Genomic DNA, 288358 nt, shown 5'->3' on the forward strand with positions numbered 1-288358 from the left:
TTAAATACCAAATGTTGCTGCTGTTGAATGATATCGCTGGCAGGAAGCAACGTTTGTTAATTGAAGAATTCCTCCTCCTATTCCAGGGCTCCCAGAGCTTCTATATGATTACGGAATTACATGGGAGTCAGAAAAGCCACAGAATGGAAGTAGAAGCTTTTCATTATTAAATACTTCTCTCTGATGGAAATATCATCATCCTTCCACAGACATAAGTTACATACCAGAATTTCAGCCACTATGTATGTATTCCTACTAGAGGACTCAACAAAGGAAGACTCCAGAACTATGACCTCAAGTCAAGTAGATAATGGTAGCCTGGGTTAGGCTGAATATCCTTTTACAATGAAGAAATATGAGTAAGCTATGGTTTTTCCTGTAATGATGTATGGAAGTGAGAGCTGGACCATAAAGAAAGCAGACCGCCGAAGAATTGATGCCTTTGAATTGTGGTGCTGGAGGAGACTCTTGAGAGTCCCCTGGACTGCAAGGAGAACAAACCTATCATTTCTAAAGGAAATCAACCCTGAGTGCTCACTGGAAGGACAGATCCTGAAGCTGAGGCTCCAGTACTTTGGCCATGTCATGAGAAGAGAAGACTCCCTGGGAAAGACCCTGATGTTGGTAAAGTGTGAAGGCAAGAGGAGAAGGGGACGACCAAGGATGAGATGGCTGGACAGTGTCTGTGAAGCAACCAACATGAATTTGACACAACTCCGGGAGGCAGTGGAAGATAGGAGGGCCTGGCGTGCTCTGGTCCATGGGGTCATGAAGAGTCAAACACGACTAAACGACTAAACAAACGAACTACCCACATGTTCAGCCCATGATTTTTTTTCATTTAATACTGGAAGTGGTCACATCTCAGGACAACAAAGAGGCTTGCTGGAAAAGACAATATAGCTGGAAAAAAAGTTTAAGACAACAGTAAGAGAAAAAAACCAAACATAAAATGGTTTGATTCCCTAAAAAAGTTAATAACCTTGAGTTTGCAAGACTTGAGCTGTTAAAAATATGACTTTATGAAGCTTACTGGTTCATAGGGTCACCATACGTTGAAAGTGGCTTGACAATACATAACAATGAAGCATCCATACTATTAGTGAACACAGGACAAGGCATTGTGACCATCTATGTGTTTCATTAAATATTCAGAAGGTACTGTAAGGAAAACAAAATTATCTACCATATTGTCTGTACAGTATATTATTTTTTAACAGTTTCAAAATAGTCTTCCCTCTGACATCACAAGAATCCATCTCCTATGTGACTGGTTTTCAGTTTTGGCCCTAAAATCTCAGGGCATGGGAAGTAGCTGCCCTTGCAATCCTATTTCTTGGTCAAGCATTACTGTCTTGCACATACGCTCTGTGGCATAATCAGCTTTGCTTTTATGGCCACATTTTAGAAGTATTTTTTCTCCCAACACTCCTTTGTGAACACTACTTTTTGACCATTTTAATTTTTTTTCTTAAGTACTCTACAATTTAGAGCTCTTTGAAAGGTACTGTGAATGCACCAGTAGAAAACAGAAAATCTGTATGGAATGCTATTGCCATTTTGGTCCCAAGAAGGAGAAATACAAAGGAAGTAAGCTAATGCCTGAAAAGCATTACCTTTGCGCTTTAGAAAGAACTGTGCAGAACGTGATAATGCTCATGTTTTCTGCCACAAAAATTGGCCCACTGAAAATTACATCTCCCAGCTGCCTCCTTTGTCCAAAGTCCTCACAGCTATTCAGCTTGAAGACTAGATCAAGAAGTTTCTTTCTTCACCCCCTCTCTCTTACTCACTCACTCACTCTCTCTCTCTCTCTCTCCCCCCCCCCCTCTCTCTCTCTCTCTCTCTCTCTCTCACACACACACACACACACACACACACAAAGGCATTCCCAAAATTTGGAGTACGTTCCATAAAGCCTAGGTTGTATAACAATTGGCTCAGCTCCAGAAATCATGCTTTTGTGTCACAAATGTACAGACGCATGCACATACAGAGACATGCACATACACAGAGAGAGAGAGAAAAGCACACATGCAGAATGTTTAATGATCAATCGCATCAATGGACATGTACATATAGAATAGTCTATGGAGAGGCAGACATTGTGTAAGATCGTGTTGCCATAACCTATACCACATAAGGCTGATAATATCATCAGAAACAGTGATTTTTTTTGGAAATTAAATATTCCAAACATCTCCTTTAAAACTCTCAACATTCCCTCTTTCATCATCAGGAACCTCCAGAACCCCTGGGATGAGAGGAGAGTCTGTAACCCTTGATTCCCTTCTGTATATATTACCGTCAAGCCAGGTGTTGCCTATCTCAAGCTACAAGAAGCCAGATGGCTTCAAGATACAGGAAGCCAGATTTAGGCTAAATATGAGGAAAAACTTCTTAACTGTTAGAGCACTATGACAATGGAACCAATTGCCTCAGAAGATGGTGAGTGCTCCAATACTGGAATCATTGGAGAGAAGATTAGACAACCATCTCTCAGATGTGCTTTGATTTGGATTCCTGCATTGAGCAGAGGGTTGGACTCAATAGCCTTATAGACCCCTTCCAACTCAATTATTCTGTGATTCTATGGTCTTATATTTGTGCATCTGATTGTTTCTGCTTATTAAATATATTGTCCCCTGTTGAAGCTCATTTATTTGTTAAGGTCATGTTGAATCCTGATACTGTTTTCTAAGAGTTAGAAGTATTTCCAGTCACCCCCACTCTGGTTTCACTGATGAAGAGCCTGGCTCAGGATAGAACCCCATGGCATTCTGTGTGTCACTCTTCTCCAGAATGATAGGGAGATTGTAAGCCCCCAGGAGAGTGCTTGAAGCACTACAGGGTGGTATATAAGCAGCATGCTTTGCTTTGCTTTTTTTGCTTTGATTGTGCCTTCATTGTCTAACCTTCAGGGAACTCCTATCCATTGTAAGCTGCCTTTGAGTATTTTTTTAATGGTTAACTCATGACTAGAATTTAGCTATATGCAAAAGGAGTGAAGTTATCCCTCTCTAGGATAAATTCTCTAGGATATTATCCTAAGGTAAATTTGGGGCACATCCATACGGAATAAGTTGGGACAGTCTGGTTGACCCTTAAAAGTTTCTTATATTTTGTGTGGTCTATTTTATCTCTCAGGGGTCGTGGTGGCGCTGTGGGCTAAACCGCAGAAGCCTGTGCTGCAGAGTCAGAAGACCAAGCAGTCGTAAGATGGAATCCACGCGACGGAGCGAGCACCCGTTGCTTGTCCCAGCTCCCGCCAACCTAGCGGCTCGAAAGCATGCAAATGCAAGTAGATAAATAGGGACCACTTTGGTGGGAAGGTAACAGCGTTCCATGTCTAAGTCGCACTGGCCATGTGACCACGGAAGATTGTCTTCGGACAAAAACGCTGGCTCTATGGCTTGGAAACGGGGATGAGCACCGCCCCCTAGAGTCGAACACGACTGGACAAAAATTGTCAAGGGGAACCTTTACCTTTACCTTTATTTTATCTCTCACTTGAGCGATCCTTCCATTCACACTGATCAAGGGTCCTTCCTCTGTGAGAAGGGTCCAGATAGGTCTTGGGAACTCTCCAATTTGTGTCCCTTTTGACACCTCCCTTCCCAGTCTCTTCCCCGCCTTTTCCCACAGCCATCATTCAGTGGGCCTTCTTCGTTGTTAAATGAAGTAACTAACATAGTGAAACAGCAATGCAGCTACATAGCATTGCACACATAATACTGCCAATGTATTTTGCTTGTCTAAAATAGTAATGCATCAATAGCAAAATATATTTTTAAAAATTGAAAATGGTACGTTACATGAAAATAGAGGAGGGGGGGGTCTCTGTTGTCCTTTTCAATGCCACAACCCACCAAATACATCACAGGGTTGTCACCTCAGATAACACTGCCCACAGCTCTATTAGAGTGTCAAGAATCTGCATAGGCTACAGAAGAGGATGATCAGGAATACCCTAAATCACATGCACACACAGGAAAGTTTAGTTCTAGTGCAGTGCTGGAAAAAGAGTAGGACAGCTCTAAAAAGGCATGGGATAAGTCAAAACAGATGTTGGATGCCATAATTTGATTCAAACTAAACAACAGTAGAGATAGGCATGAACCACCAGTTCGCTGGTGCATGCCAGTTTTTTTTTGGTTTTTTTTTTTTTTTTGGTCAAACGGGTGTTTGGCACTCCCTTACCCTATCTCCTTTGGGCACTGCCTCTGAATGGTCACCCAGCAGAGGAGGTGGGTCTGGAAAGCACTGAATATCTGTTTGGCCAAAAAAAAAAAAAAACTGGCACCAAAAGTGATCCAAACAAGGAGCCACGTGTCCATCTGGATGTGTCCTAGCTATTTACACATTTGTTATTTGAAAAACTAGCTTGTAACTAGTTACTTCCAATTTCTGCAGAGTACCAAATCACATACTAATCCTGGAATTGTACAGAGTAACACATTATTGAAGCTCTGCCTCTGTTGCTGCATCTCTGCTCTTTCCACTTGGCAATCCAGCCCAATCCTATGCATGCTTACTTCCTCCAAAGTAAATTCCAAAGTGTTTTTTTTTTTTCATTTATTAAAAACGTTTATGCCATATCCTTCCTCTTGGATGTTCAGGGTGGCTAACAACAACAGAAAACATAATCATAATTACAGTATTCGAAAAGGCTTTACCATTTAAGAAAAATCTGAAAAATATCAAAACACAAAAAAGCAGTAAATTTTCAAAAACAACATCAGTAAAAATATTTGAAATATGTTTGAGGCAGGGAATGGAAAGGGTCTTTAGCAGTTTCTGGAAGGTTGTTGATGAAGCAGCAGCAATGTAGTCTCTCAATGCATATTCCAGAGCCTGGATGAAAAACAAGGAAATGGCCCCCACTAAGTTTATGTTTAACTCATGGAATGCATGCAGTATGTCAAAGTGTGCATGTGTGTGCGTGTGCACACATGCAATGCATACATGTGCACACATGCACATGCGCACACACAGGCTGTTTTAGACTTGAAACTGTTTATAAAATCCCCGGTCTCTTCTGGTTAAGGAAGAAGGGATAAGTGTGGACCAATGAAGTCTGGTGTCTGGTGTCAAATGTAGTGGGGTTTTGGCAGGTCTCCCCCTCTTCTTTAAAGGAGTGACTGCAAGGTCATTTAGTCCACTGTGTGGATGGTCAGCTTTGCTCCTTTTGCCAGTTATAAGAAGACATAATTACTACAGTGAACCAGCCTGTCCCCAAAGCATTCCTTCTCACATCTATCTGGGTCCCTGTAAGGGGCTACTCTTATTTAGGTGGAAGTAGGATTGCTCTGTTTTGGTTTGTTTCCAACTTTAATTTCCCATCTGGTTTAAAACTTCCAATATAATCAGTGGCTGAAACAGACAGATCAGCCAATTAAGGATATTGGGAAAACTGGGAAATTAAAATTTTCCTTCCTCTGCTTGTCTTTCTGAAGATGATCTAAAGGACTTTAGTCCTAGATTAAATATGTAGAGAATAATGTGCATCATCCTAGAACTATAATCTTAGGCATCTGAATTTGTGAATAAACTTCATTGAGTTTAATTTGATGGGTTCTGATAAACTGTAAGATTTAAACTATGAATTAGTTTGTTGTGGGTTGAACGGTTACTTGAATGCCTGCCTCTTCAGGTGTCTCCACTTGCAAAGAGCATTGGGGACATTTCCACTTCTGCAATTCTATTTCCAGAGTTTAGAATCTAGACTTTAGATACTAAACTCTAGATTCTAGAGCTATTGATATAACTCTAACTACTGGTGGTAATGGAGGGACGTGGTGGCGCTGTGGGCTAAACCTCAGAAGCCTGTGCTGCAGGGTCAGAAGACCAGCAGTCGTAACATCGAATCCATGCAACAGAGTGAGTTCCCGTCGCTTTGTCCCAGCTCCTCGCCAACCTAGCACTTCGAAAGCATGTAAATGCGAGTAGATAAATAGGTACCATCTCAGTGGGAAGGTAAAACGGCGTTCCCTAGTCACGCTGGCCGCGCAACAATAGAAAACTGTCTTCGGACAGGCGCTGGCTCTACGGCTTGAAAAGCGGGATGAGCACCACCCCCTAAAGTTGGACACGACTGGACTGAAAATGTCAAGGGGAACCTTTACCTTACTGGTGGTAAAGCTCTTAACTGATTGGGCAATAGATAGCCAATGTGCAGAGATGTAACTAGAACAGGGCAACTGGCACCCTTCAGCACTAAAATTTAGAGGACAGCAAAATCTAAAGCTCTATCTACAGGTGCACTTTAGGGAAATAAAAAGCAATGCTTCCCACCCCCTTTCTTTAAAGCAAAAAGGGTCGCTTTGTAGGGTTTACCACAATCTGTTCATTTCTTCTTGGTGGCATCTCATACCCATGTTCAAGGTGGAGTAAATGAAAACCTCTTCCCTTTGCCCCTGGTGCCCAAATTTCTAGTTATGTCTCTGTTTATGAGTGGCAACGTTTTCATGAAGTCAACGTCTTAAAATCAGGGCACTAAATGGCTTATATGAGATACCCAGAGATATAGATATTTGTGCTTGTGCACTACAACTCCCAGAATTCTCTAGGCATCTACACTAAGGAAAGTACTGAGATGGTGTGTGTGTGTGTGTGTGTGTGTGTGTGTGTGTGTGTGTGTCTGTGTCTGTGTGTCTGTCTGTGTGTCTGTCTGTCTGTCTGTCTGTGTCTGTCTGTTTGTGTCTGTTTGTCTCTGTGTGTGTGTGTGTGTGTGTGTGTGTGTGTGTGTGTGTGTGTGTGTGTGTGTGTGTGTGTGTGGTCTACATATGTACATGACAATCAGTCTGTGATGGTGTGTATTGCAGGAAAAGGAGGCAGACAACTAACTTTACACTTGGTAGATAATCCTGAGAGACTGGTTTCCCCATGAAATTTGAGGGAAGTACAAGAATGCGCTCACTGGAGGGCTACTGTGACCCATCTTCCTTTTTAATGCTCAGATTGTGTAAAAACGTAACCAATCACAGAACGTAAATAAATCACAAAACTCTCGCCGGTCTTCAGTAATCTCCCATCAAAGGAAGTGAATTCTTCCCAGCGGATTAGCGCACATGGCTAAAACAAATTATTCAGAAGCTTGTTGCAACCCATGCTAATTGCATTACCCACATTCTCCAGGAATGCTTCTTTGTTATTTTCTTTTCCCTCCATGGCCTTGTTCTCGATCGTAAACTTTCTGGACCCTGGGAAATGATTCCCCACCCCGGCACGTGCAGCTCAGTACAATGATGCTGCTGGTGAAATAACAACAGCACCCCGACTACAGCCCGTCCGACGGAGTTCACCAGGAGGGGGTTACCTCCCAGTAACTTGCCTATAGGATCGAGGCTGCGCGTCCTAAAGTTGCGAAGGAGAGGATCGGGAACGCCATGAGACTGCCCGCAGTTCTTAGTAACAGGCTTAGAGACGCTGCGAGGGGAAAGCTGCGGGCGCGACCCTGTGGGCGCCCCCTGCCCTTTCTTTTCCCCATTGACGCCTCCCCGACGCCCGCAGTTTCTCTGGGGCGGGTGGCTTCTGTTCCGTCAGGCTGAAAAAAAAAATAAAAAGAAAAAAGACGACGACGGGGGTCGTGGAAGGAGGCCGTGGCAGCTTCGGTCCCGCGGCGCGCCGAGCACTGGGCAAACGCCTCGCACGCCCTCCCTCAGCCCTCGGCCGCGGCCCGGGCACCTCCGCGCACGCCTTCCACGCCGAGGACGAGGCAGAGGGAGCGAGCGAGCGAGCCCGGGCAGCCCGCCCCCTCCCCTCTTCCCTCTTTTCCCTCCGCCCAGCGCGCTCGGCTCGGGCGTGGATGTTGGCTGGGAGCTCAGCTCTCCTTCGCCGCCGCCGCCTCGCCTCGCCTCGGCTCCCGGGCTGCCGCCGCCTTTGGCCGCGCAGGGGCGACGCGCCTAGAGAGCCTCAGCCTCCTCCTCCTCTTCCTCCTCCTCCTCAGGGTGCTCGTCGCACCTGGCCCGCTGCCGCCCCCTTGCCCGCCGCCGCCGCCGCCTCGAGGGAAGCGAAAGTTTGCGCGCCAAAAGCCGGGCGAGGATGGAAGCCGTCGACCAGGTAAGGGCATCTGAGGGGGGGGGGGGAAGAGAGAGGAGGACGAGGATTGCGCGGGAAGGCAGAGCCGCAGGGACACCTGCTCCTCCCTGACCCCCCCTCCCCAACTCGCTCCGGGCGACCCCCCTCTGACTCTCTCGTCCCTTGTCTCTCTCTCTCTCTTTTTTTCTCTCCCTCCCCAGCTCGCCTCCAAGGGGAGTTTCCGGGCGGTGAAGGAGCCCCTGGCTTTCCTGAGGGTGCTGGAGTGGGTAAGTCGGACAGCCCGCTCGAAGCGGGGAGGTCAGGAAAGTGTGTGTGTGTGTGCGTGCGTGTGCGCGCGCGTGGAGCCCTCTCTGGAGTGGCTTTCCATCAGGGGGAGGCTGGAGCGGACAGACCAAGCAAGCAGGTGACTTCGGTTGGCTGGAGGGAAGAAGCCCTGTGCCGGGCGGGTGTGTCGGCTCAGGCGGCTAGCCTGGATCTCAGTCAGAGCTGGTCCGAGGGGGACGGGCTGTGTTGCAACGCTCCTCCGCTCGTGAGGCGATCGCCTTTGGGCTTCCTTGCAAATCCAGACCCGTTTGGATTTCTCTTCTCCTCATTCACTTAGGGGGAAACGAGATTCTCAGGTTGCCTGAGAGGATGATGATGATGATGATGATGATGATGATGATGATGATGATTGATGATTACTATTAAGGTTTTCCCTCCTTCTTTGAGTCTGGATTTTCAGAGATGTGGAAGGCGACGCCTCTCTCCAGAGGCATTCTGCTGTGCTATTTCGGTGTCATTCGGTTAGCAATAAGCTCCTCTCCTAAGGATGTTCTTCTTCCAGGGTGCCGTTGGGGCTGGACGAGGCAAAGGCTGGCGAACCTTGATTCAGATTCAAATCCGGATGGCCATACACAGCCCTCCTGCTGGGAACCAGACCTTGAGCTGCCCTCTGACATCAGGAGCAAGCTCAAGAATGGGATCTGACTGAATTTGGGGGGGGGGGGATTGATGACAAGAGCTGGTGGTGAAGGTGGAGAGGAAATCTGGGCCACACACTGCCTTTCTCTTTGGGACAGTAAACAACTTAAACACATGTTCATCCTAGCAACTAGCAATAGCAAACATGGAAGTCTCTTTTCATCCCTGCTACTTAACCCTTTTTTGAAGGTCTGTTTGCCACTCCATTTTTGGAAATCTTTATAGCTACCCACCTTATAAAAGAAACAGTGCTTCTCTATCCTTACTTTTTGAGCCTTCCAGTGCCTCTATCCAATATATTGTCCCTTCCAGTCTTGGTGGTTTTGCTTGGTTTTCCTTTGGCTTTCTCAGAGGAATGCACTTGCTTAAGTGCAAAATTAAAAAGTGAAGAGACTCCCTCTCATTTCTGTCACATCTTCCTTTCCTTCCCCCTCCCCTCTCTTGTTATGCATTTAGCAAACTAGTCTGTCTGAGCTTGAGCAGTAAATTGAGGCAGATAATTGGTTAGCAGAATAATGTCAGTGTTTGTTTCTCTGATCCTTATTCAGAGTGAAATCTGCAGGTCAAATGACATCTATTGCCAGTAGGTCTGAAGGAGGAGCAAGAACCTATCTGAACAGAATGTTCAAAGCATGTCATGGAGGATTAATCACATTCTCTCTAATGTTGAGTGGCTAAGAAATTATGTAATATATATGTGTGCGTGTGTATGTGTTGCGCATCTGTATGTATTCACACATTTTACGGACTTTTAGGTGCATATGCAGCTGGTGTTGATCTACACAAACTGTTTGAATAAACAGCACTTTGCAGTTTGTTTTCTCTGTGAATTCACTGTTAAGTGGAATGTCTTTAAATATGTTTGAAGATGTAATATGGGGCCTCAGTCGGTTGTTTAAGTCTCTGAAATTGTGAGTTCGATTCTCCGCTGTGGCTCCTTGACAGGGGCTAGACTCGGTGATTCACAGGGTCCCTTCCAGCTCCACAGTTCTAAGATCATTATAATTCTATTTCTCTTTGAGGTTTCTAAGATCAAACTGTATCCCTTGATAACCATTTTGATTCCTCTCACTTTTCCTGTAGCTTTGAAACACTTTTTGAAACTGCGTGTAAAAATGTGGTAATTTTAATACTGAACTTGTTCATGAAGAAAGATGTAAAGGACAGGAAGAATTTTGTTCATCAATACAGTGGACCCTCTACTTAAGGAATTAATCCATATTGGAATGGTGGCTGCAAGTCGAAAAGTCTGTAAGTCGAATCTCCATTGACCTACAATGCACTGAAAACCGATTAATCCCATAACCAGTGGTTTTTATTCTATTTTTATTCCATTTTGGTTTTTTTCTGGTCTGTAAGTCGATTCTCTGGCTGCAAGTCAAATCTAAATTTTGCAGCCAGAGAAGTCTGTAACTCGAAAAGTCTGTAAGTCGAGGGTCCACTGTAACTCCCCTACCCCCCCACCTTTGCATTTCCTGATTAAATACTCGCCATCTTTGTCAAGTGCATAAAATATTATTTTAAAAAAGGTTTTAGATACAGTATTGGTGAAGTAGGTCACTATAACTTGTCATTGGTTTGGAATATCTGTTGGTCACATGCTCTGGCTCCTGGTTTTCTACACAGAAGTTTCTTTGAAAAAAAATGTATTAGTGTTTCATCTTTTCTGAAGCTGGACTAACCTGAATGCTGGTAGTTCAGAGTTTCTCCAGTGTGTAGATAACAGCCATTTTCAACGGGGCTGGCACATTTGAAGGGGAACACAGATTGAAAAATTGAGAATTTTCTGATATATATCTCTTCATGTTGTATCCTTGTTTGACAAAGAGGCCTGGATCCTGAGAAGAGCTGCTAAAAGATGTGTGAGCCCCCCCCCAAAAAAAGAATAATAATAACAAAAAGAAAAAATAATAAAAGATTGAGAACGGCTGGAGTACAGTATATTTAGTGGTTATTGTTCCAGTTAAAGACAAGACAACAGTTGCTGCTGTTGTGTGTCTTATGTAAAGTAGGGAGACTGTGGAGACTATGAAGCAACAATCCCATGAATGAGAAAGGTGATGGGGATGGTGGGGATGGTTAGAAACAAAGAAGAACCATTTCAAATAATGTGGCAATTGCTTCATTAAAGCTAAATGCTTCATTATGCGGAAGGAAAAAGGAAAAAACTGAGTGATTTTTGCACCAAATGAAGTTTGTGTCCAAAGGATCTGGGGTGCCCTGTGATGCTCATGTATGTATTGTGTGTCAGTTTCCTGTATCTTACAGATCCAGGTAGACAATAGTTTCATTTGGAACTTTGGAACTACATTCACTTAGGCTTAGTTGTAACTCCTTTGCAGACCATCCTGCTCGCCACAGGGAATATGGGAGTGGAAAGAATAGGGCAAGAACATGCATCCAAGTAGGGGAGATTGTCTGCTTTCTTGTCATAGTTATAGTTTCATCACTATAACTGAACAGTAAGTGAGTCCATTTGTTGTTGCAGGTGGAGACAGATTATATGTGTTCTGTGACAAATCAGAGTAGAAGCCATTGTATGTCTGATGATTATGTCTGCATGAAATCTCATTTGGTTGAGGCAGGGAAGAAATAATCTAACTGTAACTGTGTTTATATGAATAAGGGGAAAATTTAGAGAGCTTGGAAAATTTAGTTCTTGGACTACACCTTCCAGAATCTGTCAGCCATCATGATGAGTGGCCTTGTGCTCTGGGGGATTCATAGAGTTGCAAGCTAAAACGTTATGTTTCCAAGACCTTGAGTTTTTAATTTTGAATAATAGGAGCTCTATGTTGTTTTTGATTGTATGAATGATGGTACGTAAGAGTTTTATGCACATTATTCTCTAGATTCTGCTTTTATATATGGGAGTGAACTTTCTTGGCATTTGGTACTAAATCTGTCCATCTTTCTATGCTACTTCATCCCATGGCTATCATACCTTCATGATTTGAGTTATACTCCCAGCTTCCTAGATGTGTCATTGAACCCTGAAAATAATAATAATAATAATAATAATAATAATAATAATAATAATAATAATAATAATAATAATAATAATAATAATGATGATGATGATGATGATGATGATGATGATGATGATGATGATGATGATGATGATGATGTTGTTGTTGTTGTTGTTGTTGTTGTTGTTGTTGTCACAGCTATAGTATTTTGCCCTCAGATTTTTGAACCAGAATATTTTGATATAAATAGAATAATACAGATATAGTAAAAGAACACAAACTACACCATCATAATGAAAACAGAAAAGGCAGCAAATACAGATCAGCTGACAAAACAAACAATCAAGATGCCTGGATAAGCAAACAGTTTTAAGTTGTCACAGAAACATTTGCACACTGGTGCTTCTGTTGGAAGGATGTTCTATAGCTTCATCAAGAAGACTCTCCTTTTGTTGCCACATAATGGACCCAAGGGACTTGATGAAGTGCCTTCTCTTTTAATCTTAACTCATGGCCAGGTTGGCCATGCACAGGCATTCCTATATATATTTGGATCCCCAGCCATTTAGGCCTTTGAAGGTAAATAGCAACATGTTGCTGTATATTGTCTCCCTGCTTATCTAACTTATAAGCAAACTACATCATGTGAAAGACTGGTGAAATCCCTAACTGGAATTAAGATTGCCGGAAGAAATATCAACAACCTCAGATATGCAGATGATATCACTCTGATGGCAGTAAGTGAGGCAGTAAGTGAGGAGGAATTAAAGAACCTCTTAATGAGGGTGAAAGAGGAGAGTGCCAAAAATGGTCTGAAGCTCAACATCAAAAAAACTAAGGTCATGGCCACTGGTCCCATCACCTCCTGGCAAATGGAAGGGGAAGATATGGAGGCAGTGACAGAGTTTACCTTCTTGACTCCATGATAATTGCAGATGGTGACAGAAGCCGTGAGATCAAAAGACACCTGCTTCTTGGGAGGAAAGTGATGACAAACCTAGACAGCATCTTAAAAAGCAGAGATATCACCTTGCTGACAAAGGTCCGTGTGACGAACACGGGTTCGAAAACACACGTGTAAGCTTGGACAGAGAGCAATCAGGAGTTTATACATGCTAAAATGAGCTGAAGAGTCCAAATTCAGCTAGCCATGATACAACACTCCTTCTCGCAGGTCTGCCCACATAAGAACACCCTGGTACTCTCAGATATTATTGTGAAAAAGTCAAGTGGGCTTTGTAGTCCTTAGACTTAACTTGCACCACTGACAGGACACTAAGTAAGCTAGGCCGAGGCAGCACTCACAGATGACCCTATGGCAAGTGTACTGTTCAGGAAACCAAATGAGTTTTATAATCTTTATTTTATTAAAGAAAAAGCATGTTACTAAATATTCAAAGCCAAATTAAACCAAAACAAATAAACTAGCATTGTGCTGTTTAGTTACAAAGATGTAGTGAGGCAAAGAAAACATGAAAAATATAAAAGAGTTCAAAAACCTTATTAAAAATACAAAAAGACATTAAAAAGAATCAAAACAGTTCCAGAACAAGAAATCATTAGTAAAAACAAGTTAATCCAAGTTGGTTATAAAAAGGCTATAGTCCTCAGTGATCCTATAGAATAAAAACCCCTAAACAAAAGTAAAAATCCATTATATGTCCCATAGTCCTTAGAAAAGAAAAATCCAGTAAATATACCATAGTCCTTACAAAATTACAAGAGCATAGTCCATATGGAGTATTCCAAGAAAAGAAGTCCATAAAGAATATTCCATAGGTAACAGTCCATAGAAAATAGTCCATGTACAGTCCTTAGGAAAATCCCATAAGTCCAAAAGTAATCCAGCAAATCATAGAAACCAGTCCATGTAGGTAGGCCACGAATAACTGAAAGGTCGGTCTTGGAAAGACAAAGTCTATAGGCAAAAAGTTCCTTTTTCAAGAGTAACTGGCAAGGGCCTAATGCACCTTCCCACGATGTCATCCAATCAGAGTTCGTTACTAGGCAAACAGTCCTGTTACATCACATGAATTCTTTCTCATACACAGCAGATGTTATTTGGGTTACGGTGGTTTATCAAACAGTCACAACAATTCCCATCTATCTAATCACACAGAGTCCTTCTCAGGCCTTCAGAATAACATTCTCTCTGCTCGCCTAGAAAACAATTTGTCAGCATAGCACAGATACTATATACAAAGAAACAAAATGGAACCTCTCTGGCTCACTTCATAATTACAAAACCCATATGCCTTTAAAAGATTTTAACTCAAAAACCCATCTCATCACAGTCCGCATATTCAAAGCTATGGTTTTTTCCAGTAGCAATGTATGGAAATGAGAGCTGGACCATAAAGAAGGCTGACCGCCGAAGAATTGATGCTTTTGAATTGTGGTACTGGAGGAGGCTCTTGAGAGTCCCCTGGACTGCAAGGAGAACAAACCAATCCATTTTGAAGGATATCAACCCTGAGTGGTCACTGGACAGACAGATCCTGAAGCTGAGGCTCCAATACTTTGGCCATCTCTTGAGAAGAGAAGACTCCTTGGAAAAGACCTCGATGTTAGGAAAGTGTGAAGGCAAGAGGAGAAGGGGATGACAGAGGATGAGATGGTTGGACAGGATCATCAAAGCTACCAACATGAATTTGACCAAGCTCCGGGAGGCATTGGAAGACAGGAGGGCCTAGCGTGCTCTGGTCCATGGGATCACAAACATCAAAAAGAATGTTGAATATGGCTTGGCAAGAAAATAGGCAGCTGATGGAGTTACCACCTGATTGCATTTCTTACCAAAGGATTCTGCACTTTCTGAAGCTTCTGGGATACTGTATTTTCAGATTCAGCTCCATGTGTAGCACAATACAGTGATACAACAGAACTGCAACAGAAGGTGTCTATCTCTGGACGAGATCAGATGGAGAGCTCTTTAATCTCTCTAGACTGAGAGCAAAGACCAAAGTGTTAAGCCTGGAGGCAGGCGTGCATCATGGCCTCCCATTTTGAAGAGACGCTTGTCCAGCAGGCTGAGGCAAAGAGGCACTCCTGAAACCAGCAAAATCAGGGAGCTGGACAGGGAACAGATTGTATTTGTCTTCATTGGAAGGGATTGTCACTCTTAAATTGGCCTTCTCAGCCACACTAGACACTGTTCTAAGTCCTCTGTCCAGAGCATGTTACCATAGTCTCTCCAGACTGAAGGATGCCTAATCTAGAAATGGTTTTGAGTGTTCAAAGGGAGAAACAGAGTGTTGTTGTAAGATGCATTACTCAGGCAAAACTTTGCTCAAACAAGGTAGTAAACCTATACTCCTGTCAACCACTGCAGAATTACAGGCACTGGAGCTTTAATTAAGGAACCTGATACATCAGGTAGTGGGGATATATGAATTCCATACGAGTGCCTAAAGGGTGGCTTGCTGACTCAGAGAGAACTGAGTCTGCTGTTGGGTTGTTTAGCTTGCTTGCTTGTTTCTTGCTGGCTGGCTGGCTGGCTGGCTGGCTGGCTGGCTGGCTTGCTTGCTTGCTTGCTTGCTTGCTTGCTTGCTTGCTTGCTTGCTTGCTTGCTTGCTTGCTTGCTTGCTTTATTTATTTATTTATTTATTTATTTATTTATTTATTTATTTATTTATTTATTTATTTATTTATTTATTTATTTACTTATTTTTCCCAGTTTTGTTCTAGTGATCTCAAGATCTCTTCCTTCTCACAATTAGCCTCAGAAATTGATGATGCATGGGATCCAGAGATAAATGTGGATTTGAAACCTGGTATTCTCAGCCATTAATTCACAGGGTTCTCATAAGTGAGACGTAACTTGACTACATGCCGTAAGAACCACCTCTGAGTTTCATCTAACATTAGAGATGGACACAAAGTGCTTTGTGCAGGGTCATCACATTTGGCATGGCACCATAAGTGGCGTGTGTTCCCTTCCCCCCACCTCCACCCAGCTCCCCCCTCTCACCAGCCAGCAGGGTGCTGTTGATCTCCTTCATGCAACCATCCAGTTACAGCAGGAGCATGAACTTCCTTTCTCTACCTTCTACATTCTGAGTTCTACACCACACTGGCTGCCTCATGTCTTTGTTCTGCAATTCAAAGGTAGACAGTAACCATGGGATATGAGTCTGTGGATTTTGACTCTGTATCATATAAGTCTTCTATGACTATATATCAGCAATCAGAGAGTGGTTCAGGCTTTTATAGCAGTGGTCCCCAACCTTGGGCCTCCAGATGTTCTCAGACTACAACTCCCAGAACCTTCGCCACGACCTATGCTGGCCAGGATTTCTGGGAGTTGAAGTCCAAGAACATCTGGAGGCCCAAGGTTGGGGACCACTGTTTTATAGGATGATTCATGACAAAAAATACCATTTGGCTGTTTGGTTGCTTAATGCCAGATTTGGTGTGGAAGATCTGGTCTTCCAGGTTGTTTGTTCGCTTTAGTTTTAAACATCTTTTTCACCAAGTAAGCTTTCTAGTGGAACCAAATTAGAAACGTACTGTAATATCTGAAGAAGCAGATTTATGTTTGACATGGGCTATAAACATCGGTTACACTTACTGGTGAGTGAGTTCCATTAAACAGTGTGGGATCAAATAAACAGTATTAGGAACACACTTTAATTTGTGTCTTTTCTGCTGCTTTTTATTTACAGTTCCGTGTTATTTATTTGCCTTGCTACATAGTGGATTTAGAATCTCAACTCCACATTTCTTGTATTTAATATTCCAGATGGACTGCAATTTAAAATGTAAAATGAGAAACCAGGAACCTTGGCTCATTTTTGTTGTTGTTGTCACACATTCTTCACCCATTGAAATCCATTGGCACATTTGTTCAGAACAATCCAATTATGCCCCTTAATTGGCAGATTTACAGCTGTTTCATTTTGAGCATGAAATGGATGTGATATGACCAGTTTGCTCTCTCTCTCTTAAAAATAAAGTGCTGATTGCTATGTTTCTGAGCTGCTTGTAGCTGTTCTTCTTAGTAGAATTGTAGTTTCCAACTCCCAGCTTTGGCTGCCTGTTTTTATATAAAACAAGGGTGGGCAGAGTGTGGGTATCAGGTCTCCCATCTCTGTTGATGCCTATATGAAGACTTCAGTTAGCATCAAAAGCCTGTGATCTTACATTTGACAACTATACCAGTGATGTCCAGTTCCTTGAGAGATATGGATGCCCAGTGTCTTGGGCATAATTTATATGGTTGCTAAGAAGATACACGCTCCATTTGGATGGAGTGCATTGCAAATTTTAGGGATTGAATGGGACACAGAGAAGCTGGGCCAGTGTGGTGTACATTTTAGTGTGTTTGACTAGGACAAAGGAAATTGGGTTCAGAGTCCCACTGTCATTAGGCGATTTGGGGCCACTCACTTTCTTGAGGATAAATTGGGTGAGAAGGATTGCCATATAGGCTGTAATGAGCTTGCAAGAGAAAAAAATGAGCTATACATGTAAAAAACAAAAGTGTGCCAAGGATAGAAGGATGAGAGAACTGACATCCTGGTTCTTTTTCTTATCCATGTGAAAAAACCAAGATTGTCTTAAGAACATCTAACACTGGTTTATATGTTTTAGAATGGCCTTCCTGTGGAAGTTGAAGCTTGGAAGATTTGTTTGTGGGTTCAAGGATGGGAAAAGGTACATCCCTTAAGTGTAGGGAAGCCAGGCTTTTGGTTTTTTTGTTTTGTTCTGTTTTTGTTTTTTGCTGTCTCTGTAGACTGCTTCTGTCTTGAAAAGAATTAATACGGTGATTGTTGTACTTCAAAATGAACATTCGGTATAAAGACTGTTTTGCCAAGGTTTTATCTTTGGAAACTTTTAGTATTCCTCTGTCTAATTTATTAGATGGCAGGTATCATAAAATCCTAATATCTAGAATCCTATTGGTGTTCATGCAAGATTTGCATAACTTGCAGCAGCTAATGGGTGAGGTATTGGGGTACATGTCAGTTGCACACTTGGACATGTGACCAAACAGTGATCAAGATGTGCCTTGACACTTTGTCACTTAGTTATAATTAGCTTCAGCAAGTCATAAAAACTGTACACAAACGCTAGTAGGTTTCTGGCCAAAGACTATAAAATTCAGCTCTTGGAAAAAAATGAGGTGGAATCTGTTTTGTACATCCCTTTACCAGCAGACTCGGAAAGATTTAATACATTCCATTATCCTTTTCCTCCCTTGCCACTTTTTCCTGTTGTTTATGATGCTTTGTTCCAGGCTTTCCATAATTTGTCATTGAACAAGCGATGAAATTCTTGAATAGTAACATTCTCATATGACCATATCTAATTGTTTTGATTTATAAAGGCTGAATGTTTAGTACTGTTAGAAACTTGTATTTTTAGAGTATTGATGTGTTTATGTTTTTAATGATGCAATGGTGTGTTAAATATATTGTCATTTGTGGTTTAATTTCTAGGGAAGAAGCCATATTAAATCTCCACTAGCCTAAACAATAAAGAATCTATTGTGGTACCTTAGAGACTACTGTATATCCATCAATTTCATCCTGGGCTGCAGCTGACAATAATATTGGGTCACATAAAATTTACAAGTCTTTAAAGTGCCACAAGTCTCTTTGTTATATATGGATTCTCTCTCTCTATCTCTATCTCTCTCCCTCTCACATACACACACATTACACATTAGCATTACGATTTAGGCATGCAATTCTTTGCTTGCAAGGCTGTAAAATTAATCCTGAATATATCAGAAAGGATAGTAGGCAGATGCTTCAAAAATTCAGTTTCCAGTACTGTGCTGTTTGTGCAACAAAACCTTACTTTGGCCTTTTGATTATTTCCTGAAAGGAGAAGCAGTTCTTTTTCTTATGTGTTTTTACAGCTAATTTCTTAAATAAAGTCACTGTTTAATTCTTCAGTTAAAACACACACCCCTCCTGCAAATAATGGATTCTCTATTGAAACTATTTTCATAGTAGCCATTGGAGGAAATGTAATGGAACCAGGAAAGTAATGATGAGTAGTGCTGTAGTGAATAGAGTAGTTGGGGCAGGGCAGGTAGGTGACTATTCTGACTTCAGCTTCTGTGAGTACATGACACACACACACACACAAATACAGACCATGCAGGAGTCAAAAAGGCAGTTAGTGACTTGATGTGTTGTGAACTGCCCAGAGAGTATTCCCACTAATAGGATGGTATAGAAGTTGAGGTGGTGGTGGTGGTGGTGGTGGTGATGGTGGTGGTAGTAGTAGTAGTAGTAGTAGTAGTAGTAGTAGTAGTAGTAGTAGTAGTAGTAGTAGTAGTTGCTGTTGTTGTTCTGGCTATTTGCCATCATATCAATCTCTCAAGAATTACTGAAGAAAACATGTCATTTGTTTTTTTTTTAAAAAAGGATTGTTGTTTGATTACAAATCAGACTGCTCAGCTGTTAAATTGTTTGATTACAGAATCGTATTTTTAAAAACGTTAGACACCACTAACTTGAGGCCCACCTAGAACCTTAGGCATCAAAATCTGGGCAAATCCCATCTCTGATGAGAGAATGGAAAGGCAGATGAACCTACCTATCCAAAGCTTAGTTGAGCTTGCTAGAGAGCTAAGATAGCATTTTCCTCTGTTTCTTCTTTTTCTTTCCCCCTGCCTTATTTGAATGATTTCCATCTTATTGTAAGCAAAGAGGGAGAAAATGTATGCTGGCTTAGAGGGCTGGTACATTTTTGCTTCCCCAACCATTGCCATTATAAGTGTATTTGTGGATTGTTGATCCAAACCTTTCTGTGATCTTTCTAAAATGCAGCTTCCAATACTTCCTCTTGTCTCTACAAGTACTAGAGGAGCTTTGGAGACTTCCATGGAGGCTAGAAAGGGATAGCTGAAGTCACATCCCCCCCCCCAAGGCTGGACATTTAAGCACATGCTTCAAAATAAACAAATTACTTGCATTTATAACACATTCCTAAGACTGGAAGCAAGTTCCAGTGTATTCAGCAAGGATTACTGTATTTTTCTGTTTATAAGACAACCCAGTGTATAAGATGACTCCCCCTTTTCTAACCCCCAAATTAGAAAATTTACACGATTGCACCCCTTTGGTCCTGAAGCACTTTCATGACTGCTTTACCCTGTGGGTTTCGCAAAAGGCAGGGAAAGTTGATGCCTTCCGTGTATAAAACGACCCTCAATTTTTTGTCTAATTATTTAAGTAAAAAGTGTCATTTTATATACGGAAAAATACGGTAATCCCAAACAGAAGTACATAGGATTGCAGCCATGGTGAGGAAGTGCAACTGTTATTATCTGGAAGTTACAGTTTCAGAGTAGTTTTGAAAATCAGTTTTACTAGTTTTTAAATGTTTTCTGATAACAAACAAAACTTGACAGGCATATAGCTTCTGATCTGAATTGCTGTCTTTGAAAGACAGTGGTTCAGATCAGAAGCTACATGTCTGTCAAGTTTTAAACAAAAATAAAACAGGCAGAAGGCTGTTAGTAATTCAGCCCTTGATTTCTTTACATCTGGATAAGGCATCTTTCTTTCTCAATTCTGCCTTGATTCTGTTCTTCCCCTTTCGTCTCCTTAATATGCATTTCCACTTTGCCTTGAGGCAGAAATTTCAAAGTCTTTAATGTACAGATAAATGCCAGTGCACTGTATTTATCTCTCCATCTGTAGATGAAACTTATTTTGGAACTGTATCATGGCAGTCTTCAGATAATCAAAGCTGACAAGCCTCAACTTTTAGCATACATCAGCATAGGCAATGGGAGAATTAGAGCAACATTGTATTCCAGGAAAGTACATAATTTGTTTGGGTCAGTGTAACTTGTAGAGGGCAAACACTGCAACCACAAATCACAATTTGAACCTGTGATTATTTGTTGATTTATACACTTTGGCTTGTTTACAACATAGCTAGTGTGACATCCAGACCAGCATCCATTGCTTCTCTTCTGACTTGTTACTCCACTTCTTGTGATTCGCACACCAGTCTTTTGTTTCTGGGAAGCTCTGAACAGAATCTTGATTTTCTTTTCTCACCAGAACCCTTTGTAGACTGTGTCACCATTGGATTTTCTACTGAAATTTGCTGGGTACTGCTGCAGCTCTCTTTGAAGCAATACTCTGTATCGTAGAGCCCAGGGATGCTAGAATAGAAAATTCCAGAATTTACAGAACGTACCAATACAGAGGATATCTATCTATGCTGTAGGGATAAGTAGTTGTGATTTTAGAAGCCAATCCATTGGTGACAGTGGTTACAAAAGGAAAGAGCAAAAGAGCTGCATGTAGTGCTAGACTGTATGTTGCCCACCCATTGTGTAAAACAGAAGGGCAGTCAGGCAAATGGCACTCTTATTTGGGCAATTTATTTCTAAAATATATATGCAAAGTCTGATCTTCGTCCACAGGCTGAATATTTGAAAGAAGAATGTAAAATTCATGTTTCAGTATTTCTGAGTTGAGACTCCATGCTGTGCTTGGCTTCTCCTATTGTTTGCAGCCTTTTGAACATTAAGATGGAAGGAAATTGATAGAAATCACACTGAATTCTGTTAAATGTAGGTCATATGCTAAAGCTTCAGGGATATGCAAAGGCATCTGAGGCCAAAGGAATACATAAGAATTATCTTTTTGGCTTCTTTTTGGGAGACAGCTGGATGCAGAGTTAATTTCAAACTGCAGAGTCCTGTGACATCTTCAATACTAACTAGTTTTATGCAGCATAAATTTCTGTGGATTGTGGCCAATAAAGTGCTAGGCCTCAGGTCATCCCTTGACGTAAGGGAATGCTATGTTTCTCTAGTTCTCCGGGCAGATTCCTGGGTAACTGGTGGCCGTGAAGGCATAAGAAGTTATATTTTTGTGCTAAGTGGCTTTAAAGCCTGGGAACCCATCTCTACCTGGGATTTACTTGTCTCAGACACTGGTGTTTCTATGTTGTTTGCTTTGTGAGGTGCTTGTGCACCAAAAGAGTAGGGACAATGGAAGGGAAGATTATGGAGAGAGCCAGTGGGTACATGCTCTTTGCCACATCTCCTGTTTCTTGGAACAAGGCAAGGAGCTTCAGCATTTTGTCTCATGAACCCTCTTGTTATGCAACACTTAGTGGCATTATCACCATCAACAGCAGCATAATACCATGGCAGGAGGAGGAGAGAACTCCCCATGGGCTAGTTCTGAGGTTTACACAAGCCCCAGCAGCCTTTCAGGGCCTTGAAGAACTCCCCATACAATGTCATGTGTGCTGTAATGGACCTGTTGCAGTTGTTGTTGGGTACCTTTTGTCACTGAATATGCCATTGAAAATCATTCTGTTTTTCCTTGGTTAGCTGGCTTTACTCAAACTCTGAGTTCATTTATGTGGATTCTTCTTCTGCCTGCTTCTATAATCTGCTGGCCCACAGGCAGTTTCAGCCTCCTTCCTAACCATTTGCTGCTTGACCCTATGACAAGACAAGTACCCTACCCCAGTCTGAGTTTTTGGCCCTGATGTCTCAGGGAATGGGATACTGTTGACCTGGCCACTCTAGGGGGTTACTGGTGTGAGCTAAAGAAGGGATGTAACAAATAACTCTCCATTTTAAAAAGATTCTAGTGAATTTTGACAATTCACTAGAATCCATTTTCAAGTCTGAGACTTTCACAGAGAGGTAGAGATTTCCAAGAGCAGCAAGTGGAGAAATGCTGAGTAGCGACTGGTTTAGCCTCTTACACTAATCAGTTTCAAATGGTTGTGTTAGCATTTGGCAACCATTTAGAACTGGACGGTCTGAAATTGACAACAACAACAACAACAACAACAACAACAACAACAACAACAACAACAACAACAACAACAACGTGATACAAAATCCTGTGGAGCATTATATTTCAGGGACAAGCAGCAAAGAACTGTGAAATTTAATTTTGCACAGGAAGTAGTAAGATTTATCTAGGTAATTGTAGGGACTCCTGTGAAAAATGACATCAGTTCCTCCGCAGTAGCAAAGATCCTGTTGCTTAGGATAGTAAGTTGCACTGGAGTAGGCTCATTGATCAGTGGGGATTTAGGGAGTCATCTCCTCCATAAATTATGTTGATTCAAACAGCATACTCTAATTGCAACTTGCTGTGTTAAAGTGGAGAAGGGGAGAAAAAACCTGGTTATTAAATGGGTTTAGTATGTTTAAAATCCATTTTTTTTAATTCCAACTACACAATGCATACATGTTGGAAAGTGAGGTGTTTTAGTTAGCCATGGGAGGGTCATTTGTTTTAAATCACTTCTCAGATTGATTTATTCTGAATCATTTTTGGCATATGTGAATGCCTGTGTTGGTATAAATTGTGTCTGTGGCATTTGTCAAGTAATGAATGCCAGGATCATGGATTTCAGGATGAAAGAAAACCATGCACTTTGATCTATTGTAAATATATTTTCCATCTGTAATATTGATCTAGCACCATCCCAATTTGAATGAAATAAACAAATTAAAGAAATATTAAAAATAACATGAGTGGGGGCAGTAGTGTGTGGCCGTGAGAGGCATGTGTGCTTGCTTGTGTCAAAGGCTCTCTGCTCTCTCTCTCCCACTTCATTCCTCCTGCTTGCTAATCAGGAGAACAAGAGTACATCATAGGTATATTTACATTTTGCAAAAAAATCACAAAAGAGAGCCAAGAGAGAGAGAAAGTTTAGGTTGGGGAAAACCATCCTAAGTGTGTGTGTGTGTGTGTATCTGTGTTTCCATGCACTCCTGTCAGCTGCATGGAAACCTTGAACTCCAATCTGTTTAATTTTTTTCTATCTTTAATATTGACCTAGCACATAAGTTGAGAAACAGGAGTAAATTACCCCAAATTGGGTAAAAGTGAAAATTCTGGGGGTAATGAGCAGAGTGCTACCCCCTCCCTCCCACCCCACCCTCTGCAGGCAAACATCAAATTGTAAGCCACCTCTCCCTGTTACTTCCCGGTTGCAGCATGCACTTGTAAATCCTCCATTTGTGGGAGATAAGCCTGCTTAATTGGCTACAGCTGTGGAATAGCCCCAAGCAATCAATCAATCTGGGGCTTAGAATGACTGCTTCCTCTGGAAATGAATGCAAGCAAGCAGGAGGCAGGGAAAGGATCAAGGAGCAAGCAAGGGAGGGAAGAAAGGTGTGAGAGACCGAAGACTTCATCAAGCTAATTTAAATGTACAAAATGGAGGGAGGAAATAGAGGGAGGGTGGGTGGATGGATGGATGTGTGTGTGTGTGTGTGTGTGTGTGTGTGTGTGTGTGTGTGTGTGTGTGAGAGAGAGAGAGAGAGAGAGAGAGAGAGAGACTGACTCAAAACTGTAAAAATGAACAGGCAAGCAAATGAAACTTTGAATTAAGGTGGGGGGAAGGGTGGCTTTTTAAGGTGCTGTCTAGGTTTATTATTGCTTTCCTTCCAAGAAGCAGGCATTTTGTGGCTGCCGTCACCCTCTGCAGTGATCATGGAGCCCAAGAAAGTAAAATCTGTCACTGCCTCCATATCTTCCCCTTCTATTTGCCAGGAGGTGATGGGACCAGTGGTCATGATCTTAGCTTTTTTTGATGTTGAGCTTCATACCATTTTTTGCACTCTCCTCTTTCACCCTCATTAAGAGGTTCTTTAAGTCCTGCTCATTTTCTGCCATGCTTTTGCGTAGTCAATGAAGCAGAAGTAGATGTTTTTCTGGAACTCTCTGGCTTTCTCCAGAATCCAGCACATGTTAGCAATTTGGTCCCTAGTTCCTCTGCCCCTTCAAAATCCAGCTTGTACTTCTGGGAGTTCTTGGTCCACATACTGCTGAAGCCTGCCTTGTAGGATTTTGAGCATAATTTTGCTAGCGTGTGAAATGACTGCAATTGTTCGGTAGTTGGAGCATTCTTTGGCACTGCCCTTCTTTGGAACTGGGATGTAGACTGATCTTTTCCAGTCCTCTGGCCACTGCTGAGTTTTCCATTGATGATGATAAAAAAAAAAAAGCACACTGGTCCTTTGATACAGGGCTGTGCCACCAGGGTGTGTGACATGACCTTTAGCCTGGTTTGTTCCTTTTTGCACACCACACATAGAATGATTAAAGTGGTAGGGAAAGCCCCCCCCCCCAATTCTGCGTTGGCTGTCTCTAGGAAGCATGTCATTGCTAGCACCACTCTGGCAGCCATTGATGATGACTAAATCCTCTGTGAGCTAGCAAAAATTTAATGCAACTTGCTAGGCACGTTGGACACCTTACTACTCCCTATGCCACCCCATAGCTGGAGTGCAATGTGTTCCAGCAAAAATAGTGCACATCTTTATTAAATTTGGTGCATCCTGCTAGTTCGGTATACAGCCTGTGTAGATTCAATAATATTTTTAATTCAAATAATGTATGATTTCCTTCCTTTTGAATCAAGGGGGTAATGTCGGCGTATATACATTTTTTTTGGGGGGGGGGGTTTAAAAGATAAAAAAGTTTCCTGACCCCTGACCTAGCACTATCCCAGATTGAAATAAACAAAAACAACCATCCCAGGACAACACTGGTGAGTGGCTGTTAGAGGCAACCAGTGCACGGGTGGATGAGCACAGGTCAGAACCTCAAATACAATGATTCGAAAAGACCATGGAGCTCCCTCGACTGATATATAACACAGTTTAAAAACAGATCAAAAATTTTATCAAGATAATGCACACACTGACTCAAAAACCCTATGTCTACTACGTGACTTTAAAATGACTTCAAAACCCCTGAGCCAGCTGCCAATAGTGTAACCGCATCCTAAATCACCGAGTAGGCCCATTTGAATCCATGGAATCTATGGAGAAGTTGACTCCCCAAATTCAGTAAGCCCACAATAGTGTGATTTACTGTACTGTGCAACAGGATTTTGGAAAGAATCTAAGAATTCTTTCAAAATGCCAGATGAAGGGGAGTGGTATCAGGAGACAGGTATCTAGTTGTCTTGTGTGCTCCCAGAGGCATCTGGTGGGGCCACTGTTAGATACAGGAAGCTGGACTAGATGGGCCCTTAGCCTGATCCAGCAGGGCTCTTGTTATGTTCTTACGAGAAGCAAGACTATGAGAGACAAGGATATCAAAGGAAATCCATATGGTGGAAGAGCAAATATACCAAGTTGTCAAGGTTAGGAATTATAATTAAGGGGAGTACAAAAAAGGAAGGTACCTCAAAATGCCAGATGCAGGCGAGGGATATCAGGAGACAGATATCTAGTTGTCTCGGTGTTCCCAGAGGTATCTGGTGGGGCCACTGTGAGATACAGGAAGCTGGCCTGATCCAGCAGGGCTGTTCTTATGTTCTTATGTATGCACAAGATTTCACAATAGCAAAATAAAGGCATTTTTCCAGCTGGGGAATTCTAGGAAGGAGAAGAAAAAAATGCAGAAAATATCATAGAAAGCTGTGGGACTGAGAAACATTCCGATTCAAAACCCTAGGCTACTTTCTATGGAAGTGTATGCTAAATAAAGCTTGTTAGACTTGATTCTTCATTGTTTTTATGAAAACAGATTAACATAGCCACTTCTTTGAAAACTTCAGCCTACACTATACTAGTTTGAAAGCAAACATTTGAAAAAAATTTTTGCTTTATACGCAGATTGAATTTCTCTAATAAAAATAGAAAAGAAGAGTAGAAAATGACCTAATTTTTATACTTCAATGACGAGGTATGGTGATGTTTGGGGACACACGTAGACACATATAATCACACACTGCATAATGAGGCAGCTCCATAATGTCAGAGGTAAATGCTTTTTTTCTGGCATGTTCCTATACATTAGCATTTGCATAAATGCAAGTGCAGCCATCTAGAGATATAATTATATTAAGTGCTACATATTTATTAATAATACTAATTTGTGTGCCATCAAGTTCAATCTGACTTACGATGACCCTTTCCAAGTGGTAGAAGTGATCTGCCATTCCCTTTTTCTAGGGGCACACTGGGACTGTACAGCTTAATATATAAATAAATAAAATCTGCTAGTGTCTTTGAGTAGGGATCATTTGAAGTGGAGAACTCAGAAGTGATACAGTTCTGTGTCACCTTGAAGACTAACCATAGCATTGAAAAGTGACCTCCTGTAGACTGGAGTTCATTTCATCAGATTCATGGACTGCAGCCTACCAAAGTACATTTCTTGACCTTAAAATGCAATAAGATTGCTTCTGGGTTTTTTCTTTCTTTTTCTTTCTTTTTTTCCTTTTATGCAGCAATAAGCAAGCATGGCTAATTCTTTGGCATTTCTCCCTACAAACTGAAATTAAATTTTAAGCACAGTATGTACATTAGAGTACTCTATAGTCAAGACATTGCCATCCTCTTCATCAGTTTCTAGAATTGAATGCACATCCAGCACAGAAATAACGGAGCTTTGAAGTTTCCCTTGTTGCTTGACCCTTATGGATAGCTTGCTTCTTTGATCATTTTATATTTGTGTTGACACAGAATCTCTTGGGCTCACTTTGACTGAAACAGAGAGCTAACCTGGATGGTTGGATGGTAAGCCCCACTGGATACAGTAGCTGAAATCCCATTAGATAGTGTAGCAAGTTGCACTGGAGTAGGCCCATAGAATTAGTGGGGATTTGTTGAGTCAACTTCTCTGTAAGTTCAGTGGATTCAAATGGACCTATTTTAGATGCGACTTACTTTAGCATTGTAAGTGGCAGGATCCCAGACAGTGGAATTTACTTCTTTGTGAATCAGTATAGAAATACACAGGCATACGGTGCTGAAGAAGAACACCTTGTCTGTAATCAAGTGTTCCTAGACTTGACTACTTCTATTAAGACAGGAAAGAGGAAGTGAGAGAAGGTCTTTACTTTAGGCAAACAACTTGCTAGTAGTGTAACCATGAAAACTGTGCACATAAAATATACAGTGAAAAAAAAAATATGTAAAAGTGATGAGGGTATATCTAAAATATGAAATAATTATATCCCTTTCATAGATTGCTGCCTTGCCGTGGCAAAGGGGCTTGAGTAACTCAGAGAATGAGGGTATATCTAAAATATGAAATAATTATATAGTCTAAATAGAATGTTTAGAGATGTTTGAATATGTGTGATGCTTCTTTTGTTAGCTTGCTGTTACGATTTGTCAAACCAGAAGACTGTATTCTGTTTGATGTCCCAGATCCCATTCTAGTGTTAAATGTTGCTTTTTGAAATATTATCCTTGCCGACATGCACGTCTCAGTCTGGGAATCTGACAAAAGAGTTGTTGAAAGGCAATATTCCTGATGGAGGCTTGCAATATAAGAGTTGATAAATTGTAGGCAATATGCATAAATATGTTAACATCAGATCTTATTGAATTCGTCAATGGGTATGGCATAAGTTTCACCTTTATGTAATACACAGGTGCACAGCTTGCCATTTTGTCAAATCTTTGCTTCCCATAATTAAAGACTCTAAGGCATATTCATGTGTGTAGGGTCTTTACACTGTGTGTAAGGCATTAAGGTGGAAGAAGGGTAGGACTTTGCTTCACCTCTGGACCCATCCCCCAACACAGAGCATGCAAAAAAACAAACAAACCCCAAACCAAAACAAAAAAACACCTCGAAACCCTGCACCCTGTAAAAGATGGGGAAATCTGTAATATTTTTTTATCCAAACCCAAACCCTTCTCTCCAAAAATATGTGTTTGTGCATGTCAGTAAAATTCTTCAACAATAACTGAAGTTACATTCTCTCTTAAATGCCCTGGACAAATTGACATGTACAGCTAGTGTTGCATTTGTTTGCCGTGTTATTGTTATTGCTAATTATGGCAACCCTATGAATTACCAATATACAGAATTTCCTGTCCTCAGCTGCTATGCTCAAATCTTGTAAACTCAAGCCTGTAGTTTCCTTTAAGGAGTCAGTCTGTCTTGTATTTGACCTTCCTCTTTTCTTGCTGCCTTCCACCTTTCCTGAAGTAGGCTAGCCTCAGTTTCAACATTTGTTCCTCCAGAGATAGTTCAGGCTTGATTTGCTCTAAGACCCAATTGTTCATCTTTTTGGCAGTTCAGGATATCTGCAAAGCTTTTCTCCAGCTTGTAGCATCCTTCAGTTTTGACAGACTATCCTCCAGCAATTGGGAAACCTTGATGTCTGAGCGTTCAGCCTGGAGGCAGGTGGTGCATCATGGCCTCTCCCAATTTGAAGAGACCCTTGTCCAGCAGGCGGAGGCAAAGAGGCAGTCCTGAAACCAGCAAAACCAGGGAGCTGGACAGGGGACAGATTGTAGTTGTCTTCAATGTGGAAGAGATTGTCAGTCTCGAATTGGCCTTCTCGGCCACACTAGACGCTGTTCCAAGACCTCCATACAGAGCACATTACCATAGTCTCTCGAGACTGAAGGATACTTACCTCCAGCACTATATTTTAAACCAATCTTTTTTTTTCCTGTCAACTTTCTTAACTATTCAGCTTCCATACCCAGACATGGTGAACAGAAATACAAGAGTGTAGATGATCTTGGTCTCCAGTGAAATATCCTTACATTTGATGATGTTTTCTAGTTCCTTTATTGCTGCCCTTCTGAGTCTCTCAGATAAAGAAAAGTTTAATTCAAGCCCAGACTGCTGGGAGTCAAGAATTCAAAGTCTCCTGGCTGAACAAATCTTTCAGTTTTGAGTTCTGCATTCTGCATATTTGTTTCATCTTGCATTCATATGTTCATACATTCAGTCATTGGGGCTTTGGAAACAATATCAAGAAACTTCACACAGTATTATAAGCAGTTGCAGATCTCAGAAATCACACCATCAGAGCTACAAAAAACAGCAATATTAGGAACAGCATACATACTGGATCAATATTTAACATATAGGTTTTTGGTTAAAACTTGTATGTTATATAATACCAGTAAACTTTTTAATAATTTTGACTGTGCTTGAAGTTTCTTAACAACAACAACAACAACAACAACAACAACAACAACAACAACAACAACAACAACAACAATAACAATAATAATAATAATAATAATAATAATAATAATAATAATAATAATAATAATAATAATAATAATAATAATAATAATAATAATAATAATAATAATAATAATAATAATAATGTCCTGCTAGGTAAATTCTGACTTATGCAATACTTTTTAGGATTTTCCAGGGAGAGAATACTCAGAAGTTGTTTACCATTCCCTTCTTCTGGGGGTGCCTTGGACTGTGCAGCTTGCACACAGGCTGGCTCTGCTTGCAGGAGGCACAGTGGAGAATTGATCTCCCAACCTTTGGCTCCACAGATTAAACCATAGATTTTGTATATTTACTCTTCTAGATACTATTTCCTCTGTCAAAGGGGAGACCAGACAAACTAGAACATGTCTAGAGGAGGCTGAACAAGAGGGGAGAAATTTTGCAAACAAAGCCCTCTGAAGAACATTTGGAGAGGGAGCATGTCGGGCCTCTTTAAATTGGAAAAGAGAAAGTTGATATGTGATATGACATGCATGTTTCAAATATTTGGATGGCTCTCACAAGGAAGATGGAACAGGCTTGTTTTCAGTCACTCCAGAAGGTGAACTGCAGAGCAGTGGATTCAAAGGGCAAGGTAGGAGATCTTGACTAAATATTGAGGGGAACTCCCAGATAGAAAGCATTGTTTTACAATGGCATGGAGTACCTCAGAAGGTGGGAGAGTCTCTTTACCCCCTTAGGGTTCATGAAGACACGTTGGATGGCCATCCGTCAGGGATGTTGTTGCTGCAGAATTTTGTTTTGTTATGGTGTCTAACTGGATGACATGATGTCTGACTTGGGATACTTTCCAGCTCTACTAATCTATGACTCTGTGATTCTTTGCAGTGTCACCTATGATTTCTTATTACAGAGGGTTTAGAGTAGCTTTCTTCAACTCTGGTGCCTCCACATACTTTAGGCTGTATCTTTTATCACCCTTGACTGTCAGACATGGAGTGAGGCTTGTGGTCCAAACTATCCAGAGCAGAGTTCCTCAAACCTCTTGGCAACATACACATTCAACTTTTAATTCTATTAGAAACTCTCACCTTTCTTCCCTGCTACCTCACCCCAATGATGTCATATTGTTTACAAAATGTTTGCCTCTCTGCAGACTCCTCATGATCTTGGCCAAAGTATATATATGTGTTTCACCTCCAAACCTTCGTGTCTTGCCACTTCGTTGCTAGGCTATCCTCTGTAAAGATCTGCCTCAAGTGTAACAGAACTGCCTGCTACAGATTCGATAGTTTAAGGATCAGCTGAGCAAATTCTTCAGCTCTGCCTGTGTGCTTGGCTTGGAAGGGGAGCCTAAAGACCTGATTGTTCTGTCTCCACCTCAGTTACGTTGCTCTGTGTATCATGGTCTAGGGCTGGCTCTGCAACCTCTCCCTATTTTCTTCCACTGGGTGAGAAACATCTGGTTGCTTCGCTTCATCTCAGCGATGCCATTCAGTAATCTGGCCATCATACAGAAAGCAATAGTGATTCCATAGCCAGTATATGTGCAGATGTGTTGGATGACCAAGCAATGACAGGCTGCAACTGCAGAGCATGAGGAAAGGCAGCTGGGGCGTCAGAGGGCAACCTTTAATATAAGCAAGGAGAGACAAGTGGATGGCTGAGGAGTTGGGAAGATCCGATCAGCAACATAGTACTGTTTTGCTAAAAATAGCTATGCTTCCCATGTTCGGTAATGAAAGATGTACATTTTTGAGTGTGGCACCAGTATGTGGGAGCCAGAGTTCTGTGAGAAAATCCTGTAAAGCCAGCACAAACATAACAATAGCCAGATGTACAGGTGCACTTTTTATGTAACTTCTTATTCCAGGGGATCTAAATAGTAAATGGCCATTTTCCTCAGACTTTTTGTGAAGACAGTAAGAATATAGGCTGTATAACCAGTTAGAACTAAATACAATGGTTCAGTGTTTTAGGCATCTGGTTACAGAGCCAAAGGTTGGGAGTTTGATTCCCCACGGTGCTTTCTTGACAGGGGCTGGACTCAATGATCCATAAGGTCCTTTCCAGTTCTGCAATTTTATAACAACAATGATAATGATAAGTATAGTTATAATAATTATATTATATATACATCTTTCATTAGAGAACATGGAAAGTACAGCTAGTTATATTAATATCTAGTACTACTACTTATTATAGACAAAGTATGCTTAGTTGCAGACAAGATTTTTGTTTTTGTTTCTTATTTACTGTATTCCTAAGGATGTTACACAAGATGTTGGGTTTTATAATATGTATGCGAATGTCAAACAGAACTCATGTCAACAGTGTAAAGCCTCTAGCCATGTAACAGTAAACAAATATGGAAAGATGCCTACTGTGAGTCCAGGCTCAAATTGGCAAGCAATATTCTTTAAAAGACTATTAGTTACAAAAATATATTACAACAGAAGGCTAATTTTGGTGTAACAGAGGGATCAACACTTTTCTCCTCTTTGAATACGCATGTCTAAAATGTGAAAATAATTGTTAGCATTGTTGAATTATCCAGACATTAAAACTTTGCAAGGATGTGAGATCTATGAAAATCTGAATTGCTCATTTTTATACCTGCAGTTCTGTAAATAATGAAACTCCAACTTCCATCCTTGAGAAGTGGCTAACCCTGCCTCTGTGAAATTATCAGACTGTCAGTTTGATGTTTATTACAGAAGAAATACCTGATGGGATAGGCAGTCCTATAGAACACTGAGTTTGAAATGTATTACTTTGAACTAAAATGACACAGAAGGAGGGTGGGGGGGGAAGGTGAATGAAAAGTCCTCAGAAGTTCTTGAGAGTGGTTTTACCTAAGAAGATGCTTCAGGGCAGTGCTTCAGTTTAGACTGAAATTTCACAATAACCTTGTTTCTGCATTGTTTGTCTCCTAGGCTTGTGTTTTCTCCTCCTTTTGCTTTCTCAAGTAATGTGTTTTACTGAGAAGAAGTGAAGCCACAGTTTTCTGAAGCTTCAAAATTACAAATGTATCTCAAATCCTCTTAATTCTCACATGTTGCAGTTTGGAGTCTGGACATGGAGTAGTATTTGTATAGATATCATCTTTATTGAACAGAGGCAATTCATGATTCTTATTGCCATAAGAAGGTAAAGTGGGCTAAAATAATAATTTCTGTTCGGTTGCAATAAGCCAGGAGTTCAGGACATATTGGTTAGCTATTTTAGGCTTTGTGCTTCAAGAGAGAGCAAAGATAAATAGGTGGATCCATGGGAGAGCTGCACAACATGTGAGCAAAGCTTATTAGGAAATGTTGAATCAATGTCCAATGTTAGTAAGGAAAAGGATGGGCTGATGCAAGTGAAGAAAGCATATTGAGAATGTATGCAAAGAAAACACATACATAAAAGGCCAGCTATTCTTCCCAACTAGGGAGAGAATAAAAGGGGGAACAGGTTAGAAATATAAGGGCAGATGAGATGGAAGATCTTTTTCCACCCATAGAAGCTTCCAGTGTGTTAAAGTCTTTTCATTCACAGAAGGACAAGTCATAGAAACAAGAAGCTGCCTTATATTGAATGACAGTGTTGGTTTGTGATCCCCTGTATTGTCAACTCTGATTGGCAGCTGCATCCAATGCTATAAGCAGGATTTTATCCTAGATCTAACTGGAGATGCCATGGATTGGATACAGACCTCATCTCTGGTACTGAGGAGTGACCCTGCCATGCTATTGCATCAAGCTCACAAATTTAAAAAATAATGTCCAAAACTGTTGCCACCATTTACACTCATCACTCATTCACTATTCCATTTTAATTATTTGAAGAATATAATAGAAGATTTGGACAGGGAAAGCTGAAACTGAGAATAGGCACATGGCTAGGAAGAAGAAGATGTATCTTCTTACAAGTCCGCTGAGTCAAACTTCTGGATGTATTGGTTGTTCTGGGTTTTTCGGGCTCTTAGGCCGTGTTCTAAGAGCCCGAAAAACCCAGAACAACCCAGAACAACCATTGGATTCCGGCTGTGAAAGCCTTCGTGAATATATTCTGGATGTATTCCTGAATCACAGTTTCAGTATTATCCTCTTAGTTGTGTCCTCTCTCCTGTTGGTCTAATGGTAAGAAACACCCTTTACAGTGGGGTCTTGACTTAAGAACGGCTCGAGTTAAGAACATTTTGACTTAAGAACCACTCTCATAGGAAAATATTGACTTGACTTACATACTTAGATTTGAGTTAAGAACTGAAAAAAACCCACGTGGGAGGCAGGGAAAGTGCAAAATTTGAACTTTCAGTTAACTGTTGGCCAGTGAAAAGGGTGCCTGTCTGCTTCCTCACTCCTCCCAGCGTTTAGAGAGTGGATTGGGAGACAGTCTTCGGACTGCCTGGTACTGTACTGCCTGGACTGTATTTTCCCTGCCTTCCCTGAACCTTTCTTGACCTAAGAAAAAAAGAAACAAAATACCCCCCTCTAGTGGTCGAAGGCGGAATAGCAGCTTCCCATTAGTTTCTATGGACGGAAAAGAGTAGATACGGATCAAATGGTTCTCAATGCATTCCTATGGGAAATGCAGATTTGACCTGCGAACTTTTTGACTTGAGAACCGCCTTCCAATACGGATTAAGTTCTCAAGTCAAGACCCCACTGTAGTTTTAAGAGGGTGTATTGGGACATCTATAACATGGCAACAAGACTTCAGGCAGTGAGGTTTCAAGACAGATGTCAAATAAAGAGAGTTTTGGCAGAACTGAAATGTTGTTTGTCTCTGAAAGATAGCTTGCTGCTTGTGGGAATCTGCAGGGGTGGCTGTTTCCATCTCCAACTGGCACCTCTTATGAAGATCCCTGGAACTATAACCTGCCATTCTCTTCTCTCTGATAACCAGATGATTTCTTTCATCTGCGTATTTTTTTCATGTACTATTGCAAACAGAAAATGCTAATGAAGCTCACAAGCAGAGGGGAGAAAGACGGCTGGGTCGCTTCCAGATTTTGGACTCCCAGAGTACGATGCTCCTGGTGGGATTCCTGTCATCCCTTTCACTCCCTAAGCCCTCACCACATCTCCAAACAGAGAGAGCAGGCAACTGTGTTAGCAGAGTTGATGGTGGCAGAGGACAGAGACGAGAGGCAGGAACTTAAGAGGATGCCAATATTCAGTGACATGGATTGTGGCTGCCGTTTGTCCAGCAGCAGGCGATGGTCTCAAAAGTACATGAACATGGGCAGCTGCCAAACAGCCATGTTCTCTTGAGTGCTGCTCCTGAATGATATAAGCTTTATGGTGGAGAAGGGGAACAGAGAGTGTTTGAATAATGCTTCTGAAATTCAGAGTTGGGCTGGCATCATGCTTCCCCCCCCAACCCAGATTTGATCCACCCTTCAGCTTGTTGCTCAATCCAAAATCTGGTTCTGAAGAATTTATCAGGCCTCTTGAATAGATGTTTAGATTAAGGATGCCTGGGGAGGGGCTGCACTGGGAAGGCTGATGGCCCCATCCTCCGTTCCACCAGCATTGCTACAGTGTGTTAAAAATTCTTGACATACATTAAGCCAGTAAAATGTAAATAAAATAAAATGAAGTAAAATAAAATTTTAAGTCAGGGGAGCATGCTGTTATATCTACCCATTCATTTACCTGTGATGGTAACCCCTCCCCTCGCCACCCTCATTTGAGTTAAATTCAAAATAATGCTGCTCTTGAAAAAGTGTTACACCCAAGAATGCTGCCATAGACGGGGGATTTTTTTTATTTTTTTATTTTTTGCTTCCTGCACCCCACCTTACTCCTGGACAGCAAAATTGGAACTTCACGGAATGTTTCTGGCTGGTGTATTATTTACACTCCTCCCAAAAGTGCCAAGCAAACCCTGGCATATTTCAAGTGGGCCACTGCTGAAAATAGTTAGCCTGCAACTGTTGCATAGTCTGTACCTTGTTTGGCCATTTTTGTAGAATTTTTAAAGTTGCCCGTAATGTGACCAATTTCCTTTTATCAAGAAGGTAAACTGTGTAGTAGGCAGAAATCAGTCCTGGAATTGCTTCCTGGAAGCCACATAGTTTTACTCCTTTTGCACTCTGTAAAGAAACAAAGGCTTTTCTTTTCTTTCTTTCTTTCTTTCTTTCTTTCTTTCTTTCTTTCTTTCTTTCTTTCTTTCTTTCTTTCTTTCTTTCTTTCTTTCTTTTTCTTTCTTTCTTTTTCTTTCTTTCTTTCTTTCTTTCTTTCTTTCTTTCTTTCTTTCTTTCTTTCTTTCTTTCTTTCTTTCTTTCTTTCTTTCTTTCTTTCTTTCTTTCTCTAAAGGTCTGAAAACCTCAAATCCATTTGGGAATCCTGTGTTAATCATAGCCACTTTTTAAAAAGTGTTGACAGCTGCTTATCTAAAGAGATTCAAATCTGCAAGCAAAGGGCAAACCTTCTCCCTCCAGTTATTCTCCTGGCACTTAATCCCTCTCAGGGTGCCTTTCTTTCAGCCTGGACTCTCTTCTAGCACTGCAGCTGAGTTGAGAGGAAGAGGGATCTCAGAAAACAGACTCTGATGGCAAGAGGTTAACCAGGGAAAAGCTCAGCTCCCTGGTTGTTTCCACTGCTGCTTCAAGTCGTACCCTAGTCCCTGCTGTAGTTCTGACTGGAACAGACACATAGCTGCCAAAGCATCTCTTCAGCTGTTCCTTTTATGGGAATAAATACCTAAAGAGGAATAGTTCTTACCTCTGTCTATCTGATATGTTTCTCATTATGTCAAGGGTTTATAGTGTCCCATGAGAAGCACCACTGTTACGGGGGAGATATTACTCTACTTTATTCCTTATTCTTGCATTCCAGATATTAACAATCCCCTCCTTAGTTTAATTTGCCTGTTCAGCTGATCTATTTAAATGTTGCAAAATAAGCTGCAGCAACGTATTTCAGCAGCTTTCCCCAGGAATTTTTGTATGTGTCAGTTGGGAGAAGGGATGTTTTGGATGACTGCTGTTCACTATCTTTCAAATGTTCCTATTTCCTGGGAAGGTCCAGTAGCTCTTGTATGCGAAGGGTGTCATTGACTCTCATACTCGCAAACCTCTGGTTACTTATGTACAAAGGGTACTGATGTACAAAGGGGGAAATCTTAGCAAAGATCTTTGGCTAGGTCAGCACAGAGACATTGAGGGAAGAGAAACCAATGAAGTTCTTGAGCAGAGAAGTACTACCTTGGGTTCTGTAGCTCAAATGTGATATTCAGTAGATTAAACCTAACTAGGCTCTAGTTTAGCAAGTGATTCCAGAGCGATTTCAGCAAAAGAAATAGACAGGATTTAGGGGCCTTGGCAATGGTGAAGATATTTTCTTTTCTTTCTTGGCCGTTTTCTAGATCTTCATTTGTACATGTGGCGAGGTATGAATTTCATGCACATGAGTGCTGAATTGATTGAGTTTCTCCACAGCCACAGAAAATCTGTCCTGCATCCAAGTAGCCCCATTTTACTTCATTATTCTTCATAGTCTATTAAGTCTTTCAGACAGAGTGGATTTGATTTAAATTAAATTGATTTAAATTTAATTTTTTAAAATGATTTAAATAAAAATGATTTTGTTTACATTTTTATTTAAATGAAAATGATTTTTCATTTAAATTGTGTTTTAAATCATGATTTAAATAAATTTTGCTTACAAAAAATATTGATTTTTATCCACCCTCTTTCCAAATGGTCCAGCTAGATTCCTGACTTGGTGGAAGACACTCTTTTCATCTATTTGTCAAAGTATATATATTTTTTATTCTCCAGAAGTTTGACCTACCCTTTTCTGGTTTAATATTTGAAACTTGAAACATGCAGAAAAATTTTACTCAATTTTAGCCATCGCCTAAGGGGTTGGTGACCATGAAGTGGATGGGTTTGGTGCTATATTACCTAATTTAATTCATTATTTGCTAGCACCTCTCAGAAGGGGCAATGCCAGCCAAATAATATACTTTTTTCAAAGAGGATGGGTTTCAGGCAGCTGATAAGTACTCTGAATGTCAGTGTTTTTAATGCTGGCTACAGTGGACCCTTGACTTACGAATGTCCCTACTTACGAAAATTTCGAGGTACGAAAAGCTCAGGCCGCAAAAGTTTGGTTCGACTTGCAGCTGGAGTTCGACCTACGAAAGGCAGGGGGAAAGGGTGGGAAATTCAAAGCCGCCCCCACTGCCCTCTTGTCTCCCATCCCCACTGCCCTCTGCCCCCATGGGTTTTTTTACTAAAGTTTTTACTAAAATTTACTACAATTTTTACTAAAATTGAGTAAAATTTTTCTGCATGTTTCAAGTTTCAAATATTAAAGCAGAAGAGGGTAGGTCAAACTTCTGAAGAATAAAAGCAATATACTTTGACAAATGGATGAAAAGAGTGTCTTCCACCAAGTCAGGACTCTAGCTGGACCATTTGGAAACAGAGTGGATAAAAATCAATATTTTTGTAAACAAAATTTATTTAAATCATGATTTAAATCACAATGTAAATGAAAAATAATTTAAATAAAAATGCAAATAAAATCATTAGGAAGCCTGGGAAGTGATCAAGGATCAAGGATCAAGCTTTGGAAGCCCAGGAAGCTTTAAGCCGCTCCGCGCCGCCTGCCAGCTTCCCGGGCTTCCAAACCCCCTCCTCTGCCCTCTGTCTCCCATCCCCATTGCCCTCTGCCTCCTGTCCCCATGACAGGAGCGGGGACAGAGGGCACCAGCAGAGGGCACCAGAGACAGAAGGCAGAGAGCAGTGGGTGCAGCTTTGGAAGCCCGCAATTTTTTTCCTTTGGCTGGAACAGATTAAATAGTTTGCAGTGCATTCTTATGGGAAATGGACCCTCGACCTATGGACTTTTCAACCTGCGGCCACTGTTTCAATACGGATTAATTCCGTAAGTCGAGGGTCGACTGTATTCCACTGAATCAAAACACTTCAAAACGATCTAATGCTATTATTTCTACTTTTATTTTATTTTTAGATATAAAATGGATTATATTCAATACCCTTCTAGTTAAATTTGCTATTTGCCTCCCTCGTATAAATTCATCTTTATCTTTCTTTATGTATTTAGTGGTAAAACTATTCATCCTGTGAATACAGTAGTTGTTATTTCCCATTATTATCCCCGATAATGCTGTGGAAATCTTAGCATCTTGTTTGATTAAAAAGGTAGGTCTATAAGCTTCCATATCAGTAGAATCTTTATTAGGTTTTAATATTAGTGTAGTCAATTAATGTTTCAAAGAAGATCGAGTTTCTTTTCCTTCCACTATATTATTAAACAAGATTTGAGCTTTGGTACTAATATTTTTTTTTAATGTTTTGTAATATTCTGGACCCAATCCATCAATTCTTGGAGTTATAGTTATCTTTAAATTATTAATAATTTCTTCTAGCTCATCTTCTGTAACAGGTTGCTTCATTAATTCTTCATCAATATTTTGAAATTTATCACCTGTATTTTCTTCTACACAAGCATTTATCTTACCTATAAGAGCAGTTCTATCTGTATACAGTTTAGTATAAAGATTTGAAGATGATTTATTTTTTCTCCATTAAATTAAATATTTTCCCATTTTCATCCTTGATCACTTTTTTACTTGTGTCTATCTGAGCAGCATTTTTGAATTCTTATTGATAAAATATTCTCTTTTCCATATATTGTATTCCTTTGATTCTTTCTGAATTTATGTTCTACAAATTTTTTATAATGGATTGTATTTATAAAAGAGTATTTATATTTCTGTTCTTAACAAATTTAGTTTATAGTATACAAGAAAATAACAGTAAAAGAAACAAAACAAGTTATATAGAAATATGCCAGGATAATAAAGAATATAAGACACAACACACACACACACACACACAAAATATAACTCAACGAAAATAACTAAGTTAGTGCACCCATCACTAGGAACGATAGAAACATATTTCCTTCACAAACCAATTATTATGATGCCCTATACCCATTTGAAAAATACATTATCCCTTGTTTGGGTAACTGGCCTTCACCTTTCAATAATGCAAAGTAAAAAAAAATCATGCCATATATCAAGAAAATTCTTCTTCTTTAACAAATCCTTTTTAAATACCTAATCCCAAGCATCATTATACAATTCACTTAATAAAAAGGGATGATGAGATTTCCAAATTTTCATCATCACCAATCTGGCTGTCAACACCATATTTGTTATTAATTCGTTTTTCACCCAGTCCCACTGCTCTTAATCAAAAATAGATAATAATGCAATTTTGGGGAAATGTCTAGTGTAACTTCTGTATTTTTCCCTATTTCCAAATACCAACTTCCAAATTTTCTGTAGTAATTTACACCATATATGGGAATAAGTACAGTGGTGCCTCGCATTACGACGTTAATTCGTTCCAGCGAAATCGCTCTAGAACAAAAACGTTGTAATGCGAAATTAAACAGCCCATAGAAACGCATTAAAACCCGATTAATGCATTCCTAGGGGCTTGAAACTCACCATCCAGCAAAGATCCTCCATAGTGCGGCCATTTTCGCTGCCTGTGCAGCAAGGAACCCGTCCCAGAAAAGAGCAGGGAGCCATGTTTTTTACCCGGTGGCCATTTTGAAACCACCTATCAGCTGGCTGAAAATCATCCCTTTGTGAGAATCGGTTCCTGAAGCAGGGAACCGATCATCGCAAAGCGAAATTCCCCCATAGGAAACATTTTGTGATCGCTTTTGCGATCGCAATACCTTCAATGTAAAACGATTTCGTCGTAAAACGTAGTACTTGTAATGCGAGGCACCATTGTACCTGCATTCTGACCACATCTCCAATGTATTATAGAACATTTAGAATCCATTATATTTAATTCCACTGATGTCAAATACCATCTCCAAATGAGCTTATAGAAATGTTCTTTTTTTCTGACAGACATGGTCTCAAGAGTCTCCTCCAGCACCAGAATTCAAAAGCATTAGTTCTTTGGCGGTCAGTGTTCTTTATGGTCCAGCTCTCACTTCCATACATCGCTATTGGAAAAACCATAGCTTTGACTATGCAGACCTTTTCATAGTAGTGACCAAATGGAACTGTATTTTACTCATCCTGATTCTGTGCCCATGATTAGGTGTTGTGTTGATTCTCCTTCTTCAGTGTATACCTATTGAAAAATTTGTGGGACTGGGGAGATTGTGACTAGTTCTCCCTGCATGGGACAAATTCCAAGTTGTCCCAGCATCTGCATATGAACAGAATGCATGCACACAGAGAAGCCTGGGGGGAACTGTTCTGCAGATCCTTGACAACCCTGCAGCCTGCCAAAATTGTTCCATGTTTAGAGATTAGGTGATACATACATGCTTCCTTAGGAACTGAATTGCTGTAGTATTTATGTGTATACATTTCAAATTACTTCCCAGTGTGTTTCGGATCTTTCAAAGATATGTCCTGGGAGCTTGGTTTTTCAATTTATCTGTATATTATCTATAGGTAGGAGTGAGTAGTGAGGTAGTCATGTTTCCTGGTGGAAGCAGATGATTTAAGTAACAGACTGTGAAGTACTCCAGAACGGCTTTCTGTGCTTGCCATCCTTCTCTTCTCCCTCCCCTCACTAACATTCAGTGCTATTGTTCCTTCAAGCAGCTGCCTGGTATGCAGACATTTAGCAGTTGCATTTTTTTTCATCACCAAGTGAATTCCTGCCCTTTGGACATTAATGGTATATGGGACTTTACTGACATAGGCAATGGACTGACAATTCTGTCTTGGCCACATATTTTTATCATTATATTATATTTTATGAGATTAAGGTAGGTGAGCTGCATGAAAAGCATGATTTACTTTTACACCTTGTGTCAGGTGTAACTTCTTGATGTTTTGAATAACAGGGTCTCTACAATGTGCTCTTTTGCAGTGACAGTGACACATAATTGACAAAACATTATGAACTTGCAACATTTCAGCTTAACCAACCATTGCCATTCATGCATTTGAAACAAATTATGCTGTGCAGAGGACAAAGGGAAGCCTAAGGCTTTGAGAACATTGATTAATTGGATAGATTAAAAAACTGCTGCATGCATATGAGAGGAGATGTCTTTGCATGGATATCAGGTGGAACTTATTTGGTAAAATGCGTGGGTGGGGTTGCAAAGATTGGCCTCTTTCTTTTCCTGCCTTAGTAAGAGGTGCGCAAGTGGAAAGCACACTAAAAGACAGACACAAGGTGGCAGGTTATATAAACTAAATTAAAAGAAAAGAAGCAAAATGAGGACCAAATTTATTTGCTCAAGTTTTTAAGAAGGGAAAAAACATAAGAGATCTAAATAGTCTCCAGTGTGAAAGAGAATGCTAATGGGGTGCATGGTGCCAAATCCCAGGCATGGTGATAGAAAAGGCTCTATCCTGCACTCCTGTCAAGTGAGCCTCAGGCTGTGTCTAAGGCATCCAGCAAGCCCATTCCTTAAGACTTTTACAGGCACAGGCAGGTTTATACATCAAGGGTTCTTCATGTGTCCCGATCTCAAACCACTAGGGCTGGGTTTGCACCCACCCGCATCTCAGTCACCCAAATTAGAGAGATAGACAAAACTTTATTACGGTCAAAGACCAGCCACAAATAGAACATCGAAATATATAAATATACAGAGATATCCGTTCCTTCTTGGAGGACCATCCCCAGAGAGTACAGCTTGGAGAGAATGTCTCGGCCCGGTGGAGACTCAACTGTGGGGTTCCACAGGGGTCGATTATCTCCCCAATGCTGTTTAACATCTATATGAGGCTGCTGGGTGGGGTCATCAGGGGATGTGGAGCTCGGTGTCATCACTATGCTGATGATTCTCAGCTGTACATCTCCTTTCCAACTACCGCAGGAGATGCTGTTCTGTCCCTTCAGCGCTGCCTGGGGACTGTACTGCAATGGATGCAGGAGAACGGGCTGAGGTTGAACCCGGACAAGATGGAGGTACTGAGGGTGGGCACCCCCACAGTCGGGGGTTTGGGAAACTCCCTCTTCTTTGGGGGGTAACCATCCCCGCCAAGGATGGGGTCCGCAGCTTGGGGATCCATCTAGACCCGTGGCTCACCATGGAATCCCAGGTGGCATCGGTTGTCCAAACCGCCTTTTACCATCTTAGGCGGCTAGCCCAGCTGCGGCCCTATCTCGAGGTGGGGGCGCTCACTACCTTGGTGCATGTGCTCGTAATCTCGAGATTAGACCACTGTAATGTGCTCTACGTGGGGCTGCCTTTGAGGCTGCTGCGGAAACTACAGGTGGTGCAGAATGCGGCGGCCAGACTCCTTAGTGGTGTGAAAAAATACCAACACATTTCACCCACTCTGGCCGCGTTGCATTGGCTGCCCATCCGTTTCCGCATCGACTTCAAAGTGTTGATGCTTACATATGAAGCCCTAAACGGCTTAGGGCCTCGATACTTGGCGGAACGCCTACTCCCACCAGGATCTACCCATGTCACCCACGCGAGCCAGGAGGTGAGGTTGAGGAGCCTAACACCGAGGGAGGCCCGGAAGGAGAAGACAAGAAATCGGGCCTTCTCGGCGGTGGCTCCTCGCCTCTGGAATAACCTCCCTCCTAATATTCGTGCGGCTCCCTCGCTGGGCATTTTCAAAAAACAACTAAAACATTGATGTTTCGGCAGGCCTTCCCCTTTGTCAGTTCCTGACCTCCCCTTTCCTTCCACTCCCTAGTTCTGTCCCATTTTGCTATAAGCTTTCCTATGTAAAATTGCTTTTAATTATATCGTTGTTCGTTTGTGTTGTTGTAAGCCGCCTAGAGTAATCTTAATTGATTAGATAGGCGGGATATAAATAAAATAAATAAATAAATAATAAATATTGGGATCAAATGCAAATACTCAGTTCTAAGGTGAACAAATTGTGTTGTACAAGCCAACTTGTGTTTTCTAGTGGTCCTATTATGTAAAAATAAAATAAAAAATTAAACACTGGGTGTTGCCTCCCCACCACTACCAAACATAGCAGAATTTCCCCCCCCCAGGTCCCCTGGAGAACTCAAGGGGACTTCTCAAGCTCAAAATGGTATTTAAAGCAATATTCTTTGGGGAGTTGGTGGTTCTGGGTGACTGCCTTTGGACTTGGTGAGGATGGGGAGTCACATGCTTGGGATGGGAAGCCATTGAAATCCATAAACACCAGCAGAGCATCAACAAAAAAGAAGAAAGTCTAAAACTTAACAAGGCCTGGCTCCCAGCACTGAAAAATACAACATGCAAAAGGTCAACAAACTCTACCCAGCAACAAGGACCTGGGATCATTATACAAAAAAGACCAGCTAAAGATACTCATCAATCACAGTGACAGATAATCTCTTCCCCTTATCACAACAGTACACCCACAACAAAAACACGCTGATCACCATCATCACCCTATCTCCTGAAAAGGACAAAAGCTGTTCCCACAGCTATAAATACTCAACTATCCAACAAACAGCAACAGAGCATGGACAGAGTTCCTACTCCAGTCCTCTGAAGATGCTGACCACAGAGACTGGTGAAACATCAGGAAGAACAACCTTCAGAGCACAGCCAAAGAGCCCGAAAAACCCACAACAACAATTTTTTGTAATTAATTCATTATACTGGGAAGAAACATAATGGGTGAATCAATATCCTTAATTATAACATCTAAACGCTGGAAATTAGTCAGTGGACTTTTACTTCTCTTGGGAGTGACGATTAATTTTCCCTTCTTCATTTCAAATGTTTTATATGAAAAAAAATATGGCAAGCTTATCACCTAGGAAACATACGGTCTTAATCGCCTAAGTCTGGCACACACTAAGATTTTTCAGGCAGCAAGTGGGCTATTATTTAACTGGCCTCTTTAGAAGCACAAAAATAGTAGATTCGCTTATTTTTATGATATCTTTATTTGTATTTTTGGATAAATGCACATTTGGTATAACTGGTGGCTTAAGGAAGGGATGATAGGAACAAAGCCTCTCTCTCTCTCTCTCTCTCTCTCTCTCTCTCTCTCTCTCTCTCTCTCTCTCTCTCTCTCTTAAACTTTCATTCTGTACCTTAACCCTTCATATATATATTTCAGAGAATGATCTCTCATTGAGAGGAATATCTCATGTTGGTTTCACCCACTGCATTTTCAATAGACTTTCACAAACTCTTGTTGTCCTCTTTCATTTCTATTGGTCAACCTATGTGCATCACAATCAAGGATGTTCAAATCTCAGATGTTGATCAGAATGCTGAAGATATGCCCAGTTGAAATCAATGGGATTTTAAAATGAAAAGTGACTTCTGCAAATATCGGATATGTCTATAGCAGGTTACTGCTATAGACATATCCAATATTTGCAGAAGTCACTTTTCATTTTAAAATCCCATTGATTTCAAGTGGACATATGTTCAATATTCAGATGAACATCTCTGAAAGCTATGGCAATGACATAGTCCATAATTTTTAAGCCTGAGGAATAGGGGTACTTTTGTTGACCTACCAACTAGCCACTACTCTGTGACCTTGTTCAAGGTAAGTTCTTGGTTTCTTCTTCAACCCACCAAGTAGATGGTGTTAGTCCAATTAGAGTTTCTTGTTGTTGTTGTTGTTGTTGTTGTTGTTGTTGTTGTTGTTGTTGTTGTTGTTGTTGTTGTTGTTGTTGTTGTTGTTAATAATGTATTGTCAAGTTTCCTGAGCTGTGTCACTCCTATGAACAATGACCTCCACAATGCCTTATCTTATAGGAGAAATATCTCATGGAAGTGATTTCTCATTTTTCTTCTGTTGCTGTTCTATTTCTTTGCACTGTTTATTGTAACAGTTATCTTGTCTGTATCAGATAAACACTGAAGAGTTCCAAATTTGCAGATGACACAAAATCAAATTTTAAAAAGATCATGATATACTTGAGCACTGGACTGAAAAGAATAGAATGAAATTTAACAGAAATAAGTGCAAAGTTCTATACTTAAGAGGAGAAAAACCAAACACAATATCAGGGTTTGGTAGGTGAGGCACCAGGACACAGTCCAGGGCAAGACCACAGGAACAAGGTAGAGCCATCCCCACAGCTTAAACAGAGACCAACCAGCTGGGATTTCAGCTACAGGGGTCTAGTAAAATAAAATAGAACAAATTGTAGGACCTGAAATACTTTGGGCTGGTTATGTTACCACATTGCAATGCTCTACTTATTTCAATACACTTTCAGTTCCATCTTTTGTTTATGCTGCCATTTGAAAACACTTTCAACTTTCAGGAATGTTATTGTAACTTGCTTCCCGACTCAACTGGAGAGGTGGCTAATTGTTTTTCAGTAACATGTAGTAAACTGCTGTTAAAATCTCATTTTAAAAATACAAGGTACAGTGGGGTCTCCACTTAAGAACGTCCCTACTTAAGAAGAATTCAACTTAAGAACAGCTCCATTTGCTAAATTTTGCTTCTACTGGAGAACAGAAATCCAAGATAAGAACAGGAAAAAAACCCTTTCCTGCTCTTTTTTTAACCTTAGGTCATCTTAGGTTAAAAAAAATTTCTCCCCCTAGTGGTAGACTACGTATTAATCCTATGGGAACTAATGCTTCAATGTATGAACGCACCTCTACATAACAAAAAAACAGCCAGAACGTATTAATTGGTTTTCAGTCCATTCCTATGGGAAATTTTGCTTCAACTTAAGAACGTTTCAACTTAAGAACACCATTCCAAAACGGATTAAGTTCTTAAGTAGAGGTTCCACTGTAGTTTCTATGGACGGAAAAGAGCAGATACGGATTAAATGGTTTTCAATGCATTCCTATGGGAAATGCAGATTCAACATAAGAACTTTTCAACTTGAGAACCACCTTCCAATACGGATTAAGTTGTTAAGTAGAGACCCCACTGTACATTTCTGGGCCACTTTTCCTCTACACCTCCTTAATTAATTTAATACTCTACAGATACAAAATATCACGTCTTGGCAACACAGCCTTACAAATGCAGAGCACTTGCCACATTCTTATATTTGCATTATACTATATACTTGGAAGATGCTGCTTTGTGAAATGATAGTGATTACTATTCACACCTGGCATTACAAACACAGATAACTAAAAACATCATGTCTTTTAGTGCATTTTAAGTCTTCCATAATTAAGGATAACTTATTCTCTGTTGTTTCTAATTTATTCTTGCCTTTCTTGCCCAGAATTAAAGACACTACTGATGCTGGGAATATACAGCTGTGGAAAATATGCTTGGGAAAGTGATACCTCATCTTCGTATCTGTTGTAAATAATGATGAATGGCTAGGCAGCAATCAGTAGCTGATTCTTAAAGGCAATTTGGTGCTCCTTCATGTAGTTTTTTTCAAACTGGGTTTAAGCCACTATCACAGAGGAAAAAGAAATCCATACATAAATATCATTAGACTAAAATGGTTTTTGTTGCAACCCAACAGTCGTCTATATGAAATAAGATCCAAAACATAGTTACAGTGTCCTGTTGGATCCCTGTTGCATTGTGACTCTCATTTGCAGATACAGTGGTACCTCGCAAGACGAAATTAATCCATTCCACGGTTAATGCCGTCTTGTGAAAATTTCATTTTGCGAAGCAAGTTTTCCCAGGAATGCATTCAAATTTAATTAATGCGTTCCTATGGGGGAATAAAGAAAAAAGTCACTTACCTGGTAATAAGACCGAGCAGACCGAGCCCCGCTCCTCCTTGGTAGCCCAGGAACAGCCAGACTCTAGCGCCGAACAGCTGACCACCAGGAAGCAGCAGAGAGGCAGCAGCCATTTTGGAGAAGCGGCAGCCATTTTGAGAGGCAGCAGCCACATTTCAATGCATTCCTATGGGAAAAGTTGCTTTGCAAAATGAAAAATGTTGTAAGACGGCCTGTCTTGTGAGGCACCAAAAAACTCACAAGACCCATTTGTCTTGTGATTTTTTCATCCTGGGAGGCGTTCGACTTGCGAGGCACCACTGTATATATTTTACTTTAAATAAAGTTATCAGCGTTGAAATGGTCTATTTGTTTAAGAGTCTTGAATTTCCTAACAAGCCTTTATATGGCCAATTCTGCCATTTTAAATAGCAATGTAAATGTATTTTAATGCTTTTTTATTGTACAGTGGTGCCCCGCTTGATGACCATAATCCTTTCCAGCAAAATCACTGTAGAGCGAAATCGTCATCAAGCGAAATAAAAAAAAAAAACCCATTGAAATGCATTGAAATGCGTTCCAATGGGGGAAATACCTCACCGTCCAGCGAAGATCCTCCAAAGGGCGGCCATTTTCCTGTGCCTGTATAGTGAATAATCCATCCTGAACACAGTGGGGAGCCATTTTGCACAGTGGGGAGCCATTTTGAAAACCTGACGATCAGCTGTTTTTTGATCGTCGTTAAGTGAAAAATCGGTTCCCAAAGCAGGGACCTGCTCGTCATCAAATCAAAATCACCCATAGAATCATTGTTTTGTGATCGCAATAGCGATCGTAAAAACATCGTCAAGCGATTTTGTCATATAACAAGGTAATCGTCAAGCAGGGCACCACTGTACTGTTGATTTGTATTTTATTATTTTTATGTTCTGTCCTTTGAATTAGTATTTTAATTATGCCCTAGAGGGCATGGCAGCTGCTCTGTACTGCCCTTAATCTCCCAACAAACTAAGGGCAGGAGCAGCCATACAGACCCCCCCCCATCACCTGTGTCAGGAAACAAATTGCCCCACCTTCCTCAGAGGCTCAGCTGGTCCACGGTCCCAAAAAGGTCAGGTCCATAGATATAGAATACCTGCAGTATCAGGTGAATGAATCTATCTGCTAAGTAGGTCAGTTGAAGTATTGCATCTTTCAAAGTCCCTAACTAAATTATAATTTTGGTTAATAAACTGAATAATTTCTTCATGCATTTTTAGCATATGTCCCTTGGAGAGCCACCTTATGTCAATGTGATAAAGAAGCACAGTCTGGTCAGCACTGATTTTTTCTTTAAAAAGCATGAAAAATACGATGATTAAGTGCCTATCCTCGGATATAATTTACTACATTTACTGCAGTAGCTAAGTGTTGTTTTAACTTCTCTGACAAAGTTTTCTATGCACGTTCATGGTGGTGCAACATGCAATGTGTTATTGTAACTTGTGGTGCTTCTTTCTTCATATATGCAAAAAATCCAGAATTTTTGCCGAACATCACAATTCAGTTCGAATTGAGTCTATTACATCCATTGTTATCTGATGTTTCAAAAAAGAAAAAAGTAATGAGATCGAAAACATCAGTTCCTTTTGCTATCACTTCCAGTTACTCACAAAATAAAAATTCTTCCAAAATTTCCTTTTCCATTATATATCATACAAATAATAATAGCTGACTGCAATTATCAACATCAGTTGACTCATCCAATTGGATACTCACTTTCAGAGAGGGCTGGCTTTAATATCTTGTATGACTTGCAGATATCTTGAATGAGTGATGGAATCACATAATTTGATAGCGGAATCTGCTGAATTTTCTTATGTGTTTCAGTACCTAATATAAATTTCGTAATTTCCAATGCACATGATTTTACCAACTCCTCAGCGATTGTGTGAGTCTTTCCACCCCAGCACACAGATGTGCCATCTGATAAGAAACTTCTAACAATGGCTTCTGAGCTGCCACAAAATCAGATTTTGTGATAGTACCGCTGGTATTTAAACCTCCTTAGAATTGAAGAATGACTGAGAGAGACTGACAAGACTCATTAAGCCCACTGACTCTTACCCCTTCCTTTTGGTTCATGTGGGAACCAATGACACTGTGAGGCATAGCTTTTAGGACATCACAAAGGATTATGAGGATATTGGTAGGAAGCTGAAGGACCTGGGTGCATAGGTTGTAATCCCATCTCTTCTCCCTTTTGAAGGACATGGCCCACAAAGGAAGAGAAGAATAATGGAGGTGAACAACTGGCTCCACAGATGGTGCCACCAGGAATGATTTGGCTTCTTGGACCATGGTCTTTCACAAAGATTGTCTTTTGGCAGGAGATGGGATGCACCTCACAGCTGTTGGCAGTAATGTTTTTGCCAAGAGGCTCACAAATCTGATCAGGAGAGCTTTAAACTGAGTTTGGGGGCGGGGGAATAGTTTCCAAGGCAGAAATTCAGCAAGTGCTGGCAAGAATAGTCCAGCAGGGCAAGTGGTACTAGAGAACAACAAGGGGAAATAAACAAGATGTGGTCCTACTGCACAGAGCATGGGAAATAAACAAGATGAACTGAAACTCTTAATACAGCAAAATAAATATTATATAATAGGTATCACTGAAACCTGGTGGGATGAAACTCATGACTGGAATGTAGTTATTGGGGGGTATAAACTATTTTGGAGAAATAGACCTAGCAAGAAAGAAGGAGGAATAGCTTTATATGTCAAGGTTGTTTATACTTGTGAAGAGATCCAGGACTTACCATATTTTTCTGTGTATAAGACACTCCCATGTATAAGACGCCCCCTTTTGTAACCCACATTTTCTTTCTTTGCAAGAAAAAAAAATTTCTTGCAATTTTTTTTCTTTCTACATTTTCATTGCAAAAACCAACCTTCCCCCCTCCACGTTTTGCAAAGAAAATGGAGGGAAAAGGCGATTTCTGCTTTCTCCCTACATTTTCATTGCAAACATTTTGCAATGGAAATGTAGGGGGGAAGCAAGATGCTTTCTCCCTCAATTTTCTTTGCAAAACATAGATCCCTCCCCCCTCCTTACCTCCTTATATAAAACAACCCTCATTTTTTCCTTTAATTATTTTAGGAAAAAGTTTTGTTCTATACATGGAAAAATATGGTAAACTCAGGAAGCTAGGTTGAGAGCATCCATGCAAGAATTAACGGGGAGAGAAACGAGTGATGTCATTGTGGGTGTATACTACAAACCCCCAAGCCAGCCTGAGGAGTTGGATGATGCTTTCCTGGAGCAGATGGCCACACATTCAAAAGGGAGAGATGCAGTAGTAATTGGAGATTTCAGCTATCCCGATCTATATTGGCAGTCAAACTCTGCCAAGAACATAAGGTCGAGCAAATTCCTCACTTGCCTTGCAGACAATTTCATGGTCCAGAAGGTGAAAGAGGCAACAAGGAGATCAGCTGTTTTACATCTGATCTTAACCAATAGGGATGACCTTGTTAATGGGGTCGAAGTGGTGGGATCCTTAGGTGGGAGTGACCACACTCTCTTGGAATTTGTTATACAGTGAGAAGGGGAAGCCAAGACATGCATTCTAGACTTTAGGAAGGGCAGTTTCAGTAAACCTAGGGAATTACTGTCTGTAATTCCATAGACAAAGATATTTAAAAAGAAGGAAGATACTAAAGGCACAATCTAAAACTGTTTCAATAAGAAGGAAAAATGGGAGATGTCTAAAGAAACCAGAATGGTTGACTAAAAGAACTTTCAACTGAGCTAAGTGTTAAGAAAATCACATACAAGAAATGGAAAAATGGGGAAAACACCAAAGAGGAATACAAGCAAATAGCCAGTATATGTAGGAGGAAGGTAAGAAAAGCAAAAGTGCAGAATGAACTCAGACTTGCCAGACAGATTAAAAACAATAAAAAGGGCTTTTTAAGTTATGCCCGGAGCAAAAGGAAAAATAAGGAAATGATAGCGTCCCTGCATGGAGAAGATGGCCAACTACTAACAGAGGACAGGGAAAAGGCTGAACTTCTCAACACCTTCTTTGCCTCAGTTTTCTCCAAAAAGGAAAATAGTGCTCAACCTGAGGGGCAAAGATTAGGAGATATAGTGGGGGAAATGCAGCACAGAATAGGTAGAGAAGTAGTGCAGGTATTCACCTGGATACTCTAAATGAATTCAAGTCTCCAGGGACAGACGAATTACACCCAAGGATATTAAAAGAACTGGCAGAAGTAATTTCAGAACCATTGGCTATAATGGTTGTTGTGGGTTTTGCACTGTCCTCCTGTCTTCTGAAGATGCCGGATACAGAGACTGGCGAAACGTTAGGAAGAACAACCTTCAGAACACGGCCAAAGAGCCTGAAAAACCCACAACAACCATTAGATCCCGGCTGTGAAAGCCTTCGCGAATACATTGGCAATAATATTTGACAATTCTTGGAGAACAGGAGAAATCCCCACAGACTGGAGGAGAGCAAATGTTGTCCCTATCTTCAAAAAGGGAAAAAGAAGAAAATAATTATCACCCAGTTAGCCTGAGATCAATTCCCGGAAAAATTCTAGAGCAGATCATTAAACAGACAGTTTGTTCTTACTTAGAAAGCAATGCTGTCATCACTAAAAGTCAAAACGGGTTTCTCAAAAACAAGTCATGCCAGACTAATCTGATTTCTTTTTCTTTTCTTTTCTTTTTTTCTTTTTTCTTTTTCTTTCTTTCTTTTTTCTTTTTTCTTTTTGATAGAGTTACAAGCTTGATAGATGAAGGGAACACTGTGGATGTAGCATATCTTGATTTCAGTAAGGTCTTTGACAAAGTTCCCCATGATATTCTTGCAGGAGGCTAGTAAAATGTGGGCTAGGCAGTGTTACTGTTCAATGGTTTTGTAATTGGTTGACTGACCGAACCCAAAGGGTGCTCACCAAAGGCTTCTCTTCATCCTGGAGAGAAGTAACTAGTGGGGTGCCTTGTTCTGGGCCCTGTGCTATTCAACATCTTTATCAATGACCTGGATGAAGGAACAACGAGGATGCTGATTAAATTTGCAGATACCAAATTTGGAGGGGTTGCTAATTCCACAGGATTAAAATTGAAAATGACCTTGACAGGTTCAAGTCCTGGGCCAAAACCAACAAAATGAATTTCAACAGGGAGAAATGTAGGGTCTTACACCTAGGAAGAAAAAAATGAACTGCACAGATATAGGATGGAAGACACCTGGCTAGACAACAGTACTTGTGAAAAGGATCTAGGAGTCTTGGTAGACCACAAGCTGAACCTGAGTCAGCAGTGTGATGCGGCTGCCAAAAAATCCAATGTGATTCTTCTTTGCATCGATAGGAGTATATTGTCCAGATCAAGGAAAGTGATAGTACCTCTCTATTCTGCTTTGGTCAGACCTCACCTGGAGTATTGTGTCCACCACGCTGATTATTGAAATGTTTTAGCGACTTCAACACCTTGAGATTGGAGTTGAATGCATTTTATGTTGCAAGTTTTTATCTTGCAACATAAAATGTATTGTGATCATTGGATACCATCTTTCTGTGTTGTACAAGTGAATCTATAAGTAATAAAATTGTCTTTCCATCGGCATCATTTCAACATGGCAAGTGTTACTACCAATAGTAAAGTAATATTCACGCATTATTTCAACTATAAATTTTTTTCATTATTTCAACTATTTCATTATTTCAACTATTTCATTATTTCAACTATAAATTATAAAATAACATGCAAACAAAAATTAATTATAACTCTTTCTGAAAATAAAGTCAGCGTTTGTGTGTTGACCTTCTTTGTTAACATTTGTGCACAATGAAGTGCGTGTTTTAAGCAATTTTTCATACAGTCAACCGTCGACTTACAAACGGCTCGAGTTACAAACATTTCGACTTACAAACCACTCTGATAGAAAAATATTGACTCAACTTGCACACTTAGATTCGAGTTACAAAAAAAAAACGTGTTTGAGGTGGGGAAAGCATGAAGTTTGAACTTTCAGTTAACCGTTGGCCAGTGAAGAGGGTGCTTATCTGCTTCCTCGCTCTTCCCAGCATTTTGAGAGTGGATTTGGAGACAGTCTTCAGACTGCCTGGTACTGCCTGGTACTGCTGGTATTGCCTGGTACAGTGCGGTACGGGCTGTATTTTTATTTCTGGCGCTTTTTTAATTTTTGATTTTTGGATTTTTAAAAGGTATTCCCTCCCTCCTTTGCTGCCCCCCCTTTCCCCAAAAGGTGCTTGTATTGGCTTGTCTTGATTTAAAAGGTGCTTTTCAAGGTGATCTGTTGTCTGAAAGGTGCTTGATTTTTTCCAGAAGGTACTTGTCTTGGCTGAAAATGTGCTTTTCAGGGTGTTCTGTTGAAAAGGTGTCTGTTCCGTCCTTCTCTCCCTCATTTCTTTCCTTTTTTTAACCTAAATCATCTTAGGTTAAAAGGAAAAAAAGAAAGAAATTCTGCCCCTAGTGGTAGGAACGGATTAACCGGCTTTGCCTTAGTTCCTATGGGAAATGCCCCTCAACCTAAGAACCAAAAACAGCCGGAACAGATTAATTGGTTTTCAGTGCATTCCTATGGGAAATGCTGATTCGACTTACAAACTTTTCGACTTACAAACTTCCTTCCAATACGGATTAAGTTTGTAAGTCGAGACCCCACTATACTGGTGTGTGCATGTGCAGTGACAAAGGTAGTAGTGGGGATCATATTGCCATAGCATCTGGTCATAGCATTTGCCAGTATGTATGTACTCACATGAACTGTGAGTACATAGTACAGTCAAATTTATATAAAGACAGCCTTAAATTTTATAATGTAATTCTAGAAATTTTTAAAAAAGAGTTAATACCACTTGCACCCCTGGTTAAGAACTGCTGCTTTTAGAACTACTGGCCCATTTATGCATCATAAGGACATGAGCCTAAATCCTGTTGCTAGTGCCAGCAAGAAGAGACCTGCTGAATCAGCTGCTGCATGATGAATCAACACTTGAATAAATCCCAGTTTTTCAGTGGGTCTGCTGTGATTGGGTCTAGAACAGAGAGTGATGCACACAGCTTCACATGCCAAGGCAGTGGAATATTGGTGACCATTGCAGTCGCCCTTAGTTTTTGAATACTGTATAGGGCTTGCTTTATTATTAGGCTTGGTGAGGTGATCATCTCACGAAAAAGATGCTGAAGGGAACTGAAGTGACACAGCCTGCTTCAAACTGTCCTAAATTAGCCTGAGGCCCTTGAGTGCAGTGGAAGATGCTGTCTTCCTTTTGCTTTGCTGAGCCATTGCCGAAGTCAGCAAAAGATGGGGAGAAAATATATGGGAGACGAGTTATAGTTTAGAGGTAAAACACTTGTTTTGCATGCATCCAAGTGCAATTCCTGGTATCTCATGGTAGGTCTAGGTAAGACCTGTGTCTTAAACCCTAGAATGCCTTCAATGTCAACATTAAGCTAGAGAGATAACTATCTGACTTGGTACAAAGCAACTTCCTGTGTTCCTGCCCCAATCCAGATTGCACATCTGTCCTGGCCATGGTATAGTAATGGGAATCTTGCCTTATATGGGGTCACATAGTACACCACCACCATCATCCCTGATCTGCAAACTTGGGGAATCCTATTGGATTTGGGCTGTTTCCTGTTTGTCTAATTTAAGGTTGTGGCAAAGAAGCATAACCTCCATTTTAGGTCATATTTCATTTAGGTCATATGTCATTTGAACAATGCAGTATGCCACTGCCATAGCATTGTGAAGCTCTGTGCATCACTCTGTGGTGTGAGCCTCATCACTAGACCCAACTACAGTAGATTCACTGAACAAATGAGATCTACTCATAACCTGCCATGCAGCAATTGATTCAATGGGTCTACTCTGTTTGGGACTAGCAACTGGATTTAGGCCCAGAGAACCAAAGAAACTTCAAGTGATTTACCTCCATAATCAGTTCCTCAAAACTTCCCATTTCCTGTTACTTCCTGTGATGATTTGTAAAAACCTATACCATTGTGGTGCTGGAGGAGGCTCTTGAGAGTCCACTGGATTGCAAGGAGAACAAACCTATCAATTCTGAAGGAAATCAACCCTGAGTGCTCACTCACTGGAAAGACAGATCCTAAAACTGAGGCTCCAATACTTTGGCCATCTCATGAGAAGAGAAGACTCCTTGGAAAAGACCCTGATGTTAGCAAAGTGTGAAGGCAGGAGGAGAAGGGGATGACAGAGGACGAGATGCTTGGACAGTGTCACTGAAGCTACCAACATGAATCTGACCAAACTCCGGGAGGCAGTGGAAGACAGGAGGGCCTGACATGCTCTGGTCCATGGGGTCACGAAGAGTCGGACACGACTAAACGGCTAAGCAACAACAATAACAAAAAGAAAACAAAGATGCTGCCATGGTGGTTCCTGGGAGTTGTAGTCTCACTGTTCATTAGGCTCTATGGAGAATGCCTTTCAAAGACTCCCAGGAAGCATTGCAACTTCCTTTTTGTTTGTTTGTTTTTATAAATCAACAACAGGAAGAACAGAAAACAAATACCAGAGGAGCCAATGGTGAGGGTAAATCATGTAAACACTGTCCCCTGCTAGGGTGGAGGATAGTGATTTGGGTTTCTGGGGTGCAGTTTCCAGAATTCTTGGAGAATTCAAGGAATTGAAGTAAAAAAATACAAAAGGGAAATCCCCTAGTAAACGTGTACAGGATTTCATTGTAACCTTGGTGGCATTTCAGGTCCCACAAGATCTGGTTGTTTTTGCTGCAAGAGGCTAACACAGTTTCCCTATGAAAATTGTACAGTTTTGCATTTCAACAATAAAAGCTTGGAAGAGAAACCCAGTGAGAAATCTGAAAGAAAAAATGTTAACTGAAAAAGGCTGGCTAAGCAGCTGTGTGTACCTTTTTTAGTATGAATGAAAGAGAGAGGGGAAGAGTCCTGATTATGAAATGCTAGGTAGCAGCTGTGATGTACTTTAGAGAAGGATTACCAGATGGTTAAGTGATTAACTTGTCTCCATGGAGATCACAGAAATAAAACCAAGTTTCAGAGATGTAATGAACATGCTAGGTTCCAATGGAAAACACACAGATATCTGTTTTTTTTAAATCAAGTGCCAGGTTTGTTTATATGCCTTTTAAAGATACATATTTGACATAGTTGGAGACAGCTTCAGTAAACATTCTTGTCACCAACCTGTGCTGTTCCATTCGAAGGCATGATGCATTTTTCTGGGGCAGGGGAACACTTTAGAAAGAGATTACTCTTCCAGAAAATAGTGACAAATTGCTGAGTTGTGTAAATGAGATGCTAAGTGTGCTGTCCTGACAGAATGCTATAGATTATGTCAAGGTTAAAAAGGAAAGGACGTACTGTTTCCACATCACAGCTTGGAAGATTACTTCTTAGAAGCAATTTGCTACTTTTACTTCTTACAGTGCTGAAAAGTAATTTGTTTTTATTACTCATTAAAATGTTGTAAGGCAATTTCTTGCATTATTTGTTGTTCTACTCATTCCTTTAAAACTATTTTACGTTGTGTTTTTTTAAAATCCTTTTGTTGGATAAGAAACAGTATAAACCTTGAAGAATGCTTCCCCATAGGCCTCTTAAAATAAAAAGTAAAAGTAATTTTTCAAACCAACTAGAAAACGTCACTGTTCACACCATTAAAATAATGTAGTTCTTAAGAGAGGGTGGTAGCTGACCAGGTCCAGGCTCTTTTGGATGAAACCAATGCCCTGGATCCATTCCAATTGGGCTTCAGGCCACGTCACAGTACAGAAATGGCATTGGTCGCCCTGTTTGCTGACCTTCTGAAGGAGGCTGACAGGGGCAAAATGTCTTTGTTGGTCCTCCTCGATATCTTGGTATCTTTGATACCGTCGACCATGGTATCCTTCTGGGGAGGCTCTCCGAGTTGGGAATCGGTGGTCTGGCGCTTACCTGGCTCTGATCCTTCTTGGAGGGCCGTCCCCAAAGAGTACAGCTTGGGGAGTGTGTTTTGGCACCATGGAATCTCAATTGTGGGATTCGGCAGGGCTCGATTATCTCCCCAATGCTGTTTAATATCTATATGAGGCTGCTGTGTGGGGTCATCAAGAGGTGTGGGGGTTTGTGCCACCCGGCTCTACATCTCCTTTTCTCCAACCACAGTGGATGCTGTTCCATCCCTTCAGTGCTGCCTAGAGGCTGTACAGCAATGGATGCAGGAGAATGGAGAGAGGCTGAACCCAGACAAGACGGAGGTCCTGAGGGTGGGTGGCCCCTTCATTGGTGGTTTGGGAAACTCCTCTTTTGGGGGAGTGACTCTCACCATGAAGAGTGAGGTTCACAGCTTGGGGGTCCATCTGGATCCGGCACTCACCATGGAAACCCAGGTAGCATCAGTGGTCTGCTTTGCCTATTTCCATCTGTGACGAATTGCCCAGCTGTCTTGATGTTGGGGCATTCACCACTTTGGTCCATGCGCTTGTAGTCTCGAGATTCGACTACTCTACATGGGGCTATGCCGTGCAGGGACACCCAAGACGGACAGGACATAGTGGAGAGTTCCGACTAAACGCAATCCACCTGGAGTAGGAAATGGCAAGCCACTCCAGTATCTTTGCCAAGAACGCCCCATGATCAGAAACAAAAGGCTAAAAGATATGACGCTGGAAGATGGGCCCCTCAGGTCGGAAGGCGTCCAACATGCTACTGAGGAAGAGCGGAGGACAAGTACAAGTAGCTCCAGAGCTAATGAAGTGGTTGGGCCAAAGCCGAAAGGACGCTCAGCTGTGGACGTGCCTGGAAGTGAAAGGAAAGTCCAATGCTGTAAAGAAAAATACTGCATAGGAACCTGCAATGTAAGATCTATGAACCTTGGGAAGCTGGAGGTGGTCAAACAGGAGATGGCAAGAATAAACATCGACATCCTGGGCATCAGTGAACTAAAATGGACAGGAATGGGCGAATTCAGCTCAGATGATTATCATATCTACTATTGTGGACAAGAATCCCGTAGAAGGAATGGAGTAGCCCTCATAGTCAACAAAAGAGTGGGAAAAGCTGTAATGGGATACAATCTCAAAAATGATAGAATGATGTCAATACGAATCCAAGGCAGACCATTCAACATCACAATAATCCAAGTTTATGCACCAACCAGCATTGCTGAGGAGACTGAAATTGAACAATTCTATGAAGATTTACAACACCTTCTAGAACTGACACCAAAGAAAGATGTTCTTCTCATTCTAGGGGACTGGAATGCTAAAGTAGGGAGCCAAGAGATAAAAGGAACAACAGGGAAGTTTGGCCTTGGAGTTCAGAACGAAGCAGGACAAAGGCTAATAGAGTTTTGTCAAGAGAATAAGCTGGTCATCACAAACACTCTTTTCCAACAACACAAGAGGCGACTCTATACATGGAAATCACCAGATGGGCAATATCGAAATCAGATTGATTATATTCTCTGCAGCCAAAGATGGAGAAGCTCTATACAGTCAGCAAAAACAAGACCTGGAGCTGACTGCGGTTCTGATCATCAGCTTCTCATTGCAAAATTCAAGCTTAGACTGAAGAGATTAGGAAAAACCACTGGGCCACTCAGGTATAATCTAAACCAAATCCCTTATGAATACACAGTGGAAGTAAAGAACAGATTTAAGGAACTAGATTTGGTGGACAGAGTGCCTGAAGAACTTTGGATAGAGGCTCGTAACATTGTCCAGGAGGCAGCAAAGAAAACCATCCCAAAGAAAAGGAAATGCAAGAAAGCAAAGTGGCTGTCCAACGAGGCCTTAGAAATAGCAGAGAGGAGAAGGGAAGCAAAATGCAAGGGAGATAGGGAAAGTTACAGAAACTTGAATTCAGACTTCCAAAGAATAGCAAGGAGAGACAAGAGGGCCTTCTTAAATGAACAATGCAAAGAAATAGAGGAAGATAACAGAAAAGGAAAGACCAGAGATCTGTTCAGGAAAATTGGACATATTAGAGGAACATTTTGCGCAAAGATGAACATGATAAAAGACAAAAATGGGAGGGACCTAACAGAAGCAGAAGACGTCAAGAAGAGGTGGCAAGAATACACAGAGGAATTATATCAGAAAGATGTGGATATCCCGGACAACCCAGACAATGTAGTTGCTGACCTTGAGCCAGACATCCTGGAGAGCGAAGTCAAGTGGGCCTTAGAAAGCCTGGCTAACAACAAGGCCAGTGGAGGTGATGGCATTCCAGTTGAACTATTTAAAATCTTGAAAGATGATGCTGTTAAGGTGCTACATTCAATATGCCAGCAAGTTTGGAAAACTCAACAGTGGCCAGAGGATTGGAAAAGATCAGTCTACATCCCAATCCCAAAGAAAGGCAGTGCCAAAGAATGCTCCAACTACCGTACAATTGCACTCATTTCGCACGCTAGCAAGGTTATGCTCAAAATCCTACAAGGTAGGCTTCAGCAGTATGTGGACCGAGAACTCCCAGAAGTACAAGCTGGATTCCGAAGAGGCAGAGGAACTCGAGACCAAATTGCTAACTTGCGCTGGATTATGGAGAAAGCCAGAGAGTTCCAGAAAAATATCTACTTCTGCTTCATTGACTATGCGAAAGCCTTTGACTGTGTGGACCACAGCAAACTATGGCAAGTTCTTAAAGAAATGGGAGTGCCTGACCACTTTATCTGTCTCCTGAGAAACCTATATGTGGGACAGGAAGCAACAGTTAGAACTGGTCATGGAACAACTGAGTGGTTCAAAATTGGGAAAGGAGTACGGCAAGGCTGTATATTGTCCCCCAGCTTATTTAACTTATATGCAGAATACATCATGCGGAAGGCTGGACTGGAAGAAACCCAAGCCGGAATTAAGATTGCCGGAAGAAATATCAACAACCTCCGATATGCAGATGATACCACTCTGATGGCAGAAAGTGAGGAGGAATTAAAGAACCTTGTAATGAGAGTGAAAGAGGAGAGTGCAAAAAACGGTCTGAAACTCAACATCAAAAAAACTAAGATCATGGCCACTGGTCCCATCACCTCCTGGGAAAAAGAAGGGGAAGACATGGAGGCAGTGTCAAATTTTATCTTCCTGGGCTCCATGATCACTGCAGATGGAGACAGCAGCCCTGAAATTAAAAGGCGCCTTCTTCTTGGGAGGAAAGCGATGACAAATCTGGACAGCATCTTGAAAAGCAGAGACATCACCTTGCCAACAAAAGTCTGAATAGTCAAAGCTATGGTTTTTCCTGTCGTGATGTATGGAAGTGAGAGCTGGACCATAAAGAAAGCAGACCGCCGAAGAATTGATGCCTTTGAATTGTGGTGCTGGAGGAGGCTCTTGAGAATCCCCTGGACTGCAAGGAGAACAAACCTATCCATTCTGAAGGAAATCAATCCTGAGTGCTCACTGGAAGGACAGATCCTGAAGCTGAGGCTCCAGTACTTTGGCCATCTAATGAGAAGAAAAGACTCCCTGGAAAAGACCCTGATGTTGGGAAAGTGTGATGGCAAGAGGAGAAGGGGACGACCGAGGATGAGATGGCTGGACAGTGTCTGCGAAGCAACCAACATGAACCTGACACAACTCCGGGAGGCAGTAGAAGACAGGAGGGCCTGGCGTGCTCTAGTCCATGGGGTCACGAAGAGTCGGACACGACTAAACGACTAAACACACACAACACATGGGGCTACCTTTGAGATTGGTGTGGAAGCTTCAAATGGTGCAGAATGCAGTGGCCAGACTTCTCACTGGGCTCAGAATATATCAGCATATCTCCCCCACTCTGGCTGCCTTTCATTGGCTGCCCGTTCAATTCCACATTGATTTCAAAGTGTTAATGATGACATATAAAGCCCTAAACAGTTTAGGACCTCGATATCTAGCGGAACACTTCCTCCCACCTAAATCTACCCAAATCACTCGTTCTAGCCAGGAAGAGCGGCTGAAGGGCCTAACGCCGAGGGAGGCCCAGAGAGAAAGAACAAGATATGGGGCCTTCTCGACAGTGGCCCCTCGCCTTTGGAACAGTCTGCCCCCAGAGATCTGTCTGGCTCCCTCGCTGGGTGTTTTTAAGAGCAAACGTAAGACTTGGCTCTTTAGGCAGGCTTTCCCTCCTGTCATCAATTGAATATTTTTCCCATCTTGAACTATATTACTACTGTTGTTTTTTTATTTTATTATATTTTTATAATTTTTTATAATAATTTTATCTATTATAGTTAGCCACAGAGTAGGCTTTGGTCTAGATGGGCAGGGTATAATTTTAATAAATAAATAAATAAATAAATAAATTTTCAGAGTCACTGAAAATGACAGGATTGGGGGACCTCAGATCCTAGGGCTGAATCTAGCCTTCCTTGGGTTCCAGTCTGGCACCTGAGTTTCTCAGAAGGGCTATGTTCCTTTTTCTGTGACAACACCATTAGATGGTTTCTCAGTTTCCTTTAACAGGTGAGTTTGACTGATTGCACATTTGCTTGTTTCTGAATTCAGCAGGTGAGAAGGCATGACCTGGGCTGGAAGGACTTTCTGTTGTGGGAGCTCTCTTTTAGTGTAGCCCAGTGGTTCTCAAACTGGAACCCCCAGATGTTCCTGGACTGCATTTCCCAGAAGCCTTCACCACATACTATGCTGGCCAGGATTTCTGGGAGTTGCAGTACAAGAACATCTGGGGACCCAAGTTTGAGAACCGCAGAGCTGTCCAGAGAAATTTTAGTTTAGATGTCAGGTAAATACTGTGATTTAAAAAAAAGTTAATTTATTTTAATTCCAAATCAGTTGATTATTGTTATAATAAGGTAGATCTCTTGTTTTATGTTACATTTCATTTTTACTCAATTTGTTATTACATATTTCAGTTTTGTTTTATGTTGTGATCTTGTACTTTTGTAGGATGCCTTAAAGGTCTTTTTTTGAAAGATAAAGGTAGAATATAAGTGGCACGGATAGATAAAGGTTGCAGAGCAGCCCATCTGTAAATGTCAGTACTTTTACTTTTGCTCTTGTTTTATCTTTTGTATATAAAAACCTTTTCTGAAGAGTCACTGAAAGCTAAAATGTAAAAAAATTTTTTTCTCTTGTTCTGGTTTCTTTGTTTCATTGTAGAGTGGCTACTTTTATATCACCAGAGAGAGAGAGAGAGAGAGAGAGAGAGAGAAAGAGCATCAACAAACAAAGATGACACATATTTGTATTCAGAAATTATATGGGGAAATTTATTGCCATAGATGTACATTTGGAAATATTTATATTTAAATACAGTAGATCTCACCATAGAAGTGAAGACTGTGGCAAAATGACCTATGTGCCTACCCATCCTGCAGCCCAGGTTCTCAGTACTGTACTCCAAAATTGGTGGTGGACATTTTCAAGGCTCATGCTCCCCTTTCTTATGTGTCTGTTTTGAATGGGTTACCTACCCCTGCCAACCCTTCCAGGAAAATACAGTGGAGTCTTGACTTGAGAACTTAATCCGTATTGGAAGGCGGTTCTCAAGTCAAAAAGTCTGTAGGTCAAGTCTCCATTGACCTACAGTGCATTGAAAACCGATTAATCCCGTAACAGGCCGTTTTTGTTCCATTTTGTTTTTTTTTTTCCTGGTCTGTAAGTCAATTCTCAGGCTGCAAGTCAAACCTAAATTTTGCGGCCAGAGAAATCTGTAACTCAAAAAGTCTGTAAGTCAAGGGTCCACTGTATTGTAAAAATAGGAGGCATATCAAGGCATGCCAGCTAAAGTGAACACTAAGTTAATTCTGAAACATTTCTAGAGAACAGAACAACAAACACATCCAAAATAATGAAAAAAAGAATTAATGAGCTACCCTTTGCCCAAAAAAGAGGAGTTTTCATTGTATTTCATCAGTTGATTCAGAGGAAATCTATATTTTTAAGAAGGCTAGAGATGCCAGTGATCTTTTTCCAAGGTACTGCAAAGTTAAATAACTGGATTATTCTATTCCAGTCCTAAAATTATCAAAGAAGTAGCAAAACTGCTGGGTTAATTCTGTATCTATGTGATTTGCATGTGCCTCTGATCAGCTGTGCTGGCAGAGCCTGATGGAGCTGTGATCCAAAACAACTAGAGAGATTTAGGACACTGGAGACTTTGAATGTAAAAACCATCTCCTTGAATCCAAAGTATTTCATAATTAATATAAACTCTTTGAAGCAGCAATGGTTTATCTCCCCAGGTATCCACACTGTAAACAGATCCTAACGGGAGTTCCCACTCTTAGAGTGTGTTGGCTGTTAGAGATGGATGGCCTCCCTTTTTAACTTCAGAACAATTGTCTCCATAAGTGCAGGGGATATGTTGCATATTTTGCCTTGATCTTTTCTTTCAAGAATGGCCTAATTTGTTAGCTTCTTTAACCTTGTTTCTTGGAATGTATGAAGATGTTATTGTGGTTTATTTACCGTAGGGGCAACCAGAGCATAATCTGATGCAGTAGAGTAGATTATGAATACCAGTATGGAAAGGAAATGTGCAGGTATTTAGGAAGAGAACCTAGTTAGTCTGAATCTCTGCTGAATTGTCTGACAGTCTAAGATTCTCAACTTGTACATGTGCATTGTGCGGAACATCCCTGTGGGTTAATTAGAACATAAAATAACAAAAGATTGAGGCTAGTGATGATTCAAGGAAGCTTTTCCTGGATATTTTTAAAGAATAATTTATAGTGGGAGTGTTGTGGTTTGGATTTCTACAATTGATTGTAATAGAACTGCAGAGTTGGAAAGGACTTCAAATCCAATCCCCTGCTGAAATCCACAGCTAACGCACTGTGACAGATGGCCATGTGGCCTGTGCTTAAAAACTTCCATTGAAAGAGATCCCTGCTTTCCAAGGGAATCTACAAGCATCGTCAAGCTGCTCTTGCTGTAAGAACATTCCTTTTCACGTTTAGTTCACATTTCTTGCAGTTTGAACCTATTAGTTTGGGTATCTTTGGAAAAGCAGAAAGCAAATCTGTTTTACCTACAGTTACAAAGCTTGAAGATGACTTTCATGATATCTCTTTTTTCTTCTTCTTCTTCTCCTTCGCCCTCTTCTTCTTCATTAACGATATGCTTGATACTGGAGAGGCTCTTATTGCTGTAATGAATGGCTAGCTCACCTGAACCTTGGAGGGCCATACCTGCTCCCATAACTTCTCCATATCTTTCATTCTTGAGGGCCCTATTAAATGGAAAAGGCAGCTGAACATTTTAGTGTCAGTCATCTTCTGGGGTCAAAAGGTTTCTTTAAATTATAAATTTGGCGGCAGGAGATGAAGGAGATGCCGCGAGTCCTTAAAACATGGGAAAACGACTTCCTGTGCTTAGAGGACACAAGGGGGCCTCTTCAGCCTTTAAAAAATAATAATCACACTTTGGGGAGTTGGATGGGGTAATGGGGTTCACTTTGCCCACTCTTGCAAGAATATATTGAACACAAGTCTGCCTTTGAAAACTGCAGCTAAGGACTGAAGTTCTGCATTATGCACATATTACACTACTTCTTTTTCACGTGTACTGGTTCTGAAGCAATTTCAGGCTCATTTCAGGGTGGTAGTTTTGAACTATACAAGTCTTTCACAGTTTAGCACCTTTGTATCTATAAGATTGTTGCCTTATTTATATCCATCCTGACCTGCATTTTCAGTTTATCAACAGAGCACCTTCTCTGTTCTCTCAGTAAAAGAGGGACTTCTTTACTCTGGCTCCCAATTATGGAATGTCCTCTCCCGTGAGTCAAGCCTGACAGTCCTTTGGCACAAGGCAAGGAAAGGTTTAGATTGTTCCTTTTAAAACTGTGCTTCAGACAAACAGGGAAGGTGGCTTTGTTTGGTTGAGCTTTTAATGATGCTTAATGTCACTCTTTATTTTTTTATATTAATTTTATGGTGCTCAAAGGTTTATTGCTCCCATGACTTTACTGCTTGATTTGTACATTGCCTCAAGTGCCAGAAGAGTGATTCATAAATGTGTTACATGAATAAATAATGTTTTATTTCAGCTGCAGTTACCGAGAGTTTGTGAATTTTAGACTCTGGTATTAGTGTCATGTCCCATATATAATTGCTTCCATGTTTCTGTTGCTCTACATTACTTTCTGAGCCATTTTTATTACTTTCATGTTTCTTTTACATTACTTGGCTAGTTTAGATAGCTGTTCAACTTCTTTACTTATTGATTTTAATGTTTAATTTTATTATATGTGTGAGCATATGTGTGCACATAGAGTTTTAATGTTTTACTTAGAATTTGCTCTCTCTCTGTGTGTGTTTTTAAATAAAATGAGCTATAAGTATATTAAAGAAAGTGTACTCCAAAGCAAAATAACTGAGAGTGGGAGGGCCATTCAAAATGGTTAGCTTCTTGCGATAGGTTTGGTAGACAGGGCATGAACATTACACAGTACTTACTCTTTGGGTAAAGGTAAAGGTTCCCCTTGACAATTTTTGTCCAGTCGTGTCCGACTCTAGGGGGCAGTGCTCATCTCTGTTTCCAACCCATAGAGCCAGCGTTTGTCCGAAGACAATCTTCTGTGGTCACGTGGCCAGCGTGACTAGACACAGAATGCCGTTACCTTTCCACTACCTATTTATCTACTTGCATTTTTTTGTACTTTTCATGCTTTCGAACCGCTAGGTTGGCAGGAGCTGGGACAAGCGACGGGGGCTTGCTCCGTCACCTGGATTCGATCTTAAGACTGCAAGTCTTCTGACCTTGCAGCACAGAGGCTTCTGCGGTTTAACCCACAGCACCACCACATTACTCTTTACAGTAGCTTAACCTCCATCAGTGTAGAAAAATATGGCTGATAGAAGTATTTGTTTAGCTCCTTCCCCCAGCAACTGTGTTTAGGGGTCTGGGTAATAAGTAGTGGATTTATAATTGGGACTTGCTGTTGTGATGTGGTTTTAGCAGATTTTTTTGGGCTTTGAAATCCACATGAGAAAAGAACAGGGAAAGGTGATATGTAGAGTAGGTAACATATTGGGCCTGAACTCTATGTGTGAAGGAAAGGATAACAGGAATAGCAGATAAAGTTGATAGGAAGTGACTTGTGTGAAAAAAGAAAAAAAGGAAAATACAGTGGTGCCTCGCTTAACGAGTGCACCGTTTAACGAAAAATCCGTATAGCGATCCCTTTTTGGGGATCGCTATACGGATCAGCCCCAATCGCCGCACTCGCTTTGCGACGATTGGGGCTCCGGTGGCCATTTTGGAGCCGCCGAACAGCTGATCGGCAGCTCCAAAATGGCCGCCGCATGACCCGAAATGGCCCCTATCAGCGTTTTCGCGCCCTCCCCTTGCTTAGGGAGGTCGCGAAAACGCTGCGGGGGGGCATTTCGGGCCATCCGCGGCCATTATAATGGAGCGAAAACATCGCTGGAGGGGGTAAGTTTAGACACTTATTGGAACGCATTAAACTAAGTTTAATGCGTTCCAATAGGTTTACCTGCCCCGCACAGCGATGTTTTCGTATAGCGAAGGTTAATCCGGAACGGATTAACCTCGCTATACGGGGCACCACTGTATACAAGAATGACAGAGAGAAGGGAAAGAACCTGACAAACCTACAGTCCAGTATATTGTAATAGATATAAAAAGTTGCAGATAATCATGTGACATTTGTATCATATAGAGAACGAAGTTTGCACGACTACTTTGAAAGTGCCATCAGTTGATCTTTTAGATGCAAATAAATTAACTTATTACAGTTCCTCAGTGTAATTGATACATATGAAAACACAGGCTTCTACAAAAACTTAGAGGTGGCCAGGTGTTTCACATTTGTTCTTTCTTCATCCTCTATTGTCAACTTGGGAGAAAAAGTATACACATAGGACCAAATTGTGTTTTACATATATCCCTTTATTAGAGCTGAAATCTTTTCACTGTTTCTGAAATACTGTATGATGGAGGGAGTCTTTCATAGCTGAATAATTATAATTGCAAATGAAGAATGTGCTTAAGAGGCCTTGTGGCACCGTGGTTAAACAGCAGTGTGGCAGTGAAGACTATGCTTGCAAACTGAATTCGATCCTGGGCTCAGATAGCCAGCGGAATGTTGACTTGGCTTTCCAACTTTCTGAGCTCAGTAACCCAGCTTGCTTTGAAGGGTAATGTGTAGCTTGCATAATTAAAGGAGAAACTGCCCAGAGTAGAGATGGGCAGGACTTGTTGTACAACTCGCACTGTGCAGTGCCACAGCTGCTGCGCGGTCCCTCCAACCACCCCGTGGCTGGCTGCCCCACTCATAAGCCTCTGCCTGCCGCCCAGGCCATCTTCCGGCACTGGCTGTCCAGTCCACGAAAGGGCTCAAGGTGCCCTTCCCGTAGCCAACCACTCAACAGCTGCAGAGGGAGACTCCTCATCCCATCTCTTTGCCTGAGGTCAGCTGCTGGAGGAAGCAAGGAAGGGCAGCCCAAGCTCCTTCTCAGACTGGGCAGCCCACAACGGAAGACAACCTGGGTGATGAGCAGAGGCTTGTGAGTCGGGCAGCTAGCTGCAGGGGTTGTCAGAGGGAATGTGCAGCAGCTGTGGCACCACACAGTGCAAGTTGTATGGTGTGGCACAACTTAGGTTGTGCCCATCTCTAGCCCAGAGAGTGCTTTAAGTGCTATGGGGTGGTGTATAAGCAGAACACTTTGCTTTATGTCAAGAAGATAAATCTGTGAGTACAGAGCAACCTAATTCACAGACAGTGGAATGTGACAATCATTCAATATGCAGCCCTCACTAGTTATCTGTACAGCATAATTTAGGTCTTAGAATTAAACACTAATATATCTCTAATTGCACTTTGAGTCTAGGGATTTGTTTTTCATGCCAAGACTGAATTGTGATCAAAGCCATCAGCAATCAAAGGTAGGTGGAAAAAGTGGTTCAGTTGTTAACAACTATTAAACAATTGGAAGGTATAAATCCTTGCCAATCTACTGTATAACAGAGGCCCTCTAGATCCTGTATAAAACTACAGTATCACAAGATCTTGATCCTATCCTCATTCTTCAAGGCAACTTGGTTTTATATTAAAATTCAAAAACCTTGCAAGAGATTATGCAGTCAAAGTATGAATTAAACCACGAAGGGGGAGCCATTTCTCCTCCATATATCGATAAATTAATATTTCCATCATATTTTTCCAGTATCCAAACTGGCTAGAGTTAATGGGACTTTAAGTTTAACACATCTAGAGAACCAAAGGTTTCCAAGCTCTGCATTAGATGATTGTAATGAAGGACTACAGAGGCTATAACTTGGCATGTGATAAATCTTATCTCTCTGCTGTATGGAACACTGCTGATTTGTTGGAGACTGAATGAGAGAAAAATGAATTTAGAAAAGTTTCTGAGGGCTCAGTCTCACTGACAAAAGCCCCCTGTTTTGTATCAAGCTGGGCTGAAAACAATTTGGATTTAATTTTTAGTCTACACACGAGGTACGTGCATGTATGGACTACTGTGCCAGGGGACTGAGTTTTTTGCCTCTCTGACAGAAGTCTGTTTATTTGAGGCATTTTATTTTCAATTCCATGCCACTTTTTTTAAAAAATCCCTACTATTTGATACAGTGCTATTCCAGTTAGCAGGTATTTAAGAAGAGGTTAAGGCACTGGTTCTTAACCTTGGGTTACTCAGGAGTTTTGGACTGCAACTCCCAGAAGCCTTCACCACCAGCTGTCCTGACTGGGGTTTCTGGGAGTTGCAGTTCAAAAGCATCTGAGTAACAAAGGTTAAGAACCACTGGGTTAAGGCACTGTGCTTGCCTCCTCCTGCCCACTTGATGCCCCCCCCGCAGTGGAATCTTTTAAAAAAAACCCACCTGATTGCCTGCCTGATTGCCCACACACACACACCTGGTTCATCCATCTGTATCACCTCTCCTGTTGCCTGCCTGATCACCTCCATCGCCCATCTGATTTCCGTACCTCAGCCAGATCATGCACACCCATTATCTGCTCAGTTGCCTCCAACTGTCTCCCATCTGATTCCCTCCACCTGCTGGATCCCCCATTGCCTACTTGATCACTTTCCCTCCATTACTCTTCTGATCTCCCACCAGCAGCTGAATTGGCTCACCAGAATCATTTCCCCATTACCTCCCTGATCGCCCACCTTCGATCACCCATCCCACCCACCACACGTGTTTTCTTTTCTTTTTGACATGGGCCGGAATGACTCAAAACATTTGTATTTGAGCTAAAGTCCACCTGACTTTAGCTCAAATTCAAAAGTCTGCTGGCTTATTTTGGCAGTGATCTGCCCTGAGGGTAGTTTTATTAGTGTACCATGAATCTATTTGCCTGGCTGTGGGAAACAAGCCCATTAAGCAAAAATCTTTTTTTAAGATCCTCCAACCAATACCTTAGTGCCATTCTTCTTGTATATATCACAGTGAACTATTTGCACAACCATGACCTTTTCTTGAAAAGGTCTACTTTAAGTCTGAGCTTGCTAAAAATATAGCTTTTGTGTAGCTTTAAATCAGCACTTTCTAGAAATAATTGAAGCTTTTTGTCCTAGGTATACTTCTGCAGGCACATTTCTTTTAGTTTTTATAATCAGATTGGCAAGAGAAAATTGGGGGGGGCCCAGTATTGCATGAAAAAGTAGATGGTCGCACAATGCTGCTGCTCCACAATATTTCAGTGAGCTTGAGAAAACAACAGGGAAGCAGAAACAATCCACTGATTTTGTCCTCTTCTAAGTATCTGAACAGAAAGTAAAATCTTGATAAAGATGCTTTCTACCAAAAAATTACAAAAACCCAGATATTTCAACAAATATCTGACTCATTAATCCCTCAATGATTAAAATAAAATGAGAGGTGGAAAATTCTTAGAAGTGGTTATTCTTGATGAGATGGGTACATATTCCCTTTCCTCTCCCCAACATATCAAAATTAGTTGAAAGAGAAATTATCTATTGTACTCTACACTTAGCTAGCATGAAGTCCTACCTGAATTCTGTAGGATATACCTGTGAGTAGAAATCTGTATGCCTGTATTGCAAATTAATCTTGACCTAATGCACTGTTCTACTTAGAAGTAAGTCTTACTGAATTCAATGGTAGTTATTCTCAGCTAGGATGTATATAGGTTTGGGGTCTTACATTTTAATTTCCTTTCATTTTAATTTTGTCTGTTTGCTACCAGAGCAGCCACATTGGCACAGTGGTTATGCTCTTTGACTCCTTGAGTATGGCTTGACATAACATTTATCATACAGAACCCTTCAAACCCTTTGAATGATTTTAGATGCTATCTTTTATCCTCACTTACTAGCTCATACAATAACAATGTGCCCACTTATACATGCATCTTCTTGGGAGGACACTCATCTGTATGAATATTATTTTACAATGTGATGGATTGTGTTTGTAACCTCCTTGTAGCACACATGGATGGACAATGTCATACTGTCTGTGGCATTCTTGGATTTGTGTCTCTATTTTTCTGAACTATGATAAAGAAAAAGCAAATATTTGCTGTTATTTATTTAGAAAGTGGTCAGTCTTTGAAAAGAAAGTGCTGCCTGCAGACAACATCTTTCTCTTTTATGACCAACAGCATGCAATTGTCCATCAGTTCCATGTTATTTGATGAAAGTGGCTTGTTACATGGCGTTTTGGCTCCTGGTGCTCCCCGAGAAACTGTATGTCCCCAGTAGTATAAACACTGAGCGAATGGTCTGATTCTTTCCAATGCATGAAGAGGACTCACCTGTTCTGCGGCTGAATGGGAAATGTGGGGTTTGGTAAGGACTGAAGTACAGGTGCAAAATGTCATTTGGTTGAGGTGTTCAAAAATGAAAGTTTAAGCCATCTCAGAAAAATAGGCCTATCTAGAAATAATAGGCAAAATTAGTATTGTTGCACTAGAATCTCCTATTAATATTCATGAGCGCTAGAACCTTTGGATTCTAGACCTATCATATAGTTTTCCAAATCTTACCAAGCTTGAGAGTTCCTTGAGGAGAGCGTAGGAAGGTAAATACTGTACAGTATTAATAAATTTGAAAGGATCTACAGCTAAACTTGAATAAAACAGCAATGGCAATTTTATCACATGGAGCAAACTATCTAATGGTAGCCATAAAAGAAGGGGGAATGAATAATGCCAGACCACTGTTTGGACAACCCCTTCCTTTTCTGGATTCAGCAGGTTGTCATTTATCATATATCCATCCATTCAGGTGGATATTACTGGTGGACCATATTTCCTGTAGTAGAATTACATCCTATGATTTAAAGATGCCCATAAATCTCTTTGCTTAGTGCCTCAGCATGTTCCGTTCCATGATAGGATTTTAAGCTAGTAATCATTAATGACCAGGCCTTTCTGTTTAACCCCAGACCAGCTGTTAAGATGAGGATCAGCCCTTAACACTTTGGGACCTCGGCACCTGATGGAGTGTCTCTCCCTAAGATTGCCAACCCATGCCATTTGATCCAGTCAGGTTTTGCATTTGCACATGGCCGTCCCTAGAGAGGCCTGGAAAGCTACCACTAGGAACTGGGGCTTCTCAGTAGTGGCCACAATGCTATGGAATGCACTTCTTGTGGATATACACCCGGCTCCCTTGCTTCTGACTTTCAGAAAACACCTGAAAACTTTATTGTTTGAAGAGGCCTTTGGAAATATCTTACCCCTGTGACATTCTTCATAGTTCTATAAGTGGTTATTGTTTTCTTTTTCTTCAGATGTTCAGGGTTTAATGTTCTTTTGGATCTCACTATTTATGTCTTGTGAGTGTGGATGGATAGCTGGGAGTTGTTAGCCAGCCAGAGTGAGTATATAGGTAGGTAGGTAGGTAGGTAGGTAGGTAGGTAGGTAGGTAGGTAGGTAGGTAGGTAGGTAGGTAGGTAGGTAGGTAGGTAGGTAGGTAGGTAGGTAGGTAGGTAGGTAGGTAGGTAGGTAGGTAGGTACATATAAATGAAGAATGAATGAATGAATGTTCCTAATGATTGTTCAGTTTGACAGGCAATCACCACAATCTGTTTCAACACTACTCTTTTTCCTATTAAAACAGATCCATTACCTTTCTCATATGTCAAGAGGTGGTTTTTAATTGGTCTTAGAAGAGGTGTTGTTGTTTAGTCATTAAGACGTGTCCGACTCTTCATGACCCCATGGACCAGAGCACGGCAGGCCCTCCTGTCTTCAACTGCCTCCTGAAAATTGGGTCAAATTCATGTTGGTAGCTTCAATAACACTGTCCAACCATCTTGTCCTCTGTCGTCCCCTTATACTCTTGCCTTCACACTTTCCCAACATCAGGGTCTTTTCCAGGGAGTCTTCTCATAAGATGGCCAAAGTATTGGAGCCTCAGCTTCAGGATCTGTCCTTCGAGTGAGCACTCAGGGTTGATTTCCTTCCGAACAGATAGGTTTGATCTCCTTGCAATCCAGGGGACTCTGTCTTTTTGTTCAGATCATAATTTATTGTAGAATAATAGTGCACTAGTAGTAATCCCCCCCCAGATTTAGTCATGACCAGGCCTGTCTTTATGAACTTTTTTCTTTTGTCCAAATACTTGCTTAGTAATCTGCCTGCTTCAAAATTTTACCACAGAGCTTGGATCAATGTACTCATGAAGCGGATAACATTATATTTATTATAGCATCTACAGCAAGAATCCTTGGGATAAATGGTTCTACTCGCTGCAAAATTAAGCGTAATGTTCTGAGGAGTGCTGTTTTAGAGAGCTGCTTCCAATTTAGAATCATTTCCCATTTTGTGAATGTTACTAGTTTTATTCATTCTTGGATGAAGTTTTGTTTTGTTTTGTTTTTGTTTTTTAAGATGCTGGCTCTGGCCCTCCCCGAGGACATACTGCCATGGATCTTGCATGGTACATGCAATAGTCGCTGGTTCATCTGTCCTATCTGTAGGACAGTTAGCTCTGGGTTGCCAGGAGCTGAAGGACTCACATTATTAAGCTGAGGCACTTCACATATAGAGCATATTTTTATTAGATGGTTTTGATGAGTTTTCTACATGACTATCTAGCAGTATTTAAAAGTCTTCAAAAATTAATTTTCCTAGAGTTCCCAACTTGCTAGAAGCATTTTTGACTTGGCTGTCGGTTTTGATATTTTTACTCTTCTTACTCATTTTCTGTGGGGGCTTCTTTCTACTATTTTCTTTTTCCTTGTGGCATTTTTCCCCCAGGGAGTTTAATCCTATACTTCTAATAACACATGCTCTTGAAAACCACAATATCATGACATAGTGTTAGAATTCCAAGCTAATTTACAAAAGAAGTCACAATTGTATTAACAATGATTTAGCAAGATGGATGAAAGATGAGATCAGCAGAAAGTCTTCTATAATAAAAAACAGTAAAACCTATAGTGACACCATTGTATAGGATTATAGTGCTATTTTTAAAAAGTTTTAGAACTTTTCCTCTATTAATTACATTTCAAAAACAGTTGGGATGGTTCAGTGACTCTTCAGATGTTGTTAGACTCCATTTGTCAACATCCCCGCCAAAGTGGCTAATGGCCAAGGATTATAGGAGTGGTAAACCAATTTCTGGAGAGCCATAGCTTCCCATTCCTGTCATAATGTGTAATCCCCTGGGCTGCTTGGCTGGTGATTGTGGGTGGGGGTGTTGGACAAACAATTTTACCACAATTCTCCACTCATTCCCTTCCCCATTGGAAAAAAAGCACTTGGGTGGGGGGGGGAATCAAAGTTGGATATTTTCTAACAATCAATTAGCATAGTAACAAATAATTATAACGCAACAAGTAATTAGCGTGAAATGGCATTTAATTTAGAGTTCTTAAGAAACTCAAATGTGGATTTGGAGAACTGTTATGAAAATTATGCAGCATAAAAGAAAGAGGCTAATGATAAACCTGTTCCTTGCCTTCTGTTCTAAATAAATGGCACTATTGAGGGAAATGTTCATGTAATGCATGAGTGAGTGTTATTATAATGCATCCAGAGCCCATTAGTAAATATGAAACACTGAGAGGAAACAAAGCACCAGAGCTAGATTAAGAGGCTGACTACACAGGCTATTTAGCCAGCTGCTTGGAGGGCTGCAGGATGGGTTGGTGGGCTCTTGAAGATGGAGTTCAGATGATGTCTTTGCTTGAGCACACCAGCATGCCCCAGAGCATTCCTACCTTCACCTTTCTTGACAATATTAAAGGGCTTTTACTTTCAATTTGCCAATATTGTGAAGTGGTTTAATAAGTGAGCCATTTCAGAATAATGGCAATTTAATCACTTCCCCTGCTTGACAGAGGTTGGGGAAGTGAATTTTTCAATAATAATAATAATAATAATAATAATAATAATAATTATCATTATCATTATCATTATCATTATCATTATCATTATCATCATTTAATTAATTTATTTATATCCCGCCTATCTGGTCAGGTCAGGACCACTCTAGGCAGCTTTCACTGATGTGCTGCATCAGGTATGAAAAAACATTTCTTTGTCTTGTCTTAAAGGGGCCGGTCAAGAAACCACCCGCAGTCAAATCCACAGTGGTGACTTTGACTGTAAGCAGTTTCTTGGCCCTTTAAGAGAAGGCAAAGAAAATATTTTTAATTTCTTGTTACTGATGCAGTGCATCAGCAGTAGTCTCTATATAATAGAAAATGTTGTTGTTGTTGTTGTTTACTTCCCTGCTCTCTGCTGAGCAGGAGAAGCAATTGATTTGCCAATATCTTAAAGTATCTTGCTTATTAAGGTCATTCCAATCAAGCCTGACTGTTCCCAAGCAGTCCACACTAGCTTGCTTTCTGTTGCTAGTGTAGCCATACCTTTAGTTGTTACTGAATCTGTAGATTGTAGAATAATTATATACCCTGTTTCCCCAAAAATAAGACAGAGTCTTATATTAATTTTTGCTCCAAAAGATGCATTATTTTCAGGGGATGTTTTATTTTTTCCATGTACAACAATCTATGTTTATTCAAATACAGTCATGTCATCTTATTCTGGTTGCTCCACAGTGGTGGAGGGTGGGGTTTCTCTTAACTGCGGCTTATTTTTGGGGTAGGGTTTATGTTATGAGCTTCCGGAAAAATCATAGTAGGGATTATTTTCTGGTTAGGTCTTATTTTAGGGGAAATAGGGTAACTGTGCTTTACCTTTTCCTAGCAAGTCTAATAGGATTTTAAATCTGTGTACTGTTAAAAAAAGGGGGGGAGATGTCTTAATGTGTTTTGACTTCTCTGCCTTTTAAAAAGAAGACTAAGACAGTGTTTTATTTCTGTGTCCTCTTTGTTTTGATCCTGAAGAGTTATTTTAGGTAAAACTGAACTTCCCAGGATGGCAGAAGGTTGTGGCAGCTTTACGTCCAACATTGTTCTCCTTCCTGGTAATGGGTCATCAGTCCTTCTTCCTTAGAGTCATCTTGCTTTCACTGACATTCCACTTTGGAAAAAAAGAAAAAAAAATCAGACTAAGGCAATAGCAAATGAGAATGAATCAGTTCTTTTCTATTAGTGTAACCTGTCCCTAATTTGTAAAAATAAAAATAAAAATAAAAAATAGTTAGCATAGTAAAGCTGCTTAAATTAAGTGCTAGCTTGACACAAGAAAATTGGTGATTTAGATGTATTAGCATATGTTTAGGCTTAGGTTGACCTGGCAATAATGAAGCACAAGGACTGATCCTTTGGTGTAATAGGATTGGGAGGTTAACGCTGTTTGGAGTTTGACTTTTTAAATGTTTCTTTCAAGCCATTATTTACCTGGAGTGAGCATTGTGATGTTTCCTGCATCACAGCTTTACTGTACTGACAATAGCTTATAATCATCCATTTAACATGATATGTGATGTACTTCTCTGTTTTGTGAATGGTGCATATGTTGACATGCATGGTGTTCCATTTTAAAAATAACTGCAATCAGAGATTGAATTTCTTTTTAAAGGGCTGACTCGCACATGCATTTTTATCCCTCAGACAATGACAATATATAAAGCAGTGATGGATTTCCTCTGTAAATGAGATCCAACAGGCAAATTTTCTGTAGCATCCAGTACTTTCTTTAAAACATGGCTGCTTCACTCTGCCATTTTGACTTGGGTCAAGAAGCAGGCGTCTTTTAATTTTGTGGCTGCTGTCCCCAACTGCAGTGATCAGGGAGCTCAAGAAAGTAAAATCTGTCACTGCCTCCATATCTTCCCCTTCTATTTGCCAGGAGTTGATGGGACCAGTGGCCATGATCTTAGTTTTTTGTATGTTGAGCTTCAGACAGTTTTTTCTACTCTCCTCTTTCACCCTCATTACAAGGTTCTTTAGTTCCTCCTCACTTTCTGCCATCAGAGTGGTATCATCTGCATATCTGAGGTTGCTGATATTTCTCTTGGCAATTTTAATTCCAGCTTGGGATTCCTCCTGTCCAGCCTTTCACATGATGAATTCTGCATATAAGTTAAATAGGCAAGGAGACAATATACAGCCTTGTTGTACTCTTTTCCCAATTTTGAACCAATCAGTTGTTCCATATCCAGTTCTAACTGTTGCTTCCTGTCCCACATATAGATTTCTCAGGAGATGGATAAGGTCATCAGACACTCTCATTTCTTTAAGGACTTGCCATAGTTTGCTGTGGTCCACAAGTCAAAGGCTTTTGTACAGTCGATGAAGCAGAAGTAGATGTTTTTCTGGAACTCTCTGGCTTTCTCCATAATCCAGCGCATGTTTGCCATTTGGTCTCTAGTTCCTCTGCCCCTTTGAAATCCAGCTTGTACTTCTGGGAGTTCTCAGTCTACATACTGCTGAATCCTACCTTCGAGGATTTTGAGCATAACCTTGCTAGCGTGTTAAATGAGTGCAATTGTACGGTAGTTGGAGCATTATTTGGCATTGCTCTTCTTTGGGATTGAGATGCGGACTGATCTTTTCCAATCCTCTGGCCACTGCTGAGTTTTCCAAACTTGCTCTCATATTGAATGTAGCACCTTAACAGCGTCATCTTTTAAGATTTTAAATAGTTCCACTGGAATGCCATCACCTCCACTGGCCTTGTTGTTAGCCAGGCTTTCAGAGGCCCACTTGACTTCACTCTCCAGGATGTCTGGCTCAAGGTCAGCAACTATATTGTCCAAATCTTCCTGATATAATTCCTCTGTGTATTCTTGCCACCTCTTCTTGATGTCTTCTGCTTCTCTTAGGTCCCTCCCATTTTTGCCCTTTATCATATATACACTGTCACGCACCCATTCCCCTGTTTGTTTCTCCACACAAACCAGGTTCACTTTCGGGTGTGACATTTACTTTTCAACCCTTTCTGCTGCCGCCAGAGGAGTTTTTCCTCACTATATCAAATATGACTCTTCAATCAAGTATTATTCAATAAATCAATGTTTATTTAAGTGTTCATAAGTAAATCATATAAAGTTAATCATGGATGGTCTTATGTTAATCATTCAATCAACTGTGCTTTAGTAACATTTATATTTGCTTATGTATAATCATGTTACTCAAGGTATTTATTCATTTCTTATCTTGTTCCTTATCTCCCTATTCTTCTCTAACACAAGACTGGTTCTAACTGCCTAAACTGCTTGGTTTTCTCCAACTCATATCCCTAACTCATCCTTAACTCTAACTGAAATCCTCTCTAACTGCTCTTTAACTGTCATCCATTCTTCTTATATTTTCTTAGTCCCGCCTTTTCTGTACAACCATTGGCTCCGGACTTAGGGTTCCATAGTGATGGGCAGGAGTGGTTCCTGACCTGTCTGTCACATGCACATATACATATACATACATACACAGAGAGAGAGAGAGAAAGGGAGAGAGAGAGGGAGAGGGAGAGAGAGGGAGAGAGCATTGACAAGTGGTATTTAATATTTTAAACTTTTTCAGACTGTAGATAAGTAAATAAGTGGATACTGATCCCATGGAATAAGGAGGTCCTATTGTATTAATCTATGGACTTATTAATCTAATATTTATTCCAAACTATATATAGAAAACAATATACAATAAGAGATAGAAAATATAAAAGTTGAGGGATCAGAAAAGAACACAGAGAGAACTGCTGCAGTACAGGCTCACACCAGAGCATACTGTAACAAAAATGCTCAGATGATTTATAAACACTTATGGCCACCTTTCTATTGGAAAGAGCCAATGTGAAAAAATACCTTCTGATATCTGTTCCTGCTTCTAGATTTCACTGGTGCAGGCAGACATTTACATATTTTACTCTCACCTAAGCCCCACTCCCCTGGGAAACCCTTGGGAAACCTCAATCAGGGCACATGGAGTTGTTCTCCTGCCCTGACTACCTCTGGTGCCAGAATATCTGTAAGTTTCATTTCTCAAGAAATCACTTCAAGATGCCATCTAGGAAGCAGAAACCTAAACTTTTGCTTTCTAATCCATAGGCGTAAATGAGACTCGCAATATTAGGAATTTTATAACAGATATTTGGAATTATCAGATTTGGATTCAGATACATTTGGAACTATCATAATATAGCATTTTTCATTGAATTCCAAATATTTCTGAACCTGGATGCACCTCCGTAGAGGAAATGCTTGTAAGAGGAAGGAGGATGGTAATCTGTATGGTAATAGTAAAAGTGGGGTTCAGTCATGTTATGGAAGGGAAACTGGTAAGATAATGAATGAAACTGTGGATCAAGAACACACCGTGGCAGTGTGCTGTATAAAACAGATTCCTTTTCACCCCAACTGTAGTTCTTCCCAGGATATAGTGAGAAAGGTGTTTCCATCTGTGATGCAGACAATGATGACGACAATGATGATTATGAGATTCTGTATTTATTTGATCAAGAATTTAGTGACATCTGGTGGTAGGCTACATATTGCTTTGTAGAAAATTGTTCAGCAAATTATATATAGGTCAATTGACCCAATATATACTAATTTGAAATTATTTTTCTGTGAAAATAATTTTGTTTCCCTTATGGAATTGTGTAAATCATAGATAACAGCAATATGCTTTAGTAAAACTAGCTTTCCTTCTTCTTTGCCAAGATAATCCAAAAATTATTCTGTTCTGAATATGGAACTTGTGACAAACCCAGACCTACTGGGATATGTCACACAGTTACACTAAGCTGCCACCAACCATTCCCTTTAATAAGTCACACAGACCAGGGATGGATTTTTAAACAATAAAAAGAATAAGGTTTATTTTAAATACACACAGGAAAATAAAACAATCAGGAGTATAAAATAAAGTAACGTGGCTTATTCTCACTCCTACAAGCATACAGTTTGGTTCACCCAGAACCCTTAACTTGAAGCACAGACCCTGAACCTATCAGTTCTGGCTAACCAACAGACACCTGAACCTATCAGGTTGGTACTCTGACACACAGTAGTACCCTGTCTGACACACAGACTCCCACAACAGCTTCTTCTTCCCAGCTGCTGCTTCGTCACAACCCAGTGTCTCTCAGTGTCTCATCAACTCTCCACACACGCTTCACATATTTATACAGTACAGCCCCTCCTCCTGATGTCCCGCCTTCCACTCCCCATAGGATGGAACTTTCCCTCCAAACCCATGACAGACAGGTAACATCAGTGCTGTATGTAACACCTCCCCTCTTTATAAGTTGTTTTGTAGGGGGAAAGCTAACGTGCTTTTCACCAAAAAACAACCTTGATAAAACATACAAAAACAGTTATACATACCATATTATACTTACTTACATTCTAAGTTAAACATTTCAAATAGGCATTTAAACATTTACCATATACATTACATCAATTTACCTTTATTCATACAAACCAATTCAAAAACAGGTACATTTTACTTTTTGTCATCATTATATACACATAGTCCATGTTCTTTCGCCGTCTTCAATCTTCAGGTCTTCTTGATAAGGCGTCAGCAACACAGTTCACTGACCCTCTGACCACCTTCACTTCAAAGTCATAGTCCTGTAGGTTTAAAGCCCACCTCATAAGTTTGCTATTGTGGGTTTTCATTGTCTTTAACCATTGCAATGGTGAATGGTCAGTACACAGAATAAAATGTCTTCCCCAGATGTAAGGCTTGGCCTTCTGGATCGCGTAGACTATGGCCAAACACTCCTTCTCCACGGTTGCCAAATGTCTCTCACCTTTTTGAAGTTTCCTACTCAGGTAGGACACTGGATGCTGGTCACCATTCTCATCCTCTTGGCACAGAACTGCTCCTACCCCGCTGTTAGACGCATCGGTGTAGATGATGAACTCCCGGTCGAAGTCTGGAGCACGCAGGACAGGATAGTTGATTAACGCCTCCTTCAACCTCTGGAACGCCGCCTCACAGTCGCTGGTCCACGGGATGCGGTCATCAGCCTTCTTCCTCGTCAGATCGGTCAGCGGAGCCGCAATCTCGCTAAACCTCGGGATGAACTTTCTGTAGTAGCCCACCAACCCAAGAAATGATTTGACTTTTTTCTTGGTGTTCGGTCTAGGCCAATCACGAACAGCTTCTATTTTGGCCTCTAGGGGTTTTATCATTCCTCCCCCTACCATGTGACCCAAGTATTTTATTTCTGGGCTACCCAGCTGACACTTGCTGGCCTTTACTGTTAGCCCTGCTGCACTTAACCTCTGCAGCACTAACTCCAGGTGTATCAGGTGATCTTCCCAGGTATTACTGAAGATCCCTATGTCGTCAATGTAGGCCACTGTAAAGTCACTGAGCCCTGCCAAGGTCTGGTCCATCAGCCTTTGGAATGTGGCTGGTGCATTTCTGAGACCAAAGCTCAGGACTCGAAACTCATAGAGACCAAAAGGGCTGCAAAAGGCAGTCTTTTCTTGATCCCTGGGATCAATTCTTAATTGCCAATATCCCTTTACCAGGTCCAATGATGAGATGAACCGACAACCCCCTATGGTTTCAATCAGGTTGTCTAGCCTGGGCATTGGGTAGGCATCAGGAGTGGTTACACGGTTTAATTTCCTGTAATCAACACAAAACCTAATGCTCCCATCAGGCTTGTCCACAAGGACTATCGGAGAGGACCAAGGACTAGAAGAGGGGACGATTATGTTCTCCCTCAGCATTTCGTCCAGCTCCTTCCGCACCTTGTCCCTATAGGGTCCCGTTACTCGGTATGGGGATACTGCCTGCGGGGGTGCATCTCCTGTGTGGATCCGATGCATCACTCCCTTCACTATCCCCGGCTTGTTGGAAAACACCTGTTGATATTTGCTAAGCAGCATTTTTAGTTCTTGCTGCTGGTCTTGGGTGAGTGCAGGACTGATCTTTACCTCCTCTGGGTTGTATTTTACTTCCCCTCTACCCTCCCAGAAGGGTAATTCCGCTTCCTCACTCTCAGCTGCTTTTATCGCGAATAAAACCCTCTGTTCCCCTCTGTAGTAGGGTTTTAGGGCATTCACATGAACCACCCTCCTTGCTTGGTTCTCCTCCTGCTCTATTAGGTAGTTCAGGTCTGACATCTTGGAAATGACCCTATATGGTCCTGCCCATTTGAGCTGCAGTTTATTCTCTCTGCAGGGCCTAAGCCAGAGCACTTCCTCCCCTGGGTCAAAGTGCCTCTCTCTAGCTTTGCGGTCATACCATGTTTTCTGTCTGACCTTCTGAGCTTGCAGGTTTTCTGCTGCCAGCTCTAGATTTCTCTTTAGGTCATTCATCAAGGTGTCTATGTAAGTCACAACGTCTTGTGGGTCATCCTGGGTGATCTGCTCCCAATTTTGTTTGATCAAATCAAGGGGCCCTTTCACCCGTCTCCCAAATAGAAGTTCAAATGGACTAAACCCGGTACTGGCTTGTGGCACTGATCGATAAGCAAACAAAAGGGATTGCAGCTTCTGGTCCCAATTGTTTGGATTCTCCGCCAAGTAAGCCCTAATCATGCGCATTAGAGTCCCATTGAACTTCTCAGTTAACCCATTGCTTTCAGGATGATAAGCAGTGGTTTCCTTGTGCTTAATTCCACAGATCTGCCATAAGCGTTTCATGAGCTTTGATGTGAACGATGCGCCCAAATCTGTGATTATCTCTGAGGCAAATCCCATCCTGGACATATACCCCACCAAAGCATCGGCCACTGTGTTAGTTTCAATGTTAGTCAAGGGTATGGCTTCAGGATACCTTGTGGCATGGTCCACAATTGTTAGAATGAACCTGTTCCCCCTCTTTGTGGCCTTGGGCAAAGGTCCCACAATATCCACCCCTATGCATTTGAACGGAGTGTCAATCACAGGCAAAGGGCACAACTTTGCTTTAGTCCTGTCGCGGTTATTCCCCTGCCTTTGACACACATCACATTGTTTACAGAACTCCCTGATCTGCTTCCCTATGTCAGGCCAGTAGAAATTCTGTGTGATTCTCTGCTGTGTTTTGTTCACTCCTAAGTGTGCAGCAAACATGTCAGAGTGCCCCCTTTGTAAGATCATGGGGCGATACTTTTCAGGTACCACCAGCTGACTTCTGATCCCATCTCCCCCTTTTGAGATATTCCTCAGGGTTTCTCTATATAAAATCCCCTTTTTCTCCAGAAATCTCACTGGGGTCTCAGGTGTTAGCTGGGCGTCAGTCACCTGTTCAAAACACTTTTGGAGAGTGGCGTCTGCCTTTTGCTCCTGTCCAAATCTGCTGTCTGTGGTTAAGGTTTCCACCACAGCTTCTGAACTTCCCCCACCTGCTTCCGTCTCTGGCTCATCATTACCCCCCTGAACTGTCCCTGTGGTGGCTTGTGAGCGTGTAATCACTAGCACCCGTTTCACATGTTCAGCCAGGTCATTTCCCACGAGCACGGCTGCTGGCAGAGTCGATGAAATCGCTATCCGCCAATCTCCCCTCCAGCCTTGAAAGTTGACAGGTACCTCTGCTACTGGCAGAGAGATTATCTGCCCCTCAATCCCTGCCACCTTCATGCTCTCATTTGGGATTATAAACTCCCTAGGAATAATATCTGGATGGCACAGGGTTACCTGGGAACAAGTGTCCCGCAGCCCCCTATACTGACGGTCAAGTATTCCTACGTCCACCCCTGCTGTCTCAAACAACTGAGAATCTGTTTTTATCAGCAAGCAGCGCTTTACCTCCAGAAGAGGACCATTTTCCTCAGCCTGATCAGCAGAGGCAGCTGTCCCAGACTGAGTAGCCATGGCAACAGGCTCCCTCTGTGACACTGAGCCTTGCTCTTTCTGGACACAAAACACAGCTTTTGGCTTGGTCCCACTAGAATTCTGAGGCACCATCCCTTTTAGCTGCTTCAATTTCTCACACTCTGAGATCAGATGACCCTTTCCCTGACAGAAATAGCATTTTCTAGTGTATTTGGATTCTCTCTCCTCTTGTTTCGGTTTTCCCTCCAAATTCTGAGGGCTTGGTTTCATGCCTGAGGGCTTCCCTTCACCATGGGCCCCTCCCCCTTGCTGGCTTTTCCCTGGTCCCTGAGAGTACTTGCTGTAGGTTTCTTTGGGTTTACCTACAGATTTCCCCTCACCCAAGGGCTTTCTTATTTGGGAGATAAAATCCGCGATTTCTGCGGCTGCTGCCACAGATTTCGGTTTCCTTTCCCTCACCTGGAATTTCAATTCCCCATGCAGAACTGAATAGAACTGTTCCAGGGCTATCAAGTCTTTAAGCTGTTCATAGGTCTCTGTCCCCTCCTGCGATAGCCATTTCTCAAGCAGCCTCACCAATTGGGCCCCCACTTGGGTAAAAGTCTGTTCTGGCTTCTTGGTAAGGGACCTGAATCTTTGTCTCAGCTGCTCTGCATTTATCCCATGTCTTGCAAACACCAGTTTTTTGAACTCTGCAAAATCTTTCATCAGTTCCTCAGGCATCTCGGCATAAACCTCAGCCAGGCTACCACTGATTAAAGATCGCATGATGGTCATCTTCTCAGTTTCCCTCACTGAGAAGTCCACAAACGCTCTTTCCACTAAGGAAAAGAACACCTCAGGACAATCTCCCTTGTGGTACACAGGGAATTTCTTCAGGTCAGCCTTAGACAGTTGGCCTCCCTCAGAATCCCTATTATTATTATTGTTCTGGTTCATCAGTTCCAGTTTTCTTAATTCAAACGCCATCTTCTCTCTCTCCATTCTTTCTTCTCTCTCCATTCTCTCTCTCTCTCGCTCTAATTCAAATTGCCTTTGTTTCTCCCTTTCCTCCCTTCTTTCTCTCTCTAATCTTTCCTCCATTTCCCTCACCCTCAGTTCATGCTGTTGGGCTAGGAGTATTTTCCTGAGTTCTGGGTCCTGCTCTCCTGTGCTGTCACCCTGCACTGAGCCAAATTCATCCTCAGAACCTTGGTCAATCTGGGGGTCTTTCACTTCACTCATGTCTGCTACTTGGCTTCGAGTCAAGGGCATACCCCCCCCTCAGAACAGGCTGCTTTAAAAAGTCAAGCCTCAGAATAAAACGACCACTTTTTTTCCTTTTTGCCTCAGAACCAGCTCTCCCTAGAGATTGCTGCTGTTCTTCAGCACTAAACTTGTAACAGTATCAAGTCAGAGCCTACCCCCCTCTGCTGGGCCTCTCAGCTGGCAAGCTAGCTCACTGTTACTACGCAGATTTGCCTCAGCTTTTTCCCGCCAAAACTAGGCTGCCTCAGAGCACCTTAATCTAAGTCTCCCCAGTTGGCACGTTCTTCTACTAGCGCACCTCCCCGTGAGGTACACCTAGAAGATTACCTACGCGCCTCAGACTGTCCCTGACTAGACCCCCCTTGCTCTGGGCACACTTGCCAAGGCTTTGCTGGACCACTGGACAACTGGACCAGTCGTATCCCACACGCTGGACACCAATCAATGTGACAAACCCAGACCTACTGGGATATGTCACACAGTTACACTAAGCTGCCACCAACCATTCCCTTTAATAAGTCACACAGACCAGGGATGGATTTTTAAACAATAAAAAGAATAAGGTTTATTTTAAATACACACAGGAAAATAAAACAATCAGGAGTATAAAATAAAGTAACGTGGCTTATTCTCACTCCTACAAGCATACAGTTTGGTTCACCCAGAACCCTTAACTTGAAGCACAGACCCTGAACCTATCAGTTCTGGCTAACCAACAGACACCTGAACCTATCAGGTTGGTACTCTGACACACAGTAGTACCCTGTCTGACACACAGACTCCCACAACAGCTTCTTCTTCCCAGCTGCTGCTTCGTCACAACCCAGTGTCTCTCAGTGTCTCATCAACTCTCCACACACGCTTCACATATTTATACAGTACAGCCCCTCCTCCTGATGTCCCGCCTTCCACTCCCCATAGGATGGAACTTTCCCTCCAAACCCATGACAGACAGGTAACATCAGTGCTGTATGTAACAGAACTATCTCACTTAGAACATGCAAATCCCCTGACTTTCTCAAAAAATGTGTACTCCAAAAAGCAGTACAAAATAGTTCAATTTTTAAAGCAGCAGTTGCCAGACTTATTGGGATCACACACTGATTTTCATTTTCATTTTTCATTTGAGAAACTTTTGTGCCGTCCATCCTCTACTTGGGCAGCATCCTATCCCCTTAGAAATTACAATTTTAAATTAAATACATGCAAAAAAGTAAGAATATTTTAGAATATAAGTAAGCACAGCTGTTTTTTCTTGACAAATCCTAAATTCTAATTATGATATCTAGCATAGAAATTTGCATAAACTGATTATTTTTTTCCTTTATAAAAATCTCACAGTAGTGTTCCTTGGAATTTCTTTACACTTGGCTAAGTGGGCATTGTCCTACTGTTTGACAACTGATGGTTTTAAGAAATCTGGGCTTCTTAGTCAAATAGACAGCATATTTCATAATCATGGCGGGTTGCAACCTTTTGGACGCACATAATATCTGAACAGACTTAGTGAATTAGCTATCTGGCTGCAGAGTAGGGAATGGTGAACCACTTCTGAATACTTCATACCCATTACACCTTGGAAACAGTCACCATACGTTGGAATTGACCTAATGGCACTTGGTGAATATTTCAACATCTGTAGACCAGAATCAATAGCTATACAATTTGTTCTTAAGTAGTAGGAAATATAAGAGACAAATGAAACAATTTTTAAGGAAGGTGGGCAATTATGGCTTACCCAATGTTTTGCCTACAGCTTCCATCAGTTCTAGACTGAATGGTAAGCAATTATGGCAAGGAATGATGAGAGAGATCCAGTCCAGAGACATCTGAAGGGTTTTGTTGCTTCGTCCTATTTCAAAGGATTGACAACAAAGAATCAATTCAGCCCTTCAAAAAAAAACCTCCAGTTTCTGAATGTGGAATATTGTGCTTCTGTATCCTTGAATCAAAATTCCAGGAAATTGCCTGATATTGTGCAGCAATATGAGGCCCATGTTGCCAGCACAAAAAGTATGCAAAGCTTTCCATAGCAAAGGTTAGCCTGAATATTGACAACTCTTTCTTTCTTTCTCCAAACCTTTATTGGCATAAATACAGCTGGGATTACTAACAATAAACACAACGGGTTATAATTTGGAAGTTAATTTAAGAATCTCAAGCAGAAAAATAGCGACAGCTTCAGTGATACGGGAGGAAGAATCATTCAGAAAAATCTCAGGGGTGTTCGGCAGGGAAGATAACCAGGGTTCTAGTAGTGCCTTACGAATGGAAAAATGAACTGAGCAGAAAAACAATATATGGTCAAGTGTATCCGGAACCAAATGGCAGAACAGGCATAATCGATCCTCTTTAGGAATATTTGCAAATCGACCGGTATGGTTCGCTGAGGGAAAAATGTTAAATCGGGCTAACATAAATGCTCTTCTTAACCTGGGGTTGATAAGTGAGGAAAAATAATTTGGATGATAACCAAGTGAAGGGAAAAGACCAAAAGAAAGCGGGGAACAGGTAGGATTCAGTTTGGCTGCAAGAACCTCAAACTCATGCTGCCAGAGTTTAGATTTAATAAGAGCATGGGCCTGTTGAATTCCTAAATCATTTAGGGATTCTAGATTCAAATCAAGGGATTGAAGTTTAATCTCAATCAACTTCAGCCACTTGGAAAGGAAATTGTCTCTGAGTAGATCGTATAGTAAGGAATTGGGCTTAGAGTTTAAATGTAAACGAAGCCAATATTTAAATGTGGTGGACCAAGCAAGGGTAGAAGGGAGATGGGTACCCAATTCCAAAACTAAAGTTGAAAGACGAATCATGTTGGGGACTCCTAAGATTTTCCTGAAGAAGGCGGCTGCCAAAGTGTCAACATCGTGATCTATGGCCTCAATCCAAATAGGAGCTCCATATAGTAAGTGGGAAAGCAATTTAGTCCGAAAAATAAGCAACGCTGCAGGCACAAATTGATTGCCAGATGAGTAGTGAAATTTTGAGATGGCATTAAGATGGAGGCTAGAGGAAGATAGAACCAATTTTTTGTGGGGACGCCAACTGAGTTTATGATGCAGAGTGATACCTAGATATTTAAAGGATAAAACCTGCTGAAAGGTTTGTGCTCCGATTGTCCAGGGAGATAGTGATACAGAGTTGGAAAAGTTAATTATTTTAGTCTTGTCAGCATTTATAACCAGGTCGTTAGCTGAACAAAAAGTTTGAAATTTGGATAGGGTACGACGGAGACCAGCTTTTGTTAGAGATAATAGGACTGCGTCGTCCGCGTACAAAAGCACAGAAATTGGGGAACCATTAAGAGAGGGTGCAGCATTAGTAGAAGCAGAAAGAGAGGAAGGCAGGTCCGCTAAAAATAAATTAAAAAGTAGTGGGGCTAAGACACATCCCTGCCGAACACCTTTGTCAACTAATAATTTGTCAGAGAGCTCATAGGAATTTGGCAGCCGAATCTGACATATATTGGAGGAGTGGAGACGCCTAAGCAAAAAAAGCAGTCGGGGTTCAATACCCCAGTTGTTAAGTTTATCCCACAGTAAATTCCTATTAACTGAATCAAAGGCTCCTCGTAGATCGACGAAGGCGGCAAAAAGTCTAGCTTTGTGATAAATTGAGTATTTTCCGGCAAGGTGATACAAAAGCAGAACATGATCCAGAGTCGAGGCTTCAGAACGGAAGCCTATCTGTTCCTTCCCAGGGAGGTTTTTAGAAGAGGCCCAAGCTGATAGTTTTGATAAGAGAAATTTAGAATAAAGTTTGCCTATATGAGACAATAGGCTGATTGGGCGATAGTTACTAGGAAGAGAAGGGTCGCCCTTTTTGAAGATTGGTATCAGAATAGAAGATAGCCAAGAGTCCGGAAATACACCGGAGTGATTTACTATGGTAAATAATTTGGCAAGCAGATGGGACCACCAAAGAGGATTGTTAGACAGAATCTCTGAGATAACATGATCAGGCCCTGGGGATTTGCCAGGTTTAAGGGTGGAAATTAACTCTAGTACCTCATCGGAGGTAACCGGGGGCCAATCTGGGAAGTTTTGAGAGGGATTGATAGAATAATGGGGAGAGCACGAGGAGGAGAAGATTTTTGAAAAATGGGTAACCCAAGAATCAGAGGGTATTGGAGAGTACGGAGAGAGAGCATAAGATAAGTTTGTACGGGAAACAAGGGACCAAAAAACCTTAAAATTCCGAGAAAGAATGGCTTGCAGCAGATTGGTCCATTTGCGTTGGGCGTGTAGATGTTGTTTCATATCCAGAAGGGTGGTACAAGACCTTCTGGCTTCGAAGTAAATTTTAAGAGCATTAGGGGAAGGGTAGGCTCGAATAGAATGAAAAAGGGATCTGACCTGTTTCTTTGCCAGCCAACAATCGGAGTCGAACCAAGAATTAGCTCGATTGTGGGAAGAAGACCGATAAGGCCTACTAAGAGCTTGAACCAAGGAGGCCAAGAGACAGTCGTAAGTGTCTATAGCCTGGGGGGTAGAGTTGGTTGAACCTATAGTATTAATAAGGTCAATAGTCTCTGGCAATTGTGACCATGATAAAAAGTCAGTGTCAGTTTGAGGGGACCATTTAAGGCGTGGTGTGGGGCTGAGAGGGGGGGGAGTAATAGGAGGGGGACGGACTGGGAGATTTAAGGATAGTCGAAGAGGCAGGTGGTCACTGTCAGTTCGTGTTTCAACAAAGAAATCAGATATAAATGGAAGGAGAATAGGGGAGGCAAGGGCATAATCGATTACACTGGGGCCCTTGACAGAAAAATGAGTATAACCCCCAGGAATGTCTCTCCCCACAGTTCCATTTAATATAACAACTTGGAGACTGAGACTAAGGTTGGCTAACAAAGCAGCATAAGCATTGATAGAATGGTCTTTAGAGGATCTTGCAAGGTTGAACCAAGGAGGGGTTGATGTTTCAAGATCCCACTTCAAATGGCTAGCCAGTTTGATGTTATTAGGTCCTATTCTGGTATTTAGATCACCCATAAGAAGAACAGAAGCTGTGGAGTGAGTCCTTAAATGGAGATTTGCAAGATTCTCAATCTCGGTCCAGTAATTATTCGGGGAGGGAGCAGAAGGTGGTATGTATAAATTGAAAAGTAAAATAGTAAATTTGTTACACTGCAATAACAGGATCTGAATATAATTGGAATGGGAAGGGATAGAAGATAGTGTAAACAAGGAAGAGGATTGAAAAAGACAACATAGTCCAGCTGCAGGGCGACCCTTAGGGTTAAGTTTAATAGCGGGTATATGAAACGTAGAGAAACCCGGAATAAACGGAGGTGTTAATGACCAGGTTTCTTGAAGAAGAATAATATCATAGCCGGATAGAAAACTGGTTAAATCCTTATCTAAGGACAACTCCAATAGTCAAGATGGTTTGCAGGATGCCCTCTTCTGCTCACAGCTATTCATACTTGTCAAAAAAGGTGACAATTGCTTTGTGTTTGGGTGAGAAGTAGTTAAGACTGATAAAAAAAAGAGTCGGCTTCTGGGTCTTTCCCTTGTTTGGTGCAATTTGTGAATGGTAATGAGCACTAGAGCGTATCCTGTTGACTGCTGCTATTGGTGTTGTCCACATTCAGGTTTCCCTTTGCTATATAAAACTTGGCATTTTTTTTCCTGCTGGCAAAATCTAACTGGAAAAAGTAATAGTTTTAGTCTACAGTGTCTCTCTTGTTCTTTGATTCTGGTATGGATGCACCAGAGAGAGACTGCAGAGAGACACTGCAGACTAAAACAACCAGAAAAATCTGCAGTAGCTGAACATGCCCTAAAACAAACTGGACATGAAATTCTATTTCAAAATACTGAAATACTGGACAACACCAGCAATCATTATGTCAGACTGCACAGGGAAGCCATTGAAATCCACAAGCACCACCAGAACATCAACAAAATGAGGACAGTTTGAAACTCAACAAAACTTGGCTACCAGCTCTCAAAAATACAGTGTGCAAAAGGTCAATGAACTCTACCCGGCCACAAGGACCGGGGATCACTACACACAAAAGACCAACTAGTGACACCCTTCAACCACAGTGACAGATAATCTCTCCTTCTTATCACAACAATACACCCACAAAAAGACACACTAATCACCCATTTATAGAAAAAGACAAAAGCCCATCTCACAGCCATAAATACTATACTCCCAAGCCAACTACACCAGAGCACAGAGTGCTGTCCTCTGAAGATGCCGGCCACAGAGATTGGCAAAACGTTAGGAAGAACAACCTTCAGAACACGGCCAAAGAGCCTGAAAAACCCACAACAACCATTAGATCCCGGCCGTGAAAGCCTTCGCGAATACATTTAGCGTTGCTTGTTTCTGCATGGGGCAAACAGTGTTTCTTTTTTTAAAAAAACATGACTTGAAATTCGTTTGCCTGAACTTCCTCAGATTTGGCACAGAGAAGGAACAGACTGTCTGCTATAACTATACCAAATTTGGTGCAGATCTGAAGTTCAGTTTCAAAGCTATAATTTTTTGTTTTGGCTACATCTATTTTTAGAATTGCCTTGTAGAATATTGATTTGCTCTGCTGCACAAAAACAAAACTGTACTTCCATGCAGCTCTAATAACCTGCAGTACTGCAAAGCTCAGTCCTATGATAGTGGGGATAATATATCATGCTGTGCATTGTGGCTCCTATAAACTATTTACAGTAGTTAATTAGTTCTGCATAATTGTATCACTGTCCTAATAAATGGCACCACTTTACTGTATCGCAGTCCTAAATCTAGGCCTGAAAATAAGTGAATGCCCTTTAGAATGTTACTGGAGATGAGACAAGTTTCTATCCCACTTCGTGGCCTGGAATGCGGCGAAGCTCATGACCTGCAGTCTTCTGACTGGAGTTATATCTTTGCATGATTTGTCCCCTGGGAAAATACTACCCTTTAATTAAGCAAAAAAATTGTTCATTTCTTTCCATGTTTAAAAGAAATTTTCTGACAACAAGGAGAGGTGATACGTTTATTAGACCACTAAATTTTTTAGGCAAAAACAAGCAAGCAAGCAATTGCATACAATATGTTTTAACAGCTAGTACCTTTTCAAATACAGTGGTGCCCCGCATAGCAACGATAATCCGTTCCAAAAAAATCGTCGCTATCCAGATTCGTTGCTATGCAGGGCAAAAAAAGCCCATACGAATGCATTAAAACACGTTTAATGCATTCCTATGGGCTGTAAACTCACCGCTATGCAGAAATCCTCCATGCGGCCGCCATTTTCGCTGCCCGGTAAGTGAGGAAAGGGTGCGAAAACACTGCAGGCGGCCATTTTCTTCACCCGGCGACCATTTTTGAACCGCCAATGAGCTGTTCTTAAAATATCGTTATGAGATAATCGGTAAGCGAAATGGCCACAGCAAAACGGTAAGCGAAACACTTACCGATCATCGCAAAGCAATGTTTTGCCATTTAAAACATCGTTATGCGATCAAAAAACGATCGCAAAAACCCCGTCACTATGCAGATTCGTCGTTAACTGAGGCGCTCGTTAAGCGAGGCACCACTGTAATTTGCCATCTGATATAATCTCCATATTTATTTCCTAATTTCATTCTGCCTGTAGAAATTATAATGAACGCAGATAGACATAAATACAGACTCTTGCACACATATATGGGAATAATATATTTTCACAGCCATCTGAATAAGAAAGTGACAGCAGTGAAAGATGTTTGTTAAAAATCATAGCTTTTACTATGACACTTTTTTCTTGCTCTTTTTACTGTAGATACTGATGCTACACTGAAAAAAATAAGGGTATTGAAAGGCATTGAAAGGTATTGGGGCAGAGGCCCATAAGCCTAATTTGTTTCACTGCATTTCACTGCCTATTTTCACTACCTAATGGAAATATTTTGCAAAATTATTAACCAATACATAGCGAAACTTAAATGAGAAGTTAAATTATAGTTGTACAGCTAAATCATTCTATAGAAGATTGTATCTCTAAATTTTTGAGAACAGATTATATTTACCCTTATTCTGTATTTTAGTGCATGGATACCACATAAGAACTCCTTTAGATGAGAGAAGGAAGAGATAGACATAAGTGTCCCTATGAGAGATCTTAAGTGTCATCATGTACCATGGTAGTCACGTGTACTTAGAACTATGCAGCTTTGGTGGGTGGTGGGAGTGGGGTGGAAGAGGCCTCCTCCCTTGGTCCACAAGCTGCTCATGACACAAAAGAGAGTTGTGAGATGGTTCTTAAAAGCTGACTAGGGATGTCATTTATTCATTACTGTGACGGACAGTCCAAATACCTAGCCTGTCCATCACAGTAGAACACTGATGTGATAACCAATGACATGACAGAAGGGGCGGAACCAGGGAAATAAAAGGGGACAGAAAGGCAGTTATAATCAGTTAGAACTAGTGAGGAGTTAGTTTAGGCAGTTAGGGCCATGGTTGCGTTAGAGAGAAGAGTAATAGAGAGATAGATAAATAGATAAGAATAGGACAAGTCTTGGAAAGTTTATGTGATTAAGATTGGACAGAGTTAAACATGTTAAGAAATAAATAAATATTTGAATATATAAATACCTTGATTAACGTGAATATACATAAGCAATCTTAAATGTAATCAAAGCAACGTTTATTGAATGAAGAATAAAAGATCATCCATGATTTTCTGTATATGATTTGCATATAAACACATAAATAAACATTGTTATATTGGACAACACTGATCTAATAGTCATATCTGGTGTAGAGAGGAACAGATCCTCTGGTGGTAGCGAAGAAGGGTGCCAAGTACATGTCATGCCCAAAACCTGGCTGTGTAGAAAAACAAACAGGGGAACTTGGGGTGTGTGGCAGTTATTTATTTATTTAATTAATTTGTATACCACCCCATTTGTGCAAAAGCACTACTCTGGGCAATTTATAATTGACTAAAACAATAAATGTAAATCAAAACAACAAAATAACAGTCAACGCAACAAGTGGCAGAAATACAGAATGAAATACAGCATGAGCCTACAACCATATAGAGCAGCAAAGGTCAGGTCATGCAGGGTTGCCAAAAGAGGCCTCTCTGTAAAGTAGTGTTTTCAACAATATTTTAAAGGAGGGGAGAGAGGGGTCCAGGCACAATCCCACCAGCAGTTGGTTCCATAGCGTTGGAGCCACTGCAAAGAAGACCCTACATCTAGTAGAGGATTTCTTGGCCTCCCTTGGAGTGACAACCCAGAGGATCATGGCCTGGGAGGACCTAGTGGGTCACGTGGATGACTTAAGGAAAGGGCACTCCAACAGGTAACACGGTCCCAAACCGTAAAGGGCTTTATAGCTGATCATCAAAACCTTGGCTCTCATCCAGGAGGCAACAGGTAGCCAGTGGAGAGAAACCAAGACTGGAGAGATATGGTCGAACCTGTGCACAGCAGTCCCCAGTGTGCCTGCTGCCTTCTGCACCCATTGCAATCTTGGAGCCAGACCCAAGGGAAGCCCTACATAGAGAGCATTGCAGTAGTCAATGCAGGAAATGACCAGAGTATGCACCTATGTCCTGAGTGAATCATCATCCCAGAAGGGGAGGAGTTGGGTGATATGCCTCAATTGAATGAAGGCTAGCTGAGGTGTTTCTGAGAGGAAAAAAAATGTAACACATTCAAAACCATTTCAGATCTGTCCAGAGCTGGACATCTCATAATTCTTTAGCTGCTTGCAAATAGGGAATCAATTATATATGAATCTGATAGATTTCAGTAACAAAATTTTGCTGGGATGATACGCTGAAATATAACCATTTTTCATTTGCTGGGGAATTTTTTAAATTCTGCGCTAAATGTCCAGAATATGTTATTATCACATTTAAAATGAGACTGCAGTTCCTTGTATTTGTATTCTTTGAAGTAAGACTACTTGATAACTTAATACGTAACTTGGGTCTCTGGCTGCGGAGCCAGAAGCTGGGAGTTCAGTTCCATACTGTGCGTCCTTGACAGGGGCTGGATTTGATGATCCATAGGGTCCCTTCCAGCTCTGCAGTTCAAATGTTATTACAGTATTTTAAGACCTGTGGAAGTCAAAGAAACTTGTATCTGAGTAAATGTGTATAGGATTTCCTGGTGGGGGTGGCAATAGGAAAAAACCATTCCTCTAGCATAGCACCTGCTAATTTGCATGAGAGAACAAATGTTACATTCACATTTGGTAAAAGACAATATCCTTACTCTATCCCAAGAGATGATTAGGTTCCTTAAATTTAAAAAAAAATCCTTTAAAGACAGTGAGCAAAAAGTAGGGAAGACAGTTGTACAGTGGCAAGAGCAATTTAGTTTGTCTTCATCGTGCATCCCCGGAGGGAAAAGACTTGAAGCCAGGCCTTCTCGGCGGTGGCTGCTCGCCTTTGGAACAACCTTCCTCCGGAGATTCGCAAGGCCCCTACGCTGGGTACTTTCAAATGCCAGCTGAAAACATGGATGTACATCCAGGCCTTCCCTCCTGTCAACTACTGATTTCTTTTGCTTTGCTATTTATTATTTATTTATTCCTGCACTATTTGTTATTATTGTATGGTAATATTTTTAGGTTTTTTAATTGTTTCGATATTCTGTAAGCCGCCCAGAGTGGTAGAATATACCAGATGGGTGGGATATAAATCGAACAAATAAAATAAAATAAACAATTCAATTTCCCCACCAGGCCAACATAGCTAGCTTGTGATGCATGCAGTAAATCTTAGCTATAAAAAAATCACAATAAATTATCTATTTCGCTGTTGCATTTACACAACCTTTCCATATTATGCTAATGGGGCCAGCACTTGGGGAGTTAGAAATATTCATTGTGAAAATCCTGTCTAAACATTTTCTGTTTACATAAAATATCCAGATAAGAAAAAAAACATTTTTATAATGATTTCTTTTGTGTGTCTTATGTAACTCCGCTTCTAATGCATATATTTTCCTATACATGCAAACGCAGAATTTGCAAAAGAAGAGGAGGAAAAGTAGAAGGTGGACAGAGCAAGAAACACATAAAATGCTCACAGACACATGCATAGGTTTTGTATTTTGACTGTGTGTTAAAAGGAGAATTATAAAGGAAAAGGAAATGTTAGCCATGAGTGCCCATTCTGAGGCTTTTGCATCTCCAGAAATAACGATAAAGTAGCGAAGAATCTTATGGCACTTGGTAGGCTAATACATTCATTATGGCATTAACTTGGCCCCTGTGCCAAGTTTATGGCATTATGTTGAATGGAGAGCCCTTGTTTTCCTCTTCAGCCCTAAGGTGGGAGGGCAATAGTGAGTAGGTGACATCTCTGTTTGTCCTGACTATTCAAAACCATCAGCAAGAACATTTGCCACTTTCTCAGTGTTTCCTAAGGGTCAACACAGGGAGAGTCCCTACTCTTCTCTTTGGGCCCATTAAAAGAGAGTCCTTCACAGGTGATCTGGCTCACATGGCCAGAGGTGAGGTTGGGTCACATAACGGGTGTCACACTTGAGTTCAAATGAACAAATCTGGAACCATAATGTTTCCATCACCTTCACAAACTATATCAAAGGCAGACTGTAGTCCAAGAAGAGGGGCACGTCGCTATGAAATCTGTGGGTGATGCATTCTCCTAGCATGGGCAGCTGAACAACATGGAGTTTAAGGTCAGATATAGACCATCAGAGGCCACCTTAAACTATTTTGGTAAACTGAAGGAACTGCTTGGATGTAGCAAAATGTTTCAACCTAATAAGAAAGAAGTCCAATTGCCATGACTCAACTTCCAGATATTTTGGCATTCCTCTTCTAGGCTTGCAGATGAAAGGACAAGGTACATGTGTGCATCAGAATCACACATGCAAGGGAATGGAAGCCAAGCCTGTGTTTGCATCTGTGTATAACTTCATTGTGATTCTACTTCGTTTTACATGTTTATTTAAACAGATACAATACAGATCTGTTTCTCCGCATCTGCTTTAGGGAAAGAGAGGGCAAGCCAGCATGCTTTCTTTGTATGTTGTATTTTCCTTTTAAAACTGTGTTCAAATCATATTGTGCTTATTAATATAAACACATTTCAGATTGGATTTCTGTGTAAATGAGCACAATAGGTTTCATGTTTGCTTCTCCTGTTTGCTTCTCCTGTCTTCCCTCTTGAAAAGACAATTTAGGCTTAGAGAGAGACAGGCAAAATACTGTACATATAGTAACACCAGCCCATATTATTCTGTTTTGAAAAGTAACTATGAGAGGCTGTAGATTTCGGAGAGGAATTAGAGGAGGAGAGAAGACTGCTTAATCCCTTCCCTCACAGTTTTTACACTCTTTACTCATCCCTCCTCAACAGCTGCTTTTCTCGCCACAAATTTCCATGGACATGTTTGTGAGGGTCCTACAGTAAGCAGGTGCGTTGTTTTTATTCAACTAGCATTTCATCAACTCTTTCTGGGTAAATCTTCCCCCTGCCAACAAAACACTGGCCACCATTTTTAGCATTATTCAGCACATCTGGAATCCTATAAGTGGGGGGAAATTGGGGAGAATAGTTTTGAGTGGGGAAATGACAAGTGGAACAATCTCTACCATCCTTCATGCAAAGCTGCAGCCTGCTTGGTGTACTTTTAATTTAAGTAAGAAAACAAATCCTTCCTACTTCTTATACAATAACATGCAGGTTGATCTCTGCTTCCCTGCTTTGCCACAGGCTCCTTTAAATGGCACTCGGTGTGTGAGATTGATTACAGAGGTAGTTATGTACTTGTTGAGGTATGACTTCACATACGAAAAGCTTGATTCCACATGACTAATAAGGAAGAGACTGTGTGAGTGTTCTGAGACACTTAATATCCTGCTGAAAAACTGAGCTGTTGTTCTGACCGTTGCTGTTTGCTGTTGTTTCGATCGAATGTTTGCAGAGGAAATTTTGAAAATGTGCTAACCATGAAGGGTCACCCCGCCTCACAAGAAAAAAAGTATTTTTATTCCTAGAGAAAGTATGTGAATAGCAAGCCACAGTGTGACTACCAGCTGTAATTGTTATCTGGCAGGTTCATAAAATATGTAAAACTTGTTTACAGGCAATTAAAATATGAAAATTAAGCACAAATGTCTGGCTCACAATGCTTTTTTCCCCTCCTGAACTCACTACTAAATCCATTTGGAGAACATGGTATTTATTTGGCATTTCCATATTTCTTCTACTGTCCAAAGCTTGAAATTATGAATAACAAAGAATGACAAACTTTGCACTCGTAGGTTCTTCAAAGTATCCTAGAACAGCGTAATATTGAAATGCAGGTACCTCACCATGATTTTCTAGTCAAACAGTACTAGAGGCTAGTGTGATACAGTGAATAAGGAAGTGCCAATTCCATGATGAACAGAGGATGACTGAAAACCTTGCGACCCCCTCTTTTTAAAATTTATCTAGATATTTTCCTTTTGCCAGACACTACTGCTACCCAGCTGTGACTTAAAAAGAAGCGTATTGCAGAAATTGGGTCTTACCACAAGGAAATAAACTGCCATTGCAAAAGCAAAAACATACACACAAGGTACTATACTATGTATCCTTTTTCATGGAGGCATGACCACAGATCTACGTATTGGCACTCAGAAATGGTGAAAGGTTCTACCACCTATGAATCTATTTAAAAGTGGTATTCAGGAGATCCTATCCAACACTGAATTTTTGCCTTTGGGAACTGATGGCCTGATGTAATGCATGGAGAAGCATCAGTATCAGCCTTCCTCTGCCCCAGTAGTGTATCTGGGCATCCATTATCAGCTAGGTAACACTAGTGATGAGATACATAATTCCAGCAGTTCCAACAGTGTGGACTACCTCACAGGTGACCAACAACTTGAAATGTTACATGATTGTTCTTCTATAGGAAAAGGGTTGTCGTGGATCAACACAACAACATAGCCAATGTGTATTTTAAGGCAGAAGAGTTGCACGACCAACTGAGACTTGCAGAATGTTGTGCAACGTTGTTCTGTTGTATTGGTGGTGTACATATATTTGTATATTAATTGTTAGGATGCCAATGAGTAAATCTGAAAATGTTTGTGAAGTATGTGTTCTGCCATTGAGCCATTTGTGGGCATGGGACCATGTGTCTTTTTCTACAGAGGAGTCTTCTCTACTGAATGTGTTCTCTATGTGAAGGGCTAATTGTTCCAAAATCTTATTCAGAGATAAAGAACTATAAGGAAAAAGACCGAGGATGTTGAAGTCGCCCATCCACATTTAGCTCCTGGACAGCAGACCGAGCAGGCATACAGGGCACCTAGTTTTATAGGTCTCTCCCATGCAGTTTTGCTGCATGGTACTCTTCTTTAGATTCTAAAGATCATTTTAAATTTTGCATCTGTACATAGCACATGCAAATACATGCGAGTCAGTGTCTGGTTCTGTCATCTTTTTGGTAATGTGTATCTGGCTACCCTACTAATGGCCCATCCTTTTTCATTGTGAGGTTAATTCTTAAAAGAAATAAGTGGGAGAGGACATCATTTGTCTGGACAAAAAATCTCTGAACTTTGATGGGATCTTTACACCAAAAGGAAGGATGTGGACGCCTAATATTTATTCTGTAGCATCTCTTGAGTTAATCATGTGATTTGTTCAGTGAGACACAGGCCATTGTTCCCGCTGCTTAGTGATAACAAATGGCACAGTTTTAATGTGTTGCAGATGTCTATAATAGTGCATCAGGACACTGGAAAGCTTCCAGGGAAGGAAACCTCTGCAATTGAAACTCATGTGCCACAGGCTGGAGCCGGAAATCAGCTCAGCCCCATAATTGCATACTTTGCCAGTATGTAAATGGATCTAAAGCCCTAGATCTCAATTTGAGGTACATTGTGCAGATGTTGGTCATTACGACACTTTATCTGCTCCTCTTGCATTCTCTTTGCTGCTGCCTCATCTGCAATCACTTTTAGCAGCAGCAAGGGTACACATGACTATGAATCATTTATCTAAGGACATAATGGCTCCCTGGGTTTGAGGTACGTTTTGCCTCTGAATTGTTCTGATGTTATCAGTCCTGTTGCCATTTTATTCATTGCTGCGTTATATGGAATAAAGGTAAAACTCTGGTTGCCTAGATTGGAGAGAGGGCTGCGCTTTTAGTTGCTCCATGATCAGAAGTCTGATTTTGTACAGCCATTTGGGGTCCCTCCAAAGCAGCGCAGGGCATACTTAGAGGATCCAGAGCTGCACAAAAGCCTCGTAGGGAAATGAGAAAATAATAGTGCCAATGGCAACGTGAAAACGGACATAATTTGCAAACCGCAAGCTACAATTATACAAATTCTCTGCAAAACCTACATCACCTGCGATGCCAGTGCCTTTTCACCTCTTGCACATTGCTACCTGTTCTCTTTTACGCCACAGCTGGATGTTCCTTACCTTAAGGACAATCTCCTCTGAAGGAAAGCAGGGGATTTGGGTGATCCACAGAATCTCTTTCTGTGACACAAGTGAAAATACTTGCATTCTCCTAACAGAGATTGCTAGTGGAATTTTCCCCTCTTTGCATTGTATCTATGCCAGGTGTGTGTGTATGTGTGTGTGAAGCAATTAATTGGTGTAAAGAGGTGAGCCTCCCCTCCTCCTTGTTGTTGTCACTGTTTTGATAAGAACACCGCCACCTCCATTGGCCTAATTAAATAAAGCAAAGGAGATGTGCTCTGTATTTAAGAATGATTGCTGTGGCTCTGCGTTGGTGGCTGCATCTCCCACCATTCAGCACAATTTAACTAGTGCAGTTAGCTAGTGCAGTGTATGGAAGAAGGCTTCTGAGGACTTAGTATGGCTTGCACTCTGTAGACAAACATTCAATCCTTGCTCTGCACTTAGAGACTTAAAAAAAGAGAAGACCCCCATTTTGTCTAAAGCAGACAATCCCATTTACTTACGTCATGAAATGGACAATTTATATCATCCAGGCAATTGTACTGAAACAAGCCACCATTATAATCTCATTTTAAATCAAAGGTACTTGCTAATTTACCCGGATATCCGGAGGGTTGCAGGAAGTGGCAAAACTGACATGAGAATGTGAATTATGTGTTATTATTTCCTGTCTAATCTGTGAACTTTCCCATCACTCCTCTACCTCCTGAGGAGCCAGAGGCTGGGAGTTCAGTTCCCCACTGTGTCTCCCTGACAAAGGCTGGATTTGATAATCTACAGGGCCCCTTCCACTGCTGCAGTTCTAAGATTATTATTATTGTTATTAACTGGACTTAATCATATTACACATGCATCTAGCAGTTTTAACCAGAAACCAGCAGAGGGCATGTATGCTTTCAAAACGGACTGCCTGCAGGAACTTTTTTTTAAATCACAAAAGGTTATGCTTGTTGTGAATCTTTTCCAAGTCACTTTGATAACTAAGAACGAAGTAATTTCTTTGCAATTGCTTTATTTTTTTAGAATACTAAATTCTCTTGGACTAAAGAATTGTTACTGCTTGCTTACTTGATGTGACAGTTGAAGAATGCCAGCTCATGGATACTTGCATAAGCTTTGTGAACAGTTACTCAGAACACTGTGGAGAATTGCCTGAATATTAAACAAGCACTGTGTGATTTGGTGCTTATTTATATGGTAATACAGCAAGTGCTGGTTTTTTGTTTGCTTAAATAGATTCTCGGTGATGTTGTACCATAGTCATGGGGCAAATATTCAGGGCAGATATGCTGAAGTAAGCAAGTGCTATGGCTCAGATGCTTATGAACAGAACTGAAGTGGGCCTCATCCTTTCTCCTGCTTCCTTCCAACTCAACCTACAAGCATCAGTTAGTTCCCTTCTCTCAAAGAAGGGAATCACAATCCTGGAAGAAAAAGACTCATTGTGGTAGCAGCTATCATGTTGCTGAGAAGATTGGCAAGGCTGACTACTCTTATGTCATTTTACGAGCCTCACCCTAACACAGCTGCAGCAAAATCAGAGTTGTTGTGGCACCTGCAAAAATCAACAAGCTTTATTTATCATGAATTTTTGTGGACTTCAGCCCACTTTTTTCCACCCATCTGAAGAACAAGGTTGCCTTTCATGAAAACTTCTACCAAATAAAACTTACAGTATTTTAGTCTTTAAGGTGCCACAAGGATCCTTGTTGTTTATACTGTAATGGAGTCTGAATTAGTGTGGACTAAACTGTGTGGATTTAATATTTACCTAAATCCTATTTATTCAAAGAATCTTAATCACTGCAATCAGATTTAGGCCTATGACATTTACTTTCTGTTTGACTTAATCAAAAAGTAACGCATCTTTATGATTTTAACCCACCAGAGATCCAGAAAGGGCTCAAAAGGAGCATCACCATATGCCTGTGATAATACATTACTCTAAAAGCCTGTGCCTTGTGGTTCAGTGATTAAACTGCAGTACTGCGACCAAGACTCTGTTTACGACCTGGGTTAAACCTCAATCCAGGTAGCCAGTTCTAGATTGACTCAGCCTTCCATCCTTCCGAGGCTGGTAAATTGAATACCCAGATCATTGTAGGGGCAAATGTATAACCTGCACGATTATGTTGTGAACATAAAAGTAAGCACAGTGGAACAGTATAGATAAGCAGCAGACTTTGTTTTGCTTTATTACTGTACTTTGGTTGGGTGGAATTACCACCCATACACAATTCTATAGATTAAAACTGTGTCTTTTTAAAGAGTCCTGATTTGCCTACTTGTCAGAGCTTTGGGTTTAAGGTCAAGAATCATATGTGGAGTACACATTCTTCAAACCTGGGAGTCACTGGGGTCAGAAGCTGAAACCTGGAGCAAATACCATCCAGGGGTTTTGGGTCAGTTAACCAAAAGAAAGAAAGAAAGAAAAAAGCTGAGTCATTCTATTTAAACAAGCTCAGGTCATTTCAAGGGTCTTCATATGGAGACAGGTTAAGCATACAGTGGGGTCTTGACTTAAGAACGGCTTGAGTTAAGAACATTTTGACTTAAGACCCACTCTCATAGGAAAATATTGACTTGACTTAAGTACTTAGATTTGAGTTAAGAACTGAAAAAAAACCCATGTGGGAGGGAGGGAAAGTGCAAAATGTGAATTTTCAGTGAACTGTTGGCCAGTGAAAAGGGTGCCTGTCTGCTTCCTCACTCCTCCCAGCGTTTAGAGAGTGGATTGGGAGACAGTCTTCGGACTGCCTGGTACTGTCCTGCCTGGACTGTATTTTCCCTGCCTTCCCTGAACCTTTCTTGACCTAAGAAAAAAAGAAACAAAATATCCCCCTCTAGTGGTCGAAGGTGGAATAGCAGCTTCCCATTAGTTTCTATGGACGGAAAAGAGCAGATACGGATCAAATGGTTTTCAATGCATTCCTATGGGAAATGCAGATTTGACCTGAGAACTTTTTGACTTGAGAACCGCCTTCCAATACGGATTAAGTTCTCAAGTCAAGACCCCACTGTATGTTGAAAGCAACAGTCCCTCTAAGGCATGTGGGCACGTAGCAGTGCAGTTAGAATGAGTTCAAAAAAAATTCCTAAGGTCCATCTTCCAGGTCTCCAGTTATGTATCCAGTGCTAGTCTGCTGGATAGCTCGGAGGTTTGGGTAGCTGGCTGCAGAGCCGGAGTTTGATTCCCCAATGTGTCTCTTTCACTGCGGCTGGACCTAATGATTCGTAGGTCCCTTCCAGCTTTAAGAAGTTCTAGGATTATGATGATGTCGATTAAAAAATACCAAATACAGTCAATCAATCTTGCTTTCTGCAGCTCTGATGATGTTATTTATGAAACTGTAATTGCTTATAATACTGTGTGAAATTTCTTGATATTGCTCCCAAAGTGCTAATGATGATGATGGCGACCACTGAAGTGTTTTTCATCTCCAATTGAGATGATTCAGTTGCCAGATTTCTGTATTTTGTTAGTTTTTCCAATTCTCTGTTTTCAACTCTGGCATCCCCTGGAATTGCAATATCAATTATACAGAGATTTATTTGTTCTGTTACTACATCTGGTGTATTATGTTCAAGGTGTCTATCAGTTTGGATCTGGAAATCCCACAAGATCTTGACGTCCTCATTTTCTGACACCTTCTCTATCTGATGTTCCCATGGGTTTTTGGAGGCTGGAAAGTTATATTTTTTGGATGATGACTAGTCCACTAATTTTGCCACTCTATCAGGTCTAATTTTGTCATCTGCTTGTGACGTCTTTGGACAGTCACAGAAGAGGTGTCACAGTTTCATCTTTTTCTTCACAGGGTTGACAGTTGCTGCCAGCACCTATTCCTTGAATCTTAGGTTTCATCATATTGGCTTGAAGTTGCTTGTTCTTGTGCATCAGAAATCAAGTCTTCAGTTTCTTTCTTAATGATCTCCGAGTTTTAGCCATGTTGATGTTAAATAAATATCATGCTTTCTTTCAGTATTTCTCAGATGTTGCCCATTTACTAGTTTATTTTTCCAACCATTTGCTTTATTTTCAAGTTGTTCTTTCTTATACAGAGCTTTTGTTTCTGTTGCTTTCAAAATATTCTCCATGTTATATCCTTAAGTAATTTTTTCTCTTTGTACTAATATTGTCATTCAGGCTTCTTTTTTCTTCCTCTACTACCTACTATATTTACAGAAATCTATGGCCTCCTATTTTCTGTGGTAAATATAGTCTGTCCACATCACTTTTTGAATGTAACTTAAAGTTTTCTTATGCGATCATACGCCTGACTATAACTTTTTTTTTCTTTTTTTATATATTTATTTAGGAACAGGGATAAAGGGTACAAAAAGAAAGAGGGGATAGAGAAGGAAAAATGGTTTTGGGGGATAGGAGAGCATAAAGTATAACATCATCCAATCAATTCATATTACTAATACATATCAACTTTTTGCTTTTTCACAGTTTGATTACCCTCCTGCTTTTATCTTATCATTTAATTTTAATTTTATTCTATGTTATTCCAACCTTGTCTGGTAGCTGCTGCCATTTATACAATACATCCCATCGTTCAGTTTCTTTTTGAATTGAACTGTCTTTCAGCCCATCTGACAGAATATCCATTTTTTTCACTTCCTATATTTTCACCATAAGATTGTCTGGTTTCAGTATCTCTGCCTCCTTAAGATTTTTGTCATAATGCTTTTTAATTTTGGAAGCTGCATGGGTCACTGGATAACTCTCTACTGCATTCATATTACCTGGTGTCATGTCTAATACAGACGATTCTAAAGTTTGTACAACTTCATTTAAGTTTTGTTTGGCATCTACTGTCCCCTCTTTCGTCCCTTTCATCAAATCTTCTATTTTGCTAAGACCTGCATTCACTCGCTGGAACCCTGTTAATATTAGCCTTTGTATATTAATCTGCCATTCCTTTTCTATTTCTTGCACCACTATTCCAGAACTTTGGGACTGAACAGACCAAGTCTCCATTTGTTCTTTTGAATTTTTGGGGTCCATCTCAGGCTTTGGGGTTTGTATAAATACCACAATAATCACCCCCTAGAAATCCTTCCACAGTTTCCACAATTTTATCAACAATTCAAACCCCTCATCATAATCTTCCCCTTAGATCTCCCTCCAATCTTTATCCAAATATTGTAATATAAAAATCAACTTTTAGCCCAGCAAATACAATATCAAATAGAACCGTGACGCAGTTATTTCTTCTTCTCCTGGGTTCAGCAAGCTTCTGTTATTAGACACACGTGGTCTGCAGTCCGACAAACAAAACAACAATCATAAAGTCTCAAACTGTCCAGTAGATTGTCCTTGGAGCTCATCTTGTGATCTTCATTAACCCCTTAATGCTCCTTAGTCCAGTCGGCCACGTCAGCTCCTTCTCCCGAAAACCACCAGATTCTATTATTTATAGTTCCCAAAGTCCAGAGAAGGCAAAGAGTAACGTATCCCAGCCACACTGCATCCACCGAAGTCTCTTAAATCCAGTCAGACGGTGTTGCTGTCTGGGATTCTTCTCCAGAAACATAAGATTTATTTTTCCATCTCAGACTCTCGGCTTTAGAATCAGCCTGGTGTTTTAGGAGTTCACTTGGAGAAGCTTAGTTTGAGTCAGACTGATAAGATAAACCCGCCGCTGCATTTATTCTTTCAGCCAAATATTTTCATTCTTATTTCAGCTTAATGAGGCTGTTTCATAAATCAGAGGCTTCGGCTTACTTACTTGTTATATATTATTAGTTTATATTGATTGTTCTCCTCTCCCCCGGTAAAGGGTTCCTCGCGGCTCAGTGCCAAAAAATGGCGCCCGCTCCAGTCCGTGCACGGTGATTTCTTCAGAAGAAAAAAGTCCGGGTCTGCCTCCCTTTCTTCTCCTTCTGCTGCTCACCATCTGCTTCAGAGAGACTTCTTCTAGACTCTCCTTTGATCCCCATTTCAAAAGGGGGATCCCGGGCCGGAGGGTTCCAGTTTTTTCCAGAGAGCTCTTCTCTGGAGTTGCTGGCAGCACCACAACAAAGCCCCGCCTCCGGGAGTTTTCCGCCTGACTATAACTTTTTGAATGTAGTATGTGATGCTTGCTCATTAGGGTCCATGGCTTTTGGTCCAATTCTTCTAATTCATTTTGGGTCCCATCTATTATTCCATCTGGGTATCTAATTACTGTAACTGTCATATGTTTATGGCTTTAATTGTATTTCCGCCATTTAGTTTTGATTTTAAGACTTGCCACAGTCCTTGATTTGTTGTTGTTGTTTGTTATTACTGCCTTATTGATAGCTGGGACGGCATAGCTCAATGGTAGATTACATCCTTTACATATTAACTGTTCAGGGTTAAATCTCTGGCAAATGTAGCTAGAGATGGAAAAATTCCTGTCTGAAACCAAGGAAAACTACTGACAGCTGATGTTGATAATAGTGGGCTAGATGGACCAATGATTCAATCTGGTATAAACTAGTGTATATTCCTTATAATACACTTCCATCCCTTTCTATAGCATTCGCAGAGCTCTCTTGTTGATTCTGACCCCACCCCATTTCACTGTGCCTGAAGAAGGCATTGGGGCTTGAGCCTATCCAGTCCCAGTTCCAAACCAGGTTAGATTCCAAACTACAGGATTTCTTGTCCAATATGTAATAGATCTGATGCATTGATTACCTCCATGATGTTTTTTCTCCAGTTGGTACTGGTTGTGTTGATTTTGGATTCTAGTTCTATATATTGTAGTTTTAATTGATTCTTTTTCTCTCTTTTTTTTTCTTTATTGATTTAATAAAGGGATAGGGATCCTCCAATCATACAGGGGTACATGCTCTCTGCAGAGGCCACTGGGAGAATGCTGTTGGCAGTTACCTGTATTCCACTGCCTGCAAATTGGGCCAGGGATACATCCCTAGGACTGTGCTTTTCTTAAAGCAGGCTTTTGACAACTGAATGGGCTACTGAGGAAGAGACCTTTGCTGGGGGAAGGGGGGGGTAATTTCCCCTTCTTCTGATGTTCTTTTAAATTAGTTCTAAGTCAGTAGTTTTCCATATACAGTGGGGTCTTGACTTGAGAACTTAATCCATATTGGAAGGCGGTTCTCAAGTCAAAAAGTCTGTAAGTCAAGTCTCCATTGACCTACAGTGCATTGAAAACAGATTAATCCCGTAACAGGCCGTTTTTGTTCCATTTTGGTTTTTTTCTGGTCTGTAAGTCAAATCTCAGTCTGCAAGTCAAACCTAAATTTTGCGGCCAGAGAAGTCTGTAACTCAAAAAGTCTGTAAGTCAAGCCGTCTGTAAGTCAAGGGTCCACTGTAATATGCTTAATTCAATTTTAGTACTGTAACTTACTATGAGCTTTAGCTACATTTGTTTTATAGCAATTTTTAAAGTTGCTTTGCATGCCTGTATTGGGAGATAGGTAGTGTATTCCATAAATAAATCTATCTGTGCATATTCATGTTTTATAAATAACTTATAATTTTATAAGTTTAATGTTATAGTTTGTTCGAAGCTGTTATACTTCATACAAGAAGACAACGGCCTGAATATCGTCAAAAGTCCCAACTTGAGTAGACCCAGTCAACTGGTGAATGGGAAGTCAACACCTCTATAAATTCTACTTATTCAGTGAGTCTCCTCTAGCTGGAACCACTAATTGCATCAAACCCAGATTTGTTATGAGCATCCTGTTTAATGTTTTTTTTTAAATGCTTGACCATTATTTGACAGCCTTTTACCAAAGAATCTTCTAGTTATTATCCCTCTGACGGATTAACATGTGCTGTATTATACTACAATCATGTCCTCCCCTTTTATTATATATTTATGATGCAATACTTTTTGTAATCAGGCTGCAGCTTTTCTTGAAGTGCTCTGATGCTTTAAAAATCAACTGGGATGTGTATATATTAAGTACTGTCTCTGTATATTTTGGTGGTTTTCCACATATCTTTCATTGTTTCCTCATTGACAGATACTGCTATTTCATCCCCCCCCCCCATAGCTCCATCACTGTATCTATCTGGCTATGCGAGAAAGTAACACATAATGCGCCACAGTAGAGCAACCCAAGTGTTGACAGATTTTTTTAAGCCTTTGGCAAAGTTAAGCGGGAAGATAGGGTTATGTGCTTGTTCTGTTTCTCCCTCACTGTCTTTGGTTAGCAACTGGGTTCATTTAAAATCATATCAAAGTTTCTGTTTGACTTAACATAAATATTTGCATTTTATAATTTACATTAAGTAAAAAGATCTGGAAGGCTGAGTTATGCTGATTCCATTTTGCTCTCTGCGGAAGCGGTGGAATTTTAATTGGCTTTCCTTCTCATGTGCATTAACCCGTGTGTAATATCTGCTTACATGTGGAATTCAAGGAGAATAAAGCAAATCCTTTCCATCACATTAAAATAACTGCTTGCGGGAAGGCCTACTTTTTTGTGACAGATTTTTCTCAAGACAACCCATTTATGAATTTTCACAAAGAAAGGGAGAAAGAAATGTGTACTCATTTTAAATGGCCTCAGCAGAGCCAGGTCTTCTCTCCACACACACAAACACACCACCTAAATTTGTGTTAAAAGCAAACATAACTGAAAGCAGTGAACTGAAAAATTATTTAATTCAAAAAGAGGAATTCCAGAGGGAAAGCAGTATTGGTTAGTTTCAGCAAAAAGAAGAACTAATCTTTGGGCACCTTAAATGCCAACATATATATTGTGGCGTAATCTTTTGTAAAACTCTTCCATCAGCCACAAACTTGAGCCCCATAGAGAAATACCAAAAAGTAATTTTGAAACATGCTTTAGAAAAACATTTTCTTACAGAAGTGTACAAGCATAGTTCAGGATCTATGAAGACACATCCCAGAATTATCAAAAAGAGAAATAGGTAGGATATAAGATAAATACATTCATGACTTTACTCTAAATCCGTAAACTGGGTCATCAGTTACCCAAGTACCCTATGTACCTTGCTATGTCTAATGTCCATAGCCCCTTTGCCACCAGCACACCTAGTTTTCTGTGGAGCATTCTTGACTTCCTGAACCAAGTAAAATCCATCCCTATGTTTTGATCAGGCTCTATTATGGTGCATTTACACACTTTTATCCACAATAAATGTGGGATATGAATGATCAAGAATTCTAAAACTAATGGTGCCACAATACATCAGGCTGTTGAGTTTCCAGTTTGTCTTGCAGTGCATAAGGACAGCACTTTTCTCCAGATCAGTAAGGATTTCAGCTTCAGTCCCACCAGTGGTTCTTGGTCTACCTCACCAGGGTACCTCATTGCACAGTGGCTGAATGAGGTTAAGATTAGACCATGTGCTGCAGCAGTTGGATCCCATAATTGCACGAGTTGCATTCAGTTGACTGCTGAGAATTTTATACCTAGAAAACGTAGGGAATCAGAATCAATGGTTGATGGCACAAAATGACTGAGATGTATATAATAGGTGGAAGGGTGAAGAGATCCCTTTTAGCATAGTGGATAGAGTGTCACAGTAGAACTCATGTCTTCAGTTCAAATCACCGTTTTGCTGTGGAAATTCACTGGTGGGTGGCAATGGTAAACCACTTCTTCAGCATATCTCAGATATCTCAAAACCTAGTTAGTTAATGTCACCATAATTTGGAGGTAACTTTGGAGGTTAGGTAACCCAGACCCTAACAATAACCACAGAAAGAGGAGAACAGGTCTATATACTCCTTGCTAGTTGCCCAAGTAGGAAAGTACTAATGCATTAATGTCCTGCTGACAGGCTTCCCATAAGCAACCTGTTATCCACTGTGTGGGGAAAAATGCTGGACTAGATGGGTCTTTAATCTGATCCAGCAGGGACCTTGCTATTTTCTTATTATAGTCTTAAGATACAAAGGGTGCTCTGAAGTTAGCCTGTGCAACAGCAAGAGAGTGCAAATGCCCCTGACAGGCTGAGAAGGTTATAGGATCATTGTTTGAAATATGTAGTTTTGTAGCCATTGTTGATCAGTCTTCTGCCAGTACAAAGCATTCTAATTATCTTCCTCTACCTTTGATAGTTCTGTTGCCACGGTACTGACTCTGCTGTACTGTAGAGTTATATAACCTGAAGGCATTTACACGTAAAGGTTCAGCTAGGTAGATAAGTACTCCAGTAGAAGCCTTGGTGCCACTGTTCAGCCTTCCTGATAAGGATTTGCTCTGGGAGTGGCTAATGTAGAGAAGGCCATGGCTATGGAAGCCTAAAAGGCTGACACACAGGTAGGTGGTCTTTGCTGGGTTTAGGGATAATAAGAAAGAGAGTGAAAGCTAGGCAGAAAACAGAGCAAAAGGAAAGAAAATGCCGATTATAAAAAGAAAACGAGAACAATACCATTATTTGGATATCATTTCTTGGTTCATCAGAGCAGGTGTTTCTAAATGTCCACAGAGGTGGAAGTGAGAGGTGCAGTTCAGAGCTTAAATGTACCTGGCATTCCTTTCTTTTCTAACTTCATTGCCAGAAAAGACTCCAAAAAGGAAAGAGTTCCTTCCTCTTCTAACTCTTATTTAGTGTGAAGCTTAAAAAGAAAAAGAAAAGGGAATAGTTCTGGTGGCACAAAGTTCAAAGCAACTGTGATTCTTGGTTTCTATAATGGACTGTGGAAGAAACAGTGGTTGGGATAAAGTATAGTATATTCTTTGTATGGTAAAACAGGAAATAGGACTCAGGCTTCACTGTCAAAAAATTCTTAGATATCAGCTGCAACACAACTTACTTGAAATGCCACCTTATCCTGCTGGGCCAAATCAAGCACCCAATTTAATGCAGAATGCCTTGTGTCTCATTGGCTTCCATATGGAATGGTCATACTTTCATATATTCAAAACAATTTTGAAATTGGGTCAAGGATGTAGGCGTCCTTAGATACTAATACATGTTCTTATTTTTATTTTTATTTTTTGTCTTCTCAGCAGAGGGTGGTGCTACACACCCCAGGTGTACACTGCAACATTTTAAAAATGTAACCACCAATGGATCGAAGTACCTATCTTACATTGGCTCACAAAGAAAATTAACTATAATCTAAATCCACCTATTAAAGCTTTACAAATCTTTGAAACTGAACTGTTATTATCACATTCCATGCAAAGGTTCTTATTTATGCGAGTTACAGAAAGTGTTTTGCAATGGTAATTATTAATTTTAGTGACAGTGATGGTGTCGAAATAAGTATCTTACCCTATTAAAATATCTTTAGGCAATGGTAGAATTTTGCAGAACTCTATAAAGAAAATTGAAGTCATTATATTTTAAAAATAAAACTGGGCAATTAAAATCAACCTTTTCCTTTGGGATGTAGCATTTCCTTTGTAATAATGTATCATGCTAATTATCAATGTGCTTTAAATAACTTCAGTAGGCTTATGCAGTTCTGTCCAGTTATTGAATTCATCTTAAGGTTGGATATTATATATTCAGTTAATTAAAGTGGATAAAGTAATGAGCAAGTGTGAAAAAAGAGGGTAAAAGTATTTTGATTAAGCAGTCCAAACAATGTACAGATTGAAGCTGCAATTAGTAAAAGAAGCCCTAGGATTTCAAAATGTAATTATACTGAGATATGATTGTTGAATATATTGACCTAAATCCTGTTGCTTACAAAATTGCAGTAGAGCAGACCCATTGAATCAATGGAGATACCATGAGTCAACTCCTTTGTAAGTTCCATGGATTCAGATAGGCCTATTCTATTTGTAGCTTATTGTGCTAAAGTAGGTCACTGTTAAAATAGACCCATTTGAATCTGTGGAATCCTGATTGAGTCAATGGATCAACTCTAGTGTAATTTACTACACTAAGCAACAGGAGTTCAGCCACATTTTCCTATATCAAAGAGATATGTGTGTGTAAATTGAGCTATGGTAAAGTAGACATAATGGGAAAGGTGGAATTCTTAGGATTGTGATAATTGTATTAGGAAAGACGAAATAGTCTTAGGGTAGTTCACAGCATGGTGGTCTTGCTCCTTTCTATGGAGATCCATTGGGCGAAATTTGTTGCCATTTGTGTTTAAACTAAATTATAAAACCTCAAATGGAAAAAAAGGCCCAAGGCCAAAGAAGAATATTTTACTGATAAGAAGCCAACATAAATCCAGTATTCTCAATTAGAACTTTGCCTCCTTTGCTGCCTGAAATACAGAAACCTGCTCCTGAAGATTTCCCAGGCTTCCAGTTGGAGAGCATGGAAAGCTACAATGATAATGGGGGCTCTCCCCATCCCAGTTCTCCTACATTCTACCATTTTTGTGGTAGAAGTTAGTACTGTAAGGTCCTGCCCACAGTTACTACTTGGAGATTATATCTACATCAGTTATTTATTATTTATTTTGTTTTATTCATTAGACTTCTACCCGACCCATCTAGACCAAAGGTCTACTCTGGGTGGTATTGCAAATATTTAAAAACAGTGAAATCAATAGACGTATACTATTAGTTACAGTAGACCTGGGATTCAATCTCAGGTAGCTGGCTCAAGGTTAACTCAGCCTTCTATCCTTCCGTAAAATGAGTATCCAGCTTGCAGGTATGTGTAGCCTGCATAATTAACTTTTAAATTGCCCAGAGAGTGCTTGAAGCATGCTTTGCTTTGCTTTTAGTCCATAACCCATAATAAAATGCCTTGACTCCAAAGACTCCATTATGCCAGTTGTTTATCTGCACTTCTGCTCACAGAATAACTGCTTGTGACTTAACAGAAGAGTGTTGTGTGATGACTCTAGTCAATAGAAGTCCATCTACACACATTTTGTCATGCGACAGTTCATACAAAATGTTCCCCAAAACCTTTTAGTAGCTCTGTGCACTTTATATGCTACAGCCCATATGTTATAGCTATATGTGGGACAGGAAGCAACAGTTAGAACTGGTCATGGAACAACTGAGTGGTTCAAAATTGGGAAAGGAGTACGGCAAGGCTGTATATTGTCCCCCAGCTTATTTAACTTATATGCAGAATACATCATGCGGAAGGCTGGACTGGAAGAAACCCAAGCCGGAATTAAGATTGCCGGAAGAAATATCAACAACCTCCGATATGCAGATGATACCACTCTGATGGCAGAAAGTGAGGAGGAATTAAAGAACCTTGTAATGAGAGTGAAAGAGGAGAGTGCAAAAAACGGTCTGAAACTCAACATCAAAAAAACTAAGATCATGGCCACTGGTCCCATCACCTCCTGGGAAATAGAAGGGGAAGATATGGAGGCAGTGTCAAATTTTATCTTCCTGGGCTCCATGATCACTGCAGATGGAGACAGCAGCCCTGAAATTAAAAGGCGCCTTCTTCTTGGGAGGAAAGCGATGACAAATCTGGACAGCATCTTGAAAAGCAGAGACATCACCTTGCCAACAAAAGTCCGAATAGTCAAAGCTATGGTTTTTCCTGTCGTGATGTATGGAAGTGAGAGCTGGACCATAAAGAAAGCAGACCGCCGAAGAATTGATGCCTTTGAACTGTGGTGCTGGAGGAGGCTCTTGAGAATCCCCTGGACTGCAAGGAGAACAAACCTATCAGTTCTAAAGGAAATCAACCCTGAGTGCTCACTGGAAGGACAGATCCTGAAGCTGAGGCTCCAGTACTTTGGCCATCTAATGAGAAGAAAAGACTCCCTGGAAAAGACCCTGATGTTGGGAAAGTGTGATGGCAAGAGGAGAAGGGGACGACCGAGGATGAGATGGCTGGACAGTGTCTGCGAAGCAACCAACATGAACCTGACACAACTCCGGGAGGCAGTAGAAGACAGGAGGGCCTGGCGTGCTCTGGTCCATGGGGTCACGAAGAGTCGGACACGACTAAACGACTAAACACACATATGTTATGGTTTTGTTTATCATGGTTTTGTACTGTTATATGCTGTGAGACTTTTGCCACACTTTAGTGCCTCACTGCAAGTAATCTTCTAGAGTCTGAGCAATGCATGATCTCCTCCTTCTCCGAGTTCTTTGCATCTAAGATTAAATATCAGAATCATGTAAGTCTAGCTGTGGAACACCCTTCCTGAAGAGGTCTACATGTGAAAGAAATTTTTGTGTTGATGTTTTGAACAATACAGAATGTAAGTGAGACTTAACAACAAAATACTGCAGTGTAATGTTTTTTTGTTCACAGTTTCATCCAGTTAGCATGCATTTCATTCCAACATCCATGATCCATTCCTCCCATCCTAGGTTTTATTCCTCCAATCCTAAGAATCAGTTAGCGATCCTTGCAATCCATGGCTTGCTCTGTGCTGTTTTGGTTTGAGAAGGATTCACATTTGAAGAGTGAGTTCACTGTTCATTTGCAGAATATCAGCCCTATTGCTTTCCACTTAGCTTGGACTGAGAACTGTGCAGATTTAATGACATGCTTGTTTTGTTTGCATGCAATTTCTCTTGCCCTTATGTGTCAGCCAAAATCACTTGGTTTGTTTTATTCATGCTATCTCCCTTTTCTGTTCACCTCTATTGTCTGCCTTCAGGGTATACACAAGCTTTTTCTGTTACAAGGACATGCAGCATGAAAGGCTGACGTTATTTGCCAAAAAAGCAACAAGAACATAAGGCCTTTGCCTGTATATGCTCAGCATTTACGGTAAAAGAATCTTATTGTTTTCCACCAACACACTGAGTCATAGCGGGGAAGCTGCAACAGGCATGAATTAATACATTTTAAATTATGTGGGATCAGGAGTAAGCAGTGAAATTTGTAGGTAATACTGTACTGCATTATTCACAATAGAAAAAGTAGTCCAGGAAGAATTCAAAAATGATTTATATAAACTGAATTAATAAGCAGAAACATTATGAGTGAGACTGCCTGTGATGCAATTTGTGGGATGAACAATCAGTAGAATTCCAAGTTAACTTCTATACCAGTGTTTAGGACAGCAGATGTTCTTAGACTACAACTTCCTACAGTCCTGACCATTGGAACTGTTAGCAGGAGTTCTGAGATATGTGATCCAAGAACATACACAGCCTAGTAACTGAGAACACATTCATCTATACTGTTGGGAGTCACAACTGATTTTGTCCACCTAAAAAACCAGAATATGAGATGGTATTGAATTAATCCATGGAACATCTACTTTGTGTGGAAAAGACAAATTCCATGTTAAGGATTACAGTGGGGTCTTGACTTGAGAACTTAATCCGTATTGGAAGGCGGTTCTCAAGTCAAAAAGTCTGTAAGTCAAGTCTCCATTGACCTACAGTGCATTGAAAACAGATTAATCCCGTAACAGGCCGTTTTTGTTCCATTTTGGTTTTTTTCTGGTCTGTAAGTCAATTCTCAGGCTGCAAGTCAAACCTTAATTTTGCGGCCAGAGAAGTCTGTAACTCAAAAAGTTTGTAAGTCGAGCCGTCTGTAAGTCAAGGGTCCACTGTACAACTAAGGAGCCACAATAAAATACTGTATTGAATAATGACATGAATCACATTAATCACACAGCCGCCTAGAGTGGCCTTTTAGGCCAGATGGGTGGGGTATGTACAGTGGGGTCTTGACTTAAGAATGGCTTGAGTTCAGAACATTTTGACTTAAGAACCACTCTTATAGGAAAATATTGACTTGACTTAAGTACTTAGATTTGAGAAGAACTGAAAAAAAAACCACGTGGGAGGCAGGGAAAGTGCAAAATTTGAACTTTCAGTTAACTGTTGGCCAGTGAAAAGGGTGCCTGTCTGCTTCCTCACTCCTCCCAGCGTTTAGAGAGTGGATTGGGAGTCTTCAGACTGCCTGGTACTGCCTGGACTGTATTTTCCCTGCCTTCCCTGAACCTTTCTTGACCTAAGAAAAAAAGAATCAAAATATCCCCCTCTAGTGGTCGAAGGCGGAATAGCAGCTTCCCATTAGTTTCTATGGACGGAAAAGAGCAGATACGGATCAAATGGTTTTCAATGCATTCCTATGGGAAATGCAGATTTGACTTGAGAACCGCCTTCCAATACGGATTAAGTTCTCAAGTCAAGACCCCACTGTATGTATGTATGTATGTATGTATGTATGTATGTATGTATGTATGTATGTATGTATGTATGTATGTATGTATGTATAAATAAATAAATAAATAAATAAATAAATAAATAAATAAATAAATAAATAAATAAATAAATAAATAAATAAATAAATAGAGCTCATGGTTTCCCAGCCTCACTTATGGTCAGAGTCAGAAGCACAGAGTCAGAAGCTTTGTTTCAACTGTGAGTGGAGAGGGAAAGATGCACAGACATTTTTCACTGGGTCTGTGGCACCTACAGTATGTCTGGGCCTAGTGGTTTCCCTGGCAACCAGAAACACCAAGGAAGCTTTGACAATCTCAGGGTTGTAACTCTGAGGAGTGAGACAAAGGAGGGCAGTAAAACATGGACTGACCATCAGAAGCATGTTTTCCAGTGAATCATGCAGAAATTGTTTTCTGTCTTGAGCAAAGTGGAATAAACCAAGGATTACTGATCAAGATGAGATGGAGCTGCTCTACGTGGTGGCGAATCCTGATCTGTTCAGAGAGGCAGAAAATTCCTCTCCCTGTATTTCAAGCTTTGCCAAGTCAGGATAAAAGTAAGAACTTTTCTCTCCGAGCAAGATAACAAACAAGAGAAACAATCCAGGCTGGATTGCATAGGATCAGGGATTAGCTGAGAAAATGAGATGGAGAAATCAAGTCTGAAAAGGGGATGGATGAGTGAAGATGAAATAGACAGAGGACTGAAGTAGAAAGGAAAGCTGGAGAAAAGGCAGTAGAGAGAGATGATGGCTATGAGTAGAAACGAAAGGTTTTCTAAGACTAAAATAATAAATTTAAGAGTGATTATGAGGAATAGTATTCCATGGCTGGAATCTGGTTTATATAAGCTCTATGATGTAAGGCTGATGATATATCAACCAGGGCCTTTTCTCTCTCTTCAAAATTAAGCATTCCACCTCTCATCATAAAACCTCTGTGGGCCCTGAATAATCCCTTTCATAATTGGTAAATTGTAGGAACCGGAGAAGCCTTAAATTACTGGAAATTGTAACTGCAGATTTCGTCCTCTTTTCCTTTGACCTCCCACAGGTTCCCAGTGGTGAAAAAGATTACACTTCTCCTGTCAACTACGTTAGGGTTATGGGTGCCAGACCCCCATGTAGTTCAAAATTTGTATATAAATCTTATGCCCCCCCCCAATGTTACTGCAAAGCATAAACATATGATTATTACACACACTCACTTCCTGACCTGCATCAGCCTCCTGGCATGCTCCATCACCCTCCCTCACAGAGGGTGGTGGCTGGGCGGCCGTCAGACTGATCCACCTTTCTCAGACCACTTATTGCAGATGAATAACAGCACAGTATTTATTGAATATATATTTATTCATTGAAAAAGATCCATGTATAACCGAAACTACGATCTCAAACCCATGCAATTCAAGAGAGAAGTGTATTTGGAACCTGTAGAGGCTTTGGGATAGGAGGGAAAATATTTATGTAACTCTTAAGTCTGCTCCCATGGCTGGGTCCAATGTCTAGTGGTCTGCCTCCCCAATTTTGTGGCCCAAGTAACCATCTTCTCTTAACATTCACAGTATCAACCCAATTAACAACATCTTGTCCAAAACCCAAGTAGAATAAGAAAGCCTTAGGCCTTACACTTAACTCAGAAAGGAAGGCAGTTCTTGGTTCAGTATGCAGTAACAAGAGCATGCAATTTGGTAACGTGCTCTGTATGGAGGACTTGGAACAGCATCTAGTGTGGCTGAGAAGGCCAATTCGCGAGTGACAATCCCTTCCACACTTTAAGTGCACAGAAAAGAATCTCTAGCAATTGGCTGCTCAGCTGTGAGCCAAGAAGCATTGCCAAGCCAGGTAACAAAAAAACAAAAACAAAAAAAAAGGCAAAGCGTGCTGCTTATATACTGTCCCATAGCGGTTTAAGCACTCTCTGGGTGGTTACAAGTTAATTATGCAGGCAACATATTGACCCCCAGCAAGCTGGGTACTCATTTTACTGACCTCGGAAGGATAGAAGACTGAGTCAGCCTTGAGCCAGCTACCTGGGATTGAACCCTGGATTGTGAACACAGTTTTGGCTGCAGTTTAACCACTGCGCCACAGGGTGTGATTTCAGAGTACAATGGTGCCCCACTTGACAATAATAATCCATTCCAGGAAAATCGCTGTTAAGTGAAATTGTCATCAAGTGGGAAAAAAAACATTGGAATGCACTGAAAACTGGTTAATGCATTCCAATGGGGAAATACCTCATCATCCAGCAAAGATCGCCCATAGAGAACTGCCAATCAACTGTTTAAAATCACTGTCTTCCTAAGCTTCTGTCCGAAAAACAGCCATTTTGCAAAGGGAGGGAAGCCGTTTTGCAAAGGGAAGCCATTTTGCAAAGCCGGAAAAAAACATCATTTTGCGAACAAACAGTTCGCGAAGCAGGCACCTAATCAATGTAAAGCAAAAAAAAACCCCATAGGAACCATCGTTTTGCGATCGCTATACCGATCGCAAAAAACTCATCAAGCAATTTTGTCGTCAAGCAGGGTCGTCGTCAAGTGGGGCACCACTGTAAAGCGAACTCAGCAGAGAGATTTCAGCTAGTAGCGAGGAAATGCTTCATTTCAGTTACCTCTGTTTCCACCTCTTACTTATTTTCTTTCTTTACGACTTCATTAGCCTTGTGCTCTGGAGTTTACTTAAAGCTGTGGTGAACCAAGCCATATTCTTATAGGGTAATAATGGTGAGAGAAAAACACAAATGACCTAAACATACCTTTTTCTTTAACTTAGCAATAAAACATTATATAACTCTGGTGCAATATGCAAATGAGATCATAATCATCATCTTAGAATTGTAGAACTGAAAAGGAACCTATGGATCATCGAGTCCCTGTCCTGATCCAATACTAGGTCATGTCTGCACTTTCTACTCCCACCACTTGATAGGGTTTATCCTTTTCTCTACAGCTTTATATTAGAACCTGAGAACTACAGAGCTAGAAGGGACCCTATGGATCATCAAGTCCAGCCTCTGTCAAGGAGGCACAGTCGGGAATTGAACTCCCAACCTTTGGCTCCACAGGCAGATCCTTAAACCACTTAGCTACCCAGCAGTTTTAAAAGAGAGAGAGAGAGAGAGTCAGAGATGACACTTTATAATGTGTTCTTTATTTGTTTGTTTGTTTGTTTGTTATTTGAATTTATCTATTACACCATCTGGCAACCAGGCCATACTGGGCAGCTAGCAACAATATAAAGGGGGGGGGAATTAAAAACACGATAAAAATAAATTAATACATAACAAATTGGGAAAATAAAACAGATGGCAGTAAAGGTGGTAAAAATGGTGATGGAGAGGATGGCAAAAATAATGGTAAATACTGTATGTTTCCTTTGATAAGCTGTGTTTACTGTTTTACTGATTACTGTTTTGTCTGGGTGAAATACCTGGCTGTTTCCATTTCTGGTACAGAAAAAGTCTTGTGAAGGGAGCACCAGCTAAAAGAAAATCCATGTATAACCAAAGCCCATGTATAAGCAACATTCAGAATGAATTTTTATGTATAAGCATGAAATGGTATCTTTTTTCTTTGTAGCTTTGGCTTCATAAGGATCAATATAGTTTGGACAAATAAGGCAGCTGTAATTCGTGTGTGTGTGTGTGTGTGTGTGTGTGTGTGTGTGTGTGTGTGTGTGTGTGTGTGTGTGTGTGTGTGTGTGTGTGTGTGTGTGTGTGTGTGTGTGTGTGTGTGTGTTAGTTACAATCTGGGGTAGAGAATTCTAAATGCCTCACCATACTACAGCCCCAGGATTCCTTAGGAAACTGATAACAATTGAAGTGTAGGACCGCAACTAATGCCTAACTAATGCCTCTCATTCTCTTTGCAGAATGAGGCAAAACTTGCAGTCACTATTCTACCCAATTGTCTTCATGGCATAAAGCCATTACTTTTTTTCAGTGTGTATTCAATCAGTAAGTAAAGTCACCATCTTGTCATCATATCCTTGGATTTAAAATCATAAAATCACCCTACTGTATAAATACTATTTATATCAATTAAGGTTTTCTTTTTACAAACTCATTGCAAGATTGCAACTGTTATTTCTTCTCTAGGGGGATTTATTGTTTGTACACAATAGAACAAGAGCTCCCAAGAGTACTAACATATTTATGAATCTTACAAAACAGTACTCCAACCTGCCTAACTTAAATGCTTTTCAATGTTGCAAAAAATGTATCAAACTGTGTGTATGTTAATCAGCTAATTGAGTGCACCTCCACCACCACAACCCCCCCCAAAAAACTACTTAGTTCTTTGAACCAAAGATATTTTATTTTAATCTCAGGGAGTACAAATATTTTCTGTGTTTGTGACAGATTAAAGATGACTTTGTGTGTTTAAGTGGTCTTTTCTTGCCTCACTTTTAAGTAATTTGTTCTGCCTAAGAAGCTGGATGCTGACTCCCTTGCTTGCAGCCATATTGGGTACAGATTCTGGAGTAGCGGGCAGGGGTGGGCTAAGTTTGCACAGGCACTCCCATTATCTGCATAGGTGTGGGAGGATGGATATTGAATAAATGCATCTTTATTTATTTTATCGTTGATATTATATCCTGGCTTTCTGCTCAAAATATCAATTAACAATAAAATTCAAATAAAAACAAATACAAAGAAAAGAAAAACAAGTTAAACATGTACATTGCAGGAAACAAACCCTTTCAAGAACAGGCCAGGTTAACTGCAAAAGAAAGATACTGTCTTATGTACTCACTAAACCTCTTCCATAGCTGTGTTTACTCCACATTCACTGTGCAACCTAGTGAAGTGCTAAATGTACTCTTGGGAGAGGGAGTGTTGAGAAAGCCCAGCAAATCCTTGATAATCTGAAACCTATGAATGAGTCTCCGTATCCTTGTTCCTTAAATGATTCCTTGTAAGAGCTCCCACAGATCAAATGTTACATTATGGCTGAAAAAGCTATAATATTTTTCAGTCGCACATCATGGGCTCATACATATTGACCATTCTGTCTAATGGCTCATAATTCTTTCTCACTGTCTCACTATGTGAAGTATTTCCATTTTAAACCATTCTCATTCAGGTGCAACAGCACCTCAGGAGCCCCAGCCTTCAATGCATCTTCCATTCCCATCATTGTCTCAACTATCATCTGGATAAATCATAAACTTGGAAAAGTTACTTTCCTGGTTGAAATCCGCTAGCCATAGTAGGGTGATGTTGATGGAACAATATAAAAAAGCTTATCAAGCTGTACAAGAGACCCAGGTGAGTTGTCTTAAGTATATGCTAGTGTGGAGGAGAAATATTATGAAAATATAGATTTCCATCAAACTGCAATAAATCATTCCCTGGATTGTCTGGCTTGGAGGCATCAAGGCCCACAAATCCAATTGGTGTCGTATTATGTGTATCTATGAGAAGCATGTTTGTAAATAAGGATTTGTTGCACAGAGTAGAGCTGTAACAAGGGCGACCTATACCACTACAGATGCTTAATTACTAAGAACCAATATTTGCCTAATGTGCTAGCCTCTAACATTGCTCATTATGTAAGCTGTTATTTGCATATATGGTTAAGTGAGCCATCTCTCTACTTTCTCACTCTTGATCCCACTTCCAGTGGACACAGGTGGGCAGTCAAATGTTTTGGAAGGTAATTGGATGCATTTAGCCATTCCCTGAATTAAACAGCTTGCCCAGATTTAGTTGCCATAGCAAAGCAGTCGAGTGTTGCCTTGATGCGAGCAATAATTATGGTAATTACAGAATGGTGTGTGTCTCTGTGTGTGTGTTTTTAAAAAGCAGTTGTTGCTAGTAGCTGTATTCTGGCCCAAAATACAATATGAATGACACATTAATTGTATTTGAGGAGAAGTGAAGTATGCTCTTTTACAAGGAAAATTGGTGTGAAACAAAGCTCCAGAGGTGCTTTAAGAAAGAATCAGCGTAATAGTTAAGTGGCAACAAAAATAAATGTACATTGAGGACATGCACAAGGTGAGTGGAGTGTCTTCAGTTTTGTCCAGGTGTCTGCTAAACATTTGCTCTTCTGTTGAGGAACAACATCTCTGTGCCATGTATCCATAGCAGAATCACCAATTGCTAGTTTGAACTTACATTCCTTGAACCCACCAAAACCATCATTAGTATATACCAAGCTCTGGTTATATATACCACTGGTCTCACAGCATGGGTCAGTGCTGACATCTCCCCTTCTTGTTCACCAAACCAACAATCATGATGTTTTTGTTTGTTTAGTCGTTTAGTCGTGTCCGACTCTTCGTGACCCCATGGACCAGAGCACGCCAGGCCCTCCTGTCTTCTACTGCCTCCCGGAGTTGTGTCAGGTTCATGTTGGTTGCTTCGCAGACACTGTCCAGCCATCTCATCCTCGGTCGTCCCCTTCTCCTCTTGCCATCACACTTTCCCAACATCAGGGTCTTTTCCAGGGAGTCTTTTCTTCTCATTAGATGGCCAAAGTACTGGAGCCTCAGCTTCAGGATCTGTCCTTCCAGTGAGCACTCAGGGTTGATTTCCTTTAGAACTGATAGGTTTGTTCTCCTTGCAGTCCAGGGGATTCTCAAGAGCCTCCTCCAGCACCACAATTCAAAGGCATCAATTCTTCGGCGGTCTGCTTTCTTTATGGTCCAGCTCTCACTTCCATACATCACGACAGGAAAAACCATAGCTTTGACTATTCGGACTTTTGTTGGCAAGGTGATGTCTCTGCTTTTCAAGATGCTGTCCAGATTTGTCATCGCTTTCCTCCCAAGAAGAAGGCGCCTTTTAATTTCAGGGCTGCTGTCTCCATCTGCAGTGATCATGGAGCCCAGGAAGATAAAATTTGACACTGCCTCCATATCTTCCCCTTCTATTTCCCAGGAGGTGATGGGACCAGTGGCCATGATCTTAGTTTTTTTGATGTTGAGTTTCAGACCGTTTTTTGCACTCTCCTCTTTCACTCTCATTACAAGGTTCTTTAATTCCTCCTCACTTTCTGCCATCAGAGTGGTATCATCTGCATATCGGAGGTTGTTGATATTTCTTCCGGCAATCTTAAGATATCATGATAAAGCCAAAATATATAATTATGATCATCATAAAAGCAAAATGTTTAATAAAATTATCAGTATTCAACCAAGCAACAAACAGTACCTGATACTTTAGATTCTAGTCTCTGAAAGTTTATGTTGGTCCTGCCAAACCGCTTGCATACTATAAATGTTGAGACCACTCACTGTAATTAGGTAAAGGTTCCCCTTGACATTTAGTCCAGTCGTGTCCGACTCTAGGGGGCGGTGCTCATCCCAGTTTCCAAGCCATAGAGCCAGCGTTTGTCCAAAGATAGTTTCCATGGTCACGTGGCCAGCGCGACTAGACATGGAATGCTGTTACCTTCCCACCATGGTGGTACTTATTTATCTACTCACATTTTTACATGCTTTTGAACTGCTAGGTTGGCAGGAGCTGGGACAAGCAACGGGAGCTCACTCTGTCACATGGATTCAATCTTACAACTGCTGGTCTTTGACCTTGCAGCACAGAGGCTTCTGCTGTTTAACCCACAGCGCCACTGTAATTAGGTGATGTAATTAAGATGTTGTAAGGTCCAGGAAGCCTTTCAGAAACACCACTTTTTAACAGTTGCTTAAAAATTACCAGTGAAGCAGTCAGACGAATTTTGAGCAGGAGGTTGTTCCAAAGAGGAGGAGCGACCACTGAGAAGGCCCACTTTCTTGTTCTCTTTTTCCAGGTCTCTCTCTGGGTCAATAATTTCAATTGACCAGCCTGGGAAGATCATATGGGGTGGGCAGATTTCGTCAGGAGGAGACGTTCTGTCAGGTATCAAGGTCCTAAACTGTTAAGTGAACAACTGCAGAGAACCAAATTTCTAAATAGTGTTGTTTTTATCTGATGCCTGAGAGAGAGAGAGTGGGGAAGGGAATCAATCAAGTCAAGAGTAAAAAGTTCTGCTCCCCATCCCACATATCCATCTCTGAGACTTCTGGTGAAAGAGGTACATGAAGCTGGGACACCTCTGATGATCAGAGTGTGTGGATAGGCCTCTATGGGTGGACATTTCTGTAGGTGTACTCTTCATGATGAACATGTTTCAATGCCCTCCAAGTTGGGTAAGTTCTCATTAACAGTGCACATGCCATATTGCAGAAAACAACTTATAGAAAAGTGCTGCACAGATAAGTATCAAACAAACTTCACTCCATTGCCATGCAGTCAAAAGACCTAATGCATGTCTCCTCAGTTGCTGTTGAACAGGATTACTCCTATGTGTGATGGACAACTGCCACAAAAAGAGCAGTATTTGATTGAACCTACAGGAGAGGTAGCAAACCTTTGGCATACCAGATGTTTTGTCCTACAGCTCCTAAAATCTCCAGCCTTTATCCAGCCAGTGATAAAGGGCTGTAAGAATTATAGTCCAAAACATCTGAAGTGCCAAAGGTTCACCACCCCTGCTACAGGAGAAAGTTGATTTTCAAATACTCTGTATTATTTTTTTAAAAGGGACAGTTTGATGGAGTCTAACTTATTAATAGATACCCAGTGTGGATGGAGTAATGCAATAGGACTCAGGGGTCCTGGGTTCAAGTTCCAGCTCAACCATGGAAACTCACTGGGGGGTGTGGAACTAGTAAAACCACTCCTTAAATATCTCACTTACCTTGAATGCCTTCTTGGGGCTGCTAGAAGACAATTCCAAATTGAAGATACATAACAGCAGCAGCAACAACAACATGTTAACAACACTATGATTTAGTTTGATGAGAACAAATACATTTTGAAAAGTACAGTACTGCAGCATAAGGGTACATTGGTTTTTCATTACATGAATTGGTCTGCAAAGTTTTAAGAAAACCACGGGCATGACATCCAACATACAGGTGTGCATTTAGGCATTAGAACGGTTTCCACCACCCCCAACTGCAACAAAGCTTCAGCTCCAAAAAAAAAAAAGTCAGTGATTGTCATCATAGATCTTCAACTCGGTTTTCACCTCTGAATAGCAGCATTTTCAGTCCGGGGCCAGAAACAGATGTTAGGAATAGCCTAACATGCGATATAGGGAAATTCTTGACTAGTGAAAGGCCACACTAGTCCCAACACAAGCTTTTCTCACTTTCAGAATTATGAAAAATTGTTTTCTTCATAGAGTGATTATTAGTCTTCGAGTTTAAGCATGGATTTCCTGGAACTCTCATTTCCCAGTTTCTAAAATGTTTCAGTTACCTCTCTACAACACAGATCATTTTCAACACTAATCACAGGGTGTCTCTAACATATGTTTCTGGCTTGATCAACAAGAAAATTGATCCAAGGAGATAGCCTTGTTAGGTCAGCAACTTTCTCTTCCCTGAGGTTTCATGCCCCAAACCTAAATCCAGTGGCAGGTCTTTGAGATGTCACAAGATGTCCCCTTGTACCCTCAGAGCCACAAGCCCTTGGGATGCCACAGCCATCACCAGACAAATCTGGGGAAACAGGATAACCCCATGGCAACTCCGAGGAATTAAAAGTACTTCTGCTGGCTAAGGAAACAACAAAATGCACCTCGCAGCTGAACTGGTCGCCTCCGTTCTCACTGGATTTGGCTGCACACAAGGCACACAAGAACTTTCCCAAAGCTCTGCTTTGCAGCAGGAACTTGTCAAAGACTCACCACCATATTTCCTAGGGCCTGTGCCTTTGCTGCAAAAAAGCCTGGATCCCTGCCTTGCTCCAAATAGCACAGGCACCCACTTGTTCCCTCCTTGTGCTCACCGCCTGACAGTGCAGAGAGAGAACAAATACAGCCACATTTGCACTGCGCCAATGAGCCCAGGCACTGATTAGAGGTAGGGCAGCTGCCCAGGCTTAAAAACCACCTCATAGAATGAAGTAAACTTTCTCCTCCTTCAGCACTACTTGCCTCGAGATTTGCCTTTCAATATGGAAAGTTTCTGAAACTGAGACCTGGAACCTTACAAGGAAGAGGAAAGCTCTCATTAGCCTTTTTGTACCTCCGGGGGTTGCCAGCTTTGATTGATGTACAAGCTAAGCAGCATGTGTGGTTCTATCTTTTACAGTGTGTTATTGATTGAGGTTCCTATGATTTTTCAGATCACTTCATGTATGAGTTGTACTTTTCTTATGTAGCCACTAGAGAGCAACAGTGGTTTATATTTATTGTCTTTACCAAAGAACTGTTGGTTTTTGGTTTTTTAGACAGACAGAGAGAGAGAGAGAGAGAGAGTTTTATGAAAGATGTGGGATTATTTTATTCTTGTTTTGTTTGCTTTCTCTCAACTTCTCGGTGGCTTCAAGAAATCTGATACGGTTGTGCAACAATGGCAGCTCAATACCTATGTGGTGGATCTGAGACAGTGCTATATGAGGGGGCAGCCCATGGGAGAGGAAGAAGAGAGGATCACAAAGATCATCGCCTTCTTTCTACACTCCAGTAAGAGACACCACAGGAATTTGAGCCCTTGCACAAACAGAAGGAATCCTTCAGTTCTTAAAAGGGATCTAACCCAGTATTCTTTTGTTACCTCCCTCAGAAGTCACAAACCATAGATCAGGCAGAACCTGAAAAAAAAAAACCTCAAAAATACACAAAGCAGGGAGTCCTTAGTTCTTCAATAACTCATAAAGATCAAAAAGAATCTCACTGAATTCATCTAACCCACCAAAACCACATTCTTCTTTAATATCTACATTGTAGCAGCTTGCTGGGGGGGTGATTTTTTAAAAAGCAGATTTACCTAATTTGTACTTTTTAGAACCCAGTGCAATTTGTAGTTGAAAATCTAAAAATCTGTCATGCATTTTGAGAAGGAGAAGAAAAGTTTGCTTGATAAGTCCACATTTGGACAATGTGCAAAGAAGACTAAGAATGTTTGCAGGAACACATTGGCTTCATGGCACAGTTTTATTGTATGCATATAAAATTGTGCAATTTGTAAAATGACTACTCAAAAAGGTTTGATTGAAAAATATCTATAGGTGTATATATATGGATATCTGTGCATGTGAAGGAGCCTGTAGTCAACCAGAACAGAATAAGCTTACTAAAAGAAAAATTAGACTTTCTATAGATAATACCGCACATATTTCTCCCTACATATAGCTAGTAGGCCAGTAGTAGGTGAGGGCTAGACAGAGTTGTGTTAGCTGTTGGATAGTAAGAGGCCTGCAGCTCACTTCAGAAGGATAAGGGTCCCCCACTATATATCACCAGAAAGTACTGGGGATGGGGGGGAGTATTGCACCAGCATGTCCTGTAACTGCTCTACCAGCTGGATGAGAGAGACCAAAAGGGGAGAAGGGAACAGGAAGAAGACCAAGAGTTTTACTGTATGTGTGTGCTTGTGTCAGAGAGCATTTAATGTGTTATGTGCCTGAGAGTAATGGGACAAGTACATTAAGGAAAAGGGATCTAATCTACTTCCTTAGTGTGCACCGCTGATTTATGCAAGGAAATATTTTGAAAAGCCTGAAAATCATTCTCATGGGCAGCTAATCCATTATAAATTGCTGGTACAGTATAAGCAATATAATATCTGATGCAACTGCCCATGAAAGTAGCAGTGTGACTAGAAACTTGTGAAAGTAGTGTGGGAAACAGCCATTCATAGAATGAACCAGTTTGACTTCCACCAATATTCTTATCAGAATTCATACTGTACACACCCATCTTGCCTGATAGGGATGGGATTTTCACATTTTCTGGACTGCAAATACTGTAATTTTCCTCTCTTGGAATTCTACTAGACACCTCAGAATACCTGAATTTGAGGCACTTGGGAGAAAGGTCTCAATTGGAAAGCTTTAAAGCTTACCTTGGCCAAGCTCCACCCAAGCTTTCCACATAGAAAGAAAGCTTCCATATGTACGTACGTGCGTGCGTGCGTGCGTGCGTACGTACGTACGTACGTACGTACATACATACATACATACATACATACATACATACATACATACATACATACATACATACGAGATGATAGGCAAGCTCTCATGATGCTTTACGGGTTCAGATGGAGCTTAAAAAGTTCCAATTGTGGGGGTTACCTCACTATTAATGTCTATTGCTACAGACCTTGTCAGCTGGAGCAGATGTACTAAACTCCATTCAGATATTTTGACTAAAGCTTCCAGAATTCCAGCTGGCCTAGTTCCCAACGTAGTGCTCTACAGAGGTTTGCATTAAGACTCCCATAGTTCCCCCAAACTGCCTCAGGCCTGTTCTAACTGTAGCCTCAAACATGAAGGAGGCATCAGGTTTCTTATCTGTGCCATGGAGCCTTATGCAGTATTACCAGCACTAGGAAACATATGGAAGATCAGATGCCCAGTTACACCAATGGGTCCCTTGAAAAGGTTTGTTCCCCAGTTTCTCATTAAAGCTGCAGCCCTATTGCCTCCCATGAACGCAACTGATGTTTGCGCAGGTACTCTACAACACCCATGTGGCTTAGCAACCTTGGAAATGCCACCCCCACACCGGGTAATAATACCTTGACCACACTTTGTGATGTCAGTTTTCTATGACATACATACATACAGCAGAGACTTTAAGTAGAGTAATCATGTCCTCAACAGAGAACAGCAGCTTGGCAACAACTCCTGAAAACCAAAAAGTGGAAAAGACAGAAGACCTTTCCTCCAACAAAACAACTGGGGTGAGGAAGTCAAATCAATTTCACTGGACTGAGCAGGATGCTTCCGACATAGAGGTGGGTGAGGAAAGTTTTCTTCCAGGTACTCCTTTTAAAAATCTGCTTGTAGGTTTCCCAAAACATCTTATTGGGCATCCTAAAATATACCATTTTTTTTAATCCTAAAGGGCTGCTTTAACAGCCTGATCTCATTGAAGAAGTACCAAAAACTTCTGCAATGAATTGGTAACATCTGAAAACCAAAAAGTGCAAAAAGAAGAGCTTTCCTCCAACAAAACATCAGGTGAAGTATTCTAACAGTTTGGGGACTGAAATAGGCGGCGGGGAAGGATCACCAGTGACCACAAGTTACGACTCTGAAGAAGATATGAAATTGGAGGCATGACACCATCATCAGAAATGGAAGATGAAAGGCAGCTTCTGTGCTTAGGAAAGGAAAACTCTGACTTCATACCCCCACTGAGGCACGGCCAACGGCCTCCATGCCATGAGCGAACAGGCCGGGTAGGTGGGACTCATCAGCCTTGGAAGGGAGCCCATCTAGGAGAAGGAAAACTCCGATTTCAAACCTCCACTGCCTTGTGGCTATATCCACCGATGGAAAAGGCTTCAGGAGTTAACCTCGAGGCATAATTCGGAGCCAGAGTCCCGGAGGCAGTTCGTGTCATTCTGTCAACTCCTGCGACATCGCTGAAACCAGTTGTATTGGCTCTTGCCTTTCCACTGGACTATTTCAGCAATGTGGAGAGGGGGATTTGCTGCTTGGGTAACAGCCTATCCATATTATTTTACCCAAGCTTTGTGCCCTGGAGAAGACACTCCAGCTTTGCGTACAGCGTTAAAACACTAGATGCGGTTCTAAGTCCTCCATACAGAGCATATTTTTTATTTTATTTTATTTTATTTATACCCCACCTATCTGTCCAAAATGACCACTCTAGGCACTATATATTACCATAGTGTCTCGAGACTGAAGGATGCCTATGACATACATACATACATACATACACACACACACACACACACACATACAGTATATTTTTGGGTTGTTATTTTTTTGTTTTATATTGTAATTTTTCATTTTTAAAATGTAATAAAATATAAAATAAGACATTATCAAAAGAGAACAGGCTTGTTGAAATTTGGCAAAATGTTTTGAACTTTGTACAGTGGTGCCTCGCTTAACGATGTTAATTGGTTCCATAAAAAAATCGTTATGTGAAAACATCGTTAAGTGAAACACCATTTCCCATAGGAATGCATTGAAAACCGGTTAATCCATTCCAATTGGAACAGATTAATGCTTGCAATTATTAGCCCACCTCCTGAAATCTATGCAAACTTAATTTGGTGTTGTTCTGAGTCGTCGTTAATTTTTGGTGATTTTTATTCTCATTGAAAAGCATTGGACCGTCCGTCCAATGCTTTTCAATGAGAGAGAAAAAAAATCACCAAAAATTAACGACGACTCAGAACAACACCAAATTAAGTTTGCATAGGGTTCAGGAGGTGGGCTAACAATTGCAAGCATTTAAACATGTTCCAAACATTGTAAGACACTTAAAAATGAGCAAAAACGGAAGAGCTTCAAAACCACTGAAGCCGGCTTCAGTGCTTTTGAAGTCCTTTCCGATGTCCGTTTTCGCTCATTTTTAAGTGTCTTACAATGTTTGGAACCTGTTTTAAATGCTTGCAATCATTAGCCCACCTCCTGAACCCTATGCAACCTTAATGTGGTATTGTTCTGAGTCGTCGTTAATTTTTGGTGATTTTTTTTTATTCTCCATTGAAAGCCTTTGAACGGACTATTCAAAGGCTTTCAATGGAGAATTTAAAAAATCACCAAAAATTTACAACGACTCAGAACAACACCAAATTAAGTTTGCGTAGGGTTCAGGAGGTGGGCTAACGATTGCAAGCATTTAAAACAGGTTTCTAACACTTTAAGACACTTTTACAGGAGCGAAAAAGGGACATCATTAAGTGAAATTCCCCCATAGAGAACATCGTTAAATGATGGGGGAAATTCCTCAAAGAAACCCATCGCTGTGTGAATTCATCGTTGTATGAAGCAATCATTGTGCGAGGCACCACTGTATTATTAAAAGGTGAGAGCTGTTTCCCCAAACAAGAGATATTGTTATTCTGGAATGGTTATGGGCATCATAAGCAGTATGTTGGAGGAAGAATATTTCTCTTGGTCCCAGTGATGGATGCAATATTGGAGTACCGGGGAATGATTTAAATTTTGATTGTTTCAGTTGTAGATTTTTTTTTGTTTTCTTTTGTAATTTTTTTGCCCTTTGTTGTTATATTGTAATGTTTAAAAAAAGAATAAGAAGAAGCCTGTTCTTCAGAGTCCTAGTCTGTCACTCTGTTCAGTACACTATACCAGGGTAGGCTTAATTGGGACATCTTGGTAACTGTGCTTTCAATCTGATAAGTAACTACCCCCAAAATATATATATATATGGCAGGTAGGAGTAAGATCTGTCCCATGCTGGGCTTTCAATACTCATGGAAGACACAATGTAGTATTATAATGATCTAGATATCTCTGTTCCAGTTGTTTTATTTCTTTTAAAAATTACATTGATGTCCCTCTTTTCCATTGATTTTACTCCGATGTTCAGGACTTGCCTCGTCCCTGTGTTATCTTCAGAACAACCCTGGCTGAAAGCATAGGATCCACTGATAAATGTCATACTTCAGTGCATCTAAAACTTGTACTTCCCGGTTCCTGGTGTAACAACCTAACCATTGAACCACCCTGGTATTTTGATGTCAGCAGGGTGGTCACACACAGTAATAGCATTTATCTAAATGTAACTATAAAAATAATCTATGATTGCTATTGGAAAAATAAACAAATCTGGCCTGAATGTAGTGATGATAGCTTATCACGTGACAGCTTTCTTCATTTGCTTCCAAATGCAATAGGCCTAGCCTGTTGCTAATCCCTAACAACAGGCATACAGTGGTATATTGCTCTTGTTCAGGAAGGTTACATATAGCCATTGTGATGAGTAGCCACTGAGAAAGCCATGTTCTAGCTGCTTTTCCATTTCAGTGCCTCTAAACCAGTAGCTGTAATTGCATCATGTGGTAGTAAATTCCATACATGAATTATATGATGTATAAAAAGGTTGCTTTTTTCTGAAAGATCTAAGCTCATCATTGACTAATTTCATTCTTAATAGGAGCTTTTTATTGTGCCAGGTCACTGCTCTGTCTGGCTCATTAATGGGCATGTTACAGATAATGACAATAAAGTGATTTGGGGGGGGGGGGCTAAGCCATAAATTACACTGGAAACAACCAAACAAACCATGGTTTATCCTTCCATTTCTGCTTGTTTCTGTTTTTTTCTACTGCTCATTTGTGAGCTTCTGTTTCAAGGTGGGTAGCTAGGGAAATAAGCTAGAGACAAGCCACAATTGTTGGTTTATACATCACTACAGTATAAGGATGTAATGAGTAGTGATTTTCATCAGTGCCTGCAATTTTGACATTTTATCCCCATAGGGAATTCCTTCAGGACCACCATGGAGATGAAAACATTTCCTGGAACAGCAGCAAAGAGGAGTGCTATGCACTAAGTCCCACCCAGGCATTCAATTTCCTTTGCAAAATTGAGTTTGACAGTCCTTATGCCTAAAGTAGTATTTTCTGCAAAAATCTGCACATTTTTGCTGTCTTTGTCAACTACACATTCCTAATACTGGTTGATTTCATACTTTTATGTATGACAAGAGGTGCCCTGACATGATCCTGATGAATAATCCTGCACAGAATAGCATCAGTTCCCATGCAGTATCTGCAGAATGTGCAAAGAAAAGGAAGAGATTTTGCCACCTAGGAAATCCAAAGGGGATGAAGGTGGGAAAAAAGGCAGAAAATCCCACAGAAAGCTGTGGGACTGAGAAGCATCTGATTCACAACTCTAGTATTAGAGCTTAAACAAACCAGCATTTCTAAGCCATCAACAAACCATGATTCAGCCTCTGACTTGTTATGATAAATAGTACCTTCTAATATATTACTTGGTAGTGAAGGTAGGTTAATTCATCACAACAAACCAGATTCCAACAAACTATAGCAATGCTTCTTGTGATATGTGAATACAGTCATTGCTTACATGTACTATGATTTTCTATCCCAGGTTCTGGACAGAAGTCCTTTCCAGCCCAGGTGAGAGGAATTCAAACTAAGGGTCCTTTTCCATGAAGAGCATCTGATTTATACGCAGCTTACATTCTACACCTTAGCATGCTCCAATCACTGGCTTATATCAATTCTGCCTGAATTGCTGTTAATGAAACCTGCAAATCGGCATGAGGATGGCAGTTGTTTATCTTAAAAGCAGGGGCAAGGAGCATTCTTTGCCTCTAATATTCGTGAGGGAGATGTGGTAAACCTTTTTGAGAATATGTACTCAAATGGTTGCTGATCATCTAAAAAAAATTATCTTGTGTACCTATGGTAAAAAAAAAAATCAAGTCCTGCATGCCACATGCCAGCAATTTTTTTCCACATACCACCTGGTGCACACATGTCTTAGATTCACCACCCATGCCCTAAGGACCATCGGGGAAGGAAGTTTCTCCTGATGAAAGCTGCAGATGAGCAAACATTCTGTATCCCTGTTAAAAGGTCAGCCCTTCCATTAGGCATTTAACATAGCAGGTGCTGATGCAGATGCATAGTATTAGTCCTATAAAGAGAGAATGGACCTTGGCCTTGGAAAAAATAGGTCTTTTAAACTTCTGTACTAAGCAACAACTTGGAATTTTGATTGGCAGGCCCTCTTACGAAGCCAGTATTTCGAGTTCAGCTATGAGTAAAATAATGATTCTTGTGTGGGAAGGAGAATCAGGAAGGCAATTAGTAGTTTAATAACAGCTTTATGTTGGCTGGATAGTTGAAAACTTGAAAGTATGGTTGACGGTAATTAGCTGATTTTTACTCTTTAGCATCTTTTTTTTTTTAAATCACAATAGAAATGCATCTTGCTCCTTCCTACACTTCAGTGGGTTTTTTTCTTCTTCTGCCTGATTGGCGATATATTTTAACGGCTTTGTGTTTGAAAAGAGAATGAAAAGGAGGTTGTTCCTGGAAGTGAGCAAAGCACAGAGGAGTGGGAGTGGATGGAACAGAACAATGTTCACATGGTGTGATAAGTGCTGTCATGAACTGTGGAGTGAACTGCTTAATATAATAGAGGACATATAATAGAGAACGCTGGAGGACTCTCAGGGTTCATCAGGGCTCAGTATTCTGTAGACCAGAAGGTGGGCAGATGTCTGGCTTGTGGCATATACTTTGTTTTTTTTTTTTACTAGAATTGTGAAGTCCACTGGTCAGAGCTAGGGGCAAAACGAGTGGGAAGAGGATGGAAGTAGGATCAAGCACCTGTTGCCCCACATAAGGTGTACACTGAATGTTCAAATACAAATCCTGGATTACTATAGATGTGGGAGCCTTACACACACACACACACACACACACACACACACACACACACACACACACACACACACACACACACACACACACACACACACACACACACACACACACACACACACACACACACACACACACACACACACACACACACCCCTCAGTGCCTAGAAGAGGTGCAGAAAGAGCTGGCCTCAGACAAAGTATTAAAACCTATATGTTTGTAGATGAGGAACCCTGAAGCGGCAGAGATTTTGATTTTGATTTTGCTTTTCACTTTTTGTTTTGTTTGCTATTGCAAATTATTGAGGATCAGAATACTCGCTTGTCTACTGCAAATCACTTAAGCCGGCCTTTTCTTTAAAATAAGTGGTTAAATCACAGAAACGTAGAATTAATGAACTGGAAGGGGCCTATAAGACTGTCGAGTCCAACCGCCTGTTCAGCGAAGGAATCCAAACCGAAGTGTGTGTGACAGATGGTGGTCCGATTTTCTTTCATTGCCTCCAGTGTTGACGGCTCACCACCTTGTGAGGTAACTGGTTCCATTGTTGTACTGCCGAAATATGTAGGCCCTTGTATTACCCAAGGAGAGGGGCATAGTAAACACTGGGGCAGGGAGGAGAGCTGCTTCTGGGGTAGGAATAGTATTGTGTACAATCCATGGAAAGGGACCTTAAGGCAGCTCAGAGCCCACCACAAGGCCATAGCATGTTTTTTTTGAGAGCCAGTGCCACTACTAATGTGGGCCTGTGCAACAAGATGACTTATGGATGGATTGGTTTGTATCAGATTGGTTTCCATTTTGATAAAGGGGTTTCTCTTTCCTCTTTAGGGCTTCGTTTCATTCATATATTCCAGGAGGGTTGAGTCTAAGAGAGCTATCTCCCCTTCTCACCCTAAAGCTGTTTTTTTCCCTCCCAAGCAGGTTATGCCGATTGGTTAAACCAACATAGCTCCCTTACCATCCACTATGATAAAAATGCTTTTTTTCATGTTGTATTATGACAGATGGTGAAGTTGGTAGAGGAAAGCCTATATATTGAAGGGGATCCAGTGCACATGTGTGAGAGTGAAAGAGAAATTGAAAGTGGTGTGAATCATCTAGCACCCTGCATACAGGGACACATACAAAGCAAAAGCAAAAAAGCAAAGCGTGCTGCTTATATACCGCCCCATAATGCTTCAAGCACTCTCTGGGCGGTTTATAAGTTTATTATGCAGGCTACACATTCCCCCCCTAGCAAGCTGGTTACTCATTTTACCGACCTCAGAAGTATATAAGGCTGAGTCAACCTAGAGCCAGCTACCTGGGATTGAACCCCAGGTTGTGAGCACAGTTTTGGCTACAGTACAGCAGTTTAACCACTGCGCCACAAGGCTCATTTAACCTTCCTCCATAGGGTTTCAGCTAATGGAGGCTAGGTATTAAGATGGGAACAAAATCTGCACAGCTTCCTCTTGCGACATTTTTAAACAGTAAGCATGGCAACCTCCTGTTTTTCTTTAAAAAAGAAATGGAGTTACAAGCAGTAAGACCATTCAGTTTTAAATCTAATATAATAATAGTTCCAAGGTAGGAAGCATTTTGGTATGTATTGGTGATGGAGGTTAGCATTGCTGCCAAGTTCATGGGCATGTCAGTCACCCACAAATTGAATGAATCCAAACTTTGCTTCTATGTATGGCAACGTGAGACACATTTACAATTGAAAGAACATTAACTACACAGACAAAGCAGAGTACAGTGGTGTCTCGCAAGACGAGTGCTCCGTTTTACGATGAAATCGCATAACAATGAAGTTTTTGCAATTGCAAAATGATGTTTCCTATGGGGAACTTCGCTTTGCGATGATCGGTTGCCTGCTTCGGGAACCGATTCTCACAAAACGACGATTTTTCTACAGCTGATCAGCGGTTTCAAAATGGCCACCGGGTAAACAAAATGGCCCCCCGCTGTTTTCTGGGATGGATTCCTCGCTGCACGGGCAGCAAAAATGGCTGCACTATGGAGGATCTTCGCTGGAAGGTGAGTTTCAAGCCCATAGGAACGCATTAATCGGGTTTTAATGCGTTTCTATGGGCTTTTAAATTTCGCTTTACGATGTTTTCGTTCTACAGCGATTTCACTGGAACGAATTAACATCGTAATGTGAGGCACCACTGTACATTTATTGGTACCCCATATTCAGGTATAAACAGCAGCACATCCACCTTTGCAACTCTGGCTCACAGTCTTCTTTCTTTCTTTCTTTCTTTTCTTTCTTTTAGTGGATAGAATGAGAAAGTATGATGCAAAAGACTTGGGTTTAAATCATCATTTCACGAAATTCACTGGAGAGTGGCAATGAGTAAACCACTCCTTAAACATTGCTCATACCTTGAAAACCCCATTAGGGTTGTCATAAATAAAATGTAATGTGACAGTGTAGCATTGGCTTCCGGTATTTTATGCCTGGCCTCTAGAAGCATTAATTTCTAGCCCTAAATATAAAACTAAAATAAACTGCCTCCCACTTTGAACAACAAGCTGGTGCTGCTGCCCTTAGAAGGCTAGGGCTAAAGTATTCCCTCTCCCCCCCCCCCGTCTTTGCTCAAATTCTTAAAAAATGTGCTAACAGGGAGTGACATGATATGACCCTGAGTACAGAAAGCATAAAGTAGTAGAATAGGGGGTTCAGATAATTCCTTCTTTTTTGTGTGCTGAGTTTAAGCTTGTTTCCCATGCAGTTGACATTGGTGTAAATCAACAGTAATTCTGCTGAGGTCTAGAAGATCAGGTATGCAAAATATGCTAACTGGGAAGTAAATGTGTGGTTTTTTTAATTGGATGCCATAAGGGTGCCTCTGTTTACATTTGACATGCCAAAAATCTCACTCGAAAAGCAACTTACATAATAGCATGTCAGTGCTGGTTTACTCATTAGCATTGCAAACTTCAGCATCAAGCCATGGACTGATACACATTTTGTGACATTAGCATTAGAAATGAATTTGTGAGTGTTCATTAAATAGCATGCAATTTGCAAAAAGGAAGGGAAGAAATTACTTCCAGTTATATTTCAGGTTTAATTAATTTGGAGATTCTGAGAGGGAAAAAGCAATGAAATGAAATTATGGAGAAAGTACCCCAGATAGTTTTTGCTAGAAGGGTTATTAGCAAATGCATATTGTTATCTTACTATTTTAGTTGCTGGTGCTAAGATGTCTGTCTGTTACTGAATATTGAAAAAAGATTTTAGCCTTGTAAGTATAGTCTAAATATAAGCCAGTAAAGTTCTGGGGATTAAATAGGGTAGCTCAAAAAAAGTTCCATGGTACAAATATTCAAACACAAAGCCAATCACTGTGAAGAAACTGGTAATTAGAAAGTAGTGCTGCCATTTTGGTTGTCTTGTCCAGTGGCTGAGCTTTCTTTCACCAGATTCTTCCTGTTCAATTGTGACTCCAAGTTGTATGAACTGAATCAGTTGTCTTCAAGGCTAGTCGTCCAATAGTACTTGTGAAGGGCAAGCAAGGCCATATAATCCTTAGCCACAGTAGTTCCAGAGAGCAACTTCAGTAAGCTGAAGGTGCAGAAGTAAGGCAGACACTGGGCTGAATCAAAATTTTGAATCCCAGGTAGAGTGGACTCATTGAATCAATGGGATTTACATAGGCACTAACTTACGTCACATTCATTCCACGGATCTGTCATAACTGGGAACCTACAGTTGGATTTAGCTCATTGTACAGATGCTGGAATGATAAAAGATTGTGAACACAAGGAATGAAACACTTCACAACACATTGTTAAACTATGGAACTTGCCACTGCCGTTGGATGGTTTTAAAGAGGGATTAGATAAATTAATGGATTGTTAAAACAGTTATTCCCACAACTGAGTTTCCCAAAGCATCTTATTTGCAAAGTTCCCCCAATTGAGACACTGGATGCAAGAACACTTGTCCAGCCAATATTCCCAGGTAGGTGGGGCTCGTCAGCCATGGAAGGCAGCCCATCTAGGAGAAGGAAAACTCCAATTTCAAACCTCCACTGCCTTGTGGCTATATCCACTGATGGAAAAGGCTTCAGGAGTTAACCTCGAGGCAAAATCCAGAGCCGGAGTCCCGGAGGCAGTTCATGTCATTCTGTCAACTCCTGTGATGTTGCTGGAACCAGTTGTATCGGCTCTTGCCTTTCCACTGGACTATTTCAGTGATGTGAAGAGGGGGAATTTGCTGCTTGGGTAACAGGCTACCCTCCATATTATTTTACCCAGTCTTCATGCTCTGGAGAGGACACTCCAGCTTCTCATACAGCATCAAAATAACACGGGAAGTAGCAGTTACCAGTTATAAGTCTTTGCTCAATTGGCATAGAGCATGACTCCAGGGACTACTTCTGATGGTGGGAGAGGGCATTACACCTCACTAGCTAGCTACCACCCGCCTTAAGCTGGGCAGCCCCCAGCCAGTAAGGTGCTGCCTTCCTATCCTCACAGGGTGCGTGGGGTTTAGGGTGAAAGCCAACAAGCAGATTGATAACTCTGCAACATTCATAAGAAAACTTCTGCCCTAAAGTTGGGCACCTGGAATGTTCGGACAATGACCCCTGGCTTTTCTGACGACGTGCAGGAAACAGATGACGTGTGCAAGATAGCTGGCATTGACATGGAACTGAATAGGCTGCAGATGGACATTGTTGCCCTGCAAGAGACAAAACTGCCAGACTCAGGATCTGTCAAAGAAAAAAAATTATCATTCTTTTGGCAGGGAAAACCACTGAATGAGACCAGGGAATATGGTGTTGGCTTTGCAGTTAGAAATACTCTGCTGAGGTCCATTGTTCCACCTACTGTGGGAAATGAAAGAATCCTGTCTCTGCAGCTCCACTCATCAGCGGGACTGGTCACCCTCATTAGTGCATATGCACCAACACTGTCATCTACAACAGAAGTCAAAGACAAATTCTATGACGATCTGGCAGCTACTATTAAAAAATCCCTGAGAGAGAGCCGCTGTTCATTCTTGGAGACTTTAACACTGCAGTTAGTGCTGATCACAATTCTTGGCCCACTTGTCTAGGCTGTTTTGACATTGGGAAGATGATGGCCAATGCTTGCTGGAGTTTTGCTCTTATTATGGTCTTTGTGTCAGCAACACGTTCTTTAATATGAAGCTTCAACACAGAGTTGAATTATAATAGGATAGCTGTCAGGGTCGCAACTAACCTTTACCTGTCTAAGGTAAAGGCTGCTTGTTGAACTTACTTCGCTAACCGGATAAGTGAAGCGTCCAACCAGCAGGCGGAGTTATTCTGTATAGTGCGTGACCTATCCAGAACTGGTCTGGATGATAGGCCTCCCCCTAGTTTTTCACCTGACCAGTTTGCAGCTTTTTAAAAATCTAAAGTGGAGGCCATCCGATGGGACCTCTCTCCTTTTTTGAACACAGTGAGTCGAGCAGAGATGTCCAGCGCTCCGTCTTGCCCGGTAACCCTGGACTCCTTTCATCCTGTCATGCCTGATTCTGTGGCCAGAGTGCTTGACCACTGTTGAGCCACCACCTCCTCCCTTGACCCTTGCCCGGCCTGGCTAATCAAAGCAGCCAGGACGATAACAACAGAATGGGCCACTGCAATAATAAATGGGTCTTTCCTTGAGGGCAGGTTTCCCTCTGCCCTCAAGGAGACACTCATTAGGCCCATAAGAAAGAAACCTAATTTGGCGGCGGATGAAATTGGCAATTATAGGCCCGTCGCCAATGTTTCTTTTATGAGCAAAGTGGTTGAGAGGGTGGTGGCTGATCAGCTTCAGGCACATCTGGATGAAACAGATGCCCTGGATCCATTTCAGTCGGGCTTCAGGCCGTGCCACGGTACAGAGACAGCATTGGTCGCCCTGTACGATGACTTCTTGAGGGAGGCCGACAGGGGTAAAATATCTTTGTTGGTCCTCCTCGACATCTCGGCAGCCTTCGATACCATCGACCACGGTATCCTTCTGGTGAGGCTCTCTGAGTTGGGTATCGGTGGCTTGGCTCTGGCCTGGTTCCGTTCCTTCTTGGAGGACCGCCCCCAGAGAGTGCAGCTTGGGGAGAGTATTTCGGCCCCGTGGAGTCTCCAATGTGGGGTTCCACAGGGTTCGACTATTTCCCCAATGCTGTTTAACATCTATATGAGGCCGCTGGGTGGGGTCATCAGGGGATGTGGAGCATCGTGTCATCAATATGCTGATGACACCCAGCTCTACATCTCCTTTTCACCAACTGCAGGTGATGCACCTCCCTCTATTTCCATCTCCTCGCAACAATTGGAGGTTGTTCATGACTTTGTGTACCTTGGCTCAACCATCTCTGACACTCTGTCCCTAGATGTCAAGCTGAATAAAAGCATTGGCAAAGCAGCTACCATGTTCTCTAGACTCACAAAGAGAGTATGGTTCAGTAAGAAGCTGACGACACATACCAAGATCCAGGTCTATAGAGCCTGTGGTCTGAGCACATTTCTGTACTGCAGTGAGTCCTGGACCCTTTGTGCACGGCAGGAGAGAAAGTTGAACACGTCCCATATGTGTTGTCTCTGATGTATTTTTGGTATCACCTGGCAGGACAAAGTTCCAAATAGAGTAGTCCTAGAATGAGCTAGAATTTTTAGCATGGATACATTACTGAAACAGCGATGTCTACATTGGCTTGGGCATGTCATGAGAATGGCTGACTGTCGAATTCCTAAAGATCTCCTGTATGAAGAATTAATGCAGGGAAAGCGCCCCAGAGGGACAGCTGCGATACAAGGATATCTGCAAGCAGGATCTGAAGGCCTTAACATACAGGAAACTTTGACCTCTGAGCATTCAGCCTGGAGGCAGGCGGTGTATCACGGCCTCTCCCATTTTGAAGAGACCCTTGTCCAGCAGGCCAAGGCAAAGAGGCAGCCCCCAAACCAGCCAAATCAGGGAGCTGGGCAGGGGACAGATTGTGTTTGTCTTCAGTGTGGAAGGGAATGTCACTCTTGAATTGGCCTTCTCAGCCACACTAGACACTGTTGCAAGACCTCTATTCAGAGCACATTACCATAGTCTCTCAAGACTGAAGGATGCCTAAATAAGCAACATTACAGACCATGGCAAGATCTCTCACTGTTCTGTGACCCACAGACAATTCTGGGAGAAATTCTCCAAAAGTTTCACCCTCCCCTAGTCTACACTGATTGCTAGTGGCTATCTCGGTTTCTCCCAGCAGTCTTTCAGAGCCCTACCTGGAAAGGCTGAAGAATGACTCTTTGGCCCTTTGCACGTCAGCCTGGGACTCTCTCTGTGAGGCCTTTTGGTCCCTTTCACCTCCTTTAAATGGTGAAAAGCTCCTCATACACAGTCCCATTTGAAATGCATGCTTCTGGTTGTGTCCTGATAGCAGTTAGATTGTAGCTGCCTCTGAAGTAAAGTTTTCAGCTGCTTTGACATACAGTGCATCGCAGCAATGCAAGCACAAGGGTAATTGCAAGGTTTTCAAATCTGCACGATTGAGCAAAGTGCAAATTTATGGTAGCTTAGAAAAGTTAGCCGAGTTAGTCTATTTCTACATGTACAACAAAAATAAAAACAACCGATTTATGACTCCTTAAACACTAACAATTTTATTTGAGTCTGAGTTTTTATGGATTAAAAACTGTAAGACACAAAATGACTGTAAGACACAAAAATTCACATGGGGAAATCCTGTAGTCAGTTGCAATTCAGTAGGCCCACTGAATAAATTGAACTTGGTGAGTGAACTCCTCTGTAAATTCCACTGATTCAGTGGGCCTACTTAAGTTGCAGGTACTCCAGGCAACAGGATTTTAGACACTGAAATAAGCTATGGTATTATACTTCCTCCTTTTTTAACATAGGTTTTTTTTCTTGTGCATGTCTTTAACTATGGCAGCTGAGCATTATAGGTTTTGTTATTTAATCTACAGTTCACAGCTCCTGGTTTGCAAATACAGAGAGCTGAAAGTAACCCTTCAAAACAGTGGGCTATTTTGGCAGTGACTCAAACACTGCTCTCTTGCATTCTCTTTTTCCTTTTTAAAATTAGACATAACCAGTTTTAACCATGACTGTGTAAAAGAGAAGTGGCATGGTAGCCTCCCTTTTTGTGTGACATAATTTGAAAGGCGGTGAATCATTTGGAGTTGGGTCTAAGATGCCAGAGGTTGAGAGTTCGATCCCCCACTGTGCCTCCTTGACAGGGGCTGGGGTGGATAATGCATAGGATCCCTTCCAGCTCTGCTGTTCCAAGATTATTCATAATCATCATCATTAGCCTTCTGCAGGTAGGTTTCATTCATAGTTGCCATTACCTCCCTCTATCACTGATCATCACATTGAGCATGGTCCTGTGACCAATGTGTGTAGCACTTGAGGGGGAAATGGAGGTGCTCTGAGGAAGAGGAAGAACAGGAGAGAAAACCGATTGCACCAGGATACGTGTTGTCTCTTTAATCTTGACACAGTGCCTTATTTGATACAAGGAGAAATCATCATCATAATGTTTGCTATTCTTTTTTTCTCCGTTACTTGAGCCCATGCCCAGGGCTCAACCAAAGGACAATGCCCTAGACAAAGCATGAGTTTTCGAAGGGTAGGATGAGGGAGAAAAAATGCCGTAGGAGAACTGGAAACAAGAGACCTGCTTCATTTTGGCTGCAATTCTGAAAAAGAATGAACAATATCTGAAGTTCCGTTTTGCTCTTGTAAATCTTATTGTGTGGGTCAAAGGCATTTCTATACAGCACAACCATGCACAGTTGCTCTGGAGGGTACACTGGTCCACTAATGTTGGAGATGGGGCAGGAATCTAGCGGTCCAGGGATCAATTTTGAATCCCCAAGATTGAATGTCTATGAGGAAGAAAAGGGGAATTTCATCTCCCCCTATTTGCATAGCTAGGCTCATGCTCTCATGCCCTCTGCTATGGCTGCGAATTGTGCTAATGTACCATAGTGAAGGTTCTGCATACACATGTGCGTGCGTGAGCACACACATATACACATGCCAGAAACATTCTTGTTGATGATAAACACGCCAGGCATATGGGATTAGGACTCCTGCTCCAGAGTCCGAGGGGGATTTCTTAAAACTTTGGAATTCTTACCTATTACATTCTTGGAATGATGTGCAAAAAAGGAGTGGAACGTAAGTAAGCACTAACAGAAGGACACAGATTATTTCTGATTCAATTACAGTGGGATTTTGCTCATTGTAAATCTTTTTTCTCCATGATACTTAATCATCTTTTCACATCATGATGAATAAATCTGTTTGCCGGTGTTGTACATTGTTGTTCTGTTGGCGTTATTACATAGAAAGAATATAATTGTGAAGTCCACCTGGAATGTTGAAAAAGCGCCACCTGTGTATTGCCCAGTGTAAAAGACATTCATTCATAGAGAGAAAGTGTGCCATGTATAAATAATTGGTTATTTTCCTTTTGGCCTCTGTAAAATCTGTTTTTTTTTCTCTTTATTTTGCAGACCTGTTGAGGGAAAGAGAGAGAAAAACAATGGCCAGGCCTTGAAATTCTCCAAGGAATAAGAGATGAGGGTAGATGACCCTTAGGTGCTATATGTTGGAAATCTTGAGTAGCTTATCAAACAAGAATGGTCTTTCTGTCATTAGGACAGGAGCCCACAGAATAACCAACAAGATAAGGCACTCCTGGATTAGAGTGAATTAAAATGTTATTTTATTTATATCACCTTCCTTTCAATGGCAGGACTCAAGGCTTCTCACAATTAGGTAAACAAAATGAATTTTCTCATATTACGAATAGATGATTTAGACATTATAGAATGTGGAGTTCTTCATGCTTTCTGAAAATGAACCTCTCAAAAATAAGTCCCTATCTCTCTCCAAAATGGGGTTGTCTGGGCCATTTGAGCCATCTGTATATATTACAGCTGAGCAAGTTGAATGTCCTGACACCAAAAGTTGTGGTTTGCTGCCTCCTTGGCTTCAGAATTCTGCCTCTTCCTTCTTTAGTGCCTCTTTTTCATCCTCCACACCTTAGCTTGCATAGTGGGAGGCCAAATCCTGTTCTCCATTATGCTGAATCAAGACCATTAGTTACAGTAGACTTGCAGAACATCCTCTGATGCCTCCCTTGGGCTTGGAACTCATCCCGATCAATTTTTAAAAGCATGACGTGCATTAAGTTTATTTTTGAGATGGTGCTTGTATTACTCTGGCTTTGATGTGAAACAGAACTACAAAAAGATGTCTTTCAATTAAAATACTGTTTCCCTGCAGTGTTTTGCCTTGTGGTTTTCTTGAGTGTATTTACTCAGTGGAATGAAGGTGTGTGTGTGCTATGAACTGATCTCATTTTGTTTCAATAAAATCAAACAGTGTTGCTACTAGTGAGTCATCCCAGCAGACCCGACCACTTAATTGTGAGAGTTTGTCCTGTTTTCCCAGTCTACAGGGAAAACCTGTAAGCTATGTCCTCCAAAGTACTTCAAGCTGCAAAACAGAGGATTGTTTCCTATGGTCACTGCAGAGAGTAGAGTCCATGAACAGAAAAAACCCTAAGTGAAATACAGTGGTGCCCTGCTTGACGATTACCTTGTTGTATGACGAAATTGCTTGATGACGTTGTTTTTGCGATCGCTATTGCGATCGCAAAACTATGATTCTATGGGTTATTTTCGTTTGACGACGATCGGTTCCCTGCTTCGGGAACCAGTTTTTCGCATTACAACGATCAAAAACAGCTGATTGTTGGGTTTACAAAATGGCTGCCCACTGTGCAAAATGGCTCCCCACTATTTTCAGGACTGATTGCTCGCTATACAGATATCGGAAAATGGCCACCCTATGGAGGATCTTCGCAAAACGAGCAGGTATTTCCCCCATTGGAATGCATTGAACCGATTTTCAATGCATTTCAATGGGATTTTTTATTTCGCTTGATGACGATTTCGCTCTACCGCGATTTTGCTGGAACGGATTATCGTCGTCAAGTGGGGCACCACTGTAATCTCTCTTTTCTGATGCTGGGTCCATGTTTTCTGTTTCTGTAGGATGCTGTTGAACTGATAATACAGGAATTAATTGCGACTGAGTCCTATGGAGGGAAGAAAAAAAGGATTACACTTTTTATTGGAAAATGAGCAAAATCTGCTCTGTGTATTCTGCAAGCTGCTAGTCTTTTTGTGTGACATTTCTGGCTTATGCCCCAGAATGAGAACAATACTACCTGTTGCTCATCCTGAGATTGCTTCAGAATGCAGGGTGCCCTCTCCTTGACAAGAGCTTCTCAATTCATTTTTAAATGAAGGAATTCAGTTTCTCTGTACATAAAGCTCTTGGACCCCTCCTTTGTAATGAATGGACTTCTGGAACTCCATCTGAATCTCTGACTGCCTGGAGAGAAATAGACCTGGCTTCCTTTACGAGCTACTCTGCAGCTCCTTCCCAAAAGGTTTTGCATATACATGTGCTTAGCTCATGCTTAGAGTGGCACACTGACATTTTCCAGAGAGCAAAGTTAGTGAGTACACACAGCTCTGAGTAATGAGCTTTGCCAATTTATTGAGGTACTTGGTAGGCAGTCGCTAAGTGCACCGCCAGAAAAGCTGTCAGCTCCTTCTTGCCCAGGGGAAAGTATTAGATTCCTGTCCTTAGACTGTGTGTAGTCATTGTCTAATAATACGAGACCGTTTCCCCACCATTATCACCTCCCCCCAGCAAATAAGGCTGTAGCTGCTGCCTGATTGGTATATCATCTCACTTTCCCTGGGCATTGATTTTTTTTCCCTTGCTCTCCTTTTATTTGCTTCATAAAAACAGGACAAGGAGCTACTGCAGGCTACCGAAGAGCTTTTTGGGTGCCTTTATTTTTAGCATGAGCCAACCTTTGTCTTATTTCAGATGAGGGAAGTTGGATTGTAAAACCTTTTGTAAATGTGTATGGTGATATTTGCTCCGGTAAGTTAACAGTGCTTCCCCAGCCCCTATTAACTGTCAGTTGTCTTGTCAGAAGGAACGCATTTTAAAAGCCTAATCCACCTTTGTTACATATCTATGTGTGTGTGGAGGGGTAATAACTGCATCTTGCATATAATTTTCTCTGTGTGTGATTTTTCAGTGCTTGTAAGAATATCTGCTACTTTGCTGCCTTTGTGTGTAGAGAGAGAACTGTTGGAGTGAACTTATCTGTAGTTCTGGAAACTGCAGCAATGTTATGTGCATCAGTAGAAATAATACAGATTTGGATTTTAATGTATAGTTGGCTCTTTGATCTGTGAAGACCAATTGTTTTCAGAATGTATTATTTTTTCATGCATGATCTTTAAAATAGAAATAATGACCTAATGCAGTCAGCTGTAAAAAGACTAAAATAAAGAGCTGTATAGAGTTATTGTGCACCTTGGTAGTTTAGACAGTGTAGTTTTTGTTTTTTTGTTTTTTTGCTGCTGTTGAATAGTACTTAATAAAACAAAATAGTTTTAAGAAGTGTGTCTTTTGTTGAGGTGCAGGTAACAATATTTATGAAAATACTCTCACTCTTTCCAGGCTTCTTCCTGTAAAGCAGAGATTCTCCTCCAAATAAATTGTTATTGTTTGTAGGGCTTGTTGAATTGAAGTCTTTTTTTTTCTTTTATTTTATTACCAAAATAAAATCTATGGAAAATGGCACATGAGATACGTACAATTTATTTTGAAACTTCTTAATTACATTGTGTACTGTTCTGGCACAGTGCAGTAACTCTGTAGCTAAGTAAATGAAGATTTTGGACACAGTGAAGTTACACTGTAGAATTTCTAATACTGTAATAATGAAAAAATAAGAAAAACATGAGTTTTTTAAAAAAAACTCTTTAAAAATTGCAGTTAGCAATCCCTGGTGCAAAGTCTTCGAAAAGTATAGAGAAAGTTCATTAATTGTGCTAATGATGTGGACTGTGCTTGTGGTCATTCATTGCTCACTTATTATCTATCTGTGCTTGTGGTCATTCATTGCTCACTTATTATCTACCACACTGAAGAATGCCATGTTTTCTGTGGGAATTTGATTCCAGTTAACTAGAAAATCAGTAGGATAGAGCTGTGCTTTTCAGTGGAAATTCAAAATACTGCATTGAATGCTCTGGGTTGCACTTTCAGAATGGGCAATAAAAATTGTGGCTGTCCAACTTTCAAAAAAAGCACACACTTGTTTTCTCTTCCACTTTAAAAGAAATAAGTATAAGTATTTTAATAAGATATCCTTTTTGAGCAGCATGTGCTGCTCTAAAGATGTTTGATAGTAAACCATAAGAAGAAAGGCACTTTGAGTGCTTAATAATAAATACTATTGAGAATGTTTGTTGTCATTTAAAAGATCCTGAAACTGTTTACTGTGGCTGATGTTTTTGCACACATGTTTGGATCATAAAATTGTAATTTTGAATTTAAACAAATTACTATTCTTAAAGCATTATAGTTATGTGTCTAGTTGTTTATAACATTGATATTTCAGTAGCCAGGATCCAAAATACACTTTTGTGGATCTGATTCCAACTAAATCCTAGATTTCTTAAATTCTTAAAATTTTCGTGCTGGCAGCTAGCTGTATGTTCCTTCCCAGTCACACACACAACCCCCCCACACACACATACATACACACCCTTGATTTTAAATTTTCACACAATGTTTAAATTTATCACACTTTTGGATTCGGAGTTTGAACATGTAGTAATAAAGGTGTAGCTGTAACAACATTCCCTGTGAAAGAGGCCACCTGTCCAAAGCTCAGCAATACTTGTATGAGTTGGTCTAAAAAGCACTTTTATCACTGGATTATTTGTACAGATGTGTGCATTTGGGGTTGGTGTTTCATGTGCTTCTTGAAATCCCATATTGTTAAAATGCAAATACATGGAGAGGCATTGCACTAAAATAAATAAATTTCAGTGGAACACTAAATGGTCCAGCAGCACCCAATGCATGCTCCATTTCGTGCAAAAGCATATTGGGCATGAACCTTGAGAGGCACAGAGCTGAGTGTGGAAATCAGAAGGAAACATTGTATTAGGTGCAGAATAGTAAGGGGAGCATGTCTGACATACTAACTGGAGAGTTTTGGTAGACCTGACATTACCTGTACGCTGGAATCAAGCAGGAGGAATGGGCATGGCTATAAAACAGGCTAAACAAAGCTGTTACACAAAGGGGGAAATGGATTCCAGTGGGATAATTTATTATTTTTAAAGAAGAAAAAGCTATTTCAGAAGTATACTATGGGTTTTTCTGCTATTATTTTAGTGCATCTATGTTTGGAAGGAAATGGTAGCAAGTTTTGTTTTTTTCTACTGTCCAAAAGAAAACTAGAGGCAAGGGATTGTTCTTTATGCCCTGTGCTAGGCTTGGTTCCTTATAAAAACAAGAAACCAGATCTGAGCTATCCAATGAGAAGGATAAGCTAGCAAATGAATCCCATTGTTACAGGGCTAAGAATTCATTGGGATGGAGTTGTGCTGCTTGTTAATATCATGCACAGTGACTTCGGTTTTAGTAAGGAATTTAGCCAGTGGCTACTACAGCCATGTGAATCAAGCCTTCTGGATGCAACCATAGAGGTCAACCCACTGATTATGGAGAGTCACTCTCTGTAGAGGAGGAACCATGTACAACTTTTTGAGTCCATTGAAGGAAAGGTGACATTTAAATAAACAAAGGCTTCATCAGTACTGCAGCTTTTGTGAAGTCTCTGAATTATCCATTGTAACTAGCGAAGAATATTGTTGTAGTAGCATTGGAAACAAGGGGCGCTGATGATAATGGTGGTGACAATTCATAGAACCACTTACCTTTCTCTCTCACACACACATACACACAAACTAGGAGGACATTGGCTTTAGTTTCCCTGAAGTACATCAGAAGGGCAGAATCTGGTGGGTTCCAGCAGGAGTGAAATTGGTGGGAAAAGTTTTCTCTTTACTGTTGTAACTGGAATGGGTAGATAGTAGAGCTGAACTTCCCCAGGCTTGGGTCTTAATGCAGAATGAAGGCACTACAGGTGCAGGGGAAGTGTCACAGCAATCTTTATTAATATTGTTGTCAAGTCACATTGCTTTACCATTGAGAAGTCCATCTCTTTCAACTCAACAGCATGTGCGTGGGTGACTGCCAAGTATTCCCTGGCATGCACTCTGTCACTGACATGTACATGAGCAATGGTGCTCTGCAGTTGATCTTTAGCAGAAGCCAAAAGAAATATATTTTGGGGGTACAGTTCCCAAGATTCCCAGCTACAAGGGTCATTGACTATACTTGTTGAGGGACTGTGGAAGTTGAAGTTCAAAGATAGCTTTTCCATGTCCTGGTTCTAGAGTAGATACAAGTGTTATACTGTTCTGGTATTCAAACTGAGTGGTGTTGATTTTCACTCAGATGTTCTAGTTTGAATCCCCCCCTTCCCCCTCCTCCACATTCTGGCTTCTTCTTGATAATTTTTTGCAAATGGGCCTTTTAAACTTTTGGTTTTCACCCTATCGTGTGGCAGTGAATTTCACACATTAACATACATTACCCTGCCTTATGTAATGCACTTTCTTTTCCTTTTTTGGAACAACTTCAGTCTTAGTGATAAAAGCTTTGCATTCCTACCAGTGGTTTTGTTAAAGAACATGATTCCCAATGGCAACTTGTGTTTTTCCTTATGTATAAACATGACTTGAAAGAAGGTTGATCGGTTCATCAGCTGTTAACAGATGGCCATCAGCAGCTCATTAGCCCGGGTGATTTAGCCAGAAGGGTCAGGAGATTAGGGCGAAAGCATTTCCTAATTAAAAAGTGGTGTCAGTTTACATCACTGAAGATAGATAGGAAGAAGATTTGGTTGCATCATAGGAAGAGGATATAAGAAAGGTTGAATGGAACTGTCTCTGATAGTAGGGTGTTCACCTACGTTGTATCATCCTAATGTGTAGTGCTAAAAGATAGCAGAGTTTTTTTTTCATCTTTCAACATTGTAAGAAAAAATATTTTAACTGTTTTCTTGCCTTTACACTTTAAGATCTCCGGGTCCTAAAATGGGTCAGGTAAAGCATGATTTCATTGCACTTCATTGCATTGCATCTGAGGACAAGGTATTGATAGATATAATCCAAAGGATTCTTCCAGTAATTCTGATTTATATGCATCCTGGGAACTGACTGAGGACTCAGGCCTAGAGCAGTGTAAGAAAAATTATATATTGCTAAGGAAGATGGTGACCCATATCATTCACACTTTACTGTGTGATCTGCTATACAGTTCTTAAACTTCCTTCTAATAGCCTTTTCCAATAAAATGTATAGTTGTATTGCAATCACTCGAAGTAGTAGAAAGACAGTTACTAGATGCCCAATGAACGTCAAGCCTATGTTGACTATAAACAGAATTTAACACATGCAAATTTAATGCGGTTTGGTTAGTTCTTTACATCATTTAATTCCCTAATCAAGATACTAAAAGAGTTAGGGAGAATTTTTATTCCCTCTTCATGATTTTAATACAGGGGTGGAGATCCTGTTTTAATCCCAATAATACTGGGCACAATGTGTAGTGGAAACAGGAAGGTCCAGTTCTTCAGTGAACCTGACCCAGATTTTAGTCCAGTCTTTAAAGAGATTCTCTAAGGTAGGTAGTTGATTCCTTAGCAAGGTAGTTCATAGGGCAGTGGCCGATCAGCTACAGGCTCTCCTGGATGAAACCAATGCCCTAGATCCATTCCAGTCGGGATTCAGGCCGCGCCATGGCATGGAAACAGCATTGGTCGCCCTGTTTGATGACCTGCTGAAGGAGGCCGACGGGGCAAAACGTCTCTGCTGGTCCTTTTCAATATCTCAGCCACCTTTGATACCGTCAACCACAGTATTATCCTTGGGAGGCTCTCCGAGGTAGGAATCGGTGGTCTGGCTCTTGCCTGGCTCCATTCCTTCTTGGAGGACTGTTGCCAGAGAGTGCAGATTGGAGACAGTTTCTTGGCCCCATGGAGCGTCAATTGTGGGGTCTTGCAGGGCTCGATTATCTCTCCAATGCTGTTTAACATCTATATGAGGCTGCTGGGAGGAGTCATCAGGGGATGTGGGGCTTCATGTCATCAGTACGCTGATGATACTCAGCTCTACATCTCCTTTTTTCCAACAACAGTGGATGCTGTCTCGTCCCTTGAGCACTGCCTGGAGGCCATTCAGAAACTGATGCAGGAGAATGGACTAAGGCTGAACCCGGGCAAGACGGAGGCGCTTTGGGTGGGTGTCCCAGACATCAGTGGTCTGGGAAACTCCCTCTCTTTTTGGGGGAGTGACTCTTACCACCAAGAGTGAGGTTCGCAGATTGGGTGTACATCTGGACCCAGCGCTCACCATAGAGACCCAGGTGTCATCAGTGGTCTGTTCTGCACACTTCCATCTTCGTCGGATTGCCCAGCTGCATCCCTGTCTTGATGTGGGGGCACTCACCACTTTGGTCCATGCACTCGTAGTCTCGTGATTAAACTACTGTAATGCGCTCTACGTGGGGCTACCTTTGAGATTGACGCAGAAACTTCAGATGGTACAAAATACAACGGCCAGACATTTAACTGGGATGAAGAGCCACCAACATATTTCCCCCATGCTGGTCGCCTTCCATTGGTTGCCCATTCATTTCCGTGTTGATTTCAAAGTTCTTACAATTACCTATAAAGCCCTAAATGGTTTAGGGCCTCAATATATGGCAGAGCGCCTTCTCCCACCCATTTCTGCCAAAGACACTCGTTCTAGCCGGGCCGGGCGACTGAGGGGCCTAATGCCGAGGGAGACCCGGAAGGAATGAACGAGGAACTGGGCCTTCTCGGCACTCAGCTTCACATCAGTTAGGTCCCCCTGCTCAGGTTCTCTGGATCGATTTTAGGTAGAATCTTGGGGGGAATTTAATTGCAGCTGTCTGTTTGGATTTTATGCTGAAATATGTCCTTGTTTGCTACCTCTTCCTATTTACTGTAAGTGGAAATATTGAACCTGGAACATTATGCATGCAGAACACACACTTCACTATTAAGCTATGGTTCTTCCCTTGAGTTAATGGGCATTTTCCTTTGCATGCTACCTTGGAACCTTGCAAATAGGAGCTGGACCTATAGGAGAAGTAGAGCCCTAGAAGCTTGTTCCTATCAAGGGAAGCTCGTAGCTCCACAGTGTCTTTTTCTCCCACCAAAAGAACTCCAGCTCGTATTATTGCCATAACCATGTTACCATCTTTAGTCAATATATAATGTGACCCAAAGTAGTATGGGGGACCGTTTTGTATTCTTGTCACGTTTTTTTATTTTCTTTTTCTTTCTTGACACTCTTTTTCTTTTTTCAGCTGACTGGATAGCTCAGTGGTTTAGATATCTGGCTGTGGAGCCAGAGGTTGGGAATTTGATTCCCAGCCTGTGTAGATTTGGGCAAGCTGCACAGTCTAGGACATCCCCAGAAGAAGGGGATAGTAAACCTAATATGTATTCTCTTCCTAGAAAACCATGGAAAGGGTAGTCATAATCAGAATTATTTGATGGCATGCAGTTATTATTATTATTATTATTATTATTATTATTATTATTATTATTATTATTATTATTATTATTATTATTATTATTATTATTATTATTATGTTAGTATTTTGTTAGTATTTAGAAAAAATATTAATGAATGGCTACAAAACACAATTTTCAGATAAAATTAGAAAAGTGAGCTTCGCAGGAGGGGAGAGAAAGGAAGAAGTATGACTCTATTTTCAAATACAATATATGTACATTCCTGTAGAGTTTTAAGGCCTTACCTGTGAGCTCTTACTGTACAATTGTGAGATTTGACAGGGTTGGTAGTTCATTGTTTCCGATGAGAACAGGAGCATCTGAAGAGTTGGCTGGTATATCCCTCCATGTAGCCGCATATGTGTGAGGAGAATGGGTGTATTTGTCTTTCTTTAATTGAAGTAAAGAAGGGAAACCAGAATGCATCGGAATTATTTGACTCTGAGATGTATTGTGTTTGCCTGGGTTCTTGAGTTAAACATTCAGAGATAGAGCAAAGACCAAAACATGTTTGCACCAATTATTCACACACAGGGTATCAGCTTTCTCTCTAATACTTCGCAAGTTCTTGATATGCAGCAACAAGTAGGATGATTAAATCTTTATGCAGTACCCTGGAGTTCTTGTCTAGGAAAAGGTTTAGCAAAGCCTCTTAACTTATGTACTCAGTGACAGCTCTTTGGCCCTTTGCAAAGCTTGTGAATAACGTCCTATTTATTTTAGTTGCAAGAAGGGGAAAGGAGTGAATCATTCTTGTCCTGGATAGCAATGTGTCAGGATGGATTACTGATCCCTGTTATCACTAAGCTATTCTGAGAGGCTGTGTTCCTTCCCCTCCATACATCTGAACATCACCACTACACAGCTCTATCTAATGGCCCATTGCGGCATGAAAAACATTTTCCTCCACAGGAGAGCACTTCAGATTGAGGAAGCAAGTCATTTTAATTCCCTGCAGGATTTTCTGTGTGGAGGACTTGAGATTTCAGCAGCTTGCAGCTCAAAACTTTTCAAGGAAACTCACGTGTGTTCTGCAGCTCAACATCAACATTTCCCATGTGTGTTTTCCTAGGAGAATAAGATTGAGGGCATTCACTAGGAAGAGGATGTCATGTCAAAATAAGTTCTGTCCCATACTTGCAGCCTCTGTGCGGCTCCCTTAGACCTAGGCAGACCATTAGTCCATTTTAATGCATGTCCATCTAATTCAGTTCTGTGTTTTCTGCTCTGTTTGGTTCTCTAGTTTCTCAGCTGAGGGTTTTCTCAAGCTTCTTGTCTCAGATGAGGTTCAGAGTAAAGTTAATAGATATGTAGATTTCCTCTGGATGAACTAGTTAACCTGGTTTCCCATCTACAACAGGATTTCCTCATGGATAGCACATACCTCAGCAGTCACACGTGTATTAGATGCAACATATGTAGGCAAAGAAAATCAAAGAGACATTTTTTACCATTTGAAGGACCACCTCTTTCAAAAGCATTTATACCTTACGGCTTTGGCATGCAGAGAGTGTACTTCTTAAGTTCCAGAGCCTTCCACTAAGTAAAGATGTCTTCACACAAACTGGCTTAATTTTTCCACTAAAAGGTACGGTAGTGGCTAAGGCAGACATGGACTGTTGTGTTTCTGCTTAACTGGGGATTTTGGCAATAGGATTTCAACATTCTGCCACATTGTGGGAAAAGCAAGATATTGGACAACTTGTGTCAACCATAGATGGATCCTAAAGACTGTGTTTCTTGAAAATTATGTAAGTTTCTTATTTACTGATAAAGTATCTTTTCTGCCTGCTAGGATTTTCAAAGCAATGTGTAAGAAGATGCATGCCCGCCTTCCATCCTTCCGAGGTCGGTAAAATGAGTACCCAGCTTGCTGGGGGGGCAATGTGTAGCCTGTATAATTAAAAATTGTAAACCGCCCGGAGAGTGCTTGTAGTGCTATGGGGCGGTATATAAGTCCAATAAATAAATAAATAAATTTTAAAGCAGGACAGTTTTTAAAGCCTTTTAAAAATAAAACAAACTTTCATTAAGAACAATTTCAAAACAATTCCAAAAGCCAATTTTGAAGCCAGTTTTAAAGAACCAAAGGCCAAACAAAACAATGTAGTCATGGCCAACCATTGGAATCTCAAGAAGAATGGAATTAGCCTGACAATGTCATTGTCGAAGTGTTTCTACAGTGAAAGTCTTGTCTGGTTTATGGTTTCATCATTTGCTCTATGTTAGTTGTGTAGTTCTTCCTTACAACTGGCACTGCAGATGCATCTAGTTGCTACTAATACGTTTTTAAAACTGGGGAACTGTAGCATCAATGCTGCAGATGGGGTTGTTCTCTTCCAGCCGTGGCAGTCAGTCAGGAATGGACCTTTCTGAAGAGCTGGGATAACCAGTTTCTGGCACACCCTGTCCAATACTGTTCAGCTTTCCGAGGAATCCTGCTTATTGCCAGGATTCAGGGGATTTGTACTTTCCTGTGCTTCCCAATTCAAATGGATGACTCCAAAGACAGAGAAGCTTGTTGTTGTTGTTGTTGTTGTTGTTGTTGTTGTTGTTGCTGTTGCTGTTGTTGCTGTTGTTGCTGTTGTTGCTGTTGTTGCTGTTGTTGTTACATGCTGCCAAAGTGCCTCTGACTTATGGCAACCCTGTCAATGAGTGTTATTCAAAATGTCCTGTCCTCAACAGCCCTGTACAGCTGTTGCAGACTCAACAGTAGTATAAAGGCGCACCTATCAAAAATGAGTTTGACGAAGGCCACCCCTTTATACTACTAACAGGTTGTAGTCTTTTGGGAGTCAATCCATCTAGTCTTCCTCTTTTCCTGATACCTTCAGTGTTTGCACAGAAGCACAGGACATTGGAAATCCTTGGAACCTCAAAAGAAAAAAAGCACATCCTTTTCAGTTAAGCAGCTGTTTTTAAGGTCTTCCCAATGTATATGGAGAAACAATTTATGTGACCTTCCTATTGTTTGTTGAAAAGTTTGAGAAGCTGTCCTTTTTCCAAGGTGCTCTGAGGATATTTGGAAAAAACAAAACTTGTTTGATTCTAGCTGAGGGCTGACTTCTCAAATTTTTCTGTATTGCTCTCACATCATTGATACAGTAGTCTGCTCTGCTTCCTTGAGTTTAACTTGCAGCAAATGGGAGAGAAATGGGTTTTCTTAGGATATTGTTGCAAGCTATCCTTGCTGGAATGCAAAGCATCGGAGGTGGTTGGGTGCAGAATGTTCAGTTAGGAGCCATTTACTTTAGGAAGCCCCTCTTCACTCAAATGAGCCAATCCAGCTGCCAGCATGTTTTGATTCTTCTTGGGAAGGTGGCTATGGGAACAATCCGTATTCACTATTTCACTGCTGGTGAATTGTATTGAAAAATACAGTGTGCATGTGTACAGAGAAGTTTGAAGTTTAGCCAAAGTGAGTCAAAACTCTGCATGATTTGTCTTCCAACTCAATAAAAAATAATAAAAACTGTAACTAAACATTGCTTCAAATTCTCAAAAGTATCTCTTACAGAAAACTAATGTGGAGTTATTAAAATAGATGATAATGTTTACTGGCATTCTGTCTAGCATGATGATAATGAAGTTAGCAGCCTCATTAGCTCAAATTCTTCTTGGATTAAATGTAATCGAAGTTTGTCAATGAACAATTTAGAATCTTTATAAAACAGTTTGATGGAATGTGATGTTATAATAATAACATTTTGTAGTCATGAGTTACAATTCTGGAAGTTTTTTCTTTCTATCCTTTCAATCATTTGATTCATTTGTGTAGTATTAAAACATCTCTATTGAATATGAGTTACTAGAATATTTATTTTTTATCAAGCTTTAATTTTATCCGTAATTTCTCTTTTGTACATTTGCTGCTATATAGCAAAGCTTGCACCATTATTTTTTAAAAAGTAATTTATTACACACGGAGACCCATGCGTGCATCCATATGTAACTTCTTTGTGTCACTCATTATTTAAAGACTAACAAGTTAGCAACATACTACTTTTTCAGGGGACTAAAGAGTGAATCTTATTTGCTACAGTATATGTTTTTTTTTAAAAAAAAATGCTATTACCAATTACTGTATAAAGGTTTTTTTAACAAAAGGACCATAATTATGCCCTCATTACCTGCATCCAAGGAATATGTTGCTGCTTGCAGTTTATTGCTTCTGATGTACAACAAGAACCAAGGAATGTTAACAGAAGTAGGAAATAGTCCAGAAAAATTAGGAAGGTAGAGAAGCAAGGAAGCTAATAGAAGAACAGAAGCAAAAACAAAAAGAGGTAATGAAGGTACAGAAACAGTTGTCTCATTTGGATCTTGAACTTTCCAAAGGTGCTATTTTATAATCATAAAGCAACACAGTACTGCAGTGTTATGTTTGCACTCCTGTTCCAGTAGACCTTTGGTCTAGATGGGGGGGGGTTATAAATAGAAACAAACAAACAAACAAACAAACAAATAAATAAATAAATATTTTTCTTTTTATACTAATGAGAAGGATTGGAGGTTGTTGCAGTTGACAGGGATATAATTTCCCCCTCATTTCATTTTGATGAACTTTGTAAATATCTGCTTCGGAGATCATCTGGTGCTGGCATCAGCTCCACAAAAAAAAAAAAGAGATGGAGAGTCAAAACTGCAGCCTGACTTTGTTCCTCTAGGAGAAGACGATCTGTGGATTGTGCTGAGGACACAGTATGTGCACAGACCCCAGAAGGCAGTTTGTCTTACAGCTGTGCATGATGGATAAATAATATCAGATCTTTTTTTTCCTGGGTTAATATTAGTTTCTGACTATTAATCCTACTTTGATAGTCAGCACTAAAGGGTGAAGTTTCCTCCATAGACTTGAACTCATTTTGCATTATCCCAAACTCAATTAGCTAAATGATTCACATTCCCTTAGTGCCCCATATTGGCACAACCCTTCTGTAAATAACACTTTTTCCAGCCTTTAACTTACTAAAGATTTCTCATGTTCTTGGGCCATAGGTATTACTGAAGTTTGTATGATTTATGGTGAGTGCTCAACAAGCAAAATCAGACTGAACCTCCTTCCTTCCCTGCCCCCTTTTTAAAGAGCATGCTGTTATTGGTGGAACATGGTGAAGCTGTAGAAAGCTTTGTGGCAACAGCATCTGTAAGAGCAGGAGGAGCTCAAACAGGAAGAAACCAAGTTTGGCGGTGGATGAAATTGGCAATTATAGACCCGTCGCCAACGTTTGTTTCTTAAGCAAGGTGGTCAAGAGGGTGGTGGCCGATCAGCTGCAAGCGCTCCTGGATGAAACAGATGCCCTGGATCCATTCAGTCGGCATTGGTCGCCCTGTGCGATGACCTATTGAGGTAGGCTGACAGGGGCAAATTGTCTCTGTTGGTCGTCCTCGATATCTCAGCGGCCTTCGATACCACTGACCACAGTATTCTCCTGGGGAGGCTCTCCGAGTTGGGAATTGGGGGCCTTGCCTTGGCCTGGCTCCGTTCCTTCCTGGAGGACCGTCCCCAGACAGTACAGCTTGGGGAGAGTTTCTCGGCCCCGTGGAGTCTCAATTGTGGGGTTCCACAGGGGCCGATTATCTCCCCAATGCTGTTTAACATCTATATGAGGCTGCTGGGAGGGGTCATTCGGGGGTGTGGAGGTTGGTGTCATCAGTATGCTGATGATACTCAGCTCTACATCTCCTTTCCGCCTACCGCAGGAGATGCCGTTTTGTGCCTCCAGCGCTGCCTGGAGGCCGTACTGAAATGGACGCAGGAGAACGGGCTGAGGCTGAACCCGGACAAGACGGAGGTGCTGAGGGTGGGTGCCCCTGCAGTGGGGGGTCTGGGAAACTCCCTCTCCTTTGGGGGGGTGACCCTCCCTGCCAAGGATGGGGTCCGCAGCTTGGGGGTCCATCTGGACCCGGCGCTCACCATGGAATCCCAGGTGGCATCCGTGGTCCGAACTGCCTTTTACCACCTTAGGCGGATAGCCCAGCTGCGGTCCTATCTTGATGTGGGGGCCCTCACTACCTTAGTACATGCGCTTGTAATCTCAAGATTAGACCACTGTAATGCGCTCTACGTGGGGCTGCCTTTGAGGCTGCTGCAGAAACTACAGGTGGTGCAGAATGCTGTGGCCAGACTTATCAGTGGCGTGAAAAAATACAAACATATTTCTCCCACTCTGGCCGCACTGCACTGGCTGCCCATCTGTTTCTGCATCGACTTCAAAGTGCTGATGCTTTTGTATAAAGCCCTAAATGGCTTAGGGCCTCGATACCTGGCGGAACGCCTTCTTCCACCAAGTTCTACCCGTGTCACTCGCGCGAGGTGAGGCTGAGGAGCCTAACGCCGAGGGAGGCCCGGAAAGAAAAGACAAGAAATCGGGCCTTCTCGGCGGTGGCTCCTCGCCTCTGGAATAACCTTCCCCCTGACATTCGCGCCGCCCCCTCGCTGGGTATCTTTAAAAAACAATTAAAAACACTGATGTTCCGGCAGGCCTTCCCCACAGCCAATTCCTGACCTTCCCTATTTTTTCTTTGCCCTAGTCTTCATTTCACTTCATTCTTGCCTTTCCTCTACCTTAAAATTGTATTAATTTTTATTGTAAATTGTCATTGTTGTAAGCCGCCTAGAGTGGTCCTATGCGATTCAGATAGGCGGGATATTAATTAATTAATTAATTAATTAATTAATTAATTAAATAATTAAATAAATAAATAAATAAATAAATAAATAAATAAATAAATAAATAAATAAATAAATAAAACCAACTTTCAACTTTGCAACTGACATGATGGATTAGTTCTGGTGCAGTACAATCTTACACCAAAGTTGGAATTTTTGCACCTCCAGCAAACTGTCCAGCAGTTCCATAGTAATAATCTCAGAACTGCAGAGTTGGAAGGAACCCTGTCGATCATCAAGTCCAGGCCCTGCCATTGGAGGCCCAGTGCGGGAATCGATCTCTCAACCACTGGCTCTGCAGTCAGAGTTGTTCTGGGGCTAAATTCTTTTTGTTGTTGTTGTTTACTCATTAAGTTGTGTCTGACTCTTCGTGGCCCAATGGGCCAAAGCATGCCAGGCCCTCCTGTCTTCTACTGCCTCCTGGAGTTGGGTCAGATTCACGTTGGTCACTTCGGTGACCCTGTCCAACTGCCTTGTCCTCTGTCGTCCCCTTCTCCTCTTGCCTTCACACTTTCCCAACATCAGGGTCTTTTCCGGGGAGTCTTCCCTTCTCGTGAGATGGCCAAAGGATTGGAGCCTCAGCTTCAGGATCTGTCCTTCCAGGGAGCACTCAGGGCTGATTTCCTTCAAAATGGGTAGGTTTGTGCCTCCTGGGAGGCAGGAAAGTTGTAAAGGTTGGATCATACTTCTGCACTATTAAAGACCAGGCCGAGTAGGTGGGGCTCATCAGCCATGGAAGGCAGCCCATCTAGGAGAAGGAAAACTCCAATTTCAAACCTCCACTGCCTTGTGGCTATATCCACTCATGGAAAAGGCTTCAGGAGCTAACCTCGAGGCAAAATCCAGAGCCGGAGTCCCGGAGGCAGTTCGTGTCGTTCTGCCAACTCCTGCGACGTTGCTGGAACCAGTTGTATTGGCTCTTGCCTTTCCATTGAACCATTTCAGTGACATGGAGAGGGGGGATCTGCTGCTTGGGTAACAGCCTATCCTCCATATTACTTTACCCAGGCTTCATGCTCTGGAGGGGACACTCCTCAATTCAGAGCATGTTACCATAGTCTTTCGAGACTGAAGGATGCCTATGATGATCTCAAGGACCACATCTCCCTTTGTTAGCCTGCCCAGCTGTTAAGATCATGAGGAGAGGCATTTGTCTCAGTCCCACCATCTTTACAGGTTTGTTTGGAGGGGACACAGGAGAGGATCTTCTCTGTTACTGCCCCCAGACTTTGGAACTCCCTCCCACAAGAGACCAGGATGACTCCATCTTTGCTGTCCTACCACAAGCAGGCGAAGACCTTTCTCTGATTGACTGGCTGCATGGGAGTGGTTTTTTAAAAATCTATAGTTGTGCCTTACTGCTTTGAAAGTGTTTTTCATGTTTCTTTTGTTTACTCTCTTTTACTGTGGTATCTGTTTGATTCTTTTTAGTTCATCAACATACAACTCTAAGTTGTCTTATGAGGTATTGACATAAGGATGATGTATTAAAATTGTCCTTGATTGTGTAGATATTAGAAAGCAAAAAATTAGAAGCAGCAATCTTAGGATGATAGCAGTCTGGATAAGATAAATGTGCAAAGACCTGTTGCACAATAAACATAAAGAGATTATGAAAACTGCAAGGTGTAATTCAGTGTTAAGAGCACCTACTCCCATTGGGGAAAGTTCAAAGTTTAGTTTTTCAGATCTGAAACAAACAAACAAATAATTCAGGTCACAGCTGAAAGTCAAGATTTAAGCTTACCAAGACTTCCAACCAGTCAAGTTAGAAATAACAGCTTAGAGGAACAAAGAATTTTATATGGTATAAGGCAACTTCCCATGTTGTTAGGAACTGGATGGTTTGAATAAAGCACTTTGCATGATTGATGCTGATGCCATTAGATCTCGTAAATAAACCAGATGTTGAAAAGTTGTGTTGGAAAAGCTGCTAAAGTTAGTAGTGTCTAAAACTGGGAGTAGAATAAACTAAAGAAATGTTGGAGTGGGAAGAAAATGAATCTCGTAAGAGACAGGTCCACTTTAAATCTGTTACCAACACTGCACTTCATTGCATCCCACATGGCATCTGGTTCAATTTAAATAATGTTTAGCTACAGCCTTCCCAGATGTAACAGGGAAAATCTAGAACAGCCTAAGATAGACTGCCCTTGTGTTGTTTACTGGAGGCAACAGGGATGATGTACTTGAGGAAGGAAGATCTGAGGGTTCCCACACTACAGGGATCATTCACCTGACAGACAATGCAAACAACAAAGTCTCGTGGCACATTGAAGGTGAACCTGCTTTACTGGGCACCAGCTTTTGTGAACTGCAGTCCACTTTGTCAGTAGGTGCCATCAAATCGCCTCCAACTTATGGCGACCCTATGAACGAGGGATCTCCAAAATGTCTTGTCTTCCACTTCCCTGCTCAGCTCTTGGAAACTCAAACCTATGGGGGCTCCTTTAGGGAGTGAATCTATCAGTATACGAGTGTCCCATAAAGATTCATAGAGAATGTATTATTTTTTTACTAATAGGACATGGTGGCCTACCAACGCCATTTGTTTCCCATACCCATTGAAGGAAATGAGAGTGTATTTTATGTACTGAACCTGTCTGTAAAATGAACAACTGCATTTGTTGTTGTTGTTGTTGTTAAGAGGACAAAGGGGTCATTGTGGAAGATTTCTAAAGCATGGAGAGCAGACTGGCCTCCATCCTGGCAAGGATCCTGTTTGGCTTGGAGTCTAAATATCTGCATTTCGAGGGGGGAAATGCTTTGGTTTCCCAAGCCTAAAACAGCACAGAGAGATGTCCTTCACTCATATGGAAAAGCTAGCGTCTTAATCCTTTGGATTAGAGTGCAATTGTGTTTTATTCTATTTCTATTAAAATATAATGAGGGAGGAAAATGAGTCTTCCATTATGTGGTTAAACTAAATGGTATGTTTGGGGTGGGGGGAGGAACAGTTCTTCTAGAATAATCAATGGGAGATGATTAAGGTAAAGATTTTCTTCAAAGGAAAAGATGGGAAATTGTCTCTCTGGAATTAAACTATTATGCAAGTAAAATTATTAGAACATGATGGTTATGCTGTTAAAAATATTCACAATGCTGGTGTCATCACCCATCGATTTAAGATTCATGTTAAGTGGTTTTTGTCTTAAAATGTGAAGTACTAAATTAAAGCCAATGCTGTTATATTGGAAAAACCCTTTAAAAGAAATCATCAGAAGTATGCTATTGGAAGGGGGTATGCAAAGAGTTGTACATTTGTGTAAATTGCCTTTATATCTGTGACTCATGCTATGTAAAATTAATGTACTGTATTGCCCTGGTGTCTTGGATTATATTTCTGGTGCAAATTTGAGTTTCTGAGATATAAAAAGCTGATCAGGTGAGGTAATAGCAACCTCGGATTGTCATAGAGCTTTGTATCCTTGTTTGTCCCTTCTTTGCCCTGCAAGGACAAGGACCCATCAACATATTCTGCCAAGTGGTTTGTGGTTCTCTTAACAGGAGAAGGAGAACAGGTTTTGGTGCAAATTAAGCAGAATTGTGCAAATAATGGAAAATATTCAGCTACTGCTTTACTGTACGGCATTTTAAGAATTAAAGGCATCAGAGGGGGTTGTTGGCACCTCTCTTTAACCATCAGCTAAGTGTTCTCTTCTCTCCTGCAGTCTTCCTCCCCCCCCTCCCCTCTGTGGTTCTTTGCTTCTTGAATATGAAGTGCAGTGGTTTTGTGCAGAAATAGCTTGAACAAATTAGAGACAGCTACATAAGGGGGGAAAAGGCATTTCATGCCTCTCTCACGCACACCTGGAGGCAAGGAATCTCACAAATCATAAAATCTCTTTAGTGGGTTTTTTTTTTAACTTACGATACTTCATCCTTGTAAAATGCATCATGAAATGATTCGTGAGAGTTCAGTTATACTGAAAGTTTAACCACACTAGGAAGAAAATGAGGTTTAAATCATTCTCCCTAATATTTCTTTTTATTGTACACAGCCCATTTCATAGGTAACATTCACCTCGTTTAGGAAGCAGCCTTATATCAACTCACTCTAGCATCTCTTCGGTCACAGTAGTTCGTTCAGTTTTGTTAAATTTTTGAGGATGAAACCTGGAACCCTTTGAGTAACCTTTTACAAAGTATGTCATCTGCTAAGCATTCTTAGAATCAGCTCTGTCGTCTTGGCTCTCAAACAGAAAGGGCACTTGACCCATTTTATGCAAACAGGGGCAGGGAGTTTGAGGCACTCTGTGTCTCACTTTTTTGCTGGAGATTAGGGCTGAGGTGTGTCATCCTATCAACACAGCTTAAACTAAAATGAATAAGAAATTTACACAATGTTTGTCCTGTGCCAAAGGAAATGAGTAGAGAGAGAAGTGTAAGAGATTTACAAGCTGAAGTGTTTCTTCTACATTGATGTTTCACCCATTTGGGGCCAGGTGCTTATGGGTGATCAACTGCATCTCAATTAAAGAAAAGTATTATGCAACAGAGCTCAAATTCATTGCATACTGTCATCAATTAAGAAACTCTAGACTGTAGCAGAGTGTTTTCTGTCCAAATTGATGTAGAGCTTTGATTGGTACCTATTAATGTGGGTTTGCCTGAATATATTAAATAGAAATCTTGTGTCTTGAATCTCAGATGGCCTACATTCAAAGCGCATCCTACATCACATGGCCTGGTTTGAAGGCTGCTACTGGGATTATACTAACTGTGTGATGGTGTTGTGTGTTCCAAAGAATTTCAAGAGTATGCAATTCAAGAGCAGAATTTTTATCCTGAGAGACGGTGCCCCTCAGTGTCTTCCAAAACTGAAGAGTGATGTTGGTAGAGCTACTTAGAAGGATCTAGCCTGTGTAACCTAATATATGGTTTATTTCTTTCAATGTTCAGATGATCTGTGAACCCTTTGCTGAGAGTCGGAACGGTTACTCAGCACAGCAGGGACTTGCCTGTGAACTGCACTCCCAGTTTGCTATAAGTAAAATAATACAGCTGTTAATGTATCAGAATACTAGCTTAAACTGAGACTTAGCAAAGTTTTAAAAAAACTTTTAAAAATAGGAAGGAAAAAAGCAATTTTTAGCTGTGATTCATAATTCTCTTAAAAGCTCGAATATTATATTTTAAACTCAAGTCATCTTGGTTTATTTCAAGGGCTACTGAATACATTCATTGTTTTGCTTTGTATCTTTTGAACATATAACTAAAAATGTTGGGTGATGCGGGAATGATTGTAACAGCCAATGGAAATAAATCTGAAACCTTATTAAACAGATCCATTGAATGGGTTGTTTGCTCCACTACCACTCTTCTTCATAAGAGGTATGTATGGGTAAGAAACTCATTTCATTTTAGATGAGGATCTTCTAGCATTCTCCTATGCTCTCTTTTGGGACAAGAAGAACTTGCAAGTTAAAATTCAAATGTGAGGAAAGCAGAAACCAGCAGATTCAATCATCCAAGGTCAAGACTTTGAGAACTTAACTCTTAAGCCGGGTGGATTTGATTAGATTTGATTTTTAAAAATCTGATTTTTTTTTTTGATGGTTGAAATTTAAAAAGTGACTTCCTGATTTAAATCATGCTCCAAATTGTGATATAAATGTAACCCTTTAAATTGAGATTTAAATCAGTTTGGTTTTTAAAAAAACATTTATCTTTATCCACTCTGCTTTTAAAAGTGCAATTTGGATTTGTGTGTGTTCAACCATGTTAGTGCTTAAGTGGGTCGCTTTATTTTTGTTTTCTGTTTTTTAATAGCGTCTCCCTGTATTTAATACCTGTGTAGTTAAGTGAGACATTGTGGTGCTGTGCCTATTCAAATGGACTGGAGCAGATAGGGGAGAATTTGCCATGGACGGTGGTGTTATTGGGTTTTGTTGTTTTTCTAAAAATGACCATGAAAAGGTATATGGAGAAGTGGCTGAAACTGGGCAAAAAAACTTCACAAGTGAAAGTGCTGCAGAATGCTTCCATTGTAGAGGCCCATGCTGCATTACAGACCTTTGTAGTACAGAGGTTAAATCGCAGCACTGCTGTGGAGACTCTGCTCATGACTGAGTTTGATCCCGGGCTCAGGTAGCCAGCTTGACTGAAGCTTCCATCCTTCTGAGGGTAAATTGAGTACCCGGCTCATGGGGAAGGGGGAATGTGTAGCCTGCATGAATAAATTATAAACTGCCCAGAGAGAGCTTTAAGTACTATGGAGTGATATACACTTTGCTTTTTTGCTTTTAGATCTAGTTATGTGTGAAATCTGCATCAAAACATGCCTTTAGCTGTGGTCACACTGGCAATTTGAACTGATTTCTGTTCAGACTTTTTGAAAATCAGGCCCAAGTCACATAATATTTAAACTGGTGGCCACATTTATATGCACTGAATGGAAATCGGTTTATTTCTGGTGATTTAAACCATTTGTGGCATTCCCACTGCTGAAATTGACTCATTTCCTTTGTATTTTATGAGCACCCTGTTCTTAAAGATTTTGATTTGATTTTTCAAAAAAAGAGAGTAAATGATGCATTGCTAAATTGAGGTCTAGGAGGTGCCATGCGGTGTCTTCATAGTTGTTAGAAACCACCGGGGGGGGCGGGAAGACACCAGAGACATGACCCCAACTGATTAATGATGAAAAAAATGAGATGAGAAGAAGGCTTCCAGCTGCTTTGTAAGATGATGATTTTGGCACATGGACTTACTTTCCTCCATGTCCAAACACACCCAACTCTGCACCTGCTTTGTGCCTGCTGGTCATCTGCACCAGCTCCTTCATTGGCTGAATGGTGAGAATGTTAGTAGGGGGTTGTAATGCCGAGCATATTTATTTATTTATTTATTTATTTATTTATTTATTTATTTATTTATTTATTTATTTATTTATTTATTTATTTATTTATTTATTTATTTAATATCCCGCCTATCTGGTCGGGTGAGGACCACTCTAGGCAGCATATTGATGAAGTGGTGCAGCAATAGACATTTTAAGAAAGGATTTAAATAGACAGACAGACAGACAGACAGACAGACAGACAGACAGACAGACAGACAGACAGACAGATTAGATAGACAGATAGATAGACAGACAGATAGATAGATAGATAGATAGACAGACAGATAGATAGATAGATAGATAGATAGATAGATAGATAGATAGATAGATAGATAGATAGATAGATAGATAGATAGATAGATAGATAGATAGATAGATAGATAGATAGATAGATAGATAGATAGATAGATAGATAGATAGATAGATAGATAGATGAAGGAAAAATGTTGCTGCCCCTGCCTCTCAAAATCCACAGAAGCACAAATTAAAATAACAGCAATGTTCACATCCACAAAACCCACATTGTATTGAATTGATTTTAGAAGCAAGTTAGGGCTCTATCCCATTGACAGTAAAATCTGTGTTCTACTGGGGAAAAAAACAAGACACAAACTTAAGCATAGAGACAAGACATGTACATGAACGGACTGCTCTGCCAGCGGAGTAACTTTTTCTGCTCCCCTGCCAGAGGTCCATTTATTTTCTGGTGGATTCCAATGAATCAATTCCGCATTTGTGAATGCCCCTGCTCCCCATTTCTTTGTTGTTGTTGTTTGACAGCCATCAGTTAGCCAAGCCAGGCCTTCCGTCCCCTTTCAGCCCCTCCCACCTTCCCCCCTTTCTGCCTCATCCCTCAACCAATCCTTTAAAAATATAGCCCTTTAAAAATAGCTTTGCTTCTCCTCACCCCCTCCCAATCCTTCCTGTTTTTTATTCTCCTCAGTCACCTGCTACCACTCTCAGCCCTTGCCCTTCTTTCTGTTTCCACCCCTTTCATGATTTCATATGATTTTTATATGGGACCCTCACCAAAGCACCATCACTGTGACAGTAACAGGAGTAGGATACACATTGAATAAATAACCTAAATAAATCACTTTAGAGATTCCATCTGTGCCCACAGACCAGTGCAAGGCGGCATGCCTGAGACCCATATTTTTCTGGTTTGGGATGATTCTATATATTCATGGGGATCTATGGCAACCCATGGATGTTTTTGTGATCCTACATTTAAAAATCAATTGGACACATGGGGAGATCCATGCCTGGGACCCATGTTTCTCTGGTTTGGGGTGATCCTACGTATAAAAACCATGGGAATCCATGATAAAGTTTCTCACTGACCCCAGTTCATCACTGACCTAATGAGAGTTGAGTTGCCACAAGTTTTCACTATTTAAAAAATAAATATATAACAAAATCCAGAACTATCATCGAGATATGCCACAGTGTGGAACAGATTGAATGCTGTCCTGCTGCGATGAAGTCAAATGGTAAAATCCCACAAGTACTCAATTGACTTACTTTCCTCAGTCTCAGCTGGAGGCAGATAGAATGTGATTCTCTGCAAGACTCTTAATCTTTTGTGACCAACCTCTCCTTATAAACTGACATCTTCCAGTGAGTGTGACATTGGTGCTAAGCAATAGTCCCCACAAAGACTCTGAAGTCTTCCAAAGGTACTAACTGAAGTGGAGCAAATGCGTGTTTTTTTGGGGGGGGTTGTTTTTGTTTATTTTTTAACTTACAAATTAGCATCATCTCCTTTTATGCCCTTCTAGCTTCTGCACTATTAAAGAGCAGGCCGGGTAGGTGGGGCTCGTCAGCCATGGAAGGCAGCCCATCTAGGAGAAGGAAAACTCTGATTTCAAACCTCCACTGCCTTGTGGCTATATCCATTCATGGAAAGCTTCAGGAGTTAACCTAGAGGCAAAATCCGGAGCTGGAGTCCCGAAGGCAGTTCTTGTCGTTCTGCCAACTCCTGCAACATTGCTGGAACCAGTTGTATTGGCTCTTGCCTTTCTATTGGACCATTTCAGCAACGTGGAGAGGGGGGATCTGCTGCTTGGGTAACAACCTATCCTCCATATTACTTTACCCAGGCTTCATGCTCTGGAGGGGACACTCCTCAATTCAGAGCATGTTACCATAGTCTTTCGAGACTGAAGGATGCCTATGAGCTGTAAAGGATATGAAAACATGTTTGTTCCATACAGCATTTTTCTCCAGAGGCCTAAAAAAGCCCAAGTACTTATTCCTTGTTGCTTCAAATAAAACATACTAAGGTGCACCTCCTCAGTAGTATTCTGAATTAAATGAATAAATATAGCCCTTTAAAAATGAAACATAGCAAGGAATTCAGACGGGGAGGTCAAAGTACTGCAGTTGTGTTAGACATATGTCATTTGTATATCAATTTCTTTTATGTATTTTTCACTGATGTTAATTTTTAAAAGGCACAAACTATTCGTATAATGTGAGATATCATTCAGGATAAACTAAAGGTTTATCCCTTTAGTATTCATGCCATGCTCTTCTCTCTCTCCATCCATTATAAGCAATAGGAAAGAAAAGGCATAGTGGCTCAGTGGTAATGTTCATGCTTTGCTTGACAAAGGTCCAGGTTCAGTTCCTGTTACATCAGGATAGAACTGGGGCGGGGGGGCGTGGAATGCTAAAGACAACCACCAGAGGCTGGACTGGATGATCCATAAGGTCCCTTCCCGCTCTGCAGTTCAAAGGTAACAAAAGGGGGACGGCAAGCTCTGTCTCTGACTTCTGAACATTCATTGCAATGCCTCTAAAGTAGGCTTATCTGTCAGCCAGTATAAAATTGTTCAAGTACCAAGTGTTTTTTCTAGTTTACCTATTTTCTTGGGTTTTTTTTCTTATTCGTTTTTGCTCTGTTCTTATTCTGGCTGTTCTACTAGGTTAGTCACATTTATTTTTATTGTTACCATTTCAATGTTATGTTAATCCAGTTTTATTGTATTTTAATCCAATTTTATTTTTATCATTTTAATTCTCTTTAAGTATCCAGGTTCCGTCACAGTGAGGAACAAGTTACTGTAGTGCACTCCATAGGCAGGCTGACAGGCAGACTTTGTTGATCACGGCTTTTGCTTGTTTCTCAAATGCATATTTTACTTGGTTGTTGTGGGTTTTTCGGGCTCTTTGGCCGTGTTCTGAAGGTTGTTCTTCCTAACGTTGCGCCAGTCTCTGTGGCCAGCATCTTCAAAGGACAGCACTATTTTATTTAATTTCTTTGTTAGTTTTCTACTTTTTTTGTCTAGCTTTTCCTGGCATGAGCTAATGGCAGCATCTACCAGGGGCTTCTCTGTTTTAGGTGTGATCCTCATGACAATGATGTGATGTGAATCAGGCCCTGAGAAAAAAAGAGAGGGAGATCCACCCCAGGGTCACCCAGTGAGTCTCATGATTCACAGGGGACTTGAACTTACATTTCTCAAACCCAGTCTGGTGTTCTAACTTGCTTTTAAATACATTGGCAAACCGGAACACTTGCCACCATTTACAGTACTGGCAGCAGAGATTTGCAAGAAAAGATTAGAAGGACAGCCACAATCCCAAAAGTAATTGGAGAAATAATCAAGAGGAGCTTTATGAAGGAATGTGTTGGGATTTTCTTTGAAATGCCCAACTAGTACCTCCCAAATGACCCAGACATAATAACAACTTGATTGCTACTAGAGATGAAAAGAACATACTTTTGTCAAAGCACATATCTCTCAACATATTTGATCATAGAATCATAGAAAAATGAAGTTCGAAGGGGCCTACAAGACCATCAAATCCAACCTTCTGCTCAACCCAGGAATACAATCAAAGCATATCTGCCAGATGATTATCTACCTCCAATGTTGGAGCACTCACCAACTCCCGTGTTAAATGGTTCCACTGGTGTACTGCTCTAACAGGAAGTTTTTCCTGAGATTCAACTGAAATCTGGCTTCCTTTAACTTGAGCCGGTTGTTATGTGTCCTGCACTCTGGGATGATCAAGAACACATCCTGCTCCTCCTCTGTATGACAGCCTTTCAAGTATTTGAAAAGTCCTATCATATCATCCCTCTGTCTTCTTTCCCAAAGGCTAAACAAGCTGAGTTATTTTTTTTCAGCCTTTCATCATAAGGCTTGGTTTCCAGCCCCCTGGTCATTCTTGTTGCCCTCCTCTGAACTTGTTCCAATTTGTTAGCATCCTTCTCCAAGTGTGGTGTCCATAACTCGACTCAGTACTCAAGGTGAGGCCTAACCAGTGCTAAATAGAGGGGGACTAGCACCTTGCGGGATTTAGAAACTATACTTCTATTAATGCAGTCTAAAATAGCATTTGCATTTTTTTTTTGTAGCCACATCACACTGTTGGCTCCTATTTTGTTTGTTATCTACAACAATTCCAAGATCCTTCTCGCTTGTAGTTTTGCTGAGCCAGATATCCCCCATCTTGTAACTGTGAAATTGGTTTCTTTTTCCGAGGTGCAGTACTTTGCACTGATCCCTGTTGAATTTCATTCTATTGCTTTTGGCCCAGTGCTCCATCCTATCAAGGTCATTCTGTCTTCTAGGGTATTAGCTATTCTGCCCAATTTTGTATCATCTGCAAATTTGATAAGCATTCCCTGTACTCTCTCATCCAAGCCATTAATAAAAATATTGAATAGTATCGGGCCCAGGACTGAGCCTTGGGGTACCCCGCTAGTTACCTGCTCCCAGTTAGAGAAGGACCCATTAATCATCACCTTCTAAGTATGATTCTGTAGCCAATTGTGTATCCATCATCAAATATATATTGTTAAATGCAATTCAAAGCTAATTCAAAGCTACAGTATTTTGCATCACAAGTGCAAAATCTGAACTACATCCCATGCCACACATTAGTGCAGGCAGAGCAGATCACTTCAGTTCATACTGGAATTTGCAAGATTAAATTTCTGAATCGTTCCTACTTAGTGGGTCTTAGATCCTACTCTGAGTTCAGTGAAGTGTCTGGTTGCAGAACCAGAGGCTGGAAGCTTGATTCTCCATGAAGAGCCTGTTCCCACTGCCAGAATAAACTGACAGAGCAAGCATATTTTTTGGATTCATGCTTAAGTCACATGGACTTTAGCCCGAATCCCAAACTTTTGTGGTGGTGTGTGCATCCTTACCCTGCTGTTACCAACACTAACAAGCATCTGCCTTCGTCTCCTATCAGGTGGGTCCAGCAGGGGGCGGGGGCAGGGAGGAGAATGGAAAGGGAGGGGAGGAGGATGAATGAGAAAGGGACAAGGGTTGGTTTGTTTTTACCAGCAAACCTGGTACATACGCAGACACAAAAATCCACATACATGCATGCACACAGAGAGAAGGGAGAGACAACGAGGGAAGCATCCCAAAGTTTTAATGATTAAAATAAATATAGTGTGTTATGTTATGTTATGTTATGTTATGTTATGTTATGTTATGTTATGTTATGTTATGTTATGTTATGTTATGTTATGTCATATGTGCTGTCAAGTCACATCCGTTAGGGCTACCCTAATCAGCAAAGAGGGTGGGAATGGAAATGGTAACGAAAGAGAACAATGTTACACACAAAAGAGAACAATATTTCAACAGATTCTAAGAATGTGGCATGTCAGCTGCACAATAAAAAACTTGGAATCATCCTGTATTTGTGTATAGGTGGGCTTTTGAAATCATCTTTGTAAGCTTTGGATGTTATAATTCCACTCTTCAGGCTACGATTGTTAAATGCTGGATGGTTCTTCTCACTGCTGTTTTAAGGCAGGGTTTGGCAACTTGTGGTCTTCTACAGACCTGGGGCCTGTTCTAGCCAGCATGAATAATGAGAAATTGTTGTTTTGCAGTCTCCGTCAGTGTTCTGAAGAAGTGCAGGTTGCCCGTCTCCTACCTTAAAGGGAAATAATTTATTTAGTAGTGAGGCTCACACTGTGCTCGCAGGAGGTCCCAATGCTAGAAAAGGTTCTTGCTTCAAATCCTAGTGAGCTGCTGCCAGTCAATTACTCAAAATAAGTGATTGGATTTACTATAAGGCAGCTTCCTATGTTGCTCCTTCTCCCAGTCCTAACAGCACATAGGCAACAGCAGGTTTTGTGCATCATCGTTCTTGTGGGTGAAGTGAGAGACATCTTTGAACTGTGCGTGTTTGAGATGTGTAAAATCATAATAGAATTGTGCCATTCACCTACCAGAGCATTCAGTTTTCAACACAGAGTTCTATGTATTTCAGCATACATAAAGGACAAAATATTTTTCAGTCAGTGGCTCTCTACCTGTACGTTTAATGGGCTAACAGTTGCCTAATGACCAAAACAGGGCACCACTTGCACCTCCCAAGCACTGATGCTGCAGGTGGCCAGGAAGTCCAACGACTAGAAACCAGGATTTGTCCGTTGGTGTCAACCTCACTGTGGAATACTCTAGCAGTGCTAGTGTGCCAGGCCCCCTTCCCTCCCAATATTCAGAAAGCATTTTAAAACAATGCTTTTTAGAGAAGCATTTCATGATATCCTTCCCTTATAAGTACTGCTCATTAGGTTATATGTTGATTTTTCTTTTCTTTTCAAGATCTGCTGTCAGTGACTTGGGTGTGGTTGGGGCTGTTGTTATGTTTCTGTGGGTTCAGCAAGGGTGTTTATTCTTATGTTACAGTATCTGTTATGTTGAAAACCACCAAGAGTATTGGCATGCCACTAGATGGTGCAGTATTTATGTATGTATATAGATAAATAGATAAATAAATAAATAAATAAATAAATAAATAATAAATACATACATACATACATACATACATACATACATACATACATACATACATACATACATACATACATACATACATACATACATAGGAGCTATATATGCAATATATTAAGATTCTAAAGGCCACAGATTTGTAGTAAAATTCCCTGTACAACAGTACCTATAACTTAAGTAACTGCACCAGTCCCACTAGCCTTCACATGCAGTGCCTTCACATCTGTTGCCATATAAATGTAGGCAAGCATTCCCTTGGTATGTTTCTTCATTTTTACTGAAGAGAGTCTCCTGTAAAAATAATGTTAGCCCAATTGTGCCCCGTCTCTCCCCCCCACAGATTCACCTTTCTCTTTCTGGGTTAGGAATAGGTCTATAGCAGATCTACTGGTTGCCCTCCAGCAGCCCCAGGCTACAAAGTGAAGGCTGGCTTGCTTGGAATGAGAACTTTCAAACAACCACAAGAACAACAAAAATCCCCTTGACACAAACTTCTCTAATATAACAGCTTGAGAGAGCAGAATATGCACCTTTGTATCAGTGGTTTTTGCACATTGTTGTAGCATGCATAGTACTGGACTATGTTGACTAATGCCTTATGTTAAAAGCAATAGCATTGAATTGGTTGTCTGTGTCTTTTGTGCTTTTGTGTGTGTGTGTGTATGTATGCACATATACATGTGTATATACTGATCTTTACTTTTAAAAAAAGTCAGGCAGGCAGGAATAATATGTTAATTATTATTTGTGTACATTTCAGAAACTATTTGTGGGGCGTGCAACCATTTTGCATCTCACACTGAAGTTGGCATCTCTCCCAGGGATAGAAATTTGTGATTTAAAAGAACAAATTTTGGTGTGGTATGTATCAGAGACTGGAGCTATGCCTCCCTCCATGATTAAGGGAAGAGAAAATGGATCCCAGATCTTCCAAATTCGTCTGTCCCACTATAATATATCCAGAATTGGTGCTGGATGGCCCTCACTACCCAACTTGTTGAGAGCAATTCATATGACTGCTGGAGGATTGGGGTTTGCCTGCCTCACTTCCAAGTGGATCATTGCAGTGGGACCTTGAGGCCAACATCTTTATGGTATCTTCTAGGAAGTGGGCTGAGACAGACTGCGGGCTAACTAATAATTGTATTCATGCCTGCATGCTATCCCAAATTCTACACATACTATGAGCAATGAAGTTGTGGACATCATGACCCTTACGGTTTATTTCCACTCCAGTTCCTCCTAACCACTTCTAGTGCCTAAAGCTGCTAAAGGTGAGGGGGGAAAACACAGCTTATATCAACAATATGAGCTATTATCTTGGAAAACTCTTCAGATTCATCTTTTTGATATATAGACAAACTTGCCTTTTTTAAAACACTGTTGTACTTTTTACCACAGGTCCATTACCATGAAAATGAGCCCCTTAAAAGATGTCAGTCATGAATCTGGGAACATCCCTTGTAATGGCGAGCCTCAGCTACAGCAAAGATATCTTGAGCAGCTAAGTGCTTTAAGGAATCCAACTCTATCCATAGGGAAAGTAGTGTAAGAGGTTCTGCAGCTTTGCAAAGTATTAAAGGCATAGGAGTCTGGTGAGGCAAACAGAAAGATGTCTCTGCTATCAGGTTCTTCCCAGACTCCCAAAATATCTTGTTTTTTTTTAATTTGCCACATAATCTGTAGTTGCCTGATTAATACTAATTTATACTGCTGTTCACTATACAACTCAATTAATTGGAAGGGAAGAAGTTCTACAGTTTTGTTAAAAGAAAATAACTGAGCTTCATTTACTTGTCATAGATTTGTGGTTTGTGATATAATAGCAACAATTACAGCTTCAAAGTGAATATTTAACAAGAAAATGCATATTGAACTTAATTTCCTATGTTTTTTCTGCCAGCATGTCAGCTTCTTAGTTGAGCCCACCTGGCCCTGAACAAATTGTTTAATTAAGATTGTAATGTCTTTGCCTGTTGTTCGGAATATATGAGAAGTAGAGAGCCAGCTTTAAATCAGATTAAGTTCATCAAACAGCATAGTTAACCTGCTCTACGTAGGTTCGGCCATTGGGTCTTTAAGTATTACTGCAGCATTGTAAGATAAAACCACCTAAAATGGGCCCATTGCCACTAGTATAATTTACTTATTTTCTCTGTCTATCTTTTTGTACCCCTCCTATCCCTCTACTGCTTGTCCTCTACTCCATAGAAGCTAATTGTTTTATTTATTTATATGTCTTATTTATAGGCTCCCTTTCTTCCAGTAATGGTGCTTCTCAAAGCCATCTTCACTGTGTTTCAGAAGAATACCGTGGTCTATAGTAGACAGGACGTCCAACAGGAGCATTGTCATAGAATCAGAGTTGGAAGAGGCCTGTAAGGCCATCAAGTCCAAACCCCCTGCTCTATGCAGGAACTGAAATCAAAGTATATCTGACAGATTCTAGTCTAATTTTCTCTTGAATGCCTATACTGTATTGTTCTCCAGCACTACAATCTGACATTTAAAAAGAGAAATGAATTACTGTTCTTTTAGTAGTCACAACATCAAAACTGTAGATCTTCAAAGCATTATTGTTATCACCACCACCACCACCACCACCATCACCAGTATCAAATCACAGATCAAGGTCTTCTTATCATTATCGACTTTGAAATTACGGATCTTCAAGGCATTGTCGTCGTCATCATCACCATCACAATCAAGACATTATCGTTACTATTACTATCAGCACCATCCAAATTGCAAATCTTCAAGGCATTATTATTATTCACACTACCAAAATCAAGGTCTTCTAATTTGTTACTCTTATTATTTCTATTTCCAAAGAAATAGCCGGATTAGTCCACCTCACCATGTTTCCAAAATTAAAGGGAAGAAGGAGAGGGTAGCAGAGAAAAAGAAACAAGGACAACAATATTTAATATATATTTATCCATTCAAAATAATTATACAGTAGTCCACTTTTCTCTTCAAGGAGATTTACAATATTTTAAAAAAATCTGTTAGGCTTTAAAGTGCTGCAACATTTTACTCTTCTTTCTCCCTCCCCCCTTTTCACTTTAATTTTGTCAACTTTATTAATGTAATTAATCTACCGAGGTGACCAAAGCACCATCCATTTCCATGACCAACTTAAAGGTAAATTGGAATAAGGATAAAATTATTTCATCTCATGAATTCCTAAAGTTGAGATGACCAGGCATCCTTAATCCCTTGTATTTGGTATGTATAGTGAATCTTAAAGTACTGTTCTAAGTGGAGAACTGTAAATCTAGAGAGACAGAATCAGAAGGGGGGGCATGATTGTGCTAAGAGGAGGACAAGGACAGTGAAGAAAACTGCAACAGAAAGAAAAGTGTCACAGATTCATAGGTTTTGTCAAATCTGCTGTCTTTCTTCCCAACTTTCTTTTTCTGGGAAGGTTTGCTTTATGCTTATATAACTATGTACACTTTGTAAGGAATTAAATAATTTAATCTTTTTGCAAAAAAATGAAACTAGGAGCATACATTTGTTAGTCTTTAAAACGGCTCTACAAAACCTTCTGTTGTTTAATCTGATTGGAGTGCCCGATTGCCAACATTGCCTGTAAGAGAGTCAATAATAGTTTTGATTGTATTCTGAATGCCTTGTTAATACTAGTTGTACATTTTTGTCAATGATGCTGGTCTTTTGGAGACTAAACTTCATGACGTGTCTTACCTCTCCTTCATTTTTTCCATTCTTGTTAGCAAACCTGTGGGCCCAAGTCAATCACATTGTATTTCTCCTACTCCCGTTCTGGTGGGCTATCCTTTCCACAGTCAGTTCATTGCAATTTTGTCTTTTTTCCCCCCTCATATATTCATGTCTGAGCAACTTCATGTAAAAACAAGGGAACTCTGCTGCTTCTCTGTGCTTGGTTCTTTTAAAATCCATCAAGTCACAGGCTGGTTGGGACTCTTCAAAATGTACAAGAGACTTGCATTTTCTCTTTTTATGCTTTAGTGGCAATATGTAAAGTATTGTCGGGCCATGTTATCCATAGAAGATAGATTCCAAGCTCCCCCCCCAACAAGACAGAAATAGCAGATAAGTGAAGCACTTATTTACAGGGTTTTTTTGGGGGGGGGGGCAAACTGTGAATGGTTGAGAGGAAACCCTGGTCCAGGTTTTCCGGGTTTCCTGCCTTCCTGTTCACAAGGAAACCAGCAACTGCCTCCTCTGCCCTCTCCCAGCAAATATGGCTTCTCAGTTTCACCAGAAGCTGCTTCCGTCAGAGATAATTAAGTACATTTCCCCTAAATTGCTTATATATAGCATAGTCTCTGATTCCATCTAGTGGTTTGTCCTGATAATATATTTGAAGAACGTGTATCTCTGAGGGGAGGGTGTTTTTCAGGCAGCAGATAAGTGAAACCGTGGGTACTGAGCCCACGGATATGGTGGTCCCACTGTGGTGACTTATATTTTTTCCCCCATACTACGATAGATGAATTCCACCTGCATTTGGAACAATGCAAGAGATGCCTTTTTTGCCACTTTTGAACATTATGGACCAGAGCACAAATCATACACAATGCATACCCCCTGTTAGTGTTTCTCTGAATATTTCAAACTATCCTCCAGATATTGTGACTGCATTGTACAGAACAACTGCTTACTATACATAGTTCCTGTTGTTGTTGTTGTTTTACAGTAACATAAATAATCTAGGGAAATAGCAAGGTTTGGGAAGAGTGCCTATTCTCTGTGTGGCTGTAGCAATAAAGGCTATGGAGAATGTGGCTCTTTGGTTGAGTGATGTAAAGTTTCACATACATTAACTCAGTTTTCCCTACCCTGGAACCCTTCAGACTTGCTGCACAGTAAATCTCACTATTCCCAGCCTAGCGAACCAGCACTGGCTGAGTTCCTGGGGATTGTGGCCCAGATCTGGAGTGTTCTGGGTTCAAACAAACTGCATTGTCATGATCGTTGGTATTCATGTATTATGGTTGCAACAATGTGTACTGATATATATATATATGAATGGAGGCAAATAACCAGTCACTCTTTCTAATTGCACTCTGATCTGCTTATTACAGTAGTAGAGGGCAAACTTTAATGCAGCTTTCTTTCTCAAGGGAAGCAACTGGTCTAAAATCTTAGGAGGGAAGGGGCCAAATGGTTCCAACAGTTGTTAATATAGTACATATTGGAGGAGCAGGATATGGGCTTTCTAAACCAAATAATGTCAAAATAAGTGAGGACGATCATGAGGAAAGCACAGATTGTGCGCAGGAATAAATTTCTTATAAAGTTTTCTATTGATTCACCACTAGGCTTCCTTGTGCAATGTGTGAACAGGCTGTCAATTTTATTTATTATTCAGAATATATTTGTGCTAGCATGTAGTGGATTTTTTTAAAAAAACAAAAAGGTCTGTGCTTTAATATCTAATAATCCATACTACTCTTCCTAGTTATTTCAGGCACTTTACTCTCTGAGCTCAGAGCATGAGAAATTGTTTATATATTCATATATATATATTTCTGTTTGTTTGTTTGCTGTAAGCTGCCTAGAGTGGTCCTAACTGACCAGATAGGCGGGATATAAATAAATAAATAAATAAATAAATAAATAAATAAATAAATAAATAAATAAATAAATAAATTTTGCCAAAGCATGGCTCCTGAATAAAAATTTAAAAATCCATTGGGTCTGATGCCTTCTGAGAGGATTTCCTATATAGGGCTCAGGTTTGTTAAACAAAATAATCAGTGCAAAATGGTTTAAGGAGTCTCTATGTCCTAAGAGGGGAGCAGTTAACCCATGCAGGCAGTCAGCAAGCAATCACAAAGTGTGAAGTTAGCAAAAGATAGCAAATTTAAATTATGCTTTTGTCTGATGGAATTGGTTTCCTTGGGGGCAGAGAGACCAACTCCCACAAAACATTTGATACAAGATGGGCTATAATATCTAAGCAACAACGAGTACAGTAAATGCCCATCTTCCCAAAAGACCTTCTGCATCACTCTTTGAAAGAGGCAAGTCTTTGTGGTTGTTTAGAATAATTTTAATTCTCTGAACTAAGTCTGGAAGGAGTTTTTGATGTAATACTAGTGTAAGCCCACAAGAAAATAAAGAGAATACTAGTGTAAGCCCACATTAAGAAAATAAAGAGAATACCACATTGGGGACCTATTGACTGTTACCAGCGATTCCCTTCCTCCAAACAGCAATGATTGTAATAACTTTTGCTCTGTAAATATTTACATATGCTAATGGGTAAGCTAACATGATCATTATTTTTCCACAGCTTTTTGCAATCTTTGCATTTGCAACATGTGGTGGCTATTCTGGAGGACTGCGTCTCAGCGTGGACTGTGCAAACAAGACACAGAGTGACCTCAGCATTGACATAGCCTTTGCATATCCATTCAGGTAATACACTGTCATTCTTTTCCATTTGCAGACAAACTTAGTATAACTTATCATGCACGTCACATAGCAGCGGAAAGGGTATCATTCTCTACTGTAGTTTAGCCCCAATGGCTGTTCACTCTAGACACCTCCAGATGTTAAAGTCATACAAACAGGTGCAAAGATATTTGTAGAAATGCTTTGGGGATCCTTTCCAGGATGAAGAAGCACACGGAGGCAGGAATCAGGGAGAAATGAATCTCCCTCACACTTCTGTGTGAGGTTTATTTATAGTACAGAGTGAGACAGTCATTATTAGTTTCAGGTGTGGCTGTTTACATTTTGTACTGTAATCTAGACATGATTTCACCTGTGCTAAGTGATAAGAAGTGATGTGCTCAGAGAAACGATTACTCCAATATAGATATCTGAAGTGACAACACCTGTGTTCAAATGACCACATGCATCAGCTCCGGATAAAGGCAGGTATAATGTTATTATATTTGGCTGTAGAATCAGGGTCAACGTAACCTTTGCCTTCACATGGTTTTCCAATGTTTCAGCAAGGTTACCACAGATATTAGGTAATTCTGGTTGCCTCCTCACTTCAGACCTGCTGAGGCATTTCTTTTCCTTAATAAGCAGGATTGCATTAGAGGAGCATGAGAGCGCAGCACTGTTGTTGTGCAACGGAGCATATCAACATTCTACAAGGCAATTCTAAAAATGGGTGCAGCCCAACACAGAGTTATAACTTTGAAAGTAGACTTCAGATTAGCACCAAATAAGGACATAATAATATACAACACTATCCTTCCCCACGGCCAATTTCCTCCTATAATAATTCTTCACAAATTAGTCCAATTCAACCATTGTAATGGAAAGTGTTGTCTATGTGAATTCAATTACATCAGTTCCAAAACTGATAATGATAATTTTCTGGTTCACAAATACCAGGAAAATATAGTTAATTGAACAAACTCATTTATTTAAATTCCTAATGAGCAGAGGTAGAACATTTGTGATAAAGAGCTCCCTGATTACCCCATTTTAATTATAATAGTACCTGTAGGCCATCAGGTCAATTTTGACTTAAAGTGATCAGGGTTTCCAAGATACAGAGTACTCAATAGGCATGAGACTTTTGCTTCTTTTGGACTGCACATCCCATAGTTCACCTGGAAATTTCTCCAGACAAAATTCTGGAAGATACAGCCCAAGCCAGAAGTTTACAGAGGAGGTCTAATTACTTACACATGGGCGTTCTGTCCCTTGTTCAGCTTACCCTGGTGGAGGCTGAGATGACAAAGCTGCAGGTCTCACAATGAATAGTGAGACTTGTAGTTTTTTGAGAGGCACCCTGTCTATACAGAGGCTATTGGGCAAGCAAGATTATCCATCCCATGGACTGCAATGCACTCTTGCCTTTTATTAAAAAGTTGTGACGCCTTCACACACAGGTGCTGTGCAAGAAGGAAGGGAAAAGAAAGTGATACAGATGGTTATTTGCCCACAGATGTCACATGATACATCATAAAACTTGCAAACCTAAAAGTGAGATTCATAGATATCAATTCCTCTCTGTAGAATCCTATTCAAAGAAGTATTTTTAAAGAAAGCACCACCATCTGTATTGCAAGATGGCTGTTTCCCATCAAACATTGTTGCTGTTTTGCTTAAGAATTCCATTTATGCTTTTATTGATAGTAATGACATTCACTAAATGGATCTGAGCAGCTGGCAAACTTCTGAATTGTTAATTTATGTTATATTTGTGGCATATTTGTACTTCTAGACATGTATTGGTCTTTATTACAAGTGTTGGATTATACTTGTAGCTAACTCCGCTTTTATGCATGGCCTTTCATTACTTGCCTTTTTTTCTCTTTAGTATTCATGAAAGAGGATCAGAAAATTGAGTTATGCAAATTCATAATTTGATTCCCTTTGAAATAGGACATTTTCATGAGCATTCTTTACAGAAGAGATCCTGTACAGGGAGGGGTGTTCTCTAACAAGTCCTGTTATTTAAAAGAGTTGTTTCTATGGCCAAAACCCTATTGCTTAGCATAGTAAATTGCACTAGAGGAGACCCATTGAGTCAATGAGGATTTGGTGAGTCTACTCTTCTGTATGTTCCTGTGATTCAAGCAGGCCTATGCCAATTGCAACTTACTTTATCACAGTAAGTCACAATTAAATTAGGCCACTTTAATCAATGGAAATTACAGAAGAAGAGATTGGCTAAATCCCCATTGAGTTAATGGACCTGCTGTAGTACAGCTTACTAAGCTAAGCAACAGAATTTGGACCAGTAACATAACTTGTATATGAACCCATGATCATAATCGCGTGTGTGTGTGTGTGTGTGTGTGTGTGTGTGTGTGTGTGTGTGTGTGTGTGTGTGTGTGTGTGTGTGTGTGTGTGTGTGTGTGTGTGTGTCTTAAAGTCCGGGTGCAGTCCTGTTCCAAATTTTTTTTTTCAGATGGTATAGAAATCAGTAGCCACATTCACTTTGACTGAAATTAAATTGATTTATTTCTAGTAACTAAAACCAGTTTTGGCACATACACTGGTGAAATTGACTCATTTCTTTTCTGGTTTTGGACCATGCTTTTTGTAAACCCTGGGACTTTTTAAAAATATATTTTTTAAAAAGTGATGCAGTAATAAATCAACGACTGCATTCATCTGACCAAAAAAAAAAAATCCATTCTCAGTGACAGTTCACTAAGTGATGCATTGCTAAACATTTCTATAAGAATGTTTTTAAAGGAGAGGAAAAACCGTGGTGCCAATTCAACAGGGCCACAAAGTAAATCAAGAGCACTGTCCACGGCCACCAAACTGAACTGAATTAAATTTGCAAATATATAAGCAAGACAAATCAATGCCATTTTTAAAAATTACAGCAAAAACCACTGGTTTGTTAGGTTTTCTGAATATTATAGCATTTACGACAAAATGTTGCAATAAAATCAAAAGGCAATTCTTGTTAAGGCAAGGCCTATGACTGTGAATCAACCTTTTCTATTTGCTGCCATCAGTTTCTTGCAATTAAATTATTAAGCTTCCTGTAATTGGTTACAAACTGCAGCTGTATAACTTTGACCTCTGTAAATGGGGATTGGTTCTCATGGCAGAAGCCAATGCATTCTCAAGAGGAATCAGTTTGCCAGGAAATGTGCAAGCATATTGACATTTCCACTCTTGCAACTTTAGGCACATTTTCTCTACACTGGTTTGATCTCTACAAGAAAGCAATAGACTCTCTAACCCACAACAGCTTGCATATTGTGAGCACAAGGGGTTTTAAAATGCTGACTTCAGTCCAAAGGTGCCCTTCTGCTAAGGGGGTCACCTCTTCCACTCTTGGCAAATTCAAGCTCAACATTAGAAGTTAGAAATCCATGTGGGCTTCTTAAATACATCCCCGTAGAACTTAAAGCACTCAGTGGGCGGTTTACAATTTAATTATGCAGGCTACACATTGCCTCTTCCCCAGTGAGCTGGATAGTCCATTTACTGACCTTGGAAGGATGGATGTCTGAGTCAACCTTGAACCAGCCATCTGAACCTGTCAGGATCAAACTCAGGTCATGAGCAGAGTCTTGGCAGCAGTAATGCAGTTCAACCACTGTGCCATGAGGCTCCTCCTTTATTGGTTCAGTACTGAAGTATTGGACCTTTAAAATATACTAATAATGTAATGACCGAAATATGATCAACATTAGATGTACAGTGGTGCCTCGCTTAACGATTGCCCTGCTCTATGACGAAATCACTTGACGATTAGGTTTTTGCGATTGCTTTTGCGATTGCAAAACAATGTTTTAAATGGGTTTTTTCATTTAATGATGATCAGTTCCCTGCTTCAGGAACTGATTTTTGCTTTACAACAATCAAAAACAGCTGATTGACGGATTTCAAACTGGCCGCCGGCTGCTTAAAATGGCTCCCTGCTGTATTTTTGGATGGATTCCTCGCTTTACAGGCAGCGAAAATGGTTGCCCCTATGGAGGATCTTCGCTGGACTGTGAGTCTTCAGCCCATTGGAACGCATTGAGGGGTTTTCAATGCGTTTCAATTGGCTTTTTTATTTCACTTTACGACGTTTTCGCTCTACAGCGATTTCGCTGGAATGAATTAACGTCATTAAGCGAGGCACCACTGTATGGCAGACCACAATAACCCACCTTCATATCTCTCCCTATAGGAACTTCAGCCATGTGGAACATTTGTTTAAGTAACAGGTGAGGCACATATTATCCTCTGACTGCATGTGGGAGTGAATGAATGTCTTTCTAAACAGCATTTTATCATGCGTTCACCTTGATTTATGATTACTGGTTGACAGTAGAAGAGGTGAGGAGATGAGCTTGAAACAAAAGATGCAGCACCAAGACTACTGTGCTTGTAGCTGTCATGGCTGTCAACGGCTGTGCTGAAAAGATGGAAATAAGGAGAAATAAATTTTTTTGAACCTATTTCTGCCAGTATGACATAGTTCTAGAAGAATATATGTGCTTGTCTTGGACATTTCTTTCACACTTATTAAAGAGACATCTCTGCTCTGAAAGATGTAGCTCAAAGAAGATAGATGGAGGAAATATTATAACTAAAATGTATGCTAAATTAAAGTATATTGCAAATCTAATGATAACCCTGCCAGAGTAAAAACGCTAAGGAATTAATATAGAGAGGAACTATATAATATTATACTCACCTAAATTTTCTTTATCGGTGATCACACTGGAATTTGAAGTATTTTTTTCAGAGAGAATATTCGCTTTCAGCCCTAATTGGGAGCATGGGGAGCCACATGTATGAGAAGAGAAGCACACAGAGTGTAACTGTGCATAGTAAAGAATAGGCACAAGTAACTAGCAGTGGTGCAACAAACAACACACTTGCTAACCAATGAATGACCTTCCCTAGCCAGTATGCTTGGAAAACCCTGGAATAGCAAGAAATAGGGACCCACATGGGTGTCAGCCACTGCCTTTTTCCTTTGACCCTCCTAGGAGTCAAGCTAGAACTGTTATCCACAAGCTGGGTCTGTCCATGAAATCTCTAACTCGGGATCCATTAAGGGGGTCCCTTAAAGAAGAGAGATGGGTACACAGGCTCCAATCCCAGTCCTTTCACAAATTGGTCCACCAGAATGCCACACTGCTACAAGGAGATCCATCTCCTACTGAAATTAATGCATGTGTAGCCAAGATAAGAGCCCCCTGACAAATCCAGTAAAGGAGAAGTCCTGTCCCCTGTTCAGTCATGGTACATCTGATGGGCAATCCTCCCAGAATCCAGACCCTGGTTTGTCCCACAGCCAGTCGTAATAAGTGTATATCACAGCCTTAATGAAGGAGATGCTATGTCTAGAGATCCAAATGGGGTGAGATGCTGAAACTAGAAAGAGAAGCGGTTCCTCGAAGCTCCTGTTTGGAGCAAATATAGGCTTTGTAGGCTGACAAAGTCCATCTGCTGATGGGCTGAATGCATGGAAGAGCCAGTTCTGGTACAGCTGTCCCTATTCTGAAGGGACAGCTGTCCCTATTTTGAGCCCTGGATTGTTCATGAAGAGCCCCAAGCCCTAGTTTTTCTAGCATGATTCCCATGAATTGGAACCTTATAAGGAGAGAGTTGCTTGAATGTATGAAAAAAGACCAAGATAGGCTGGCTGTAAGACTTTATTTCCACAGCTTTTCCACAAAAACAGTCCACCGCTTCCATCACTTCAGATTTCCTCCTAAATTCTGCCAACTGGTCTAGCCAGCGCTCTGCACATCTCTGTTCAATAATGTATTAAGTACTGTTGGAGATCTGAAGCTCCACTGACTAATTATAAAAACTGTCCCACCAGGATGGCCAGTGAGGAATAGGTCAGTGCTTTTATGATTATCTTCCACAATGCGATGTCACATCATGGTCCCGGCAGTCCAGCTTGCTGTATAATGTGGGGACTTTTATGAGTCCATTTGCTTAAGCAGGACTCTTTAACTGTGCTTCTTTTGTAAATTGCTGAAGTTTGACTAGGAAGTGAAGCATGTGAAGAGACCTGTATTGTGCCCTACTGTGCGGAGGTTGGAAGATGTATCCTTCGGGGTGCACAAAACTCTTGCCGTGACATTTTCAGCAGCTCAGTTCCCCTTTCATATTTAATGTGACCTAATAAAGGAAGGGAAATCTCAGCCTCAATCATTTTGTGAGGGAGGGAAAAATACAGCCGTTTGTTGGAAGTTTTTTCATATAACGGTTCTCCCTTGTTCTTGAGATATTTTCAGGGCGCGCGCGCGCGCACACACACACACACACACACACACACACACACACACACACACACACACACACACACACACACACACACACACACACACACACACACACACACACACACACCCTGCAGCTTAGAAGTCCTCAGTCAGGGAGAGATGGCGAGCAACATACCTTTTGCTTTCTCCCTTATGTGTACTATGCTACAGCCTCACAGAACAATGACTCTTTTGCTGATGAAACAGCAAAATATTCTGGCACTTTTATTTATTTCGTTGTGTGCTTTCATTGGATCAAAATCCACTTCTTCAGACCTATATTGCCTCCCCTCCCCCTTGCCTATTCTCCTTTACTTCTGCCAATACACTGAGACAAACAAGCACCACTACTTCTTAGGAAATGGGGGAGATCTCCGTTTCACTCCCTGCTTTTACTGCTTCACTATGAAGCACTTTCGATCGTGGGCTAAACATTTTACCCAACTAGAGAAGAAATCCATAGAACTTAATGTGGTTTTTGACTACAGAACCCTGTTGATTTCAGTGGTTTACTCTAATTGAGACTAACCTGGAATTTGGCCATGTTTCAGTGAGTTAAGGTTCTGAAGTCAAGTATTGGGCTGCCCAGCGAGTTCCCCACTGTGCACACCAGAAGAGCCAGCCTGTGTGTTCTTGGGCAAGCTGCACAGTCCCAGAGAGCCTTCAGAAAAAAAGGGGATGGTAAACCATTTCTGAGCATTGTCTACCTGGAAAACTCTTGAAAGGATTGCCATCAGTCAAAATTGACTTAATAGCACATGAGGAGGAGGAAGAGGACCTACCTTAAAGAACTAAGATACAGTAAAAGATTTGCTAAGCCTTCTTTAAAAATGAGATCAAGCCAGAAGCTCATGCAAATATTTATTTTAAACAACACAGGGACCATCTAGGATTCCAGTAAGGTTCCAGTAACCAGAATGTGTGTGTGTGCATGTGCATGTGCATGTGTGTGTGTGTGTGTCTGTGTAGGCAGGATATTTGTTTTAATTTCTGTGCAACATAAAAGACAAGAAAGAGATTCAAAATGTTACTACAGTTCTAGATCCTATTCTAAATCTTTCTCAGTTGTGATAATTTGGTGTTGATAGAAATGGCTGAAGAGCCAATCCCTGTATAGATAGGAAATTCACATGGTGAACTTCTGTCAGAGCTGGGTCTTTTCTAGCTTTCATGTCTTCTTAGAAAATAATAATGAAATCATGACGAGAGTCTCTAGGAGAGTAGTATTCAATGCCAAAATTAATTCTTCAGAAAAGCTTTAAAAGACTCTGTTCATTTCACACACCACTAATTTTTGCAGGATGTTAGAAATCATGCCTTTAGAATACTGACTTAAAATCCCTTTCCCCACTTTGTTTAGGAGACTTTCATTTAGTCCTGTGCCCAGCACAATGATGGATAGGGTATGTAAATTATTATTCAATCGACATTCCTGATTGATGTTTCTTTCCTGGTCAGAAAATTGACAAAGCTTTGAGATTGGCTGGGGTTATATGGTACAAACCACATTGCAAAAACTATTTTCTGTTAATGCATTATATTGGAACCTATCCATAATCCATCCGCCCGGCTACAGGTTATAGTTTCCACTTCTGTTTTTTTTCGGAATCTCAAATTCCTTTGCACTTTGAGAATACAGTAGGGCCCCCATATCTGCAGGGGATTGATTCCAAGCCCCCCCCCCCGGTGGATGCTGAAAAACACAGATTATACAAACATCTCCCTCCCCAAACCAGATACCCTCCTTGCCCTCACCAACTTCTAGAAGGTATAGGGGACAAAGCTCACCTCACCCTCCCTCCAATCCATGCAAACCCAATAGTTACCTGAAGGGAGGGCAGAGCCAGAGGCCGCCATTTGGCCACTCACCTACATGCTGAGCTGTTTGCTGGCTTGCTCTTAGGCCTCAGTGCAAAGCAAGATAGCCGGAGATGCTCCCATCCTGCTTCCCACCCAGATTGCCTGGTACTGATGTGTGTGTTTTTTTTTTCATTTCTGGGTAAACCAGAAGGCAGGAGGAATCTTCACTGCCCACCACCCCTGCGGGAAAAAGCTTACAAGAGGAGAGACCTTAAGCAACTAGAGACCGTACTATGTATTCTTCATAGCATGGTTTCTCTAGTCCCCCCTAGTGGACAGTTCTGATAAAACATGTGCATTTTTTCTGCATTTTTAAAAATACGTTTAATATTTCATATTTGCAGACCATAGATAAGTGAATCAGTGGATACTGATCCGAAAGATAAGGGGGTCTTACTGCACTGAGGATTTCTGCTCATAAACTTGATTTGTTGATACACAGAAGGACAGAACTGTTTGAGCTGCTGGGAATGAAGAAAGATGATTATAAAGGAGCATCCATACTTGCACTACATGTTTAGGACAATTGTACCTCAGGCCACAGTCACACCTGGGAAATGTTCTCCTATTCTAATGATACATTTCGTACCTTTGTTGTACTGAATCACAGTCACATGGTACAGATACCAGAGTGAATGTCCCAATTTGTTTTACGTTACCAATTCATTTCATCCTATTTGAAGCGTTGCTAGTTTGTGATATCCATAAAACTCTCCTTCAACACCACATTTGAAATCAAACTATTTTTTTTCCTATCACCTTTCTTTACTTTCCAGCTTTCACATTGGTATACAGCAATCAGAAATACAGTAGGACGAATGATCTCGGTCTTTGTCTCCAATGACACATCCTAAGTAGCAAAAAACCTAATGTCATAGTCTTGGTTTTCTTATTATCTCTTGTCCTAAAGTCTCTCTTAGAAGTGATGATTGAACCAAAGTACTGTATAGAAAACATGCAATCCTGCCAATTTATTCATTATCAGTATGAAAGTTACAAAAAAATTTCTGTAGTTTTTGTTGCCTTAATGTCCAACTACATTCCTGGTTTTGCACATTCTTCTATGAACTTTCACCATAGTAGTTTCAAGTCATTTAGATCATGCCAACTTCCACCTGCAATATGAAATGGTTATATTGTTGCATAAGTCTCTTGGTTATGTGTGTTTTATAAATTGTTATTATTTTGCCTAAGTTATCTCTGATACGATCAGAATAGGTCCATCTGGCTTGGCATTCTATGTTTTACAGTGCAACCCAGCTACATCTATTCAGAAATAAGTCCCACTGAGTTCAGTGGCTCCTACTGCATGATAACTATTTTTATAAGTCATGAAAATCCACAGAAAAAGTCACAAGCGACACAAGAAGGAAGCTAGTTCTTGATGGCACTTCGTTTCTGTCATCTTTTCTGAGGTGTGTACATTGTACAGTATATCTTGTTGAGCTGCAGTGAAAGTCTGAGAACTGGCTCTAGAACTTGGTGCCCATCAATATGTCTCCCAGTTCAACGGTTTCAGTATCTCTATCCCTGCCCTCTTCTCTTGAATACAGTGGACCCTCTACTTATGGAATTAATCCATATTAGAATGGTGGCTGCAAGTCGAAAAGTCTGTAGGTTGAATCTCCATTGACCTACAATGCATTGAAAACCGATTAATCCCATAACTGGCAGTTTTTATTCTATTTTTGTTCCATTTTGGTTTTTTTCTGGTCTGTAAGTCGATCTCCGGCTGCAAGTTGAATCTAAATTTTGCGGCCAGAGAAGTCTGTAACTCGAAAAGTCTGTAAGTCGAGCCGTCTGTAAGTCGAGGGTCCACTGTATTGCTCTGTCTCTTCTTCCTGTTCTCTGTGTCAGTCAGTTGTGAAGGCCTTGGCACTGACATCTCTACAAGAGGCTCAACATAATGTCTTTCTTCCTATGAGCCATCTAACATAGAATGCCCTATTTTATCAGCTTGATTGGTCATCTAAATAGATCACATGCCTCACACTGACTTCATCTGTTCTCAGTTTCACTACTTTATCTCCATTGCTTCCATGAATGCAGCCAATCAAAAGCAACTCCAGCTTATCCCTTTCCTGTTTTCTGCAGACATTGAGTATGCTTCCAAAGACTCCAGTGTGTTCCATATTTGGCACTCTGCCTTGCCAAAGCAAGTGCTCCAACACTGGAGGCATTAAAGAGAAACTTGGACAGCTACCTGGCAGATATCCTTTGATTTGTATTCCTACATCAAGCAGCAGATTGGACTTGATGGCCATATAGGCCCTTTCCAGCTTCACTATTCTATGATTCTATGAAAGCTGAGACTCCAGTACTTTGGCCATCTCATGAGAAGAGAAGACTCCTTGGAAAAGACCTTGATGTTGGGAAAGTGTGAAGGCAAGAGGAGAAGGGGACGACAGAGGATGAGATGGTTGGACAGTGTCATCGAAGCTACCAACATGAATTTGACCCACCTCCAGGAGGCAGTGGAAGACAGGAGGGCCTGGCATGCTCTGGTCCATGGGGTCACGAAGAGTCGGACACGACTTAACGACTAAACAACAAAAATGAAAGCTGAAATGGGAACTTTGAGATGCCTTTGGCTGACAGTCTGTTCTGGAGATGTATTACAGTCATAACTGCATTGCCTCATAGTTCTCTAGGCAGCTATCTGTATCTATAAGAATGCATCTTTTCATCTCCAAAAGAGAACTTAGGGTTTTTCCCCAGCCATTCCATTTGGTTCATTCCTGTGCAAAAGGCTCTGTTCTTTCAGGAATGCTTGATGGGGTGCAAGATCTACTCACCATCACTATTATTTTCAAGGTCTTTGGACTTAATTTCAAACCTGTTGATCACCATGACCACATACTTCATGGATATTTCATATATCTCACTCTTCTTCAAATAATAGTTAATGCAATCTTTCATGAAGTTATCCACAAAAACTAAAATTTATCTATTTTCCCTACCCATTAAATTAAAATAAATTAAATTAAGGTTCAATGACATTTTTTATTTTTATTTGAAAACTATAACTATTTTCCCCTAGCAATGGAACACACAGGTCACTATTTATTAGCACTACTGCTCTGGTGCTTCTTATCTTTATTCTCTGTTGGAATGAAGCTCTAGCACCTTTCTCTTTGATACAGCTTAGTCACCTGTTTGTGTTCTTTGCACCATATGGATGTACCTTGATACCTATACCAAGATTGTAGTTCCATAGCTCAAGGATCACATTTGCATCACAATGTCAGAAACATCTATGTCATATTTTGAGGCTATTTCTGTCCTGCATTCACACTGCATTCATGTGATGAGCTGAAAGGTTCTAATTATGTTATCACTGTTATGTGCTGTCAAGTCACCTCTGAATTATGGTGACCCAAGTGTCACAATGAGCAATCTCCAGAATGTCCTGTCCTCAACAGCCTTGCTCAGCTCTTACAAACTCAACTTTGTGATTTCCTTTATTGAGTCAATTTATCTCATACTTGGTATTCCCTCTTTCCCTGCTGTTTTCCCAGCACTATTGTATTTTCCCAAGAAGCCTGTCTTCCCATAATTTACCCAAAGTAGAACAATCTCAGCTTCACCATTTTTGCCTCCAAATGTAGTTTGGGCTTGATATGATCTAGGACCCACTTGTTTGTCCTACTGGCAGTCCAGGGTATCCGCAAAGCTCTCTTCCAGCATCACATTTCAAACAATCTGTTTTTTTTCCCCTTTACTGTCCAGCTTTCACATCCATACTTGGTGATTGGAAATACAAGAGTGTGGGGGATCTTGGTCTTGAACTTGAGTGATACATCCTTATACAGTTAATTAATACAGTTAATACATCCTTCCAGTTAATTCCTGTCCTCTTTCCTTTTTTTCTCTCTTTATTTGATTTATTTTATATTTTTTCCATTGCAAAATCATTTAATTAATTAATTGTTATAAATTTTTCTTGAACTTGTTATGTTTTATGTTGTAAGCCGCCTAGAGTGGTCGAAATGACTAGATAGGCGGGGTATAAATACAATTAATAATAATAATAATAATAATAATAATAATAATAATAATAATAATAATAATAATAATAATAATAATAATAATAATAATAATAATAATAATAATAATAATAATGTACTTGATTATCTTTTCTAGTTCCTTTATTGCTGACCTTCCAAGTTTCAATCTTGTTCTGATTTGTTGGCTGTAGGCTCCATTTAGATTGATGGTTGGATTGATAATATTATTATTCCATTTAGAAAGACCATCATGTTTATAGGCTTGGAAATATAATTCTTTGCCTTTGCTCATTGTGCACTTTCTGAAAATGTATTGCAAAATCTTTCTTGTATGAAGCTGAGACTTTTTTCCCCCCTAGTCTTTCTTTAAACTCTTCTGCAAAGTTCCTCAGCAGCTATGTGCCACTGGACAGAGAGTTATGAGGATCAGAAAACCTAAGCAACTAAATCATAGCTCTTCGTTATTATTCTTCAGGTACTGCGGGAATTGTGTTCTGAAATAACTACTGGTGGGAGAGAAGTAGAAGAAGTAACATTTCTAGGCAAACATTTCTTTTGGGAGTTTATGCATGTGCAAGAGGAATCACGTAAGTTGCTCAGTCATACCCCAAGCATATCCCAGGCATCTCGTCAGTTTGGTGAATTTACCATGGCAGCTTAATGTGATTTCACTCAAGCACATGTACAATTTCCAGTAGAACTTTAGCCCACAAGAGTTTACCCTGTCAAGAACAGTATATGGCTTCTAGTTCTAAGAAACCATAATGAGGATGAGAATACTGTGGCCCTTGAGATAATTTGAAGCTGTCTTACTCAGGGTGAGATCATTGCTATGTCTAGTTCAGTGCTGTCAACTCTCACTGGTAAGTGGCTCTCCCAGATTTTCAGACAGAATTCTTCTTCCTATTTTTTTCTGTCCATTGAATAGGTCCAGCATTTGAACTCTGTGTGGACTCATTTCTATTAGTCTTTATGAATGCTTGTAAATTATATACGTCTTCCCATGTTGTTTACTGATGGTTTGCTTTTCACTGTTCTCTGTTTAGATGTACTGGAAAGCTTTGAGGAAAAAGTGACTGGTTTCTCAAGTCAATAATAAGCTGGTTTGCAGTAATTGTTCCCTTTTTTTAACCTCAGAGGTGGGAGCACTCTTGTCTATCATCCTCCCACAAGTGGCAAATCATTCTTTGTGATAACAATGATAATCTATCATCAGTTTAAAAATTCTGTTCTGTAAAAAGACCAAAGTTAAGTACAGAGGAGAGCAAGTTTATGACCAGTGCAATTAGACATAGACCAGTTTGACATACAGTCTGTAGAAAAGCTTCCTACTGAGAATCTTAATATGTCTAACTCTGGTCAATCAAACAACCATTATGGGGCAGAAAGTACACTGACAATTTAGCATCTCCAGAGGTGGGATAGAGTCCAGGCATACCTGCTTTTGGCAAAGTAGCTTACTGCTGTGAACCAGTTTTTCTGTTCTAGAAATTTCACACACATGCATGCTGTTCACCAAGGCACTGAATCAACCCATCCATGAATAATCCTCCAAGTGGGACTCCCCATTTCTACCCCATAATGAATGCTCATGTAATGAACCAGGCAATAGAAGCCATTTTTCTTCCTGTACAAAATACAAACTTGAGAAATATATTCAGACTAATTTTAGCCCATTTAGGTTTTGCTTTTGAAGGATGAGAGGTTTTTTAATTTTTGAAAGCATGGATGATTTTGATGTGTACCAATCAGGATGAATTTGTCTGCTAACACAGCCTGGCTCTCTGCTGGAGAAGGCTTTTCAAGAAAAAACAGAATATACCTGATTATCCAAGACACCAAGCAGGGTAATGAGAGAGCAAGGGACTGCAAAGAATGGTTCATCATTGCTATGAATACTGTACTGCCAAAATGCAGTTTCTCTCCCGTCATTCTGTGTTCTGAAGGGTTTTCCACCTCAGAAGAGCAGGGCAGCACAGGCACGGCATGAGCTACACACACCATCTTGCAGTTTAAAACTAGAACATTGTTAGTGAATGGTGCTGGAAAATATGCAGTGAAACCCTAGGAATCTTGACTCAGGCAGACGTTCCAGTGCATGCACTGGTTTTATTGCCTGGTAATTAAGGTGCTTAGGATTATAGCCTAAGGGCCAAACTATATGTGACTGGGAAATGTAAGACACACACACACACACACACACACACACACACACACACACACACACACACACACACACACACACACACACACACACACACACACACACACACACACACACACACACACACACACACACACACACACACACACACACACACACACACACACACACACACCCCTCTCTATAAATAATAGCCCCCACTGCCTACTCTGGCAGATCCAGCAAACAGGACAGTCCAGTAAAATGGCTAGCCTGAACAAATGTGGTGATGCATCATCCTTACGATGGATGCTGCTATAGTTGCCTGGATTGCAGGCAGGCTTTGCAGTTGACTGCATTGTTTCTTGCAGCTGTGTCCCTGCAACCCTTTGTAACTAACAGACCATCAGGATGTCATTGGAGACTTGCAGTTCAAAGGGTTGAAGGAGGAACTAACGTGAGAAATGTTCCTCCTCCTTGACCTATTTATCCTCTTCTTTCGGGGTAGAACATAAAGCAAATGAACAAAAATGGAATGAAGAAAATATGAATTTCTCTTATTGGTCTGAACTTGTTTTCTTTTAGATTTAATAGTGAATAATGGAAAGTTTAACTCCAAGGAAAAGGGGACAAGATATGACTGTTTTTGAGGAATTGTGGTCTGAATAAGGATTAATCTGGCTGTTTTTCAAAGGGTGGATAAAGAGATTCAGATCAGACTGAAGTGCATGGGATTTAAGTCGGTCTGTTTCCAATGTCCTTCCTCTGTATTTCTCGTACATAAAATGCAACTCTCAACATTGCCAGTTATTGTTTTAGTTCTGTGTCCTAGTTCATCTTCTGTTTCAGTCACTTCCAGTAACCTTGGTTAGGTTTAGAAACAAGCCTTTGTCCCCATGGCTTGCAAAATTTCAGAGACAGATGCTAAGAGAGATTTGTTCCTCAATAAGAAGACAATAAACCCTGATGAAGAGTATTTGCATAATTGAGATAGAAAACCTTAAAGACTCATTAAAGGAAGTCTGATTATGTTCAGAAGCATCCTTATCACTCTTATAAATTCATTGCTTTGCTCAGATATTTTTGTCCATATGAACCAGAGGGAGAATGAAGTAAAGACTGATGTTGTATATCTGGAGAACACCACCATACGGAGCAGGAAACTCTGGGCAGGGAATAGAATTAAGTCGCATTTGTTATGATATGGAATAGAAGAAGAGATGTCTATACACAAAAACAAGCCTTGCTAATAATCATGTGCCAGCAAGCCAATTCTGACTCATAGGGAGACTTTTCAGGGTTTTCCAGGTAGAACACACAGAAGTCGTTTGCCATTCCCTTTTTTGGACGCATCCTAGAACTGTACAGGTTGCCCAAGGTTACACAGGCTGGCTGTATTCATAGGAGGCATAGTGGGAAATTGAGCTCCCAGCCTCTGGCTCTATAGCGAAATACCTAAACCACTGAACTATCCAGCCAGCTCACTGATTTTAACAAGACCTTTTTTTCAAGAAAAGATGGAGGTGGACAATAGCTTTTGAGAGAACATATAGCATTTTGAGAAATATATTTGCTTCCCAAGTTGTGTTTTAACTGGAGAAATAGTGTGGGATTAACGTTTTCACATTTTGGACTAGGACTAGTATGATCTAGGTTTAAAATGGCATGAAACTCACTAGGTAACCTTGGACCCATCTCCGTCGCACAATCTCACTTACTTCATGTGGTTGTAGTGAAGTGTGGGGATGGAAAAGTTTTTGCTGCCTTTAGCTTCTTGTAGAAAAGATGTGATTTTTTTTGTCTTACTGTGACTGCTTGTCAGATTTGTCAAATTTATATAATCGATTTTTGAAACAGTATATTTTTGAAAAAAATTTTTAAAAAGTATCTTGGCACAGACAAAAACTATGGTGTCTGTACTTGTCAAGAGCAATAAGTAAAGGTAAACGTTCCCCTTGACATTTTTAGTCCAGTCGTGTCCGACTCTAGGGGGCGGTGCTCATCCCGCTTTTCAAGCCATAGCACCAGCGCTTGTCCGAAGACAGTTTCCATTGTCACATGGCCAGCATGACTAGGGAACGCCGTTTTACCTTCCCACCGAGATGGTACCTATTTATCTACTCGGATTTACATGCTTTCGAACTGCTAGGTTGGCAAGGAGCTGGAACAAAGCGACGGGAGCTCACTCTGTTGCGTGGATTCGATCTTACGACTGCTGGTCTTCTGAGCCTACAGCACAGGCTTCTGCGGTTTAGCCCACAGTGCCACCACGTCCCCTGTCAAGAGCAGTACTCAGGGCCTAAATTCTAATTCAAGATCTCTCTCTCTCTCTCTCTCTCTCTCTCTCTCTCTCTCTCTCTCTCTCACACACACACACACACACACACACACACACACACACACACACACACAAGCCCACTCTACATGGCACTGCCTATGGAAAATATCAGGGCATTTCAGTGGTTCCAACAGCCAGATGGCTAAGTGGGACCACCCACAGGGATCATACAACCCCACCACCACCACCACCACCACCACCACCACGTTACAGCAGCTCCACTGGCTGCCAATCTGTTTCTGGGCAGAATTCAAAGTGCTGGTTCTCACCTATAAACCCCTGAATGGCTTGGGCCCAAGCTGTCTCAAGGGCCGCACCTCTCTTTATGATTGCACTTAAATGTTAAGTTCATCAGGAGAGGCCTTTCTCTCAGTCCCACCACCTTCACAGGCAGGGATATGGGAGAGGGCCTTCTGTGTTGTTGTTCTCAGACGCCCTCCCACAGGAGGCCCGACTGGCCCCATCTTTGCTGTCCTTTCGCAAGTAGGCAAAGACCTTTCTCTTCAGACAAACTTTCCCTGAGTGACTGGCTGCCTGAGTGGGATTATAAATGGATTGTTTTTCTTTCCTGCTTTGAATCTTTTTGCTATTACTAATTTTTTTCATATCTTATTTGTTTGATCCTTTTCTATTCATATACTCACCGCTGTTAGTGTTAGATACTGTCTTTTAATGATGTAAGCCCTCTTTTGTTTCATCTCAAGGGACCTGCCCATTCATCTCCAGTTTAGGCCCTAATGTTTCAGGGAAAGGGAAATTGCTGACCTGGCTAACCTGCCCACTGCAATATGATAAGTTTCCCTCACCACTAAACAACTGGCTTGCATACAATTGACCAAAAGGAACCAGTTGCCACTTCATAAAACTAATCCAACATATTGCATCCCACTGTGGCTCCTTGCAGGCCATTACTGAACAGCAGACACCCAGGCCAAGAGACAAGTCAACAAATATATAACAAAAAACACCTGCTGTTATGACACCTACTGTAATCTATTTTGCGGCATGTATACCATTTTGTATTAAAATGAATAGAAATAAACTGAAATCTAAGTTTCTCAGTATGTCTCCTGCTATGTAATGGAAGTATGAAGTTAGATACTGAGATGCCAGCCAAGATGACTACTATTTAGAGTGAGCCCAGTCTTTCAAAATAAGGAAATAAGCAGAGTCTCCCTTCCACTTTACAGCTGATGCCCTCTCTCTCAATCACTTCTTCAAAACAGCTTCAGCTCTCAGAATAAAACAATCTGGTAAATCATTTGGCCGTTCAGGATCATAACAGATGCTTTAAGCAAATTCACCTTTAATTTTGCAGCATAGCTTTGAAGGAAAAAATTAGAAATGTCACAGTTACTCATATTCTAAGTCATTACTTTTTTTTCCTGAGGATACTGTAATTTGTAATAACATTTCAGAAATAATTCAATTAATGCAGATGATTTTTGTATGAGGATGTGTAACACATAACATTTTCTAGTTACTTTTACCAATTACATTTAAGGAGCACTTACGGAGGAATCTGAGTAGTTTTATACCTACATTTGTTGTGTGACAGCTTGCAAAAAAAATTATTATTTAACAGAAACAATTAATTATTCTGAGGGTTGTAGTAAGTTACATAATGAATTACTTTGACAAGAGGCTTTATAAATTCTGCTTTGCAGCCATAAACCCTGTATCATAGTGGAAGGGGCCAGCACAGAATTACTTCCTAATAATTAACCAGCAGTTGTATGGCATGCCATTCGTGTCAGCTGAAAATTATATATTCATTTCAGGATGCTAATAGCAGAGACAACATTTATCATACTCCAGTCAGGAGGTGAGAGGTGCAAAAGAAGATTTCAGCTGGAGAAAGTAAGATTTACAGCGAGGTTCAAGAGCTTGAATGCATTAAAACGCCATTGCTATGAAGCAATATATTTTAAGAATATTTCTTGTAGGTACATTCTTCATAATAAATAAGAAATATGTGATTACTTCTGAGGAGTAATTACATGTGATCTACAGCCAGTTGGCAGCCTTGTTCAATTGTGAGTTTGACTGTTTGGTTGAAGATTGCCCTGGAGAAGTCCCTTGCCCATTTCTTCTTTCTTGGGGTACATAGTGCTGAGATTGTGGGATGTCTCTTCTATATATCCTTGGGACTGGTCCTCATAAAGTGTCACTTCTAAACAGGAAGTGTATTTGGTGGGTGGGTGCTCTAAACCTCAAGAAAACCAAAAGACTGCAAGGTAAGTACAAAAACCCCACACAAGTACGTACATTCAGAATCTTTGCTCAAGATTTCTCAGGACAGACTAGATCATCTCTGGATTGCTTTCATCTTCTTCTCTTCACAGGGCAAGAGCATTGTGAAAGACACTGAGTCTGAATGGAGTAAATAATGTCATTCTACTTTGTCCTTATAGAGATTTGCCCCACTAAGCCGGAAAGAATCAAGCTGGAACGCCCTTGCCTGCGGCAGGAGTTCTGTGCTGACTTATCTTGTTTTGCAAAAATTATTCTTATTCTTATTCTTATTCTTATTCTTATTCTTATTCTTATTCTTATTAGTAGTAGTAGTAGTAGTAGTAGTAGTAGTAGTAGTAGTAGTAGTAGTAGTAGTAATTTGATTTATACCCCGCCTATCTGGACCGATGGACCACTCTAGGCGGCTTCCAATATAAAATTAAACAATAAAATACAACAGAAACATAGCTAATACAAAACAACTAGAATAAACTAAAAAATAGGACAATAAGAAGAAGAGAATCAAGAACTGGCTGGAGGGAAGGCTTGAATAAATAACCATGTTTTTAATTGGGTTTTGAAGATGCCCAGTGTAGGGGCCACGCGAATTCCCGGAGGGAGATTGTTCCAAAGGCGAGGAGCCACCGCCGAGAAGGCCCGGTTTCGTGTCTTCTCCTTAGTAGTCCTGGAAGTGATCCGTTTTTCTTCTGCTCAATAAAAATATGCTCTTTTTGCTGATCTGGGTTTCTAAGGCATAATTCACCTGCAAAATCCTGTAGCTTAAGACACAACAATTTTCCAAGGAATTCTGGAAAAAAACAGTGTTGCCCAGTTATATGCAATGCAAGCTATGTCAATACTGGAATGGACTGCAGTTTGGATTGTTTGTATGAATGCTTTTGTGACTCATGCACAACCAATCTCTTTTCTCTCATTCCTGACTTTAGGTTGTATCAAGTGAACTTTGATGCTCCCACCTGTGAAGGCAAACGGGAAAAACTCTCGCTAATAGGAGACTTTTCTTCTTCTGCGGAATTCTTTGTCACTATTGCCGTCTTTGCTTTCCTGTACTCGTTGGCAGCCACAGTGGTTTACATTTTCTTCCAGAACAAATACCGTGAAAACAACAGGGGCCCTCTGATTGTAAGTGTGCTAACCATTTACAATCATTGTAACCATTTATTCCATTAATTGATGTACCTATTTAGCTTCTCTCTTTGAATATTTCTTACTGGCTTAGCTTCAACTCTGTTCTTTTCTTATGGTATAGTGAATATATTTACTGGAGAAGGACTTACTGAACCACAAAAGCACTCACCATGCATGCATGGTTGGGGCTGTACCACATAGCCTTGCCTCTTACATGACATCAGTTCACAATGCCGTCCCTGAAGGCATGTGTACAAAGCAAACATCTCTGAAGGGGCATGGTCAGGTAGTGAGCATCATTGCCTACCTAATCTATGAATATGACTTATTAATACAGTGACAGTGATGTTGTCAGCCCATGAGAGTACTCTTTCATTTGATTTGATTTAAAGCTTCCTATCCTCCTTCATCAGGTTTCAAGGTTCCTTAGGGATCCCTTTTGACCTGTGGAAGCCTTTGAGAGCCTGAGGGTGTGGTGGTGGGGAGCCTTCAATTCCCCAAAATCACCACCAGATTGCATTGGGATCACCAGCAACAATCTGGTGGCAGTTTTTAGATACTACAGTCTCCTCCCATCCCAAGGCTCCCAAAGACATCCCAAAGTCAAATGGGATCTAATGGTTGTTGTGGGTTTTTCGGGCTCTTTGGCCGTGTTCTGAAGGTTGTTCTTCCTAACGTTTCACCAGTCTCTGCAGCCGGCATCTTCAGAGCACAGAGTGCTGTCCTCTGAAGATGCTGGCCACAAAGACTGGCAAAACGTTAGGAAGAATAACCTCCAGAACACGGCCAAAGAGCCCGAAAAACCCACAACAACCATTAGATCCTGGCCATGAAAGCCTTCACAAATATATCAAAAGGGAGCCTGAGACTCTGGAAGAGGAGTTAAACAGAAGATTAACATCACAGACTGATGACATCATCATTTACACAGTGCAGCTCTGCCACCTGGATTTCAGTCAATGTTGAGTACAGCAGAGGATAGCAGAAAAGGTACAGATGAGCGGAACCTTTCTCCTTTTTCCCCCTTCCAAACTACAATTTGTTCTTCAGGATATGATCAAGACTGAAGATAAGATCATTACTGCTGTTACTATTAGTGAATGTTTGCTGAGTTAACTGCTGGTCAGGAGGAAGACAGAATGAAGGAAAAGACATGGAAAGCTTTTAGAAATATTAAATGGTGATAAAGAAGAGGAAACTGACATAACAGCTGTGAGAGAAAATGGTGATTTTCAACAGATAAATTTTTAATCAAGAGTGGTATAGCCAACAAGGAGGAACATCTGTAGTTTAGAGATAACTAAATCATGGTAAGGAGTTTTAGCAGATAAGTTAATTAAAATATACCATTATGATCAGGGTCTGGTACTTTTACTAGCTAAACTCTATCCCTTTATACTTACTCATTACTTTATCTTTGGTAATAATATCTGCCTTCAGATCAGCAGCATGGCAATAGGCCCAATATATGGCACCATCCTGAAAGTTCTTTACCAGTGTAAAAAACAACAACAGTGTTTAAAAAAACAGATGTGCAAAGGATAGCAGTTTTGGCATGACAATTATGGCCATTTACCCAAAATTTGCATTGCATTAATTCCAGATGAAACTGAATTAAATGCTGCTGACTATATGACACAAAGTTCAATTCAAGGAAGCCCAGTGGGGAATTATCTCTCTTCAATGGGTATGGAATTTTTTCCAACGGGCAGATATGTTTTCGTCGTCATCGTTTAGTCGTGTCTGATTCTTCATGACCCCATGGACCAGAGCACGCCAGGCCCTCCTGTCTTCCACTGCCTCCCGGAGTTGTGTCAGATTCATGTTGGTGGCCTCCACACATCTCATCCTCTGTCGTCCCCTTCTCCTCTTGCCTTCACACTGTCCCAACATCAAGGGCTTTTCCAAGGAGTCTTCTCCAAGGAGTCTTCTCTTCTCATGAGATGGCCAAAGTACTGGAGCCTCGGCTTCAGGATCTGTCCTTCCAGTGAGCACTCAGGGTTGATTTCCTTCAGAATGGATAGGTTTGTTCTCCTTGCAGTCCAGGGGACTCTCAAGAGTCTCCTCCAGCACCACAATTCAAAAGTATCAATTCATTGGCGGTCAGCTTTCTTTATGCTCCAGCTCTCACTTCCATAAATCACTACTGGAAAAACCATAGCTTTGACTATGCGGACCTTTGTCAGCAAGGTGATGTCTCTGCTTTTTAAGATGCTGTCAAAGTTTGTCATTGCTTTTCTCCCAAGAAGCAGGCATCTTTTAATTTTGTGGCTGCTGTCTCCATCTGCAGTGATCATGGAGCCCAAGAAAGTAAAATCTGTCACTGCCTCCATATCTTCCCCTTCTATTTCCCAGGAGGTGATGGGACCAGTGGCCATGATCAATTTTTTTTTTGATGTTGCGTTTCAGACCCTTTTTTGCACTCTCCTCTTTCACCCTCATTACGAGGTTCTTTAATTCCTCTTCACTTTCTGCCATCAGAGTGGTAACATCTGCATATCGGAGGTTGTTGATATTTCTTCCGGCAATCTTAATTCTGGCTTGGGATTCCTCCAGTCCAGCCTTCCACATGATGTATTCTGCATATAAGTTAAATAAGCTGGGGGACAATATATAGCCTTGTCGTACTCCTTTCCTAATTTTGAACCAATCAGTTATTCCATATCCAGTTCTAACTGTTGCTTCCTGTCCCACATATAGGATTCTCAGGATACAGATAAGGTGGTCAGGCACTCCCATTTCTTTAAGGACTTGCCATAGTTTGCTGTGGTCCACACAGTCAAAGGCTTTTGCATAGTCAATGAAGGAGAAGTAGATATTTTTCTGGAACTCTCTGGCTTTCTCCATTATGGCTTTCTCCATAATCCAGCGCATGTTAGCAATCCAGCTTATACTTCTGGGAGTTCTCAGTCCACATACTGCTGAAGCCTACCTTGTAGGATTTTGAGCATAACCTTGGTAGCGTGTGAAATGAGTGCAATTGTACGGTAGTTGGAGCATTCTTTGGCACTGCCCTTCTTTGGAATTGGGATGTAGACTGATCTTTTCCAGTCCTCTGGCCACTGTTGAGTTTTCCAAACTTGCTGGCATATTGAATATAGCACCTTAACAGCATCATCATCTTTTGTTTTTCTCTGCTTTCTGTTGTATGTGATTGCCTGATCTGAAGGCAAAGGAGTGTTCCTGTGGTCTCCAAACAGTATGTTTCTTTTTTAAAACACAACTTTCAAGTCAGCACTGCAACAGACTATTGGCTGCTGCTATTGGAGCATGCTTTGTCATCTGGACAGCTACAGCAGTTTCACCAGCAGAAATGAGCAGGGAACTGATTTGAAAAAAAATGCAGATCACAGCACATCAAAGTGCATTTTCACTGCTGTGTAGTTACAGCTACAAAGATACATAAAAACAGAAAATGCAGGATGGAGAGACTATAACAAAAACAAAGGCTTGTGACATGTTTGACACTGATAGATTTATTTTAGCATGTGCTTTACGGATGACACGTGGAGTACGATATTTAGGTCACAACTGGTTATAGGAAGTAGGGTCAGAAAGGGCAGGGCTGTTGTTGAGCTGAAGGTATATATTACTATCAAGGATGAAGTAGTCATGTGTAAGTAGAAAGAGACAGAGTTCGATGTCTACATATACTGTAGCCCCATTGGTAGTAATGGTATTCTTGATTACTTATTGTGTGGTCTACTGTTACTTAGTAACATGAACTGTAAAATTTTGTGGTAGATCATTGTGTCTCAGCTTCTTGTAATGTAATCCATCGTATCCATGACTATTCATGACTACAACAACTTCTCCTTTATCTACCTCTTCTATGACAATGTTGGGATTGTTTGTGAGGCTGCGGGTGGCATCATACTGTGAGATTGTGTGGTAAATTCTCGTGCTGATTATCTCAGTTTGGGCATGGCCATAGAAGTACTCTATGTGTATAAATGGCATTGTAGTGTAGAAATGGCATTCACCCAGTTCCAGCCTTCAGGAGCAATCCATTGAGAGTTCTTGTACCTACACTAATCAGAGTGTTGTAGTGATGAGAGGGGGCTGCTGTGTGTTGGTGTAAACGTCCCTTGTCCTGCTGTAGAGATGCAGAGTACTTCTACATTGCTAACATTGATTATTGTTATGGTCCTTAAAGTATTCTCTGAATCACAGACATCAGTCAGATGCTCTCCAAATCACTGCCACAGCATTGTATCACGTTCAGGGCACAAACCAAGGCCCCATGAAAGAACTCCTCTTCTGCCTGGCTCAGTATGTGCCTAAATAAGAGTCATAATTTTGTCAAATGAGTTAATTGAGCTTTGGTGGTTGTTTGTTACAGGAAGTGGTTAATTGTTCCACACAGGGGAGAATTCACTTCTCTACAGAAATAGAAATATATAGGGGAAGGGGAGGAGTTTGTCCCGTGAACTGAGAAGAGCAGGAATGGAGCATATATTAGAACGGGGGGGGGGGGGGAGGAGTGAACATTTGAGAGTCGCCATTTGTAATAAATATTGTTAGATGCTTTGTAAATTGTCAACAGGTTTAATTATAACTCATATATATATAGTTGCTTGTTTGCCGCAGAAGGTAGTGTAAATCTTACAGACAAATAAGAAACAGGGGCAAAAATCCTGTCATATTAGTAGCTTATATTTCAAAGTAAATTCATATTTTCTCTATACACACATTATAATGAATGCCCTGGTGTTTGGGATACTGTGCATTGTCTCTCCTTAGTGCCTCCACAAATTCATATTTGTGTTCACACACTATGTAGATGGAGTTATTTATGTATAATTGGAATGCTGTCTTTTCATGGTTACCTGTCACAGAGGAAGAGCCTATGCACATGATCTGCAGAATTGTTTGATTTATCCAGATGCGATAACGGAATGCATGAAAATTGAAATCATGCAATGTGTGCATGGATTTGTCTTCCACACATTCATCATAATTGGTGCTGAGGCAGCCATGGCTGGTGGTAGAGCAGTGGCACCATTCCATCCATCACCATATTGAATTGCCACATGCAACGTATCTATGTAGATGGCAAGCTGCAGTTTCGAAATAAAAATAAAAAAAAACTCTGTGGGCAGATGCAAATTGTAATGTGCATTTTCAGGAGGTTTGTCAACAAGTTGAGAGGGGGGAAAAAAGAGGCAGTTCTTAATTCCAGTGTGAAAAGCTACAGAGCTGTTGGGTATTAATTAAATGAACTTTTTTACTCATTGTAAAACAAACAGCCCCAAATTGTGTTCTGGGGCTTGATTTAGTATAGAATGCCGTCTCAATACAGGGACTACAACATTGAAATTTCCCTGAAGTAATAAAAAAATTCTTTATAACTATTCGGTCATGGAGAAAAAAAAAGCAAAACATTGAATGAAGCATTAATGATAGCATTGTATCAATTATTCATGAAAAGATAAATGTGTTATTTTGCTGAGAGTCTAAAACAAACCATATTCCCATTGGAGATTTATTTTTATTGTAATGGAAGTGGCAGCTTTAAAAAATCATATGGATAGGATTTCTAACAAGGCTACACATCTAATTCTCTTAGTTAATCCAAGATAAATGTAAACCAGAACCAGAACTAGCCATTTTTGGCACTTGAGGCAAATGGCATAGCCTTGCACCTATTCCACCCCTAAGGCATTCAAGCAACCTCCCCATGAAAAAGCAGAAAGAGAATGTGGTTTCCCCCAAAACAAAGATGAAGCTTATGCTTTCAAAAACACACACATACAAAACTAAACAGGTTCATGTTGCCATTTATTTTCCTAACCCTCCCCAGCAGATTTCTGGGTTTATATGCCCACTGCATTTTGGCTCTCTAGAGCCAAGCCCTGATAGCTCTACCCTAGTTACAGTCCTTGTAGGAACACCGTACATCTCACCATAGTAGAAAAGACAATAACCTGGATCTCTGCTCAGGTGTTCATATTTTATGGCAGTGCAGCTTTTCTTATGGTTCCTAGTCTTTAATGCAAGTTTGGACTGGGCAGCCCTTTACACATAAGACACATTCAGGCAGAGGATTATCCCTTATGGCCCTTTCGTAGAGGATTATTCAATAGAAAATAAGATATGACCACACTGGGCACTTAGTTTTTAGAAATTAAATGGACGTTTGGGCCGGGCTCTTTTGACCATAGTATCCAAGCGTTGGTACTGGATTACTGTGAAGTTAATTGCTTTCCTCTTATCTTCCAACATGGTACAGTGGACCCTTGACTTACAGACGGCTTGACTTACAGACTTTTTGAGTTACAGACTTCTCTGGCTGCAAAATTTAGGTTTGACTTGCAGCCTGAGAATTGACTTACAGACCAGAAAAAAACCAAAATGGAACAAAAACGGCCTGTTACGGGATTAATCGGTTTTCAATGGACTGTAGGTCAATGGAGACTTGACTTACAGACTTTTTGACTTGAGAACCGCCTTCCAATACGGATTAAGTTCTCAAGTCAAGACCCCACTGTACTGAAGCCTTTTGATCATGGCTTTTAGGATGGGGCAGAAAACCAAGCTGTTCTCCTCTGTTTCTGTCATCCTTCTTGTTCAGTTTTAATTCTTCTTTCATGGGAGTGTCTGCCTGTGTGTGTTTAGGTTCAGAACTGCATTTCCTGCATTGATAGCCATCTCTTATCTTCATTAGCGGCTTTCAGTGCCTGTTCTAAACAAGCAAACAAAAAATACCCAGCATTTTGCAAACATTTAACATAAAAGAAATTAATATGGTAACCAGCACCAAAACCTCTCAGATAACACAAGAAATGCAATTGTATACAGTAGGTATGCCCCTCTTCCCTTATTCCAGAAAGGAAAGTAGGTGCATGTATTATATCACTGTTAAGTATTTCACAGCCATATTCCATGCAACTAACCAACCACCACATACTATTACCCACAACTTTCCTTGGCCTGTTGAGGGCTGGCCACACCATGAGGCAGAGCAAGGCAACTGATATGTGACAAAATAAAAGGGCAGCCAGGCTCGTTCTTTACCTCTTGTCCAGGGGTCTCAAACATGCGGCCCGGGGGCCATTTGTGGCCCTCCAGATGACAGTTTGTGGCCCTCGCCTTCCCTGCCGCCCCAAAGCGCCCACACATCCTCTGCTGTCAAGAGTAAAAAAAAGCCTTGCCTCGCTCGCCCCAAGACAGCACCTCTTGCACCCTCCATCCAGAACTGCAGCCTGCCAGCCAGCCCACCTGTCTGTCGGCTAAGGAAACTCCTGGGCGGCTTCCTCGGGCTCTTGCTCCGCTTGGCGGAAAATCTGATGCGGCCCAGCCTCACCCAGACTCTGTCTCTAGCGGGCCCCAGGTAAATTGAGTTTAAAACCCCTGCTCTTGTCTTTCCACCAGCAGAGAAGACTTTTTCCTTTAGACAGGACTTTTGCAACTGTTTTTATCCCCAGGCATTTAAGTGGATGGGTTCTATGTGTTTCATTTATTAATGTGTTTTTAACATTTTTAATTAACTTTATGTCTCTGTAGTGTTTTATTGTAAGGTACTTTGGGTCCTATACATGGGGGGAAAGATAGGATAGAAGTCAAATGAATAAATATTTAATCTTTTATTGGTATTTTTAATCCCAGGGAGCAGTGCTTGTGAGATTTTACTCAGCCTTCAATGGCAAAATAAAACAAACAAAACATTTTTTTTGCCCTCTTATGTCTCAGGTACCAATTATCTTTGTTCAGCTTGACTATCTTCACTTACTTTAAAACAACATATTGTTCACCACCTTCCAAAGGAATATGTTTTTTTAAAATTTTTATGCTTCTCTGAGAAGTTCCAAGAAAGCAGTATTTTTCCAGTCTCCTATTAACAACCCTCAGGCTGAAGAAGATACTTGGATGAGTAACGAAACATTTCAACCCAGTAAGAAAGAAGTCCAGTTGCCAGAACTCAACTTCCAGAGAACCTCACCTGGATGACTGGGAATCTTCACAGATATTTTTCCAGCTTTGGTTTCCTTTGGATGAAGGTTGCTGAGGGCTTAGACTGAGGGCTTCTTCGAAGTTGAGAGAACACTGGGCCTCTTCCATTTTTTAAGGTTCACAGTCTGTCACAGAACGAAGAAATGTCAAGAGAGGTTTCAAAAAATTACAATATATTTTAAATTTGAAGGCTTCTATGAATAAGAGGTTGGGGCCAAATAACTTTCCTGCCCCAACCTTGTGCTAGGCCCTCCTTATATTTTTCTTAAGTATTTCAACTTTTTAATAAAGATACTTGCTTAAAACATAACTTGAAGTCATAATGTTAAGTCTAGAATGCATTTCTTTGACGGACTTAAACTTGTATAGAGGAACACATCTGAGTGACACCATTTACTGAGGGAAAGAGTATGTATGCATTCCATTGGAACAAGGTCTTAAGACTACTATTTTCAAATGCACTTCATATAAATAGAGTTTGATGGACACATATGTTCATTATGCATGTGCCCTTGATGCAATGGGTATCGACTCCCATTTAATATGTAAAACCACATGTCCAAGTCCCTAACTATTCTTAATCTCAGACTGAGCTCTGTCTGATAGCTGGTGTAATTCCATTTTCAGGAACTAAAACCCTGGTTAACAGAAGCTGTGACACCATCTAAATGCTGTTGCCTACTCATTGCTTTACAGTAATTGCTTTTCTAGTCCACAGTCAGAAAATAAACAATAGCAGTAAGCCCTACAAACATTCTAATGGTGACATTTTCATTACCTGCTATCTGTGAAAATGGATAAGCTATCACACTTAGTATAAATCAGTGTTAGGCTTCTGTACATACTTGTGGAAAAGCCAAGACTGATAATCAGATGTATACAGTATAGTGAGGCTTGTTTATTACCCACCCTTCCTCTAGAGAGCCCAGGACAGAGCATATGCCTGTCCTCACAACAATGCAGGGCTAGCCTAATCCCTGGAATTTTGTTGATGATTCTGGATTTCAGAACAATTGAATAAGGCTAAGGAATGCAAATTTTTTTCTCCTCTATTTTTCTCCTTAATTTGCACAAGTTGTCTCTTTCCTTTTCTTCTTGTTTCTTCTTTTGTCAAGAGTCCCATAGAGTATCTTGTCCTCTTGGAAGGCAATCATCATCATCATCATCATCATCATCATCATCATCATCATCATCATCATCATCATCATGTTGTGGTTCATCACAAAAACTGAGTATTGGCATCCTTCTAAAATTGCCTAGGCACCACTATTATGGCCATGTCAGTGAAGTCATCAGATGCCATTTGTAGACTAGCATTCTAGAATCAGTTTCCATCATTTATAACTATAAAGCAGTGGGACTGAGTCCAAGTGTGGTTAAAGCATCTTTGTCCCCAATCAGAAGAAGGTTTGAAGTCTCAGGATGCTTAAATAAAAGAATTTTATTCACTTCAAAATTTTACTTTTTAAAAAATGATTGGCCTCTCTCATTTTCTCTCCTGAGGCTTTGTATTTCATCTGTCATTCTGCCTTTCATATGAGAAACAAGAAGGCATCTTGGAAATTTCAGGTTACCTGGAAGAGCGTACAGTTGGATCATTGTTTTGCTTCCAAATACATAGGTGTTAATTTGAATCAAACACTTCCAAAATGCAAAGCAAAGGGCCTCCACAAGGAACAATGTTCTTTAAAAGCAATCGAAACCAGTTTGGGCACACAACCACAAACACTAAGAACTGCAGTCTTGGCCTAGAGGCAAACACACTCACCCAGTATGGTATAGTTCAGCCCATGCAAAACAGGTTGATGTAGAATTTAATAAAGCTTCAGAACTATTACTGGATGCCTGAAGGCAGCGCCTATTTATACTACCTAGCAGACATTGCACCAAGTGACATAAATATAGAGAGAGCAACTAATAATAAAATCTCAAGGTATTCACATCAACTGTTGGGTAGTTCAGTGGTTTAGTTCTCTGGCTGTGAAGTGGTCCTGGCTGCCAGATGGGCGGTATATAAGTTTAATAAATATTAATAAGCCAGAGTTTGGGAGTTTGATTTCTACACTGTGCCTCCCTGACAGGGGCTGGATTCAATGGTCCATAGGGTCACTTCCAGCTCTGCAGTTCTATCGATATTGTTATCAAATGTGCATCTACTCTTCGGCTACCATCCCTCTCCTCCCAAATTAAAATCAAGGAAAAAAATTTACAGAACATCTGTGAATTATAAAGGAACAGCAGAGAATGCCAAGGCTATAATTTGGAAAGAAAGAACCACCCACCTCAACTCCAGGAAAATCCAGCTCCCAATTTCATGGAGAACTAGTTTTGAGGTAGCCGTGTTAGTCTGTATAAGCATATAAGACAAAATCCAGAGAAACAAAACAAAAGACAAAAACATGTGGCACCTTAAAGGTTAAGTATTTATATTTCAATATCAGCTTCTGTGGACATGTCCACTTTGTCAGACATATGGAAACAAAATGAAATGTTGAATGAAATCTCAGTTTTATACTGAATATTCAATGGCTCTTGAATGTATGTTATATTTACATGCAGTAATTTATGGCTTATGTTATTTTAGGGCTCTGTTGTAAAACAGAACTAGATTTCTCAGTAGCCACTTAACAGGTTACAGACCAGAGTTGGCAGGACCAAGGTGGAGTTAAGAAAATGGAGTTTTTGCACCAACACAGTTCTTTGGAGGTGTGGGAAAGAGCAGGCAACTTCACACTTATGTGAAGTGTACTATATGCTCATTGACATGTAGGTGTATATGGGAGTTGGTGCTAGCTGACCCCAATACTCTTGGTGTTTTTATTTTATTTTATTTTATTTTATTTTATTTTATTTTATTTATTATTCAATTTATACCCCGCCCCTCTAGACAGAGTCTACTCAGGGTGGCTTACAAAGAAGAATAAAACATTATAAAATACAATCAAATAAAGTCATCAAAGTATATGTAAATCAATCACCTAATTACATCAGCAAATTAGAAGATCAAGATGGAAAAAAAACTAAAGAAAAAAAATTGCCAGTTATTGGATGAAAATCCTCTGATATATGTGTTCATTGTACTGGGATAGCCAAATAGCATTTCATACACCTGGCAGCAGGAATGTTTCAGGAGTAGGGTCATACTTCCACACTATTAGGGAGCAGAGCGGGTAGGTGGGACTCGTCAGCCATGTAAGGCAGCCCATCTAGGAGAAGGAAAACTCTGATTTCAAACCTCCACTGCCTTGTGGCTATATCCACTGATGGAAAAGGCTTCAGGAGATAACCTCGAGGCAAAATCCGGAGCCGGAGTCCCGTAGACAGTTCGTGTTGTTATGCCAACTCCTGCGACGTCGCTGGAACCAGTTGTATTGGCTCTTGCCTCTCCATTGGACTATTTCAGTGACGTGGAGAGGGGGGATTTGCTGCTTGGGTAACAGCCTATCCTCCATATTATTCTACCCAGGCTTCGTGCTCTGGAGAGGACACAGTGTCGAAATAACACAGGTTATACGTTTTGCTCGATTGGCATAGAGCATGATGCCAGGGGCTACTTCTGATGGTGGGAGAGCCGAAAAACAGATCAATAACCCTGCACCATGCAACAATCAGAAGAAAACATCTGCCCTAAAGTTGGGAACCTGGAATGTTCGGACAATGACCCCTGGCTTTTCTGACAACCTGCAGGAAATAGACGACATGCGCAAGACAGCTGTTATCAACATTCAACTGAGTAGACTGCGGATAGACATTGTTGCCCTGCAAGAGACGAGATTGCCAGACATGGGATCTGTCAAGGAAAAAAACTTCTCATTCTTCTGGCAGGGAAAACCATTGAACGAGACCAGGGAATATGGTGTTGGCTTTGCGGTCAGAAATACTCTGCTGAGATCCATTGTTCCACCTACTGTGGGGAGTGAAAGAATCCTGTCTCTGCAGCTCCAGTCATCAGCGGGACTGGTCACCCTCATCAGTGCATATGCACCAACACTGTCATCCACAACAGAAGTCAAAGACAAATTCTATGATGATTTGGCAGCTGCTATCAAAAAAGTCCCTGAGAGAGAGCCGCTGTTCATTCTCGGAGACTTTAACGCTAGAGTTGGTGCTGATCACAACTCTTGGCCCACCTGTCTAGGCCGTTTTGGCATTGGGAAGATGAATGAAAATGGCCAACGCTTGCTGGAGTTTTGCTGTTATTATGGTCTTTGTGTCACCAACACGTTCTTTAATACAAAGCCTCAACACAAAGTTTCCTGGAGACATCCAAGATCGAAGCATTGGCATCAGCTTGATTTGATCCTCACTAGACGTTCTAGCCTATCTAGTATTACGATCACACGCAGTTACCAGAATGCTGATTGTGATACTGATCATTCCCTGGTGTGTAGCAGAATAAAACTGCAAACAAAGAGAATGTATCACACTAAAAAGGAAGGAAGGCCACGTATAGATATCAACAAGATTCACAATCAAAGAAAAGTGGAGGAATTTGCCCAAGCGCTTCAGGAAACCCTTCCAGGCCCGGCTGATGCGAATGCACCTGAACGATGGGAACACTTCAAGAACGCTGTTTATAACACTGCCTTGTCCACATTTGGCAAGAAGACCAAAAAGACGGCTGACTGGTTCGAAGCCCATTCAGAGGAGCTGATTCCAGCCATCGAGGATAAGAGGAGAGCTCTAGCAGCATACAAAGCCTGTCCTAGTGAGTACAACTTGCAGGCTCTTCGAGCTGCTCGTAGCCAAGTCCAACAGACTGCCAGGAGATGTTCCAATGATTATTGGCTTCAGCTCTGCTCTCAGATACAGATAGCAGCGGACACAGGTAACATCAAGGGAATGTATGACGGTATCAAGCAGGCTTTAGGTCCAATACAGAAGAAATCTGCTCCCTTGAAGTCTACTACAGGCGTGATCATCCAGGACCGAGCACAGCAGATGGAACGCTGGGTGCAGCACTACTCTGAGCTATATTCTAAAGAGAATGTAGTAACGGAAGGGGCACTAAATAACATTGAGTGCCTGCCTCTCTTGGAAGAGCTGGACAGTGAACCAACTTTAGCAGAAATAAAAGCGGCCTTGGATTCCCTTGCCTCTGGCAAGGCACCTGGAAAGGACAACATCCCCATTGAAGTTTTGAAGTGCTGTAAAGAGATCATCACCACTGAGCTGTATGAACTCTTTTGTCTTTGCTGGAGAGAAGGTGGAGTACCACAGGACATGAAGGACGCAAACATCATCACATTGTATAAGAACAAAGGCGACAGGGGCGACTGCAATAACTACCGTGGTATCTCTCTTCTCAGCGTTGTAGGGAAGCTGCTGGCCCGTGTTGAGCTGAAGAGACTTCAGGTGCTTGCAGACAGAGTGTATCCAGAATCACAGTGTGGTTTTCGAGCTAATAGATCCACCACCGACATGATATTTTCCCTCAGACAGTTGCAGGAGAAATGCAGGGAACAACAACAGCCACTCTTTGTGGCCTTCATAGATCTCACAAAGGCCTTTATTTACTTATTTATTTATTTATTTATTTATATTTATTGGACTTCTATACCGCCCCATAGCGCTACAAGCACTCTCCGGGCGGTTTACAATTTTTAATTATACAGGCTACACATTGCCCCCCCCCCCAGCAAGCTGGGTACTCATTTTACCGACCTCGGAAGGATGGAAGGCTGAGTCAACCTTGAGCCGGCTACCTGGGATTTGAACCCCAGGTCGTGAGCACAGTTTTAGCTGCAGTACAGCGTTTTAACCACTGCGCCACGAGGCTCATTTGACTTGGTTACCAGGGATGGACTTTTTAAAATACTTCCCAAGATTGGATGTCCACCTCAACTCCTTAATATCATCAGGTCCTTTCATGAGGAAATGAAGGGCACTGTAGTTTTTGATGGCTCAACATCAGATCCCTTTGACATCCGAAGCGGAGTAAAACAAGGCTGTGTCCTTGCGCCGACCCTGTTTGGGATCTTCTTTGCTGTCATGCTGAAGCAGGCCTTTGGAACTGCAACAGAAGGTGTCTATCTGCGGACTAGATCAGATGGAAAGCTCTTTAATCTCACTAGACTGAGAGCGAAGACCAAAGTCCAACTGAAATGCATGCGGGACTTCCTCTTTGCTGATGATGCAGCCATTGTTGCTCACTCTGCTGAAGACCTTCAACAACTCATAAATCATTTTAGCAAGGCCTGCCAAGACTTTGGACTAACTATCAGCCTGAAGAAAACACAAGTCATGTGCCAGGGCGTGGACTCACCTCCCTCTATTACTATCTCCATGCAAGAACTGGAGGTTGTTCATGAATTTGTGTACCTTGGCTCAACAATCTCTGACACTCTCTCCCTAGATGTCGAGCTGGATAAACGCATTGGAAAAGCAGCTACCATGTTCTCTAGATTCACAAAGAGAGTATGGCTTAATAAGAAGTTGACGGCATAGACCAAAAAACAGGTCTATAGAGTCTGTGTCCTGAGCACACTCCTATTCTGCAGCGAGTCCTGGACCCTTTGTGCACGGCAGGAGAGGAAGCTGAACACCTTCCATATGTGTTGTCTCCGACGCATTCTTGGTATCACCTGGCAGGACAAAGTTCCAAATAGAGTAGTCCTAGAATGAGCTGGAATTTTCAGCATGTATACAATATTGAAACAGCGCCGTCTACGTTGGCTTGGGCACGTCGTGAGAATGGCTGATGGTCGGATTCCAAAAGATCTCCTGTATGGAGAATTAGTGAAGGGAAGCCGCCCCCGAGGGAGACCACAGCTGTGTTACAAGGACATCTGCAAGCGGGATCTGAAGGCCTTAGGAATGGACCTCAACAGATGGGAAACCTTGACGTCTGAGCGTTCAGCCTGGAGGCAGGTGGTGCATCATGGCCTCTCCAAAGTTGAAGAGACACTTGTACAGCAGACCGAGGCAAAGAGGCAGTCCCGAAACAAGCAAAACCAGGGAGCTGGACAGGGGACAGGTTGGATTTGTCTCCAGTGTGGAAGGGATTGTCACTCTCGAATTGGCCTTCTCAGCCACACAAGACACTGTTCAAAGACCTCCATACAGAGCACGATACCATAGTCTCTCGAGACTGAAGGATGCCTACACATGTACTGACGAAAGAAAGAAAGAAAGAAAGAAAGAAAGAAAGAAAGAAAGAAAGAAAGAAAGAAAGAAAGAAAGAAAGAAAGAAAGAAAGAAAGCCATTTTATAACAAAAGCATCCTGGACTCTTTGGTTTTCATTTCATTGATGGGGGGGGGGTGGTACTCTTTGAGGCCTGACACTTGTTTTATGGGATGCCTAGAATACTATTCTCTTCATCTTTTAACATATATGAAAACCTGCTGGGAGTAGTCATTCTGAGCCTTGGGCAAGATAAACATGCTGATAGCACAAGTAACATTTGATATTAAGTTAGGCCATGTGAGCACTGGCCAATCTGGACTTAGGGTGAGCCCCCCTCCCTTCTCATGACATGGGTTGCCCTGAGTAGCCCCTTTGTCTGGGAAACAAGTCAGTTGTCTCTGCTACATGGAAATGCACTGCCTCTGAAGAAGCAGGAACACAAGCTGCAGATGCTCCTAGATTCATCAGTGGCTAGGACTGCTTTTTGGCCCATGTAGGTGGATCCAGGAACTGCAATTCATAGACAAGCATAGCCTGGCCCTAGTGATCCCTGAACAAGTTTTTTTTCTCTCTCTCTTGAGCTTCTTTGTCTTGGTACCTCTCCAGGTCAGTGTCATAGCCTGTCTAAACATCCCAGCCCAAAGCAGTCAGATAGGTGATGACTGTGATCCTGCATGTATAATGCTTTACCTGTCTTTGGCTGTATCCAGTGGTAAGTTGCCACTAGAAAAGATTCACTCAATCAATGGAACTTACATAAGAGTTGACTCCTCAAAACTCCACTGAGTCAATGAGCTTTGGTATGCATGTTTTAATAGGTTAGGACATACTGATGTGATACCTCATTCAAGCAAGTATTTTCTAACATAACTTAAGATGTGGAAGAACAGCACCTTTGGCCTGTTGGGTTGGTTCTACCCTCCCACTCCAGTTCCAAAGAGATCAGTGTGATATAATGGTTAGTGTTAAACTAGAATTTGGAAATCCCGCTGTGAAACATTGGGCATACCATCTCTCTCTCCCTCCCTCTCTCTCTCTCTCTCTCTCTCACACACACACACACACACACACACACACACACACACATCATGGCCCACCTCAAAGGATACTGTGCCAATAACATGAGGTGGAGAACATCCAGGAGAGGCAAGAAATAACTATAGCAAAGTCAATTGATTGATTGATTGATTGATTGATTGATTGATTGATTGATTGATTGATTGTTGTTGTTGTTGTTGTTGTTGTTGTTGTTGTTGTTGTTGTTGTTGTTGTTGTTGTTGTTATATTCTTGGTACATATAATATGAACCAACTGTGTTTGATCTAGGTTTTGGGTTTTGTTTTGTTTTTAAATAGGATTTCATTGTGACAGTGGTGTTTTCATTCCTATGGCTGGTGGGTTCCTCTGCATGGGCTAAAGGACTATCTGATGTGAAAGTTGCTACAGATCCTGGTGAAGTCCTCTTACTGATGTCAGCTTGCAAGCAGCAGTCCAATAAGTGCTTGCCTGTGGGCAGTCCTGTTATGTCAAGCTTGAATACGTCAGTCGTAAGTATTTTTATTTATTATTTCTGAACGAAAAACAAATGCAAAGTGGAAAGTGTTCAGGGTGTTAACTGGGGCTGGTCACAGGGATCACATACACCCCACCCACCCCTTTACAGCAGCTCCAATCCATTTCTGGTCATGGTTCTAAGTGCTGGTTTTCACCTATAAAGCCCTAAATGGCCTGAGTCAGAGCTATCTCAAGGATGACAACTTCGGTTTATGAGTCTGCTCGAATGGTAAGATCTCCGGGGAGGCCCTTCTCTCAGCCCCACCACTCTCACAGGTGCATTTGTTGGGAACATGGTCCTGCTCCCAGATGCTGGAACTTTCTCCCACAGGAAGCCAATGTTTAAAAGCTAAAAACAGTAAGTATACAAATATTACAAAAGAATCATATAAATACCACATTAAAACAATGAACACAATCAACACCAAAAAACATACAAAGCAGCAAGGCTCAACAAACCATTTTAAAAAACACTCTCAGACAGCCAGTCACTAAGGGAACATCTGTATGAAGAAAAAGGTCTTTCTAAAAGGACAGCAAATGTATGGCTATGTTGTGGCTGGTCCCATCAGTGCCCTCTAGTTGGATGGGGTGGGCCAATTAGGTTGAGCTGGTCTACTTGGAAGTCACCATTCTAGTCTGGTTTTTGCAATATTGGTTTCCTGCCCAGAATAAGTACTGGAATGTTGTCCCCAGGAATGTTTTGTAGCTGGTCACCTCCATCCCCTCTAGTTAATTTTTTTTTTTTGAATTATAGATACAATAAATTAGTATAGAGAAGCTAATGAAGACTTTAAAGTAGAAATGGTGTCTTGCTTGTCTGAACAGGAAGAGAAAGAGGAGGATTTTTCAGCCCTAGGGAAATTGCCATCTGTTCTGTAGAATTTTTGGGGTGCAAATCTTTTGATGTTTTTAATAGTAAACGATCTGGAAAAAGTTAAATAGATGGCTCATAGCCTCTAAGAAAAGGACTATGGTGAGAGGAGGTACAAATGCAAGTGTTTGTCAGTCAAAGTACGGGATCCTCTTTGGGACAGGGTTGTGTAGTCCATCTACTGGAAGAAAAGTTACAGGCATTCTTTGGTAGCTTTCTGTTTACTTACATTTTCTTCAGCCATACTGAGAGAGGGAGCTAGACTGATCATTTATTTCAAGCTGAATTGCCTGCCTGCTGGCAGTTGTGGTAGATTAAAAGAATGTTAAATAAACAAAAAACATCTGTAGTGTAAAACCAAATATTATCCTGATTAATTGAGTGACAGAGAGGCTGGGGACAGAGTAGCAAAACCATACAATTTAAATTGATGTCTTGTTCTGTTTCTCGCATAGGTGTTTGGATTCTTGAACTTTATTCTCTGGGCCGGAAACATTTGGTTTGTTTTTAAGGAAACTGGTTGGCACTCCTCAGGCACGAGGTACCCTCCAGACACCGCACAGAAGCAATCCAGCAGCTATAACCAAGGTGGTTACAATCAAGAGAGCTATGGGCCAAGTGGCGGCTATAACCAACAGGGGAGCAGCTTCGGCCAAGTGGATGAGTTTGGCCAGCCGCAACAGAGTGGGCCAACTTCCTTTGCCAATCAAATCTAGCACAAGCAAAGTTTCGAGAGTTCTTGAGCGTTAACTATGGAAAGTTCAGACACAGTGGCAGGTGGCAGCTTTCTGAGGTTTTTAGATAAAAATCAGAGGTCTACGGGTATCAACCTAGGAAGGTGGGTTGGGGTCCATGTTTGTTTCTATATGATGCATCTCCTCCTTGTGAATAGATGACTGATGATATATTCATCACAGGTGGTGAATTGGAGTAAATAATTGTTGTACGTACTGTATAGATACCTTTTCAGTAGTTTTGTTATGTGTATGGTAGCAGCATTTTGTAGCCTTGAGCCTTGCAGTATATATTATGCATAAGAGAATAAATTAAGATTAGATTTTATTCTGCATTTGGGTGAAAACAAAATCTGTTTCCATATAATTTCTGAAGATTACACTATATAATGCATGCACTGCAGCTCCTAGGTTTCCAGCATTGCCTATCTATACCTGTTAATTTGTCCTATTTTATTAATTTTCCCTGTTTGGAATATGAGAATTTTACCTTTCTTTCTGATTAGCAAATTTGCAGTGTGTCTTAGTGCATGAAGCTACACAGTTTAGAACAACAGTATGGATTGTATAAATTGATTTTTTCAGTATCACAATTATTCTTTTTAATCGGTTTATTTGTTTAATATAACATTTTAGATAAAGGTACTTATGTAGGTCTATTTTATATATTTTGCAAAGTTGGATCAAATGGCTTATCCAAATCCTGAATGCTGCATATAACTAAAAGTTCTCCTTAAAAGGGCATTCAGAAATATCTGCTGTAAACTGATCCTTTTTTCTGTTTAATCAAACTCAATATTCCTTCTATGGATCCGTATTTCTATTGATGTTTTGTGACTCTTTGAACGTGAGCTATGTACTATAAGGACCAAGTAACTGTGTTTACATGTTTACAAAGATATTTATTTAATCAAGGTATCAGAGGTGCAGATATCAGTAAATGAAACTATGGGGGGGGCGAAATACCACATTGACAGTGTGACATGGGATGTAGAGTTCTTGAAAATACTATAAAAGAATAGCTTTTCCTATATTGCCACTGATGAAGAAGAATGTTGTTCTCTGTGTGTCGTTTCGAAGTTGTTCAGCGGCTGTTCAGGACAGTCATTGTAATGACTACAGGATTTGGTGCTATCTGTAAGTAGAAGGGGAATGTTCAATAGAAGATCTTAACAATCAAGCTTGCAGGGTCAGCTCCTTAGTAGCAGGGGGCATCACTAACACAGAAGTCCTGCTGATCTCAAATCTTGCTTCATCTTTTCATGGAGAATACTCCATTCAGTTACCGTTCTCCATGTAGTTATTGTTCCCTTTACCTTCATGGCAAGAGAACATGACCTGCTGCTGCTAGATGAGTATTTTTGTTCTCTTTATCCTCCAGCAACCCATAGAACTGCACATACTTAGCACCAAACTCCAACTACTAGATAGAAATCAAATCTGAGCCATCTCTCCTGTACTGTAAGGGAAGCCTGGGCTTTACTTTCACTGTTTTTGAGCCCAATTCCAAGGTGCTTCCCAAGGAACTGTGTCTAATAAATTTGGCAGAGCATTTCCTAAATAGTTAGATTACAAATGGCTCCAGTGGTCACCAGTGCATGACTAGAAGCACATATGTAATGGAGGGATGAGCTGGGACCAGAAGGGAGTCAAGGACAGAACCTTGAACATTATTTCTTTGAGTGATTCATCCCTGCAGTGAGAAAAGACTTACAACTGCTAATCTAGAACCCATTCAAGACTGTGCAGCCAAAAATATAAAATCATCTTAGCCTTCCCTTTTCTTACTCAATTTGCAGCCTACAGAAGAACACACCATAAAAAAATCTGAACATCTGCATTTCTAAATAAAAGTGTATTTGTCTATAATATCATTGTATGAGCTGTAAATGTGCAAAGCATCTTTTAGCATAAAACAGCATAGTCACTTAAATGATTGTTGTAACCAATGTATGGCTGCTCAGTGGATGAATCAATATTGTGATATATCTATTTGACCCTAATAAAGAAACGTTTATTGCATACAGTGCTTGTTTGAAGAGATACAGTACACTTGAAATGTGTAAGCTAAACCAGTCCTTGTTATATTTGCTCACAGATGCAGATAAACACAAGATAAACTAGCATCTACATTTCCTTAGAACCTACATTTCATTTTAAATTATTATCAGCCACAGCAAGGAAAATAATGGTTTGGCCTATAATGTATCAGGCTAAATACAGTGTTAGCCCCTATTGGAATAAACCCAATGAATTGAATAGGACTTCTGAGTCAAAAGTAACATATTCCAAAGAAGTAATTATGCTAGTGTATTAGAGCATGTTGATAAAAAAGGGGGGGGGGAGGAGGAAGGCAGAAGGACAAAATATTGTGACATCTTAAAGGCTAACAGATTTTTTTAAAATGTGAGCTTTCATAGATCAAAATCCACTTCCTCAAACATAATGAACGTATGGGGTCTATTGTAGCTCAGTGGTTTAGGTAGCTGGCTGTGGAGTCAGAGGTTGGGAGTTTGATACTTCACAGTGCTTCCTGTGAACAGAGCCATTCTGTGCAGCCATGGACAAGTTGCACAGTCCCAGAGCACCCCCAGAAGAAGGGAATGGTAAACTACTTCTGAGTACTCTCTACTTTGAAAATCCTTAAAAAGGGTCACCATAACTAAGAATTGACTTTGAGACACATCATCATCATCATCATCATCATCATCATTATTACTGTTGGCAGTAATAATGGAATTGGATTTTATGCAGCTTGGGGCAGTGCTGAAAATTTGGCCAAAATTTGACCCTTAGATCCACCCAAGGTTGACCACACCTGATTTCAAACATTCTCAGTGTTGCTGTAAAACAATGCATTCCACAGAATGAAGACATGAGAAAGTCTTGTCGAATCAGAGCAAGACTTTTATCCAGCATCCTCTTTCACAATGGTCGGTTTGATGGATCCGGGAATCCAGCAAGCACAGCATGGAAGGCATGACTTTCAAAAGGGTTATTTCCTGCACCCTGACAGAAATTTGCTCACAGTTGTCTTGTGATCCAGGTTCATAGGGTGGCGGGGGACTGGCTACAAAAATGTTTTTTTAAATGTATCTTGGAATTAAAGTTTGTGAAGAAGAGAACAGTAATGATCTCTTGTCACAGCCTGGCAAAATGGCTATGTTAGATATTTATAAGTAGCTATGGAAACAGAGGGAAGGGGTATAGAGCAGCTGGTTGTTTAATGCCTTCTATAAAGTCAGTAAATGACTCATACACTATATAGGTCAACAGCCTTAAATAAGTCACATAATAATGTATCCCATCAAGAATTAAATATTTGAATGGTAAACTATTTTCAGCCTGTGCTGTTTGGTTTGCAATAGTTTATCTTTGTTGGGAGATGGAAGACAACTAGAGATGGGAACGAATCAGAAAAAATTGCTGCTTTGTTGGTATTTGGCATTCATCAAAGTTGATGAAGTGACAAATCTACAAATACTCATCAATTTGTTGTTAAAAGACAATGTCCTGCCAAACAGCTGGTCAGCAGGACATTGATAAGCAGGCTGGCTGCAGGAAGGCAAACCCCTTTTCTGTTCCCACAGCCAGGCTGCACGAAGGGATGAATAAAAATGGGTAAATATTCATTCCCTCATATTTATTAGGGTCTCTGGACCTGACGAATACAAAGGGACAAACATCCCACAAATCAGCAATATTTCAGGAATAACACAATTCATATTTTTATTCGTCCCCATGTCTACAGACCACATCTATACAAGGTGTAATGAGCCTACTTTGGACTTGCATGTATAAAGACATTCTCAATGATGATACTATCTTTCTTAATTTTAACCATGAGAGGTGGTTAGCTACTCAAGCACCTTATTATAAGCTATTGGTGAAAATTCCTTATCAGATTATTTCCAACTTATTTCCCTGAAGCTCTGTCTTGGCTAAACCTGACTTTCTGTTTACACTGATACAGGTGGCAGGAGTTTCTGCCTTAACCTCCATCCCATTTTTTTCTCCTTGCTGTTACTATGGGAGAGAAAATATCAGTGCCAGTCTCAGACCAGTGTATGTAGGGATCCTGCTGTAGGGCTACTTTGAAAAAGTGAAGGGAATTCAAATCTGGTGGGTCAAGGACCACGGCTAATCTATCCCTGAGGGGTTCCTGGACCACCTTAATTTGTTCTGTGCTGTCAACAGTAATACTATTAGCTATGTCCATGGAGGTTCTTGTGGGTGTAACAGGATCCTCTGAAGGAGATGAGCTGGTGCAAGACACACCCCTTATCATCCACACACACACACACCCCTTATCATCCCTTCTTGGACAGACATCCGTCTAACCTGGGTAGGATTGCTCTATTACTGACCCATGCACTTTGGCCCTAAAAACTGCACGTTAAGCCTTTGACATAGCCCAAAGTATACATCAAAAGAAATGCATCCTCCCATGGTTTTCCTTCTATAATATTGTTTGCACTACACCTTGCAAATGACAGCATTGCAGGAAAACTCACAGTTTAGATAGATCTGTACTGAAAATTTCCAGTGCAATTGTGGGCTTGATGGCTCAGCAGGGTAAGCCTAGTACCCAGTTTTGAACTGACTTGCCATCTATTTGGTAAACTACATGTACTTACTATAGAATGCCAAGGCAACAGCCTATTAATGAATACGGATACTCATGGTGTCAATCCAACTGGCACCACTTCCCCCCCTTCTCCCACCCCCAGTTATTTTCTATATGGATACGCTCCAGATCACAGTGTGATTACATGGCACTATGTTTCTGAATTACTCTTAGAAGGTGCCTATGATTACTGATGGGAAGCACTGCACATGATTTCATAATAATCTAGATTTTCTTTCCAACATACTGTTCTCTTTCAACACCTTCTTTGTTTTATCATGTTGTGTGTGAAAACGTAAAACTTCGCTTTTTAACTTTTGTACCCTGCCTAAATGATTTGATCTTTCCTACAAAAGGACATTACACTGATTGCCATTCCATGTACAAATACAGCATTTTAACTGCTTGTAATAGCAAGATCCAGTAGAATATACCACAATTAACAATGAAACTTAAGCAACACAAAGAGAATTTTATTCACTTTCTTTAGTTGTTCTGGTTGGCCAATACTTATCTTAATTTGGGAAATTTTCAGACATATATTGCAAAAACAAGAAATTACAGTGGCTTCTATACTTCTTGGGAGTCCCCGGTAAACACACTCCTTCTTCAATGACATCCTACTATATGTTCAAAAATTTATCATGCTTCCCCCCCCCCGATACCCCAGAAATACAATATTTTTTCAGCTTTCCTTGCATGACATTTGTTTTAAAATCTCAATCATCTTCATTGATTTTTCTTCCCATATATGCTTGTAGGCAAGGAATGATTTAATAAAGCAGTTTGCTGAAACACGTTGTTTGCTAAATGAAGCGAAGCATTATAAAATCTCTTAGGGAATAGCTAATCTACTCAGGGTGGGGATGGGGGTGGTGGAATTATTTCCCAAGAGTAAACAAATGAGGGAGTTACAAGGAAGGCAATTCAGTTTCTTCAGAGATCTTTTAAATATGAACTAGTTTCTAGACCAAAAAAAGCATCAGAGAAGAGATGCAACACATTGAACTATTTATCAGAATAGGGGGCGGATAATTGGTGGAATGTTCTGCGAGCAAACAATTCTATACAATAATTGATGTCATTTTTAGACTGTCTGCTGGGCAAAGCCACTTCCAGACAAAGGGAGAAAACAGCCCATCCAGTGACCTAACAGTTCACCATAAACCTTGCTGTCGTGTGTGCACTGGGGCAGCATGAAATCTTTCCCTGCCAGAGGGTCCAATTCAAGTTAGTACAAGTGGACAGAGGTCATACTGAAAGAATCGAAACACAAGAAAAGGCAAATAATCATTTTTCACAGCCTATTTAAGGAGAGGCGGGTGGAATAATGTACGGAATAATGACTCCCATCATCCCCCATTAACATGGCCACTGACCATAGTATGTGATGGTGATGGGACATAAGTGAAGGGCAGTCAGCTGAGGGAAGGCTGATCTAGAAAAACAGGGAGAAAATATATTCATTATCTCTGGGATACCTTGCAGTTCAGATACCACTTTTTACTTTCACGTTTTCTGGGGGGTTTCTCTTCCTGACACATGCCCAAAATTGAAATGATAAATTGTCGGCCCCTTCTTCCCTCAGTCAGAGACTAATTATAAAACCTCCTCAAAAAGACATTTTATCTGCTTTATCTTCAGAAGCAGAGATTAGTGTTTTAATCATTAGTGACCCACAGAGCTCAATTTAACTGTCAGACTTACACAAAGAGAGTTATCAACCAGAGAGCATAATGGATTCTAAGCAGATTTTTAACTGGCAACAAACTCTTCCTGCCTCTAGCTGTTCATACCTACTGGATAAATAACAGTTGTAATATCCTGCTTTGGCAAACCAATCGCACTTGTTATTTTTTTGAGGTACCGCAAGATTCTACGCTGTTTTTTTTTTTTTTTGTGCCACAGATTACCAGAGATAATTCTCTGAGAAAACACAAGATAAGTTTAAAAACTGATAAATTAAACAGAAAAGAGTATTTCTTAAAAATGCATGATTCCTTTCTATGGCATAAAATAACATTTATAATATATCTGTGAATACATAACCATGAATGAATGCCTCTGCTTCTGAAGTTGCCCTTACCTGTCGCTCCACATGGATGGAGCATTGAAGGCTGCAGATTTCTTATTTTCTGGAGTACACAGACCTCAAATGATACACCTCCTTTCGGTATAAATGCCCTCAAGAGTCAAGATAGGTACCAGTGTCAATAAAATAAAAATAAATAAATTGTGATAAAAATAAATGTCATCTCAAGAAGTGGGAACTTCTTAACTGTTAGAGCAGTACAGCAATGGAACCAGTTCTCTTGAGAGGTGGTGAGTGCTCCAGTGCTGGAGGCATTTAAGAGAAAATTGGACAATCCCCTTTGAGATCTCCTTTGATTCGGATTCTTGTGTTGCCTAGGCGGTTGGAGTTGATGGCCTTATAGGCCCCTTCCAACTCAATCATTCTATGATTCAATGATTTGTGCATGAAAACAGAAGGACTTTAGATTATGAAATGCCATCACCATTGGAAGAAAATGAGTGTTCAAGCTTTACACCTTCTTAGTTATATCTGCTGGCATGGTTCAATTGAGGAAAATCTCAGCAGCACACTGCCACAAATTAAGAAGAGAATATGCAAGTGTTTGCTGTTGTGCACCAAATTCATAATGCCAACAATTTTGTTATGCTGATGTAAAAACGTGATAGGATCTTGTTAGGAATTTGAAGTGACGAATTAGAGCTTAGCAGATGATTCCTAAGCTCTGACCCACATCCACTTCATGTCATGTCACAAATTCCTCTTTCAGATCAGTTTCAAAGATTAAGAGATATGCAATAGGAAGTGGGCCAGCACACAAACAGATAGCAGTTATCTGAATCCACTCTGATGGCTCAGACTTTCCAGTGGCTCAGACCTTCTCAGTAACTCAGTGCCTTAATTCAGACCCAGATACAAAGTATTTTGTGCTTTGGTATAAAGTTCAGCTGATTGGGGGCAGGAGGGGAATAAGGACTGCAGCTCACACTCTTCCCCTAGTTTTCAAGCTGGAGGCTGATACATTTCTATGTAATTTAAGTGTGTTAATTGAAGGGATAAGGATCATGGATTACATTATTTTGGCAGAAACACTGCCATAACAGTTTCATTTTATTTGTAAGCCTTCCTTAAAGAATGTATCAGAAAGCAAAGAAAATTTAAACAGTTCCAAAAGGGACAGAGGTGTGTGTGAAAAGTGCTGGAGTATAAATGGGGGAAAAATTAAATTACATAATCTTTTTTCAGGCTTTGAAAAAGATGATTAAAAACTTAGAAAAGTGCAGCTAGCATTTATTCCACCTGGCTTCAGTAATTTCATTTCCACAGTATGAGAGAAAAGATTTAATTCTTTGGACCATCTGTTCAGCCTTTTTACAGTGTCATTACATTATAGCTGCATGGTAGTATAGATATGTCATAGTGCAGCAGTACAAATCAATATTCTACAAGGCAATTCTAAAAATGGGGGCAGCCAAAACAAAAAATTATAACTTGGAAATTGGATCACCACTTTGAAGAAGTTTGGCAAAAGGTTTCAAGATACGATTTTTTAAAAGTTAAACTATTTTCTCCCTGCAGAAATAAGCAATGTTAAGTGTTCCCAGATTTAAAACAGCTCACAAAAATTGAAAATACCAGACTCACTTATCTTGAAAGAAGCCCAACCTAATTTTTTAAAAATTTGAAAGAATCCAGGCTGCATGGGCTGAAATATTGGTCCTCAAACAAGGCATTTCAAAAGGAAAAAAAACAACTATTTTGATGTAAAACTGAGCATGCATGGACATGCTTACCCACAAAATCTTTGCAAAGTAGATACAATGTTGCAACTTAATGGGACAGAAAGGGAGATATTTGGGGGCAATGAAAAATCACAGAAGCAGTGAAAAGACAGATTTTCTTTGAAGAGTAAAACAATAAAAAGGCTCAGTTTAAAGAAAACAACAAAGTGACAATCTTCCAGAAAGGGACAGTTTGCCATCTGTCTCCAGGGAATTAGCACAAAATTTGTAAAGCATATACAAAGTATTTCTGCATTACGAAAACACAGAGCAGTTGTGCTCCTCACAGCCCTAATGTCATGTTGCCAGGGGTTACAACAGCAGAGTCCGATAAACCAGTCCTATGTCAGGAATTCAGGGAATCCAGAGTAGATATCCAAAGACCAAAGCCAACTCACACAATGTAATCCAGAGTCCAAAGCCAAAACGCACAACACAGCCCAGGGTCAGAGTCCAAAGCCAAGGGTCCAGAGAACAAGGTTCAAGGTTGTCAGGAGTGTGGATGCAAGCCAGAGGTTTGACTTGTTGCTTCCACAGATTTTCAGCCGTCTGAGAGCTGTTTATATAGTAAAACAGCCCTTGAACTGCTGGAAGCCTTTTCATCCTGTCAGAACTCAGGTCTAGTTGATCGGATGTTTCTGCAGGCAACCTTCAAGCGATCTTCTGACCTTTTGGTCATAAGTCTTCCTCGAAGCCTGGCCCTCAGCCTGTCTACTGGGGGAAGAGAATCTGGAGGCGATTCAGGTGTTTGCATTTCTAATTGCTCAGCATTCTCCTCAGCCACAGTTAACCCCTCAGGTTCGAGATCTTCGGCTGCACTCATTACACCTAAATGCTTTAAGTAAACATTATCAAAGTATTTCTGAGACCAGGCCTCTGACACCAGTCCCAAAGGGGAAATCAGCTCTGGTTTGGGGGTAATCTGCCCATTCACTTTGTCAGTCAAGACCCAGTTAGCTGACTCTCAGAAAGAACTTTTTCATTCTTTCCTAACCAAATAGGCATTCATGGTGGCTAAAGGATTCTATGTCTGTTTGTAAACATAAGTATTTTAAATTATGCTTTGAAAATAATGAAGAGCAAAGCTTTCAGGAGTCATCGTACAAATACGCCAACTGAAACTCATTAATATCTCTTTACAATATTATTATTTATTGCATATGTTCCTTTTTATTGGAAGCCACTCAGAGTGGTCTATTAGATCAGATGGACGGGATACCAATCAAATAAATAAATAAAATAAAATAAGTTACAATATTCTTTGTTGGTTTTGCTGTAACAGACAATACACCTTTCTCTCCCCCACTGCCCAGCAATTTTTAAATAATTGCATGGATGCTAAAACAAAGTAGATAATCATCTGCTCATGCCAGAGTTGGTTTCCATGGACAAATAGCTTTCAGACACTAATCTAGGTGAAGGAAGCTTGGCTGACTGCCAGACAACCTTGAATTTGGGAGATGCCATCAACCTGGGAATGGCGCACATATCCATATATATCCTGATGTTCCATCGTCCCAAGAGTTATCATTGGCTCGCCCTTGCACAGTAGAATATGTGGATTGCCTCCGATGAACAGCATTGTGTGTGAGGTGAGGAAAATAAAAGCAGATTTTTTTTTTACTCATGGTGCTTACTCTGAGATATCTACTGCACTTATTCAGCTTCTCATTTTATCCTGCAGTTACCTGGTGCCTGTTTAGAAGAAAGAAAATATTGATTGATTCATTTTACATTTCTGTCCCATCCACCCACTAAACAAAGTGATCAGGGCAGTTAAGAACTTCACTGGTAGATAGCTCAGTGGCTTAGGTCTCTGGCTGCAGAACCAGGGGGTGGGCGTTCAATGCCCCTCTGTGCGTCCTTGAGACGGGCTGGACTTGATGATCCATAGGGTCCCTTCCAGCCCTGCAGTTCAAAGGTGGTGGTTGATAAACAAATCAAATAAACCAAATGAAATAATTAGCAAAGCAAAGTACCCAATCTTCTTCATCACCAACATCTTTCCTCTCTTACTGGAAGTTGGACTTCGCATGCCTATAGTGACTAGAGAATGACCCTGTGCTGTGTCCAAATGATCAAAGGTCCAGAAAGCCCGTTTGTAGAAATTGTACAGGTGTCTCACAAGACAGGTGGTCCTTCACATAGCCAAGAGTTCAAGCACACAACGGCTCTGAAAACAACTGAAACTGAGCACAAATAGCTGTGAAGATCTGTGGAGGTGGGAAGACCTGTGGGATAAATCTGAAACTATTCTTTACTCTTCAGGTCTATTTGTTTTCAATAAGTCTAATGTGAATGTAACATATATAATACTTTCCAAAAGGGTAAATGTATTAGTCTGCTGCAACAAAAATAACAAGTTGTAGGGCAGCTTAAAGAAATTAGTCTAGCATATGCTTTCACAGAATACTTCATAACTATAAAGTCCTTCTCTATGAAAATTGCATGACAGTTGCAAATATCACTAGTCTCACTGATAAATAACAAAGTTCAAAGGAGATCTGCCAGTGTCTCAGACCAAAAGCTGCAGTTACTACCGGCTTCAACATTATATATTGTAAGGAAAGAATCTGAAGAATTCAGAAATAGTTCACTATATAAGCACAGAGGACAGAATCCAGCTTTTTCCCCCCTACACATAATAAGCTGTTCATTACACAGGCAAAGACAGTTCTTCTCTCCCTGAAGTTTACACAAAGGCCCGTTTACTGCCTTACTGTGATATACAGTTCCCACCATTGGAAGCCAGAGACTGAGCAAAATACAAAGAGCAGATATGCCAATGTGGCTGTCATACCCCCTGTTTCCCAACAGGACACTGGCCAAAATCTTGTACTTGCCACAAGATATGATACTGTGAGGCTATAGGTTTGGTATTAAGAAAAAAAAAGGAAGGGGTTTCTAGCTGCCTTAATTGTTAAGGAAGCTTGGAAATGTGGGAACAGCAGCTATTGAAGTAGATAATAGAAGCCAGCTCAGGGGACTTCACGGCCCTGCACCATGACAGATCCATCCATGTGGCTTTTGATCCCTATAATTCATTTTCCTCATTTACAAGGCTGTTTCTAGTCACAAACCTCAGGATGCAGAATATCGTTTTCCAACTGGGTTTTCAAACGCAAATTTAAAAAACTATAGTAACACTATAGTTTTGTGTTGTTGTTGATAAGCTTTTCTGAAATACAAAAAAAAAAATCATTGCCAAACTAATCCTGTAAGCTGACACTTTAAAGGTAAAGGTAAAGGTTCCCCTTGACAATTTTTGTCCAGTTGTGTTCGACTCCCCATTTCCAAGCCATACAGCCAGCATTTTGTCCAAAGACAATCTTCCGTGGTCACATGGCCAGTGCGACTTACACACGGAATGCTGTTACCTTCCCACCGAGGTGGTCCCTATTTATCTACTCGCATTTGCATGCTTTCGAACCACTAGGCTGGCAGGAGCTGGGACAAAGCAACAGGAGCTCACTCCATCGTGTGGATTCGATCTTACAACTGCTGGTCTTCTGACCCTGCAGCACAGGCTTCTGCGGTTTAGCCCGCAGCGCCAACATGTCCCTTTAAAGACAGTCAAATTAACTGCGATATGGCATCAATTTTTATCAGCCGGCATGTAGGAAAGCAGGAGATGATGCTACACTTCTGTCAGTTGGAGCTAAATCTCACTCTAGTCCCAAGTAGAGCAGATCCATGGAAATCAACAGGATTGACTTTGGTGGTGCACAGTAATTTCTCTGAGTCTTCTCTAGTCGGTGCTACAACTGGAGGCAGCCCTCTCTCTTTTAAGTTACTTCAGCAAGCTAACAAAATAACCCATCTGCAATTTGTTATCACTCCTGTTCTTGTAGCCAGCATCTTGAGGCAAACATGAAATTAGCAAGAGAAGATGCAAATGCTTGCAAAGGTGGAAAGGAGTATGTCAGTGGTTCCCAACTTTGGGTTCTGAGATATTTTTGAACTAAAACTCCTAGAAGTCTTCACCACTGTGCCAGCCAGGATTTCTGGGAGTCACAGTGCAAGAACATTTGAGGACCCAAGGTTGGGAATCACGGGACTATATGCATGGTGGAGATGTAGGAATACACATAAGCTATCCCTCATATCTCCCCCACCTTTATGGAATGGGTGTGAAGATCTCAAGAGGAAGCCATAAGGGTGCAACCAGACATCAGGAAAGTCATGTGTCTGATTGCATCAGCAAGGGTCGCTTTGCAAGAAATAATCTTCCTTAAAACTTCTCTTCTGTCTGTCACTCTCTCCCAGCCCCAAAATGGAGGAGGCCTACAGCTGGACCAACGTCTGTATGTTGTGTGGTCACCAGGAAACAGATCACCCTGAACACTCCACAAGCAGTTCAAATTGTGTCTATTTCTCTGTGTGATCACACCCTAATTGTGTTCAGCCGAATGTGGTCATAGGATCAAAAGCTATGCCTTCTCAATGTTATGTGCTTACAGTCTTATCTCCAGAACATTGTGCTGCTCTCACAAATGAAACTGAGTTCCAGGAGACAGGAGTGTGGGTGCCAGGGCTAATGTCTATGCACAGATGCACCCAACCACACATTTTGTCCCCTCCATGCTTTCAGACACAATACCTGAATGACTATTGTCCACACAGGACAGTGAGGCATGAACCTACAATCCAGTCCATTTCCTCTGCAGGAACTTTCAAACATAAGGCTGCAGGTATAAATCACTGGATTCAAAGAACCTCCCTTCCAGGTAAGTTCAGCCAGGATGGCAAAGGTAGAGAAGTTTAATAAACTTCTCAGAACTTAAATGTACAAGTGATACTTACATTGAATAGAGTCTGCTTTTTCCAGCCTTTTAAGAAAGCACTTGTCAGCTACCTTTATCATTTTCTCTCTCTCGGTAACACCCACAAGTGTGCTCAAATATGACTCAAAAATACTTTAAGCACGCTGAGTTTTGCATGATGTAGGCACTTTATGTTGATTTGTGCTACTTCCCATCAAGTTAGAGGATTTGCCCACCACTCAATGACCAGCGAGCATTTCCATGATTGATAGGCCTGGTTGGCCAACCAGCTGCACCGTTTTCACCCATCACAGCACTAAGGTTTGTGGTTTGCCTGTTTATAGTCACTTCAGTTGCTTAGATATCATAAACACTGGCCAGGCTGTAGTGAAAGATGTGTGGCTGTACATCCAGCACCAGGAACACAATATCCCATTCTCCGAATCAGCCGGGGACTGCTGTTTCAGACAAAGAAGCAAATGCTAGTTCCAAAAAAATGCCCAGACGGTAAGTGGCAATCTTCTGCTTTTTTTCCCCCCTCTGGAATAACTTTTCATTTGACATCCATGGTTGATCTGAAAAGTGTGTGTGTGTGTGTGTGTGTGTGTGTGTGTCCATCTCTGTCACTCTTTCTGTGTTCATGCACACACACACTTCCCCACCCCACAAGGAGCAAAAAAGACAGAGGTTTCACAGTTTGTGGGTTGGACTGTAATGAGTTTTTACTACTTTGACCAAAAGATAATAATAATCATACCTTCCAATTAAAATTTTAAAGCCTGAGGCAGAAGAGGAAAATCCTCCAAGAGCAATTTGTCATCATACTTCTTTGTTTCTAAACCATGAATTATTTAGTCTGTGTTTCAGACTTGTATGCCACCCTTTCTTTCAAAATCTCAGGGCAGCAGGCATGGCCTTCCTGCCACTCTGAGAGCAAACACAGATTAGCACTGCTTCTAAGATAAACCTCACAGTGTTAGAACAGATAGTTCAGGCAAGGCAAGGCAAGGCAAGGCAAGGCAACAAGAGGGGAGATGGCTGAAGTTTAAGATGTCTTGGCACCTATCCTGGGTACAGCTTTACTTTTACATGGAGAGGAATGAAAAGGACCAGAAGCCAAGGGAAGGGGGAGCAATTTAGATCTCTACACCTTTGATGCTTCACTCAAAGCCGGACTTGACTCTCTCCTTCTTACAAGCTCTGAAATATACTGCCAACACTCTGTCTATATTTTCTCCCCTTGAGTTCTTGGGGGGGGGGGACATTTATAAACAGTGGCTGAAACAGAGGAACAAGGAGCTTTGCAATTGGCAAGGGAGCAATAAACAGTGTGTGATTATTTCATTTTCAACCACTTTGTAAGCTGCAATTTACCTTCCTTGTCTTTGGAGACGGGACTCACCCAGCTTTGTGTGCACACTGATCTTGCAAACACAGCACCTTTGGTGCCTCTAGAAGCATAATGCGTTATCACTCCTCATTGTGAAGCTGTCTGTTTTGGCCCAGGCTGAGGAAACTGGACCCTCCAAAACAAATCATTGAAGTCTTACCTGTAGACAAGGGTTAGAAAGCTGTCATTTTCTCACTGTTGCTCCATCCATGATGATCAGCAAGGGGACAGATGAACTCCAAGGCCTTAAGCATGATTCTTATTGCCTCCTACCTGGAGATGCCAGAGACTAAACCCAGGACCTACTGCAGGCAAATCATATATTCTCTCATTAAGCTACACATTATCTGTCTGTCAACAGGTATTCCATTATTACATATTGTAGAATCCAATTACATGGACCAGTCCTTCAAAGCAAAGCAAAAAAGCAAAGTGTGCTGCTTATATACTGCCCCATAGCACCTAAAGTACTCTCTAGTTGGTTACAATTTAATTATGCAGGCAACACACTTTAGGGATGTAATGGCGCTGTGAGTTAAGCCGCAGAAGCTTCTGTGCTGCAAGGTCAGAAGACCAGCAGTCGTAAGAACAAATCCACGCGACCGAGTGAGCTCCCATCGCTTGTCCAAGCTCCTGCCAACCTAGTGGTTTGAAAGCATGCATATGCAAGTAGATAAATAGGTACCACCACAGTGGGAAGGTAACGGCGTTCCGTGTCTAGTCGCACTCACTATGTGACCACGGAAACTGTCTACACAAATGCTGGCTCTACGGCTTGGAAACGGGGATGAGCACTGCCCCCTAGAGTCATATTTTATTTATTTATTTTATTTATTTATTTGATTTATATCCCGCCTATCTAGTCGGTTAAGACCACTCTAGGCGGCTTGCAAACACAACTGGGCTAAATGTCAAGGGGAACCTTTACCTTTACCTTCTTACACACTTTAACTTTCATAGGTTAGGGATTCATAAAGGGAAAAACACACACTCATACCCATCCAAACCATGTGCACCTTAAAGACTACACATCATTTATTTATTTTAAGCTTTTATGGACTGCAATCCCACTTCTTAAAATGCACCTTCTCACATCTGAAGAAATAGGATTCAGTCCATGGAAACGCAAACCAAATTGTGTCGTCTTTAAGGTGTCATATGATTCTTTGTTGCTTTTGGCACAACGATTGACACAGCTGCCTCTCTGGAAATTTGCAAAGGAAACTGTGATCACCCCAATAATCAAAGCCTCGTACCATAATGGGTGGAAGCCTATGTGTTATAGTGGCTAGAGTGTGAAAGTAGGTCTCAGTATACTCAGGTTCCAGTCCCTGCTTGGCCATGGAAATCTCTGGGGTGTGTGGCAATAGTAAACCACTCTTGCAACATCTCAACACCTAGGAAACTTTGTTGGGGTTATTATAAGTCCCACATGACTTGACAGTAAAAATAAACAAAACCACACCATGATAAACATCACATCCTTGTCCTGGATAGAAAATGATTGGAGAAAATTTCTAGCAGTATTACCCATCCAGTTATGGCAGTAACAGTGTGTCTTGTTTAATTTCCAGTATTCCAATATCCAAGCAACTGGCTTCTATAAAAGGTAAGGTTATCTACTCTATTTGTTTTCTCTTCACACTCATCTACTTTCTTGATTATAATGCAACAACTAAATTGTGTCACAATCTTATCCTTCCAAAGCCATTCTGAGCAGTTCGCAGAAGAAATTTAGGCTGCAATTTAACAGGGGAGGTGGGAAAGAGCTGCTTCTCTGGGTGTGTTCTCCTTTAAAGCCACCCTTCTGTGCACATGCCATCTGGTCCCCATCACTCCAACCCAGCTCCAAAAACAAGTAGTCCTACCACAGAGCCCAAAACGTCCAGGACCATGTCTTGGTTTCTTTACATTGTATGTTCATCAGAAAGTTACTTGAACTGAGCCATCCCACAGACAGCCCAAAACGCACGCTATATGGCCATCTGATTGCACCCTCAGTTACTTCTGATAGGATTCGTTCTCTTCTTAAAGCACTGCACAAACATTTCCAAAAAGAGTGCTGTACAAATCAAAGCTGATCTAACAGTACAAGAGCTTCTACCAGAGAGTAAGCTGTAACACACAGCCCATGTGGGCATTAATCCAATAAAGTTACTGGACCAAAGAGAAGCAAAAAATGTCAAAGGATAAAGAGTCAGGCAATGGCCGGCTGTTATTGCCCAATTCATCCATCGCAGGGATGAGCAAAGGGTTCACAGCTCAGCAGGCAGGAAGCCTAGATTGCGTTAGAGTGGCTTTACAAGCTGAACACGAACTACTTAGGCCGTAGCTAAATGTGCAGCAGAAGGAAGGGGCAGAGTAGATTTCCCCATTTTAGTTTATAGGTGATGGATTAAATTTCTTCCATATCTATTCTGTGTGAAAAGTACATAGTTGGCAAGTAGTAGGTGGGGAACACCCTGTGGTGCTGGTATGACGATCCAGCATGATCTGATGATCTGGATTTGTGCCCAATTCTAATTCGGACTTACAGTGACCCTTTTCAGGACTTCCTAGGTAGAGAGTATTCGGAAGTGGTTTGCCATTCCCTTCTTCTGAGGGTGCCTGTGACTGCGCACCTAGCCTAAGGCTACACAAGCTGGCTGTACTCGCAAGACGCACCGTGTGGAATAAAGCTCCAAACTTCTGACTCCTCAGGCAGATACCTAAACAACTTAACTATCCAATCAAAATAAACTGAATGATATCTTGGATTTCTTTTCAGGGCTACTAATTCCATTTTTAAAATCTTATTAAAATTGAGCATAAATGTTAAATGTAACACCAGGGTGCCCACAGACACGCAAGCGCCCTCAGAAAAGTGAGCATTTTGTTGCTTTTTTGTTCAGGGCAGGACAAAAGTGACCTCTGGACCCTGAATAGATGCCCACCCGTACGTTAGACTCTACCTGGACTCCAGCCCTTACCTGCCAGATACTGTGTTGTCAAACTCCACTTCCAACTCTAGTGACTGACTCAGCTCTGTCTGCTCTTTCCTAAAATGTGCATTTACTGTACACCTCACCGAAGCAGAAAAATTGGTGTCCATGTAGCAAGAGAAAAGAAGGAGACCCCGGTTTCTCTAAACAGTGCGTGCACTGCTTTAGGTGTGGTGTAGACACACATTTAAAAAGTAGTTACTGCCATTTAAACAAAAATGTTTTACATCTCAAAATACGTACTAAAATGGCAAGGCATATTTACCTGTTGGGTTTGCGGTTTGCAGAGGTGCTCCCTGTGGATGGACAACTTTGAGAGCTGCACTGGGCCACATGCTTCCTTAGCTATTTAACCCGCCCTGCGGGTTAGCGTTAAACCAAACACCCTGTTTAACAGAGGATTATCTTAAATAAAAGAACTATCCTCTGCATAAATTAGGGCTCGTGGCCACATTTCTACAACTCTGACTCTTTGAAAAAATTATTCAGTTGAAAGTTTGTGCCTCCCTATGAGACTTTTCACAACTTTAAATTATAACCCTCTCCCTCCCTATTTTTGTCCAGTCGAACATGACTGGACAAAAATTGTCAAGGGGAACCTTTACCTTTTACCCTATGTAATATTCCAGAGCTGAGCAGCCCTGCTGCTAGTGTGCACATCCTGCATCGTGCGAGGTCCCCCTATTCACTGCAGGCACAAAGATTTGAAATTTTGGAGGGCAACTCCCAGAATTCCCAAAATTCCAAGTTTTGGGATTTGCAACCCGGAGCAATACAAATCTGGGCATCTCTTACCATTTGCAGTATGTGGGACTTCCCAAGCTTTGCCTCGAGTTCTGCAACCCGCCAGCTCTGGCGAAGCTCCCCTGTCCCAATACATAAGCAGCGTCAGCCCTGTCAGTTTTGAAAGCCCCAAATGCTGACTCTGGACTGTTGTCTCGAAACTGCTTACGCTAGATGTTCCAATATATATATATATTTTCTCTCCTTACCCACCCCCCACCCCAGCACTAGGAAAAGGCTCTGACCTGGAGAAAGCTGTTGCAACAGCAGCCTTGGTTTATGATAACGCCGCAGATGCAGATGGCAAACTCAGCAAATCTGATGCTAAAAAGCTGCTCGAGAGCCAGTTTGTGCATTTTATGCAGGTAAGAGGATTGGAGTTTGTTCTTAGGCCTCAGAACTTTGCCCTCTTGAAGCGCCGGCTGACTGGGTGAGGTAATGAGTGTGGAAGATAACATTGCCTAACGTCTCACAGAGCCAGAGATGGAAAGGAATGCTTTAAAACCTCAAAGGAGGGGAATTCTAGTGTGGGAACAGATACTAGGAATGGCAACCTTGGGAAATTAAACATAGACAGCCCCTTCTAGAGATGAGCAAGAACTTCTGGTTTGGTGGTTTGTGGCAGTTCCTTTATCAACCAAACCGGTTTTCAAAGCCCCACCCCATCGTCTGGCGGGCATCTACTCAAAGGCAATGGCCTGGCTTCTTTGCCCTACATCTGAGTGTGTGCCCACCAGAGGAGATGGGGCTTTGAAGCACCCAACACTTGTTCAGCCAATAAACAAACTGGCACAAACTGCCAAACCAGCTCATCTCTCGCCTCTCTTCCTCTAGTTCTACAGGATAAATACTGCAGGCTTTCATGCTATGAATACATACAACTCTGGCAGGAAACCTTTTAACGAACCTGTTTAAGCATAAGTTGCCCAATATGCAAGTGGGGACAAGGGCTCACCTGAAATTTAGAGGAGAGGTTCCCCTCCCCACAAATACACACATACACACACACACACACACACACACACACACACACACACACACAGAGAGAGAGAGAGAGAGAGAGAGAGAGAGAGAGAGAGAGAGAGAGAGTTGGGTCATGAACCACTGTCTTGTTTAAATATTAAGTTAACCAATGTATTTACAAATGTTGAAGTAACCAGAGTTAAGGATGATAATGGTAAAGAGAATTCTTGAAGGCTTTCACAGCCAGGATCTGATGGTTGTTGTGGGTTTTTCGGGTTCTTTGATCATGAGTATTTATAGCTTCCCTGTGCGTTGAAATCCATAAACATGAACAGAACTTCAACAAAAAGGAAGAAGGCCTCAAACTAAACACAGCCTGGCTCCCAATATTGAAAAATATAGCCTGTAAAAGGTCAATGAACTCTACCCAGCCACAAGGACCAGGGATCATTGCACAAAAAAGACAAGCTAACGACACCCATCAGTGACAGTAACAGGTACAGTGGGGTCTTGACTTAAGAACGGCCCGAGTTAAGAACATTTTGATTTGCAAACCGCTCTCATAGGAAAATATTGACTTGACTTACATACTTAGATTTGAGTTAAGAACTGAAAAAAACCCACGTGGGAGGCAGGGAAAGTGCAAAATGTGAACTTTCAGTTAACTGTTGGCCAGTGAAAAGGGTGCCTGTCCGCTTCCTCACTCCTCCCAGCATTTAGAGAGTGGATTGGGAGACAGTCTTCGGACTGCCTGGTACTGCCTGGACTGTATTTTCCCTGCCTTCCCTGAACCTTTCTTGACCTAAGAAAAAAAGAAACAAAATATCCCCCTCTAGTAGTCGAAGGCGAAATAGCAGATTCCCATTAGTTTCTATGGACGGAAAAGAGCAGATACGGATCAAATGGTTTTCAATGCATTCCTATGGGAAATGCAGATTTGACCTGAGAACTTTTTGACTTGAGAACCGCCTTCCAATACGGATTAAGTTCTCAAGTCAAGACCCCACTGTAATCTCTCCTCTCTTATCACAACAAAAAACACGCTGATCACCCTATCTCCTGAAAAAAGACAAAAGCTGTTCCCACAGCTATAAATATTCAACTATCCAACAAACAGCAGCAGAGCATGGACAGTCCTATGAAGATGCTGGCCACAGAGACTGGCGAAACTTCAGGAAGAACAACCTTCAGAACACGATCAAAGAACCTGAAAAACCCACAACAACCATCAATGGTAAAGAGATTTCATCAAGGTTTTAAACTCCAGGACCAGATCAGTATACTGTGCTTCCAAGGATGCCAATTCTCATCTTTAAAATCCTAAACTAAAGAAAGACGGAGAATATATCAGTTTACTGATTTGCTAGACTACAAATTTCATTTGTTTAGATGTAGCCTTAATTCAGGCTATTCTTCCGTTCCCCAAAGTGGACTCTCTCTCTCTCTCTCTCTCTCTCTCAATCTCTCTCTCTCTCTCTCTCTCCCTCTTGCCCTTCTACTAGATAATGCTGCATAATGCTGCATTCTATCATTGCTTCTTGCCTTGTAATGTTTGTTTCTTTTTAATATTAATATATGCAGCTCTATCCAACTGAGGGCCACAAAGCCCTACTGGATGTCTCAAAATGTGGTTGTTTAAATGAGCATAATAATAAAGGTGTGGGCTAGACCTGAGGCACTCCGATGGAGTGTAGAGCACCAGGGAAGTCTCCTCAGGAATGGTGGCTTCTTCTAGAGCAAGTGACTAAGTGACTTCTGACAGAGCAAGCCTCCGCCCACAGGGAGACTGAAGGATAAACAGCCCACTCTCAAACCTTAGGACAGATTGATGACGCACTAAACCAAAAGATCTAATTCTGCCTAGGCGTGGGACAGCCAAGCCTTGCTTCTGGCACCCAGTTTACTGTTTTGCTATGAGTTGCCAGCAGCCATATTTATTTCTAGACTCTCTATTTGTCTCTTTTGGCTGCTGAGTTTGGGTCACTTGCTCTGCCTTTGGCAACTCTGTACTTGGTTGCCTGCAAGGCCTTGATCTTGCTTTGCATGTTTCCCAGACTCTATTCCTGCCTTCTCTTCCTGAATTATTGCTCAGCACTTGACAACTTATGCTGAGGAAAATTTCTCAAGTTCCCCTGGCTGGAAGCAGGACAACCTACTCTAAAATTGACTTTAATACATAGGCTTCTACTGAAGCTGGTAACTATAGTTTCCAGTTCAGAGGAAACAAATTCCTTGATAAAATTTGGTTCGTGCAAATGAGTTGAGTGTGAAGGGAAAAGGCTTGGTGATGCTTTAGTGTGTTAAATGAAGATGTGATAAAATGTGGTCAGAGGCCTTCCTTAAATGGCCTCTTGGGAGGTATGTATATTTTAGTTCTTTACAGCTCTCACTAGAGACCTTGAAATATGGCTTCTATATTTGGCCATAAAATGCTTCACCTTCCTTCACAGGGTCAAGAAACCAAACCAAAATACCAAGAAATAATGTCTGGGCTTGATGAGAACAAGGACGACCCAATTGACTTCGAAGATTTCATGGTTCAGCTGCTTAGCCTTGCCCTGATGTCTGACCTCCGTCAAGAGATCCAAAATGTGCAAAAAACTAAGTGACTATGGATGCTTCATGTAACAGATAAATTGGCAAGGGAGAAGAGAGAATCTCATTTGTCAGGGAAGCTCCAGAATGGAAACTATATAAGGGGTGTGACTGGTAGAATCACAGATGACTACATTGTTAGAAAGTAATAAAACAAATGTAGAATCTGGTGTTGGAGTACAATCTAAGCAGCAAAGATCAGATGTGAGATTAGCAAACCTGTGTTTATATTCCTCTAAGTACATGCTGGGTTGACTAAGGCTTCAATGCAGGGCACATTTACTAGAGAGTCAATTCAGTTAAACCCAGTTGGACCTTTGACTAGATATGCATAACTGTGAGTGATAATAGATATTTTGATTAAATTACACAATAATGGATGGAGAAGTATAGCAGAAACAAAAAAAACACCCTAAATTGCTGTTCCCAATCGAGGAATAATTATACAGTGCACTATAAAGATGCTGCATGGAATGACTATCCTGAGAGGGAAAGCTCTCTGTGTTGATCCCAGATATCTTATCCGTATCAAGAGGCAAAGAAGACAGAAATACACACCTTCATTCATTCAATGTGGGGCAATGTGAAAGACATTAGATAAGGCCCATCCAGGTACACATGAGTTGCCTGCCCTTATTAAACTGAATTTGTATTCTCAGATGGTACCTTATCTGACACTTTACCTTCTGCATCCAATAAAGAGTGTAAACAGATAAAGCATTTTGACACCTTTAAAACTTCACCAATCTATTTTATTGAAAGGGGGGGGCATCCCTCCTCCACCACTCAGATTAGAACTCCAGAGGGTAAATATATGACCTTCCTTCCTTCACATACCTGTAATACTGAAACAAACCAGCTCCATTTTCTTAGAATGTGCACTAAGTGTACCACAATACAGTAAAATGAATTGAACAGTAGCTGTCATCTAAGATTTAAGAGCTTGAGATGTGCAGTTAAACATCAGCTTGAGAAATGGATGCATTATTTATTCCCAGATTAAATTTCCAAGCTGAGATTGATAAAGATTTCGGTGTGTAAATGTGTATATGCTCCATCCTGACAATTTCAATTAATATACTATGTGTAATAAATAATAATAAACAGCAAAGCAATATATATATGGTTAAAATATGCAAATGAAAAAATGTTATTTCACATGGTACACTTTCATCTGTCCTAAAATCGACTTGTATTGCCTGCCTTTTGGCTAGCCAGAGACCTGCTACGAACCAATTTTGTGACAGCTGGAATCTGCCTTTCCAGCTTGCTTGAAAATTAGGGCAGAGATACTCTTTGTTGCACAAGAGGTAAGAGGCAACATTTTGTAAGTGTGCATTACTTCTCCAAATGCCAGGTTGCAGGGCTGAGAACTCAAAAGCAGCCCGAAGCTACTCTATCTTTGAAAGCTGCACACCAGTATACATTTAATTGGAAGTAATGCCCACTAATCACAGTGGGAGATCGGAATAAAAATGGACTGGGTCATGGCGTGAGGCTGCAGCCCGACTTAAAACTGTTTAGGAACTAACAGCACAACCCTGCACATGTGTACTTGGAAATAAATTCCTCTGTTTTGAAATGATGGGCAGGATTTCAGGCTACATGACATTGAACATAACAGCTAGTCTTCTTGTAAACATATTTAGAAATGGGACTTTTTTTTTGCCCTAAAAAGGTTCAAATTAGATTATTGTAGTTAGCATGCATTGACAATGACTTCTCCTTCAAATGGTGAAGAAAGATTGTTTGTCATAGAACATGGTTTTCTTCAACTGCTTATTTTACGTTTAGGGTGCTGGGGCTTTGTGAATGGTCTTTAGAAGGTAAAAGATGAGCTGAATTTGCAAGTCTTAACTGTGGAAGCATGTTATTCCCTCAGAGGAGGGGAAGAAGAAGAAATACACAGAAGATGTAAGCAGAATAACTGCACATTCCCCTTAATGTCTAGTTTGAACCTAACAGGCTACCTTGTTCAGAAGAGCTGACCAGCCTCTGGTAATTAATAAGATCTGTCATGGTGATTAGAGGAATCGAGGAATCAGCACAAGTTTTCCTGTTTGCTAGAGTCCTATCGCAAGGAAAAAAAATAAGTGAGGGAGATTGCTTCTATCTTTCTCCAGCTCTGAAGATTTGATGCAGAAGCACAGAGCAGAATTTCTGGCCTGCCATGTCTTTTAGACTTCATCTGCTACAATCCTTTATTCCAGGCCATGTTGGGTGTGGCTGATGGGAACAATAGCCAAGACACAAGCTGAGCTAAAAGTTCCTCACCTCCAACTTAAAGGTGTGACTGTGTGTGGCCAAGAGAGAAGTAGCAACTCCAAACCTTTGTCAACTGCTCTTTGTAAAACAATTCTGGCACCATAGGCTGTGTTTCTGAATGTATGTGGCATTTTTATTCTTCCAAATAATTTAGATTTTTCTTTTGAAATGAATGTAAGGATGTGAATGGTGTGAATGAACATGTACAGAATCCCTTTCCTTTGTGAGGGAAAGATATTTTGGTGTGCTCTGAAATCTGATACCTGCCCACTTGCGTGAGGGCACACCACTGGACAATGAACAGCCTAAAATGACACCTAGGTCTCTATTTTGTCCTCTCCTCTCAGTTACCTGCAAGACTATAACTACATGTTAATGTGCTGGATTAGGAGTGACCTGGGTTCAAATCCTCACTTGGGGCAAAGCTGGCTAGATGTACCAGGGCAGTGCTTATTGCATTGCCTAATCTGTTTTAGGGAGTTTTAGTGAGGGTGACGTTTGTGGGAGGCAGCCTTGAGTTCTTGGGAAGAGTGGAATATAAGCACCGTGAAATAAAAATGGCTGAGAAGGTGGCACACAAGACCTGAGGTCTTCTCACCCAAGAACATTCTGCTTTGCTCCTGAATATTCAGTGCCAAAATGATTCAGCAAGTACATCCAAGGTTCATTAAGAGCTTCTCAGGAACTGCAGCAAAATCATGCAGATCACTGTTCAGCTATGTTTGCATGATGATAGGACACAGTTAGACTGAAGATAAAACCTCTTTTTCAAGGAAGGTTGGGATTCCAGTCAAATAACACATGAGCCCAAAGGGAGAAATGGGGGAAGTGTTACAATGGTTGCTTGACCCTTCATTGTCCCAAATCTTGTTGTTTAGTTAGTAAATCATACTAGTAGTGCTAAGCCTTCATCATCCACAACTGTGAAGGACTGTGGGGGTTTACATACTTCCCTTTGACACAATGACCCAAATCCTGTTACTTAGTATAGTAAATTGCACCAGGGTAGGCTTATTGAATTAGTGGGGATTTAGTGAATCAATTCCTCCATAAGTCCCATTGACTCAAATCCCAGTCACATTAGGCTTTTGTATCAATGGTACTTACAGAGGACCTGGTGCACCAAATCCCCAGATTTACTACAATAAGTAACAGGATTTGAGCTATTGTGTCAAAGGGAAGCGTGTAAAGCCCACAATACTGTGGATGATGGAGGCTTAGGGGCAGCTGCAGGCCTTTAGAGAATAATGTCAAAAATAAACAGTAAACTTCAGCAAATCCTGTCCTCCATGCTAAAAATATGTTTAAACTTCTCTATTTTAAAAGCACAAAACTTTCTAAGTAATAAGCTAGAAGGGAAATGACCTAAAAAGACGATGAATGTATCAATGCTACTACAGCTGTTCCAACCCCTTCATTTTCCCTCTCCTGCTTGAGAGGAGGGGGGCGGGGGCGGTCCCTGAGCTTTGGCATGCACTTATTTTCTTCACAAGAAAGAAGAAAGAGAAATGAGAAGAAATTAGTCCGTTCACTGGTAACCTTTGGTGCTAATGAAGGAGTAAAATAAATAGGTTTAAGAGACATATTTAGCTGCCATGAGAGTCTTTGTAGCCTTGACAACCTGCAGTTCTCATGTGTTCAATAGCATCTTTCTGGGAGCATAATGTTTTCAATGATTTGCATGACAGATGCATTAATTATATTACATTTTTACACACACACCTTTTCCTACAAGGACCTTAAGTAAATATGTATGGTCGCAAAGTTGTGAGGCAGGAGACGGACACTGATGTGAATTGGCTGAATGAAGATCATGACTGAATGTCCTTCTATAAATGCAGTTTGATGTTCTCATTCAGAGAGTTTTTACACAGCAAATTAAGTGTGAATATAAAAAACCCACACAGATCATGAACAATATTTTAATATTATTGATGATCTGTTTTTTTATATTTACACTAAATTTTTATATTCACACTATATATAAAGAGAATAGATACACAGATTTTCCCCCAGCCAGCCAGCCAGCCAGCCAGCCAGCCAGCCAGCCAGCCAGCCAGCCAACCAACCAACCAACCAACCAACCAACCAACCAACCAACCAACCAATCAATCAATCAATCAGTATTTATTCAATAAATGCTGTGCCCGTGGCCACCCAGAACCCCAAGCATTCAAGAGAGAAGGCATCAAAATTGTCTACTTGCCCCCAAACACAACATCTCTATTTCAGCATCTAGACTGAGGGTCACAAGGACCTTTAAGTTTTATTTCCTGTACAGTAATGTGTAGACATTACTATATGGGAAAAGATGGTCAATGCTATGGAAGAGAACCGCAACAGAAAGAAAGTGTGTCTCTCTCTATATGTAACAGCTGTTTGTGATTCGTAGTTACATTTGGGAGGGCATAAGAGTTATATATGGACTCTGAACTACACAGGGGCCATCGCCCCAGACCCCAGCATTGTAGAAGGGAGAAGTGTAATCATTTAGTCATAGTAAACTTTAAGAATATTTATTGAAAAGCATGTTGAAGAATAAATTAACAATAATTGAAATTTGACTTGGTATAGATTTATTTGGTTTGTGTTTGACACACTTCTTGTAACAGTTTCATAATCTCTTTAGTAACTGTTGCTAACAGCAGGTCATTAGCAGGAGACAGTCCTAACTGAACATCTACACAACAACAGACAAGCCTCACACTATCACTTTTTCTTATATCTGTTAGTTAGTCCTCTAAGTACCTATTGGTTGATACTAGACAGAATCTGATTGGTTACACATCATATGCAAATAATGCAGATCATTCATTCTTATATACACAGAGACATGATGGGTTGCATTATATTTACATATTCTAGCAAAGGATTCCCTGGATGTGATTGGGCTGTAATCCCTATTCCTGACCATTTGTCATACTGGCTGGTGATATTAGGAAGTGCAGTCCAACAGCATCTGGGGGAACCAAGACTGGGATCCACTGCTCACCAGCAGTGGATTGAACTTGTGAGTTATAGGGTTTATCAAGGTCTACTAAGTAGACTCTAGTGGGGGGGGGAATTGAGCTCATTTTTAGAATTTAAGGGGCACACAGCAGTTCTACCAAAACATCAGCTACAAGTCACACCAGTTCTTCTTCATTTAAACAGGAAAATCTTTTGATTACTGCCCTTGTTCACAATTTGAGCTCATGAATCCCTTGCCAATCTATTGCAAATCATGAAACATCTACCAGTAGCTTTAGGTCTCCTTGCCTTCCTACATAACACCATGCATACTCTATTGTAGTATAGCAAGAGTTTCCACATGAGAATTTCCAAAGGAAATATGCAGCTGTCCAGGCTTCCCCAAATGAAATGCAACTCCCAACTCATGCATTACTGGAAATAATTGTCAGTATAAAATTCAGAACTTCTATCACAAAGCTTCTCGGAGCAATGTATCTCGCTGAGCTGAGCACAAAACATTGTCCCTGAGAAAAGATGTAGGCAGAGCCATAGCTAAAAATGTCGATACCCGGACCCAACTGCACCATCTCCCTCCCACTTGGCTTTGAGACGTGAGTGGAAACCACCACAAAGAAAGGAGGTGAATATGGTATTCCTCCTGCAAAATGAATGAATGAATGAATGAATGAATGAATGAATGAATGAATGAATGAATGAATGAATGAAAATTCTATTTTCCAAAAAAAGCAAAGTGAATTAGGGTGGGAAGCACTGCTATTAATTTTCCAAATATTCACAAGTAGATTCACCTCTAGATTTTGGTGCTGTCAAAATTCTGGTGGCCAGGGCTTCTCTGACTGCAGGCCTTCGACATCACTGCTTCTCAGACTCTACTGTGGTGTTTTCCCTTCACAACAGGGCAAGCAAGAGCCAGGCGGAAAGGAAGGGTAGCACAGCTTTCAAGGGGTTGTCCTCTATTGGCCCAAGTAAATGAGGAAAAGGGGACACACACACAGAGGCTGAGCAAGCTGACCTCGTGTGTCCAGGTGAACAATGGGGTATATCGAATGGCTAAGGTTGGTTTTTGAAGCTATAGCCTTCTCAAGCTTTTCAGGCATGAGTGGTGGTATACAGTATTTTTTTTTTAAATCTTATAGGAGTGTGATGCTAATCTGTGTAGTCCGACCTGCCTCAGATCCCAGTTGTGGTTCTTCCCTTCAGCGACCAGCTGTAGGATGAGGCTCCTGTACCTTTAACATAGTTGTGTCAAGAAGAACATTTTAGCGGGTGCATTCACAAGACCTGCTGAAATCTCTCTGTGGCATGAGTGGCTAAGGCAAAAGTGGGGCAGAGTCCCTGTGCCTTAACTACTCATGCCTAATGGCCTTGCCTTCCTTCTCCTGACCTGCCTGCTGGAGATAAAGGAATTAGAGCAGAGGGAGCATCCCTCTGGCCCTCCAGATGTTTCAGCCCCAGTCAGCAGAGCCAATGGAAGGGGTGCGAGGGTAGCTGCCCATGGAGGGCCACAATGGCCCAGTCTTGGCTTAAAGCAAGGATGCACAATATTCTCAGCCCCATGAGCTGCATTCAAGTGGGAATAGAGTGTGATGAACATCTGCTTATTCTAACCTGCCTTAGATCCTAGTTGTGTTTCTCTCATAAATGCATTAAACCGTACACTCTAAATTCCCCCTCTCTCTGTGTGTGTGTGGCTTCTCCCATGTCCCCACTCTGTGATTTCAGCATTGCCAGTGACCCTGTACCTGTCTTCCAAGGGCCTTGGATACTATCGCTCTGTGGTTGAGCACTGCGGACGTTTTCCTTCGGCAGGTTCAGACATGTTTCTTCCATTCCAAAGGTAGCTGTTTATTTTGCTTTCTCAAGAACCCTGATGTTTCAGAAAGCAAACAGCAAAGCCGTAAGAGAAGGCTGGATGCTTGCCGTCCTCCTACTAGCTAAATCAATAGCAGGTCACTGTCACAGTAAATGATTCTCACTGCCAAACTTTTGCCTTCCTGTATGTATCTGTCGCATGACTTTGTCAAGGAATTATCAAGGAATGTCACCATGTTTGCACAAAACAAACAGCCTCTGTAAAGAAATGGCAGCCAATCAGTCCAAGATCAGGACAGCAGCTGTCCAGACAAATTGATCTCTGCCCTATAATTAGTCTTCCCGGCCTCCCTGCCCCCACCCAGTGGCAGGAATGAGTATATATTAGTACCTGGAAATGTACCAAGGAAATAATGTAGTGAGAAATGGCAGCTTTCCAGCTAAAGCTTGTAAACAGATCCTTCCAGTTTTAGCTCATGGGCTACTTTTAGAATGCCAGGACTAGAGAGAATGACATTTTTAGACAATAGGGGCAAAATTTTTTTAAAAAATGTGGGGTCCCAATATCCAGACTCTGTGCATTCCACAATTTAGCAATTTCCTAGAGTTGGTGAACTTGTTTGTGGTAATTATTGCTGAAAAAGGAATCCTGGAAATTTTAAATGGAAATGGAAAAGAACTAACATGCCTGGAAATTTTAAAAGTGGGATATATATATATCCTAAACATCAACAGCAAATGTGTCACCTCTGCCACCCTGATCCAAGGCGCAATTTCATGGAGCCCAGGGTCTCCTTCACCATGGTTCCATGAAGTCACACTTGCACTGGTCTCGATTAAGATGGGGTAGTGGGGTACAAAAGATGGCTGGCCACCTGGTTCTACCCATCCTGATAGTCCATCGAGGGGCTTAGTTCACCCCACTAACTCCCTGCCACTTCCAGTCCTCACCTGGGCCCAAGATTCCATCTCTGGGGCTATACAGTCCATGGCTAAGTTCTAGCTTGCTGCACTGACCCCTGCCAGCTGAACCCCCCATAAAGAGGGCCAGTAATGCCAGGCTGTTGCAGGCTCCTATATCCCACAAGCTTACACTGCTTTCAATGGCTCTGCTTCCAGTGGCTTCAATGGTTCTGGCTGAAGGCTCTTCTTCTGATGCTTCCTCTGCCAGGGCTGGCGCCAGAGTGCCCAGTGGGTCCTCTTAGTCTTTAGGGAGTTGTCACAGTTGGTGACCTGAACAGCAGTGTGCCTCCCCCACATCCTCACCCTTTAGCAATCCAAAATTCCCCAGTCCAGAGGTTCTGGTCCTCCAATGGAGATGAGCAGCAATTCTTCTGCAGCCTCCACCCACTCCTTCCCTTCAGAGCTTGTAGAAGCACACAAACCTGAGCTGTAGTCTTCTCCTTCCTCCTCCTCCTCCTCCTTTCAGCCAGGGACCTGCCAACCTAGCCCAGCCTCTGCCCCACGCCGCAGATGTGGCTCATCCGCCTCAACGGCCTTCTTCCCACCCGAGGCTTCTCACTTCTGGTGCCCTCAAGCTGTCCTGTCACCCGGGTCTTTGTGAAGTCCAGTGAGTGTGGGGCCTGGGCAAATGGCCCACCATGGATAGCCGGAGTGCTTTCCTTACAAAATGTAATGAGAACTCAGTGGCCGAGTGCATTTGGAATGGAGAAGGTCTCAGATTCCATCTCTGCAGTTCACAATTCAAAAGAACAAAAAAGGGAAGCTCCTTTCTCAGAGAAGGCTGACAATCAAAACATTCAGAGAGACAAAGGCAGCTTTCTATGTGTCCAGCCATTTTAGCTAATAAGTTGGGGTTCAATATATTCAGGCAGCTCCTACCCCCACATCAGAAGCCAAAGGAGCCTGCAGTTTGACATTCATCTTGATTAGGACACAGACTCTGAGGAGTGCAAGTAAATCCAATGAGTATATGGTTGCTTATTCCACATATTATAACCTACTTCTTTTAACTATACTACTATATACTTGCCAACAACATTGCTATGACAGCTGATGGAAAGTGTCAGGAAATGTCAGTGAGTCCAAAATACGGCAGTCAGATTGCTGACTGGGGTTGGTTACAGGGATCACATAATGCCCCAGTTATCATAGAGCAACTCCATTGGCTGCGGATCTGTTCCTGGGCAGAATTTAAAGTGTTGGTCCTAACCTATAAAGCCTTCAATGACTTGGACCCAAGCTCTCTGAAGAAGTGTGTCTCCCACTATGAACCTTTTTGGTATTTAGATAATCAGGAGAGGCCTTTCTCTTGGCCCTACTACCTTCACAGGTGCATTTGGTGGGGACATGGGTACAGGCTCTCTCTGTTGTTGCTCCTAGACATTAGAATTCCCTCCCACAGAAGACCAGGTTGCCTCCATCTTTACTGTCCTTCTGCAAGAAGGCAACAACCTTTCTTTATAGACAAACTTTCACTGAGTGACTGGCTGATTGAGCAGGGTTTGTAAGTGGATTGTTATGCCTTATTGCTTAATAAGATCCTCATGGTGCAGTGGTTAAACTGCTGTACTGGAGCCAAAACTGTGCTCACGACCTGGGGTTCAATGCAGGTAGCCGGCTCAAGGTTGACTCAGCCTTCTATCCTTCCGAGGCTGGTTAAATGAGTACCCAGCTCACTGAAGGTGGCAATATGTAGCCTGCATAATTAACTTGCAAACTGCTCAGAGACTGTTTTAAATACTATGGGGCAGTATATAAACAGCACACTTTGCTTTCGCTTTTTCACTGCTTTGAATGTGTTTTTTAGTATTGCTTTTGCTTACCATTTCTTGGAATGGTATTTGTTTGATCCGTTTTAGTATTTGTATAGTTATTTGGAAGCTGAGTCATGACAACTGGATTTCTTTCTTGTTAGGTTGACTAGGAGAGCCCTGATATATCTTCCAAGTTTGTTTCACTTCCCCCTGATCTGAAGAGGCTCTTTAGGTGGAGAAAGGACAGGAGTGAGTGAAACTCCCTTCTGCAGTCCTTCTCCCCATGATCATGGGCCGTTAACAGTTGCTAACGGTGATATTTCTGGTGGGTGTGGTACTGATCTTTCTGGGGATGGATGAAAGGGCAGCATGATAAATAGGAGTCAGATTGTGTCTAAGGCCTCCACCCCTGTTGAGTGAGGGGTTTTCTATATGCACATCTATGGCTTCCTTGACCCCTCTCTCAAACCACCTGAAGAAGCTTCAAACGTTTCAACCTAATAAGAAAGAAATCCAGTTGCCATGACTGAGCTTCCAGATAACTTCACCTGGATGACTGAGAATCTTCACATATTGTATAGCTATTGTTTGTAGTTTTAAAGACTGCCTTTTAATGACATGAGCTGCCTTCGTATATCATTCTTTTCAGCTTTAAATGTTGTCTTTTAATGATGTACGCCGTTTTTGGTCCTTTTTTTAAGGAGAAGAGGGGGATAAAATATTTTAAAGAAAGAAAGAAATGGTTGCCATGTTGACATTAAGGAGTGAGCTGAAAAGATATGGGAAGCTATGCTGAAGCAATCATTCCAGTGTATTTCAGCCATTTCTTATTCAGTTTGTCTAGATACAGACCTCACCTTTTGCTCCGGTCTGCCAAAGAGACCAGTGAAACAGAGAAGCTTGTGTGTTCCCTCTGGTACTTTCTAACCTTGGAGACGATCCTGACAACCACCACAGAACAATGGTAGCAGGTTTTGTTTTCCCTGTCCAAAGGACACATCTGCCTCAAGGGTGGGGACCCTGCTATTTGCTCCTGGGCCATGAACACCAACCACCATTATATTCCCCATTCAGCAGCTACGGACTAAGCCAGTTTTCAAGGGGGGGGGAGCTGTCAAGAAGAACCAGGCAAATTGCCAACATTTTCAAACTACTAGTTTAAAACCATCATCACATCCCTCCCCCCCTTTTCGGAACCTTTAATAGTACAAACTATTTAAAACATGACTTTATGCACTGGAAGAATTCAAGTCACTGGAGAATAGAGAGATGGGTAGTTTTATTCAGGGTGTATTCATTGCTCCTTTTCCCGGCTGTGTTTTTGTTTCTTGACTTTGCAGCATTTGGAAGGAGCAGAGCAGTATGCACAGAAGCCCAGTGCAGGATTATATTTGCATCCATAATTTTGCAGAGTAGGGCAAACTAATGAAGAGACTTAATACATTTACAAAGAACTGTCTATCATATAGATGGATCTCTCTCCCCACTAGGCTGCTTAACGATGAAATATTATAGGATTTGTAAATCTGGTGGTTGAAGCAAATTTCTAAAACATAGCTCACAGGGACCTAAAAGGCCATTGAGCCCAACCCCCTGCTCAATGCAGTAGATCTGACCAATCACATTGATTAAAAAATCCAGGAAATATTTTGGGTTTGTAGCAGGCTGATTTACTTTTTTTCCTGTTGATCACACAACTCAAAGAGAAATGCAAGTCAGACAAAAAAACTATCCCCCCAAGCTGTAGTTTTCCCCCTCCACTGCTGGGGCTTCAACTTAAAAAAAAACACTAATCCATTTGCATTGGTGTGAGGCAGAAAAGGAACGATGACACACGTGTACACACACACAAAGTGGTGCTTTGCCAAAGCACCTTCTGCCTCACCTCTTGTTTCATGAGGACAAGACATGTGCACACAGACACACAAAGCAGTGCCAGCACACACGTTCTCTGGCAAAGCTCCATGGGCAACGTCCTCCTCCTCCTCCTTCCAGCTTCTCTCTTCTGAGCAAAAGTTCTGGTTTTGGGTTTGGGGTTCATTTGTTTTTTCACATCTTAAAAATGGAGCTTCTCTTCATGGGACTTTTTTTTTTAAAGATAACAATAAAAAGAAATTAAGGAAGGGAAGTCTTGTTACAGCTTGTTTAGGTAGTTCTTTGTAATGATGCCATCTGCAGGACTATAAATACAACTGCAAGCAAGCAGCAAGGAAAGTTTTTCTCCTCTATCTGAACAGCCAGGCTTAAGATTTTGCCGCAAGTGATAAATCTCCGAGGAAGTCAAAATGCATAAAGGAATCTTAAGATAATGGAACAAGATCAAGAAGACATTTTTCCCTTTAAGGAAAAAAAAATCCTTGGGACAAAGTTATGATGCTGTGTACATATCCTGTTAAACTATAGCTTATATAGCAGGGAGAAGACAGAATGAATCTTGTGGATGTGCATTTTTCCCAGACCCCGCCTTTCCTTTCACAGCTGGCAGGTATCCTTCAGTTCTGCTCAGCTGCAGTTTGTTGCTCCACCTGGATAGACAAATGGTGGCTAATATTAACTGAAGTTAGCTTCAAAAAAATGCCACCACATTTCTCAGTCCAGGGAACAGGACTGGCAGCAAGGGCACCTGGTCTCTTGTGGAAGGTTCGAGCCCGGGTATCCCAGTTCCCAGCTCTTGGAGCTCCCAAGGTTCCAGGTCTCATAATGTCCTGTCCCAGATGGAGTGTGCCATCTCCCTTTTCTCCTGGGCTATCTTAGCTCTCTCTCCTCTCTTATTCGCTGTCTTAACTCCCAGGCTTCCTTCTCGCCCCTACAGGATGGCTTTGGTGGTCTCACCTCCCTTCTCGTTCTCTCAGCTTCCTCGTGTGGAATCATAAGCTTCTCCCAATGGTGAGTCCAGAGATTTTCCATCCAGACTCACTCCAATCCCGGTGGCAGCATTTTTCTTCCCTTTTTGCATCTGCTTCTCCTGCTTCCACTATCCCCCTTGTGGGTTCTCCTCTTTATATATCCCTGTCTCCTCCCTTTCCTGTATTCCTGCCTTTTCCAACTGTCTTCTCCATCTTATCAGTGGACCTGGTTTCTTTCTTGGATGTTTTTCCTGGCATCAACGGTCTTGCCCCGTGTTTTTCAGTTTCTCCTCTGTGCCCTTCAGGTTTCGCCTCATATCTCTCCCTCAGAGGGGTGGTCATCTTCCATATGGTTTGGGACTTCCCCTTTTGGGCTTTTCCCATTTCTCTGTGAGGAAGGACAGCACTCAAGCCAGGACTTTACTGGGCCAGCTATCCTCTTCATATTATCTAAATGTAGTTTCCTTCTTGGTAAAGGGATGAATGCCTGTAACCTGTTGATTGGCAGAACTGCTCACCATCCTCCTCTCTCCTGTTCAAAAATGCATTAAATCTGCACCCCAGCTTCCTTATCTTTGTGCATCTCGGTCTTTGCACCAAGTGCCTTTCCACATGCAATAAATTGCCTGTCAGCCTCACGCTTATTTATTGTGCATTTAGACCGCACTGAAAGAACAAACCTCTAGCTGTGTATCGACCACACCCACAACAGAAGAATAAATGGGATATCTTATTTTATAATCTTATAATTTTAGAGAACTGCAGAGCTGAAATGGACCCTATTCAGCCCCCATTAAAGAGACACAGTGGGGCTTTTACTAATATCAGTGGGTACACATAACTGTGGATAAGATTACAGTGTAAATGTTTCATTATTTGCTGCCATATACCCATGCCTGTAATTCTCTGTGCTTTCCTATCTTGTTCTGTTCTCATTCTCTCTCTCTCTGCCCCCCCCCACTTTCTTTTCTTTCCTATTTACATTTTTATTGATATTTTAATGAAAACTGTAAGGCAAGTTCTGTTATAACATAATTATTGTGAGAGACAGAAAATTAAAAAGCATCGGTTCATTTTACTGATCCTTAGACATGGAAATAAGAAAAATAAGTTATAAAACCTCTTATATGCTATCTTCTGGGAAACGTTGGGAGGAAGTATTGGAACATATCCTTTAGATGGAATTTGCATGAGTTTACAAAGGAATTGCAGAGATCAGAAAAGGACTAAGAGAAGCCAGGTGAGGTGCTGTGGGGATTACTGAAATGGCCAGAAGAGAAAAGTAAGGTTTTTGTAAAACAAACAAAACATTTTGTGCCAGTTTAGCCAACACCATGCAGAGGGAGGAAGGTGTGCACGCGCACACACACATACACACAAACACACACACACACACACACACACACACACACAGAGAGAGAGAGAGAGAGAATGACAGTGTTGGTAGCTCAACAAAGAAGAGAGTGTGCAGAGCCATATTAACCCATGGCTGGGCTCCTAGGCTTTTTGGTAGTTCAGGCCCCCTCCAGCAGGTCAATCTTTCACCTCACTACAGCTGGTAACTGCCCTAGGGTGCCTCAGGAAAAAAAATATGGACGGGTCCCTAGTTCCTGCAGGACCCTTAGGCTCCAACTTAGACAGCCTTATGACTAAGGGTGTGCATGTGTTGCAGGGGAAAGGAGTGTGCATGCATTGTGGGGAAGAAATTTTTAAAAAACACATGTTCCTTCATTAATCTCCCTAAAATTAGACAAACACACTTCTAAAGTTCTCAATTTGACTTCCCAGGGAAGCTAGCAAGTCTTCTTTGTCCCTCAGATGGAGTGATTCATTTCAGTTTATTAGATGGAATGGATCCATGAAGCCCCATGACCTGCCCCAAATGATCTTCCCATTCATTCCAGTGGTTCTCCGTGAGGTGTCTGTGTAGGGTTTGTTGTTGTTGTTGTTTTGTTTTGTTTGTTTGTTTGTTTTTGGTACATGCACACATATGGCCCCTACTGAAATGAACAGACAAGAAACATGTGTCTCTTCTGGGCAGGCTGCACCTCACAAAACAAGGCAAAGACTGTGTGGGCACATAGAAAGGCCAGCAAGATTTAGTAGGCAACGGTGACTTGGCACCAGACATTCAGACTGTGGCTGATAGCAGATTTGTGTAGTGTTTATACTAAAGGGTCAAATCAATCAATCAATCAATCAATCAATCAATCTTGATACCTAAAAGATAAGGTGGAGGGTCAGTGGATAGAAGAGATAGCAGAATTTAATACTTCCAACACAGCTGCCTTATTTTATTTTAAGAGGTGAAACCAAAACTTTCTGCCACAAAATTAAACATATCCAATCCACAAGTGAAGATATAGTAAGTACAGTCATGCCCCACTTTACGATTACCCTGCATTACGACAAATCCGCTTCACGATAACGTTTTTGTGATCACTTTTGCGATCGCAAAATGATGGTCTAAATGGGGGAATTTCGCTTTGCAATGATCGGTTCCCTGCTTCGAGAACCGATTCTTCGCAAAACGATGTTTTTTTAACAGCTGATTGACGGCTTCAAAATGGCCACCAGCTTTCAAAAGGCCCCCCGCTGTTTTCTAGGGATAGACTCCTCGCTATACAGGCACCGAAAATGGCCTCTGTATGGAGGATCTTCGCTGGATGGTGAGTTTTTAGCCCACTGGAACACATTGAATGCTTTTTATTTTCGCTTTACGACGTTTTTGCTTAACAGCAATTTTCCTGGAGTGGATTATCGCTGTTAAGCGAGGCACCACTGTATACAAAAAAGCCCTGCTAGATCAGACCAATGGCAAAGTGTGCCTCTTTTAGACTTCAGGATTTTTTTTTAATATGTCCACCAAAATGACAGACACAGAACAAGATCTCTGATGTTGATCTGGGGTGGTGGGAGCCAGGCTCCTTATGGGAGGAGTTCCTGGTTTCATTTAGTCTACGGCTGCAGCACGGGAACCAAATCAACACTTCAGAGGCCAATCAATGCAGGTGAAACAGTATCAGAGCAACAGGTTCCAGCTGATCCACTCCAATTAGTCATTCTCATTAACAAGGAGTCAGTTCCTCACACCAAATATTCTTTGAGGAAATAAGATTGGACACTTTTAAAACGATGGAGGGTGGGGCATCCTTTATCACGGCAGGAGGCTCTGCTGTTAATGATGTGCTGTTTCATTTACCTGAAGCCTTAGATATTGGCATGCAGAAGAGGAGAGCATCAATGGCAGGAACTGAAAGGCAAGGGAAAGAGAAGGGAAGAAAAGTTCTGAAAAAGTGGTTCCGCTGTCTCATTATGCAAGATGTCTCGGCTCATCCTGGTGGTTAATTAGGTTAATGTGAAGTGCAGCAGGGGGACTTCAAATTAAAATTAAGGAAAGCTTGATGACTTCCAGTCGCCATGCCAGGAAGAGACAGGCATGTTGGGGAGATGATGCATTGGGCGCTCTGCTGTGTAACTGTGGGGCGGCCAGGTGGCTTTCCCGGGCTCTGTCGTACAAATGAAATAGGAGGGATTGGAAAGGAACTCTGCTCCGAGCAAGTGGATTTGAAAAACAACATGTTACATACAGCACTGATGTTACCTGTCTGTCATGGGTTTGGAGGGAAAGTTCCATCCTATGGGGAGTGGAAGGCGGGACATCAGGAGGAGGGGCTGTACTGTATATATATGTGATGCGTGGGTGGTGAGAGTAGAGACACTGGGAGACACTGGGATGTGACGAAGCAGCAGCTGGGAAGAAGAAGCTGTTGTGGGAGTCTGTGTGTCAGACAGGGTACTTCTGTGTGTCAGAGTACCAACCTGATAGGTTCAGGTGTCTGTTGGTTAGCCAGAACTGATAGGTTCAGGGTCTGTGCTTCAAGTTAAGGGTTCTGTGTGAACCAAACTGTATGCTTGTATGAGTGAGAATAAGCCACGTTACTTTATCTTATTTACCTGATTGTTTATTTTTCCCTGTGTGTATTTAAAATAAACCTTATTCTTTTTATTGTTTGAAAATCCATCCCTGGTCTGTGTGACTTCTTATAGGGAATGGTTGGTGGCAGCTTAGTAAAAGTGTGGCAGATCCCAGTAGGTCTGGGTTTGTCACATTGATTGGTGTCCAGCGTGTGGGATACGACTGGTCCAGTTGTCCAGTGGTCCAGCAAAGCCTTGGCAAGTGTGCCCAGAGCAAGGGGGGTCTAGTCAGGGACAGTCTGAGGCGCGTAGGTAATCTTCTAGGTGTACCTCACGGGGAGGTGCGCTAGTAGAAGAACGTGCCAACTGGGGAGACTTAGATTAAGGTGCTCTGAGGCAGCCTAGTTTTGGCGGGAAAAAGCTGAGGCAAAACTGCGTAGTAACAGTGATCTAGCTTGCCAGCTGAGAGGCCCAGCAGAGGGGGGTAGGCTCTGACTCGATACTGTTGCAAGTTAGTGCTGAAGAACAGCAGCAATCTCTAGGGAGAGCTGGTTCTGAGGCAAGAAGGAAAAAAGTGGTCGTTTTATTTTGAGGCTTGACTTTTTAAAGCAGCCTGTTCTGAGGGGGGATTATGCCCTTGACTCGAAGCCAAGTAGCAGACATGAGTGAAGTGAAAGACCCCCAGATTGACCAAGGTTCTGAGGATGAATTTGGCTCAGTGCAAGGTGACAGCACAGGAGAGCAGAACCCAGAACTTAGAAAATTGCTCATAGCCCAACAGCATGAACTGAGGATGAGGCAATTTGAAGTGGAGGAAAAGGAAAGGGAAAGGCAATTTGAAAGGGAGGAAAGGGAGAGAGAGAAACAAAGGCAATTTGAATTAGAGAGAGAGAGAATGGAGAGGGAGGAAAGATTGGAGAGAGAGAGAATGGCGTTTGAATTAAGAAAACTGGAACTGATGAACCAGAACAATAATAACAATAGGGATTCTGAGGGAGGCCAATTGTCTAAGGCTGACCTGAAGAAATTCCCTGTGTACCACAAGGGAGATTGTCCTGAGGTGTTCTTTTCCCTAGTGGAAAGAGCGTTTGTGGACTTCTCAGTGAGGGAAACTGAGAAGATGACCATCATGCGATCTTTAATCAGTGGTAGCCTGGCTGAGGTCTATGCCGAGATGCCTGAGGAACTGATGAAAGATTTTGCAGAGTTTAAAAAACTGGTGTTTGCCAGACATGGGATAAATGCGGAACAGCTGAGACAAAGATTCAGGTCCCTCACCAAGAAACCAGAACAGACTTTTACCCAAGTGGGGGCCCAATTGGTGAGGCTGCTTGAGAAATGGCTATCGCAGGAGGGGACAGAGAACTTTCAACAGCTTAAAGATTTGATAGCGCTGGAACAGTTCTATTCAGTCCTGCATGGGGAATTGAAATTCCAGGTGAGGGAAAGGAAACCGAAATCTGTGGCAGCAGCCGCAGAGATCGCAGATTTTATTTCCCAAATAAGAAAGCCCTTGGGTGAGGGGAAATCTGTAGGTAAACCCAAAGAAACCTACAGCAAGTACTCTCAGGGACCAGGGAAAAGCCAGCAAGGGGGAGGGGCCCATGGTGAAGGGAAGCCCTCAGACATGAAACCAAGACCTCAGATTTTGGAGGGAAAACCAAAACAAGATGAGAGATAATCAAAATACACCAGAAAATGTTATTTCTGTCAGGGAAAGGGTCATCTAATCTCAGAGTGTGAGAAATTAAAGCAGCTAAAAGGAATGGTGCCTCAGAATGCTAGTGGGACCAAGCCAAAAGCTGTGTTCTGTGTCCAGAAAGAGCAAGGCTCAGTGTCACTGAGGGAGCCTGTTGCCATGGCTACTCAGTCTGGAACAGCTACTTCTGCTGATCAGGCTGAGGAAAATGGTCCTCTTGTGGAGGTAAAACGCTGCTTGCTGGTGAAAACAGATTCTCAGTTGTTTGAGACAGCCGGGGTGGACGTAGGAATACTTGACCGTCAGTATAGAGGGCTGCGGGACACTTGTTCCCAGGTAACCCTGTGCCATCCAGATATCATCCCTAGGGAGTTTATAATCCCAAATGAGAGCATAAAGGTGGCAGGGATTGAGGGGCAGGTAATCTCTCTGCCAGTAGCAGAGGTACCTGTCAACTTTCAAGGCTGGAGGGGAGTTTGGAGGCTAGCGATTTCATCGACTCTGCCAGCAGCCGTGCTCGTGGGAAATGACCTGGCTGAACATGTGAAACGGGTGCTAGTGATTACACGCTCACAAGCCACCACAGGGACAGTTCAGGGGGGTAATGATGAGCCAGAGACGGAAGCAGAGGGGAGTTCAGAAGCTGTGGTGGAAACCTTAACCACAGACAGCAGATTTGGACAGGAACAGAAGGCAGACGCCACTCTCCAAAAGTGTTTTGAACAGGTGACTGACGCTCAGCTAACACCTGAAACCCCAGTGAGATTTCTGGAGAAAAAGGGGATTTTATATAGAGAAACCCTGAGGAATATCTCAAAAGGGGGAGATGGGATCAGAAGTCAGCTGGTGGTACCTGAAAAGTATCGCCCCATGATCTTACAAAGGGGTCACTCTGACATGTCTGCTGCACACTTAGGGGTGAAAGGGCCCCTTGATTTGATCAAACAAAATTGGGAGCAGATCACCCAGGATGACCCACAAGACGTTGTGACATACATAGACACCTTGATGAATGACCTAAAGCGAAATCTAGAGCTGGCAGCAGAAAACCTGCAAGCTCAGAAGGTCAGACAGAAAACATGGTATGACCACAAAGCTAGAGAGAGGCACTTTGACCCAGGGGAGGAAGTGCTTTGGCTTAGGCCCTGCAGAGAGAATAAACTGCAGCTCAAATGGGCAGGACCATATAGGGTCATTTCCAAGATGTCAGACCTGAACTACCTAATAGAGCAGGAGGAGAACCAAGCAAGGAGGGTGGTTCATGTGAATGCCCTAAAACCCTACTACAGAGGGGAACAGAGGGTTTTATTCGCGATAAAAGCAGCTGAGAGTGAGGAAGCGGAATTACCCTTCTGGGAGGGTAGAGGGGAAGTAAAATACAACCCAGAGGAGGTAAAGATCAGTCCTGCACTCACCCAAGACCAGCAGCAAGAACTAAAAATGCTGCTTAGTAAATATCAACAGGTGTTTTCCAACAAGCCGGGGATAGTGAAGGGAGTGATGCATCGGATCCACACAGGGGATGCACCCCCGCAGGCAGTATCCCCATACCGAGTAACGGGACCCTATAGGGACAAGGTGCGGAAGGAGCTGGACGAGATGCTTAGGGAGAACATAATCGTCCCCTCTTCTAGTCCTTGGTCCTCTCCGATAGTCCTTGTGGACAAGCCTGATGGGAGCATTAGGTTTTGTGTCGATTACAGGAAATTAAACCGTGTAACCACTCCTGATGCCTACCCAATGCCCAGGCTAGACAACCTGATTGAAACCATAGGGGGTTGTCAGTTCATCTCATCATTGGACCTGGTAAAGGGATATTGGCAATTAAGAATTGATCCCAGGGATCAAGAAAAGACTGCCTTTTGCAGCCCTTTTGGTCTCTATGAGTTTCGAGTCCTGAGCTTTGGTCTCAGAAATGCACCAGCCACATTCCAGAGGCTGATGGACCAGACCTTGGCAGGGCTCAGTGACTTTACAGTGGCCTACATTGACGACATAGGGATCTTCAGTAATACCTGGGAAGATCACCTGATACACCTGGAGTTAGTGCTGCAGAGGTTAAGTGCAGCAGGGCTAACAGTAAAGGCCAGCAAGTGTCAGCTGGGTAGCCCAGAAATAAAATACTTGGGTCACATGGTAGGGGGAGGAATGATAAAACCCCTGGAGGCCAAAATAGAAGCAGTTCGTGATTGGCCTAGACCCAACACCAAGAAAAAAGTCAAATCATTTCTTGGGTTGGTGGGCTACTACAGAAAGTTCATCCCGAGGTTTAGCGAGATTGCGGCTCCGCTGACCGATCTGACGAGGAAGAAGGCTGATGACCGCGTCCCGTGGACCAGCGACTGTGAGGCGGCGTTCCAGAGGTTGAAGGAGGCGTTAATCAACTATCCTGTCCTGCGGGCTCCAGACTTCGACCGGGAGTTCATCATCTACACCGATGCGTCTAACAGCGGGGTAGGAGCAGTTCTGTGCCAGGAGGATGAGAATGGTGACCAACATCCAGTGTCCTACCTGAGTAGGAAACTTCAAAAAGGTGAGAGACATTTGGCAACCGTGGAGAAGGAGTGTTTGGCCATAGTCTACGCGATCCAGAAGGCCAAGCCTTACATCTGGGGAAGACATTTTGTTCTGTGTACTGACCATTCACCATTGCAATGGTTAAAGACAATGAAAACCCACAATAGCAAACTTATGAGGTGGGCTTTAAACCTACAGGACTATGACTTTGAAGTGAAGGTGGTCAGAGGGTCAGTGAACTGTGTTGCTGACGCCTTATCAAGAAGACCTGAAGAATGAAGACGGCGAAAGAACATGGACTATGTGTATATAATGATGACAAAAAGTTAAATGTACCTGGTTTTGAATTTGGTTTGTATGAATAAAGGTAAATTGATGTAATGTAGATGGTAAATGTTTAAATGCCTATTTGCTATGGTTTAACTTAGAATGTAAGTATAAGTAAGTATAATATGGTATGTATAACTGTTTTGTGTATTTTATTCAGGTTGTTTTTTTGGTGAAAAGCACGTTAGCTTTCCCCCTACAAAACAACTTATAAAGAGGGGAGGTGTTACATACAGCACTGATGTTACCTGTCTGTCATGGGTTTGGAGGGAAAGTTCCATCCTATGGGGAGTGGAAGGCGGGACATCAGGAGGAGGGGCTGTACTGTATATATATGTGATGCGTGGGTGGTGAGAGTAGAGACACTGGGAGACACTGGGATGTGACGAAGCAGCAGCTGGGAAGAAGAAGCTGTTGTGGGAGTCTGTGTGTCAGACAGGGTACTTCTGTGTGTCAGAGTACCAACCTGATAGGTTCAGGTGTCTGTTGGTTAGCCAGAACTGATAGGTTCAGGGTCTGTGCTTCAAGTTAAGGGTTCTGTGTGAACCAAACTGTATGCTTGTATGAGTGAGAATAAGCCACGTTACTTTATCTTATTTACCTGATTGTTTATTTTTCCCTGTGTGTATTTAAAATAAACCTTATTCTTTTTATTGTTTGAAAATCCATCCCTGGTCTGTGTGACTTCTTATAGGGAATGGTTGGTGGCAGCTTAGTAAAAGTGTGGCAGATCCCAGTAGGTCTGGGTTTGTCACACAACAATCGCCAAAATCTTTCCCGACCGAATCCAGCATGTCATTCCAGGATACTACACAGGACCCCTTGAAAAAACTAATGTCTAGACCATTTGTCATGCCTGCATGAGTACTATGGAGCGTACCGCTTTCTCAGATGCCAAGGTGCCATCTGCCTTATTGTGCTTATCAATCTCTGGCATCCCATAGATGGATTTTTCTCTTTTGTGCCTGTCTTAGCCAGCTCATTGACACCATATTTTATCTGTCACCATTTGCCCCCTGTGGCTTCTGAGTGTGGCTGACTAATGGAAGTGTCGAGCCCGAGGCTTTGATCCTATATGTGGGATCACAATATTTGACAATGGGACGGAAGGTAGAGTTCTACCATGTTTCTCCCAGAATCCTTTGAGGAAGAGGAAAGAACAGCAAGCACACAAGAGGCTATTCTCACCACACTGACTCTTCTGGCAATACATAGCTGGTTAGCATGAACAATTCAAAGTTATTTGAGCCACTTGGCAACAAAGACAATTCTCGTGATAACACTAATTATTCTCAAACTCTATCCATTCATCATTCAAACAATTGGGCTAGGAGAGCTGCTAGAGACAATGCATGTATATTCATGTTCAGAATCCAAGGAGACTGGAAGCTTAATTAATGTCACCAACTTATTTCTCAAAAGAAAGAGAGTGCACAAGAAGGAAATACAGGGGTTCTGCACCAATGTAAGAAAGCACCTCTGAAGTCATGTGCTATTTATATGACTGCCACCTTTAATACAAGCACAGGGCATGCATCAAATTCAGCACACATTACTGTTGATTCTGCATCATGAATTAGGAGAGGGCTCTTTCCTAAAAATACCCTCACTAAAGTTATATAAAATGACCCAGATAACTGAAAATCAGCTCAGTTCTGGATAGAGCCTAATTTGAACACGTGCAGCCACGTTCAATTTTCCATCTTAAGCAGGAATGGTTTGTGGAAGAAACCAGGGAGAGGGAACTTTACCTCAAAAGAATTTTTGAGAATTTCGATTTTCTGATTGTCACTGAACACAAACTCCATGGCTTAAACTTTTAAAAATTTGTTTTATATCTTCCTTGAGTGGGGAACGGGGTCATCGACTTCTGGAACACTCAAAAGCTAGCACAGCGCTATACAGCCTTTCAGTTTACCAAGTGAAAAATATTTGCTTTGGAATTGATTTGGAATGTTTGACTTCATTGGTGCTTGAAGTGTGAAACTCATATTAGACAAGCTGTTTTTTTCGCACTACAGAACTTTCTTTTCTGTTTCTCCTTCAAAGCATAAGATCACCAGACTTACCTGGAGGCTTCCCCTTCCCCCCCCCCCCATTCTACAGCCCTTTGGTGAAAGAGGAGAACAGCACCAGTGGCAGCTTTACAGCCATGGCCCCTGCCCCAAACACCTTGCAATTCTCAGAAGACACTAGGCACAAGGTGGTCCTGACTCACCAGTCAGGTGAGAGGAGACTGGCCCAGGTCAGGGGCAGGGTGTCCAGGCACAGCCCACAGAACAGCAAGCTTCACTCCAGTCCATGCCTAGAGCATTTAAATTCTTCAACCTCAACTCCAGCCTTCAGTCTTTGCTGTCTTGGCTACCCTTTTGTAGCCAGAGGAGGTTCAGCGTGGCTTTATAAAGTATGGACTATAGTGATACTTTTGCCTCAAATTTTATCAGACGGTTTTTGCTGGACTAGATTTACCTGGGGAAACGGGGGTAAGTGGCCCTGTGCAGGATCTTGCTATGAATGCAAATCAAGCCTGCCTACAGTGGAGGGCAGGCCACAGTTACTTTCACTGCAATTGGCAAGCAGATAACCTCATGGTCAACTGCCTGAGTGGCATCCATAGTCCTGCCATTCCTTTGGGTGCTGCCCAGACTCTGGATCCACCACTTTATCTGGTGCAAAATTTGTTCAGATGTAAGCAATAAAGCTGTGGTCATGTGTTTTTCCACCCAGCTTCCGGTATGGTGCATTTTAGAGACAGCTTTAAAGGACAAGTCCCTGTATGTATGTATGTATGTATGTATGTATGTATGTATGTATGTATGTATGTATGTATGTATGTATGTATGTATGTATGTATGTATGTATGTATGTATGTATGTATGTATGTATGTATGTATGTATTTTGTGTGTGTTTGTGTGTGTGTGTTTGTTTGTTTTCATTTTGATGCCACCTTACTTCTAATGAGACCCAAAGTGGCTCACAAAGTATTAAAAAATAAATAAGATAAAAGTAAAATGGTCAAAAACCTGTTGCTTCACATAACAAATCACACTAGAGTAGACTCATTGAATCAATGGCAATTTATTGGGTTAACTTTTTTGTAAGCTGTATTGTTTTGTAGTTAAAGTAGACTTTTTGAATGATTGGAACGTATGGAGGAGTTGACTGAACAAAATGCTCAATAATTTAGTCAGCCTACTTGAATGTGATTTACTATACTAAGCAACAAGACTGTTGTCAAGAAATCATTACAATAAAAGACAACTAAACATGAGATAGAATTGGAACAGTTAGTTAACAACAATTTAAAACACATTAGATTAGATTAGACATCCTTCAGTCGAGAGACTATGGTATCGTACTCTGTATGGAGGACTTGGAACAGCGTTTAGTGTGGCTGAGGAGGCCAATTCGAGAGTGACAGTCCCTTCCACACTGAAGACAAATATAATCTGTCCCCTGTCCATCTCCTTAATTTTGCTGGTTTCGGGGCTGCCTCTTTGCCTTGGCCTGCTGGACAAGGGTCTCTTCAATTGGGAGAAGCCATGATGCATCGCTTGCCTGAACGCTCAGATGTCAGGGTTTCCCATCTGTTGAGGTCCATTCCTAAGGCCTTCAGATCCTCCTTGCAGATATCCTTGTATCACAGCTGTGGTCTCCCTCTGGGATGATTTCCCTGATTTTGCTGGTTTCGGGACTGCCTCTTTGCCTCAGCCTGCTGGACAAGGGTCTCTTCAGATTGGGAGATGGAAGCAGACCTGGAGAGGTGCACTGTAATGGAGAGAAAACTCACTCTCTGTGTGTCTGTCTGTGTGTATGTGTGTGTGTACACACACACACACACACACACACACACACACACAATGTACATTCAAGAGGTACTGGAAGTGACAACATTTACCATTAACAAAACAATTGATAATAACACAAATATCCTGCAGGTAGGAAGGGAATACACATACAGTCATAATCTAAAAATCATCACAGCTGCTGTAGTACTCAAGTCATCTACACAGTACTTACTCTGTCATGTAGACAATTTCTAATGAGAACTGTGGTTTAATTCCATTCAACTCATTACCCACTTTCCATCTGCTGAAATGTCTGAACTTCTAAAATGCCATATAAATCAGTCTAGCTCAGTGAGTTAAAGCACCTAACTACAGAGCCAGAGGTTGGGAGTTTGATTCCCCACTGCATGGCCTTGAGCAAGTTCTACAGTTCCAGAGCACCCCCAGAAAAAGGTAATGGTAAACCGCTTCTGAGTGTGACCAAAATTTGGATTTGACTTGGTGGCATATATATATTATTTATTATTAGGACCTGGTGTGGTTGAAAATGGGGGTCATAAAATGAAAAGACATACGATATAATGATTTCCCCCAAGGACATTAGGGGGGGGGCGAGGAGGTAGAAAATTAATGCTCTCATTGGCTGCTTGAAGCAGCTGTTAATCTCTTTTTTTCAAATGTGTTTTGTAAGCCAAACCATCAAACCATCTTCTAAAGAATTTGTTTCAGATGATAATCTTGCACAGTATTTCCAAAGCCTCTGAGCATTTGATGGGATAGCAGAAAGTTGCAGACTGGACTAACACAATACCCCAGTCCCTCCTGCCAAATACAGTAACTATCCCAGCTTTTACAGCTTGACTCAACTCAAATGAACATGTAGTACTGCCAGTCAAGATCTTAAACTGGGGGGTGGAGAGCAAACAGGTGGAAGGCTGATAGCAGCTTCCTTTCAGAAATAGCTTTGGCCTTTGTGGAAGCACTGAACGATGGTACTGCATTATGAGGTTACACTCACAAAACCTGGTCAAAAGGGGGCAAAATTAAAAAGCCACACCTTGAATAGCATCATCCTGAACCAATATGGAACAGGTTGTGCCACACATGGAACCGGGCAAATGAGTGTGTGGAAGGAAAGCCTTTATGTTGGTCAGGCATTTGTCCTTTTCATTTTTTTCACACAGTGGTTTCATGAGCACATGGCTGCTCATATTCTTTCTCATTATTGTTAAATTGGCCTCAGACAACTCATCAAGCATAACCTAATATAACAGGGAAAGTAATGTATTCCTGTAACTGCATCTCTGTTTCCCCATGTATGCCAAATCAGTATCTATCACAAATGTTACAGGTTGATCTGTTGGGTAGACTTCACTAAAGTTTTGTATTGAGCATCATCCATCCAAAGGTAATTATATTTAAATGAAGCTTTGGGACAAAGAGTAATACTGCTGGGTTTCCAGGTCTTTAAACTACTGAATTTGCTGCAAAGTTTTCAAAATGGTGCATGGATTGTACATACACACTTCTCGATTTTCTATCCATACTGTTCTCTTCAAAGAGTAGCTGCCAGTTTAATAATTCCGAACTTCACGGATATGCATAAAAATGAGATGTTGAAGAGCTAGGGCATTTGATACCAATCAGGATTCCCTTGCTTGATCCAAACAAGGCTTTTTTTTTAATTGCACCAGGATGCCATGATTAAGATAAACAAATTAAACCAGGGCACCTGGAGAAATAATCTCCAGCAATCTGCTGTGAAAAATGAGAATGAGATTTTTTTTCCCCCATGCAAAACACGGCATCCAATTTCATCTTTTTAATTTCATTCTATTTGGCAGGTACCAAGTACACTTAGTAGAAGGAAATGATTAAAGTAAAGATGGTGAGTTAGGAATACAGTTGAAGGAAGTGAAATAAATACAGTATAACAAGAACAATTTGTTGATTTTATTATTCATAATTCCCTATATAAAGCATTCACTGTTAATAGAGAAAAATTAACTAGGCTTTTTACATTGGAAATACAAAGGTATTTAATCATTCAAGTATCTACATGCAACAACGTAAGCAGAGTTGTGCTGGATGGAGGCAATAGACTATCTAACCAAGCATTCTCCTTGTACAACACCAATGGGGAAGGCAAGAGCAGGACATATTCATATTCCCAGGTGTCTGAAATTCAAAGGGAAAGTCCCACTGCCTCTGATACTGGAGGTAATTCACAGGCATGATGACTAGCAGCCATGGATAGCCATGTCTTTTTTTATTTAATCCCCCTTTCAAGCTTTCCATGTTGGTGGCCATCACTATAACATAAGGTAGTAAAAAAAAACCATGGTTTATATGGTATGAAGGCAAGTACTTCCTCGTGGCACAGTGGTTAAAATTCAGTACCGCAGTCAAGTCTCTGGACATGACCTGCATTTGATCCCAATGGATCCAGGTATCCTACTTGAGGTTGGCACAGCCTTCCAAGATCAGTACATTGAGTGTTTTGTTGGTTTGTTTATTTGTTTGTTTGTTTGTTTACACACTGCACCATCTGGCAGCCAGGCCACTCTGGAGCAGCTAACAACACAACAAGACAAACAACACAATATTGAAAAACAATAAGAATAAAATAATATAAACATTCAACAGATGCAATAGCTAGTAAAATAAATTAAAACTGATGGCTATAAAGATGGTAGAAAGGATGATGAAACGATGGCTAACAGGATGATAAAAGGGAAGCAGAGATATCAGCGGCTTAATGCTCAGGGAAAGCCGGATGGAAGATCGAAGTTTTCAATGCTTGTTTAAACCCGTCCAATGAGGGTGCCAGGCTATCTCCATGGGCAGATTGTTCCACAGGTGGTGTGGGGGAGACCACCGAGAAGGCCTGGCTTCTTGTTCTTTCCCTCCGGGCCTCCTTTGGGGTCAAGGCCCTCAACTGCCCTGTCTGTGAAGAACAGGTATTACAGACACATCTGACTGGGAGCAGGAGTTCTGCTAGGTACCGAGTGTCATAAGTTCAACTGAAGAAGACATGGAATCGGAGGAGTTAATTGCAGCTGAGGGAAGTGTAGGACAATTAGTGGAACTGGAGGCCCCTCTGTTATCACAGATAGCTGCAATTAGTGATGAATCACCGCCAGATTCTCCTCCCCCACTGGCCAGAGTTAGAGATAGGCTCCGGCAGAAACTTACAATACGGAGATCTGAAGCTCGCATGCATGCTTCTCACAGGAACATCAGATCAACCAGTCCAGAGTTTTAGCAGGATTGACTTTTCCAGGAACTAGATGATTGTTGCTTCTATATAACTTGTACACAGAGGTCTGGGAACACATGGAAGCAACAAGTCAATTCCTTGGCTTGCGTCCACGCTCTTGTTTATCGTGAACTACCTGAACCTTTCTCTCCTGACCCTTGGCTCTCGGACTCTGACTTCAGACTATGGTTTGTGTTTTGGTTTTGACAATTCAGCATCTGTTTTGAGCTCCCGGACTTCTAACCTTGGACTGGCTTATCGGACTTTTGCCTGCTGAATCCCCTGAGAACGTGACACCGAGGTCCTAAACCATTTAGGGCATTGAATGTTATCATCATAACCTTGAAGTTGATGCGGAAACAAACTGGTAGCAATGAAGGGTGGCCAGAATGGGGGAGATGTGCTGAAATTTCTTTGCCCCAGTTATTAATCTGGCTGCCGAATTCTGAACCAGTTGTAGTCTCCATATCAACCTCTAGGGTAGTCCCACGTAGAGAGCATTGCAGTAGTCTATTCTTGAGATTACAAGTGCATGAATTAAAATCGTGAGTGTGCCTGCATCTAGATAGGGACACAGCTGGGCAATCCTCTAAAGATGGAAATGGGCAGCCCAGATCACAGATTTCACCTGAGTTTCCATGGTGAGATCTGGGTCCAGACAGATGCCCAAGCTGCGAACCTCATTCTTTGTGGGAAGAGTCACTCCCCCAAAGGAAAGGGAGTTTCCCAACCCACTGACACCAGGGCCGCTCAAGCGCAAGATTTCTGTCTTGTCCGGATTCAAACTCAATCCATTTGCCCCCATCCATTCCAGAACAGTCCTCAAGCAGCATTCAAGGGACAGAACAGCATCCACTGCAGTTGGAGAAAAGGAGAGGTAGAGCTGGGTGTCATCAGCGTACTGATGACACCGAGCCCCACAACTCTGGATGACCTCACCCAGCAGCCTCATGTAGATACTAAATAGCATTGGTGAGATGATCAATCCCTGCAGAACCCCCACAATTGAGGATCAATGGCGTGGAAGTCATCTCACCAAGCTGCACTCTCTAGGGATGGAACCACAAGAAGGACCGGAGCCATGTCAGAGCGAGGTCACCGATCCCCAGCTCGGGGAGCTGTCCCAGGAGGATACCATGGTCAACAGTATCAAAGGTCGCTGAGATATCAAGGAGAACCAACAAGGACATACAGGATGCCCCTGGTGGCATCCCTCAAGAGGTCATCCTGCAGGGTGACCAACCCTGTTTCCATACCATGCCATGACCTGAAGCCCGACTGGAATGGATCAAGGGTGTCAGTTTCCTTCAGGAGTGCCTGGAGCTGATCAGCCACCACCCTCTCGACCACTTTACTTAAGAAAGAAACATTGGCAACGGGCCTATAATTACCAATTTGTCCGCCACCAAATTAGGCTTCTTTTGAATGGGCCTAATGAGTGTCTCCTTGAGAGCAAGAGAGACCCATTAATTATTGCACTGGCCCATTCTGTTGTTACCGGCTTGGCTGCTTTGATGAGCCAGGCCGGACAAGGGTCTAAAGAGGAAGTGGTGGCACGACAGTGCGCAAGCACCCTGTCCACCTCATTGAACGTCACAGGCTGAAAGCAAGTTAACCTCACCGGACAAGATGATGCACTGGACATCTCAACCCGATCTACTGTCTGTACAAAGGGATCAAGGTCCTGGCAGATGGCCTCCACTTTAGATTTTAAAAGTGCCACAAATTGGTCACAGGAAATGCTAATGGGAGGCCTATCACTGTGGTGAAGAATGATCTTCTAGCAACCTTTACCCTAGCTAGGTAAAGGTTAGATGCAATCCCGGTGGCTTTTAAATTAATTTCCATTGGGGTGCTTCTTCAAATGCTCTCTAGACTTCTATGATTATGCTTCATGGCCCTCAGCTGCTGGTGAAACCAGGGGACTGGCTGGGCTCGATGGCGGAGAGGGTGTTTAGGTGTGATAATGTTGGCTGCCCTGGTGGCGGCAGTATACCAGCCATCCAGCAGAGCATTGACAGGAGTGCCAACCAAGTCAGCCAGAATCCCCCGCATATCTTGGAATCCAACAGGATCCAGTAACCTGCGGGGACAAACCATCTTAATGGGTCCAAGCTCCCTGCGGGGGGGGGAAGTGCCACTGTGAGCCTGCATTTAATTAGGTGGTGATCCAACCATGACAAGGGGGCTGATATCAAGTTGGCCACTATTGGAGCACACTCTCTGCTCAGTAGCGAAGACCAGATCCACGTGGGTAGGACCATTAACTTGTTGGGTCAAGTCAAAGGAAACCATGGTTTCCAGGAACTCTGGAGCTGGACCGGAAACCTCAGCCTCGCGTGAATGTTGATGTCCCCCAGACCCTAACAACGCGGCAGTGATTAAATCCACCAGCTCCAGCAGGGACTGTGCTGGATCGCGGGGAGGGCGGTATGCCAGCAAAATCCCAAAGCCACCCCTAGCCCCAAACAATATGTGGACAGCTTCTAGACCCATACTTGCCATCACAGAGAGCCTAACAGCCTCAAATATGTCCTTATAAACAACGTTTATACCCAGCTCATGGATGAAGGGGGGAGGGGGGAGTGGCGACGTGTAGCCTGCTTAATTAAATTAACCCAGAAAGTACTTTACATGCTATGGGGCAGTGTACACTATAAGCAACACACTTTGCTTTTATCTCTGTGGAATCTCTGTCCAGTAACTTAATTCTTTGAATGCTAGTTCTATTTAAAAACCCCACCTATCTCTCTGTGCATCATGCATAAACTTATACACCTCTTTCACTCTCCCCCAACTTTATTTTTTTCTAAGCATAAACATTTGAAACAAACAACTCTTTCCTCACAAGAGACTCATTCCACAACCTTGATCGTTTGTGCATATTTTTCTCCATCTCTACTCCAACATAACGCTAAAAACTGGCATCACTGATATTTTGTGGTTCTCTCAAACATCCCATTTGACTGTTGCTTTTCAAGAAACAGGATATGTAGCTCATTCAAATCTGGAAATGTATTTAAGGCCCATAAAATGTGCCCAGAGCTTATGATGGAAACAGAATTTGTATTTCAGTTCGGTTGCTGGTATTCTGATCTTTTATCCTGACTACCTTGTGAGTGTGCCCAAACCTAACTTATGCATAAAATAATGAACAGAATAAAAAATTATCCAAACTATCTTTGTTTTCACTACTATTCTATCTGCAGAACTCTTCCAAATCAATAGTTGATAAATAAAATATTATTCCCAGAGATTGTGTTTTGCCCACAAACAAATAGCAGACGTGAGCTCAAATGTGAGCTCTTCCTGTTTTAAAATCCATTAGATGCAATTTTAAAAAAATAAAAACACAGGGTTAGACAATATTGATGATTTGCACAGTTCACAAGCACTCATGGTCAAATCATAGTAAGGGGTTGGCCCTTTTCAAACTTTCATGGGTTTATGGATTTAGATACATAGAAACCAGGAAGGATGACACAAGCAACAATGGCTTTAAATCAATAGTCTATTGCATCTTGTGTGCCTATAAAGTTCAAAACTCACTCACTCACTGGAATCTCTAGCAACAGCATCTCAGCTGCCAAGGCTGGTTCAGAAGATGTCCTGCAGAGATCTTGGAGTGATGTTGAACTAAGTACATCCAACATAATCCTCATGCTAGAGCTAGACATTGTGTGTTTTATGTGCCATCTTATACTCATACTGACCCTAGTAGAGTTTTCAAGGTAAATGGAATATTCAAGGAGTAGATTTACCAGTGCCGTCCCCACTCCTCCATGTATTTCCGTGGCCAAGTTGGGATTTGAACCCAGGTCTTCTGAGTTCTAATCCAATGACTCTCTCCACTACACCACACAGGGTATCCAGTTAGACATTATACCAGTACACAAATCTTCTGTTCTGCATTTCATTTTCCTTTCTGGTTCATCCAGCGACCACAATAATGAGGAAAAGTCCCATGAGAAACAGTCAGAAGAGTTGGATACATTTGTCAGGTCAGCATGGCTGATGCTTTAACACCCTCCCTAACAGTCCCACAAACCTTTATAAACCTCTAGGAAAAAATCAGACGTCTGTGTTCATCACAACTAACATTGCCAGAACAATCTTGGATAGGCCAGCCTAGAGTGTGTTATTCAAGTGCACCACTCTCAAATGCACAGAGCTTGGTGGTCAAGCTGTTCCCATTCAGGACCTGCCTCACCAGCTGAGATAGGTGAAGTGCCTACTACCCACCAAATATCCAGATATCCCTCTGGAATCACAGTATCTCAGGGAATATCCACAGACACCTTTAAGGGAGTGCAACCCTCTCTGGATCAAGCAAATTATCCAGTTCCAGATACAGGGGCCACTGACAAATACAGGTCCCAAATACAGATAAGAGTATATACATAATATGGGATGGTGGGATGACAAATACACATCCCACCATCCCATATTTAACGTGCTTCTTTCATCTGATATAATCATCATGGAACTGCAGAGCCGGAAGAGACCCTATAGATCACCAAGTCCAGCCCCTGTCAAGGAGGCACAGTGGGGAATCGAACTCCCAGCCTCTGGCTCTGCAGCCAAAGACCTAAACCATTGAGCTACCCAGCAGTTGATGTGGATGCTCTTACAATTAGCTGCTCTCTCTTTATATATATATATCTATGTCACTTGGTATGGTTCCCCTTTGATCTTAGAAACTGAACAGGCCAAACCCATTTAGATCTCAGATGAGTGACCACCAGCTAACACAAGGAATCTGTAGGTCAAGTGAGGAAACAATTCTGCCTGAAACAGTGAAAAACTGCCGTTCAGAGTTGATTATACTGGACTATATGGCCCAGCAGTCGGACTCAGTAGAAGGCAGGTTTCTGTGTTCTTAAGAAAGAGAGACTGTTTTACATGGAACGAGGGATTCCTGGGGACTGCATGAGTGAACCCATCCTGGTCTAATATCACAGGGTCTTTATAATCGACCCATAGGCAGGGTGGGATGTCACCTTTCCCGTAGGGCTCTGAGAGTCTCGCCTGCCATCTTCCACAGAGGTGAAGCTTTGAATAATTGCCTCCAATTAAGCCATCTGACACATTGTTCCTTCTTGGATTGTGGACCTTTTTGCATTTAACCAATTAAGCAGTACACTTCTTCAATTTTATGCTCAGGTTAGCAAGCAAATAAACAGAGGCACTTGACGCTCTCCTTTTATGAGATCTGGCTGGCTGGCTGGCTGGCTAAGGCTGCTGTTGCTGCTATAGATGTATCCCCCCCACCCCCACCCCCCACTCCATCCACATCAAATTCAACTCATCTTGCTTCTGGCTCTCCTTTGCATCTGCTGAACAAAGCCCTGAGTGCAACTGACAGCCAAGATATTGAGTGGCTCTCAACAGCCTCCTGACTTTTAAGCTTAATAAGAGAGAAGAGTTGCCTTGGATGATACACAGCAGCTGCACACCTACCGATGGGAATCATTTTCAGGAGCCAATGAGCAGAAAGAGCTTGCTTCAAACTTTTCACATTACTGTTGTATCAGTAGAACTGACTGATGAGCACTGATGATGAGATGATACGGGGGGTATGGGAGGGGGAGAACCACCGTCCACAAATAGATTATCTCAGTAGCAGAGCATGGTTAGTATCTACCTGTCTGCAGCCTCATCATAGTTTCTGTCTTGAAAACATGCCATTTCCAAGCCTGTGTGCAAAGTTTGAGGCAAGCTCTTTCTGCTTATTGGCCACTTGGGTGATGAGCAGTGGGGAGGATAAAGCTCAATTTCTTTTCTTGTTACTGTGCTTGGAATGGGGTCCTCTGCTTTCTCTCTTTGCCTAGCAATCACCTAGTGCAGATATGTACTAGTGATCAGCTAGACAGAGACAGAAAGTTGAATGATGCCCAAGCATGCTATCATGGGCAGTGTTATGTGGAGTATTCTAAGATGACCTTCCCCTGTTAAACATTGCAATCTAAATTGGAAGACAGCAAGTGATAAATAATCCATACTCAATGGCTCAACGGTGTGTTGATAATGACAGGACAGAGGACTCCATGTGATAATAGGATGGTGACTAGTGGGAAAGGACCAGGGTCAATTTCTGTTCTTCTCACTGTAGTTAAAACTGAAGAGACCAGCATGGAGAGAATGGAGATTGACTTATAAGGCATAATGTTAAACTGCTTCATTTAGTGCTGATTCCGTTAGAGCTTCGTTTTCTTGGAATGAATCTTCAGTGCAAAGTCCATTACTATAAATCAACAACATCACTCTCAATCCACGACACCACACTGGGTATCTTCAAACGATAGTTAAGTGACACAATATGCTTAGTGGCAACTGGAAGATCAGAGCTTGAATTAAAGAATAAGGACCGTTGAAAAATAGGGTGTGAGGGCTACTTCGAAGGCTACTTTAGACGCCTAAGGCCATATTTTTGGATTTGTCCCATCCAAAGTCAGAATCGATCCACTAAAATGACACCCAACTTTTGGAAGGAGAGGGATAATGAGAAAGACCTTTTTGGTTCTTGCTTCAGTATTCCCAGTTCTACAGCATTCTGCTTAATTCCCACAGCACTTTGCTGTGGGAAGGCTCTCAGGACTACATGCCACAAGCTGTTTCTCTACATCGTAGGAGTCTTTCTTTTCATTACAAACCTGTTGTGTTGTGTTGCTTTGCCTTGCCTTGCACTGTGCTATTAGGTGCTGTGATGTGTTGTATTGTGTCTGTGCTAACTAAATGGGTATGATCAGTACAACTCACTTCACATTTGTTTGTTTGCTCACTCGTTCATTTGAATTCTATACTGCCTCATTAGTGCACACTATTTTGGGTGATTTACATAAAAAGAGCAGGATAAATAAAACCACAGACATAGCATAAAACAACACCAAATTCCAATATAATCACAGAAGACACTAAGAATTAGAGTGGCAGGACAGGGGCAGAGAATTTCAAAAGTGGCTGCCTTCAAAAGCCTCCTGAAAGAGAAGCTTCCACAACAAGCTTTTAAAACTAGGGAGGGAGGGGGCCAGACACAGCTCTACACAGAGATGGTGTCACCACTGAAAAGGCCCAGTTTCTTCTGGAAGATTTCCTGGTCTCCTTCTGTATAACCACCCAGAGGAGAATAGCCTGAGAGAATCTAGTGCCTCAGGCAGATGACTTTGGAGAAAGACACTCCAACAGATAACACAGTCCCAAACCATGAAGGGCTTTATGAGTTAACATCACCTGACCTGAGATGCAACTGGAAGTTAGTGAAAGGGAACCAGGGCTGGGACATGTGATCAGATTTTCCCACACGTGCTACCAGCCTGGTCATTGCATTCTGGACCCGCTGCAGTCTCCGAGTCAGCCTCAAGAGAAGACCCACATAGACAGCATTGCAGTAGTCAATCCTGGAAACCACAGACGAATGAACCAATGTTCTGAAGGCCTCCCTTGTCATTATGACCTCTGTTGATTAAAGGCTGACCTGGGCATGGGAACTTGGGAATCTTAGGAGAGCCAGGTCCAAGAATGGTGGTGGTGGTGGTTGTTGTTGTTGTTGTTGTTGTTGTTGTTGTTGTTGTTGTTGTTGTTGTTGTTGTTGTCGTTGTTGTTGTTGTTGTTGTTGTTGTTGTTGTTGTTGTTGTTGTTGTTAATATGAAGGACAAATAAAAATGGGTAAATATTCATCCCTTCGTATTCGTGGGAGTCTCTGAAACCCATGAATATGGATGAATATTTAATAAATCGTTTATTTTCATTGAAAAATCCATTTTTATATTTGTCCCCATCTCTAATCAGGATCATTGCTGAGACTGTGAACCAACAATCGGAACTCTTCTGGATGATTTGCCAACTCACCAACCCTGGTCATTCTCATCCTTGTCCTGGTGATTTCAACAGTGAATACTTTGTGGCCTGTTTCAAGTCTAAAATAGAGGCTATCCAGCTAGACCTTGCCCCCACTAATAGTGTGGTCAATCCTGTAGAATCCCTGATACATCTCCCTCTGCCCATTTGGTTCAGCTTGGCCTGGTTACATTGGAGGATAGGTCCAGGGCTCTACAAGATGACCTTTTATGGGGTGCTGACGGGATAACTCATTCTCTATTTGTTCTCCTGGATTTCACAGTGGTATTTGATACTGTTGACCATGGTATCCTCCTGGAGAGACTCTCATAGATGGTGATTTGGGGGTCTGGCATTAAGCTAGTCTGGTCCTTCCTTGGAATCTGTGTCCAGAGAATACAGTTTAATGCTGGGTTGTTGGCCCTTGAGCCCTTCAATTGTAAGTCCCCTCAGGGGTCCTCTATCTCCCCACTGCTCTTCAACATTTTTCTGAAGCCACTGGGGATAGTCATCCAGAGATTTGGGGGGTGGTGGTGAAGTGTCATCAGTATGTTGATGATACACAACTTTATCTCTCTTTTTCCGCCTCTGCAGTGAATGCTATCCAGATGTTGGAGCAGTGCCTGGCTTTGGTTCTGGAATGTACCTGGGCCAATAGGTTCAAGCTGAACCTGGACAAGATGGAGATCATCCTCCTCTGACAGTATAGTGGGGTATCCTCCCTAAGCTGGATGGTGTAGGTTAGAAATGGGGGGTGTTCATATATGAATATGAATATCCTTGTGCAGCTGGAGTTAATGAGGGTCTGGCCCCTGGGGCCGGACCGCCCACTCACATGTCCACCAGCATCAGTGGCCCCTCTCTTCCTTCCAGTCGTTCTAGAGTGCCACTTGGCTAGCCACTTGGCAGCCTTGCAGGGAGACTCATCCTCCCTCCCTCTGCCAGGTTCAAGACTTGATCCCTTAACGGAGATCTACACTAGACATGGTAATATTCGTTTATGAATACAAATATCACTATGCAGCTGGTGTTAATGACAGTCCGGCCCTTGGGGCCACTGCCACCCACTCACACATCTGCTGCTGGCACTGCCAACCCTGCTCATCCTTCCATTGTCTTCCTGGGTTTGGTTGCTTTTGGGTTTTTTCCCCCCATTTCCAATGGGTCCTGCATGCTTCCCTTGCTTTTTCCTTTGTTTTCTTTGCATTTCCAACTTGCCCCCTTTGTTCTCTGTGCATTTCCGATCTGCTCCGTTTGTTTTCTGTGCATTTCCAACGGGTCTTGCATGCTTGATTGCTTTTCTTCCTCCACCACCCTTCAGCCAGAAGGGATTAATCACGTTTCCAATGAGTCTTGTAGTGATTTATTTATTTATTTATTTGGTTATCTTTTTTTTCCCCTTCGGCCGGAATGGATTACTTGCTTTTCAACGCATTCCTATAGGAAATGGTGCTTCGACTTACAACCATTTCGCGTTACATCCATCTTCTGGAAGGGATTATGGTCATAAATCGAGGCACTACTGCACACCATTTGAGTGGTAGATCAAGGTTGGAGTGGAAAATACACCACAGTCTCTTCCCTCTCTCCTCCACCCCACACAGAAACAGACTTTTCCCCCCCGTATACACTGGATTGCACCCTTGTCATCCCCAATAGATTTTGGGTTTGGGTCCTTAAATTTCAGGGAGGAAAAGTTTGCTGACCTGCTGGGATCTAAGAACCCCTGACTACCTCTTTGTGGCAAAGATTTGGCTGAAAAGTGCAGCCTACAAATGGAGATTTTGCAGCACTGATTGAAAAAAAATGTTTTCTTCTCTATGGACAATAGAATTTTTTTTTATGGTGCTGAATGGAATGGCCACAAGTCACTCCTTCGAAGAGGAAATTTGTTGGTAAGTGGACAACAGACTGCAGCCAAAGTGTGTCTACTGGCACAAGGAGGAGCTTTCTGTGTGTCTGGGTGAATCCTGAAAGCATACATGCTTTGGTAAATCCTAAGAACAGCCTTACTTGGGGGGGAAATAATAACAATCTGTTTTCAAGTAAGTTCCAACTTATTGTGAGCCTTTCCAGGGTGTTCTAGGTATAGAATTTCAGAAGTGGTCTACCATTCCCTTCCTCCCTGCCCAAGGCACAATAAAGAACTGAATTTCCAACCTCTGGTACCCAGATCACTGAGTGATCTAGCCAGCTTTGCTTGGGGGAGAGAGAATGAAATAGTTTGTTCCAGCCCCTAACAAGTATACAAAGGATCTACATATTGGTTAACTGTAACCAGAGACCCTTTTAAATGTATGTATGCAGGATTTATTGTGGGGGGAATATACTGCAAGCTTTTTTTTTTTTTTTTCATTTCTCAGAGCATGGAGACACAAAATGATATTAATTTACACAGACAAGATCAAAGCACCAAACAAACTCAAAATGTCATATGAAACATAAAGGTTACTTGCCTCAGAAATGACAAATGGTTTCTCACCTGAAGGATGCATGAATAATCTCAATGTGCTTATCTGCTAGAAGACGCTGCTGGAGAGAGAAACAGTGTCCCTTTCCTTCCCCCCCCCTCCTTCCCCATCAACTTTTATTAATTGTGCCAAACACTGGCTACAACCTTTGTTCTGCAACCAGGTAAGAATCTAGTCGCTGTCTTGCTTCCGCCTTCAACACCTGCCATACGAATTCTCAGAAAGACCTGTTTCAGGAAGCTTCTTCCTAAAGTCGTGGCAGGGAAGGATATGAATGGGCTGTTTGCAAAGAGATGGACCAAAGACATTGATCCTCTTCCTTGCCTAGCTTGTAAAAGGAGAGGTTAATATTTTAAAGACCACAGCATCACTCCAAGATATATATATTCTTCCATTAACATTTTTTCAGTGAGTATGATTATTCTAAGGCTTAATATAGAAAATGAAAGATTCTGGAGCTCAAGCCAGCCTGAAGCCTTCTCTTCTGACTTTGAAGCCTGGTGCAACAGCAATCCTGTTGCGTAATGATGAGCCCCTCTGGCTAAATGAGGAGGCTAGGCTCCCCGCTCATCCTAATAGGCGCTCCCCAGCAAGTTTAGGAAATAACGATGCTGATAAATGCATAAATATGGAAGGCTCGGGGCACGACAGCATGGTGCTGCTTCCACAGATTGGATGCATTCATGCATAAGGATTGCAAAGATATTTACATTTGCCATGATTTTTTTAAACAAATGTTTCCAGTTCTTGGCCCGTGAGACTTAATGAAAGCATGCCCATATCCCTGGTTTCCACCTACGGAGTAAACCAGAGTCGTCTTATGCTTTCTTTTTTGGATGATACGGAAATAATTGTGTGTGACTAAAATATATGGATTTGAGAAAGGCATATTAAACATGCATTAGTAAACAGGTGGAAAGGCATAAGGTATGCAAATTAAGAAGAACGTGGAGGTAAATGAAAACCACAGGGGGGGGAAATGCAGGTCAAAATAGCCATGACGAAGAAGGAAAGTCTTCCCATCTAATGTGAAACTTGTGCAAGTAGAAGGTTCTGGTGGGATTCCATAAAATGTAAAGAAATGAAGGGGATAGATTTTCGCCTTCCTATTCTTCGAATACATTCAGTTGCCTGAAGCTTTCTGGAAGAGGAGAGATGGCCGGGGCACTTCCCCCAAAAGGCATGACACGGGTATCCTAATGGACCGGTCACTCTCCACTGCCTGCAAGTTTGCCTCATCTGCTGCATTTTACAGGACTTTGACAAGGGAGAAATAGATAGCAGCTGTCTTTTTCAATGATGTAAGCTGCCTTGGGTCCTTTTTAAGGAGAAAGGCAGGATAAAAATATTTTTTAAAAAAACAAATAAAGAATATAAGTAACAAAATACAGAGCAGGAGCTGTCTGTTTGGAATTACCCTTACCTATTAGTCTCAGGTCCAGATGTTCTGAAGTTTATGGAGCATCAGGGCTTGGCACCTCCTATGCCTAGTTTATCCTCAGAGCTTGGAAAAGGTATTTTGTTGGACACTGGCAAAGCTGGTTGTGGGATCTACAGAGCTGTGTTCCAAAATAGTAACTTTTCCATTTATCCTCTGGATTAATTGACTTTGAAGCCTGGTGCATTGAAAATTGCATGAATTAGCAGCAGCAACAACAACAATGTGCTGGGAAGTCAATTATGACTTCTGGCAACCCTTTCAAGGGTTTTATAGGCAGAGAATGTTCAGAAATTGGTTGTTGTGGGTTTTTCGGGCTCTTTGGCCATGTTCTGAAGGTTGTTCTTCCTAACGCTTCACCAATCTCTGTGGCCGGCATCTTTAGAGGACTGGAGTAGCACTATGAGCACAGAGTGCTACTCTGAAAACCCCACAACAACCATTAGATCCCGGCCGTGAAAGATTTCGCGAATACATTACTCAGAAATTGTTTGCCGTTCCCTTCTTCTGGGGGTGCCTTGGGACTGTGCAGCTTGCCCAAGGCCACACAGGTTGGCCCTACCTGCAAGAGGCACCATGGGAAACTGAACTCCCAACCTCTGGCACTGCAGCCAACTATCTAGATGTAATTAATAATAGAAGAATTTTAAATCACTGCTGGGAACCATAGACTTATTTTGCTTAACCACAGTTGGCTGGTTAAATAGCAAAAACATCTGAACACTTTTTAATTCACTAAGGCTGTTAAAATAATGAAGGCAAACAACCAATGGGAAAGAAATGTGTCTTCCTCTCTCACTGGATGCTAAACATCCCTTTTCAACCGACACTTAACAGCCAATAAATACTTACTAGCTCCATTGAAGTAAGCTGCTGGTTTGGCAGTTTGCTGATGAATTTCTACAGCAAACAGATTTTTTTTTTAAAAAAAACTAACCATTCCAGGGAGAAGTGGTGGACACTGGGGCCACTGCTGGGCCATAGGAAAGGAGTTGGGGATCCTGTGCAGCTTGTAGACCTCGCTCTGTCTACCCCAGTTGAAAATGTTTGTGCCATCCAAGGCATAGGACCTGACACTCTTTTCTGAATTAAATCTGTCCTTCAGTTGGACACACACAATCACCTCAACTGCTTTTTGTGGGGGCATATAAGAAATCATATAGTTCAATATGGAGCACTAAAGGTGTCTAGTCTTTCATTTTACTGTAAGTCTGTGGGCTACTTTGAGGAAATTCTAGCAGCACTATTATCACCTGACAAGTTCCATTCCATCGCTGGTACACGGTCTCCTCCATTGCTTCTCTCAAGACAAGGAGAACTTCACCTTAAACCTCTCCCCCCCCCCCGACACAACCTAAATATTAGACATTTAAATATTTAAAATGGTGCAGAGGGCAGAAAAATCTTTTCATCAAAGGCTGTTTTAAGACAAACATGTTTGGGCTTCTTTTGTTAATTTCCCTACTTACTAGAAAAAGACATTGCAGGGCCATATTTTGGATTAAAAATAGAACTATGTGGAAAATGGCTTAAAATTACTTCCACCTCCCACTCTGTCAAACAGAAAGCAATTTGTAAGGCTGGCCAGAAAAAAATCAAGTGTGTACCATAATACAATCTTACCAAAATCCTTTACTGGGTACTTTTGAATGCAATGCAATCCACCAATTGTGATTAGCTTTTGATGCCTTATTAATTCTGGTTTTACGAGTCAGGTCTCTCTGTGTCTCTCTTTCTCTCACACACACATACACGCACACAAACAACTTTGGAAGATTATTTTTTTCATGGTTTTATGAAAGAATCAGTTTCTCACACACATAACCTCCCTCCCTCCCTCCCTCCCTCCCTAATTTTTCAGCAATCATTTGCATCAGTTCAGTATGCTCCTGTTTCCTCTCATTACATTTAAACAAGCTGATAAATCTACTTGTCCCTCTCTTGCACCTTCCTTCCCACCTTAATTGGAGCTTTCCCTCTTGCTTGCAGTCACCTACAGCGGAAGTAGTAATTCACAAGCCAGATTTACTGCCCTGGGCTTTTCTACAGAAGTAAACAATAAAGCAGCCTTATCTCCAATCTCTAAAAGAACTGATTTCCAAGTGCCACAACCAAGGAAGGTAGCAGGGATAGGTGTCTTACAATCGTGCAGTCTGAGGTTCATCTGTGGGGGGTGGGGGTGAGCACTGCACTCCACTCGTGTGCCCAGGGAGAGGTCTCTATGTGCCAGCTGTGGCACGCATGTCATAGGATTGCCATCACTGGTCTACAGTATACCCTCTTCCGCTCACTACAATTCACAAAGTGGCACCACAGAGTGGAAAATCCCAGAAGCTGACTCTTTTTTTCGTCAGTTATCCACTTCTCACCTAAACACAAAGCACTGTCAGGGCTGTTTTTCAACCAGTGTGAATGGAAGTTCTCCACACTGTCATCTAGTTATAGTACATTGAACCTGATAGCACTCCTAGGCATAAGAGAAAAGACCTCATCTGCTCATGTTTCTACTTAGAATGATCTAGCCTTCCTGCAGAGCTATCCTGCACTAAACTGGCAAAGGGCTAGGGCCTGCAATCTATTTGGCATGATTCACTGAGATGTAAAATATCTCTTTGTTTAGCCTTCATGGGGACTTTCACCCATCTGGCATTGCAATTAACTGAAGAGACAACTCTGTAACATGTTGGGTGGGTTGTGGCATTCAAAGGGAAGATGGAGAATTCCTCTCCTCTCCTTTCATCTTTTTTTTATTTTTAATATTTCCCTAACCACACAGGGAAATTTAAAAAACATGCCAGGTTCACACATTACTACTTCAATATGCCACTTTTTAAACAAGCAACAAAAGGGAAAGTCCACCCAGACCCCTAAATGAAATCTGAGAGAAAAGGCGGGGCTGTGCTCCCACAAGGCAGCACAGCCCCAACAGAACCCCAGCTGAAGAGGAAGGGTGGGGAAAAAAGGAGGGGCACTTCCCTTTTGTGTCCCAAACCTTCACCCCATTGTTCTTTCCTCACACCATAGCTGTCCTTGGCTGCTGTTGTCACTTTTTCTTTACACACAAGTCAACTGGGTAAACATTGCTTTCAATTGTTCTGTAGCACAGGAGAAAAGGACCCATGTTTCCCATCTCTTAGCAGAAGATCGGGGAAAGTGCATAATTCATAGCTGAACAGGCTACAAGGGGTCATTTGCTGTAGGGATGGAAGGAGCATGCCAAATAGTCCATCACTCCTCACCTTCAACTCAACAGACCCTATGTAGCTAGATCCATCCCACACCTAAAACAGCTAATTTGGACAGGCCCTATAGACACCATACATCAAAAGTGACTTGATGGCACATATTATCTTTGGTGGGTTTTTTTCTTAATTTGAGAAAAAAATCCAAATAACTGTATAGTGACAAGATGGATGGAATAGGCACCTAACCTCTGCTAACACTGTGGTAGGTCATCACCAACCAGAAAGCAGGAAAAAAAAAACAGTAATTTCACAGCTTCAATGAGTGAGCTTATGATTATTTACTCCCTATTTTTAAAACTCTTTAAAAATATTTTTACTTGGGGAGTCTCACTACATGGCTTGTGGTAGGCTTCAGCTTGTTAAGTACAAACAATGCAGTTTTGGCTTCATATATAGAGATGGGTATGAACCTCAGTTCAGAGGTTTGTGCTAGTTCATACACACAGCACCACAGGGGTCTTGTGTTCCCTTCCCCCACCTCCCTGGCCAATGATCACCCGCTCATCAGCCAGCGCATATTCCTCTCTTCCTCCTCTTTGGCTGTTCAACCAGTTCCCAGCAGAAGCATGGGTTTGCCTGTCCTGCCTCCTTGTCTGGGTAAGCATGAGCATCCACCAGGCCTCATTCAAGTTGGGTGTCTTCATGTAATATCTCAACCTGTTCTGTTCCTCAGTTCAAGTGAGAAATGGCTTAACTTTTGTCTCACTGATTTTTGTAGGGTTACGTTGGGTCAGCAAGATCAGGCAACCCAACTTAAGGACATCACAATTACTGTGGGTCAGTTTGCTATGAGTTCGTTGATGCTGTCTGACTGGGTTTTTCGAAAGCAGAGAGAAATGACAAAACAAAGCAGACAGTGGTTGCTGTTGAAAACTCTTCTCAGCCCTTATACAGTCTGCTGGCATGTTTTCCACACGCCACTCCTCTCTCCCTTTCTCTCATACACTCAAAACAAAAACTAAAGGCATTCCCTCTCATGATTATACCCCAGAGTTTGGGAAGAAAGCACTCCAAGCCTGCACCATATAATCAGTAAAGGACATTTCTAGGCTGCAGTGATCCTATGCCTGCAAGTGGTAATTAAAATGTTCCCAGCAGCTGGAGCTAGAACCATCGCATCTATAGTCTGCTGAAAAAGCCAGAAAAACTGTGCATTGGCTTAAAGTGTGTCTGATCTCACAGTCCACAATGCCTGCAGGCCATTGTTGTGATTTGGACTTTCAAGGGCTAAACCGTGATAACCTGGGTCACGCTGGAGAAGCGAAGAAGTTGGGTGATAAAGCAGCAGCTGCCCCTGAAGCAGAAGTGAGAAAGTACAGTCCTGATGCCCATAGGTTTTTTTTGGGGGGGGGGTTAAAAACAGCTGACAGCCCTTCCCCACATACCCGTCATCTTTGCTCTTCGGTGCCTTTTTAACAACTCCGAAACCTCATTTTCCAAAAGCAGAAATGAACTGCTAGCCTCTTATATATTCTTTTCAGGTTCATCTGTGCAGCCCCTGGATTGCAAAAATCTGTCCACTTCTGACTTAGAGGAGGAGGAGGTCTTGAATTTTTCTGCTATTCGTGCCCTTAAAGCAAAACAAGACTAACAGTATAAACAAAACCTGTGTTAACTTACTAAACACAACATCCTACAAGAATGTATTTATATACTCATATATCTACTTATATTTATACAGTATGAAAGTTTACAATATCCAAACCACATACATTGAAATATATACAGCCACAGGGAAGCCATTTTTTTCAAGGCTACACACACATATATTTATAACGTATACAATTCCTGTATTGATGAGTACATATCCACTGGCATGAAGGGAGAAAGCAGGGATCAAAGCGATCCTGCAGCACTTTGATCCCTTTCCCCCTTCACTTGCTAAGCCCCACTTAGATTTCTTAATTTTGGGTTAGTAAAGTGGGGGGCGTCTTATACATGGGCTGTCTTATACACGGAAAAATTCGGTACATTTAAAGATGCTAAGACTTTACTGTTAAACTGAAGTATTAAATCACTATGTTCCATATTCACTTGAGGTATACTATATGTTTTTGTATAAAAAACAGAGACAATCTTTGTTAATTAAGTTTGGGGCAAATAGCAGTATTCATTCTATTTTTGTATCCTCTTGATAAAATTAATAAAAATAATGACAGAAGAGAAAATAGAAATATTCCTTGACTCCCTTGTCCATGACTTTCTTAAATCTTTCTGTGACTTATCCTTATGGTCCCTAATTCTGCAGCTGGTTTTAATCTTCCTCGCCCTTACATGTGTACCTTCTCTTCTTCTCTGAAAGGAATCCTATTGTCTTGATTTAAAGCCAATAATTATTAAATACTGTACGGTCAGTTGGGACCTTTGATCTGAACATTGTGTTCACTGCATGGTCTGACGTCTGATCCTGAAAAAATACTTCAGAAAAAAAATTCTTATGAAAATAAGGTGAAGGTCAACATGGAACCTTTGGGATTATTAAGACAGTCTGACAAAGTTATCAGGGTTCTGTGCTCTAAGAAAAACATGGCTTACACAACATCCAGATGTCCTTGACTTTCCCTGTCTAGTGGATTTCATACCCATACCTATGAGGCATTACAAAAGAGAAATTGAAAAGATTTGCTCACATCACTGTTTTTTACCTTCTTAGGGCTCAGTTACACGTCATATTCCTGGTTTTATGTTGGGTTTAGCATGCTTGAAATTGATTTTAAAATATCAATCTACATGGCTATTTGTGATTTGTTTTGGCCGGGAAGTGTGGTTTCTTTGGTTGGAAAGTGTGTTTTGTTAAACATCTGCTAGGTGCTTGTTTATTTTAACTTGATCATGAATATGATTTATTTTGAGTCATTTTAGCATGTGTGCTCACCTGTGTCACAGTAAATTGTGTCTGTGGGGTTTGTCAAGTACTGGATGCCAGGATTGCAGGTTTCCAGGCTGCGGGGTCACCTTGCAGTCTGATCTATTATATATAACAAATATAATATATATTTGTTTCTGATCAAGCGCTATTCCACTTTGGAAAAAAAATAAATATTAAAACATGACAAGAGACCCCAAAAAAAATCATTTTAATCCCTTCTGGCTTGCCTTCTCTTTTTCTCTTCCTCTAGGGCAGTGGTTCTTAACCTTGGGTTACTCAGGTGTTTTTGAACTGCAACTCCCAGAAATCCCAGCCAGCACAGCTGGTGGTGAAAGCTTCTGGAAGTTGCAGTCCAAAAACACCTGTGTAACCCAAGGTTAAGAACCACTGCTCTAGGGAAATGGAGTGGCTGGGGCAACTGGCTTCTGGACAAGGGAGGTGGGAGAAGAAAGGGGATGACTGTTTCTGTTGCTCTACCTTCGTCAAGGGAAAAAAAACCTACATTTGCAAAGTGAAAAGGGGGGGAAGGGAAGGAGGTGGTGAACAGTGGCTATGGGAGCTTTCACCACTTCCTTGTCCTCTCTCACTTATCCACCACCAGCACCAAGCAACTTACTACCAGATCAAAACTTGTTGTAAGAGGACAAACTCACTGACTCAAAAACAGCTTGATTTTAAACCAACTGCAAACCCCCAATCCAGCTCTTGATTCATATCAGTAGTGCAAAGGAGCCCTTACTGAAGTTAACTCTGACTTTCCAAAACAATAGCAGTTCTAGGATTAAGTGGTTCACAGTCAACAGCTTCAATGATTAGTTTGTATTGCTGGACAGATTCAGAGTCTGGCTGTGTTATCAGTTCTATCATTCTAGACACTGGATGCAATGACAGAACAAACATCTCCATTGACTATTCTATAGGTTGCCTGGCTTGATGAGTGATCTTTGTCCGCAGCAGTGATTTTTCTAATGTTATGATGTGCTGTAAGAAGAGCACCATGTTTTATGGAGGCTAATTTGAAGGGACTTTATTTCATTCATTTGGAATTAATGTAGTGGTGTCTCTCTCTTTTCAACAGGGAAACTTGAATGTTCAGAAATGAGCCTATTAATTCTTATGAGCTGGTTTTGTAAGGCTGATTACTAGGCTCCTTCTATTTAGTCATATCACAGGGCAGAATGACAGAAGCACTAGCTCACTAATTACCCACAATGAGTGCAAGACATGAGGTGCATTTACTGCTGTTAGCAATAGATTGTTGCTTAATTGACCATTAAATTCTTCTTAAATTGGATCTCTTTATCTATAAAAGACTCTAAAGGGTATCTTTCACTGAACTAGTAGTGAGCATTTATCTATCTGATGTTTGCAGTCAATGGAATAAACTGGAATCCAGGGCACTGACAGACAAGAAATCGGAAGGTGGGAACCCATTCTTACATGCATCTTTAAACTATTCCCACAATGTCTGAAAATGAGGGCATTCACGATCTTTGGGATTTGAGTTCAGATTAAGCTTCTGAGGATTCAGTTTTAGTGGTGTGCGTGCCAGAGATGGGCTTAGATAGGAAAAGTGCTGTTCTCAGCCCTACCATTAGACAAAGTGAGAAAATTTCAATCCTTCTGTCTAACAATGGGGCCTTGGCTCTGTCATTAAAGCATAAAAATATCAGAGTGGGTTAAAAATGCAGTTAATATGGCACAAGGGTATATGCTAAAAGTCCCTTTTCTTTTCACATTTAACTTTTTTTTAATATAATGGAACGTTGATTTCCTCCTCCCTGTGGATATCAAATTAAACTTTCAAGAAAACATCAAAAGCTAACTTGAGCACTTCTTCAGCTCAAATTTAAAATAGAGCCATTATGAAACCTCCTGAAAGACTGCCAAGTTTTCTCCTTGAACATTGCTGTACGTGAACTGCATTTCCCTTGTGGTTTCCAGCACTATATGATCGAGCTATTCAGTTTATTCTGGATTTTGTTAAACAAGGGGAAAATGATTTTCAGGTTAAAGTGTGCCGCTAAAAGAAAATTAATTTTATATCTATGTGTTTTTCCTTTCACTGTCACGCTGGAATCCGTGTCTATGTCAATCAGCAGAAATTACTTTAAATGTTTAAATTTGGAATAATTGTGTTGATGAAAAATTGTGCAGTTATGCATCCATACCAACAAAAGATATCTTAGCTTCTTTGATTGATCTTTTAAGGATCATCCAAGGCTATGGTGCACTATGAAGGGCCTGCAGGAAAAGTCGTACACATACCGTTTTCTGTCATCTTCTTACCTCTTTCTTTGATTCTCTCTATGTCTGTAACTCTCTTCTCTCTTAGTCCTTTTTGCTCACTCTCTTTGTTTTCTCTTTTGGCTTAGAAGAACTGCATGCTTATTTGGACATGTAACACAATATATTGTTTAGGCATTCATAACATAACAAATGGTGTATTAAAAATTACTGGGTTTTGCTGGATAAGTTTGATAAATGCCTTCAAATCCCTAACACTATCTTTTAAGGGCCAGATCACATATTCAGAGTAATCTGTTTCTAGGAGTGCTCCCTAAAATGT

General features: G+C 41.3%; 2 protein-coding genes and 1 long non-coding RNA gene across 4 annotated transcripts; 2 read left to right on the forward strand and 1 right to left on the reverse strand.

Moving 5' to 3' along the window:
* Positions 1–6780: 6780 nt before the first annotated feature.
* Positions 6781–219915, forward strand: SYNPR (synaptoporin). Of its 2 annotated transcripts, XM_020805133.3 has the most exons (6): positions 6781–8061; positions 8241–8306; positions 179502–179626; positions 199450–199645; positions 216087–216278; positions 217615–219915. In XM_020805133.3, exons 1-6 carry the CDS (start codon positions 8044–8046, stop codon positions 217873–217875), a joined length of 858 nt encoding a protein of 285 aa, XP_020660792.1. In that variant the 5' UTR covers positions 6781–8043; the 3' UTR covers positions 217876–219915. The 2 variants fall into 2 exon arrangements, with proteins under 2 accessions (XP_020660792.1, XP_020660793.1); XM_020805134.3 differs by lacking the exons at positions 6781–8061; positions 8241–8306 and adding an exon at positions 135612–146321.
* On the reverse strand, positions 218354–231303 carry LOC144587636 (uncharacterized). The gene is made up of 2 exons (XR_013542806.1): positions 231137–231303; positions 218354–228028 (listed from the first exon to the last, which is right to left on the reverse strand). It is a non-coding gene; the product is annotated as an uncharacterized LOC144587636 (long non-coding RNA).
* Positions 231304–231442: 139 nt separating this feature from the next.
* Positions 231443–239977, forward strand: SNTN (sentan, cilia apical structure protein). Its single transcript, XM_020805135.3, has 4 exons — positions 231443–231603; positions 234061–234095; positions 236476–236615; positions 239664–239977. The coding sequence occupies exons 1-4, from the start codon at positions 231491–231493 to the stop codon at positions 239820–239822; spliced, it is 447 nt and encodes a 148-aa protein (XP_020660794.2). The 5' UTR covers positions 231443–231490; the 3' UTR covers positions 239823–239977.
* The last annotated feature ends 48381 nt before the right edge of the window (positions 239978–288358 follow it).

The sequence above is a fragment of the Pogona vitticeps genome, chromosome 2 (genome assembly GCF_051106095.1).
Source record: "Pogona vitticeps strain Pit_001003342236 chromosome 2, PviZW2.1, whole genome shotgun sequence".
In the NCBI taxonomy this organism is placed as follows: Eukaryota; Metazoa; Chordata; class Lepidosauria; order Squamata; family Agamidae; genus Pogona; species Pogona vitticeps.

What these genes read in the sequence shown, in the direction of transcription:
- SYNPR (XM_020805133.3), top strand. An exon ending in TCCTGAGGGTGCTGGAGTGG is followed by an intron (nt 8,307 to 179,501) that starts GTAAGTCGGACA and finishes ATTTTTCCACAG; the next exon opens with CTTTTTGCAATCTTTGCATT. An exon ending in ACAACAGGGGCCCTCTGATT is followed by an intron (nt 199,646 to 216,086) that starts GTAAGTGTGCTA and finishes GTTTTTAAATAG; the next exon opens with GATTTCATTGTGACAGTGGT.
- SNTN (XM_020805135.3), top strand. Translation starts at nt 231,491, where the DNA reads ATGTGTGGCTGTACATCCAGCACCAGGAACACAATATCCCATTCTCCG. An exon ending in TCCAAAAAAATGCCCAGACG is followed by an intron (nt 231,604 to 234,060) that starts GTAAGTGGCAAT and finishes TTTAATTTCCAG; the next exon opens with TATTCCAATATCCAAGCAAC. An exon ending in AGTTTGTGCATTTTATGCAG is followed by an intron (nt 236,616 to 239,663) that starts GTAAGAGGATTG and finishes CTTCCTTCACAG; the next exon opens with GGTCAAGAAACCAAACCAAA.